The sequence below is a fragment of the Dromaius novaehollandiae genome, chromosome 17 (genome assembly GCF_036370855.1).
Source record: "Dromaius novaehollandiae isolate bDroNov1 chromosome 17, bDroNov1.hap1, whole genome shotgun sequence".
In the NCBI taxonomy this organism is placed as follows: Eukaryota; Metazoa; Chordata; class Aves; order Casuariiformes; family Dromaiidae; genus Dromaius; species Dromaius novaehollandiae.
The window spans coordinates 12,599,166-12,804,395 of NC_088114.1; the positions used below are offsets into that span (position 1 = coordinate 12,599,166).

Sequence of the window (205,230 nt, forward strand, 5' to 3'; positions counted from 1 at the left end):
GTTTACTGCAGCGCTGTGAACGCCGCCGTGCTCCGGCTCGTGTCGCCTGGGGCACTACGGGACGTGCGACGCTCCCGAAGTTGCGGCCAGTGGCACAAGTGAAATGCAGGGCTGAGACACAGCAGTATGTTACCTGCAGCTAGCTGAATTCACATTCTCAGGCATGAGATAAAGCCCTCCAACATTCAGTCGGTAGGCAATGCATGGGAGGTTTTACTCCTACTGAGTGCAGAGGCTTCACATATTTTCATCATGTAATGAAGGACTCAGATCTGACCAGTTGTGTGGGTAGAACTATGTAACTGCTATGGAATCAGTGACTGAATATCTTTTAACATCTATAATGCAGCTTCAGACTGGCCCAGTAAAAACCTACAATCTGCAAAGTACCTTTAGTTTCTTCTTTGCAAAATTCTTAATAAAACTGTAACTAAAACAAACTTTTTAACTATTAGTAAAGACCTTCATCCTTCCACCTTGTTCTGTCCATTCCTCACTTCCATGTCAAACCCCTCATTCATCAAAAAAAGGGGGGGGCGGAGGGGGGAGAAAAACAGGAGAGGATGAAGTGATTCCTGGAGAAGTGCAGACCACATTTAGTTTCTCTGCAGGCAGGTCACATTCGTCCCCCGGCTGAGAATTCAAAGAGCAGCCATGCTGCCCAGAATGTGTCGTTGGTTGATGGGTCACCAGCTGGATCCTCTGGTACCTGAAAGATACAGTAAGGAATCAAAGCTTCGTCACTTACAACCTTTAACGATGCAATTGCTCACTGTGAAAGAGCTGCTTTAGTCAGAGGTACTTTAGCCCGAGACTGAGGGATGGGAGGGAGTGTTAGGGGTGAGGGCCGTGTGCATGAAGTGACCGTGTCTTTGTTCCCCTCTAAGTTCAGGTAGGGTAATCCATCGGTGCAGAACGTGGGTGCACAAATGACAAGCACTCTCTGTGCACAGTTCAACTCTAGTAATTCAGAGAAGAGCAATTTCCTTCCCTCTGGGCAAGGCATTGGCTCTTGTAAAAGAAAATAAATTATAGAGGGCAAGACCAGGATGAAATAATTATATCAAGAAGGGAAGTATCACCTGGGCAAGGGTGTTCAAGGAGGGAAAGAAATGTCTCCAAAATGAGCTTTTTGTTTTGTTTTACTCTCATTCTAACTCTGGAGGGATGAATGACCCAAGAAGAGCAAACTGAAAGTCGTGTGGACTACAGGGAGTGTACATCTGCACACCTATGGCTCAGACACAGGAACCAAGCATTTGATATCCCTAGAACAAGCCCAGGCAAAGTTCATCCAGCAAGAATCAGAGTGCGCAGGACGCCTGTAGAATGCTGCAAAATCATTTTTGCATTCAAGCTCTCTCCCTTTTCATGTCACACACATTAAATTATCCAAGTAGAAGGAGAAAAAAAAAAAGCTTTTCTGATTTCCTGAACTCAGTGATCATTACAAAGATTTGAAGATGTCCCTTTTTGACATCTGCAGGCATCACACGGTGTCTTGTTCTGCAGCCTATATTGCACTGAGTGTCATATTTCTATACAATCACAAAATCAGTGCAAGAATCCAAAGTAGCAAGAGGAAACTCTAGCTACAGAGACTGCATGCTCTGGAAATCTTAGAAAAGGCTCATTCATTATTAATGCCCAAAGCTTTCCTACTCATCTGGCTCACATTATGGCTGGTAAAAAGGCCACTTTCCAAGATACAGATCTTTATATTGATGCTTTCAGAGGCTCAGAAGAGGTTCTGTTACTGTCCTCAGAGCTGCAGCCACTTCCCATAATGAGGCCAGCAAATATGGTCTCCTGCTTTTCAAAATCTCTTCTAAAAAGGCTTTCTCCAGCAGTTTACATTGCAACAGAAACAGAAACGGATGAGTGATTGGTAGACCAACACATTTCAAGCCAACAAATAAAGTTTACGAATAGCACAAGATAAAATGTATATAAGGCTGTCTTGGGTCCTGTTAAGTAACCTTTAATTCAGAGATGTGCTCCCATCACCTTGAAAGCACCAGATTTCTATTTTCTATTCTCTGCTGCTTTAAAATCAGTGTAAGAAAGCATGTGGGTTGAATCCAGACCATGGAAGGTAAGTCAGTTGTTTTATCATTTCCTATAGCGGTTCTGCTCTCCATACGCTGCTCTCAGCCATCCCAGGATGGTGGACAATCCCTTTTCCTCAGCAGCAACACAGACTGGGAAATTAAAGTTATAGCAAAGATTTTAACAGGTCTGAGAGAGCACAGACAAATTCCGCAGAACCTCTCGGAAGAGGAGTACCTTCAAGCAGCCATTTTCCAGTCATTTTCTTCCCACAGTGCTAGGTAAACCCTCCATTTCTTAAAAGGTAAATGATACTTTAGATCTGCACAGGCTGCTTTGGCCATCACTACAATGACGCTTTTAGTAAAATCAAGGTCTGACAAGCAATCCAAGTGGAAGAAACAATTAAAAAATAATTCTCCTTCTAGCATGTGCTGGACACTGCACAGGAAATGCCCAGCCTACTCTGAACTGTATTCCAACGATACGCTTAGATCAGACATATTTTATGTAAGATACGATGCGAGATTTCACATCTCCTGTGTGAGAGCCGGAGCTGGATGGCGCGCGCAGGGCTGGGCTCCTCTGTGCATGAGGTGCGTTCTCTTACCTGGCTTTGTCCCAAGGCTTGGCTGGCCTCCACGCACGGTGCAGAAACAGGTGGGCACTGAGGTTTGCTAAACACAGTCTGACAGGAACTGGAAGAAAATATGATGATAAAAGAATGTGGGCTTTTTTTGCATTTATGTCCTACTCACCACTTAATGTAGCGTCTTGCAGCAGGACAAGAGGGGCTCCTGGCAAGAGTGTTCATTCAAAAGAGAAGGAATTCTGGTAAATGGTCTGCAAACCCATGCTGTCTCCTCAGTTTGTTATTAAGGCCTGAACAAACACACTCTGCACTGGGAGGACTAGCCTGACTAAGAGCAGTATACAGGGGTGACATCTAGATTTGCAACTTTCCTTATGCCCCCAGAACAATCCCCATAAACAAGGAGACATCTACCAAAACGTCTCTTTCCTGGTACATTAAGAGTCAAAACACACAAACGTGGTTCTAGACGTAGCCACAACATTCGCTATGTTCTACTATAGGTTTTCAAGGCCTTCGGTCAGGAGTCTCCATCTGCACCACCCTCGTGGGCTTCGCTACCTCTCAGAAGAGGTCGCAGTCTGCAGGCACTGGGCCAAGTAGGAGACAGGGTACTTGACTCGTGGGATGATCTCAACAGCACCTTTCTCCTTCCTCTCCCCTCACCGCCAACTCCAAACTATCTCTACTCCAGCGACGCTGGCTGCACTGCTCCCAGGAGTACCCCAGGGTACAAATGGCCATGCAGGGCCAGACCAAACGGGCCAACTAACAGAACTGCGGAAAACAGTACAAGAAACCCGGCAAGCATCGAGCTGCCCTTCCTTGGAGTCCCCCCCCCCAGCTCCCAGCAAGCAGTCTACAGGCTCCTCTCTTGGAGGCTGCATTCAGGCACTGACATTCACTAACTTCAAATGGATTCAGCCTCCATGAATTTGTCTCATCCTTTTTTTTTTTTTAGCCCACTTACACTTTGACATCCACAATACCCTTAGCAACAGATTCTGCAATTTAATTATGCAGCATATCAAAAATAGTCTCCTTTTGTGTGTTGTAAACGTGCTGGTGCCAGTGGTGCTTGGCTGTCCATTAGGCACAGGGTGGAGACCTGAGGGCAGGGGTTTCCTAGCACCCTGAGCTGCAATGCCCAAAATGCAGGCAGAAGCAGTAAGCTGCAACAAGCATTTCTGCACCAGCATTTTCTAAATCAATATGCTGGCTCATAAATGCAGTCTGTCTTGCTCCGTAGACCTCGGTGTGCTTTTCTGTTTGGAATCTGAGGCACAGCAGAGAGATACTCTGCATGAACCATTAGCTAGGCTACGTCCCGCCTGTCCCGGCCAGGGGAGTGAGTGGGATACAGCACCGCTACGTGTCAAGGCAAGCATCTGCTCAGTACCCCCCCGCGACTTCCAGTCCACTCGCTGGATCAAACTCTCCTGTCGGGCAGCGGGAGCAGATGGAGAGACAGTCAGCTCCCAGCCTCACTCCCCCTCACCCTCCCACCTCACAGCCCTGTAGATCATAAAAGGTTTGGATGCAGCCCAAGCGCTTAGCACCAACTGTAAAAAGCCCCTGAAAGAAATCAGCTGGAATTGCTCTAATCAGCTTTCAGGCCAAGCCCTTACCGAGCACTGGAAGTCCACTCCAGGTGCTGAGAGTGACCCTCTGGGTGACCTTGGATAAACCATTTCCTTCTCTGTTTTATCTCTAAAGCAGGGATAACTTCACTGGCCTGTTTTTCCAGGATAACAGCATTCATCTGCCTTACACTTCAAGTTGTTAACTCCTTTCATGAGTCCCCAGATGAGTGATGCTCTGTGTCACAATATTGCTACAGATGACTCAGGTGACACGATACTTCTCTCTAATCCAGGAAACCTGTTAGAGGGCCCTGCCTGACAGCAAAGATGATTTCACCGAGCAGTGATCTCACCCTAGACTACCCGCCTGTGGTCTTCTGGCCAAAGGGCCTAGATGAAAGTGCAGCCTAAGCCTCACTCATTCTAAAGAAGGATTTCTAAAGAGATTGAAGTTCAGTAGTATTCATGGCATTTGGGGGAATTCTGCATTTTTGGAGGAGCTGTTCCAGGCCACTAGCCCAGCTGGGTTTACGAACAGAGTTCAGATAACTACATCCTTACCAGAAGGTGTCAACGCAGCAGCAAGTGCTGCCACTGCCAGGAATACGATAAAGAGTGTGTGGATTCCTGGCACAACTGACATACCCAACAAGGAGACGTTCACCATAGATTTCTTCTACTGGTGGAACATATTTTAAAAATAAACATGAGCTCACTCTAGAGTCAGAACATGCAATTTCAAATTCAGCCAAAATATTGCCGGCAGTTTCTCACTGATCTTTTGTGATCTTTAGCCATCATGTAGAACTGTGCAAATCCCAAAACGCAGACTGAGGTGGACTCACAGCAGCTAGACCTGGGTTCTCTCCAGCAATTCAGAGCGGGGAGTTTGGCATGACTGTGAGCAACTGTGGGCACCAAGCCAACTGCGAAACCGGTAAAAGGCAGGAACGTTTTAAGCAGGGAACTGGGAGGCAAGAAGCACTGATCTCTCTCTCCAGTGAATCGCTGCCTTCCCCTGTTGCCTTGCAAAGCCACGAAGCCTCTCCAGGCCTCTGTTCCCTATCTGAAAAGTGGTAATAAAACTGCTGCTTCTACCTACCTCTCTGACAGGACATTTGCAACTTATTATTGATAATGCCATGCTAGCACAAATGCTGAAGAGATTCAAGCAGAAAGGTTATAAAAAGGGGCTACCACTCCTGTTCTGTCTTGCAGATCAGTTAGTTAAAGCAGCTTCATAGTGTCTGTTTTGCAGTGTTTATTTTTACGAAACATTATGGAAGATGTATAACAACATATGGAAGATGGCATGGATTTTTGTTGTTTCACATTCTGTGAATTTATCTCTAGTCCCAGTGAAAACCTGCAATCTGAAACATTTCATACAGGTGAAAAACAGAAGGACAGAACAGTTTCCAAATTGGAAAGCTTGCACTGTGGAACAACCTTGTCATGAGGTTATGAAGCTACAAAAGATTAACTACAGGCCACACCACCCCAGCTTGCAGGATCAGCTCTCAATGAGATCAGTATGGATTACAATTTTCTGCCAAAACAAACCAGGCAAAAAACTCAGAAGCCAAACCTGTTTTAAAGAGAGGGGTTCATATCTTTTCTGATGAGGCTGGACCTGAATCTCCTTTGCACCACACTGCATAAAACACATATACACTTACACAGCATTTCCCATTTCCCACCCACAGATATAAATATCTGCAAAATCTGATTGACACAAAGAGGCAGTCAGGCCCCTGGAATGAAACCACCCTGTTTCTGCAACCCTCTTCGACAGAGCGATCAGGACAAGGCTAGACCCAGACCCTCACTGTTATTCCTGCCTTCGAGAAGCCTTGTGCTCGCTGCTCCCTTTACCTGTGGGGCAGAATAGCTTCCAGAGCCCCTAGCTGCTCTTCTCTAAGGATGAAGCTTTCCTCCTCTAAATCTGACTGCTGAATGATGCCTCCTGAACTGGCCTCAATACAGCCACCTTGAGGGGCCCTGCTCAAGGGGGCTCTGAGACCTGCTGAAATAAATGCTCATATTAAAGACAATTACAGGTAACAAGCCCCCATTTCTAACCCAGCGAGTCCTCCCCTCCTCGTTCCCCATTCACCAGCGGCCGTGTGAATGGCAGCCACAGCACTGCCCATTCCACAGACCTGCAGCAACGGCAGGTGGACGTCAGTTAACGTCAAGCTATTCTGAAGAACAGGGAGAAGAAAGGGGAGGAGATGGTGGGAACGGTGAACAAGACTGGATAAAGAGGAAACAGGAAGAAAAGGTGAGAGAGAGAAAGAAAAACAAATAAGGACAAAGGAAAGTGAGAACATGCTGCTGAAGACAAGCCCAACTCAGAAGCACCTAGCCTCCGCTCAGGCAGTCAGCACTTGCCTGTTAGGAATTACAGGGGCTGTCTTGGGGAAGGAGTTACAGCCTGCGCGTGGGTGGGAACGTATGGTTCGGTAGCTTAGACCAACAGGTTTTCTCTTTGAGCCGCTATAGGAGCAGGACTCCAGATCTGAAGATAAGCCATGCACCCCCGTCTATCACACAGGAACAGCTATGTAAGGGAGCAAGAGCATTCAAAGCAAAGGGAAGAGAAGCTTAAAACCTGGTAAGGGCAACAAGCCAGGTGCCATCATACTAACCTTCTCTACTCGGGGTCCACATGGAGCCAGAGACTCCTCTGGCACTGGAAGGGGCCTGCCACACGGCCAGCTGTTCGCCAGGGAAGGTAAGCGATCCGCAAGAGCACAGGACAAAGTTATCCAGCTGGGGACTGGCATCAGTACTGCTTGCTGCTTCTCTGGTCTGCAGGACAGCAGGGCTAAAGCAGGTCCCTGGTTCCAGCACAGCCTCAGGGCGAAACGCTGCAGGTCGTTCAGTATTGGGAGCGGTCAGCAAAGCCTTGCTGGTCCTTGCCTCGTACAGCTCAGTGCTGTGCATAAAGCTGTAGTGGGGGAAGAAATAAAGCAGCCACACTTACTCTTTGCGAAAAGGGGGGACCCACCAGCTCAACCTTTGCATCGTACCCTTGCTGGGTGGGAGGGTAACTGCTAGCTGCTCAGCCTGGCTGAAGCTGATAACAGGGCATAGACCCTTCCCATCTACGGAGTCAGGGCTCCCTGGATGATATCCCCTGGGAACTGAAAGTTCCCTAAACAAGTTTAAAGGTTGTCTTGTCATTGAACTGTCACTCTAACAGCTTTTTCATACTTCACCTGGATTCCAGCATCTTTAAATACGTTCCTTCAGGAGACTTATCCAGGTCTGCAGCTGACTGCTCCCACCCCGGGTCACTGGGCAAAAGGGTTATCTCCATCTGCTCAGAGCTGATGCCTGCATAAGATCCATCTGAAAGCCGCAGGGCAAGGCAGGTAAAGGGATACTAACAGTCACTCCAAAAGGCAAGGAAACAACAGTCTGATTTCTCAAATGCAGCAAGCTGCTAGCATTCCCCATGACTAAAGTTTGGTTGAGATGCCGGGAAGGGGCCTGGAAACCTTGGGTTTTACTGGAGTAGACTGGAGTTCAGAACTACATGTCTGCATTGCAATAATCCCCTTCATGTCCCGGAGAAGGGGTTTATGAGTTACTAATGTGTTCCTGTAAACCACCAGTATTTGCTGCCTAGGAAGGCACTCTGCATCCAGTCCAGCCCTGGAAAGGCTACAGGAAAGACAGGAGCAGCCTGAAGATGGCCGGGCAGGTGAAAGGCAAGCCATCGGGGCGGGGGGGCGGGGGATGCACTGGGTCCCCCGCTGCAGAAGAAAGCAGGTGCCAACTTCAGCACTACATGAACCCTGACAACTTTTTCAACCTTTTCAGTGACTGCTACTGAGCAGTGCTAATAGTGGTGAGTATTGAGATAAAAGTCAGATGATGTAGCAGGGGTGAATTCTTGCTAGCAGTCACTGCAGAAAAGATACCGTTTGGTCCCAGATCAAGATTTAAATTCATGCCCCGGCCCCAGCAGCTGAGACAGCCAAAGCTGAGAGCTAAAACCTACTGCTTCTCCTGTGTTTGTTTTCATTTAGTGCCCCTTCTGAAAAGGGCATCTCCTCTGACCTGTTATTGCTCAGGCTTTGTCAATGCTGCTCCTTCTATAGAGTCGCAGCCTCTAACCGAAGGAGAGGTCACTCCACTGGAGCACAGTCCTCCAGTGTCCATCGGCATACAGCTGCTGTTCCAGAGGAAGAACATCTTCCTTCCAGGAGAAATTTAAAATTGTTTTTCAGCTTTCTGGACCACATCCCAAGCCCATCACGAAGAGACCAACCTGCAGTTTGTGGAGCACAGCATCCTCTGTCCTGCTGCTCCTTTGCATGGTGAGTCAAAGCCTTCTCAGAGCACGAGCTGGTGACCTTTTCCACGCAAGCAAGCCGGGATTTTTGACGACGTCGATAATTTGCAAACCAGTTATAGACCTGAGTTGGCTGCAGATTCATGTCCTGAGCCAATCCCTCCTGCAAACCCAGGTGTGGGGATGGATCAGAGGAAAAAGAGTAAACCACACACAACGAATTAGGTTTTTCCCTCCAATTCCAACAGTAGCCAGGTCAAAGAGCTTTCAAACCCGCTTAAGATACTTGTTCACCAGGTCTCTGATAAAGTCTGTTACACCCCATTAAGGAGACTGACTTATCAACTCCAACGAGTTGTTGGAAAATGTGGATTCCACCCTCCTCCCCTTGCTAATTTGTTTGCTAAAGGAAATCATTCACTGTTACTTTATATCGCTCTATTTAAACATGCAACATACTACATAAAACCTTGCCAAAGCAGGCGTCTTCCACAGAACAACAGCTTCACACCACTAACATGACACTAATGGGGTAAACACTAATGCATTTACCACATTAAATAGTTTTCATAAATTGTGAGCAGTATAAACTTCCATATCATGCTCACAGAAAAATGTCTGCTGTGTTAAACTAATTGTTAAATAATAAGTTAAATAATAATCACATAAGTGAAGAACATATTTGGAAATTCATGCACAAGTTATCATCATATCCTGACCTTTTAGGACTTATTTGTACAACCTTATTGTGCTCCCAATTCAGTTTTCTTTTTTCTTTTTTTTTTTAAGTATTTAGAAGCTGTTGCTACTTTATGAAAAGGTACAAAATAAACCTTCTTCACATTACAGAACTATTCACCTGGTCGTCCCATCTCGTATAAAAAGGGGATTGAAAGAACCGGGTGCCACAAAGGCAGACTTTAAAAGTCGGAAGCTTTTACCTTGCAAGACAGTAACAAACAAGGATTGCTGAATTCATTCACAGGTCACTTTCATGACAAATTTGTCCCTGTCCACATAAGGTGGATACAGGCATATACCAACACAGCCTGTCTCATTTGCAAGTTTTAAGTTTAACATGATAAGTCAGTACAATATTCTGGTGATCAAAGTGCAATTTTATAAAGGCTGTAACTCAGTCAAAGCAGAACCTATCACCACAATATAGCCCTTCTAAGTGATGGCTATTTCCTTGCCTTTGTCAAACTACAAAATTAGACCTGTTAGGAGCCCAATGAGGAACTTATTTCCCCTGATCTTTTTGTCCAAATTAAGTGAAATTACTTAGCTTGAACTTATTTTAAAACAAACCTTTAGGGAAAGGTCAAATTTGGGGAATTCCGGCCCCATTGGGGCTCCTGAAAACAAGGAGCTAGAATGAAACCAGTTATAGATCCCTGATCACAGAATGTTGTTTCTCCATTACAAGGAGACTTGTCTGGAGGTAGCACCCCTACCCGCTGCTCCTTGTTTGGATTTGTCGTCACCTCTGCTGCAAACCTGCGCAGCTCCTGGCGGACTTTATCTGGATAGTTTCGATTCTTCAAACCTTCAGGACAAAGGGAAACAGGTGGAGGATTCCTGCGCCCAAAAGAAAGCAGAATCAAGAAGGACCCATAAAGATTCATTCACATTTATTAGAGCTTCGTCACACTGCAGCAGGCAAAGGTCAAAACCCCAAGTGAAACCTATCTCCAAGAACCTGTCATCTTGAGAAGCAAAAGCAGCCTCTGAATCTCCACCCACTGCATCTGCCAACCAGCGCAGAAGGAGGAGGTAGTCCCCCCGCACCGTGGTACCTCTTCCTGCAGCGGAACTTCTGCAGGGGGGTCAGGAAGTCCGTGCGGTGCTTCTCCATAACCTGCTGGTAGTGAATCTCATGCCACAGCTGTACCAGCTCCTCCTTTTCTTCTGCCCTGCAACACTAAAACAAAAGAGCAACTAAGCAAACCCTTTCCAGGGAGTCAGTCAGGCTTCTTTACAGAGGAGAAGACCCTAAACACTTGGAAACTTGCTCGGAGGTGCCTACTGGACTGACAAAGATTGGTAACTGTTACCCAAGTACTTGGCCTGCTGTTCCATCTCTAATGTACAACTGCCTAATCCCTTGTTTTCCCCCCAGGAAAGGGCTACGCTACCAGATCAAGAGGCCAAAATCCCCCACCTGGAGTGGTACCATCAAACCTTCCTCACATCTTTCCATCCCAGCAAGAGTGGAGCCCTCTAACCTTGGCCTCCTTCCCAAGGCTTTTATGTCCTGAGCCGTAATGAGAAACCCCAAGAAGAGCCACACTAGAGAAGAGAAGTCATTCCCCACTTCCACAAACTACAGCCAACCTCGTAATCACCAAATTACCTTCTGCCCCTTGGCTGATTAACCGTAATTGCCTGTAGCAAAGTCCTCATCCTTTCGGGTCAGCCAGTCCACACATCTCACTACCATTCACCAGCCGGAAATCTCCACGTACTGCTTTGGTCTAAGCCTAACAGTTCTAACCGCTATTTTTCTGATACTGCTCTTTTGTCTCCCTCAAGAAACAAAGACACATCCTTACCTCCAGGAGTCTGCAGGCTGTGTCGTGCTGTCCTTTACGGGCATGAACCAACACACAAGCTCGGACTATGTGGACGTTGGTGAGAAAATAAGTCTTGTGTTTGCATCCCATAATGGCCCCAACCAGCTTCTCCAGGGTGGGAGATGAGCTCTGGAAGTCCTGGCAAAGCTGTCCTGCTAGATCCAGCAGTTTGGCTGGTGGCGGATCCTTGTTTTTATGCCTATTCAGCATGGCCATGAACCGCTTCATCCTGATGGTCTTCTGGCGCCTTTTTTATGCAATGCACAAAGTTGAGGTTAGCTCGAAACTATTATATCCTAAGTGAATTCCTACGGCACACTTTTTTTTTTTTAAGCCAGAATTTCACTGCACTGCTAAAAGCATCCTGAGGACCTCAAAGCACTTTACTTAAAATAAAACTAGGCCTAAAGCAGCCCTGAAAGGTCAGAGCCACACCAGACTTGCAGGTGGGAAGTCTGGGCTCAGAAAGTCTCCCTCCAAACAAGGAGGCTGAAGCAGGAGGCCGCAGCGGGAGCCCTTAGCGGGGCTGCCCCATCCTCCCCGCTCGGCTTTCGGCGCCCGGCTGCGGGGAGCGGGGGCACTGGCAGCTCTGCGTTACCCCACCGCCAGGTCCTCCCGCCTGACCCGTCCCCTGCAGATCAGGTGTCCCCGTATCCAAGCCACCGTATGAGGAATTACGTGAGTCGCTTAGGGGTTCAGACTCCTAAGGCGCGGACCCGAGCCCCGAGCCGTTCTGCAGAAACGGAGGGAGCTTCTCCTCCAGACCAGGCTGGGACGGGCCGCGGGCCCACAGGGGTCACGGAGCCTGACTCGAACCATCTTCAGGGCTATGCTGGGGAGGGAAGGAGGCCGGCCGCGCTCCTGCCCTGCTGCCGGGCCCCCTCGGGGACCCCCCGGCCACCCCCAACCTGCCCCCCAGAAAGGGAGAAGCCTGAAGCTATCAAACCCCCACGGGGGGGGGGGCGAGCAGCAGGGAGCCCTCGAGCACCGCAGAGCCGCGCCCGGGGCTCGACCCCGGGGGGTCCCCGGGGGCCGGTGCCGCCCGCCCGGCCCCGGCCTCCCCGCCACCCCCCCGGGCCCCCCCCCAGCCCCCGGCGCTACCTGCCGCCCCGGGGCCGAGGCTCCGCCGCAGCCGCCCGGAGCCTCCGCGCCCGCGGCCCGCTCGGCCCCGCCGCAGCCCGGCCCGCGCGGTGGGACCGGCCTCGCGCCGCCGCCCCGGAGCCGGCCCGCAGGCAGCGAGGGGGGCCGCCGCCGCCCCCGGGTCCTTGCAGGTAGCGCGGGCTGCAGGGCCCCGCTTAGCTCGGGGGAGAAAATTGCCCTGACGAAGCGACGGTTGCGTGCACAGCTGCTTTCACAGTAAGGTGTCGTGCAGAAGAGGGGGCAGCGAGTTACTTCCATAGCAGACAGTATTTTTTTTTTTTTTTAAGATGTCTATGGGGATTAGACATTCACTGGTAATTGTAATACGCTCAGACGAACTGAATGAAGAGGCTTGCAGCAGCTCAAACTAATCTTTTCTGGGTGGGCGCTGCCTGATAACAGATGAGTCATTCAGCAGCAGGTTAGGTGATAAAATCGAAGCAGCTATGATTTTCCTTGGAGCAGGTCTGCACACCCCTGCGCACGTAGGAGGGGGGCTTGCAGCCCTCCGCTGACTTCAGTTTAGCAGATTACTTTAGCAAAAAAGATCTCCCGGCAGGAGTCAACCACCCCCCAAGTGCAGTGCTGCAGGTGCAGGTCCTGGCCCCAACCCCGAGTCTGCACTGAAACAGCCAGCTTGTGCTGGAGACCATGCTGCTCACTGCCCGCTTTCTCTGCGAGCACAAACGTTGCCTGCTTGAGGGCAGGTGTCTTTATTTTGCTGTGTGCAAACATATCCTAAAAACTGTTCATAATCTCCCTTCTTCCTCTAATCAGCAGCATCTTGCGTTTAGTTGCCCTCGATTTCTCCTTAGACTTGGATGCTGGCCTAGCTGGACGGTAACTGGGTTCTTGCTCCTGCTGCATGACATTGGTCTAGATCCAGAGCCGGGGACAGAAAGTCCCGTATGCTTAAAGGACAAAGTTCCACCCCTGAACTTAAAAGCCGAAGTAGCTATGACTTTCTCAGGAGCACTTCATTATCGCGTTGGACATAAGAAGCATATTTCCTTTTGGCAAAGCTCTGCATTTTCCACACATCTCCTTATTCCCCAATTCCATATTTACTCGCTGTCAAGAGTAACAACAGAACAGAACAGCACAGAACTTCACGTCACTTCGTTTTCTGCGTTTTTACTTATTTACATGTATGAACATTTAACAAGTCTCACATTTTATCTTACATATTCACACAAGCAGGTGCACCTCCAAAGAGCGAGAGGCAGGGTGCTGTCACGCATGTCAGATGCAAACTGCGCCGATCATCTCCAACGACGACAAGCTTCTACCACCGCTTTCTGTGCAGTATCTAACTGCCCTTGGGAACGATCTGCACCCTCCCTGTTTTACTTCTGCTCTAACTGAAGTCTTGGCAATCAAGGGCTGCAGCTACTTAAAATCAAGCTGAGATCAGGCGATAGGTATTGGCAAGCCAAGAGCCCAGGTTCTTTTTCCAAGGGCTTCATCAAATTCTGTTGAATATCAACAGCAATAATGATCAGGTCCCCTCTGAGCCTCAGGATGAACGCAACAGAGAGGCCCTTTTCCAGTCACTCTCCGCTACTTCCTTGTCACACTAAAGCTTTTAGCTGTCTCCCTCAGAGACACCACCCCCCTTCACGGAGCACTAGCGTGCATCTTATCCAGACAGTCTGTCCAGAACAAGACAAGCCGGCTATCTTTGTTCCAGCAAAAATCTGTAAAGTCTTTGAGCAACCGGTCAGCAAATTTCTCATCGCCAGTGGCACTGGATCGCCACGTTTTGGTCAGCATGGTGTTGTAGGCCCAGTTGTAGCCAATGCGCTCTTCACAGAACATGTTCTGGTTGGTGGAGCTCGTGGAGTTGCGCCGGCGTCGCTGCTGCCCACAGGAGAATTTCCGCTTGGAATACGGGAGCTGCAAGAACACCGTCCCTGGGGCAAACAGACAGGAGTTTAGTCTCAGGCAGACCTAAGCCTCCATGACCAACAGCTGACTCATGAGATTCTGAAAGGGATACTGGACTGGGTTTCATCTAATTGCTTTTTAAGCAAGATAAAATGAGACAGGCTTGTCCTTCTTCCCTTTTATATGCTATTTCCTTCCGCAAATTACAACACTCAGAGAGAGCACTTAGCCTGTCTGGTCTTTCTCTCTGCGGAAGGGAATGTAGCAAAGCTGCAGGCTCTGACCCATCTTTCCATCTTTGCACCAATTTCCATTCTCTTCCGCAGTCTTCCAAAAGCTCTTTTCCTGTCATTGCCTTCATGTCCCAGCAACCCATTTGAACGTACGATCATTTTACTGCAATATGCCATGCATGGAGCTTAGTTAAAAAGTGCTGATAGATCACCAGCATTAATGAAGAAGAATACTGAGAGCAAGTGGATCCTAAATGCTCTCATTTATCTCCCACGCAGTGCATGCAGGAGAGATGCATCTATAACTGAACTTAAACCAGAAATTAAAAGCAGAACTCCTGAGAGGAGAGTACTGACTTCTCCCAGGTCCCTTCCCTCTGAGCTTCTAGATACACATTTGTATAAGCTACACTCGGAATAAGCTCTGGCTTTATTATTGTATCTCCCTCTCCCAGAAATAAAAAGTTTCAGAAACACCATAAAGCCAGATTTTGAAGGAATGTCATTCATTAGCAGCAACACACACTGCTTATTTCATGCTCTCTCTCCAGTTTTTTTGGTTTGTGTTGGCTGATACATTTACTTGTGATCTCACTAGGGACACAGTGAGGATCAGTGCCACTGACAGAAAACACAGACTGACTGTAAAATGGTTCTTTTGTTTATAATAGCCTCCTCCTTGCCCCCATGCCTGCCGAGCACTGCTCACCTGTGACATGGATATACTGGGGCTTGTTCTCAGCTGGAAAGTTGAAAGCAGAGGCTGAGTATTTATCTTGCACAAATCCAAATCTGGAGAAACAAACAACAGGAATAAATAAATACATAAATACATAAATAAATAAAAGCTGTTCCAGCTAGGATTCCTTCAGCCCAGGGCAGGGGCACAAGGGAAAATCTTGCACAATCACATCCAAAGGCCCCTTTTTCTCATAGGCTGAAGGCAAGGGAAAAAAGGGAAAGGAGACCTGAGCTTCTCCAGCTGCTCCCTGCCCCTGCGAGGCGCAGTGCGAAAGCTTTGTAACACTGCACCGATCTCTTTCCTAGCCTGTGTCTGAAACAAGAGAGCCAGTAGCTCTGTTTGGGAGGGCACTGAGCAGTCTCCGACAAAACGGGGCAGCTGCACACAGACGAGGGAAGAGTCACAGTAAAGCAAAACACTCCTTGGGTGCCCTTCAAGCTGTAAGACCATCTTGTTCCCGCTGGGCAGTGCTGCACACAACTTCAGGCAGCTCACCCGACGGCTCTTTGCGGTCTGGAGAATACTCATTCCTCTTCTGCTTTCCGAGCTAAGGAAGTACATCTCCAAGCTCAACTGCATTACAAAAGCCAGCCTCGGTCACGACAGAGCGCCTGGCAGCAGCACTGTGAAACAAACGGGCAGCTCAAGCACGCAGAGGGGCAAGGCTGGGTCGTATTCAAAATGTTCAGCGATTTCTTCTTAAATTGTTCCCAACCTCCTGCGTGCGGCTCATACCCCAGTCTCCTGCTCCCTGTCAATCCCTGGTTGTCACCCAGCTCAGGACTACGTCAAGCACACCTGGAGGAAACACCAGCCCCTTCTCCCAGGGAAGTCTATCTGCAGTCTATTGCTTCTAACCTAGAGTAACAGGGCACCTTGCCCTGCCCAGGACAGGGGTAAGGTTTGCTATTGAGTGACGAGCTGAAACACTGTATCTACCTGCCCCCCTCACACCCACAGAAACACTTCCAGGCATTTTAGTTCTGTTTTAATCTAATCATCTGCAAGCGGACTCCAGAGAGGCAGCCTGCACCCAACCCAGGTGACGCAGGAGCGAGCGCTCAGCGCGGCTCTTCATCCCACCTCATCCAGGGAGATGCGAACCTTGCCGTCAGTCCGCTCTACGTACCTGTACGCTATTGCTTCCTGGAGGAGATGCATACGATCCCAGTATGTTTCTGGCTCAAACCCTGAAACAAACAAGCAAGGTAACGATCACCTAGCAAAACCCCTTAATTTCCTTCACTCTTGCAAAACTTCGGTCTTCCTCAGACTCTTTCTGTGCACCTTGTTTTTTTTCTAGCCATCTCTTTCAGCCCTACTGTTTTCTGTCAGCTGTCCCTTGCGTGCCAGCCTATTAGACATATGCCTTGTATACATCAGCAGCAAATTCATCCCTGAATTCAGCTTTTGTGTCTTTAGAGATGAAGAAAAGGGCAAGGGAGGAGAGTTGGTGGCCATGTATCACTATAGAGTGCACCGAAAATACTTAGTTCAAAGTCAGTGGGGCTACAGTGACCTCACAGCATAGGGGTTTGTCACTGATCCTTCTACATTTACACCTGGACACTGGATTAAGGGTCAACAAAAATAAACTGATCATCTTCACTATTTTAACACAGAATCTCTTGCAACTTGTCCTTCCTCACGATGCAACGTTATCTCTCTGCATGGGGACGGTGCTCTCTGATATTTGAGCTCTCACCTGAGACTTATGGCAACAGAGTCACTCGAATGAGAGAGGTCACATTGCAGAAAAGACGACTGCAGTTTCTAGCTCTTAATCTCAAGTGCAAACACTCTTACCATGAATGTAACCATGGCAACAAAAAAAGAGGATGGCAGTCACGAAAACCTAATCTCACTGAGGGGGAGAATAAGCAAATGCAGGATACAAAAGCAGATCCCCTATGGGCAGGGCCTACCAGCAAAATAGACTTTTACAGCATAACATCAGGCCAAACAGAAAAACTACTTGATACAGGTTCTGTAAGAGCATGCAACATTATGGCAACAAGGATCAGCGGGGAGACCACCTTTCCTGTGCCTTGGTACTTCTTGCTGCCAACTTCATGCAGCGTTACAAGCCGACCAGTCTGCCAGTACAGCTTCCTCTGAGCACCACCTTCCTGCCAGCGGCTGTACAGAAATATAAAGGCAGGCTCTTCACCCAGCTAATGCATTTCTGATAAAGGAGGTTCTTCATGCCAGCTATGTGCCAGAAGGGATCTACTAGCAGGAAAGTATCCCAAAGGGTAAAATAAAGAACATTTCTTACCATCAAACAAATGCTCGCTGCCCTCCTTCAACAAGCAGCTAACATTGAGTGGGATGAACAGCTGAGCTCGGAGTGGGTCTCCGTACAAGTAGCTGGGCAACGCGAACGGACCTTCCAAGACTGGAACTAGCAGGAAACCACAGGATGTGGCTTTCCGATGCCAACCCTGAACCTGAGAAAAAGATTCAAACAATGAATCATACCACATATGTCAAACTGAAGAAAGGCACTAATGTGCATAGGAGCAACTCATCTTGCCAAGAATAGATCAGACGCGCTCAATTCTCCGCCGGCTCAGCTTGCTTTGCACGGCAAGCACACAAATGTCCTCGTAAGCAAAGCTGTACAAGCACAAGACATCAGGCTTTCCTTTTTTAAGTGCCACATCAATCAGAAAGCACTTTAAAATAGGACATTTTTCAGGAACTGATTCAGCCTACTTATCAGCAGTGGCTGAGCACTGCTGCTTTACTGGAAAGTGCAACAGATTTTATATAAAAGCGAAAACAATCAACTAGTGCTATTTGGCTGGGTGGGGTAAAACCTGGTGTTAAACGGAGCCGGAGCTTTACAGAAGATATAAAAGGGAAAAAACAAAACAAAAGTCAAGAAAACTCTAATGACAAGAACTGCTTGCATTTTCGATGCAAAATGTTTTCACCAACTTCAAAAAAAGCTAAAAATCATTGCTGAATGCGAAGAACACATTGCCTACCAAAGTCCTGCCATGAAAGCAATTCCATGAGTTTTAAAGCTCTTCGGTTTGAAAAGAGAAGGAATGTGATGTGAAACAGATTCCTTTCCAAAGACCCAGTTTAAGGGCTAAGATTTGCCTAAGTGGGACTTAAATACCACCTTCACCTGTACTGGCCTCTACATAGTGTGAATGAAATCCATCAGATGCAGAACACTGTCCCACGGACAGACTGACTATAGATAGCATGATAAACCATGATCAGATGCAGCAATGCCAACACTTAACAGTATGACCATCGGTAAAATTACCTATCAAAAAGGCAGCAGCTCCAACCCACAGTCGCTCTCCTAACACTTCCCCCCGACACATGACAATGTTCCCAGCAGTACAACGGGGAAGCAGTTAGGCCAGACTGGCACTGCTGTGGCCACCCAGAACCCTTACCATCTCAAAAAGAACAGCCGCAGTCACTGCCATCCAGTGTAACTTGATCTCAAAGGCAGCGTTCAAGGAGAAATTGCCATGGTAATAACAACTGCACCACTCCAAGCGGTCAGTGCGGTTATTCACATCCACATCAAGCGTCACTGTCCGTTGCTCGGGCACTGTGGCAGCTAAGCAGCCAAGGAAGAGGGGGGGTATTTAAAAGGTATGTTCAAGAGAGGGTGGGAAAGAAGGAGAAAACAGAAGAAAGCAAGACAAACAAGCCATCTGGAATGAATCTGTCCTCCTCCCACTCCTCCCCAAGTATTTTTCAGCTAACAGAATAGTCTAGGAATGCTGCTCACCTAGATCACAAAAGACAGAAAAAATACTATTACTCATACCAGGAGTCTCCGCCATAGAATTACCTCCCCAAGCAGTCGAGACATCTCAGCTGCAATAAAGAAACTGTACCAAGAGTCAAACAGCTAATCAATAAGTGATTGGTGCCATAATTAAATATGGCTAGACAACACTACCTCCTTCAGTACCCAAGACATCCCAAATTGGTTTCTATATGTCCCCCCCAGAAATCACAATGGGGCACTGTTACCCAGGGCAGGAGCATTCCAGGACTTTCCACAGCTAAAGGAGATTAGAAACTAAACTTCTTGTTTCTTTAACCCCACATCAATACCCCACATTACCGCACTGCTGAAACTGCATATCCAACAGTTTTTGTAAAAGCAAGAGAAGTCAGCCAAGACTCATGCAGCGGTGTTAGGACCACTGCAATACTTTCTATTCCTTTGCAGTCAGTGCGAGAATAGCGCCCAAGATCCAGCTCCCTTTGTGCCCCACATCCCAGAACCCAGTCAAAGAAAATCTCAGCTACCAGGCAAAAGAGGAACAGAAGCACAGAAAGTTGAAGTCACTTGGCTGGTGTCACAGAGCGACTGCAGGCAAGGCCAGGGTTAGACCCCAGACCTCCCAACTTTGGGTCCAAAGTCCTGCTGTGAACCATGCTGTTACTTTCAACTTTCCTTTATACAAATGCATCACTTAACATTTCTATAATGTTAAAAACTGACATAAAATACAAAGAGCTGCAATAATACTACTGAAAAACCCTTGCTTGTCACTTCATGGTGCTTTTTAATTGCATGCATTAGGGACAGATATTGTTTTATCTTGCCTAAGCAAAGGAAGACGTGCACCCTTTCATACGGTCAGCTTTAAAGGACCCTATTGAATGGTCGAAGTCCATGCTCAAGGTAGAAGGAAGTTCCCACCTTCATTCACTTCTACTGCAAGGTGGCTGGAGACAGTTTTCAGGGTTAAAAGCAAATCCTTTACACTGCTGTTACTGCAGCTTAGCAACAGGGAAAAAAACACCCAAAAATGGAAGAATATCACCCAGTTCTGTTTTGTAAATAAAATCCGTATCTGTCTGTAGGAGATGTATTATCTGCAAGTTCTGAGTTGGTCTGATATTGTCAGACAGATCAACATCTCACGATTTTATTTTTCATCCTCCTTTTCACTTGCAGTATCACTGTAGATGCAATGCTTGTGGTTAGAAGGTTACAATGCCAGTTTTGTAACAAAATACGAACCCTGGTTTGAGGTGTTGGAAAGCAACCTTCCAAAAGATGTAAAGCAAAAGCAGCTCAGGCAGGTAGGTGCTGGTTGTTAGCTACGAGGTCAGTGATAACACCACAGTCCACTGCACCCGAACCAGCACACTGTGAAGAATGAGCTCCCTGCTCCCTTAGACTGTTCCTTCTTGTACATACTGCAGCCACTCCGTGAGGGCTGGAGTCTCTCTCTCCCCCTTGCCTGCAGCTGTAATTCACAGGCAAAGCAGCAGGAAGGCAGCCTGACCAGGTGAAATGATAATAAGGACCTTACAAACCGATGAAAAATATCCACGTTTCTCTGAATTTAGAAGCTTCAGATTAGAATCAACTTAATTTCAATAAAATAAACTCTCTGGCTTCCATGTACCTGATTTTAAGATGACTCACCTTCTTCCCAATTGTCTTGTACCATTGAGTATTTAGCTAATGATTTATTGAGTACATTGGAGAGGAGCAGGCAGGTTATTCTCCAGTCACAGACTATGCTACGTACATCGCTACAACTGCTAGTGCATGCATTGCTATAAATCAAAAGGGACAAGATTAGGTATATCACAGGTCAGATTTTCAGCGGGAAGGGAAAGGGGACAATCACTGAGCAAGTGACAGGGGAGTTGGGAGGGGTAAGGATTTTAGGGACACATGGAGCTTGTTCCAGAGCTCCCAATGCTTGCATGCAATTTTGTGTCACAGCCTGACACTTAGGGAAGGTGGGGAGGGGAAGAAATCAAAATCACAACCAATTCAAAGCCAAGAGAGGAACAAATGAAGTCACGTGGACCAGAGGTCATCTGGGTTTAGTAAAGCTCCTTGCCTCTGATGTGCTGATAATTTTTTTGCTGGAACACTATTTAGAAGAGGGACAGCACAGAAATATTAATTAAACCAGTTCACTTCTGAGAAAGAGAAGTTCTATACTGAGTTTTCCTCCAAGAAACGACCCTTGGAATAACCAGAGTGCATGTCAGCAGCCTGGAGGTATTTCTCATTCATCCACAGCCTGCAAATTAGTTAAACAGCAGAACAGACATAATTCCAATGGAAAAGAGAGAGAAGGGCTATAGAAGTGTGTGACTACATCACACACTGGGGAATACACTCTTTTCCGGCTGCTGTTAAAGAAAAGGTGAAAGAGGCACTACAACACCCTTCCCTCTTTGCCTGTTCCCCCAGGTGCAAGCTTACAGAGTCTTGATCGTCTCATCTCAAGATGCGGACAGACAGAGAAAAGCAAAGTTGTTTTCCCAGGCCAAGCAGTGAGTAAGAGATCAAAGCAAGAACAGGATCCAGCCCCAGCTCCTCAGCCCTCACACTGCTTTCAGCCCTCACACTGCTTTCATGCCAGCCTGTGTTCAGACTTTGGTTTTGGCCAATCATTGAGCTAATGAGGTTGGATACTGGCCAAGGTAACAGATTTATCGTGCGACAGGGAAAAATATCCTGCATATGCTGGCTTCAGGGAATTAACCCTAAGTTCAGGCTTCCTATCCTTAATGCTTTCCCATTTCTGATGCTGTTCCTCTTCAAACAAGACTTTCAGAAATACATATGGATTATTGTAACTTCAGGTTTAAGAGATACAGATAATCAGGAATAAGTCCCTACTCTTCAGAAGGTCAAATATATAAAACAGGAGAACAGTGGAATTTTATTTATCCCTAATTTAGATAATCCTTTAAAAGATGCATCTAAATAAATCTGAAGCTGCAGTTCCATAGCAATGATTTCTCTGGCAGTTTTAAACAGGGAAAGGGTAACAAAAGCAAGTGACTCAGGCTGGCCTGGAAATGCAACAAAAAGATGACAAAGTGACACAGGCAAACATGCAGCCAGTATGTTTCACAGGCTGTTAATGGTAGTCAGTGTTGTACTTCACACATTACAGAACCTTTCGATGTCATAATTGTATCTTGCCCAGCTGCATCCTGATCTTCCATATGCAAACTCTACTGTTCCCACACTGCAGGGATCACTTCCAGCTGGGCTTCCCAGACATTAACACGAGGAGTCTGGCTGTAAATGATTCAGACTAGCCCAGGAGCCTCCAGCACCACATCACAGGAAACTTCTCTAACACATCTGGATCTCACTGGGGCTCTTGTCCTTGGGAAGCACTTAGGCATGTCATTTAAAGCAGAGGTTGGATGCTCTGCTGTTCTCACAACTTATCTCTCCACACTCTTCACAGGTTGTAGAGAGTCTATTTGCCTCTTCAAGGAGACAAAAAGTCAGTGTTTTCTCTCTGAATTCTAGAGGATGGCATGGGGGAAGATATAGGAGCAATGAATTTTTCTGAAATACTTTTTGCTGTACTCCACTAATGAGCAGCAAAATTTGCCCTGCTCAGCCAGTGAAACATACCTCAGACATATGAGAATGAGATGACCTGCAAGACACATGTAAGGCCAGCATGAAATTCGCAGCTTTACTGCTGGTCCACGTGAGATCATACCCTTGGCTGGCTGCTCTTCCCCCTTCAAACTATCCCCTTGCACTTCCCCAGCTGTCACCTGTGCTGTGCATCTACCTAATAGTGCAGCTGCCTGGCTCCGTCCTCCGAAACTGCGGCTAAAGGAACTGTGCCTACTTGCATAGGAGGCTGGGCGGCTGGGCAGCCAGGGCAGGAGGAACGCTGGGATTTCTGAGTGCAGGAGCTCTTCTGCCACGAACGCCACCTCAAACCATTTCCTCTGAAAGGCGGAGAAGTCATCCATAGCAGCTGTGTGCCACATGGTAGGCTGCTGCATGCCCACTGAACAAAAAGCAAGGGGAAGGACAGGTCACAGCTAGAAACACATGCTCACAATCAAGAAAGGGAAGCAACTCTTTTGGAAAATGGGGAAGGAAAAATAAATTAGGTCATGTTGTCTGTAATTGCTTTTTTTTTTTAAAAAGAAAGTTCCCAAAGATTAACTGAATTTATTTGACTCTCTTTAGAACAGTTTCTGGATGCTCCCAAGGTGCATTTCTGCAGCAGCACCCGTAAGAATCAAGTAAAGCTAGCGATTATGCAAACAGATAATGAGGAAAGTCTTGTAATTAAACAGAATTCTGACCTCGCTCAGGTTCTTTGTCCACAACTATCTTGTAAAAATAAAAGCCATAGATGAAGGTTCGTAAAGCTTCTCCAGATGCATGGACAATCAGTTGCTCTTCTAGCATTTTCTGAAAAAGAGAACACAGTAAACACAGAAGAAAAAGGAGAAGTCACTCTCACAGTTATATAAAGAGGTTCCTAGAGAACATTAGGAAATTGTTTTCTTTCTTGAAGTCTTTTTGTCCAGATATGTACCTAAGGAGACTATCAGCAATGCATCTCTTCATATCCAGTAAGTGCAGCAAGTCCTTATCTCCTTGAGAAATTGCATTTGACCTTTCTGCAGATGTCTGCCTTCCTCCCTTGCCTTGCTCTGGTTTTATTGATTGGTCTACAGGAAGGCAAGAGGTCAGAAACGTTCTACGTTCTCTGTTAATTGATATGGGATCTCAGTAGAAGAATGAACTCCAAAGCACTTCTAACGTTCCGCTCCCGACGCAGTTCAGCTGGGAAGAAAAATCCATGAACACAAGCAGTATATCTTGCACAAAGTGTTTATACCTCAGCATCCATAAAATAGAATTCATTTGCTGTTTGCATCACAGCTTCATTACCCAAACCAATTATCAGATAAAAAAAAGAAAACGAAAATCACTGTTGTGCCTCATGCTTCTAACAACTGGGACATCTTGGTAACCTACGGGCTAATGGCAGCTTGTACACAAAACTGTCGCCATCTCATAACGGTGGAAAAAATAATGCATATTACTACTGAAGAACGTGTTGCAGCTTCATGATTGAACATCCAAAAATTTCAAGCTATTGAAGAAAAAACAACAATTTGCAAAGATATAAATCAGGTAGCAGTAGGGTGTGCATATCTATTATCATCTCCATCAAAAACTAACATCTTGCATCTAAAAGGCACAGAAAATTCTGGTAGTAGAAGTTATTTTCCGTGCTGCCTTCATTACCTCATATTCTGCTTAGCATATTCTTCAGTGTATATCAACAAGAGGATTTTAATAAGAAACAGGGATTATACTATGGTTTCCTCTAGAGTTCTACTTTCTTCACAGAGAGGGATATCCCTGGTCCTCCCCACACCGCTTGATAGTTTTCTTACCTGCATGATGTCAATCGCCATGGCTTGCGTTTGCACACCTTCCACATTATTCACCAGCCAATGTACAACTTCGGCACTGATGAAACAGTAGGGGGAGAGGCCCTTCTGTTCAGAGAGCAGCTGGATCCCTGTGCTGAATCACAGCAAGTCAAATATGTTGTTAACATGGACCAACTGAGAATTCTACAAGTTACAAGGACAAAATCACTGTTGGAAAAAAAAGCAGACAGAGGGATAAAGATACAGAACAAGAAATGCACAGTGTCCCCAAAGCGATATATTGTTAGCTTCTTTGGTAACAAAGATGAACACTTGACAACAGCACCTCAGTGTCACCTTTGCCGAGGAATCTTGCTTTGACAAGACTGAGATTCTGATAATAGAAGTCTGTACGGCCATACCGGTACCTCAATCTCTACAGAATTCCCTCCTGGAGAGATTGGAACTGAATAACAAAAGGGAGCAGGAAAAACTCCTCCAGAGCTGACATGGAGTTTCTTTGAGTGTCTCTGTGCCTCACACCATCTTATGAAACTTCCAGACAGATATTAAGCATATTTGGATTAAAAAACAAACAAAAAAACCCCAAAAAACTTACGTGGGATGTTTCATGGCTTCAAGAATCTCCATCAAGGTGGAGGAGGAAGTCAGAGAGCTTGCTGAACACTGCTGAGAGCTGGGAAGTAAACAGAATCATGTTAAAAATCAGGGCAGCTGCCAGATTTGTTCAAATATGTACATTTAAGAAAAACGCAATCTCTTCTCTGCTGTGCCACATTTATTTCCTTCTTCATCTCACAAAGGACAACTAAAGGCATCAGACCCATTTTCCCAAACTTAGGTTGTAAGGACATTACTATACTGACCCAATTCACACTACAAAATGTGCTGCCAGATTCAAGAGAGACTGGGAGCAAACATTTTAAAAGTTGGCTTTCTTAACTTTCATATACAAAACAGAGGAAGCAGACACTAATATAGTTTATTTTCAGTGCTGCTTCCTCTCCCGTGTCTCGCCTCCAGGTTGGAACCTCTTGGATTTCACCAGCCTACTTGATCCATCTAGGTGTGCAGGGGCCCCCTTTGCTAAAACAGAGAAGACAGATGTCAATGCAAAGCCTGGTTTTCTGCTAACAGGTTTCAGAAATAGAATTTCTTTATTTCTAGAAGAATGAAACTTTTGGAGGGTAGGTGGAAAGAAAAAAGTCAGGCCTCATGTTCATTTAATTGTGGGAAACCGGGTTGCAAGGCTTGTTTCACTACTGCATTTTCTGCGTGTGGAAATGCTGCAGCAAGGTGTCCTTGGGGCAAGTGCCTTCTAGCTCCGACAGACACAGCAGCTCCTGTTCTGAGCACCCATTCCTCAACACCAGCAAGGGGAACGCACTGACCACCACACCAGCACAGCACTGCCGTGCTCTTCTTACCCGCTCTCGGCAGAAGCAGCTGTAGCATATCCTTGGTCTGCTATGCTCTGGGAACTTCCCAGGGCCTGAGCGCTGCCCCTGTCAGCTGACTGGCCTGCGTTTATCAACGTGTTGCCATCTGAGGTTGCGGAGGCTGTCTGATCTATAGAGACCTGCAAGGAGCACAACACAGCAACATCTGTATGGTATCGATAACATCATCCTTTTCCCATTTCCGTTCTTTTCTCCCCCCTCTAAGTTGCACCTCATCTCAAGTTTCTGTGGACGACAAACAATACTGTAAGGCAAGTACAAACATATGCAGAAAGGATAAATACAGTCTTACTTCGGTCATCACCAGATAGCTACTGACAAATACAAAATTCAGTATGTCAATATTCCACCGTGGCCCCAACGAAGATGAGGATCACCAACGCAGCAATAACTCTGTTGAGAGAACTACTGTCAAGCTAGCAACATTGGCCCCAATCTGACGTTTGCAACTTAAATGAGTAAGTACGATTATAAATGTGCAACGGACAGAACAGGAATCCTAGTCACTAAGAGACAAGTAGTAAGCAATTAGTGAAATAGTTTCAACTCTAACTCTCAGACAAAAATACGTGAATTTACCACAAGGAATTCAAGTTTCATAATGCACAAAAGCAGCTCATCTTCCTTCCTTTCTTAGGGTAGTATCAGGAGGCTGGTTGGCACCCACCCACACCTATGTCAACGAGACAACAAGAACACTTTCCTCCTGCAGGAACACTTGCACTATTCCATGGTAGACTGAATAGTTCACAAAAATTAACATAAAATCATTTCAGAAAAAACACGGATGCTGAAAGATTCAGCAAAAGTACAGGCTGTAATTGCCATCTGCCATTAACACGTATGGCTTAGGAAAGGCATATTATATAAAAGCTAGAAAGGTGGGGGAGTGGCATATGTACAGCAGAGAGTAATTCAAATCGGTGTAAATACGAGGGCTCATCTGCCCTTGTGAACCCACAGCGCACACCCAGCTAAAATCACAAAGCTGTAATACGACTGAGGTCTGATGGCTGGACCAACAGAGCCCTTTATCTGTGCCACTTCTCACACCCAAAAGATCTCTGACTCTGCAACGGCAGATGTCCCTTTTTTGGGCAGCCAAAAATGGCAGATGCTCCACACTGAGTCTACAGTCCTCACAGCCAGCTAAATCCACTCTTCCTCCTTGGAGCTCATTTCAACCAGCAGTATTTTCTATGGTTACGCTGCTTTATTGCTAAATCTTAACTAGTGCTAAGTGTACAAACAACATCTGTCACGATGACTTTCAGACCAAGATGAAACCAATGTTTTCAGCTCTCAGTTGTTTAAGAATCCGAGGACACAATTTGACTTAGATATCCTCAGAACCACCTGTCAGTTAACCAACACTGGAGAAATTTTGCCAAGAATGAGGTAAGCAAGCTGTGGCCATCTTTGCTTCGCCAGGGAAAACAGAAAACCAGCACTTACTGACATACAAAAAGAGAAGCTTCAGTAGTTGGCAAGACAGTAGTACAGCAGTGAAAAGCACACTAAAGCAGGGCACATGAATATCCAAAGCACATCAGAATTATTGAACGGTGGAAGGAAACAGGTGCATCCCCCATCAAGCACTTCATCCTTTTCATGCTGTGCATCTCCTTCTCAGCAAGCAGATCTGGAAGCTAACCCAGGTTTCCCAAACTGCGAGCCCAGGACGACAAATGCTCTCTCTCACCTCAGTCCAAAAGCCAGAGATGACGAGACACCATTCAAAACTAACCTGTGAGTAGAAGCTTGAAGCTGTGCGTGGGCTGCGAACAAAATCCATAAAGAAGGCCCCATCCTGAAGGCATCAGAGGAAGTAGGCCCAGTAATGGCAACAGCAACAGGAACAAGGAGATGAAGAAAAGCAAATACAAGGTTGTGCAAGTATGAAATGACCACAGAGAGAAAGTATGAGAAGAATGCAAATCCCAAACAGACCCAGAATCAGGTGCAGCAGAGCAAGAGCATCAGGAGATACTCTCACACACACCCTTACTTTCTCTCTCTGTACCAAGACATTACTTTTCCTTACCACAGACACTTTTCCAAAGACTTGTAAACCACACTGATCAGAAGCCAATTCAAAACCACAGCCTTCCTTCACACCTCTTAGGAGAAAGACCTGAGCTCTAAACTAAGCAGGTCTTCATTTCAATTGCAAAAGCTGAATAGTGATAGAGAAACCTATGTAACTGCATGTGTAATGACATATTTCAAAAGAAGGCCAGCTCTTTTCTAGTCTGTCAGTCACCCAAAGGATAAAGAGGGAGAGGCAAAGAAACACTCTTCAGGAAGCATACTCTTCCTCTTAAATTCAGGTTCTGGTACGGTGCAAAGGAAAGGAAAGAAAAATTCATCACAAAGATCTCTCCAACACTGTGTTTAATACCTTGTGCAAACTTAAACAGGCACTGCCTATCCTATGTTCCCTGCCTACCTACAAACCCAGGATGAATTTATCCCCCACTACTATTCTAAAATACATCACGATTCTCTTATCACATAAGACAATGCACTGGAACTCAACTAGGTTTTTGTTCCCTGTTTGCAATTCTCTATTCTGTTCCCTAGGCAAAACATTTTGTTAAGAGGAGTTAAGCAGTTAAGAGGATGCTCACCCTGGTACATATGTATAAAACATTTTCTGCAAAGAATTCATGCCTGGCATGGCTGGCAATTTCCACAGTGCAGAAACAGAGCAGGCAACCGGTATCTGTAAGGGCAAAGACTCCTCAAATGGTTTATGCATCAAGCTAACTCACTGTGTTAAATCACTCCATATTGCCCAGTAACTGCCTGCTGAAGTGACCCGTCAATGCTATTCTGAAACAGAGAAGAGGTGGAGATGGTGGTTCAGTTTTGTTTTGGACCAGCTCCAGCACTGAGATAGCAACCTGGAAGAGCACTTGTTCCCTTGGCTGCTGACAGAGCACACAGCTGTGACAGTTTGTCAGTACTTGGGCTGCAGGTCTCTGGACAGCCAACAGATATACTGCTGAGGAGCCTTAAAGCCATAATAAGCCACCAGCCATGCTGATGAGCCCTAAAGCAGCTGTGTGTCTTGGAAGCACGCGGCACACACTCGCCGATGTCTCCGAGCAAGCACAAAGTTGCCTGACAAGGCTATCTGTTCCCTGGAACTTCTCTAACAAGTGTGAGCCACCAATTTGGAGATCCCATCTCCTTCCCTCCACGTCCCTGTGTGTAATTGTTTATAGGAGTGTTTGTTACACACATGTGAAAGGCTGTCAATGGATAACACACTCTTCCAGATCTTACAGTAGCCTTCTAGAGAGGCTTTTTAACCTAGTTACCTTTAAAATTACAGAGAATAGCATTTGCTCATAGCACAAGGTCTGTTATATTGTTTCTAACATACTACTGTGCCAGTACGCAGCAGCCATTGCCCAGAAAGCCAAGCTTTGCCTTTTTCCCTCTACTATGCAGAACAACTCGCCACAGCATTCTTCTGTCCTGTGTCTGATGTGGCATTTTCACCAGTTTTGCTGTAGAGACACTTATAATTTCTGTATTTAAAGAGGGAAGTTTGAGGAAGTTCATGTTCCTAAATGGTAAAAGAAGAAAATGCAAAGCATGAGTTATACTCTGGAAGTCTGCAAGCATGCCTCTAAAACTCAATTTCTGCACCTACTTTTTCCAAGGCTAGAATGACCTGCTCCTCGTCTCTTCCATTGGAGAATGAGAAAGTTTCCAAAACAAATAGGTGTCTATTACTAAAGTGACTGCAATTACTCTACCACTTCAGCTAGCAATATCCAGGTCTCCAGAATAACGTAACACACGTCCCTTGTGGAGGTGCTGATGCACCAGTCATGAAGGGACCTCCTGTACACAGAAGGTTGGATGTTGAAATGTCACATGCTAAGGGAACAATACTGAAAGAGATGGATAAATATCCAGACAGTTAATAGTGGGAATCAGAGAACTTTTCCTTTGCAATATTTTGACTGTTGAACCCAAAGACAGGTCATACTTTTAAGTGTTGTATCTCGGTTCAGTTCCTTGTTACTTCTGCTGCAAAATCTCCATGCCAGAACACAGGAAAAAAAAGAAAAAGAAAAGAAAAACACAAAACCCAAGTTTCTCTGGTTGGACTTGAAGGTGAAAATTTGGCTTTCACGTCACTCATACGGCAGTTGACAGGAAGGCTAAGGGATAGCACAGCCTTCAGTTTAAGTGTCTGAAGACAGTCTTCTCCAGCCTGCAGTCCGGTCAAAAAAGGAATGACATCTAAGTTATCACCCAGAAACATGTCCTCTCCTCCAAACAGAAGTACCTGGGGGTCCTGTTGTTAAAACATCACTGAAGCTTCATACAACCATGGTCTAGAGCTTAATTTTGGTCTGCAAAACAGCCTCCATATAGATGCAGACAGCACTGTATTTCTTAATCTAAAACCAAACCCTGACTGAAATGAAATATGCTGCCAGAAAAGAAAACGGAGGAATTAACAAATGCCGTTTAAATTAGCAAAGCATGCTGAGGTAGCACCCCAGGGTTTTGAACTCACTGCTGCAGTTTTAACAAAGAACTGAAGGATGGTTGTGCCCAAACCTCTCTTTATGCCATTGCACACAAAGGCTTAAGGACATTCCAGGTACAGGCCCAGACCTTGCATGATTAGATAATAAGATATGGTGTGCTGCAGCCATATGCTTTGAGGAGTAATCTATTTTTTTCTTTGTATAATCCAATTATTTGAGAAATTTTCACATAAAAATAGCAGCTAAACAAAGACCAGAAAGTTTTTACCTTACGAGGGCTGTCCATATAGGTGGGTGTGATGGCAATGCTCCCAGTCTCCGAAGGCTGCCCGGAGCTCTTCCCAGACAGCATTGCTGCTTGCTGCTCCCCCAGGGTCCTGAAGCAAAGGAAGGAATCGAGTTTGTTCCAGTGGGCTCCATGTCAGCCTCTGCCTAAAGGCCACTGTTGCGGAGGGGTACTACTGTATTTTCAGACATTTGCTTCCCCACACTATGAAGCACAGAGTCAGTCCAGTGTTTTATGAGTACCTTCTACCCCACATACACAACATGGATCCTTGAACTTACTCAGTTTTCTTATGCATATGTAATACTACCTCATTATTAAAAAATATTCAAATCTCTTACACATTTAACAGCAACAGACCAGTATTTTAAGCTGTGTTTTCAGCATATCAGATATTAGCAATTTTGAGCTTGTTTGAACCAACATAGATCAATACCGAAAAAGAATCTCAAATTCCACAGGCATTTCAACAGATGTTATCAGTCTAAACAACGTATTTTCTTTTCAGATTGCCTATACTCACTACCCAGTGTTTACCCTGAGACTACTCTACTGGTATGGAATACTTGTGCACACTTTTGTCCCAGCTAAGCTCTTCATACGCGATACAACTGTAAAGACAAAACAGAAACAGATAACTGACTGATGTGTGATGCACTGAGATGCTACATAAAAATGAGCTCCTTTTAAGTTGCTAGAAATGCACTTCTCTAGCCTCTTTCTTCCATCCCTGTCTCTGGTATTCATTCTGTTATGGAAACAAAATACAAGAAAATCCCTGGAGAAGCCCAGTATTTCCCCAGCCCAGCTTCAAGGATACTAAAGCAGCAGGATCCCAAATCCCTTTTTTCAAGGCAAAGTTGTCCTAATCTGCTTTAGCCAGTACAGAAGGAAGATATGTAGGAAGGATCTTCTGGAGTGCTTCACGCAGCCTGGTCGCAGGGACTCACTTCTGACTGGCTTCCATCTCCAGCAGGGCTGAGAGGGCTGAGGTTCCCTTCTTCCCAATGGGAGGCCCAGCCTGCTCCAGAGAGTGGGTAGGAATTGGGCCCGCAATCTGCAATCCTTTCATGGCAGAGCCTTTCTAAAGAAGGAGAAATGGAAGCACAGACCTAGTCAAGCCAGGCTTAAGTAGTAAGGAAGGACGCAACACTTCATGTCAGCAGGGCTTTAATAGGCACCTTTAAAAAGAGAGTTAAACCATAGGCACATGCTAAATGGACCAGCCTAGTGTCTTATATGGATGCTGTTCTCAGAATAAAAGGGATAGTGTTCTATAAATAAAAGTGGCTTTGCTGATATAAGTCACTCCACTCAGTAAGTGAATTTGAAGAGCATTTAATACACCTCAACTAGTTTTTGATGGCTGCCTTAAAACTGTTCCGGCTCTCTCTCACATTCCTTTTCCTAAGCGTGCAGCACACAGCCAGCCCAGCTAGGAGAAGTTACCAGCTCCACTTCCTCAGAAATTCCTTCTCAGCGATGATCTGCATCACAAGCTGCAGTAATGTGCACAGGCTAACCGTAACCGCGACACAAAGCGACGCACATTTGCAAAGAGGTGGCACCAGACCTGTGCCAAGAGCAGACCAGCTGAGGAGAAAACGGAGCCCCAACAGGCCACGGCACAGGACGCTGTGCAGAAGCTTTTGACTGCACACTGAGCGAGCTAACTGTTCCGCTCCTGGTTCCAGCCACGGCAGCGTGGGAGGATACCCATTCCAGGCAAATTTAATGAGTTTCAGTAGCTTGGGAGTAGCAAGGTGCTAACATAGCCATACTATTTCACCTCTGAAATAGTCTGTCTGTCAGGATGGGACTGTGCTGTATGTACAGACACAAACACGCACATACATACATCCTGTTTCGTTTGGAGTTGGCTCAAGTATGTCTGCTAATGCTTCATTAGACCATGCATGTAAACTCTGTGGATGGCAACAGACTGCAAGAGGACAAAGGTGTCGCCTATACTCAGCTTCTCACCCAGCTAAAAGTTGACTCACTCGAATCATTCTGTCAGAGCGATGGCGTCGACGAATTCGGTTCAAACCCTCCACAAAGCGAATGAAGCCATCCAGGAGCTGCCACTCCTCCTCGTCAGAGCGGGGCTTGTCTCCATAGACATCGCAGTGCACTTCTCCTTCCATAATGCGTTTTGTGGCACTGATGCAGGCAGGCAGCAGCAGAAAGCGGGTCCTCCAAAATTTCAGTGACTCAATAAGGCTGAAGGAAGACAGACAGGACAGAGTTCACCACTGCTTCCTAGGAAGGATTTTATAGTCAATAAAATGTATATCTATCGGCTGGGAATTTCAGCAAACACAGTAAAATCTCATTTCGCTATCCCTGTGTGAGAAAGAGCAGACCACGCAATGGAAGGGCCAGCAAGATGAATACCGCTGGGAAGTATTCCACACTGATACACACGCATTGATGTGCAGAAGAGGACACAAGCCCATCTTCAGAATAGTTGTATCATAGGGATATACCTCCTTTTCTGTAAGAGGTAGGCTACAAAGGTTTTTCCTCCAGAAACAAGCAAAGAAAAAGGAATTTCAGAGGTACATGTTAGGGCCACAGAAACAGGCTGAGACCTGAAAAGAAACAAAGATATGAAAAGACTGGCTTTGTTTTGAGAAGATATCAAAAAGGCTACTGACAGTATCAGAGATATTCCACATGGCCAATGAGAAAGCCGGCTCTAAATAGTTTAGGAGTATGATTACAGTCAAGCTAAGCCTAGGACTCAAACAAGCCTCCAACAGTTTCAAAACTAAATGGAAGTTTTGAGTCAGATACAGAAACAAATAAGAAGCATCTGAGGGGTGCAAAATGTCATATTTCTTTGCATTTGTAGCAGAGGGAAATATAGTTCATACTGAATTTTGTGATCAAGACTTTGTATCAAAGATCAGATAACGCAACAGCAATGCTGATAGACTCCTGTGAGGGTAACAAAGTCGCTAGCAGCATAAAAGTGAAATCAGGCCAGCCGCACTCTCTAGAGTACTGAGGTTTCGTAGGCTGAACTTGTTAAAGAAATTTTAGGTCAAAAAAGAAAAAAGGAAATTAGGACACAGAACAGTCTGGATGGAAAAGGAGATCTCACCTGAAATCCTCAGAGCCAGCAGAGCAGATATACTGATCCAAGTAATTCCACTTGTACTCTTCCAGTCGCTCATGGGAAAATTCTACCCAGCAAGAGACAAATTCAGAGTCAGAGTGCGAGGGACATAAGCTGTATGTGTAGTTTATCTGAGCAGATTCATATGGATACCTAAGAGAGACAAAACAAACCTTAACTTCAGCATCATCAATAGCAGTGCTTCTCTTTCTTTTCCTAAAGAGAGAGAAGGCTCTATAGTACATTCTTTCAAGCAAGTACAGATAGTCGGAAAAGCATGTTCCTCTGAGCATTTAATAGCAAATTGCTCAACTAAAGGGATACTCACTTTGGAAGGTATCGAGTCACAGTAATTATTTTGTCCTTTAACGTTACTTTGTGGAAAGTACGGCCCATACTCAGCCAGTACTGATCTTCTTCCTCTGGCCGATTTCTTGATACAAGACCTAATTGTAAAAAAGCAAAACATACACCTTTTTAAGCTTACTGCAATAGTCAGAACATTGTCAACAAACCGCATCCATAGAAAAAGACTCCGGGATCAGGTTTCTGAACCCAGACATAAACTAAGAGCCATCTTTCAGGCCATATTTTCTAAGAGCTGTTCGCATGATGAGCCTTGTTTTCTTACAATTAACATTTGCTAACGTCCCAACCAAAGATGAAGGGCCTTTGCAATTTGCACACCACCAGTATAGACCTTCCCTGGGAAAGTCGACTAGACAGCAGACAATATGAAGTGCTGAGAAACTGGTGGATATAATGGCAAAGCTGGGCTCCACTTTCCCTTCCTCTCTGTGCTTCATTCCTGGAATTAGCCACTTAAGCTCGACACTTTACCAAAGGAGCCTTTGCTGCTCATTCCCAAAGCAGAGAATAACAACTATATCCTGTTTGTGTGTACTCCCTTCTCTATTAACTCCGATTTGTCCAGGGAATATTCGAAAAAAAGTCTAAAGTCAGATAGTACAGTCAGATTCTCTCAAGGGAATATGAGACCCTTCCAACCCCCTCCCAGTCCTCTGGGGTCTAACCAGGTGTAGCTGAATCATGGTTTTAGGATAGTGAAGCTTTATCTGCTCATCTAGAACTGTCAGCTGTTTTAGAGTTAGGAAGCTATTTCCAGGCTAACATTCAGATAAATACATTTTGGAGGGCTTGGTCTATCTTCTTATAGAGATGTGCCTGCCCTGCAGTCGCCATGTGAATTGTGTTTAAGATGTGTTCACCCAAATGGCACTCACACACAGCTGAGTTGTCTGTGCTACCTCACACCTGGCTCTCTACCTCCGAACTGTCATTTAACAAAATAAGAAGAAACAAAGAGCTAAAACGACTACCTACACCTGATTCATGGAGGTTCCTGGCACTGATGGAAGGAGAGAAAGACAAAAGACTGCATTGTCAATGCAAAGTCACTCACCTCTGCTGTAAAGGGGACTGCTGCTGAGCGGGGGTGGCACAGTCGTGGCTGGTTTCTGTGGTTTGGATTGCACAATGATTTGATAGCCTTGCATGAGACGCTGACAAATAAACTCCTCAAACACCTGTTGGGCTGTCATCTGCACCCCTTCCTCATCTCTCCTGAACACAAAGGTTAAGAAGGAGACTAGAATAAGGAAGCTGACCATCCACCTATTCTTAAGCTCTGCCTTTCCTGACTGAGGATTTCTGCTTGCACTGGGATCTGTGCGAGTGGAGCCCTCTGCCTGAGAAAACCAACCTTTAGGAACTGCAAAGAAGAACAGGTACCTTTCTGTTGTTTGTAACAGGTGATGCTTAGATATCTGGCAAAATTTATTAATGCCTTTGAAAGCAGTTTTGAAACAAGTTACAGACACTGAGTCTTTACTAGCAGGATTCAATGTTTCAGTCACCTTGACTACTGCTTTTGTTTTTTCCCCGCAAAGCAGCAATATACAGAGGTTTGTCTGATGCTTCATAAATTGTGGAAAGTTTGAAAGATGTTTAAAAAGCTGACACAGCTTCAGAAAAACAAAGCAATTAAAGAATAGTTACCAGAGACTTGCAAAAGAAGCTCAGAAGCTCTCTCTATCCCATTAACACTGTTTTCCTCCAAAACGCTTTCAACTAAATATCTCTAGAAGTGGGGATAAGCATCTTACGTATTGTGTATGCACGCACATTTGTTCATTTAGCAGTTCTAAAATACTTGCTGGAAAACAGATTAACAAAGGTGATAGTTTGGGGGTGTTTTTGATTAAAACAACAGATCAAAAAGCGAAGAGAAGTAAAATTCTGCACTCGAACCACTTCTAACATAAAATCTGCTGAAAACAATACTGTCAGATGGTAACATCAGAAAAGGTGCAAAGTTACCAATGAAAAGGGAAAATTAAGTATTCCACTGCCAATTACGTTGGCAATCCATCCTTCTCTTGTACAGACTCCAAAGTACTCCTCTTCCATCAACTGCGCCTTAGGCATTTCGATTTGGTTCGAGATACATTACAGAGAAGGTGCAGGCAAACCTGTCAATGTCAGCTTCTGGGAGGAGATCATAGCAGCCCTCAGTGTAATCATTCTGCAGACTCTGACGGTCGGGAAAGTAGTCCGTGGTAAGAGGGAGACATGCCGGAGTAGTAAGAGATTTCCAGTCCACTCCAACTGTACAACAGAAGCCTGGCACTACGGGGGGAGCAGACAGCGTCAGAACTGCCTCGTTGTATAATTGGCGGGGGAGACAACGGGGGCATATATGGTCACCCATAAAAATTAGGGTGCAGAGAGAGATGAGAGAAACATGTGAAGAGGAAAGTTGGAAAGAATGAGGGACAAGTGCAGAGTTGGCACAAAGTCAACAAGGACAAAAAAAGGGTGGGATGGAAATAGAAAAGGAAAGTAAGAGGGGAAGAAGGGAGGGAGAGAAAGAGACAGAGTTTGTTAAACAATGCAGTGCACATGCTAATTTAATCCCACCATGCAAATGGGATTCAAAGTTAATATGTTTAATTTTCTGCTGATTGAAAGCTAGAGCTGACATAGCCACTGCTCTGCCAAAATTATAGCAAGTCAGGTACAATTACAGATTATAAATAACAAAACCAGATCAACATTCCAAGTCTGAACAAGAAAATCAGACCAGCTTTGCGTCCTAGATAACTGCAGAAGCAGCCGGGGATGGGGAGAGAAAGAACGACAGACTGCCCTGTTTCTGGCATAGCACAACAGCAGAAAGGGGAGTATTTCTAGAGTTATAAAAACAGAAGACAGATCCAGAGGGGTGGGAAGATGAGAAAAATAGTAATTTGGAAAGCATTCCTTTTCTACACCCTTTCCCAGACTTATGTTGCAATTTCAGGATTCTGGAGATCTAAAACCAGACATTAAAAAGTGAAAGCCAACTAAATTATATCAAATCATCAGTTCACTACTGTGCTACATTCTGACCTGCCTCAACCAAACTACATCAAGGCACTCAGCCAATTGCTAATTCTCAACTTATTGTTACAGAGATCTTAAAGATAAAAAAAATATTTTATAATGAAGATGTTAACATAAATGGGCAGAACACTGCAAGAAAATTATACAAGACAGACTGCTACAAATAAAACATTTTCTTAAGAAGTCACACACTTGCTTCTGTATTAGATGAAGGCACATATTTCTCAGTAAATGGTACCAAATGCAGAAACTGACTGTACTACTTCTGCTTCAATTAGCTGGTGCCAAGCAAACCTTTCACACTGAGAAGCAGATAAGAGTTCAGCAAGTTTTTGCATAATAGTGTCTGGTAAGAAAAGAACTGTGGAAGTAACATGACAACCAGTTTCAGATATTCTTAAGAGCTGTAGAACCACAATCTCAGTGAGATACACAATACAGGGAGATCCTGCCAGTTACTGCAGAGCAAAACTCCTGCCAAAAGCCAAGTAGGCTTCCCGGTTTCTTGCCTACCACCTCCTGATGCTTCTAGACATGCACATGTCCGTTTCCTATCTCCCCCCCTATGCAAACCTGCTTTACAAACCTTCCTTCTGCTTACTTGGATCTGGAGAGTTAGAAATAGCATCTTCCAATGAGTCCTTGTTCTGAGTTTTGAGGTTCATCCCTACAAGAAAAAAGTATATTTCATATTTTAAGCAGTCGTGTGCACTTCACTTTCGTCTTTCATTTCAAATAAAAACAAATCAAAAGCATGCAAATGTTTTAAGAATATGACAACGTTTCTCTCCATGAGAGGAACTTGGAGTTCTGCACAGCAGAAAAATACACAAAGCTAACTAATGGGAAAACAAGATATCTTCACTGAAACTCAAACATCTCATTAGCAGTGCTCAAGAGTTAAAAAAAAACAAAAACAATCACCTCAAAATGATGACACAGATCTTTAAAAACATATATAATTAAAAAAGCAAATAAAAATAAAAAGGAGTCACTTGTAACTATTTAGCTTGCTAATCTCAATGTCTCAGAAGCTAATTATACTTTTAAATCCACTCAGCACTCAAAACCAGAATGTTTTTGATCAGCTTTCTCATTCTAGGAAAAAGTGATGAGTTAAGAGGAAGAATGTCATAAAACACAGGAGCAGCAAGAAAAGAAATTACAACAGACATTCACCTGCTAAGAGGAAAAAAAAAAAAAGCATATATAAGATTTAATAAAGAGTCCAAGTAATTTATCAAAATCACAATATGGATTCACCACAACCCCAACATTTTTTGGCATAAGCTGCCAGTACACATTTCCCTTTCTGGCCTGAAGGGGAAAAAACCAAAACAAGCAGATGATCTTTTTGATTCAGCACACACAAACTATCTTGTTATCCCTTGCCAGGCTAAAACCAAAGAAAATATTAAGCCTTCAGTGCCCCTAAACAGGCCCAAAATATTAGAGATTTTTTAGAAGTAAACATGTTCTGAAAAGGTAACAATTTTCATTATGTTTCAATTTGTAATATATATCTAGGTTCATACTTTTCTAACAAAGAATAGGAAGAAAGTTGATTCGTCCGTTGTAAAAGAAGGTAAAATGATAGCTATTGAAGAAGTGTCCTGCTTCTCAGCAAAACTCAGTCAGTCATCTACGCTAAGCTAAAGACTAATAATGGACTTGGACTAATGAAAAATTACATTTAAGTCTTGATTAGGACTTAGCAACTATGATCTTTTTTCATTGCCAAATGGATTGGTTCTAGGTAGCCTGTTAAACAACCTGGAGAACAAAACCTAACCTAGGGCTCAGGGAACACTAAGCCTGCGTGATGCCACGCTGCCCCTTGCCCATTTCTTCCCAGGCCCCGTTCCACATCTTTCAGCTGTACTTGTGTGCAATTTGTGTAGTTACGGTGGAACAATCCACCCTGGAAAGAAAAACCCCCGTTACTTTTCGGTTGCATCAGCTCCCTGAGCTGGTTCTGCACGTAGGTACGTAGCTGCACTAACAGCTGTTCTGGCACAAGAGAGAAAATGAGCAGCTGAGGAGACAAGGCAATTTGCTGGCTTAAAAAGCATACATCACTTCACCAGGCCTTCAAACTTTTAAAGAAGCCAATTTTATAAAGCTGGCTTATGGAGATTTATCCAGGAAATAAGTATCTATATCATAGCTACTATTCTAAATAATGTTTACTAACAGAAAGGATGGGTATCTGCCTCCATGACGATGCCAGTACAACAGAACAGGAGATGGGTCAAACTGGCATTCATCTTTCACCAACTACTCTGATGCCATCTGCCATTTAGTCAGGGAACTGCAGCAAGACTTATTTGCTCTGAGCTGCCATCTACCATCTGCTGGACAACAGAGACAGCCTGCTGAATGTCAGTGCAAATAGAAGGGGTAATTTTTAACCACGAAGCACATGGTGCAGCAAAACATGCTGCAGGCAGCAGAGAAGAACCAATCAAGCTCCCTGAGAAATCGTATTTTTGGAAATTAAAAAAAAGAACTGTTTGATTTCACAGGTGACTCAAATCATAAGGGAGAAATACAAGTCAAACCACTGAGTCACACTGTGGCAGAAACAGATGGCTGAGAGGGTTTAGTCAGGGAAGGTGGCTCATAACGACTTCCACAAAGTCAGGCAGACACAGATTAACTTCCCCACATACATGATTTATATGCAATCTGCAGATGTGAAAGACTTCTCTAAAACGCAAGTATGTTTATTGCCAGGATATTCTCTGCATCTACATTGCGCAAATTATATCCAGCAGCTGAAATGAAGTTTAACAACTGCTAGAACAAAGAAACTCTATCTGGAAGGCAAAAAAAGTAGAGCAAGTAAATGAAAGGTATTCAAATGAAATGCACAAAAAGAAAAAACAGAACAGAAATCACTTTTAAAGTGACTATCTAAACACAAGACAAGATAGACCTAAGAAAACCAAGTCTGCTAACAAAACTCCTTTCTGGTTTTGCAAGGTGTGAGCATAGGGGAAAAACGCAGTTCTTTTCATCCAAATATAATTTAGAAATGGAAATTAAAAAAAAAAAAATCTTTAAATTCGTTTTGAGAAAAAGAACAGAAATCTCAAATGCTCTTGTCCAAAAGATCTTGTTTCCACGTGTCCTACCTAAAAAGAATGTGCATAAAATCAGGTATGCTGCAAAAAACCCACAGAAAACTAACATAATGTATAGGATACAAAAGAAATATTGAGAATTTCTACTTATCCACATATCTGGGTAAGGTAAAACACATGCGCTAATAATCTTTAACTGAATGCATAAAAATGTGTCCTAATTTCTCAGAAACGTGATCAAATATTTTGGGCTGAGAGAGTAACATTTGGTATAAGCAGTGCCACATGTAAGTGCTTAAAATGTGAAGAAAATGCTCTGCTGGAAAATTACCAGAAATGCTAGAAAACACTACATCTCAGAATCTACCATACAAAATAAAACCCCTTTTTTATAGCTCCTCTCAAAACATAGATATGACCAAACTTTGTTCTCTCCACCAACTTGTATATCTAAAAATACATATTCAAACAAGTTTCTCAATCCAAAGGGTGACACCTTAAGGCAGCCCCACCCAGAGAAAGAGTTCTGAACAATACCAGTTCACATTTAGTTATTTTTCATGTCTGGATGTCAGTGCCTTGCTGTTATTGGAACTAAGCAACTTCCCAAGAACTTATTATATGTAAACAATCAGCTTCTTCCCTATATTAAAGTTTTATAAGACATTGCTAGAGAAATAGAGAGACGTTAAAAAAAATTCAGAACACATCAAGAAGTCCAAGAGCATTAACTGATCACTAAAAGCTGAAAATTGCTCTTCCATTACTGATTATTTCTTTTTCATAACCCCTGGTACACCCACTTTCCACGATTTTTGGCTCTATTATTTTGTCACTGCTCATACGGGCCTTGTCTCCCGATTCCACGCTCTGCCATTGCTTTATTACCTGCACCGTTACTGCCAGCCAGACCATTAGAATATTCTTCTGTTCCACCGAAGCTCAGGAAAGAGGCACTGTCACCTGGATGACGAGAGCTGATATGTCTAGAAAAAACAACACAGCCTGTATTTTTACAGAAACACTTTGCTCACTCAAGTCAATTTTAACAAGACCCTATATACGAATAAGCAAGCAGCCTGCCATCTCAGCTGAGCCTTTGGTGAAACCCTGCTCCTCATGCTGTTTCCAGAGATCCTAACAGGCATGAAAGCAGCACAGAAAAGGCTGTATCAACATGGAGCATCTGTCCATATCATTTCAGTCTTTGCCGCTAGCAATGACCAATGCAAGATTTTCACAGGATGGTGGGGAACGAGCCACTCATACCTCCCAGGAGAGAAATACAGCTACGTTATTTATTCACAGATCTGAATTCATGAAAACAAGCATTCCAGACTGAGCCAATGGCTTTGGATGACTGTGTCATCCACAGAGATCCACAAGTGATCCAGAAAGACGATCATCAAGAACAGGACAGCAGAAGGGACTGGTGTTAATGACCAGAAATTTTAACACAGTAGGATGCACTTTTGAAGTAACAGAAAGGCAATAGACTGAAAAGTTGATGGGGATGATATAATACTAAAATTATGCAACTTGGAAAAAAAATTGGAGAATCCCCAAGGATATTACAACATGTAAGATAAGAATTTCCCTATGAAAGAAAAAAAAAATGCATGGAAGAATAATTAGGCCATGTGATTTCCTGAAGGATTGCTCAAAGATAGCAGAGGAAAAAATGGAAACTGAAGAGGGAGATGATGCTGGCGAGATCCTCACTCACCCTTGACATCCATAAACAGTAAGTAACAAGAGCTTTTACAAGCATGCAAGAGGAAAGAAATATGCAGTAGGAAAAAGACCTATTAAAACTAATGATGAAAGAATTAACTTATTGGCAATTCTAAAGTTGCCAAGCTACCAAAATGCTTTTGGTAAACAACCTTAAATAAGAAGAGAGTGAAAAACATGGACAAAGTGTTGTCAAAAAAGAATAATTAGATATACAGCAGGTAAGAGAATATGTGGAGGTTGGAAAATAACTGAGCAGCTTGACAGATGGCCTAGATGAAGTGAAGGATCAAATTGTTCACACTGTAAAAACTGCTTCCCCACTTCCATAAACACTGGGATCTTTCTCCCCTCTCAGAGCGAGCAAGTGAATATATCAATATCAAAGCTGATCAATAGCTGTGGAATTCAACAGGCAGCAATGCTGCTCCATATTGAGAGGGATTCATGTCAGTACTGGTCAATGCCTACCAAGAGCAAAATCAGGCAGACAGCAAAAGCCACAGATGCCTGTCGAGATCGAGACGGAGCAATGGCTATCGGCAGGGATCGATAGCAACAGTTACCGAGAACTACTGATACGTAGTGTTCTCGATGCCTCCAAGTGGGTATGGAAATCGACAGGCCTCGATGCCTGTCGAGATTGAGAGGGAGCCACACATACCGAGAGCAACGTAGAGCTAGGGATGTCACACCCTAGCGATATGTATGGAAATCAATACCCATCAAGGCTCGTCAAGGTCAAAAACGGTCAACATTGATAGTCATTGGTGCCTACCGAGAGCAGCATCTGCCCTACACCGAAAGGTATGCATGTGTGTCGGGAAGGGGAGGTATTGGTGCCTATCAATAAGGTTCAACATCGATACGTATTGCCCCCCGATAGTTATTATGCCCCTTTCTGACATACTACACCCCCCCACACACACACTTACTACACCCTCACACACACACACACTTACTATACCTCCCCAACACTTACTATGCCCCCTTCCTACATATCATGTGCCCCCATAGCTATCCTGGGGATCTTACCTGCCAGTTGCTTCATGGTAAGCCAGCTCCAGCAGCTCAGCAGAAGAATGTGTCAAATCCTGCTGCCCACTGCCCTGCATTTCTGCCATATTCTGACGTGTTTGATGATGAATCTGGATAGCTTCTCCTGATGGACCTACAGTGTCATAGTTTGATCATTAATCATCTCATCTGTCTTGGTTTCCTTAGTTCTCTTCATTTGCTCATAGCTCTCTTTCATCAACAGCACAAGCAACGCTAACTAGTGGAAATTGAGAAAATTTACTTAGGAAATCTTCGAAGACATGAACTTCTGGCATCTTTTCTGAAGCCAGAAAAATACAATACTCTTCTAAACATTTTGGAAGGGCTATTTACAAGGAACTAAACAAATCTGAGAATGATTCAGCATCTGGAAGCTGAAGCCAAACCCAGATCATAGCAATGATGCACTTTCACAGCCTCCATCTGCGATAAGCTTGTTCCACAGTATCTGATGTTTCAAGGCTACCAAAAGATCGTAATATTTCCAAGAGGAACTCTGCTTTATCTAGCCTATACATACTTAGTTCAGCTTATATTACAGTGCAGAATATTTCAAGACACTGGAGTTCACACTGATTCTCTTGTTGCGCTAATGTTTGGGCAAGGAAGTAGTCACGGCGCTAATGTTTGGGCAAGGAAGTAGTCACGGCAATCTAACATGCTATGAAACAGAGACTTACCCACAGGAAAAGTGTGCATCCAGCGCCTCCTATTCGATGTAAGCTTCATGGGCATGCGGGACGGGGCAAAGGGGTTTATCAGGGCTCTCTGGGGTGTATAACCGCCAGGTCGAATGTGCAGCATGGATTCTGCACTGCCAACATGGAACCTCCCAGGGGCACTGGAGTCACGTTGCTGAGACTCCAGCATGTTCTCAAGGACGTCTGGAAAACACAACTTTAAGTTAGTGTGAGATCATGCGGAGGCCAAGCAAAAGAGAATGAACTGCTTAGGAACTTCTGGAATCCCCAGGTAAGTGGCAATAAGGAGAGCTGAAGAGGAGGTATGCAGAGAAGCTGAAAGCAATTTCAATACATTACACAAGTTACAACATAAATTGGAATCCAGATCAAAAAAAAAAATTCACCTGCCATTACAGCACTACTGTCCACTGTGACCCTTTATACTAAATTAAGCCATAAAGAAACTACTTGCTAAGTGACCTATGCAGAATTACTCAGAGCTTTAAGAACTCCTGAGAAATCATCAAAACAGACTGACATGACAAACCAGAAACTTCAGGATGAGTACCACAGACATAGCAGGAAGCACAACTGAGCAATATATACCTTTTTTAACATTCAGATTTGACCACTGAAATAAGTGATTATTTCCAGCAGAAACAGGACACAAGATCTCAGAAGCTACCAGTTCGTCATTACTATCCAGTGTAGAGAAGTGCAGTTATTTAGAAATAGGAGAGGAAGAACTAAGCCAGATGACTAAGTAGCATTGCTTTGTTCAACAACTGGAAACTCTAAAGAGAAGGGAAGGTCTCATTTACCACTGCGTCCTGCCAATCAGGACAAGTGAAAAATTCCACTTACTCTGACCCTTCCCTCTCCACCAGTCCTATCTAACACACATCCTCATCCAGCTGCGCACCTCCAGCGGGGATACAGACCATCCTTCAGAGTAAAGGAGTAAAACCCACCAGACCGCCTACACATATATTAACTGACAGAGAGCAAACACAAAGGGCAAATGGAATGTGAAGTTCATTGTCTCGTAGCAGTTGCGAACCAAAAATCCAACTGCTGTAGCAGGACAAATACGGCGTTAGAGGTGCCATACAGCATGAAAAAGAAAGAAAAGAAAGTATAAACAGCCTTCAGAGACAGCAAACTAATTCTAAAGAATATCAAGCAATTGGAGGAGGAACATAATTTATCCAGAAACGATCAAGGCCTGTGGAAGATATCACACGCTGAGAAAAAAATTAAATTAGAAGGAAAAAAGGAGACTGTCACCACTGCTAACACACCAAGACGGCTCAGCAGTGTGCTGTCAAAAGGAAGGATCCAGAAAGTGACTGCTAATGACAATAAATCCTAACAGAAAGAAGTTATAAGTAGATTCCCCCAGGGCTCACCAAGGCGAATTTTCATTTCACTGATTATAAGTGACCTCGATAATAAAAAGTTACCTGTACATGTCCACATTTGCAGAGGGGCACAGGAGAATAGTCAAATTTTAAAAATGGCAACAGACAAGGGAAATGAGTAAATCAGTGTCAGGACACATTATTTAGGACAAGCCAGTAAAAAATATGCAAGGGAAAATGCACACCCAGTCATAGTTAGAGCTGTGGAAAAGCTATAGCGGGAATACTAATGCGAGCAGCATCTCCTCTGTGCTGGTCTGGCTGTAGTCAACACGAACTTCCATCTTCTCTCTCCCCTTTCACCACCTAAGATTCTTTCCCACCTGCCTCAGGCTGACCTCTGGTGCTGGTATAGCCCAAAGAGCTGCTGACTTCATACTGGTGCAGGTGAGGTCGTGGGATCATCAGGATGTTGGAGATCTTGCCCAGTGAGCTGTCATCAGAAGCCTGACTCCTCACCTCCTCTGGAGGCAGGGTGCGGCTCTGCAGAGAAGGGCTGCACGAGACATCGTAGGAACTAGAGCTCTTCCTGGTACGGCTTTCTCTCTCCCTCACAGACCTGCTGAAAATAAAAAGACATGCCCAGTGATATGAAAGAGAGATTAATTCCTGGATTATCAAGGGGCTCCCAAAGGCCCAACTCATGTAAGAGACTCAATACTGGATAGCTGATCTCAAGGAGGCCACGAAGAAGCTATCACTATTTTTTACTGTACAGGTACTATATACTTTTGCACATTATACTACACAGGGACATAGTAATAAAATGCTTCCAGCACAATGACTGTGAAAGGAGCATGCTCAACTCTTCATGCAATTGTACAGATACCACATCAAGCTGGTGATACAGATGTGCTGTAAAAGATACCCGACCTGAGCCTACACAGACAGAAAAACAGAGCTAGAGAGAAACTACATTAAATTGTACTGGCATCTTTCAGTGCGGACTTCTACAAGCTGCTCAAGTGAACAGGAGTCCACATAGAGTTTCCTCAGAGTGAGGTAATACATCTGAAAGAAGGAAAGCCAAAGAATATTTTAACACAAGTTTATCAATCCCATCATGCTCTTCTAGAATTAGTACACTCATAAGCATCTTACCTGAAAGTGGTGCAGCGCTGCGCTCTGGATGGGCCTGGCAGTCTGAACACCTGGGCATCATAGCCATCATAATCTACCTGGATAGGCAGGGCATTCTCAGCATCTTTTGGAGCCCCTAACGCTGAAATAAAACCATAAAACACTGGAACCCCTTTCAAGGATATTGTTCAAGATCTGCAAGTTAGAGGCTTTCAACCCTTACCATGGAGAGTAGTGTCTATTTCAAAAGAAACTGCATACAAAAATCTCATGAGCAGTACAGCTACAGCAGATGCATTAGCTCAGAGCCTCTTAATCAGAGCTGCTGAGCCACTAATTATCTTCCCCCATACAATCAGACATTAAATCAATAACCCTTGTATGAATAGATGCAAACATTCTAAACAGGAAATTGCATATTTTAAAGTATCTTTAAAAGAATGGACATAAAAGCACACACAGCTTCCTGAAATGAGTTGGTATTAGGAGAATGCAGGCCTCTCTCACTCTTGTTGTGTGTGCATAGTACTGCCAACATCCCAACGAGCCAGCCAACGTCCTCTTGTCTCATTCCCGCAAGTAGTACTTCTTGCACACCAGCGTAACACCATCTATTCCTCTAGCCAGGTGACAAGCAGTCAGGATAGAATCTCCCCCCTCCCTCCATTTGCCAAGAAGGCAATTCATACATATTTGTTAGCATCCTTGATAATGACTATCTGGTTTGATGTTTTTCTGCAACAATTATCCCTTTCAGCATCTCATCAATAGCGTTTCTGCTGTAGTGTCATTGTCTTACTAGAACTATTCATTATTTTGTGAGTCAGTGGGACAGGTCATTCCAGAACAGAATTACTCACAGGCATCTCTGCTATTTTTTGCTTTCTCAACCAGCGGCTGGAGGATCCAACACAGCAAGTCCGAAGCGACACACACACACCAACAACAGCAACAGAGGGGAGAGGGCAGAGGGGAGAAAGAAAGTCAGCATGTTCTACAGAACTATCCCCCTGTTGCGATCAAGCATCAGATTTGGTATCTAGTGTAGAAATAGAGTTTATCCTGCTGACTCAACGAGATAGCCAGACCACTTTAGTCTTCAGTTAAGAAATATGAAATACTGATACTTGGTCACAATCCACAGTGTAAAACAAACACCTTTGCTGACACCTTTCCTCCCCGCTAGAGTTCTCTGTTACGAAATTAAACTCTAATTTTTACGTTGGCTAACCCAGTTTTCCACCTAGTTTCATCCCAGAAAAGACAAACATAGAAATGAGTCCGTCATTCACAGTCCCTAAAATAAACTGGAACTCTGCAGTTCCAATGCTAACATTGCTAGAAGGATTCTGATGCCTGGCTGAGAAAAGATATTATCTGCTAAACTCATAAGAAGAAAAGATTATCAGAATATATCTACCTTTCTTCCTGCCAGCTTAATCCGAGGAGTGAAGCTGTTACACAGGAGCTGGCTTTTGGACGTGTAGAAACTGAAAAGGAAAAACAGGGTTGTTCAGCTGTCTTCTAGGAAGTGAACACTGTAAGTAAGAGGGTTGGTCAGCTACTTCGCAGACAGCCCATGAATTTGAGCTAGCTTTTAGATGGAGAAAAGGGAATAACTTCCTTGCAGAAGACAACATATGTAAAAGACCGATAGGCAGTTAATATGAGAGAAGCTACTCTTTTCTTAAACTCCAAGCCTTTGATTCCTGTACACTCTCAGTCTAGACCTCTTCTTAATATGCTAACTTTTACATTCCCCAATTCACTTCCTCTTTTCACAGAAAGATACTAGCTTTCACTATCTATACATTAGTGCATTACACATTTGACATGATTCTTTCCCTAATTTGTATGACTGTAATGACTTACATAAATGCTTGTAAACTATGGACCTCCTCTCATTTCAAATAGTGCATTAAGTAGTTATTTCAAACAATTTATGCATTAAGACCTCTTTCTTGTTATCTACATTTTTTTTTAAAGCCTGACTTGTTATAAGCCTTCAAATTCCATGTTCATCTAAGGAAAAGATCAGACAGCTTCCAACTACTTGAAAATACTGGGTATAAGCAACCCAGGACAGTCAGACAACAAATACATGCAGAAAAAAACAGCTATTAAAAGAGAAAAAATGCTACAGTAGAACAGGGACTGTGGGAGTAGTTTTCATTTTCAGCCCTGACCTCTTTGGATTCCTCTCCTATTTCTACATTTAACAGAAGGTAAGCCTACCGTGTCTTGGAGCAAAGGGACGCTACACGATGAGCCTCAGTGTTTCCTGCAACTATTCTAACATTTATCCCTGTTATACACGTTTTATTTGCCCATAATTGTTCATTTGTGATGTATTTGTTTTCATTGGTAAGCAATTTAGTTGAAGTGATTGTATTTTAGTTGTTTAGCTCCTTGGCTTTCCTTGAGCATATTTCAAGGCTAGAAGCGAGTTAGCTGGGAAGAAAGCTTAAGATCAAGACTCCTCCCTCTGCAAATTACGCTGTCATGTCTGGTACACTGCATTAATGCCATGATTTCTACAACAGCGCTCCTAGTTCTGCAAGGCTATTGTGATATCTGTTTGTGCTTCACAAGCAGAGGAAACAACAAGCAAAACAAGAAAGAGAGAATTCAACAGATCTATATAGAGAAAAGCACAATACGACAGTTTAGCAAAAGCTGGTATTTCCTCAAAAACCTTAGGTTCACCTACCTATGGTTTATCCAGTGTGGGATATTGTAGTCATCACCCAACCTGGAGTCCCCAGGTCCACAGCGATTGTGGAGCTGGAAGAGAAATTGAGAAGCATAGCAATTAGTTGCATCTAGCTAGTCAGAAAGCAAGCAACATTGGTACTGGTAGTAGAGAGAAGGGAAAAGAAGCTTCCATTACCTTGAAGAGTGGAACAGCATGTAGTGGTTGTTCTCCCATGCATACCAAGTCCACACCAATCCCTATAAACAAGGAACAGAAGAGTTCAGCTATACACTGACATGCTAAGACAAAACAGATCCTGAATTTGACCTAAGCCCCACATTGTATTCATATCAGATTTTTAAGATGCAGTTATAATGAAAATACTAGTTAGCAATCCCATGCTATGATTACAAACTGACAGCACCAGTAGGGATATAGGAAGCATTTCTTCTAAACTAACATAAATCACACAAAATTATCCTTCAAGGGGAAGGTCTGATTAAGTACTCAGCTATCTCCAAATTGTATGAAATTAACTACTTTCCAGTTCTCTAAAAATTTGGCCATTTCAATACAAAGTTTGGAGACAAGTCTCCCAGCTGTCTTATACCTCTTTCCAGACTACACAGGTTACAATAGTTACTTTTTCAGAACAAAGGAAGTAGAACTTTTCCAAAATTTACTTGTTCCCATTTATAAAAGTAGCACAGTATTGCAAGTTATTTACCATTGTCTATCATCCGCTGTTTGGTTAGAATCATAAGGAGCCGATCTACCTCAAACACACCCACGCCAGGTGTGATAACCACAGACATTTGGCCAGTCCGATCGAAGTTCCGGTTAATGTAATGCTTGTCAAACACTGCAAGAAAGAGTCAGGGAATACACATATCCTTTAAATGAAAAGGATGATGGATGTTTTCGGAGAGCAGTATCACATGAATATTGACACTAAGCAGGATTCTTCAAAGCATATGCAAGCCTGGGAGGACTTGTATGCAGCCTTGTCCAACCAATTAGTGCCAACAAAGCTATAGGAAAGAGAGATGAGTCAGGGCAGAGGAGAAGAATAGATGGGAAACAGATACATGCACAGGAATATTTTTCTCATATGCTTAGTGCTTCCTTTATTACACCTTAAAAAAAAAAATCCTTAATCTGCTTAGTAATCAGACTAAGTAACATGATGTGCTCTCTCCCATGGAAGTAATTAGTAATTAACAGCCACTGAGTGATAGAAAGATATCTGATGTAAAGAATTACAGAAAAGCAGAAAAAAATTTTTCACGCTAACAAGGCTCTGTAAATGTCTCCTGAAGACTGAACTACTCAATATTCAGTTATTTGAGGTTGACAGCCAGTTTTTCCAGAGACAGAAACAGAACACTTTTTCCTGAAGGCAGAAAAGAACAGTTTAACCACTTCATATTTCAACTTCTCTTCCCAGTGTTAAGCACCAGGCAGCAGAAGTCCACACCCATCTATTGACAGCTGCTTTAATGGTTCCCTCCTCTGTATATTTTTATCCGCTGTTCACAACTTACCATTGAATGAAAGATTTATGGCCTCCAGGTAGTTCCCTTGTGCTGAGGTAGAATTGTAACCCGGCGGAAAGCCCTCTGGACGAGTTTTCGGAGGGTGGGGGGGGGAGGAGGAAAAAAAAGAGAGAAATCATCTCTATATAGACTACCTGTTAAACAAAACAAAACTGCTTTGGTAGTACAACCGATAAGCAAAATCGGTTTTTGTTGGCTCTCAGAAGGATATAAGCAGAGTAACTTATCCAGGAAAGCACTTTTAAGTACTGCAAATACCAGACTCCAACTGAGACTAGGGAGTTGACAGGCAACTTTCAAATAAAAGGGTAAAAGCATGGGGGAGGGAACTTCTTGTACCTGCTTGCTCTAGTCGTACAAGGACAGGATACTGGATGAAAAGCTTTTTAATGGTCACGAGCAATGAGGTCCATTCTTCTCGTCTCTCATTCTGAACCACAACTCTGAACAGAACACAACTTAATTAGGATTGTGAAAGGAAGCTATGAGGAGGAAATGAGAAAGGATGAACAACCTACAGCTACAGCAAAAGGAATGCACAAAAGGAAATCTAGGCAGTGATTTAGAACAGCTGCATATTTGTACCAACCATTAAGATGCACACACAAAGCTGGGCACATCACCATCCCCGAGTAGTTTAATCTCTTGCTTCTGACAGCTTTTATACTAAAGCTTGTTCTAGAGAGAATTCTAGTAAAATGGACAATCAATTTTATATATCAAATAACATCATTGGTCTTCAAAGCAGTAAGATTCTGAACAAGCCCAAGTTCAGGATCAACCAACAGCTTCAATAGCTCTGTCTGCTGTGACCATCAGCCAAAAAGCTCTAGTACTTAACTGGAAACACTTGCAGTTTCAGCAGTGGCACCATCTGTTTTTCAACTTCAAGAAAGTAAAGATTTGAAAATAACCAAGCCTTAAGCAAAAACTACTGCTAACATTACAGAACTTATAAGTTCGCTGGCAATTCCAATAAAGTGCACACAACAAGATGCTCACCTACAAGTGGAATTATTGGTTTGCACTCACTTACGGGATGAGGAAAATTCATCAATTTGCTGCCATTTTCAGACAAAAATGTTTTTCACAATACTAACTCCTTGCAAGGTACTACAGTTAATAACTGGATATTCTAAATGAGGGTTGCAAATACACCGTGAGACGAGAGGTGAAAGAACTGTAAGGAAGGCATACTTGTAAAAATCTTCATAAAATCTTCCCTCATGATCCTGCCGAATTGAGGCACGATGCGTTTCAGGAAACTCATCTGAAATGGAAGCAAAAGCAAGTATTACTCTGTGTTCTTGTATAGAAAAAATTCCTGTCTTTTCTAGTAAGGAACAGTTATTTACATTAAAAAAAACCTTTTAGAAAAATCTTATCTCTCCCACAATATTAAATTTGCTTTTAAAATAATATTACAGGAATTTGAATATGATGAGGAAAAATTGCCATATACTCTTCCATGCAAGGTTTTCACTACAGTATTTTCATAAGAATGGTCATGTATCCATTGTGTTGGGCATGGAATAGTTTGGACAGGGACTTAATAAATTGAGGGGGAAAATAGCTTTTGAAAGCTGTTGAAAGAATACTTGATTGAGGAGATTACAAAAGAGTAGTTTTCTCTCCAAATTAAACATTAATGTTTTTCTCTCTTCCCTGCCATTTCTACAGGAGGACAAGAACTTACAGGAACCATAAAAATAGATTCAGGCTTTTGCATCACAGCAACATAAAATTTACAGAAACTGAACTAACACATTGGTCATGGAGTTGAAAACTCCCTCATGACCAATATTCCATTTGTGTTCTACATCTAATGAACTCCAACGCCTAGTATCCATTATAAAAATGACCCTTCTTCACTTGCAAAAATCACTGATAGCCTGTGACCAACTTGCAAGAGAAGAGGAGACAGGTTAAAAAGTGTCATGAAAATACAGGATTTACTTACCTATAGATTTTGCTTCATAAAATGTTCTAGAAAATAGAACCACTGTCACTTCATGGCTACAATTCTTCTCCTTTACAGGAAGGATAGAAGAAAAAGAAAAAAAGAATAAACAAAACCCTAAGGGTCACCCTCAGCAGAAAACTGCATGTGTACACACATGTATATATCTAGAAACACATATAGTAGCACCCTGTCTCCTTCACACCAAGGATCAAAGGTAACTAGAAACAAAACTGACTGCTACGTATCTGCATCAGTGCTGCATAGGCTTTTATGAGATAACATAATGCTCTGATCTGAATCCTGTTCTACTAGGCTATGTAACATTTAATAGGAGCACTCTCTACTAGTTTCTAAAGAGACTCTTCTCTGTAGTTGCCAGAATACAATATTTTTGGATTAAAAAAACCAACCAAACACAGCTGTCTCAATTTGTCTGATTACATACATATACTCTCTTATGACAATATTGATATTCGTATTTGTTAATGTTGAAAGAGATGGCCCAAACAATTTCAGAGAAATAAAAAGTTAAAACTTCGCTGAACATTTAAAGCGCCAATGCACACAATGGAACTAACAAGCTCTAAAGACCATACTGGCCATCCCTTCAAAAGGGAAAGCTTGAACAGCTTTGGTCTGAATGAGCCCCTGGATCTGCTCAGCTCATGTCCCACACAGTATACTAGTACTAAATGCAAACAGGTATTTTATAGACACGTCATGCAGTGTTTCTAGTAACTGCAGTGGTCAAAATCTCCACGAAAATGAGACAAATCTGATGGGCATACTTCTGCTCTCCTTGACATTTGGGACCATCATGATTCATATTTTGCATAGATGCTCTACATTTAGGATTTTAGGCTCTTGCCATGTCCATCATCCTTCCAATTTAGGTTGCAGATTTCATAACTGCCTTATTTTAGGTATTGCTACAGTTCTCTTATTTGAACCAATGGCAGCTTGGTGGATAGCTCTATGGCTGAAAGGGTCTCAGTCTCCAATGCTGCCCTCCCTCTCCTCTAATGCAGGACTGCTGACAGAGTTGTACCTGGCTCAGAGCCAGGCGACACGCTGACACGGGAGATGACGCTTGGTTTTTCAGTCAGGAGACACAGTGAGGCTTCCTGCTTGTTTTTTTAAAGCACCCCACCTTCAAGTAGCTTGCACTTCCAGTGGTCCATATACTACAGCCCAGAACCCCCCATGTTAAAAGATAGCAGCATTAACCAGATTACACACAGTACCAGGGAAATGAGAGGAACTGAGATGACCTGGAACAAATAAGATCATGTAAATCGTACTTGCACATTATTGCACAACTGTATCATACATTTGATGACATTAGTCCAGTCAGACCCCCCGCACATGAACAAATCAATTGCATGATGCACACACAGTAGATGCAGCAGATAAGTACTGGAACTATTTGGCACATATAATTTATCTGCAGAGCTGCAGTAACCACTCTTCTGATGCTGAGTCTTGTAAACCTTAGCACTGACTGACAGAACCTGGGTCTTCCTCAAACTGGCAGATCAGAGGGCTCAGTATTTAAGATGACACTGACTTGCTCTCTCAAAACAGGATGAGCTCAAGCGGCTATTTACCTTCCATTTTGTGAAGAGGTCAGCAAGGAATCCGTTCACAGCTTTCTCAAAGTACAGGTCCCCTGCAAAGCAAACACATCTCCAAAGCATCAAACAGCAGCAGTTACTTCAATCATATACTTAAGGATCCAGGCAAATTTAACCCAGAGATTCTAGGATAATAATTTTTATTAGAATCCGATCAGAGTAACTTACTGTGTGCATACTGAATATTAATATTTCTGAAGCAAAGATGATAAAAAAAAAGGTGAAAAAGCAAGGCCAAGTTTCAGAGGATGTAAACAAGAAGATTACTGTATTGTCAGAGGGATCTGACCTTTAAATTCATTATTCCAACATGTTGGCAACATGCTGGGAAAGCATCTGTACTATCTTTTAGAGATACATACAACTGATCCCCTGCTCAGTTTTGAATAGTTGCCCAGTTACATATGCCTGAACACATGGTCAAAGGAAGTGGTAAGGGGTTTATTAAAGAATTAAGCCAGAAAAAATAGGACAATGACACAGATAAGTCACTCAGATTCTTAACTGCTAAAATTTTAGCAATTCTAGCTGACTCTGTCAGGGCTAACATAGGGTTTTTGGTTCCTGGATAAACATAAGTCAAGAGAGATCTAAAACGTCAAAAACCTCTTTGCACAGAGCTCCCATACATTTCTAATTTCAGGACTCACCCAAGCTTGCACCTGCCCTCATCATCCAATATGAACATATCCACAGGAAAACCTTTTCCAAGGTTCATGCCCAGTTGGCCCCCCTGAATTAGTCACTGAGATAACGGTACCCAAGCCCTACAGTAAGAGCAGACAATTATGGAATACCTAGGAGAGGGAAAGGCCTGGCACTGCAAGCAAGATTCCAAGAGGGGACCATAGCGCAGTTCACAGAGCAATGCAATGCCTTGTCCGAAGGCAGGACATTTTAGTTTTCTAGTAGTGACAAAAAAGCTTGCTGCCATCCGCATTCACAATCAGGCAGCAAGTCAGTTACCTACATACCATAGATATCAAAATCCCACATTTCACAGCTCATCTGGATAAAGATATAAACCATGGCTGAAGTGGAGCGGAAGACCACCTAGAGAGCAACGAAAGATCTTTTTAAAAACAAAGTATATTCACTGAAGGCATCACAAGGACACTAACTAGAAGAAACTGTTTAGATCCCAAGCAATGGCTTCTCTAACAGTCTCCAGGGATACAGTTTAAGGAACGATGCTTTTGGCAGAACTACCAGATGAAGCAGTCACTGTCCCACCAACTCCTAAGTGCTTGTTCTCAACCCTTGAGGCCTCTTGCATTTTGCCAGGATGAAGATTTGGACAAGGAAATGAACCAGGGAACTGCTCAAGCTGAGAAGTAACACAGTAAAAAGGTTTTTTCCCCTCCCAGATAGATCAGTTCTTTGATCTACAGTTCACTACACAGTGGCATTAACACCGCTGCCAGCATAGTACAAGGAGCAGGAAAGAGATGGAACTGATTGATAGCTATTGCCACAGAGTGCATAACTGGTGCCAAATGCAGAAGTTAACTTGAAAGCGACTTATGTGATACTCTGCCCACTGCATCATGGGGCACTTCCTCTCTAAAGAGTTTGCATTTCAACTGCAAAAGTAATTCCAAAGTGCTGGCAGTGAGGAAGAGAGAAACTGTATTAATTACTCATTTTCTTGAATTTGTTACCATTCTTTACCTCAAAACACAGACAATTCAAATGATACACACAAATCTGCAAACAAGAGGGAATTACAAGAAGCCTGGAAGGAAAGGAAGGGAAAAACTTCCTTTCCCCCACTAACTTGAAATCTTACCCGGGTGTCCTCACTGATGTAGCCACAAGTGACTTTCTCACTCTTCACCCACAGTTCACCTGCTTGCGCCCTGGAAGAAAAACAGGGCAGAGTATTTACTAACCAGAGTGAATATGAAGATGAGAAAATCAGTCATTCTGCAAATTAGGGATGGGCCAAACTCTGCATTCAAGGATGACTTGAAGACAGTGTAAGTGTACTTGAATAAAAAATGACCTTTAATCCAAAAGATGTCAAACAGCTGTTTCCTGCCGCATCCTCACGTCTCCCTTGACCTTTTGTCATCTCAGCAGCAGCTGAAGTAACCCTTTTCTGTACTACTACTAAGCTTTAGGAGGGCAAAATACTCTAACAGGTGAAAGGCAAATTATTTGGCATTCACAGAGGCAACAAGTGTGGTGACTTGTCCTATCATTGGTTTCTTCCACTTCAGATCAGGTAAAACTCTTCCTCCACCTCACAGTACAGACAGAAGTCTGTAAAAGAGTAAGAGAAGGGCAAAATGTGGAGGATTTTTCAGAGAAGATTCTCACACTGGATACTCCAGACTCACAGATCTGAAGTCATAAGTAGCGGTAAGTGCTCAGACAAATAGCAGCAGTAGATTATGCTCCTCACAATATATTCTTTCCCCTGACAGCTGGAAATGCTAAGAATATACAATTTTAGAGCATTTATCTTTATAGTTGTCTGTTAAGTCAGAAATTCCTCTGTTCCTCTGAAATTTTCCTGTATCAGGGAATAAATCAAAATAATAATGCACTCACCTGATACCCGCAAATTCAACTTTTTGGGTGACATAAGCACATGTGCTGACCTAAGAAAGATGAGTTTCAGGTGTTAAAAGAACAGCACGCTCAGAGTAGACTGACTCACAAAAAACACTCAAACACCAGACTCCTGCCATAGAAACAGGAGGGCCACTGAGCATATTTGCAAGTAACTTCACAACCTATAGAACCTCCAAATGGGACAATGGAAAATAGTAACAGATTGGAGCCAGGCTGAACAACCATAATAAAACGATCATTTGCCTGGTGAACTGGCCATACAGCAACCAAAGACTGCATTTCAGAGATGTAGAAAAAAAGAATTCTGAATAGTTGCTTAGTAAGTGATACTATCACAGAGCAGATATTTTAGTATACTTCTGTTTGAAAAAAATTTGGATTCGATTCCTTCCAAAGGTAGTAAATTAGTAAAATTCAGAACATAAGGAAAAATTCTCAACAGTGATTTCAATCTCCAAGGGGCTAATGAACATTATTGCCACAGAGTGGGAAATGATAGGACCGCAATTCCCTCTGTAACATATTTACATGCATTCCTCGCACTCTGCTGTCCCACTTACATATTAAGCAACTGTGTGCTATTCAGGAGCTGCTGACACTGGTCTCTTCCTCAGTTTTCTGTATTTTGTAAAAAGCTTGTTTTCTTTTACAGTGAGCAAGCGAGAAGGTACATAATCTCCGGCACCCTACACAGTAGGGCAAGCAGAAGACTTACCAAACTTTTCTTCAGCCGCCACATATCCCCACGCCCAATGTACTGATCTTTAAAAGTCAGCTCCACCAAGTCCAAGGTCACCTCCTGGGAAACGGAAGAAAGCTTAGATTCTACACGTTGTTTCCTACACAGCAGCCTTCAATCTGTTCTAGTCAGGACCAAATGTTACTTGCTATTCTAAAGCAAGTCAATAATCCTAACAGATGCAAGACAAAAAGGAAATTCTATTAGAAGATCTGCCAACGTTGCACACATACCTGGAACTACTGTGAGCTGCAGAACGTTGCATAATGTGGCCAGAAAAAGCCTACGTGCTATGAGTCCCAGTGCTGATTAGAACCACAAGTAAAACAAATGACTTCCATTGTTCATGAAATTAAGGAAGTCTAGTTTCCTGGGGATTTTTGTCTTGTATTGAATGCACACTTTGATTGAAGCTCTTCTGATAGTTGGGACATTTATAAAAGATGCCTCTTATAAAGGTTGTCCGGCACTGAATGATGTGAATTCATACTATGGCTTTTCTTTTGACTGGGCCACTTACACAGTCTCTTGCCTCTGCTGGATTATCCTGAAACTTCGAGAATCTAATTATCTTTGAGATTTCTACATCTCTGTCAAGCCATGTTGAAGCTAGCCTATAGACTTCAAAAGGAACGGGGGGGGGGGGGCAATTGGGACAGAAGAAAAAGACACATGACAGACAAATACCCGCAATTGTCCAGTTTGCCTCATTTGCTTATGAAAGCTTCATTTGCTTATGAAAGAAGGCTAAAAACCTTTTAATTGAAAAAAAAAAAAAAAAGCCTTTATTCCAACACTGCTGTAGATGGAAATCCAAAGGGCTCCAAATCAGCTACCTGAAGGGGCAGACAGAAGCAAAGTTACAAAGCCACATACCTTTGGGTCAACGACATTCACGTGGACATCCTGGTATGGCCGCAGTCGGAATACCTGTGCAACAGTCTGATCCACACTTATAGTTTCTGCCACAGAAGAAAGGACAACAGAGAAGTGAACATCCCCAGAAAGTTTCCAAGTGGCTTAAAGCACCAAATCATCACAGTGGGATTCTCATGAAACATTTAGGACCTCAGCAAAACACAAAAGTATCTCTCAGCTATTGCTTAATTAAAGATTTTTTAAAAATCAAAGCGGAGGAGATAAAGTTTAGGCTGAACTAATTCCTGCAAGAAGAAAAAACATACAGCCAGTCAGAGAGAGTAGAAAAAAAATTAAGGCTAAAAAAACAATGATTTTATTTAAACTGGACCCCACATTACCCAGCCAAAAGCTGATTTAAAATTGGTTACTCATTTCCTGATAAAATAATAAGCCTTCTGTTCCTAAATAGACAAAGCATTGATTTTCTTATAAGGTTAAAATATATGGTATCATTCAATCACTGCTACAGTCCAATCACATAGTCTTTCTCTATGATCTTACTATGCATATGGTAAGTCTAGAGTCTCACCTTTCTGCAAATCTTCCTTAAGTGACTTCACTTGCAGGAGCAGGGGGCTAGGACACAAAAAAGAAAAAAAGCAGAAAAGCTGAAACAGCAATCTACTCTGACTAAATCACTCTCTCAAAGCAATTTAGTAACACTGAACATGGGATAAAAAAAGCATTTCCAATGTCATATTAACAAACATTTATGTTAGTATTTTCTGAAAACATCGTACATCATTCTCTCTGCCTGTCACCCCTTGTTCTTTGTACCTGTTATAACTACGTGGTACCATTTAGCTAAACGTGATGCTCTAATGGGGAAGATAAGCCACACAAGAACTTCTCGGACCATCAAACAGGTACACTCCTACTTTTCAGACATAAGCTGCAAGATAAACAGTTTCGTATAAGAAGGACACATTTTTGTCCGGCTAGTCTGGCATTTTTGCAGCCAGACTAGGAAATTTTCATCTTGCCTAAGAGATACTACAGTATGGAAGAACAATCATTAGGTAACAGCAGCTCTATCAAGAAGATAAAGATGTATATTTCTCCATATTCAGGTGCTACTTACCCTACAAAGAGCCAGCAAACTAGCATCAAACACAAAGAACTCCACAAACTTTAGAATAAGACCTCTTGCTATCGTTATTCCCTTTATTTTTCTTCAGGCAGAAAAAACACAGCAGCCTCCTGAAGCAAAGTTATGAAATCAAGCAAACAGTAGTCCCTCAGTCTAGAGGCTATTGCATGTGAACATGCCCCTCCAGTTCTCTCACCGCACTTGACTGATAACAGCACAAAGAGAATTCACCTGTATTCATCATTGGGATGTGCAATTTCCACAACATCTCCCAGCTTGATTTGAAGAAATACTTTAGGATTCACCACCAGTTCATCATCTATAAGACAAAACAAAAATGAGTAAGGAAACCTGTAACAAACAAATATGTATCAAACACAGAAACTTGCATTTTTGTATGCATAAGCCTGCTCAACATTAGCATACTAGTCCAGGATTAACACATTAGCAATACACTATATTCACTACATGATAGTGCCCCTATCCAGCCACTTCAGTCTGGCAAATCTTGTGGGCAAAAACTTTTCTTTCAAGTCACAGAACATTGATACCAGATTTGTTCAACAAAAGAGCCTGCTTTACTTAGGCAAGCAGAATCTTCTGTTTCCCATTTAATGAGCACTGGCAGGAAAGCAGATAGCTATAGAATCTTCTTGCCAAAACTTTAGTAACACGCTATGATTTGGAACCCAGAAGCAGGAAGCAAAGAAACAAATGTTGTTCCTAGCAGACAGAAACACAAAGTTTGACCGTATGTACATCCACATGCAATGATAACAAGTCCTTGACACCTCTGTCACCCATATTAAGAGTGACTGAAATATAAGGTTAGAAGAAGAAAACGAAGAGATGAAAAGTGACAAAACAAAAGCAGAAAAGGCAGAATAAAGCCATTTTATTTTACAGATGTAATTTCATTTGGTTCTGACAAATTAACACAATTTTGTTCTGCTGTATCTTGCTATCGAAAAGAGCTTTCCACACTCTGCCTGGTAATACTGCTCATTACATTAAAGTTCCACCCTACTTGTTTTGTTAAAAAGATCAGTAAAACAGTTAAAATAAGGAAGAGCGTGCTGATCTCGCTGTTATGAGCCAGCAGATACTGACCACTGCCTCCAAACCCCTTCTTATGTATGACGAGCTTGTACACCTTGTTGGTTCTCATCTTGAGCTCTAGTTCTTCTCTGGGAAGAGGAGGTCCCCCACGACCGTGGGGGGGCCCCGTCAGCACCAAGGTGCTTCTCAGTTCAGCTGCTTTGAGTAAACACAGTAGATGACATCTTGCATATCTAATATGGGAAAACAAAAACAGAACACAGACCTCTGGTTATTCTTTATACTCTATACTGGTCTTCACGTTCTGCGGACATGTCTGCTGTTATGAAAGAACAACATTTCCACAAAGAATCCTTTTATAGGGAGTCAGGGTAATACAGCCTTGATCAGGTGGACAACGGATCAGCACGACTGCCACGGGGACTCGCTTAGCCAAGAATACCGCATCTGACAGGCCAGCACGTCGCAGTTCAATAAACTTCAGAGTAAAAGTTTAGTAAAGGGTCCTCTTCTACCAACACTCCCCAGCAGAGAGCTAGTGTCGCTCTCTAGATGTGGATCTTTGACATTTCAAGGGCGAATTTCTGAATCTAATATTTTAACGACATAAGATCAATACTCAAACACCCACAGCTAAAAGTTCTTCCGTTTTTGTCACTGCCCTCCCCAGTGACTGCTACAGCTGAATTGCACCTCTCACACCAACAGACACTGCAGTCCACATCTGATGATGATTTTGCACCGAAGCAGCAACGGTTTAGCCAGCAGAGGGCAGCTGTGCAGACAGACAAGGCCAGGCATGCCAGTTTCACACACTGGATTGTACCGAATACTTTTGATACATTTGTTAATGTATCATCCACATTTTTCTTCCAGCTTTTATTTAAAATAGAGTATGTTTCCATGGAGGACCTTTACTTTTTCCATTTACGCTTTTTAGAAGTTCAACTAAAGTGAAAATTATCAGTATGGACAAAGGTTCTCTTCGCAGCACTTCCAGTCACATTATTAAGTTAAAACACGAGCTCTCCCGGTTACAACGCGCAGCTGTGATCACCGCAGCCATACAGCAACGGGCAGCGCGCCAGAGCAACCGGAAGGGCTTTAAGCAGGTTGAGGCACCGAGCTGGCAGATCTACCGCGAACCACTGCGCTAAAGACGCGGTGGGGAAACGCACATGCAAGGCTTGTTAAAACAAGCTTTACAGCACCGTCACGTTTAGCACCGCCGCGGGCTCTGAACGACCGCTCATCCGCAACGCGCAGCCACCGGCACCGAGCGCGCCGGGGGGCGCAGCCGCCGCCCCCGCGGGAGCCCAGCACGAGCGAGGTCTCCAGAGCCCGTTGCGGCGCTTGCGGCGACGGACGCTGCGGCCTGGGGCACAGGGGCACCTCGCGGAACGGGCCAGAGGCGGAGAACGCGCAGCGCGGGGCCCCGCACGCCGAGGAGCTGCCGGGGGGCTCGAGCAGCGGCCGGGCCCGGTGGCGCCGCAGCCCCGGGGCGGGCAGGGGGCGGCAGCCCGCCCCCGCGGCACGCCGCCCGGCCGGCGGAGCGGGGACAGGGGACGAGCGCGGGGCCCTGACCTCCCGGTGCCGCTCCCGCGTCCCCCGCCGGCGGCCGGGCGCAGCGGCGGCGCCGCGACCAGGCTCCTGAGGCAGCGCCCGCCACTTCCGCATCCGGGGCCCGCGAGCGCGGCACGCGCGCGCCACGCGACGCCCACCTCCGAGACGGGCGGGCGGGGCGGGGGCGGGGCGGCCCAGGGCGCCTGCGCGCGGCCGCTCTGCCCCGTCGCGGCTCCCCCGCGGGGCAGCGGCGGGGCGGGGCGCGGCCGGGGGCGGGGGCGGGGGCGGGGCCGGGGCCCCAGCAGCGCCCGCCCGGGCCGGGGCGAGCCGGCGGCGGGGCCCGGATGAGGAAGTGATGCGCGCGGGCAGGGGGCGGGCGGCGCGGCGCGGCGCGGGCAGGAGCGGGGCTGGCGGCCGCTGCCCGCTCAGGTAACGGAGCGAGGCGCGGGAGCCCCGCGGGGGAGAGAGGCCTCGGCGGCTCGGCCCCGCCGCCGCCTGGGCGTAGGCAGCGGGCGCCCCCGGGCCGCGCCGCCGGGGCCTCCCGTGCGGGGGCGGCGGGCCGGGCTCGGCGGGGGGAGCCCGTTCCCCCCCCCCCCCCCCGGGAGCGGGCGGTCGCGCCGTGCCCGGGCTCGGCGGGAGCGGGCGGCTCCTGCGCCCGGTGCGCGGGGCGGAGGGCGCGGGGGGGGCGGGACCTGCCCGGCCCGCGAGGGCGCGGGACAAAGCCCGTGTTTTTACGCACCGCCTTTTGGCCGAGTCCCGGGCGCCTCTGTGGAAACCGGGCTGAGCCCGTCGCGCGTTTCTACGCGCAGCCTCCAGAAGTGATCGGTAGACTTTGGAAGTCCCGGTATTGCGGTATTTTCACGTCGGGGGGTTGAAGCGGCGCTTTGGGACGCTGCCGGTCGCGCTCGCAGCGCGTGTGTCGTTGGAGCCCGAGCCCGTGGCCGCGGCGCTCTGCGCTGCCGCTGTCCCAGCGGATGCCGCCTACGGAGGAGCTTCCCGGGCTGAGGGGGGTGGCAGTGCTCATGCTGTGCGGGAAATCGGGACAATGTGATTCCACCCTGCACGGCAGGTATCTGTTGTTCATGTGAGGCAAATTACAAGGCACAGTGCATGATGATTTCTCTTATAAAGCATTTTCTTATAGCCAGGAAAGGCAGGAAAAAAAGCTTCTCAAAGACCAGAAGCTTAAGAAAATCACAGGAAAATAAGAGGTGCTGTAGCTAAGGAACAGGTTGTCTAATGTAAGCCCTAGGGATTCCCTCTGTAGCCTGTTTTCAGGTTCCCCAGAAGATAAGGGTGTATCTGTTGGGAGACATTGGAATGTGAAAGTAAGACTTAGGAGTATGTTTGTCCACACTCTTCTCTTGTTCTTGAAGTATTTGCTTAAATACTCAAGTGCTTTTCAGTTCCTCTTAAAATTTTATTTGGAAATATTCTTCTGAACACATGTTTGCATCTGGAAGAATGAAGCTTTTCTTTTAATGTAGAGATTACTCCCATGTATGTTGACTTAACATTGCGTTTATTTTTAGGGTAAACTGTGAAAAGCTTCGGATAACAGGTCTTCAACTGCCCTGATGCTATCATCTGGGGTGGAGTCCCTCCTTGGTTCTCCCATGTCTGCTGTAGTAGAAGAACTGTACACTGGACTGCCAGTCAGCATCTCCACTGAACTTATGGCTGTATCGGAGCCTAATGTTGGATTAGATGCAAAGTCTGAGGTACCGACAGCTGTGCTAGCACACAGGGACAGTTTGCCATCTGAGCATCGTAGGACTTCCGGAGTAGAAAACTTGTCTCAGAAAACAGAGAATTTGGGTGATATGCCCAAGGTGATTTCTCATGGGCTAGCAGAATCCCCCACTGAAGAATTACTAAAGTCGGGAGACCTTGAAGAGGATGAAGAAACCAAAAAAAGAAACTCTAGGAAACTAGACTCTTCTACTGGTGGATACCAGAAAGAAGATAAAAAGGGACAAGATACTGAAGAGTATCTTGCTGAATGCTGTGCTTTAACTCCTGAGGAAAGTTGGTGGTCAAAACAAGTAAGAGAATAGAAAAATTGATCCCTGCATGATATTTTGAACTTAGGGTTACAGTGATTAGGGAGAGGATTTTGTCCATGTGGTTTTCTGTTTCTTATTTGTGTCTTCTGGAATATGTGTCATTCTTTTGACTTTCGTGGGTTCAGTGAAAACTATCACTTCCACTTATCACTGAGTAGACCAGCAGTATTTTAAAATTCCTTTTCAATTTCATAAATACCATTGGAATAGTATCAGGCAGGTATGTAAGAATATGAAGAAAATCTGAGGCAGGTGAGGAAAAAGGAGGAGAAAAGAAACAACTAAAAAAGCTTGCCTTGCCCAGTATCCATATCCTATGGGTATAGCATATTCTACAGATATCATCCCCAGTGAAGGTACTAATCATTAAATAATAGTTATTTTAGTCTGGTAATAGTATTACAGTGCTACAAAGACTCCAGTTTAGGGTTTCAGGGTTTCTTTTTATCTAAAAATACAATTTCTTCTTCATTTTTAGAATTCTCATTTATAATTAGATCGGTGTCAGTTTCCTTTTTCACAATAAGGCTCACATAGTCATTTTCTTTTTCCCCTCTAGCAAACACTGATGATAAAAATGTTATTTCTAGGCAAAGACTCATTGAATATGAGGAAAGGTAAATTGGATGTATTAATAGTATACTAATACTATATTGGAAAAATGTGCCAAAGAATACTCGATTAAAAACTGAAAAAGTCCCCAAACTTTCTATTAAAAATTGCACTTTTTAGAGAAACAAAAAATTTTGAAACACTGAGAAATAAGTAAGTGCGGGGAAAACTTAGTTGAAGGTCAAATTTATAGGGTAAACAGTTGTTTTGCATTTTGTACAGCAGGTGGCATTTCTTTACACTTAGGTGAAACACAAATTTCCCTAGTTTCCCTTAATGTTGTTGTTTTACTGATATTAGAAAAAATTTTACCTCTCAGTACCTCAAGCTTTCAGAAATGTATGCGTGATTATTTTGCAGGGAAAGCAATATATGAAATTTTAGTGACTCTTTGATCAGTTCTGTTTAGTTTGTAAAGATTTGTCACAAAAAGAGATGGGAGAGAAAAAAGTATTGTGACTAAACGTACATCAGCTAGGTAATATCTGGATAAGATGCACATTTTACACTTATTACTGGATAAAAGAACTAAAATAGTTTGCAGTTGTAACTCTGGAATTTGATACCTGTTTGATTTACTTGTAAATCTGTGAAAACAGAATTCATTAAATTTTCCATAGTTGTTCAATATTCCAGGATGAGCATTCACATATTTCAAATGTGCAGGAAGTCTGGAGTTTTTTGCTGAGTAGGCCTAGGTCATCTGTTCCTGGGTCTTATACAAGCCAAAGAAAAGATGGTAAAAGGCAAGTTCTAATAATAAAAGGCAAGTTCTAATAAAAATCATGAGGAACATGCTTTTTATCAGAGGTTTTAAATTCTGATAAGATCCCTCATTCCAACTTCGTCACCACCCCTTCCTCAACTCTTTCTTTTGACTGCATGACCTAGACTTCCAACTGAAATGTCACAATCGGTCTGGGTTAACTGTTCTGTAAGCTCTAGGTGTTTAACAACTATTTAAAAACTTTTAAATACACCTGTGAAGAATAAGTACCTAGGCCATTCTGTAACCCTTCTTTCCAAATGAGTAACAAGTCTTTATGATGGAATGAGTTTGAAAATACTCTGTCTGGGAGGTGATTTTTTTCAGCTTTATCTCTGATCCCTTTGTCCATGTAAGAGGAGAAATCAGTTGTTAGGTGAAAATTCAAAGTTGTATTTAAGGAAAATACACTGATAACATACCTTTTCTTGAACTTGTCTTCTACTTCATCTTCAACACTTCTAGAAATCTAATAAGAATTCAGGTATCATTAATGTAGTCCAACTAATCAGAAAACTTAGAAGTTATATTAATAGCAGTGTAAACTCAAACTGCAGAATGGGAAATGCAGTAAGGGAGGTAGGTTTTTTTGCATTTTTATTTCCTCTGCCTGAGAGGTTTAACTAAGGAGATATGGGTAGAGGAAGTGAGCTAGACTTAGAGGCTGGATTACTTTTCTGTTTCAAATTTGGGACATTTTCTGTTTAATCCACTTAAATCTTAGCTGCTTGCGTGGCAGGACTTCACTGACACTAAATACAAATCTTTTCTAGATGCATCCCTCTCTCATGGTGAGGTGCTAGTGATAGATAAGATCAGAAAGAAAAGAGAATGCCCTGTTTGAACTGCTTGCAAGACAAGGCTGCCTGTATTATCAGTCTTAAAAGCAGGCTTATGTATACAAATTGGTTCTTTTTCTTCCTCCTTCCAAGGGCTGGTATGTTCTGAGGTTTCTTGCTGGGTGTTCTGTTCGGAACTAACCTACCTGAGCAGGTGCAGTTCCTGAAATGTGCAAAAAGTTTCAGAGAGTTGATCAGTCTTCAATAGTATTTCTGTCTTGTTTCAGGAGGAGCTTCGCTTAAATCAGCATGGGGTGAAGTTTTCAAGCCTCTGTTGCACTGAAATATCAGGATCTCTGAAGAACAAAGGTGCATATTTTAATTGTATATCTGTATCTACTCCCTGCTTCTCTCCCAGATCCCCTTTAATTGGTAAAAATTAATGAGTGATTGTAGGATAGCTCATTTACTTTGTTTTACAGTAGAAACAATTGTCCTGTGTAGTTAGAACTACATGAAAAGTTATTTTCTGCTTTTTCGTGACAGCATGTGTACTTTCCTGAAGACCTTTTATGTACAAGATGTGTTGTAGTTATTTCACTGGAAGACTTGTTTACCCCAAGGCAGAAGTTCTTGTTGTTAATAGCAGATGTTTTACGTTTTCTCATCTTTCAAAGTTGGATTATATGAGAGTGTTAATTATAAAGGTGTGGAAAAGTAGGACTCATCTATTTTCTAATGTTTTAGAAAATGAAAATGCAGCATCCAAAGAGAGAGGGCAGCAATGCTAGTTCTTAATTTCATTATGATCTTCCAGCTCCAAATGCTTTGGTCACTTTGCCTGCATCTAGTGATTATTTTCCTTCTCCTTCGTGCTCTATTGTATAGTGAGCAAATAATGTGCTTTTATTTTTTTTTAACTGGGATCAATTATCATCTTTATTTTACCCTCATATTGCTTAGTTTTTGCAAAACAAGATGAAGAGTTCTCATAACTCGGTATAATGTATTACTTTAGTTTACCTTTTTAGCTTATATCAGACCTTACTAAGCTTCATATTCAACAAAGGTAGTGTTTTAAAAAGGTCTGATCAGTGTACTCGTATGGATTCCAGTGGCACAAGATATGTGTATTTACTGCTGTTTACTGAAATGAGCCATAAAACAAAACAAAAAAAACCCCAGCTTTCAACAGTACATCAAGTTTGTACTTACCTAGTTGAAGGCATGCCATCTGGTCTTGGTCCTTAGCTGAAAATACAAAAAAGATCTTCAGTAGACTTGAGTGAATATGTTCCTTGTAAAGTTTTGATTATGAAGATATTCTTCAGTAACTCTTCCATTTAATATTCTGTCATTTTTGACTTAGTAGCTTCTGCATGATTTTACAGAAGTGTTTAGTAATGTCCATGATGGCTTGGACAGGATGAGATCTTCATTGTCTTCTTGTGGATCAATTGACTAAAGTGTGCTCAAGGAAGAAAAGATAGAAATGGCCACTCAATTCACAGATATTTCTAGGACAGAGCAGATAATTCAAAAAAGTATCCAGCTACATTAAGCTTCAATGTTCTAACTAGGTATAATGATCTCGGACAGGAGTCTAGCTGTAGTGAGTCATAGGACCTGTATTGCACCTTGCTCAATACTACAGGAATCTGAAAAATACAGGGTATGGGATGTAATCATGAGGAATGTCTGAATTGAAAAGTATTGCATTTATTACATTAAGGTTTTGGTAGTTTGTTTGTGGGTTTGGTTTTGTGTGTTGGGGGGGTGGTCGTTTGTTTGGGGGTTTTTTTTTAGAATTGTGGTAGAATTGCTAACAACAATTCTTGTTGCTAGCAAAACTTTTCTATATGCAATATTCTATATAGTCCCAAAAGGAACGTAATAAGATGAATGTGTTCTAAATTTAGTGTATGGTACTGACTTTCTTTACTCTTCATGTGCAGAAGAAAACCAAGCAAATGTTCAGGTGACAGCTGAAACTCTGCCAAAGCCTGCTGAAGAAGCACAAGGTATGAAGGCTGATGGGACTAGGATATTTAGTAAAGCAGGATACAGGAATGACAAAGTGAGTAAAGATCTTCCACCTGAGAGCAATGAACGCACAGATGTAGGCACAGTCATGGCCAGTGATGAGGTTTCAGAAACCAGCATGTTAGTTTTTTCAGAGCCTTTAGCAGTCAGGAATGTTAAATCAGCCACTGAACATCCACAAGAAATAAATGAATGTAATGGTTTAAAAGCCGGTACTGTCATGCCATTGACAACAAGGGGTAACATTGTATCTATTTTGGAAACTAGAGAAGAAAAGCTACCCAGGCAAAATCCTGTTAAGGAGTTCAATACATCACTTGCTGTTTGCCAGACCTATCAGCAGGATGAAGAAAACAGTGCTCATGACTTCAGTACTATTCCTATACCTAATAATGAACCTGACAGGTCATCAATACAGAGTTCTGGAACACTCTCCACAGAAACTTCTGAAGTTTCATGTTCTGTTCTGAAAGGCACCTGTTACCTGGACTTCAGAAACACGCCACTAGAAAGCAGCAGTACTGCAGTCTGTGGAGTTAATGGTGAAAACCAGGAAGAGCATCTTCCTGAAAACATGGAAAGTCAAAGTCGTCATGACCATGGAACTGGGTTTCTAGGGAACCAGACCTCCAAATCCATACCAGTAGAACAGCTCTCAGTGGTAGGGAATGAAGAATTATCTGTGGATAAAACTGATCATAGAGAAGTAAGTGATAATATAGATAATTCATACAGCTCTGAATTTGAAGAAGCTGCTGAAATCCAGAGAAAAATTGCTATGGGAGATAATGTTGAAAATCGTAGCTGGCCTGAAGCTCGAGAAGATGTTAATTCTGAGTGTTGTAATTCTTCAGTTTTTAGTTCTGTTGCTTCATCTCCTGAGGATTTCTCAAAAGAAAAATTAAAAATCGTCCCATCAGAAGCTGGTAAGCGGAAAAAGGACCAGCGGCAATTAGCTGTCAGTGATCTGCGCAGGGATGATACAGCAGAAGATAGTCTATTGATGGAAACAAACAACATTGTTCCCCCTGAAACTGAGCAGACATATGTACGCTTTTATAATACCTACAATGAAAACACTACTGCTCCCAGTAGCCATGGCTGTCTGAAACTCAGTACCAAGTTAGAGAAAGGTTCGCCTGTGCTACAACTGCTTGAAAAGGAATCTGAGAGTAATATAACAACAGAAGAGTTGTCTGGCAATTTAGTCAAAGCTACAGAAGCCAATAGTAATGACAGTTTATCCATTGGCAAAGAAACTAATTTGGTTTATACACTAAATATAACTTTACCTCCTGTTGCACAAAAATCAAGAGTACCTCATGATAATGAACTTACTCCTTGTACTGCTAATGAAGTTTCAAGCAGAGACAAGGCTCAAGATAACCTATCTGGAAAAGAATCAATTAGTGCTTCTGTAGCAATGGAGGAACAAGTCACTGAATTTGTGCTTCCGAAAGACAAATTCAAGCCTTCAGTAAATCTTGAGACTATTGATACCCCTAATACGACAAGCAAAGTTTCCCAAAAGAACATCTCTTTACTGGGGAATATAGACAGTGAGGTCACTGATTCAGAAAATGAACAAAGTGACAAATGGAACTGTAACCATCAGAGTACAGAAGACCAGTGTACAGCTGCCAGTACTTCCTGTATTTTATCAGAGAGTACACATGGAGATGATGACCTCCCAAACAGTCATCCATTTAAGGGTGAGATTGAAACGAAGACTGGGGAAAGTAAGAGTTTGAAAGGAGAAGATTCAGCTGGATGTAATAGTAAACAGGCAATCACTTCTGAAAAACACTTCCTTTCAGCAGGTAGACCTGTTCCTTGTGAAGATGAGTGGGGTAATGGAAGTGTAGCTCTGCATGTAATCAGTCATACTTCCATAGCAAAACACATGTTTTGCTCAGCTTCTACTGCAGGGAAGACCACTTCTACCTTGTTAAGAGATGAGATATCAAATAAAAATATGGAGGTTGAAAGTCTGAAACAGTTTGATCTTGATAAAGATGGCAATGAAATTACTTGTGATGGAGATGAGGCACAAGAACAAATTAGCATGTGTGCTCTCCAGATGGATAAATTTGATAAAATAGGAACTGTGGATTCTCCAGATGCTCCTGAAAGCAATCAGAGAAATGAGTCTAGTGAACAGCTGTTAGTTAGATATTTCATCAAAAAACAATGTGTTCATAATTTTGGATTTTGCAACTCTCCATTAGGCCTGAAGAAGAGAGAACTAGGCACATATGAGGGGAAAGACATGACATCACTCACAGGTAATCTCTCTGAGTACAGTGCTTCAATCTGTGATTCAAGTCAGTTATGTGACAACTCGAATATCCAAAGACCACATGCTAGTCAACCAGCAAAGACTATTTGTCCAATTGAAAATCAGTTTCTTGCATGTCAAAGTGAGTTAGTTGGACCAGTTCCAGACAGCATGCAAAATGAAGTTGAGCTGGCAGATGAAATTTTTGAGACTCAACATTTAGAAGGCTTACACAAACAATCAGACACTGGTTTACAAACTGTGGCTACTTCTGTAGAAGAAACTAAAATATCAATTGGCTCTAGTCAAGGTGAAGAGATACTATTAAAAAACGATGACAACCTGACTCCATTAGTTCGTAAATGTGTAAGAGAAGATAGTTTTCAAGGAACCGTAAAAGATAACACAGTGGATTTTGATTCTTTAAATCATGTGGGAAATGCAGACCTTTCAGGATATACACACTTTGTCAACAAGCTAACTGTGGAAGAAACAATAGAATTAAAAGAACCCAAGAAAGGATGTGGAAGAGAACATAAAAAAAGGTTTGAAGAAGGTTTTTCTGATAGCAGAACACATTGCTCACAAAACACTTGCTCTATCAGTTGTGCAAAGGAGAAGGGAGAGTTGCTAGTATTTGCAGGAAACACAGTGCAGAAAACTTTGTCAAAGATGGAGTGTTTGGTGGGGGATCAAGAAAATAGAGTTAATGCCCAATCTTTGCCCATCTCCGCATGGATCCATGGGAGTCTGTCAGATGAGCCAGAAAATATGAATCTGTTTTCAGAGATGGAAAACAAACCAAGTCTTAGAATAAAGCCTATGTTACATAACTCTCACCAGCAGTTAATATTTGAGTCTGGTAAAGAAACTGATGTTCAAAAGGATATAGATCCACCCCAGCCCAGGAAGTTTGAGATCCAAGAAGCTTTTACCAAGACTCATGTGGATTCGGAAACACGGACAGCTATGAACTTGGGAGTCTCTTTGCCTCAGAAGGAAAAGCTGTGTATGTCATCTGAGAATACACAAATATATGAATATGATTCTTCCTCAACATACATTTTTAGCAAAGATTCTTCAGTGACAAAACCTCTTTCTATAACAATGTCTGTTAAGAGAAAAGCCAGCATGTATATATATGAGAGTCCATCTTCAGAGAATGGAAAAACAACTAGCTTTCTGAAAGATGCAAAGAGCTCTAGAGTTTGTGCACACAGCAAAGGGCCTACAGATGAGGGGGATAGTGAACTAACTCTAAAAGACATGGATGTAACTTTACCAGAAAATACTGACTGTAGAGAAAAGTTTAAGATTGCATGTGTAGAAGACAAGATAGAGAGAGAAGTAGCCCCTGGCAAAAGTTTGCCAATATCTTCTACTCTTGATGGAGGAAATTCTCTGCAGTTCTTGTTAGAAGATTCAGAACAGTCTGGTAGCAAAATAGTCCCTCCCAATGCTGAGAATTATGAAAAGATTTTAGAAGAAATGCCAAGATCTAACTTAAAAAATCTTTCAAAAAAAAGAAAAAATGCTACAAAGCCCACAGACTCAGCAGGTATCAGTCTACTTTCAGAAACTGTACGTGACTGTCAAGCTGAAGATTTATCTGACACAAAAACTTCACCAGAAATTCAGTATAATGCAATACCCACATTTTATCCATATACGAGTGTAAAGTCAAACAGTTGCAAAGAATCATCCCCAAATTGTGTAGTTTGCAGGGAAGTATGTGTGCCTTACAACTTAAATGCACAGAGCAAAGATAATATAAAGGAGATTAGAGAAGGCCAAGACACTACACCAGCTCATTCAATTTGCAAAGAAAATAAAGCTTTAGGTTCAGAGAAGCTTGATCAAATAAAGAAATGTCAGGCACTTAAACGAAAGAAAATGTATGAGGAGATGGAAGCACGGCTGTCCGACAAGGCACAACAAGAACAGAAGTCAAATTACAAAGCAAAAATCACACTGCAACCAAGCATGTTGTACAATTTGAAACTTGTATGCAGCTCTTCAAATGAGTTGGTGACATCAAGAAATACGAAGTTAGAAGGTCCTTCAAAGCAAATTTTTGCTGTTATGAGCAGTGAAAATAAACTATGTAGCACTTTACAAGATGTCAAAAGGCCAAAGATTACCACAGATGTTATTAGTTCACAGTTTTTGAAGACTCAGGATTCAGAAACAGAAAACCTGAGCCTTAATTTAGAGTCCTGCATTAAATTGTCAGAGGATGGTACCCCTTTAATTTGTGCTTACCATCTTCAACCACAAACTGCATGTGATGAAATCCGTGGTGCCTTTGGAACTACAAATAAACTAAGAGGACTTCCTCCATTAAAAAAACAGCCTGGAAGGGCATGCAAAAAAGTTCCCGCATCAGATCAACCAAAAAGTGTAAGAAAAAGCAACAAAATTAGAAGTTCAACTTTGAAGACTCCCTCAGAAACATTCTGTAAGCAGGAAAACATGCTCCTCAATTCTTTGTACTTTGCATATAAACCACCAGTAATGGAAACGGAAATAGCCATGAGATTGGTGCATATGCCAAGGCAGAGGGCCAAGAGGTGCAGTTTGTTGAACAGCTTGAAATTTAGAAAATGTACCAAAGAACCAATACTGTTAAGCAAGCTGTCTGCAATGGCCAATAAACTACTGGCACCTGCCAAAAGCAGCCATAACTTAAAGTCTCTGCCATATTCTTCTGAAATTCTTCCAGTGGCTGAGAGGTACAGCCAACGTAGAGCTAAAAATCTATTGGAAGCTTTTTCCTGCATTAACAGGAACTTACACTCACACTGGGCTGACAGCTGGTGCACCAAGATGTTCAGCTTTCAGTCTCTGGCACTTTATCCTGTAGAATCTACCAAAATACCTTTTTTAGACTTGAGCCACAAGTCTCCATCCTCGCTCTTGGATACCCCAGTTTTCCCGATTTCTTTTCAAATAAAATTGGACTCCAGTTCTATGACAGACCTCACAGGGATTACATCCCAGTGCTCTGTACATCACAGTCAGGTTTTCGGAGAAATGCCAGAATCGCCTTCAGAGTGGACCTTCTCTTTTCTCCTGTCTCGGAGCTGTTCAGGTACAACAGCTTCCAAGGAAGATTCCAGATTAGATAATGAGCTGCATTCTTCTCGCTCTTTAATGACTCCGGGGGCTGCTGCCCTTCATCCTGACCATGGAAGAAATGCCATAGCTGAAAGAAGAGAAAGTTACTCCATGCTTGGCCTTCACACAGTGTTAGCACTTTCTTCCCCTGGATGTTACAGGATTTGGACAAGAAGAAGAAACTTAACCAGTCGGATTCCTACCATCCAGAGACTATTTATGTCACAATTCACACAGGGTTTGAAAGGGGTAAGGTGTGCAGCTTCCGTATCAGATGACCTCTTCTCTTCATTGCCGTACTCATTGGGCAGGGCACTATCCATATGGAGTCAGCATGGTCCTTCTGCCTGTCCCTCCGAAATCACTCCTCTCCATTCCAATCACTGCAAGTGGCAGCCAAGTGTGGGCATCGAGAACAGGTAAAACCCATCAACTTCTTTCTGAGAATAAGTATATATATATATACATATATATATATATATAGGATACATACTTGCTCCTTTTTGGGAGGGAGAGGGTAATTGGAGCTTGCACTGGAGGGTCAGTTTTCCCTGTTTCACATCTGCACACTCTGCTCCAAAAATGGCTCACCATGGAAGATTCTTCCCTATGGAACAGTTTGCTAGCTGAATTTAAATAGATTTGCATTGGCTTCTTTAATACTATCCTCTTTTGGCAGAATTGCTAACTCTATTTTCTTCTCCCTTGCAAAATATACACACCATGCATCAGAATATATAATGCAGAAAGGTGAGCTACTTCTTTAGGTCTATTCAGAGTGACTGCAGAACAACTGGATTTCTGAGGTAGGAAAGTTTTTTTCGGAGGTCTGAGCCACAAGTGCCACTTGAACTACTGTAAAATGCTCAAGATCAAATTAGAAAGAATCCTAATTGTGGGGGGCATCATTAAATTTTGAACTGTGTTCTATGACTGTTCTATGCTAATTGTAACCTCTTTACATGTGCTGTGCCATTTGATGGCATGTGCCAGATGTATTGTTGGCACAAGAAAGTGTAGCTGCAGTTCAGGTTGGTAATGAATTTTGGTGTGTCTGTCATTCTTAATACCAGTAGGAAGAGGAGTGAAGTCTACTTTGCATATTTAAGTTATCTTTGCTATCTGCATTTGAGAGGAAGATCTTTTTGCAAAGAAACAGAACGAGAGAAGAGGTTCTTAGCTCTGTTAGAGCTCTTCTCTGTTAGGGAATTTTTGCATGCCCTTGAGCAAAGATTTTGCCCCCTATGCCTCAGTTCTACTACCTGTGACATGGGGCAGTTCAATGCCCAACTTTGCAGTCTCGAGATTCCTGAACAGATTATAAGCTCATGAGCACCGTAGAAAAGTCCATCTGATTAATTCTTTTATTCAGTATTGTGGTCTCTAGAGGACTGCAGAACGGGCTTATCTATGTCCCAGTTTGACACATCTGGCAGGTTTTCTGCTTATACATAACTAATGTCATGTTTTGCTTTGTGGAAATGGAGAATTTAGCTAACAGCTTAAGTAATTAGCCTGCTAATTTAAATTCTATTGTCTGCTGAAGGTTTGAGTGAGCTTATGAAAGAACTACTCCATTCCGGAAGTTCTTTGCACTAAAAGAATGAAGTTTGAATAATGGTCCATAGAGACAGCTTTGCAGTATATTTTATTGGACCTGCATTCTTTTCTGCTCCATGTGAGACAATATTTCAAGCTAAACTTTGTGGTGTACAGATTAGTACTCTGGAAGTAATCATACTAGTAGACTACAGCTTGAGCAGTAAGTTTAAAATAAGATATTCTTGCCATTCTTTAAAAACAAAACAAAAACCTCTACCTTTTAAAACTTACTTCTATGTATGAGGTGAATACATTATTTTGAATTGTTGAAGCATGTTATCCTTGGACTGGAGCTGTCTTATGCTAGTACTTCCTCCGAAACGTAAGTCTAGAGACTGCTGTGCAGCTTGTCACAGCATATCCAGTTAGCTCAAGTATAAGAGGATTTAATCCCTTGACTTAAAGGGTAATTTGAAAACCAAATGTTTTGCTATGAATGATCTTTTTCCCAGAGGAAGAGAAGCCAAGTCAAGCCTCATCATTTCTAGTGAAAAATACCCAAAGTTAAAATAGCCTAAAACTCAGTTGCTTTTTTTCTCTTAAATACCTTTTAAAATATATACATGTGTGTGTATATATAGTTGATGTAGACTTATTCTGAGTGGGGCAGAAGAATTTTCTTTAAAGTGAAGCTATTGCAGCATGTAGTGACAGTTGAAGAGAATACTGTTGGCAGAAGTTTAAAGCAAAGCAGCAAGTAAATTCTATTTCTAAAATAATTAAGCAAAAAATAATATTGAAGGATTCAGTTATTAAAAATAATCTTTTAAATATATAACACCATTGTGGATTCCATTCTGTTGGAGTTCCATTGTCTGTTCTCATCAACTAATAATTCTGCTTTTTCTAAAGGTATAGTCCTTTACTAGGAACAGCAACAAAAGGATAATTTAGTAAATCTCTTTTAAATGTATGTGTACTCAAAAAAAAAACTTTTATGAAAGAAATGTTTGATATAGAAATATAAGAATATAACAAATGTTTGGTGTAGTACATAAGCATCTTCTACTCCCATTATGATAAAAATCTTTGCCTGTTTTAAGATGGTTGAAAATCAGAAATAGTTTTCTGTATGTCTTTCAGAAGAGTGCCACTGTTAAAAAGTTGCTTGTCTGCAGGACATTTTCTTGTGGAAGACAGCTTGTCCTCTTTAAATGACTTCATTCACCACTAGTGTTTGAAATAAATAGGAAAACGAGGAACTGGAACAATTCTTCTGCCTAAAAATCTTCTGCTGTTGCTTCTACTGCCAGTAATGAGGCTTCTTTAAGTGAAATCTGTTTTTCTAATTAATGGGGGGGTTTTATTATTCAAATTTCTAAAGTGGTTTTGTCTTCTCCCCCTGTAACAACTTCTTACTGCATAAAGCAGAAAGCTCTGCCTCTAGCAAGGACTGTGATGTGCTATTGATGCAGATTCCAGTACTTTTGGGCTAGTGACTGCAACACTGAGAGAAAAGAAACATTGTAATTCTGATGCTAAAAGACAAACACAGGAAATTGATCTTTTTGAGCTCCTTATGTACTGTCTTAACTGTCCTGTCAGCATGGTTAGTATTCATTTATTTTGTAGCATTTCAATCAGACTGTAACTTCTGTGCTTCAGAAGAGTGAAGTACATGTACCTGTTAGTTTAGCAGAGCAGCGAGTATAAGACTTGCTGTTCAGTGTACTAAAACCTGTCCCAACTGACTAATTTTTCTTGCTGTTAGTAGTACAAATAAAATAAAGCTTAAGCTTAAAGGACCCAGAGCTGCCATGCTGTATTTTATTTCACAGAATTATGGCAATTACCAGCCATTATGGAAAGGCCTTTTGTTATTCCTATCAATTAATAGTATTCCAATAAGATTATGGGATTTAGAGATGATACTGAGTTAATCCTGTGGAAATCTTACTCATACTTGTTGCTTTTGCCACCACACTCTTTTTTGTTTAGTAGCCAAATCCTTCAAGGTTTTTGGTTACTTTAAAATTTAATTTTTAAAAATGGGGGTTTTTGAATAAAGAATCTAGGCTTTCATAGAAATACCTCCAATTTTCAGACTAATAGTCTCTCCCTCTCTTTCTGTATTCTTACTTTCTTTTCTTATTACTACCATTTTAAAGTGAAAGTAGGAGTATTTCCTTAACAAACTGTCAGTGAAATTTAGTTATTAGTGGACTAAATGGCAGATGTGGCTTGATCTTGTATGGTTTTAGTCTTTCTTCTCCTTCCCATTCCTGAAATTAGCATCTTTTTGTCTTAGAATGTAGTTTATACTAAGAAATTTCTCCCTTTTTTTATGATGTAAATCTAACTTCTGTCTTTCTTTTTTGTTTTTTGGGTCTTTTTTTCATTCTCCTTTTAAACCAGCTATGCCATGTTACCGCACTTACCTATTCAGAGTATTGAAGCTCTACAGACAGCAGGTCATGAGATACGGTGAGTCTCTTGGTCTTTGATATTTATTCTGAGTAGCGGGATCATAAGCTTTCTCAAAAAGAGATATTGTCTTTGTCACTCTGGCTCTTAGTTTTTGGCAGTTCACTTCAAGAGTAGCTTTGTGATAAAGTTTTGGTGAATTAAACTCAGTGGATAACAGAAAGAAGCATGCATTCACAAAAAACACCACACAAATCACTGCACAGAACAATTCTGTTACTTTTCAACCATGTTGTGCCACTTATTATGAAATGAATGTCTGTGAAACTGCAGATATTGGAGAAAGTGTTCATTTAGGCAGTTTCTATGAACTGCATTGCTTTTGTGCCCATACTGCAATTTAGGAACATTACCTGAGAGCACAAAATGCTGCCGCAGCATAAATCAGGTATTAATCTATGGGTTTTTTCCCTTTTCCTTCTGTTACAGTTTGGAACCTTCATTCCCTCTTCCGTTACCAAAGTCTTGCTCGCTTCCAGAATCATCATCATCTCCACTCAGGCTTTCAGCACCGGAACTCCAGGTCCCTGCCTTTGATGAAGCTGATGCTTCTGTTCCAGCCTGTCTTAGATCCCAAGATGACACGGAACTGAAGAAAGTGAGTTCATAGGGTTTTTTGTCTACCATAGTGGAAACGGGCAGTCAGACTACCCATCCAGGAGGATTATTGTATTGTGAACAATAGCTGTTACTGCTTTTTGACATATCTCAGACTCTTGTTCCACAAGATGACAGGACCTGAAGTTGCTGTTAAGGCAATGTATCTAGTTAATGTTAAAGACCAGGAGAGAGAACAGGCTCCTACTCCTAGTCTGTGCTGCTCCTTCTTTTGTTGAAGCAGAAAGAGAAGGTGGCAAAACAGACGAATAAGGGAAGTTTCTCCTATAGGATAATGTATACTCTAGATAAAAGGGAATTCTACTGACTAGGCAGAGTAATTACTTCCTTCATTTAAGTGACTTTCACTTTTTTTTTTTTTTTTTTTTCCTTTAAAGACTGAGCCAGAAAAGAGGCCAAAGAAAGTCTCCCAGATCCGAATCAGGAAAACTGTTCCTAAGTCAAACCCTAACCTTACTCCTATGGGACTACCCCGACCAAAAAGGTGAGCAGTATCTTTTAAATGGACTGATAGTGGCTTCTCCTGTTTGTCCAGTGTACTAATGTCATCATTCCACTATTTTGTACGCTTCCAGTTGAGCAATGCCTCAAGCTTGCTTCCTTTATAAGGAAGGATTGAGACCTAGCTGTTACAACTGTATAAAAGACTGGAGAAAGACATAGGTCTTTGAACATAATTTTTTCAAATGAGAAAGGATAAGTAAAGGACTATCAGATTTGAACTACTAACTAGTTTTTACGCAAAACATGAAACACTAAGCTGCAATGGAATGATCTTCCAAAGAAGCAGAAAGACTGAGCAGTTCTTGTTTAGTTCAAATAGATAAATGTACACTGAAATTTTAGTCTTCCTATACTGCACAGAGAGATGAAGTGACCTGTCGGGAAGTTCTACTGATGCAAATGATGTTGGAGTTCTTCACAGTCCCTAATTGCTTATGGAATATGATCTTAGGAAAACATTCAGTATAAATGTGGGTAGTCACAGTGCTGGATTTTTATTTTCAATGCAGTCAGTCATCTGGTATTCTGTTCACTTCAGTTCTTGAACGGAAGTGCCAGCTTCGACAAAGCAATGTATTCCTTCAGAGATCAGCTTGATAATTTTTAAGTGTCAATAACTAACATTTAAAAGCAACCTCAAGAAATCAATGTTAATTTTGAGCATCATTATTTAAAACATCATAGAATGCTAGGAGCATTGATCTCTGCAGAAATAGCAAATCTTGACTCAGACCTCTTCAAACACTCTTTGAATGGTACTTATGACCTAATCTTTCCTTCCTCTCTAGCCGCAATTAGAGTCTAAATCTGTCTTTTAAATTAAAGCTTAATTACTTAGTGTTTAAGGACAGACAGCAAACTGTATTTGTACCTGGTAAATCTGCTTGTTGTGAAGGGAGATGAATTTGAAATTCTCCTTTCTTGACTGCTCTGTTCGTTACTTTTTCAGGCTTAAGAAGAAAGAATTTAGTTTAGAAGAAATTTACACAAACAAGAACTATAAGTCCCCTCCTCCAACCAGGTTGGTTCTGCTTACTAATGAGATTGAAGATATATGTAAATTAATTAGGCAGAGATAAGAGACTAAGGGTATCTAGAATCTAAGAGAGAGAGAAACTTGAAAAATTGCCCTGCTTCAAAGTAGTAGGAAAAGTTAATTCAAGGAAATTAGTATTTGAATAGAAAGCAGTGAAACAGAACACAAACTAAGAATTTGTAGCTGTTTAAGTTTAGGTTTGTGTATTTTTTTCATCTACTCATTCATTCCAGTGTCCATCCAAATATTTTTAATTATTCCCACTTTTTAATTATTCCCACTTTTTAATTATTCCCACTTTTTATAAATACAAAGGCAACTAAATATTATAAAAATCACAAAAGTAACTGCCTGCAATGGAGTATATATTGCATGAGTATCAAGATTGCTACTTAATTTTCCTTTTTTTAATATATATATATATATGTATATATATGTATATATCAAAAATATATATATTCTATATATGTGTGTGTGTTTAAAAGAAAGTCCAGGTACAAATGTGTTCCTTCTATAATATACAACTGAAATACACTGAAACATGGACACAAAGAGATTCAACCCAGATGTCTATGCGCTACTAAGAAATTATCTAGATAGGAGTATAAACGTGCAGTTGTTGGAAGTGTAAGCTGTAGATGAACAAGCCCAAGAAAGGCTGTAAAAGTTAGAAGGCTGTTTAACTGGCTTATGAAGTCCATCCATCTCCCTGTCCTTGCAAGGTTGTTAACTGCTGCTTGAGTATTCTTGAGTTCTGTCCTTTGCTTTCACCAGGAGTCTGGAAACAATCTTTGAAGAGCCCAAGGAGAAAAATGGAGCCTTGATCTCTATCAGTCAGCAGAAGAGGAAGCGGATTCTGGAGTTTCAGGACTTCACTGTTCCCCGAAAGAGGAAGGCACGAAGCAAAATCAAAGTAGTGGGTAGCTTCACCCGAGCAAAAAAAGCTGCACTGCAGAGTGCAGAGTTAGATGCCCTTCTGATTCAGAAGCTAATGGACCTTGAAGCCTTTTTTGCAAATGAGGCTGAGCATGAGCAGGCCTCTAGCAGCTGAGGGAGGCATTCAGCTGGAAATGGCTCAGTCAGCTCCTTTTATGTTTTAGTCCACTGAGAAGAAATCTACCCACTTCTTCATACCTTACTCTACCACTCAGTTCTAATGTGATGATCAGTTACTGGCTGTGGACCTCTTTAAGGTGCTATTTTTTTTTAATGCTATGAGAGGGATTCTCTGAAGTCCCTATGTGAGTGTAACACAGCCCCACATGATTCACTGTTCCTTGCCCAACCCTTGGAAATTCTGGCTAATGTTTAATTATGTTTAACACCTCTTGAGGGTAGAGTAGGAGTATAAAGGAGGAAGTAGTGCACCTTCAGTGATACTAGCACTCTATACTCCAGAACATTTGCACATTTGAGTCTGCTGTTGTTACTGTAGTGGCTATCTTGAACAACCTGACAGAGGAGAGAGGGCGTTTGACAAGGATGAATTCCAGTAAACTAACTCTTGATATACCACTAACTTTTTAATAATTAAAAGTAGCAGTCTGAGTTTGCTTTCAATTGTTTCCTCCTTCTGTTTACTTAGAAGGTTCCTTCTAAGTTTCTGTGCCCTTCCTGGCTTCAGGCAGCAGAAACCCCACCTGACTAGACTTTAAATAACTTGCACTTTGTATGTGTTTCTTCAGTTGCTGCATGAGGATGCCTTTTAATGTGATGCTCTCAAAAAAAAAAAAAAGAAAAAAGGTATTTTAAGAAAAAATGGCGCCAAGTGCTAATTTTTCCCAAATAGTAGAGTGAATTTTTACCTAGTTTGCTGGTGCTTTACACCTCTTCTCCAGTGGCAAAGGTAAGTAGCCCAGAAGGATGTTAAGCTGCAGGACGCTTAAGTAGAGGTTTTTATTTAGCTGAGCTGTGGCTTGCAGAGAACACCAGCAAAATATTTGAGAATCATTTTTAAGTGATTTTAATTCCAATAAAAATATCAGCTTGATTTTAATGCCAACAACAAAATAGATTTGTTCCATCGTGGGGGGAGGAGAGGGTGTTTTTGTTGTTTTTTACTATTTTAGGTTTACAATTCATATAGCTCATAATTAGATCCTCTCTGAACTATTGTATATAATAGCTAGTGCTGTACAAAGAGTCTCCTAGCATGTGGAAAGCATTTCTTTCATTGTGTAAGGCCATTTGTCATTATCTGCTGCAGCACTGGGCAATTTCTTGGCCATACCTTTCTGAGGGAAGAGTGCTCCCTTCTGGGATAACTTCTGTTAAACTTACTTGAAGCATAACGCAAAATGAATGCTAGCTGCAGTTCAGGTAATTTCTGTCCTTTAGTGCCTATAGAAGTTATTCAGGCAAAGCTTCATGGGATGGCTGTCATTGCTGGGATGCTCAAATATTCCATTATTTCTTTCACTTGTCACTTGAAACTTGCACTTTCTTATATACCTACCCCTATGATGGAATTTCTGTTTACCTTCAAAATGAGCATGTGAACATGCTCTAGTGGGTGGGTATTCTTAAGTCCTAATGAATGCAGGACTGAAAATACCATCATTATCTTCTGTTGCTCTGCCAGTTCTGTTATACCTAACAGAAAACACAAAATTAAGAAGCAATCTGTTGAATTTCAGCGCTTTTTAAGTAGAGAAATGGAAGCAGAATATAACACTGTGTGTGCCTGAGTCTTGAAAGAAATTTATTCTGGATTTTTTTTTTCTCCCAGCTTATGTGCTGGGATTCCTAGAAGTTTACATTCTTATTCTGGAGGTTAATTATCTTTAATCAGGAAGACTGAAGAAAAGAGGGAAGTACAGACATACAGTAGTGTTGTTTGCATTTGAGGGAATAAAAAAACAAGGCAGGCAAACTTTGAACATGCTGACATACTATTTCAGCTGCCAGGTCTGGTTAACCTATTTGGGCTGCTGTATATCATTGGATCCTCTTTATTTTTCAGGGATTTCTTTCTATAAAAATAATTTTCATGCTTGGGGGCCTTGAGGTCAACTGCTTTTTTAAAAAATATTTGAAACTTTCCCTATATCTGTTTGTTAGCCCAAATATTGACTGGCTGGAAGCTGCAGCAAGAGTGGTGTGTATACATCATGTTTTTATGCTGTAAAATGGGATTGTAACACAGCATTCATTCATTTTCTATTAATATGGGAAGCTTCTAGTGCTGTGACAGAACTGAGGTTACAACCTCACTGCAGCTTTTAACAAAATAAGGGTATGGGTGGGGAGGGAGGAAGCTTGGGTCGAAGCAGAGTTCAGTCCTCTAATGTGCTTTGAAAAATGGAACTTGTTGGGTTTTTCCTTTGGGGTTTCTTTTGTCTGCTTCCTTGCTCTGTCGTGATTCCGGTTGCTTAGAAGTAGCACTTCTTAGCTCTCTTAACAGCTATAGCAGAGAGAGCAGAGCAAAGAAAATACTCAGTAACTGGGGGAATTCAGAAAATGTTGTAATTGTCTAACATGTCCCAGACTTTAGAGTTGTGGAATCCCAAATATACAGCATTATTCTGTTTTGTTTTAGTATTTGTATGATAGAGGTGTAAGCTAACTGAGACAAAGCATCTTGTTCTTCCTCCCCGCCTCTCCAGCATATGGATGTTAATCATGCTTGTGCACTTCCTCTTTTTTCATCTCCCACCTCTGTTTCTATTTACAGCACTTGTGGAACAGCTTTGTTCCATTTGTGGCTGGAACCTGTACACTGGGAATGTTGACAGTGCAAAAGCTAGATATTTGCCACTCTGAGCTGCTTCTGTCACAGATCATCCCAGGCAAAATGTATAGAGGATGCATCTTTTGGGGTCTTGCGTACTTCCCTAGCAAAGGATATGTACAGTTGCCTTTTCACAGAATGAACCAACTTCTGTGAGGATTCTTTTGCACCATCACGGAAAAAAAGACCTTGTACATACTGTTCATAGAACTATGACGACAGCAGCTGGAGGAAGAACTGCAAAGCTTTTGCTATGTATTGTATTTTGGCAGTGAGCTTTGCAGAGCCAGGCAGCTTTTTGGTAAGGTTGCTGATTGGGGGAGAGAGAAAGATCATTTTTCTAAAGCTCTTACTTTCATCATGCTACAACTGGAGCAGCAAAGGCTACTGAACGTATGTTACAGGGTTTGCCTGACTGTCCTTGGGCCTGTGTACGTTTGAGTTCAGATGGTTGCTGGATACAACTTTCTGCAAGCTGTTCTCATTTATTGTATTTGATTTGAGTTGGACCTTTGGTATATTATGTCAGGTGCTCTCCTAGAACGTGGCTGATAACTGCGTGGATTAAAAGTCTATATGATGCTATCATGTTAACAAATAGCTCAGTGGGAATTTGTACACCTGTGCCGTTAGCCTCCATCATGCTCTTGGCATTTTGTTTCTGTTCAGTAGCGTGCGAGTCTAAAATTTCACTGTTTCTTTTGTGTGTGTTTTTAATTTATGGAAATAAATTTTTCTGAGAAAGTTTTAGTTTTTCTAAAGCCTTGTTTAGGTCTGTATCAGCAACTACAACTGGTATTTCTGTCTCACTAGTGGGGCAAGGGGTTAAATCTGTGAAGAGGTCCATTGACCACATTAACTAACTGTGTGGGCTGTTACTGAATCATGCAGCTATGGTTTGTCTCTAGCCTTATATTTGTAGAAAAAGAAGCAGATCTGGGGGATTTGAAGCACAATCCTAACTGCTACTCCTAGTGTTGAGACAGCATTTCTCTCTTAAGGTAGTAGGGTAGTAGCCTCCAGAGAGCATAGCTCCTGCTAAGCTCAGCACCAAGAGATGCACAGCTGAAGCAGGCTCCCGGTTCATGTACTACAGTCTGCGCAATGCATCAAACTGATGCTTTTAAACCAAAACTGAAGCACTGGGACATCAAAAAAGGCCTACTTAAGCTTCTGTAATGTCCATGCTAGAAAGCAATCCCCCTACCCTCTAAAATCTTACATATAACCTAGGCTTTCAACATACAGCCTATTCAGGAAAATGCAGCTGGCATATGGACTTGTTCACTCTGCTCTCGGAAGCCTCTGCTCTCCTCTAAGTGTGCTGTTACATGGGTCCCACAGATGGCATGTAAGCTCCGGTAAAGAGAGGGAGGGAGCACCCACAGGCCTAAACTAGCACCCTGCCGTTCCCCGGCTGCTTCGAGGCTACGGCTTGCTGGCTGCGACAGCGTACGTGAGGATTTTGTCCCCTTGCTGTACTGGGACTCGCCTACATGCACCTTTTACTTCTCATCCCTCTCTCTGTGAGGTGGGTGAGCTGGTGAGCTCCCTCTTGTTTGGTCAGCCAATCCCAAATGATGGGCCAAAGGAGGCAGCAGTCTCAGCTAAAATGCAGGTGAATCTAAAGTAAACACCTTTGAGGCTGCTCAGAGTGTAATTTTTTTTTCTTTCTCAGAAAATGAGAAGGGGGAGGAGAGGGGCCAATGTAAGTCTCAAGCATAACAAGAAAGAGGAGCTAGGTGAGGAAGAAATTGTTTAAAAACACATGCTCTCAGCAGATTATTTTACAACCCAATATTTTTAATTACTGCTGCCTAAAAAATTTGGATTTTTTTTCTTGCTTTATATGGCAGATAACATAGCTCCTACAATTTCTATTTACTTTTTGTGTAGTGCAGCTGGCCTGTCTTCACTACTTGCATCTTATTCATTGCTAGCTAAGGTTAATACAACTGCAGTAGAGGTAGCAAGGGTTGGAGGATTCTGGGTAAAGGACTTTTTGATTTTTTTATTTTTATAAATATTTATCTTGTGTAGCTCAGGCAAGCATAAGAGCAGAAGGTTGAAAATTGAACTGAGCCCTGCCCATGAGTTGCACCCACTCTAATTCTACATCCACTAGCTCTGCATAATGTTTCCAACCCAAAGTTCAGGCAAAACAAATACATGATACACTTTGTTCAAAAGATTTCATATTGTGTTGAAGCAGTTCCCATCTATAAAGAGAATGTTCAGTTTAACTGATAATTCATATTTTGACACTTCAGAAGTATCCTATAAAGTAATGGCTGATGTTTTCAACAAGAATGGAATATCCATTGCTTTCCTTCACCTTAAGGTTGTAAGAATCCAGTTCTGCTGGTTGATACTATTAGATGCCTTAATATATTAATTTGTGAAAGAAAAATGTGTTGACTTACTAATATAAATTGTTGGTTAAACAAAGCAAATGCATTCTTCACACTTAAAAGCAGAAAAAGCTCTTGATACAAATAGCAGTTACAAACACAACCTATAGTATGCATGTGTATTCAGCACAGACTATCTAGCTGCAATGAAAATCACATATATAAGAGGACAATGCCTCAGCGACCAAAGTGACAGCTGATTGTTTTTACAAGACATAATAGGAAAAGCAAGGAAAATTGCTACCCACTAACCTGTGCGCCTCCTGATAGTCCATATTTTAGTCCATGGCATTGGCCCTGCACGTCCCACAGAAATGCTGAGATCTCCTCAGTAGCTGTTCAGAATTGCTGACCCTACTTCTGTGCGTGGGTTGTGTGGATTGGCCTGTGCCACTCCCCACAATGCCAGACTCCAAGACAGTGATGACAAGAGCCTTGTTATATGACCATAAACATGAAATCTGCCTGTATATATACATATCTGTATATATATGAAGAGTATTCAGCATAAACTTCTAGAGGCGACTGTTTCCTTGGTGATTGCTCTGGATAGGTTGGACTTGCATCTTTCCTTGTTTTCAGCATCAGTAATGGTGTATGTGCCTTGCAAAGCCTCTATATAGCTGTCAGTTCAAAGAGGATGCGCAGATATCCTGTCTGCAAAAGTCTAAGATACCTACAAATCAGTAAGAAAGTATATACTACTGTCAGCTTTAAAAATGACAAAATCTTCAGATATTACTATTCAAAACTATTCAGATATTATTCACTAAAACAGAACAAAGGTAAAATTCCCTGTTTGAATTTCAGTTCTTTAACAACTTCTAGACCGACTCACAGAACTCCTTGGACATCTAACTCACTTTGTAACCTTCATTTACTTCAATATAGATGTTCAGATGTCAGAACATGACCCTGGCTCTTTTTACATAGGCAGTTTCAGTTTTAGTGATAGGTAAATGCATACTTTATACAGTTTTCAGTGGAGAATAACAAACAACCTCTTAAGCTTATAGAAATTTTGATCTTCAGTTCTTTAGTGTACTCTTTTTAAACAGGAAATTAACCTTGAAATAAGTTATTTCAAGAATTAAATATAAAATTGCTCATCTTTTTCCCAAGCTTGGCATACCCAAATAAACATTATATTCCCTTATCCCAGAACTGATCTTTGAAATTGAAGGAAAAAATTTCAGAGTGGTAATAAAACAGTCAGTTAACTACTGTTACTTCAATTAACTGGTATTTGTTTTAACATGTATCCATTATTCTGTCCCTGGAGTGCTCTAATATCAGTGCCTATGGATAGAAGTTGCAAGAGGCTGTGTAGGAACTCCAAAAATATGGAAATATATGGAAAATGGAAATATATGGAAATATAATGGAAAATAGTTACTAACAGGATTATGTAGAACATACTTCTCCATTCAGTCTAAACAAAAGGCCAATAAGCTGTGCATAGAAGGCTTCCTGCTTTGCATTTTTCTCTAACACAAAATGAAGAAATTGACTTTACCTGCAGGTGTACAATTAAACACTGATTCTGCCAGTTGAAGAAAAGACCCTCCAAGAATCTCCTTATAGCTCATATGACTTGCATGAACAAGGTACTGAGTAGCATCTTTGAAAAGCAGATCACTTTCACCATACTTCTGAGACTGAAATAGATGGAATTCAGAGTCCAGCTTGGTTCCCACAGATTCCTAAACAGACAAGAAAACTGAAGAAGTTTCACAGCTTGGAATGTAAATAGCAAGGTTAAATTGGTGAACCCTCACTATTGTAGCAGGATCTTGCATAAAAAAAGGTACTACTTTGACCTAGCACTGCCCTTATTTATACAAAAAGATTCTTTCAGTTTGGCATCTGCATCTTATTTCTCAGCAAAAGCATGATCACTTGAGAGCAGCAGCTGGTGCCAAAATTCCCCTTTAGAGAACCCAAATAATTATTTTCTCAATCTCTAACACATTTTTATTTCTTTAATATTGGACCTGAAGGCACTTTATGTATTTAGTATATAAAGCTTTTGATCTTAAAAGGGTTTTCAGAAGTTGTATGCAACAAGTGATAACATGCTAGCTTTTTCCTCATCTTACCCAGCCTTACCTGGGATTTCATTAGGAAGTCATAGATTTTGGTGGTAGTGACCGGTCGAGTCATGACTGTGCTGGGGGGAATAGGGCCGAGGTTACAGCCTGCCCACTCCGTGACTGCAGCACGTGTTCCATCCGGACACAAAAGCTCAAAGTCACTAGGAGTAAAACCTTTCGCCCAACCAGAGCTGCCCAGATCTGCAAAGAAGATGAAGTGAAAGCAAATCCTTTTGAAAAACAAAAGCTGGAGATAGTGTGAATCTCATGCAAAATTTTAACTATTGAGAGGAAAAAGTTTAGTGAATGTGTTCAAAAAGTGCAGCATACTACACAGTCTTTTGTTGGGAATGTAGAGGGAGCAGGCTGGTGTTTTTGCTGAGGAAATATGTCAGGAAACTTAAACTGCACCTATCTTAACTAAGAACTAGAGTCACAGCAAGACATACAAGTTATGCCTCGTCTTCATCTTCACCTGTAATAAGATCACTTCCTGAAAACAAGGTAATTCAGCCTGCGCCCCCTTTGTTTCCCCAAACAAATTGCTCATTGCTGCATGAATTTCTGCGGGCTTCCAGTTCTTGATAACTCTATTTTGGAGAGTCTCCTCTCTTAGAATGGTCTCTCACAGCTACCAAAACTGCTTAAATTGAAATTGCACCATGTGCTTTATCAGGCTGAATAAAATGGTGTTTCCTTTCCTCTTCACCTCTATCAAAAGGGTAACATATGTTGGCTGTTGTTAAGAGTAGTTGAAGTAATCAAGAGATTGAGGGGATTTAAACTACAGTAACCAAAGCCATTTTCATCCACAAAATCCAATTGCTAGACTGTTGCAAACTGTCAGTATTTCCCAGTAGAAGTTAAACCTTTCACAGTGTCATAACAATTTTTTTTTTTAATAGGAACTGTGAAAGGCAAAATAGTTAGCTTAATAGGCAAAATCACTGCAATCTGGACTGTTTATTCCACAGGTGCCTGTGAAAAAACATGAGATAGTTGCAGTGTCATGATGAAGCCATAGAACATCTCAGTACAAACAGCCCATGGTATCTCCCTATTTGCTGTTTTCATTCTTGAGACTTTTTTATTAAAAACAAAGGTTACGTGCACCATAGCTACCTATGAGAAAAGGACTGATGGGAAGAGTCTCTTGCTTTTTAAAGCATTGAGCTTTCCAAAAACCGGCTCAGTTTCCAAGGATGCTTTCCACTCCCTTGATTTTTGCACTCGGTGATTATTCATCTTTCCATCTTTCCTAAAACTGAACAGTATCTGAATCTTGAGTTACTAGAACACATACATGCAGGAAGGTTCTTGCAATTTTCTAGTCACAAACACAGCTTTTTGAACCCAGATTAAACCTGGGAAAGCTGATCCCTAGGAGTCATGATCGTTGTGTGGGAAGGAACTGGCACTAATGAACATTCTCAAAGGAAGACAGAACAGCTGCATCTCACTCTCTATGTTCCGGAGTAGGTTAGAGTGTTCCAGGAAAGCTACATCTCCAAAGCTTCTTCCACTGGGATTGCCAACTAGACACCTAGAGCAGAAAAAAACAAGAAGTTAGAGACAGCCATTACAAGATCACTGAGGCTTGGACAGTCATCTAAAGCTAAAATAGGAGTAGCTGGCAGTATCCCCTTCATCTGAAGTTACTTGGTTGTTATATGAAACAAATTAGTGACATCAGTACAGATCTTGATGGTCAGTGTTCATATTGTTGTTTACAAACAATTATATGCCTTCTTACTGGCAATATAAGCTAACTGACTGAGTACAGAGACAAGACAGTCCCTTTCATCCCTTAAAGCAGCTCCCAAAGCAAAGTTCCGGCACAGTGTCTGTGCAGTCCCACCTGTGCCTACGAATGAATATTTCATTCAACTAAATGCATTACAGATATTCTGAGAGTACTTTCACCTTTAAAATTCTTCTCTGCCTCTGTCTCCAATTATTTCATACTTTTTCTTCCGAGTATGTCCAATCAGTCTAATCACCTCCTCTATCCTATACTGCTTCTTACCACATCACCTCTTCTCTCTGACCTTCTGAGCATTTTTCATCCCTTCTTGTAAATGGGCCAGCACCAATACTCCAAGCCTAATATGTTTGGAAGCATTGTCTTTCTCTGGAAATGGTTTTATGACCGCTTTAAATTAACAGCCAGTGACACATCCCATAGCAACTGCAACTAAAACAAAATACATACTAGCAAAAATTAATACAGCCACCAGCTTAAAAATCCTCCAGAGAAAATGATCAGCAAAATAATCACCCAATTCTGGCTATTGCTCTTAAGCTGCGTTTGTGACTCAGACAAAAAGGCTTACCTGAGTGCTCCCACATTGCCATAATAACGCTCGTTGTGATTGGCAGCACACCTGCTAGATACTCTACCCCCTTCTGCCTCACTGTCTCCAACGCACACCTTGCACAGGTTCCCATCTGCTCCTGGCATGCAGCCCTTCCAAAAGTAGTTCTGATAAGCTGAGCAGAGAAAACTGAGGTGAGATTAGGGCAAGGTATTCCAAAGCCTCTTCATGCAAAAAGACAGGAAGGGGATTCCATTTTAAGAGTTAGTGAGAAGAGGCCTAAATAACGTGAAGAATCACACATACTCAGATAAGAGGAGGAGCTGCTTCAACAGCTGAGCATGTACCCTCTGAGACTGCAAACCACTTTCTGGCCAAATTAGTAATGACTTCTTTCTTGGATGAGGGAAAACAGCAAAATAATAGAACTAAGCATCTCAGGAAAGCCAGAGAGGCTGCGGGGAAGGGATTTTAACTAGAGCATACAGTAGGTGGCAACATCTCTATTCATAGCTTAACTCGTGGAAATGTTAATTAGCAACATGGAAGACGGCACTTTTTCCCTGTAACTTGAGGGACAGAGATGGGATACTATCTTCCTGCAGGTTTTGTGCACCCCCACTGATATTCAAAGTAGGGCACAAGACAGCAGGATCAAGGGGTAAGGCCATGGGTTAAAAGCACATGGGGACAAAGAGTTTCTATTATGACTGTATTTGATACTACTAAAAATATTACGAGATAAGCCCAATCCATCATTTATACTTCCATAACACACACCTGTTAGTGCTCGTTATTGAGATTATTTAATCAAAGCACAGAGAGGGTGAGGGAGTGGGCTACTTGTTTCTGTTACTCTCCTTCCATTATGCACATAGACACTGATACCTCTATTATTTATGGTGTATCTACATGCTAAGGAACATCATATTTGGTCTAAGATAAATCTACTACTGAAGAGAGAGTTTAACTCAAGAACACAGCAGAGCAAAGACAAACATCTTCAGTGACATGCATGACTGAAGTTACTCTCTGCCCTCATGGCTCCATCTCCATTTTACTCCCAAATCTTGGGCTTCAGATTTCAATGGTCTAGCTGGCAGATAACACAAAGCAGTCCTTACCGGAGTCAATGTTACAGTTCTCAGTAGCACTCTCCAGAGCTCCCACTGTGTATCTGGAAAGAAATAACCATCCTCCAGGACTATACAGATGGCTGTGGCAGGACCGCCTTCCCCCAAGGTTGTGGATGTTAATCTGTTTGGCATTCTTCTTAGCTAGGGCTACAGCATAGACAGGTGACAGTGCTGTGAAACAATGACAATAACCAGTTATACCAAGGCAATGAAGTATCCCAGGCAGGTACAGCCTCCCTCTTCCCTCCCTCATCCTCCATCATGGTATTTTCAATTACGGCAGAGGATCTGCGTTCTTTGCTCAGCCACGAAGCTCTTGTTCTAGCAGCCCTGCATTCTATGTAAACTTCCTATTGGACATACAGCAATTACTTTCCCAAACCAACATGCAAATACATGCAAACATATATCCTAGAGGCAGCCTCAGGAGAATCCAAACCTTTCTCCTCTCAAAGATCTCCTTTTACCTTTGCGTCTAAGGCGAATTAGTTTCCACGTTTCCTCTGTGCTTGTAGCAGCTGGGGCACATCCCTCTCCTGGAGACGTGAAACAACCTTAAGGATCTTGCAATGACTGCTGTCATTCCTATTACACAGCATCCCATCAGAAACCTTTATAATTTTGCTGTCCTTCTCTTGAACCACATCATCATCTTTAGCTCCCTTTATCGAAGGGGATAACAACCAACCAGGCCAAACGCCAGAGCCAGTTAGCGGAAGAGCTGTGAAGAGTACTTGGATGACAATTCCCACTTCCCTGCTTCAGTCACTAAACATCGCACACTATGGCATTAAAACCATATTTTTTATGGTGCTTTCTCCATTCCTTCCCGTCTTCCTAAGGTCACATGAGAACTTACCATAACATTCTGCAGCTACAGGCACCAATCCACACTTCCCTGCAATGTAGACATGTGTTGCATCCAGGGTGACTGCATCAGCCTCACTACTCTGCCAACAGCATTATAGAAAATAACACAAATAGGACTTACATGAGCTGTTGTAACCAAGGAGCTGTTATTTCCCCACTGACTGGGAATTCCCTGCACAAATTCCCTCTCATTCCCATTAGAGCATTTAGTGTACAAGTCATTTTTCCTCTTGCTCAGATTAGACAAGGACAGATGCAAGCCTAGCCTTACCATGTAGTCTGACCACAGGGAGCCTCCTACCTTGATCATTTCAATGCACTGTGTCATGGAGGCTGCCTGGACACAAACCAATGGGTCAGATTTGATGCTCAGTGCCCAATTCTCACATTTGCGAAGCTCAGCATTGCTGATGCAGCACCAGCGCACAACACTGTTGTCCAAAGAGCTCCCTGCACCAGAGGGAAGGAGCATAATGAGATCATGTCCATCCACGCACCAATCTGTTCTTCATTAAGGACATGTTTGGATTTATTCACTTGGGCCTAGCAGGGAGGGATAACACTGAGAAATAACTTTTTCTTTCCTTTCCTTAGCTATGGTCCTCAGGAAGGCTTCTCACCTTCATGGCCTAGTCCTTTAAGGAGAGCTACATAATCCAGACCAAGGACATAGGCAATCTCTAGCTGCTCCTCGAGAAGCTGCAGATGCTGGGTGGCATCCTGGAACAGCAGGTTCTTTCCCCCATAGGGTGCTGAAGTGAAGAGTTCAAACCTGGTCCTTTCCTTTCCTTTTCGCCCAAAGAGGTGCTAGGAGAAGAACAATGCTTTAAACTGCAACAAATCTGCACATCCTTTCTGTGACAGGCAGCCTCATCATCCCGCCCCTCTGTACAAGTGGTTTATAACAAAGCGCTCAGGGTTCTAATGTCCATCGCATTAGGACAAAGCCTGCAGGTACTAAAGTAAGTGGACGGTCCCAATCCTAAAAGCATTATATAACCTGAGACTGACTTTTTTGAGGAACGGGTGCTTTGTCTTCCCCATCTCGGTAACTGCAGCTTATTGGGCTGTGCTCAATGTCTCATGCCTTGGGAGGGTAACTGAGGGAGTGCAGCTGAGTGGGAAACTTTTATGATGGAGATCAGTGCAGGAAAGGGGTGCAAGATATCCTGTATATCCTGTGCTTTATGGTGGGAAAGTGCAAGGTAGCTCTGTCCAGCTGACTGTATCAGAAGAGAAGAATGCACCGAGAAATGTACTGGGAACATGGCTGCATGGGCACTGCTACGTATGGGGGGGAGCACAGTTAGGATGCGTGTTAGTAAGTGGGCTGACAAAGGCATCTGAAGACCCCTCAATAGAGAAGAGATTTTTTACTCCTGCTGTCTGCCAGAGTCCCCAAGACAGCACAAGATGCACTAATTGGCTTGTATTATTCACTGACTGTTAGACTATTTTAAAGACAGAATGGCTTCATAAATTCTTTAACTGTTATGTGTTTCATGTTCAGCTCCAAATACATTCCTGGATGTCAAAGTAACAGATGCTATTATTAAGCTGAGAGAGACAGAGGAACAAAGGTGAATCCTGAAGCTAGAAGTCTCCCTCAGCTATGTAAAAATTCACCTAAGTTCCAGGGTGGGATGAATGTCATTAGCCATTTTCCAGTTTGGGTGTTTTGGCATCTTCTCCTGCTTTACTTATATATTCCTCATCTTCTAGAGAAGAACACTTGAGAGAGAAGTAAAACTTTCCTTCAAAAGCCAGTGCAAGATCCTTCCCCAAAACAACCAATTTTTAGTGCTTTGTCCACAGTAACTATAGATTTCTTAAGAGAGAAGGCAAACTGTGTGGTGAATTCCATCCAAAGCCAGAAGAAAGGATCGTGTCTAGAGATACAGAGCTTAGAATATCCACTCACTTGGATCATAGTAAGAAATTTGTTGGTGATCTTCTGGAAGTTGTGGCGGGTGATGATGGCACGGCCAGGCCCCTGACCCAAGTTACAGGTGCTGTATTCACTCAGCTCAGCCGTGGTCCCATCAGGACATAAGAGTTCATATTCATCTTGTTCTGTCTCTAAAACAACAGAACACTCATGAAGTCTGTGAAGTAAGACATGACTTAGCAGCAGTCCGCAGAGATGGAAGGTAAAATGTATTTCAGAGGAGATTCCTCAAGGTATATGCAAGCAGCACAGTGTGCCAAGCACACTTGGAAAGGCTTCTCTTTGAAATGCTCTTCCCTTACCAAACAGAGGGATCTCAGCTACAGTTATTCCTAAATACTCTTTAGGCTATACTCAGGTAAATATGTTTGTTCAGAAATACTGATCTGCAACTACCACTGACAACCAACTTCACAAATATTGATACAGAGCTTGACTGGGTTAAAAAGAATAGGAATATAAGAACTGTCCATTCTAGCAGCACACACACTGAATTTTAAAAGGAATTCTAACAGCCAGGCAATATAAACATTGACAGCTGGTTCAGAGGCTTTAGGCTAAAGAAATCACCTGCATGAAAATGTCTGGCTACTGTCATTATAAGAATCTCCTATGAGCAATCATTTTTTAACTACCCTTTCCCTTTCTGTTTCCTTCTGATTTGCGTGGAGAGCTAAGAAATATCACTGAACTGCTTGCAGGGACTAAATTTTCCTTGGACATCCCCCAAACTCCAATGCAGGAAAGAACACTGCCAAAGGCTAAAATGAATCTGAGTTTTTAGGATTACCTGTGGCACTCATTATTGTTAGATGATCTAAAAAGGCAACATCTGCCACTCCATTCTTCAAGCACCTGCAGCAACATGAATGCCATCCTATTAGCACATTACCTGGCTTTTCCCCCTCACCAGTTCTTCTTCCCATTCAGTGCAAGTGGCACAGAGCTCACCTGAAGGCTCCTTCAGAGTCATAGAAGGGTTCATTGCTGCTAGTCTCACAGAAATGGTTCTTGTCTCTGACATAGGATTTTTGTCCTTGGCAAAGAGCACAGAGTCGAGGAGCAGCAACACCAACCCCAGGGATGCAACTTGCATTGAAATACTCACTGATTACTACAGACATAAGGGAAAAAATGGTCAAATGGAAAAAAATATAAGAAAGAAAAGAGGCTAAACCTATCATGTGTATAATTAATACTTATGCTGCTTAAAAAAAATAATTTATCTTCAGCAACGTGGCTTCGGTGTCTAAACATGAAACTTGAAACTTCTCTGGAAATAGAGAGGTCAAATTCTGCTTAGGTTAAAACCATCTTTTGGTTGGCTAGATGTTACAAAGCTTTGTTCCCTTTTGCACACAGAACAAAAAGATTTCCTTTTGCTTTTGGTAACAATGCTGCTCTGAGAGATCACTGGGTAAGTCCTGAGAGCTAACAGCCAATATCAAAGAAACTCCAAGAGGATATCTCATCCATGAAGCCCTTCAATTTCCATGTAGCTCAGTTCATGCTGCATCTGCCTACACTTCACCCAGTTTCCCTGGGGGCAGAGACACAGCCCTATGGCTCTTATCACCCACCTTGGCTCAGAGGTTGTGCCTCATCCCAGGAGAGGTCATTTCTAGCCAGGAGAAAGCCAAGAGGAATGTTCCAACCTGATGTCCACCTGGCTCCATTGTGGCAGCTGCGCACACCTCTTAGTCTCTGGATATTCAAAGTTCCTCGTCTGGCAACGGCCACAGCAAACACACAATTTCCTGTGATAGTACAAAATATATAACAGAAATAACTAAATGCAAATTCTGCAACTTTCACCTGTGCACAGGAGTTCAAGTACCTCTTTGAACATGGCTAAAGAAAAAGAATTCTTACGCTCTTGAAATATAGGAATTCATAGCAGGGAAAATCATCATATCCTGCCTACATAGCATCTTGCCAAATTGAGCAATGCAAGCAATGTGCAAAGCAAAAAATATAAAAATTTGGTGGAAAAGGCTTACAAAATCATCATGCTCCATCTATTCAATGCCAGTGCAAAATTGCTCCTCAAGAATTTTGAACACTTGTATTACAGAGTTTTAGATATCATAATGGAAAGAGTTCCTGTGTCTTATCCTCAGAGTATACTTACCAGCCCAAAATGTATCAATTCCACTGCAATTTCATGATTCTTCAGTTAAAACAAAATTCACTTCTGTTCTCTTACTGTCATCCTATTGGTCTCTTCCTATGTTCACCTGCTAATTCAGCTTCCATCTCAGAGTCATGCCTCTCAAGTAAGTTCCACTATATGCTTGATTTTGGCTCAGACTTAACTTACTTATTCTTGCCTTATGAGTCACTCATTGCACAGACTGCTCAGCTCTGCAAGAAATGAAGAGGAATCCTACCATAATAAGATGCTATTCTGTATATTCTTGTCTCTTTAGGGTGAGGAGGAGAGAATTAACTCATAACAGAAGCTAATCTCTTAAAGAACCACTAGAAAGCATTTAGTTACTCTCAGAAAGAGCACATTGTGAGAATTGACACAGCTGGAAAAAAAAACTTCACTGCACATCAATTCATTAGCCAAATCAGAAGTGTAACTTACTCTTCTGCTTTATGAACCTACCTTTCTCATAGATCTCCTTTGCCACCACTGTCAAGCCATATAGCTTTACAGCAGAGTAAACATCTCCAGCATCCAAGGAGGCAGCATCTGCTTTATTCACCTTAAAAACAACAGCAAAACCCCCAGAACCAGTGTGATTACAAGAAAACAATCAATCAGAGCAGCTTCAAGACCATAGTTTCTGCCTGAGAAGTAGTAACCAGTGACTTGTACAAGCATTTGCTTTGTTTCTAATTGAATCCCTGCTACTGAGCAAGGTGACATGTCAGCAATGAAGCATGAGTTACCTCCACAAAATACCTGTTTTTTCCCAGTAACATCTTCCCACCTTTTCTTTGATCCTTCCATTCCCAAGATACAATTCTGACATCACTGAAAAAAAAAACCCAACCTTTCCCCTCCCCCCCAAAAAACTAAACCCTTCTCAAATTTATCCTGGCTGTAATCTTTCCATACTCATATAGATAACAGAACTGAAGTCTAATAGCAAGGATCACAGGACTGAATGAAAACATGAACTAAATTATTCCCTGAACCAGCAAGACAGGTTTTCTTTGTTTTGTTTTCCAGGTCAGATTTGGATTCCATTGAAGGCAACTGGGACTGAATGAGCATGGAAACTGAAATTCTCTATCTCAATAAAATTTTAAGTATATTAATGGAACTATTCCACAGCAAATGCTTGTCTTCTTTTTCACCACTTGGATTTTTTCAAAGCAGGTAGCATTATGAAGATGCCTTTTCAGAACTGACATAGAGCTTACACCTACAGGCCCCCAGTGTCTAATTTTACCCAAATTAAAGATTTTTTTTTAATGGAAAAAAAGGGTTTTGTCTTTCACTTCAGGAAAGATTGACAAGGTGTTAAAAATAGCATGGAAGAAAAGGAAGAGAAAGCATTAATTACAATTGTAGTAGAACTGAAACCCACAAGCAAGCAGAATGCTCTGAGAAGGTTTTCATTTGTTAGTCTAGTTTTGTTCATTTACTTCCAAGCAGCATTCTACTTATTTCCTGGAGAATGCAAGGACATCAGCTGGGGTAAAATAGCACCTCTATAATAGGAAAGCTCATGGCCAATTTGAATTCTTGTCTCTCAAGCTACCATGTACTTTGTCACAGGTGAGATATCATCATTTCAGTAGCATTTCATTTTCCTGTGGATTCTGTTTACCAGGCTCTTCTCCTACAAAAGAGGGTTTGGTCTCAAAATAAGTTTTGAAAATCTCTGCAGACTCACCCTGATTTTATCAATGCAGTCATATGTGTTGTGAGCTCTGATACAAGAAATCCTGGTAAAAGAATTGATGGTAGCAAGGGGCAGCACAGCTGTAAGAGCTTTGGACAGTTCAGCACACTTCCTCTGTTCTAGGTCAGATAGGGTGCACCATCGGAATTTCTTCCCTGTAGGATCAAAAAAAGTCAAGATTTGTAGGACTTAGTGAAACAAAACTCAATTTAAGACTTTGTGGAAAGGGAAAGTTATTTCATTTTATTTTATTTAACTTCACAAGTAGTCTGTTTAGGATCACTTTTGTGCAACATGGAGGACAAGGAATGTTTGCTGTTGAGTCTTTACTGTGTCTCTTTGTTTCCTCTTGACTGGCAACAGTAAACCAGATTTTAGATAGCTTCAATACCTGTCAAGACCAACAATTATTATGGCATGATCTTTTACCTCAGAATCTTGCTTACTTCATTTTCCATGAATCTAAGGCAAGGTTGCTACCCAAAATGAGCAAATAAAGGCAAAGGCATCTTTATGGCTACAGTGTGTCTTCCTGTCGTGATAAGAGAAAGAGAAATGGCACCTACAGTGTGGCGTAACTTTGTTACCACCTTCCTGTTATCAGATTGCAGGCTTTCTGCTGACAAGCCATCTGTGATGTGGCTTTATCAGAGCACAGACCTCCTGCTCGTGATGTAAACAATACATTCCTCAGGGTTTACCAGTTTTATTGCTGTCAGGTTATCAATACAGGCCATTCCTTTAACCTTTGCTCTGCTGTTTCCTCTGGTGCTTTCACACACACATACTCTCATTCATATTTTATCCATACCAATCTTAATATTTCTGCTACAAAGTTCTAGAGATTAAGAACTAAGTCTGCAGCTGAAGGAGAAATGTTGAGGGAGGATGTTGACAGGGAATCAAATTGCTTTACCTATGCCGAATTTAGTTTTTGGACAAGGGATTGTTATTTTTTAAACAGACAATAACCAGCGTTCCAAGTGCCAAGTGCCCCATAGCAACGAGCTCCATGCTTTATTAGAACAGTATTCCCTGGCCACTTTCATTCCAGACCAAGACTGCCTGATTTTAAATGACAGGACACATATCAAAGCTTCAAGGCCAGAAATCTTTTGCTCATAGGAGAAGTGTGAAAATTTGAACTTGGAAGAAATTCACAGTTACATACTACTTATATAACAGAAGGAACCAAATTCCTCAATCCAGGAAGTTAGGATCTGAGACTATTTGAAATTATGATGGCAATTCAGTACTTTGGGCTTAGTACATGCTTTAAAACCATAAATAAGTGTTTCCTCAGCAACAGAAAGTAACTTCCCAGTCTTCTGTCAACACAGAGAGGTTCATCTTTCATGACGACACCCACCATGAAAGACAGAAACCAGGGACAATCTGGCTATTGACTATGGAAAATCCGGTATTATGTTGAACAGCGTAGTGCATAAACATTAACAACAAAACCCTCACAACGCATACAAAAAAGCTGCAACATCTTTAACACTGTATTTTCCAGATGTTTAAGTATTTGGATCTCTAATGATCTTTTAATGTTAAAAAGTTTTCCTAGAATAAATAAGTTCAATATTAAAATGTTAAAGTTCTTCTTATGTTAAGCATGTCGGACAGTACCACTTCACTTGTTTTGACCTGAATTCAGAGAGATTCTTAAAAGAACCTGCTGTGATTTTACAGGGGAGCAGCTTAAAATCAACTTATTCATTTTGTCAATGCTAAAGAGTACACAGTTCTCAGCTACTCAGAGGAAGTAAGCCTTCAATGAATTGCGAAGGAACTTTTGCTTCAAGACTAACAAGGTCACCATCTGCCAATGATCAAACAGAAAAAACTACAGGCAAATGGGAATCACAGGCACTGTCCTAGCAGCAACTACTTTGCACAGAAGAAAACAAAACCAAAGCACATTTTAGAGCTCATATCCTGCTAAACCCATTCAGGGGTCACCTTTCTCTTTCCCTCTCTGCATCAGCCTTACCTGAAGACAGCAAAGTGAAGATGATTAGGTCAATTATGATCGCTGTCTTCATGATTACAGCAGCACAGCAAAGATCCACTCTGTACCCTGACGTCCTGCCTTCTCATACCAGGAATTCCACAGCAATGACCAAAGCTTCTGGAAGACAACAAAAGGGGGGTAGGCATCAACAAGGATAAATCAACATTAAAAGAAAACAAAAACCAACAAAAATGTCAGAGGATGGTGTATCCCTGTATGCAAAGGAGAAAGGCACAGTGTTCTATTCCTATATTTTCTGCTCTATTATGAACACACATCTGTCTGAAGCTAGGTTTTATCCTGACAATCTTCAATGTAGAGCATAATCTGTTATTGCACTTAATTTCCCCAGCAGCATAAAGTTTATGCTTTACCTTCTGGTTCTACCACACAGTCCCTCAAACAGAGCTCAGCAACTACCCCTTCCATTTTTCAGGAAAAAGTCAAAGTTTGAATTTCAAGACAATATGTCATTGAACCTTGATCAGTGAGGTGAAAACTGTACCCATTCCATACTATTCAATGTAAAATAAAGTTCAGCCACTGATGAGAGAAATAAGGACAGAGATAGATCCTTTACTGGAAAAAATGGGATTATGAGAACTTTTCGTGAAAAAAAGGAAGAAATGTTAAGCCTCTGCGTTTGAAATAAACTGTGCTTCTCCTGTTTCAGCAGACCCTAATACCTCTTTGGGAGACAGAGAAGAGTTATACCTCTCTTACAAAAAGTGTACCTAAAGATAAGTGAATTGTCCAAATTACTGAATCTCTCTCTCTAGAGGATATTGAAGGGTACTTTTAATTTTAAGTTTTTAACTGATAATAGTTGATCTACCGAGTAACTTCAAACAAAAAGTAATTCTATGCCTCCCTGAGAATTCAGAACAGAACTGAGACTTTGTTAACTTTCTAGACGCTCTACATTCCACTGTAGCACAACAGTCGCATCCAAACTGGTTTATTTTCATCTTTCCTAACACTTAGCCTAGAGTATTACCTCTTAATTGCTCTAAAGCAGCCATGATTAACATCGTTAATTCTATAGCACACAAAAGAAAAAAATTATTTAAGCAGAAGTGTGCATAGAGAACTGATCTGATGATGTGTAAAGTTTGCTAATATGCTTTTATCTTCCCTCCTGTTCAGGAAAAAATTGACTGCTCCCCGTATCCTGGAGAAAGGAGGTCTATTTCGTAATTATGTTTTCCTTCTCCATCCTATGGATTTTCTTAGTACTTTCTGCTTCAGGTATTTTTGCCAATACTTTTCCCAAATTTCTGCTGTTGCCTTATGTGCTCTTCCCGAATGATTCACAGTCCTCGTTCCCCACTTGCTCCTTCTGCACTCACTTACATGGACTCCTTTGCTTATCTTTGCTGTTTTGGAAGTTCCCTCTGTAGATACCCTGCAGCATTTGTTGAGGGGTTATCTTTCCCCGTAGTCTGGGCACAGAATGAGCTGTATTTCTTTCTCCTTGCTGGATTCCCTGAATAAACTTTCCCAAGTCCTAGGATCTCTGTTTTCTCCTTTGCTAAGAGAGCATCTGCGGCATTATCTCACCTTTCAACTTGGCTCACGTGTACAGGTCTAGCTGGGTCCAACACCATCTGGGAATTACGTTTTATTCCTTAGTGATTGCAGTCTATACAGCCTTTTGATATAATATATTATTAGATGTTAACATGAAGAAAGAAAAATCACAAGAGAACAAAGCACATGCTAGAAGTGACTCAAAAATAGTTAAATGTCCACATATTTCCTTAGAATTCCAGTAAGAAAGATTAGCTCAGGCCAGATCACTACTCAGTGAAGTTAATGTTAACTAAAATATACTATAAACAAGTACACAGCATTAACTCTGGGTCGCTCCTGAGTCACCGCGGGGAAGCTGGTCCGTGGGGCGCAGCTGCAGGGTGTGAGTAGGCGCCAGAGCCCGCGCGGGCCTGCCAGGCTCCCGGCAAGGCGCCCGACCACAGCGGCTCCCACCGCCTCCGTGCCGGACCCCCTGCCCGCCCGCTGCCGGGGAGCTCAGGATGCACGCGCGTCCCAACGAGCTGGCTAGCTAATACTGTTATTACATGAGGGCTAAGTTTGGATCTCTGAAACTTAAATAATTAAAAATGAAAGGCTTTTAGGTGTATGTCTAAGCTTGGAGGTGCAAGGAGCAAGCTCTGGCTATTTAAACAGATATTATGCTGCAATTTGTCCCTGGTGATGTGGGGGAAAAAAAAAGGCAGAGTGACGTAATGATGCAGTAGACTTCAAAGTCTTTGCCAGGAAAAAAAACAAACGTTAATCACAGCTGTAAAGTAACGATACAGGTCAGGCGAGCAGACGAGGCCCTGAAGCACCGAGGATGTGGAAACGCTGCAGTTCTTTTCCTGCTGATTCACCCCCAAAGCGACCCCTGCACCGCCGCCAGAAAATGGCCATGGGCTGCTTCCCCGTGAGGATGCACCTGGGAGGGCGGGACCAAACCGCCCGCACCGTCCTCAGCGGCAGCCCAGCCCCCCCCCACCCCCCCCCGGAGCACTCCCCGCCTCGGCAACGGCCGCGCGCCCCGGCCCTCAGGGAACAGCCTGGGGCTCCGCAACCCCCCGCCCCGGGAGCAGCCCCGGCCCCGCCCGCATGACATGTCCCCTCAGGGAGAGCGAGAGCCCGAGCCCGAGCCCTTCCTCTGCCCTCTCTGCGCCCCGGCCCCCCCCTCACACACGGCGCGGCCCCGCTGCCCCGCCCCGCCCCGCCCCGGCCCCGCTCCGCCCCCCGCCGGCCCCGCCCCGCCCGTCTCTCGCCGGGGCCGCGGCAGAGGACGCAGCGGCGGCAGCAAGATGGCGGCGGCCGCGGTGCGGGCGAGTGGGGCGGCGCTGCGGCGGAGCAGGTACGGGGCCGGGCCGGCCGATGTCGCCGTGCTGCTCGGCGGCCGGGGCTACGGCAGGGCCGGCCGGGGCCGGCGGAGCTGGGGGCGAAGCGGCAGCCGCTCCCTGACAGCCGGGACCCCCGGGGAGGGGACGTGAGGAGGAGCCGGCGGCGGCGGCGGCCGATTCCCGAGCGCCGGTGGATGTGGCGCGGTGGATGTGGCGCGGTGGATGTGGCGCGGTGGATGTGCCGCGGTGGGCGCAGCTCCTCACGCGGAGCTTATGTAACCCCCCGTGAGCAGCTTGGGCCGGGGGAAGCACCCAGCGAGGCTCAGGGGGACACTGGCAGTGCTTTAGGGACAGTATTTTCCAAACAAGCTTCTATTTTTCATAGCGATGAAATAATTAAAAAAAAAATGCTGTTTTCATGACACATTTCCATGTGTTGTGACAAAGCACGCGGTCTCCTGGCTTGGCCTGATCTCCCCAAGCCCGGTGAAGGCACCCCGTGCGCAGAGCCCTGCGAGCGGGGTCTGAGCGGGGTCCAGCGTCGCTCGGGCGCCAGGGACGCGGGTCTCCGTGGGTCCCGCTCCGGCGGGCGCCCTCGGCTGTGGGGTGCCGCAGGCCAGCGCTCCCCTGCGCCCTGCCACCCGGCACGGTCAGCCCGTCCTGAGCAGGGACGGCGAGACTGGTGGGTAACCGCTTAGCCTTAGCGCCTTTCTCTCTTTTTAGGCAGATTTCAGAGCGAAGAGGAGATTGGCTTTCCTGTGCTGGATGCTAAAAACAGTTCTGATGAGAGTTTAGGGTCTGCAGTTAATCATTGCATCCTTCCTCTGTGATAATCGCCTGCTGCACTACGGAGTTCCAGGATGCGCTGCCGTGCCTTGGCGGCATGACGGGCATCTCCTGGTTGGGAGGCCGTGGGCTGGGTTTGTTCTGGCTGGGTGTCTCTTTAGGTTGCTGTGCATTAAGACTAACATATGTCTTGAAAATACTCATCTATGAAGTGATGCAGTACAAGGCAGGTTTCTGAGGTGTGAGATTTTAGGCTGTAGCTAAGCAGTTTAATTTTTTTTCTTCATTTTATAGAGCACTAAAACTTTTCTGGTGTATGGTCAATTTAGCCTAATCCAGTTGTGATTAGACTTATCATAGTTATTTTTGAATCTCTTAGCAGCAGTCCGCAGGCTCTTAGTCTACTGATAGGCAAGTGCTCCCTTTATCCCAGGTGTTTCAATATGTTTCAAAGCAGGTCTTGTAATATGGCAGATGACTATGGGTCTGGTGTATGACCCAAGTGGATGAGTTCACCTCATTGTTCATTATAAAATTGCATCACGTTGCTATGTAAAACATACAGGTTCTGCAGCAATGTAGGGATGCTTTTTCCGTCTTGGTAAGGAAATAACGTCCTGGGAGATGATGCAGTAGTGTGGCAGGTTTGGCACCTGGTTAGGGGAATCCACGTTCGGGGAGGGACTGTCTCGTCATATTTGGGTTAATACAGGACTGTCTTGTCATATTTGGGTTTAGTACAGTAGTTTTAATAGTGATCATGGAGCGGAAGGGTAGAGTGAAATATTACTGACACAGTGTTATGGGGATAAGTGAAAACTGTAGTTGTTTGTCCTTGACTAGCATGTTAAACCATTGTTAGCAAGTGTCTACTATCATTATGTGACTTCTGGAGAAGGAATCCACTATTTATAAACATTTTCTCCATTATTACAAAGACTATATGTAACTCAGGAGATACCTGAAATTCATGTTTAAAAATATGAGAGCATTATAAACATCTCCTGTAATTACATCAGCCTAAATGATGTAGTAGCTTGCAAGGAAATGCAGTATTTCTCTGTTCAATATGTGTCTGATCAAGAGCACACAGAAGGCCTGAGGGCCAAGCGAAGATGTGGGCTGTTGCATTTGCATCCCCAGGATGAGTGGGTTGCACAAAGACCTGCCAGACCGTATTCCCCCCAGGGCAGTAAGCTCGTCTGTGTGACGAGCCCCTCTCCTGTCGTGGTTTGGATCTGTGATCTGATCTCACAACAGTCCGTGGTGGTGCCATGCCATCTTCGTACTTGTCTAGACAGGTTTATCTACAAACTTTGAACAGGAATCATTCTTCTACCATCAGATGAAACCGTTTCAGATTTATTAGAAACATGAAATATTTTGTATTAGATATATCAAAAATCCTGGTTGATGGTTTTTCCAATGTTGGCCAGTTATGAGCTTTATTTTTTGTGTTTTCAGAGTGGCAGAACCACTGACATTACAATTCACCAGTATAAAAAAGTGGTAAGACAAGTTTCAGAGCTCTAAAGAAGAGCTTCTGTGCCTGGCAGCTTTTTTAGTTTTCCAGCTATACCAGTTGGTCTAATAAATTATAATACTTCTTCATACAACCTGTATCTTTTCTATGTACCCACCTCCCCACCAAGCTGGTAAGGAAAGAGATACATGAACACAATTCATGAGTGTGTCTTAAAATGGTAGCTGTTGAAGGAACTTCCTAAATGATATTTGTGTGGCAGCCTGGTGGAGAAGAAATAATCCCAAACGTTAAATGATGTCATTACAAAATTGACCACTACGTTTGCAAGCAGAGTTTGCTTTGATCAGGATGGCTGAACTTGCCTTTGTCCACTAGGAGCATTGTATTTGGATGGAGGTAAATACATATTAGCCAGGTTGTTGCAGAAGATCAGGTTGATGCTTGCGCTATGTGCCTTCTCTGTAAGTAGAGAATTCTTGCTTTAAACATTCTCATTTATCCCAGCAAAATGCAAGTAATGTACTTGCCTCAGAAGGTGTTATTTGCGTGCTGTTGGATAAAAGTTAGTTTGTGTTAAATTGGACGTAGCTCTAGAGAAGTGACTCTCATCAGTTCTAGAGCCACTTATTAAAAAAAAAAGTAACAGATTATCAAACATCTAGGCCTGACCAGTCTATGAAATACATGAAAATAGTAGCTTGTCCCCCCACTTTTTTTGTAAGACTCAGGTTGTATTCAGAATCATAACTATATTAGAACTTATAACAGCCCGAGATATGGTACATAATGACATCAATATACTGTACCAAAAGGGATGTTGTTGAGATCAGCGCACACACGATACCATCTAAGTATCACTGTTCTGATGTAATTAACTTCAAGAGGAACGTGTGTCAATATTTTGATGAGGAAAGGAAAAGATAAAATGGATGCAACATTAAATAAATCCAGTATTTGCAGGAGTAATTGAATTGACAGATTTTGGAATAGGCTAGATGGGAAAGATTCTGCAGGAATTTTATGACTCTAAGGAGACTTTTCCCTCTTATGTTAATCGGCTGCTGAGTATAAGATCATCTCACTATGTTGAAGTGTTTAGATTTGCATTATAAAACATCTGTACTTAGGCAACGTTTCTTGTGTGTTCTATTTGCAGTTTGCTGACTAGCTGTAACTTGCTTATACCTGGGAAGCTGTGTATTAGAACTCAAGTTCTGTGGAAACAGCCACCTTCTAGGACCTTTTTCAGTGGTAAGTGAAGAAAGACTCTTGCCTATCCAGCGTTTTTAAATTAAAGGTTGCAATAAATCTGTAAATGCAACAGCTCAAAATTAAGCAAACGGAAGGTCACATATGGGCGAATATGAAATTCTTGAGATTAAAAGAGATGGAGTTGGGAGTCTAGAGACCTATTCAGTTCCTGGCATTTCCATAGGCATATGCTTGCAAATGGTGCTTTACTCCTTTGGTCTTTTGTTTTCTAGCCAGTAAAAGAATCGAATTTATCTATCTCATAAGATTCCTTATGAGATGTTATTTATTGTCTCTCAACTATTCTGGAATACATGAATAGCAAATGTTGTAGCAGCAGCAGCAGCAGCAACAACAAAACCTTAAGAGAAATTATTTGTTCAAACAACAGGAGTATTTAAGAGAAATAGCTTCCCTAACCACGACTAAAAGCTTCCACTGCCTTCCTTTCGAAGTGCCACCTATTCCAGGATGATTTTATAGATATGGGGAGTCTTGCAGACAAACAAATGTGGACAGCAGTTTAGGAGTTACAGTATCCAGAGCAGTACTTGTTTTTGGCTAAAACTGGAAAGGCAGAGCCGATGTCATCTGGGGAATACCCCTGTTGGGGCTTAACAGGACATGCACTTCTTTATCTTCTGAGTTTTCTTCCTCATTATCTTTGTTCCCTCTCACTCCATATCGTAGCTGTGTTTTTCTCTACCACAAAAAATCCTGTGACTTGCTTTGTTGTGTTGAGATGTGCCACCTTAATGGCATGTTTTAGTTTATCCCCTTTGAGGATATTTGCCTTTTTTTTTTTTCTCAAGCCTCCTTGATCCTTTGAAGCTCATCCTTTTCACTGATATTAGCACTTCTGAGGAAACCTGTCTAGCAGGCCCAGCAGAAGAGGAGCTAGGATAATAGTCATGGCTGCTACATTCTCTCTCTTTGTTTTTCCTTGGTAAGGGAAATTTATATTGGGATCTATTTCCATCTTCCTTGGTAATACATGGTTTTTGACAAGTGTGCGATTTAAATAACTTAATATGTGCAAACATTACAAGAGCCAAGCAGCTCCACATGCTTCAGGCATGCCTCTTGGCATGTAAATACAATACAAATGCACCTTTCTTGTATCACATTCATGTCAGCACACTGGTGAAGCAAGTTCTCCCTTGCAGGCATTTTTGTTAAACTCTTAATAACATACTGTAAACTAGAAGTTAGTTATGTCACAATCGTGTCATTTTCGAGGTAAGCTGTATGCAAAATGAATAATTTCCCCATACTACCTAGTTTCAACAGCTGGAGAAAGTAGAATATTATGTAAACCAAATTTAATCAGATGGACTGTGAGCTCAGTGCTTAGAGCAATCCTAGTAATAGGTGTTAGAGGAAAAAGCACTTTGTGGGGAAGAACATATATATTGGAGCCCCTATACCTGTAGTTTTTAAACTTTTCTAAACACCTAAAACTTTTCTAGTAAATATGATCTCAGTATAGCAAATTAAAGCCCATTGACCATGGGTTTTATTTTCTTAATTACTTTCTACAGATCATGTAGTTGTCTGAGAACGCTATGCTTGAAAAGTCTCTCTGCTTTAGAGAGACAGTATATTTAGCAGATATATTCATGTCAGGACAGGTTTTATATAAAAAACACTTTAATGGACTGGCTGTAGTGAGCCAGTATTCCATATGCTTTACACACATGTTACATCAGTCATTTAGAAACTTTTCACTCAAGCTTTTTTTCTGTCCTTGAGGGTACGTGTGTTCATATTGAGCAAACTTAATTTTTGCTCCCATACCTGGACTTGCCTTTCAAAACAAGTCTGTGAGCTGTGCAGGAGGCTGAGTCGGATTATTAAGAGGTTTCTGCATTGCATCTTGAGCAGTGGTCAAAATGGAAATTTTTAAGTCCCGTTTCTATTTTAGATGTTCACAGAAGGGAAAAGTTAGTTAGTTAGAAAGTTAGTATTTGCATTTGATGTGCCAGTATGGCCTATAGAGTTATATGCCATAATGTACTGTTTTAGCACTGGGAGAATGTGTGTCAGGATCTGTCACAGGCAATGTTTTCCATCAGTAGTTTTACTTTCCTAACAGTCAGGAGACATCACAGTAATGAAGTCAATATAATGCTATATATAAACTATCACAGCAACTCTAAAACAGTATGTACTGTCAAACTGAGCTCCCTTCAGAAAATATTACCCTTCAATCTTACAGTTATGACACTGTTGTGTAATGCAGCTTCCTTGCTTATGACCACAAAGTCATAGGAGTTTTGCTTTTTAGACTCTTTACCTTCCTGTCCAGTTGGGTTGTTGAAGCACAAGGAAATTCTACAAATCAAACATCATGCTAGGGGCTAAATTGTTCATAATGCGTAGGAACCTCTTGCTGCCAATGTCTTTGCTCTAAACCACATCATCTTTTTAACTTATAAAAATTGGTCTTACAGATGTTCTAAGGAGTTTTCAAAGGACAACTACTAAGAATGTCTTATTTTCTACAAACAGTAAATCTCAGAGTATGTCTTTTGATAATCGCTATACAGTTGGACGAAATCATGAAGTCACCTTTTTGTCAGTAAATTGAAATGGGCTGGATAACAAGAGTCATTTACTTAAATTTAATGGTTTATCACATTCTGCAACTTTTTTTTTTTTTTTTAATGTTCTGTTCTGGTGCTTTTGAGTATTCCTAGCAGGTGGGCATGGCCGAGAATCAAGCCAGGCATGCTTGTCTCTGGCTTTCTGGAGAGATATTTTGAAGGTGGTGTGAAGGAGTTTGTGTGGATGTTGTCTGAGAGACTTTTGTAATAGCATAGCCCTGCGTAATAAGCCTGATAGCCAAAATGGTATCTGTTATTTACATGAAAACTGATGAAATAACGTTGTGTGTTAGGCTATGAAGTGACTGATTCAGTAGGCAGACATCAAGCTTAATACATAATGGATAATGAGGAAACAATAGAATGTAACAACAGATGGGAATTTGTTGAAAACTTGACTGTGTTACCTGATTCACTGGGAGACATCTGTGGAGTTTGGACTTCAGCAGTGTAATAGGCCTGTAAGAAAGGAAAGGTCTAAATATCCTCGTATGTTTCTATCTGTACCTGTAATTTTAATAAATCAGGAAATCAAAGTAGCATTACATGAAATGTTTAAGACTTGCTGGTGTGCCTAAAATGATGCTTGTACTTAGAGTTGTTCTAGTTGAGCAATGCTGTGGAGAGTAAATATTATTGTTTGTTTTTTAATAAATATGTGTTGGTAAAGTTCCAACAAATGTGTGTGTTGTCATATTGATATAAAAACTGCATACAGTTTTCAGAAAACAAACTCATTGTTATATCAACTTATATTTTGTTTAGGTATATATATTGCCCAATAACCTAATAATCAAATCTCTGTATGGATGAGGTTTTTTTACAGTTAAGTCTTTGTACATTAGCCCAAAGAGTCTGTTTCTGGTTATTTTATAAAACTAAATGAATTAGTAATACCAATTTATAAAACCTAGTAGAGTTATCAATATTGCTATGCAAAAAAGGATTTGGATAATTAAATTATTTGAAGGCAAATGTCCTTTCTCTGACTATTGAATGAACATAATCCAATATTCATGTGTCTGAGTTACTGTTTTACTGTGCAACCGACACATTAGGTTTTTTGCAGTCCTATCTCCTTTCTTTAAGCTTTTCACTGATGAAAAATGTGTATTAAAACTTTATCGATTTGAAGATAGGAGTCCCCAGAAGGATTGATAAGTAATTGACTGATAATTAACATTGTAATTATTTGTAATGTGATTCTGATTTAGATTTAAATCTAGAAGATTTGCAAAGGGTGTCATTAGGAAGAGAAAATAACTCTCCTTTAGTTGTATCTCAACCTCTCTGTTATCTCGACAGCTGCCATTAAGAATTTGTATCCTTTTCCAGAAGACATTCTTAATTTGGTCAGAGTAACAAAGCAATGTTTGCGCCATTACATCTCACTGAGTAGACTAGAGCGTGCCTCAGTTTATGCAGTTTGCTTTCTCATCCTGCGTTGCTTTAATGTTTCTGAGGGAATGAGTCTTTTGCAGTTGCTGCAAAGAAGGTAACTTGTACTTTTTGTTTGCTGAACATACTTGAAGGTTAAGGGAGATCTGAAACAGGTTTGCCTTAGCTGTAAAGAGTTCAAATTTATGGTTTAAAGTCTATTAAAATGTTACTAGTATGTTAAAAGTCCCAAGTGCTCCTGGACTTGTTTCTACTGGCTCATCTGCCAAGACATGAGCTTTCCTCACATTCTCATGCTGCTTGCCAGAGCGCTGCAGTAGTCTTCCTGTCATCAAAGAACACACCGTTCAGTTGAAATCTCAGTGAAATAACAGTGCCAGCTGCCTGAACACAGTATTGTTGCCAAAATCAGTAAATAATCTTTTTGTCTTGAATTTTGAAAACGTCTGTGAATTTCATTTCTGTCTGAAAGGTGTGGAGTTTTAGGCACAAAAAAAGCTTAGCGATAGCGTGTTGAATGTCTTTGATCATGTTTCGGATACCTGTTACAGAAGCGCTGTTGCGCTAGTACTGGAGATGGGGAAAAAACAATTCTCTACATCAGTTATCGACAAATTAAATTGTATGTGTTTGCTGTGCCTTGTGGAATTGTTCTCTTGTGCAGAGAGAATGTTCGCATAGGCGTAATCAACAGAGGCTCTTGAAGTGGAAACCTCCTCTCTCTGGTTACAAACCAAAAAGAGCTGTTTGCACTGAGGGGTTTTGATTTGGGAGTTTGCTAAGCTCTGGTGAAACTGCAAAATGGCTTTGCTGACTTTGGACAAAGATTTGGTGGGAAGGGAGCTAAAGGCTTTAGGGCTAAAGAGCACTGTTTGTGTCTGTACAGACATTTCTGTTGTAATAGTGATGCAGCTGTCTATGCATACCCAAGTTAAAGGTTATAGAGTCTTTGTAAATTTAAAATAAATAAAACAGACTTGCTTTATAAAAATTTAGCTGTTCTAAATTATCCATGTCTGTTACTGAGAATTGTTCTTTGGGTAGAGTATTTTCCAGAATCTAACTGTAATTTTAATTGCTGCCTTCTATTTTCCAAAAAATAAAATTCCTTTTCCCAGTGAGAACAAGGCTGTTTTCACAAAATGCACTGTACTTTATGATGAATTTTAAGGCATATAAATCAGAGTATGTTTTAAAGGGCATGTATAGGAAAGAAATGAGCAAAAATAATATTTTGATAAAATGTGAGCAAGAATTACTTTTATTGGGCATCTTTTTTTGCAGTATTGTGGAGGAAGAATAGCTGAATGCACCTAATCACTGTATTACTTTGCAAATAATTGCTTAGCAGTTTAATTCTAAGATTCCCAAACAGTTATTCATTGTGTTTACACATGCCTAGAAATAATTCGGTATTTTACAAATTAAGTAGATTCATTTTTTTTGTTGTTGTTAAGGTGTTCTTTTGTAGTCAAGTCCTAAGCTGGACATTGATGGAAGGAGATGTTGTCCATTGTTTTTCATTCCGGCTCATTTATGTTAATCATTGTTGTGGAAATGACACCAATTAGTGTCCGAGAATGAATTCCTTTGGGCAGCATTTTCTGTAGCCGGTAGTGACTTATGCTCATTGCTGAGAACCTTGAGATTGACTGTAATACAGATATAAGAAACATGTTCTATACTTACGCAACCCATTAAACCTGAATGTATTTGTCTTCCCTGAAGATTTTGGAAGGAAGATGCTTTCCACTGTGATTGCCCTTTGCAACTGTCCTATTGCTTAGAAACAGTACAGCGTACATGTATCTCCCATACCATATGCAAAGCTTGTGTTAAGCAAGAGGAGCTTGGTAATGCTCAATAAGGAATAGATGCAATAATAGTTTTGGTGTTTTTTTCATATAATGACCTGTACTACAGCAGAAATGTGCCTCCATCCTGTTTATCAAACCTGTACTAAAGCAGGTCATTTTTTCCTTTCCTCTTCTAGCTAGCTGTACAATTTGGGGATTCCCCAACTATAATGAAAGCTATAAAGATTGAGAAGGACGACACTATACAGTGCTACAGTTGTTTCCTATAAACTGAGTATTCCATACAGTAGCAATGTAGAAAATCTCATAGTTGGAAAGTATGATAGAAATCCAGAGGCAGAGACATAAGAACTATGAAACCAGCCCTGTGGTGCATTCAGACAGCTCATTTGTATATTGTTTGGAGGGATGTGGGGGGGAGAGGGAGAAGAGGTTAAGAACACATAAGTGTAGTTAGGGCTTATCAGCTGACTCTCAGTAACGTGGTAAGCTGCAGTAACTGGAGTACTTGGAAGCATATGCCCGTACCTTCTGCGTCACTGATTTCTGATAATGTTTTCATCATCTCAGCTGATGTCCCTTACCCCACATCATAGCTTTATCTTTACTGTGTATTTGTTCTGTTTCCTGAAGGTCTGATTTTTTTGTTACAGACAGGAAAAAGCTTCATACTGCTCCGGTAAGGCAAGCCTTCCGTCTGCGCCCCTTCCATGTTCTGGTGGCTACAGGTGGGGGATATGCAGGGTACAGAAAATACGAAGATTACAGGTTGGAACAGCTGGAGAAGAGGGGCATAGAGGTGCCTGTCAAGCTTGCAAGCGAGTGGGAGGTAAGAAACCTGCAGTAGATTTTGCTTCTGGCACATTTGATGCAAAACTACTCTGTTTTCATTCCAACAAGGGAAAATTTAGTTTGCGCTCTACTGCCAATGCCTTTTCTGACAAATCATGGAACTAAAGTTTCTGTCTTTTAAATAACTATCCTTTCTGCTAAAGTCAATTTAATGATACATTAGAAACTGCTGGCATCTCCCCCATCTTTTAGTAAGGCCTGCAGATTTTTTTCTAATATTTGTTAAATCAAAGGTAGAGGGGCTAGGTAGTCATGTGATTGTTCCTTGATTGTGTTCTCTATTTTGAATAAAAAGATGTTTGGTAGGCATAGAATGATTCAGGCTGGAAGTGATGCAGTCCAACTTCCTGCTCAAAGCAGGGCTAATGTTCAGTTCAGACTGGGCTGCTCAGGGCTTTGTCCAGTTGGGCCTTGACAGTCTCCAGAGACAGATTTCACAGCCTCTCTGGGCAGCCTGTTCCGATGCTTAATTATCCTTGTAGTGAAAAATATTTTCTTTATATCTTGTGAAACTCTCCTGTTTCAGTTTATGACTGTTGTCTCCCTATCTCCCTCAGTAAAGAGCCTGGTTCCATCTTCTCGGTAACGTCATCTTGGATATTTGAAGGCTGCTATTACGTCCCCCTAAGCCATCTCCAAGTTAAACAAGCCCAATTCCTGTAGTCCCATGGGCCGTGTGCTCCAACTGTCTGACCATCTTGGTGGCCCTTCACTGGACATGCTCAAGTTTATCAGTATCTTTCTTGACCTGGGGGCCCTAAAAACTGGACATGATATTCCAGACATGGTCTAATGAGCACAAAGTAAAGGGGAGCAATTACTCGCCTTGAGCTTCCCTTGGCTTCTGCTCCTGTTGACAGAGCCCTGTATGCTGCTGGCCTTCATTGCTGCCGTGGCACGCTGCTGACTCGTTTTCTGCCAGCTGTCCACCAGCATCCTCAGAGAGCATAAAGCGTGCGTCCGCAGTAACTCTGAAGAAGCTGTGGCTTTGCTCAGTGCAGCACACCTTCTCATTTTCCCCACCTTGAATTGCAAGATAGCGAATTGTTAAGCATGTTACAAAGTTTACGGAGCTAAATACAGAAATCAAAATAGACAAATAAATGTACAGAATTTGTTGATAATTCTGTATTGGTGTGAAATCAACATAAGACTACCAAAACCATCTTTAAGATCATTTAGCAGGAATTAGTAATTCAAGACTGAAATTGCATATGATAGCATTCAAAAAAACATTCAGTGCTGAGTTTATTGTCCTATTAGTTCTGGCCGTGGGTACAGTGTGTGCTGTAATTGTAGGGGTTTTTATCTTCCCACTAACTGATAAATCTATGCTACTTTTGGCAATTTGCTTGCTTCCTTTATGCCTTCATGCCTTATACATTTTGCGAGGAAGCCGAGACTGAATTAATATCTAATGATTAAAAACCTAGCTGTTTGTGGGTTGTTTTTTTTTTTTTGTGAACATGTAGTAAGACTTTTTCCCTTAAGGTAACCCTTCAATCTGCAGTGATTCTTGCTGATCCTGAGGGATTTTTGCCTTTTCTTTCTGGACTTCAACAAGTTTAGTAGTTACTGCAGAACTGGACTATGCATATCAGATTCATGGGTCAAATGTTCACTGCAACACTGAAGGGAGAAGTATTTTATGACTTCATAGAATTGCTGTATCTCCTTTGAAATTTAAGTATATTGTACAGGTCTGTGTTAGTTAAAAATAGATGTGATATTCTGCAGAACAGCCAGGTGAGTGACTGCTTCAGTGGCATGTCTGAAGGTGGGGAGTTTAAAAATACTAGGATTATGTAGGAGATGCTTCAGTATGACCTTTAGCAGCCTGTTTCTTTGCATTCCTAAGCACTCCGCAAGTTTGTGAGTAGTTTTGGCCACATGCCTATAAGAGACTAGACTGGAATCCTTAAATTCATTTTCATTAGTTACCCAAATCAGATATGATACAGATGGTCCGGATGCTCGCAGCTTAGGCTATGATAGCTCCTGAGGAATTTGTCTGAAAATCTCTCTTCTATATATTCTTCTCTTGCTGAAGCTTATTTCAAACGGGTTTTGTGTCCTGATTTAAAAAAAAAAAAAAAAGTCTGGTAAGTGTCTGTGGAGTATTTATTCAAAAAGACAATGTCCTATCAGTTTTGGTACTTAAAAACATTTTTTCATTATTGTTCATACTTTTAAGTATAAAATTGGTCGTATTTGCTTTCTCTCATTTTACTGGAATGCTGGTTTGTTATTATTTGGCAATTAATATATTTTGAGCTATGAGGATTGCTTTTGAAGAAATAGCACTAAAAGATTTATTTTTGCAGCAGGAAACCTCACAAAGAATTTCAAACTGATAAGCAGGGCTCCAAATGCAGCAGATACTAGTGGGAGACGCTAACAAGTTTTCCTAGTCCTTTCCTGATATGCTTGAGTTCTGTTGAATGCTTTTGTGGGAGGGAAAGGAAGCTTGACAGTTAAGAGGAAAAAGAGAAACTGTGTGCAGGCGTTGCAAGAGATATTTCAAACAGTGAAGGATTCAAGAAAAATAAGAGCTGCATTGTGCCTTTTTACTGGAAAGCAGGGTGTCTTTTTTGCTGACCTATCATTTTCCATTATTCTCTGTTAGTGTTTTTGGCATCCCTGGAAGCAAAGTTAGGAGTGGAGAGAAGGGTGTTGTCTTTAGAGCAGGAGAGCATGCCTCTGCATAGGCAAAGAGAGACCAAGTGTGACTGCACGGGCTTTGAGAGAGTGACACAGAGCAAGCAATGGCTGCGCTTGCCCTTGCTGCAGAGCCTGTTGCTGTGAAGGTCTGATTTCACAGTACCAAGCTCATATTCATTTGAGAGTACACACCATCTTCCACCTGACAGCTCCATGTGCAGGGGAGATTCCCATGCTTCTGAACAAAAAACAAAGATAAAAAAATATGTAACCATCATAATATTATGCAATTAGAGAAGCTCTCGCTATTGCAGAGGTACATATGGGGTATCATCATAGAAGTGTGCGTAGTTTGGACTGAATTAGAAAAATAAGTATATTCATATATCCTTTTGCTTTGCTCAAGCTTTATAAAAGAATGGGGAAAAAAACTGAATGTGGTTTAAGCCAAGTGTTCTTTAATTTTTTTTATAGGAAGAGAGAGAACTATGGTTTCTTTAGCATATACCCTTAATTTTCTTAGAGACATTATGTAGCTAATAGCTTGAGCTGATTAACGCCTTAGTGTGCCTCGCACTGTGAATACCAGTGAGGATTAGCTTTCATTTAATTAGATGAGGTAAAGCAGAGGGCTTGGAGGAAGACAGGTAGATATTTATCAGGTGGATGGAAGACTAATGCTTACTGCTTCAAATCCTTGCTGTCGCAGAACATTTCCTGGCCAGGAGCTACAGGCATAGCATGCTGTAGATATGCTAACAAGAGGCATTTTCCCCTCTTCTCATCTGCCTACTGGGGCAGTGGTGATAACGGACAGCATAATTTACTCAGGGAAACCTTGGACTAAGAGCGAGTTTTCATGAACAGGGTGACCAGATGAACAGGGTTGCTCTGCAGAAAGAGGAATTTCTTGCTGCTGTTCTCTTGCTTCCGTAGTTTGTTCTGGTCCGATGAAGTGATTTAAAACGCTGCTTTTGTGTAAGGGTCTCCCCTATTGGAGTGATAGCATCAGAAAAAGCACAGCGAATCTTTGAGAGGAACTGAGCTGTAGTGACATCTGATGCAGAGGACAGATAACGCGCAGCTCTGTCCCCTTCCGTCTGAGGGAGACAGCTTAATGTCACAGTGCCCCGTTTTTAAAACGGCTCAATACAATGGGGAAGTGCTTTGAAAGTACAGATTTAAGATATCGGTTCTCAAAGATAATGGGAACACATTCTTTCCTATTGATATTAAAAATGTTTAGATAACTGGAGTACCGAATGTTATTTTGGCAGTACAATACATGCAGTGTTTTTGTCTTGGCCCAGGGGAGGCAGACCTTTAGTACTGTGCCGTGGTAAGTGACCTGAATCCAGTTCAGAAGAGACCCCAAAATGGAAAAATCTGTTTTTTGTATCCAACCTGCTCCGCCTCGGAAGAATGAAATATCATCTCTGATTCGTTGGTCTCTTATGCTGCATACTTGCTGCTGTGTTCTGGTATTTTGACTTTTATTTGAACAAACAGGCAATTACAGAAGGCGCTTCTGGAGGAGCAGTCTAGTGTGCATGGCAGAGATGATTAGAACATGTTGAAGTGGGTGAAATTCTAACACCAACAAGAGCAGGGTGTGCCAGTGCGTTTGTCCTGGAAAATTGAACCACTGAGTAAAATTAATACTTTTTTAACCAGTGAGATGGCTTTTTGGCTATATAAATCTGTCCAGTCTCGCCAGACTTCCTTTTTAAGGAATTAAATTGCTGGGCTTGCGAAGGGGTTTATCTGAGCGCTCTGCTCATGCCGGAGCACGGCGCGAGGCTGCAGAGCGCGTCCCCGCTTTGCCTGCGAAGCCACCGCCGCGCCTCGTGCCCTCAGCAGCCCCCTGCCCCGGCGGCTGGGCCAGCGGCTCCTCGGAGCGGCCTCGCCGCCGCGCTGCGCTCCCCGGGCAGCCGCGGTCGCCGCGCTCCGGCCCCGCCGCGCTTCGCTTCCCCGTCGCTGCTGCCGGGCTCCTCCTCCGCCGGGGGCCCCGCGGGGGCGGCGGCGGCTGCCTGGGAGGCCGCCCCGAGCCTTCGGCGCTGCCCCCGCCGCGGCGCCAGTGGCTGCGAGGCGAGTCGGGGCGGGCCGCCGGCCGCGCCGCTTCCTTAAGGCCGGGAGCGGCCCGGCGGCGGGGAGCCCTTGCCGGCGGCGGTCGGGCGGCGGCGGCGGGGAGCCCTTGCCGGCCGGGCCCGCAGCACTCTGCCCTGCACCGGGAGGTAGGGGCGGCGCGGGGAGGGGGGTGGCCGCGCCGGGGGGGGGGCACGGGGGGTGTTCGCCCCCCGCGCGTCCGTCCACGTGCCCGGAGGCCGCTGGCCGAGGCGGCTCGGCGTCGCTTTTCCGCCGCCGGCGCCAAGAAGCGGGGGCGAAGCGGGGCGGCGGCAGGCCAGGCCGTCAGGCTTCCAGGTGCTGATGTGTAAGGTCCGATTACCAAAGGGCAATTAATCACCGGTCTGCGGCTTGCTGGAAGTTTCAGGAGAGATGTTCCAAAGTCCCGGCTCCTTCCTGAGTCATCTCGCAGCTTTACCCCAGGGGCGGGGCTGGAGCCGGCCCGGGCGGGGGGCGGGGGGCGCCGGGGCGGGACCCTGCAGCGCCCCAGCAGCGCCTCCGCAAAGCAGGGCATCCCTTTGCGAGTGTCTTAGAGGGTTTTCCCTCTCTGAAAGCGATGGAACGGAAGATGTGACTACAGAAGTAGATACTAAAACAGCATGGGGTATTCAAGGGTCAGAAACTTACATGTCACTTTGGAAAAGTAAATAAAACTTTTTTTTTCCCCGGCTTCACAGGAGACATCTTCGAGACTATCCACTACCTTTTATGGCTAGGTTAAGATACCACCTTTTTTTCCTCTATATAGGGAACTAAAACAGCAGTGTAAAATCACGGGGAAAAATAATCAAAGCTTTTTGCTTAATAAATCAAGGAAAATTGTAGAAAGGTTTCTTCATATTAAAAGTAAAGAATTTTAGAAATGAAAGATGGGTGAAGCAGAACATAGTACATTTTGTTAGCCGGTGCCAGTAAATCTGCAGCAAGCAGTACCGTTGGCCTGCTCTTCCCCATGCACGCTGGAAGTGACTCAAAACTCATGTGACCTTTGCAGATGCCAGTTGTGCTCTCAGGTTTCCCCAGCAGCATGAAAGCAGTTTTGTTTTGCTCTTAGAGTTCAGGAGCTCCTGGCTGGGTCCGGAGCACTTAGCGTTTCTCTTGCTGGGCTGACTCACAAGGAGGTCGGATGGGAGCAGGGATGACGTGTGTCTGAAATTAAACAGATGCTGCTGGGAAAGGAATGGCACCGTTAACGAATGGTGCAGAATGTCACTCGGTACCTCTCCTCTGTGCACTGGAAAGCTACTGCCAATGTCATATTTGGATGCGTTTAGTGCATCTTTTAAACAGTCGCAGTTACCAAATGTATAAAGCGTGTCTGGAAGGATTTACGCACTCAGACCAGAGGACTCCAAGCCTAGTTTCGATATTGAGTACAGTTGTGTATTAACCACTTATTCTTGCAAGTGCCTTGGCTTGCTGTTTTTGAAATCCTGAGGGAAGGGCTTGAGCCAGTAATGAGAAGACAAGTAATTAGATGGGGTCACTGGATTTGACACTTATTTGAGCTGACAGAGCAGAATGGCGTTGCATAGCTGGCAGATTAGCAGTTCATTATTAGATAATATTTCTTTAGGGATTTATACCTCATGGTCACCGCTTCCTTTATTTACTTAACATGGATTCTGGATGAGTTCAGGCAGATTGGGGAGTTTGGTACTGATGTCCAAGCTCATACTTAACCAGCACCCACAACATTCTTGTCTAAGCTAATAAAACAGGCTTTGTGGCATTGCCTGGATGCGGAGAAGTCCAGCCACTGGGAAACATTGTATGAGTTCCTGTTTTGAATTGGTAATCACCAGTTCCGGTCCCTTTCCTTGTTCTCCTTGGAAGCAGGTAAACTCAGGGTGGATATTTCATTTTGCCCTTCTTACACTGCGGAACTGTAAGCTGCTTCTGCTGCAGCAGCAACAAGAATGGCAACTTGCCATGTATGTTTATATGTCAGCGTTTAAGCAGGACTCAGGTATTTGCATCTCGGTGAATGTAATTAGGTCAGTAGAACAGAACAGAAGAGAAACACTGGTCGTCTTATTTGAACTGAGTTCTTGGAGAAGTGGAGAAAGAGAACTTGTAATGCCAGCGCTTCTCTCTTCCTGGAGAGGAATCTCTCCTGCTCCAAAACTTTTTGTTTTGAACTGAAGGGTGATAGTCCCCGTTGTGTTTTGCTTCTCCATTTACCTTATTTTAATTCACAGCAATATCACCACTGGACAGCAGAATGTTTCAATGTCCATTCATGTTTAGGCAGCAGATTAGCTGTTTAATATGACCCATACTTTCCTGGAATCAAGCATGCGTGATCTAGGATATAATAATTTCTTGAACATATTGGGGGGGGATCAGACTGATTTTTTTTAATGGAAAGAGCTTGTGGGTTTCCCTCTCTGCTGTATGCTTAAGAGGAGAGTACTGAAGAAAATGCAGCTAAGACTTTTGTTTGCTCTGTTGTCTTTCTGCAGAGCCATGCATAGGTGAAGGGGGGTGAAGGAGGAGATCACAATCAGTAGCAGGGAAGGAGCGGGAAGGGCAGGCTGCGGGCTGGGGCAGGCTGCTCCCGCCTGGTTCACCAGTGCTCAACCAAATCTTTCTTTTCACAGCTTTGTGAGCCGGCCGTGCATGTTTGGTATGGTGTATCTGGCTAACTTAATGATGTTCATCTTGGTCCGATGAAGTGCCTTTTAAAAGGATGTTGTCAATTTAGCTTCAGTTTCTATTTAAAATCTAGTATTTAATGGTGGTCATTTCTAATGTTCCTGGCAAATCAAGAGAAATGGCTCCTCTGGGTTCCTCATTGCTTTTTGAATTTTGCTGGGATTTGGGGTAACTGCTTTCATCTTACTGTACAGATGGCTTCCTTTTCTGTGTGTGTAGGCGTTTCTTGTGCCAGCCAAAGAAAGAGTGAGGAATATTTGAAATAGGAGAACAAAAAACTTGGCAGGGGGCTCGGGGAAGAAGGAGTACATTTTGTGTGCCTGTTAACTGATCTTAAGTTTACTATCTTTCAAATTACTGGGTTTTTTTTAATGTAATTGTTAAAATTCAGCTTAAACAACTTAAACACAGATCTTGGAACAGCCTGCAATATAGAATACAATATAAGAGTTTTTTTTCCCGGGGAAAAAATACTTTCATACAGGGACTCCAGAGGTGTTCCTAGGGAACATCTGGAATATTTAGAGTTGAAGGCGAATCATTATACATAACTCTTGCTAGAATATATTCTCTTCAAGGCCTACTTGAAATGGGATGCCATTTGCTATTTAATTCTAGATTTTCCTGCTGGCCCTCCCACTTCTCCTGTCTTATCCCTAATAAAATACAACCTTTTCTTCCACCAGTGCTCTTTTTGATCCACTCTGTAAGGCTTACAGCTTTCACAGTGTGTAAAGAGCTTTAGAAACGAGACTTTTTTAAATAAAAAACCCACAGATTTTAACAGAAAGCATAAGTGAATTGAACAGTCACTAAAGAGTTAGCCCCTAAACTGTTCTGGGTGTTTGGTTTAATCCTGAGGTGCACTGTGGTTAGCTTACTTCTGCTGTGTGAACCAGGGGTCCTGTTTCAATCTCTCTTAACAATCCAAGTCTAGTCAACAGGAGATGCAGAAAAGCTAGGTTTGAGGTGTAGCCTGCAGAGCTAAAGAGGGGAATTTCTCTCTATATATATTCAGAATGCTGAGATAGAAATACTACAGCCTTTTGTCTTAAAAGAAGAAAATCTTCCTTCATCCATGCTTCATACTTTAGTTCTACTGGATGTAAAAACTCTGACGGTACTGAGAGCCACATAAAACACATTAACATTTCTTTTATACTTGATTCTCAAGCTGACCCTACAATTGGCTTATTTTATTATGCATCTGGGGATTTGTAGAACAATGTCCTTTATCTGCTCCCTAGGTGAGTTTTTTGAGATGGAAAGAGAGATGGATGTTGGTGGCTGGCAAGGATTTGTGAAATGGAAAGATGTTCCTTTCCTTCACTTTTTCTTCTTTCCAAACTGGATATTAAGAGCAGGAAGGGAATTTTGGTGCTGTACACGTTTGACTGCCCGGCAGTCTGGAGCTCCTTTAGCTGCAGCTGCTGCACTGCAGAACTGAAGCTAGGAATTATCTCCTCCTCTTCTCCACCCCGCTCCTCCTCCCAGCCTCGTATTCAAACTGCCTCTTGGGTTAGCTGTGCAAGGCCAGCTGGCTGCTCTTCCGACCGTAGTGCATCGGTGCCCAGCCTGAGACTGCGGGGTGTTCTTCAGAGAGCTCGGTTTCAATGGCCACCCTGACTAGGGAGAAGCAAGGACTGCTTATACGGAGAGCTTGCTTTTATTTTGTGCAGAGTCATCTTTGTAGTGGGATGTTGAAATATGACACAATGCCTGTTTGTTTGCAATAGCTGCGACCCTCGTAGCAGAGATTCAAGTGGGAAACAGAGGGGGAATCCAGAGACAGACCAGCGGGGGAATTAGGAACTGTGACGCCGTGTCCTCCCTCCTGTGCCGGAGCAAGCAAAGGAAGGAGAGGTAGAGGAAAAAAGACTGAGCCTTGCAACCAACCGTCACCCTGACGATGTGTCAGTCAAACACCCTGCAGGGACCAGATCTACACACAGGGAAATGGTGAGATGCTATAAAGCTTTATCTAACCCTCCACCCTCTTGCTACAACCTCCGCAAAGTTAAAATTCATGTCCGGAGGCTGCGTTCAGGGAACGGCGGCAGCAGCAGCTGTGCCGGGGACCAGCACCCACAACTGGAGAGTCCAGGCCCGGCTGGCTCTGCCGGGGGTACACCAAATAGGAGAAGCCGTTTCAGGTACTGTTCAGTGTTTTCTGCTTTGCAGGAAGGGAGAAACAAGGGAGGGAGGACGGGAGGGTTTCTGGGCACAGCGACAGCCATCTGCAAAGCTTTTGTTTGGCCTAATTACTATAAAGCTCCTTATGCACTGAATTGGCGGAGAAGGGCATGCTGTTTTATGACAAGGGGAATGATAAGGGTTTCTTTCTTTTCTACTCTGTTGGATTAGGAGAATAGGAAAAATTAGTGAGGGACTGCTCTGAAAGCAGGCCAAGGCAGTGAGAAGCCTGAGGGCTCTGGAGCAGGCTGCCAGGCTGCAGCTCTGCGGGGATTGGTCCACGACCGACTGCAGTGAAGGGGGGGAGAGCGGTGGGGGGGGAGCGGTACCTCGGCCGCGCGCTCCTGGCAGCCCAGCTCCTGGCCCTGCCGGCCCTCGAGCAGGCCTGCAGGCGAAAGGATAGCGGGGAGAACGTGAGGTGCCCCTTGCTGTTCCTGTGTGCAGGCAGTCCCACCTCCTGCTGATAAAGCCTGTTTTGCCTCTGCTGAGATGGCGCTTCATCTCCTCAGGGGGGGGTTGTACTTTGCCCAGATCGTTCTTTCATTTTGGGGGAAGGAAGCAGGGGGGAAGAAGTTGTGTTTGCTGCAGAGAAAATCTGTGAGCCAAAAGCACCATCTTGCATTCCAAAGTGGCGACGGTTGTGCCTGCTATTTTGATCCAGGTTTTGAAGAGAACAGGTTGGCACAAAATTTCTGTTTTGGTTTTCTAGCTTCTTTCCATTTTGGAAAGAAGTGCACAGTATGTTATAGTTCTCCTTTAATATCATTTAATCCAGTGAAGAAGAGGGCTGTTCAGTGCGGCCAGAGCCTGCTGCTTCCAGCCGGCATGCACACAGAGCTGTATCCTGGTTGCAGGCATATTGTCTTCAGCAGTGTGGGGAGAACAATCTCTTAGCCAGGAGCTAAGTCAGTGCCCAGAAGACTTGAGTATTTTTCCCTCAGACAGGCAGACTTTAGCTTGATAACGTGACTTTGGAAATGTGAGAAATAGCTTAGTCAAGACCTTCTTCATGAGGAGAAGCCAAAAAATAAATGGGGAGTCAGTTCACCTGGAGGGTGTCTCATCCAGACCTCCCACAGGAGTCTGAACTGAGGCTCAAGATGTCTTTTGCTAGTAAGATGAGGTTTCCCCCGCTCAGAGTCACAAGTTCAACTTCTGCTCATGGCCATTTGTGCAAAAAAGCCATTTGTTTGCTTTCAGTCAAGACATCCATATCACAAAATTCTAGGTGCGGTTGGTTATGAGGCCAGAGAGTGACTGGGCTGTGGAGACCAGATTAGCTTGCAGCACTAGCAATATCTGCTTAGTCTACATATCCTCTGTTCAGAGCCAAGGTATCCAGTGAAGGTTTTAAGGCCTGCAAAGCTGTCTTTTGGAATTGGTTATTTCAACATTGTATTAATTAACTCAGGAATGACACTCCTGTTTGTCTCTGAAGTATTAAGTGCTTGTTTCCTGAAGTCAGTCAGTGACCAACAGGTCTGTGTAAATTTGACTCCTACATCTTTTGTGATACAGAATACAGCTTAAGACACAATATAGTCAGGATGCCTCCAGCAGAAGAAATCTGTGAGGGACTGTAATTCTTAGGCTTCAAGGATTTCTTTCACTAGGGTATCTGCTCTTTCCTTAATATTGCCCTTCCTTGCAGTTAGGGTTTAATGTCCCCCAGCCATAGATTCCTAGCTTTCAGAATACTCAGTTTGCTGTCCACTTTGGCTATGCAAGAGCTGGAGCAGTCGCAAGCAGCACTTTTTGGGGAGGTGATCTTCTGATACTTGGAAGAACTTTTGCTCTCCATTGTTTCCACTGTAAACTATCCTGTTACATTTTTAGTTGGATGAACCAGCTGTTACTTTGTTTTCATATGTCCCCTGCAAGTGATTTTTGCCTTTAATTTTTGAGGGTGTGATTAATGAAATTTGACCTGTGACAGTCAACACCATTATTTGGGCAGAGGACATTCGTTTTTTTGAGGTAAACTGATCTTTTGTTTTGGGAAAGGGAAGAATGGACCAAAATAGAGCAGTAAGGATTTGCAGAATTGAGGTATACATAAAGATAAGCAGGAATAAATCACTCCCAGCCATCAGAAGCTGGAGTTGATGAAGCTGAGATGCTGACCCTCTTATGTTGTGTATGTAATCTTTCAGGTTGCAATTCCCCCAGCTGGCCCTGAGGCGAAGGTTGGGCCAGCTGAGCTGTATGTCTAGGCCTGCTCTGAAACTCCGTTCTTGGCCTCTGACTATTCTCTATTATCTTCTGCCTTTCGGTGCTCTTAAACCCTTGACCAGAGTGGGATGGAGGCCTATGAGCAGGGTAAGTGTGAGCAGGTCTCTACCGTGCTTCATATGTTAGCTGTTTTATATTGAAGGGAGCTGGCAGCAGCTGGGTGGAGGGATACTTAATGTAGGACAGGGTGATGATCACTAGTATGAAAACAGAGAGATGCAATTCATGTTTCTCTTGAGGTTTTACTATTTGTAATTTTGGTGACTAATTGCCTCACAGACAGGTGATTGTTCTGTAGCAGAGAATTTCTTTATGTCCTCTAGCGGTCGTGGGTATGCCCAGGAAAATGAGTAGAAACTTTTGAACTGATTCAGTCACCTGCCCTCTAAGTATCAGGGCTAGGACAAGGCAGACCAAACTGTTTCTCCAGTTCCATTTCTTGGCCATATTCGAATGCTCTTGTTTGCTGTCATTTTTGCATAAGAAGGGTTTGTTTCTCAAGTTCTTTGAGCATCTGTAATACAGACTGTCCAAATGACATGCTAATGCAAATCTCTGCTCTGAAGCTGTTGAGAGCGGTGGGTAGGAAGCCTTCCATATAAATATTCTTTAAACATATCATGCAACTACAAATGCAACATCCATGCATATATTTTGACTGAAAACTGTAACAAAACTGCAGTTCATGAGATGATTTCCTTTTAACTGCTATTCTTTGATCCCATCAATTTGAAAAGCAGCCTTTTGTGAAGAGTAGGTACTACTGGGAAATACCACTTTGACAATTTTTGTGAATTTACAGTTGTATCTGAGTTTCACTGTAGAAAATTGAGCAGAATTGATTTTAGAAATTGACACTGTATAAGGCATGTCAAATAAAACGGCAATACATTTTTCTTTAGTACTTCAGTTTATATAACCTGAAGTACCACTGATTTAAAGCTTTTATTTGAAGTAAGATTAAATTGGTGGCTTCTTTCTTAAATATCACTGTATTTTGATGTGATGCAGGAGGGTATTTCGTGAGTGAAATAAGCATATTTGATAGGAGGGACAAGCTCTCAGCTGGTGTGTGCTTTTGTTTGCATTTATTGCTGTATTCTGCAAGGCTTAATAGTGAAGGATATGACTGACTACCACTGGGAATAAATGATGACTTTTGCTAAGTAATAAAAAGGTTTTTTTTTAACTTGGAAGTTAAATCCAGCCAGTTGTACTGTTCAAAAAGACTGTACCAGAATTAGCAGATTATTATTTCTTTTGCAAAACTGGTTTCAGAGGGTTCAGTGTTCCCCCATCCTGCCCAGTTACATCAGGCTTATACAAGCTTTTTTGGCTGACACTAAGTACCATAAACCTCAGAAGAGTTATCTCCTGGAATTACCCAGCAGGAAGACCTGTCATCTGCCCGGTTATATGAACAACATACCTCTTAACATTGTGTCATTTGTTTTTCTTGCTACCAAAACTTATGCTTTGGCATAAGTCCAAAGGTAAAAGTCTCTATTAGCAACTCCCATTCTTGCAAGAGAAGGGGCATTACTGGCATGAGTTTATACCAGTGTAGCAGCATCCACATGGGTATGTTTCTTTAATTGTTCCAATGTCATTAAGCAGCAGAATTGTGAGGTGTAGAAAAATACCTTCAGTAGTAGATGGCCATCTGAGAAGTACTTTATCAAACATAGAGAAGTTATTTTTTAGTCAATTTTCCTTTGGTTGTTTACAGAAATGAATACATTGGTAATATTAAACCCCTCTGATGAGGGTTCTACTAGAATGTGTGAAATGTGTCTTTTTTTCTGTAAGCCTCACATGGGCAGTTTCCAGTAACTTGTATGTGAAGCTCCAGCCTGCAAGGGAATGGAGTTTCCGGCTTCGATATAAAGTTATAATAAGCTCCTCCGCTCCATCCTATCCCTCATCTGTTCTCATCAGAATAGCAGAAATGAGGATGAAGTGCAGTGTAATTTTCTGCAGACATCATCAAGGCTACTTCCTGCATGGTGTAACTCACTGGATTCAAGGCAGTGTTAGCAGGAACAGTTTGAGCCCTTCTGTTTTATGGGGAGAGATGAGGGAAAGCCAGCAGTGGGAAGAACTGTGAATGACATGGTGTAATTCTTCTTTCTTTAGGTTGCTCTGTACAAATCGGTACCAACTCGCCTGCTCTCACGAGCCTGGGGTCGCCTGAACCAGGTGGAGCTGCCTACATGGCTCCGGAAGCCTGTTTACAGCCTATACATCTGGACATTTGGAGTGAACATGAAGGAGGCAGCTGTTGAAGATTTACATCACTATAGAAACCTCAGTGAATTCTTCCGCAGGAAGCTGAAACCACAAGCACGGCCAGTCTGCTGTTTGCACAGTGTGGTGAGTAAAAGGAAATGACAGCTTTACACTACAGGCTTTTTCCCCCAGAAAAGGAGCATATCTAAACTTTTGTCTTAGATAATTAAAAGACACAAAGCATAGACCAGAATCCCACACAGAACTTTCACAACTTCACTTTTTACAGGAGCTCGATGTGAAGGAAGAAAAGTGCATTCAGTGTTTGAAATGATCAGTTGATATGTTTTCTGCTTGCTGTGATGGCTGGACAGATGAGATATGCATGAATTTCTAATGTGTTTCCTTTCTTTTCTCTTCTCTGTAGATTAGTCCCTCTGATGGAAAGATACTTAACTTTGGACAGGTAAAAAACTGTGAAGTGGAGCAGGTGAAAGGTGTTACTTATTCACTGGAATCTTTCTTGGGACCTCGCATCGGCACAGAGGAGTTGCATTTTAGCCAAGGTAAGTTGTGCATCAACTGGACCTTGTACATGCTCTGCACTGCCACTTCAGTGCTCTCAGAGAGCAAGAGAATACATATCATGGGGTTTTTTTTTTCACATTGTCAGGAACAAAAGTAGTTCTGTTTTTTTGTAATGTGTATCTTACATTTGAGGATAAACATATCACTGTGTTTTAGTTTTCCTCCTCTTCAGTAGCTTTGTCCCATCTTGCCTGAATCATTCTGATTCTCTCCATTAATCACTTGGTTCCTTTATGTGTGGTTTTATTAATGATTAAAACAGATTTTAAGATCTGCCCCTATAACAAGGCTGTAGCACTCCTGCTTGTCACTCAAATGTGCCTAAGCACCTGGTTAGCAAAGACTGTACAAGATGCTCCATAAAAAAGTTTGATGCAGAAGCAGCATACTTCAATTGACTTGCGCTGCCACTGCTTCTGCTGTGCCTGAAGCACTGTCTTTTAAGGCCTTTGGTTTTGATGAGAGCAACATGTTTTGCTAAACCTGAGAGGGGACTGGAGAGAGAGAGCCCTCTGCAAACAGTAGTTATTTTCAATACATATGCAGATGCAATTAATGCATATTGTAAACCTAAGGCCTCTCTACAAATTCCATTCTTGAAAGGGTGGCTTTGAGGAAGAATTCTGTTTCACTGAATTTCAGTTTCTGTTGTGCTGTTTTGGGAAGGTGAAACGCTAAAACTAATAAATTTCCAAAATGTTTAAAACTTAGTACAGGATCCAGTTCTGTTGTAAAAGGAAACAAGCACCTTGAAATGTTGGATTCCTGGGGATGAATGTGCCTTTTTGTAGTCTCAGCAATGCATGTGGGCTGCATTTAGTGCTCTGCTATTACCACTGATTATAATACAGACTTCTAAGCTAGAGTACATGATTACATGAAGAATATCTTTAATCCCTTTCCTTCCATGGTTTCCTTGCAGCCCCACCTGGCAACTCATTTCAGCAACAACTTGTCACAAAGGAGGGGAATGAGCTCTACCACTGTGTGATCTACCTTGCGCCAGGGGATTATCACTGCTTCCATTCTCCCACTGACTGGAGAGTGTCACACCGACGACATTTCCCAGGTAGGTTCCTGTTCTTAGAAAATGAATGCAGAGCAACAGTGGAGAGAAGCACTGGCATGGGCCACTGCTGAATGAGACATGCCAGCAGAGCAGTCATACAGTCACACGATAGATAACTGGAGGAAAGTGATCTGTCACACACAATAATGAATGTTAAGGTAGTATAGTTTGCCAGTACAAATCACATATGAATGGTGGAAACAGGAATATTGTATTCAGGCTGTCCTAACTCTTTGAAATAATTGTTGATGCAGGCTGACCTGACTTGTTCCCAGAAAAAGAATTACTCAGTTTGCATCTGAAATAAAGATATCTCTGAAGATCAGAGCAAACGGTAGCCTAAAATATGATCTCTTTCCTGTACTTGGCCAAGAAGATATAACTAGACACTCAGTCTGCTGGAGCTGAGATGATCAAATATTTTTGTTCTCCTCTCCTTTGCAGATTGAAAAAAAAACCTTCTTGGTACAGAGCAAAAACCTAAGGATTTGGATTTGGTTTCAGATACACTAAGGGAGAGATAAAGACATGCCAAGAGGTTTGAGAAATCTCTCAAGTTTCAGATTGAAGCTAGAGCTTGATTAAAATAACAGGTTTTGAGTGAAATGCTACCATCAGATCCAACACAGCAAAGCAAATGTGGTTTTATAGCTAAAAATCTGTGTAGTGAATATATTTTACTGTAAGGACCATTAGGGGGTTGAAGTCCTTGAGGTTCTTACTGTAATCAACTTTCTTTTAAAACTTTATTTAGTATTCCTTGGTCAGGTCTAGCTAGCTAGCTACTTGCCTTTCATCTGCAGGCTTAGTAACCATCTCTTTGCATTACCAAAGAGAACTGCAGGGAGTGCTTTCCACTAAAACCCATTACTAAGCTGTAAAAAGTTATTTGACTTGCTTTTAGTAGCCTGTGGCCTTTTGTTAGATGGATCTTAAGCTGCTACGAGAAGGCTTTTTTCAGTTCTAACTATCAGGGCTGAGACTAGGCACTAGCTTGGAGTCTGTCTTTACCATGATCTCTCTTGAGGGCCTGTTTGATGACAGTTAACAGTAGTCATCACATGTGAACTTACTTACAGATGAAATAAGGGGGAAGTTAATTACATCTTTTGTAGAGGAGTAGTGTCAGACACTATGGATATGAGTCCCTGCACTTCAAACTGGTGATGGGGAGCATGACAGATGCTAGAAGAAGCTTCAACAGGGGCAGATACTTTGAAATGGATTCCCAACACAGATTTTGCCCCCTCCTTAATAGCAGGTTGTCACTACCTGGAAACACAGTCAAGGTGAAGCTGTAGGTGTGAATGAGTGAAAAGGGGGCAGGGCAGCATGAAAAGAATCATTCCCAGGTAGGAAATTTGAACCTTTCATTCTCTAACAGGGAAAGCTGTAGATCACAGTCGAGGTTGCTTTCAGCCTTCCAGTGAAGGATGAGAGTGGTCTTCACTGTTTCCCAGTAACTGCAAGGAAAAATGCAAAGTAATACAAGCCCCCTCCTGAGCAGTATTGATCTTTCTGGCCAGAAGACTAAAGATCACATCTTTCTATGACCTTTTTTTTTTTTTATTACAGCCTTGTGATTATTTGCTGTGCTTAGCATTTGTCTCTCTTCCTCCAAATAAGTGATAGAATTGCTTACTGGGCCAGTTATACTGAAAATACCATTTAGGGCATCACAGTACTGCTACAAGACTGATGGCCCTGGCTTGAATATATTCTCACTGTTGCAGGCTCTCTGATGTCTGTGAATCCTGGGGTTGCTCGCTGGATCAAGGAACTCTTCTGCCACAACGAACGTGTTGTCCTTACAGGTGACTGGAAACATGGCTTTTTCTCTTTAACAGCCGTAGGAGCAACAAATGTGGGCTCTATTCGTATCTACTTTGACCAGGTGAGTAAGATGGTAGTAGGTACCTTCCTCTTTGAAGGTTAGGGTTGGTAAAGTATAATGAAAGAATTAAAAAAAAATCTTAATACCCTGAAACTCAGGTAAGTTCCACTATATTGGTGTTCTGCACTGACTGCTAATATATGATTAATTAAAACATGACTAATTTAAACAGTCATCTGCAGTATAGACTCTTTTTAATATTCCTATTGTGCTCTTGACTTGTAAGCTTGCGCATTGAAAATGCCTGGACACCCACAGTTTAGAGCTGTGGTAATGAATATAGAGTGCTGTAATCTTTCAGTAATGGTTTCTTCGTTCTCTGTACAGGACTTGCATACCAACAGTCCAAGTTACTCGAAAGGTTCCTACAATGACTTCAGCTTCATATCCAACAACAACAAGGAGGGAATCCCCATGAGGAAAGGAGAACATTTAGGGGAATTTAACTTAGGCTCCACTATTGTACTAATCTTCGAGGCACCCAAGGACTTCAAATTCCACCTCAAGGCCGGACAGAAAATCCGCTTTGGAGAGGCACTGGGCTCTCTATAGAAACTATCACAGCAAGAAGGTTTTATGTACAAAGGAACTCGATCACACCGCTGAATGTTTCATTTAACAAGTATGTATCACTCAGCAGGACCTGGGTGAGGAAAACAGATGTCATTGCTGTGTTAGACTTGGGAGTATTTGCCCTATATTTACATACTGCTGCTGAATGCAGAGAAAGAATCAGATGATCCATATATGTATCAGGTACAGCTGCCTTTAAAAATGTTGACCAGGGAGGTTTCAGTCCCACCCTGTGCCTGCAGTCTTTCATGTTCTCCCCCTTAATGTGCCACAGGATAATTATGTTCTCAGAGCCTGTAAGTCCCTTTTAAGCCTTCCTAGGCTCTGCAGGTGCAATGGGGAAGGGTGGAGGTAGAGATTAGCTGTATTTAAAGGGACATTGACAGGTTGATTCAGACCTTGTGCCTCAGATTTGTAGTATCTGGTTGACAGACCGTGAGTTGAGAATGTGTTCTCATTTCTGTTTTAAAACAATCCTCAAAAGTTCTTAAATAAAAGGCAGCCTGTGAATGCACAGGGAGCCAAAGGTAAATTGGCTAGTATGGCTTTACAGTCCAAACTAAGCAACATGCATAACAGATAACATCAGTACAATAGATTAGACTCATCCAGTTTGTTTTCTATTATTAGACAACTTTAGTTCTTTTACCTGATGTTGTCTTTTTAAAAATGGACTTTGCACTGTATTTTAAACCTGAAAACACTGTGTCTACATTCCATATGATGAAACTGGTCATCTTGGGATTTTTTTTTTTTTTAATAGTAGCAGACAGATCGATGTGTCCTACCCTTAATCCATGGTTTTATTTTGCCATTCCAGGCCTTACAAACAAAATCCTTATGAGTGAAAAAACAAGGTTGTGACAAAATAACAACAGGATTAAGGGTGGGAAGGTAGAGAGGATGTTTATCTTCTGTGATGCAACAAGATGGCAGCCAAAATAGGTTTTTACTTTCCGCTATGTATCTTTCTTAATTGTTGCTTGGTCACTGAATTCTTGACAAATTAATTCCTCTATTTAAAGAACAGATTCAGATTCTTAAGGACCAATTTTTATTTGCACGGAATGAAATGCCATATGCACTGACTGTGTATTAAAACATTACAGTCCTTTGAAGCAATCTAAAGTTGCCTGCCACGTGCATTAGCCTGGCCATCCTATAATGGGCTGGCAACTATTTATCTTACTCTAAATGTAAAAAGCCACACCTGTTCTGACATCTGCCCTCATACTTAATATTAGGAATGTGCTGGGGGCTGAAAGCTACTCTGAAGCTTCATCCTACAGCAGAGCTTCAGCGCCTCTTTGCAACTTCACGTCAAGAAAAGTTGTAACAAACAACAACACCTTGGATCTGTTGAGCATGGCACTAAATGGCATTGACAGAAATTAGTGCCGAAGTGAAGAGGAGGATTTCATTTTTAAAGCAATGTATCAGTTGTTCTTAGAAAATAAACTCTATTTTGAGTCCAGGCTCTCCAACACTTAGAACTGACTTTGCTGCCCCAAGCTTGTGGGAATGGATGTGCTTATGAAACCTGCCTTTCTGATCTCTGAAAGATTTCTCATACTATTTCCTTGCTTGAGCCTTGGGTGTTTTTTCTGCTGCTTCAGGGAGATGGTAGGCTTTGACCAGCTCTGATCTCCTAAAGAAAAATTTCTCCTTTGTATGCACTGCAGAAAATAGAATATGATTTTGTTGTACAAATGTCCAGTTTGCTAAGTCCTGTATGCTTAGCTTGTCATCAGGAAAGAAGGGACGATAAACTGCATCTAGTGATGTAGTCCAGCTGTGGCTTTAAGATGATGGTGGCTGTTTGGGTGGCAAGCAGGAAATTATTCGTTTGGCTCCAAGAGTCAATGTTTCCTCACATTACATGGGGAGGAGTTTGAAAAGCTTGAAGTGGCTCTCAGCCACCTATTCTGTTAAACTTCTTGGTATTAGCAAGTTAACTCCTGCAGTAGTATATAAGTATATACAGGTTCCAGAAATGTACACTTTTTAAAAAACATTTGAGAGTGAGAAATACAAAGGGAAACATCAACCCCACAGGTTAAAGCTGTAACTAGTCTCTTGCTTCAACTTCAAAGACATGTTAATAGTAGAAAACAAATTTGTTCCAGTGGATCAGAGAAAAGAATGAATAACTTCCACCTTCTCCACTGGGGCCTATGGCACCTGACACAGCCAAAGCAACTTTAAGCTTTAATTACTTGCTACTCAGCATCATCATCTGCAGTATCTGAAGGCCACTGTTAGCCTAGTAATGGAGAATAGATTGCCTGATATTTGCTCTAATAGGAATCTAAGGGAAAGGAGAGGATTCAGCATGCAGATGGCTGTTTTTGTGATGGTCTTAATACTGTGCAGAACTAGTTGATTAACAAACAGTAGTTGTTAGGCAGTAATCACCAATGGGCCCTGGAAGTGGAAGCAAAGTTCCTGGAGGGTACTGATAATGCTGTGAATTTCTCCTGCATGGAGAATCCATTTAATTCTTCAACTGTATCAGTAGCACGGTATTTTTGTATGTCAAAGTGTATGACTTACTGACATTAACTCATTTAATTGCAAACATTTTGAAATAAAGAGTCTTATCAGTGTTGCTTACCTTTCTGAAATGTCAGGGGCACCTAAACCAGATATTGTGAGTGCAGCATGAGATAAGCTTAGCTCCGGTTTGGTTTGTTTTTTTAAACCAGGTATGGTTAAAAAAAATTACAAACAAGCAAAAATTTAAGTTAACTTATAAAATAAAAATGACATACATGGATGAAGAGAAGGTATAAATTTTTTCCATTTCCCCTCCCCCTCCACTACAAAAGAGGCCAAAACTGAGCAGACATTCCTACCCGCAAGCTGGAAGATTGATTCAGCAGAATTATATATCCAGAGCAATGTGAATATCGTGGAGACGGGCAACCAACTTCTGTACGTGATGTCTCTCTTTTAGTTGTGCTTTGGTGAGAGTGTTGATCCTCATCTCCAACTGAAAATGAAGAGGATTGCATAAGCTGTTTGTATAGCAAGAAAGCTTTCAGTCTTTTTGACTGAGGAAGACTAAATGAGCTCTAACAGCCTTTGTATTATCCCATTTAAATAAAGGACCAGGAAGTGACAGGATTGTGTCAGCTATAACCAGTCAAGTATCAGTTAGCTGATACAGGACTCACAGACATTGCTGTACAAAGTGCGGAACTGAGAGTGCAGTTGCAGATGCAGTCACTGCGGTGTATGTAAGCTGTCTTGAGAAGCCACAGAAAGGTTCTTGAGACTAACCTACTGAAGCCTGCTGTGCAGATTGGGGCTAGCCTTAGAAAAACATATAGGTGCTGCAGTCACATTTCTGAATGAATGAGGCGTCTACATTGCAGTCTTTGGGCAGTTGAACAGAACGCTCTACAGTTCTTCCCTTTCTGATTACAAGTTTCAACTACCTTCAGCCTAAGACCACTCAAGTAACTTTAGTTTGTTTGCTAGGTACACACCTGATCCAATTCTTCTTGTACTTCTTGTACACCATCTTGGTCCTTCGGTTGTGTGCTTGTTTCCAGCCACTTCTGCAGAATCTGTGCCTGCTGCTGACAGGACCTGATAAAATGGATTAGAAGGATTGCTTATCCCAGGAGGATCTCAACAGTCTCAGCAACTTAGACTTGCAACTGATACTTGGAATAGGACCTAATTTTTTGTCTCAAAGCGGTAAATGCTAGAACTCAAAAAGGAATGCTGGAAAGCAGAGAAATCTGTTTGAAAGCTGGTGTCTGTCTCCTAGTTCTATTCCCCTAGTTTCCAACTTCTTCCTTTCCTCACAGTTGGATCCCCTCCAAGACCAATTCTCAAGCATTTTTGTAAATTTGTGCTTATTTTCATGGAGAAATAATCTGTTGTCAAACCCTAGCCATAGTTTTTGGAATTGACAGTTGGAAAAGCTAAGTCTTCGCTCCTCATGATAAAAGAGCTGAAAGCTAAATTTTAGTTGCTCTGCCAAGTTCATTTGTATTGCATTTAGATTATGCCTAGTGACATCTTTGCCATGCTTTCTCCAGTAGCAGCCAAAAGTAGTTGCTGATTACAGAAGAAGTTGTACATGCATACTCTCTCCCACCCAGAGTGAACTCTAAAAGGAGAAAGCACAAAATCTCCAGAACTTGTTTCATTCACAGCTCTGCTGTGAAACAGACTGGTTTGAAAGTAACACACACAAAAAAGCACACTACTGAGTTGAGAGCATGAAGAAAGGTGGGCTGAAGGGGCTTTGCAACATACTTGAGTTCCTGCTTCCTGCTGAAGTAGTACTGCATTTGCTGCTGGATATGTTGGAGCTCTGCTTCCAGCTGTCTTTGTAACAACCTTTCTCCTCTGGAATTGTGCTCCCTTTCTTCTCCTTCAGCTGCAAGGAAGATACAAGGCACAAGCACTGGAAGTGCAGCTGTCCTATCTATTTTTAATTCTTCTCAGGGAAGTCAGATTAATAGACAGGAAACATGGAACCCTCCTCTGAGTCCTTCTCTTCCATTTTGTCACCATGTGACATGTACCTGTTCACCCAAAGGATCAGGTCCAGCAAGAGGGCAGGGATCTTGACAGAGAAGTACAAGCTCTCAAGACTCAGTTTAAGCATACCAGAAAACGTAAGAAACCCTCCAGCACATGGTTTAGTGTTACAGAGGCTGTTTTGGCCTATTCATGATAGTGTTTTACATCTACACTAGAAGCAAGTAAGTTATTCTGGTCCCATGGAACATGCGAATTTCAGGCCTCATATTTCATGAAAGAAACACCATATTGAGAGATGCTTGGACACTATCTTTAAATTTCCCCAGCAATTACAACACTGTTGTAGAGAACCTTACTCGGTAAATTCTTCTCTCACAAAGAGAATTCAGCTGTACATTCAGCTTTGTGTACACGAATGCCCCTGCACTAGAGTATGTTCTTGCTAAAAAAGCTGACCCCTAGCAGTTCCCATTGTTCAATCCCTAGAACAGGACTTTAGCCCCCCAGTTCAGCAGAGTCCACAAAACTACTACCATCCCCAAAAGGAATGACTGATTCCTGTCTCCAGATGCAGGCACATGGACTGCCTTACCTCCCTGACATTTTGGGAAGTTAACTGTTTTGGCCTTGCAGTCTTGCATATATTGGAGGAGGACCTGTAGCTGCTACAGTTTAGAGCTGGGGACCTACCTGCAGTTTGATGACTCTCTTTTCCCACAAAGTCTTCAGGTGACAGCAGATGTGGCTGCAAGTTTGGTCGCAATTTCTTCCCCACAGAGGCCTGTTGGGAATCTTGGGAATGTGCTTCTGTGTGACCATTCACAGGCTGACCTCCTCTCTACAAGGCCCAAATGACACTATTTCATTCCTCAAAAGGTTTTTTTTGAGTGAGCCCTACAAACAGGAATGCACCCAACCCAAGCTACTAAGCCCTGCTCCCACTAAGACATCCCCTGTAGTTGTCGAGCCTGTGTCAACAGCTTTGCTTGTTCTGTGATATTTCAAGAAACTGGAGCTCTTTCATTTAGAACAGTGAGAGAGATCTTTCATCAAGGTTAGCACTTCCCGTTCTGCATGAAACAGAAGAGATTAAACTAAGTGCCTACTTGCAGGTGAACTGAATTTAAATTTTGCTGTTGAGACTTTCAGCCATAGCCACAGCTACTAAGCTGAGTTGCTCTTAGATTCCTGTAGTTTGGCTGGCAGCTGTAACTGCTCTGAACTCTTTGAAGAAGCTGCGCTCTCAAATCAATTGCTAGGAAGAACATCCTGCTGGGAAGGGAACAAGACCAGGAAAAAGGCATGAATTAAAGTACAAAACACACATGGGCTGGCCTATTAATGAAGTGTTGCTTCGGACTGGTGGTAGAGAAAAGAGTTTTTATGAATTCAGAGCCAATTAATTTGGTCATCATCTAAGATGACAGCTAGAACAAAACAAGAACCGCTCACTGAAGGGGCAGCCCTGAGGAGTCATGGGAAGAAGCAGCAATGAGCAGTGTCTGTGCTGCCAGTAGCCTGGTAAGTACTCCAGTTTTTCTCAGCAATAAACTCACCTTTCCTGCTTCAGCTTTCATTCGGGGCATGAATGATGAAGGAGGCCACAGCTCTGGCCTTGGACAGATTTGAAGAGCATGCTGCACGTCATCTGTCCACACTGGTACAGGGGAGGGAGCAGCACGTACAAGAGATGGGTAGGCGTGAGTGGCACTGCCCACTTGAGACAGCTGATTGCAGGTGCTTTCTTCCATTTGAGTTGATAGCATTAAGTGTCCAGCCTGAGCAGAACATTTGTTCACAACTGTTTGCTGAAAAGGTGTCTCTGGTCTGTAAAGGAAGAAAAGGATAAGGTCTCGGTACATTTCAACCTATTCTTCTTGTCCTTTTCAGTGTTAAAAAGGGAGAATCTTGTCAGTCCCTCGCACACTGGAGGGAGCTTGTGCCTTGCTGAGAGTTAGCTAGCCCCCTAAATCACCCACAGTACCAGATTCTAGCACAGGACTGCTGGAAACCTACCTCATCCAGACCTGCACTGACCTTGCTGTAAAACAGTAGCAGTTCAAAGGAACAAAAGCAACCCTATTAGAACAGCTTTCCCATTGGCTGCTTTATTATGCAGGGGAAACATCAATTAAAAAAAAACCCTGAAGAACCAACACGACGAGTTAAAAAGGAAAAAAGCAGCAGACCGGTTAAGGTTTCCACTACTCCCACCTGCCCTGCTCCAAACCCTCCACATTAATCCAGACTGAAACAACTTCTTCAGAAGCTGTGAATTCAACCCAAGGATAAAATCCTGCCTTATTTTGGTTTGAGGACAAGAAGAGGAAAGTGGCAGCAAGCAGCAATCACAGACAGCTTTTGACAGGAAATACCTATTTCCCTTCTCTAAAGCTAACAAGGGACAGCTAATTACAGAATAATTTCACAAAAAAACATTCAGTCTAAACAACTGCTTGAAAAGCAATTTTAGCTTCTATAGCAAGGGCAGTTTCAGCTCCCTCACTTTCAGGGCTAAGAAGCACTACCATAACTAATGGTATTGCTACTATTCAGCAGCACAGACCTTTTGGGAAAGTAACCAGAAAAAAGTAGCTCCGTTCAGAGCTGCAGATTTGATTCAGCCAAGACAGAGACACATTCAATTTTGGCTTGCATGTCAGCAGAATTATTAATGCTACCCCACAGATTAGTTAAATCCAGATCCAAGCCTGTTGTGGAGCAAATATAATCTATGAGCCAAAAAGCATCCTGTACAACTCAGACTTCTGAGTCAGTTTTCTTAGAAAAAGAAACTTTGCTTATTAACTAAGCCTATTAAATTTTGGAAATCAGTGATGTGCCTCATCTTTCCCTGCAAATTCCTCACTAATAAAACAAAGCTCTTGGTTGCCATTTAATCAGCTTGACAGTTCCATTATTCTTGTCCACTTTATAAGAAATCTGAAGCTTTTAAGGTCACCATGCCCTTTAGATAGTATAAACCAATACAGTGCCCTGTAATTACTGAATGTTCTGTACTGTGAAGGGGATTGAGGGGATAAGCATAGCATGACACCCAGTTTAAGTCTCTACTTTAAAATAAATAAATAAATAAAGATTTTCTACCTAGTAAAAGGAGTTCCCAGCAGTTCCTTGCTTTCTAGAGATTCCAGAAGGAAGTCAGGTCTTCGTGGCGGTAACCTTGCTTGTCGAAGAGCATTTCTGAAAAGAACAAACAGGACCAATAATGCCATAGTTTGATGATTATTTTAAATTGGCATAAGCTGGCATTGCAGCTATAAGTCATATCCCCTCATTCATCCCTGCCCTGAAACGTTTCCCTTGCATGCAATAATAATTTTTAAATATTAATTTCAACCTTTATCTGTTTTGTGATCTGGTTCACTGCATGAATGACTGTACCAACACAAGAAGTGGTCAAAGGGGCAGAACTGAACAATAAGGCAGAACCACTTCTTCTGGCAGCATAAGCTAGCTTAAAGAAGCAGGAAGCTATCACTTAATTCCCCTTAAGACTCCTGTCCTGGGCTGAGAAGTTGCACTGAAGATTCTTCCTTGCAGTGCCCCATGATCAACAAGAATTTTTAAGGAATAGCTTCCCTAGGGGGAGGAGGGCAAGAAGAAAGTCCAGTTTCTACACAGCCAGGACCTTCGTGCTTATCATTTCATCAGACCTACACACGAGTTCAGTGAAAAAAAGAAGAGCTAGCTCTAGGTCACTGTGGCAAGATGAGCTTTCCTGACAGTAAAAACCCTGTCACCACACATCTTTCAAACATATCTCTACATAACAGCTCCCTTGACAAATGACTGAGACTCCATGAATTCATTGTTGTGTATTAAGAAAGTGCTACTGGAAAGTATTTAGGTGAGCTGATGCTACTCATGGCTGATATGGAAGTAAAAAGTCATGATTTCTTTCATTATTGGTGGGTAGATGTGTGTATTATGCAGCAGCTCTTGCATAACTCGGCAATACCAGACATAAGGTGCAGTATCAGAAGAGAGTTAGGGAAACTGCATGGAACTAAGAGCAGTCACTGTGAAAGCCTGTAAATATAAAAATGAGCCCAAGAACTACAATGCCAGAGAAACACAGGAGGGACTACAACTTTACACTCACAGCTCACTGAGAATTGAGTCCCCAGCAGCAAGGAGAAATGGTAAATCATTGCTTTTTGAGGGCCGCGGCGCTTCCTCTGCTGAACATCCTCTTGTCCTTGGGTTAACATCAGGCACCTTAAACGTTACTTGCTTCTTCAGAGGCGGCAGAAGAGAAGGCGGCTTATTTAATTTCTTGTAGAGTGCCTTCTGTTTCCAGAGCATGGCATAACGATACACTGATTGGTGAAGGTTGTAGGCTGCCTGCAAACACAAAAAATAGTGGATCATTTGATGACTGAGAGCAGGAAGTAACACCATACCACCTGGGGAGGAGGACACCACAGAAAGGAACTGAGATTTCTGATGACATCACAGCCATAGCAGCTCTCAATGCTAAATTAGCAGGTCCACCATGCATTTGGAAAAAGAGAATTAACCAGGCACTTCTGCAACGAGGCAGGCTGCACATTAGCAAACAGAACAACCGCTACCTTGAAAACTTGGAAAGAAGCTGGGAGAGCTACCCAGGAACAGGAGGAGAACAAACACTACCAGCAACCCTACCTTCCTCTCCACACACAGGGCTAGACTGATATGCAAATGTAGAAGTGACACCGTAGCCCACACTCAAAGGTGGAAGTGGTGCTAAAACTAGGACAGGATTAGATGCAGCCTTTAATACTTTGTGCTAGCACAGTCCCTAGAGTTTAGAGACCGTACCCAAATGCACAGGTCTCATCCAGTTCTATTCTCTATGGCGGGGATGGGTCAGTTTTCAAATAGCTTCTTTAAGAAAGGTCCCCAGTTAGCAACGCCAGTCTGAAGGGCTCTAGTCCCAGCTGAGTGACAGGACAAGGTGTTCTATTTTAAACCATAGGCAAAAGTGTACGTCAGATCCAAACAAGAGTTTGGACTTCGGGCTCCAAGATCCTCTCCCCTCCATAGACCAGAGCAATGCAGCGCCCTGGATGTTTCCAAGCGATCACTTGTCTCTTTCACCTTCAGCTGGTGCTGGGCTTGGAGCCGCCTCCGCAACTGTTTCATGCCAGCGGTGTATCTCAAGATCCGGGTTACACCTTCTTTCAGAAGGGTAGTGCGGTGAACTCCTACGGCTCTTTCAATGCGATCTTTCTTCCGCTGTTGCTCCCGGGCAAATCCCAGCCAAGCACCAAACACCTTCAATATGAAGAGCAGATAGCCACAAGAGTGTTACAGAGACGAGTCCCAGGTTAGGCACTCCCCCTGCAAACAGGGACGGACTCCGTTCCACTCATCAGTTAGAGGCAGGGCCCCAGCAGGACCACAGTACAAGGGCAAAGGGACAGGGATTTAAGTCAGCTGAGGCTGGATGGGGAAAGTGTGTGCAAATGTTTTAATCAGATAAGAGGATTTGGGGACAGCTTTTCAGCATCCCAAAATGACATACAGCACTCTGAAGATCAAAGGAAAGATATGTTCAACATGCATTTTGCCTATTGCAGTCAAACCTGCACATGATCTGCAGAGATCCCAAATGCACTTGTCTGCCCCTCAACTGCCCCCCACATCCTTACCTTCCCCTGCAATGAAAGGGACCAGTGCCACAACGCTCGCACTGTCTCTTGCTTTTCCCATTGCCGCTGCACCAGCTATCAGAGAAGGAAAGGAAAAAAAGAAAAAGAAAGAAAAATGCACAGCAACCATGTTAGGAGTTTACATATCCCGCACCAAAAACCCTAGCCAAACAGAGCATTAACCAAAGAGGAAGTGCTGGGGGAACAGTAACAGAACAGCCTACTCAGTTTGTCCAGTACACACAAGGTTTCCCTTGTGCTAGTGGAACCAAAAATCCAGAGAATGTTTAAACACATTTTTGTACTCTCCATGTATAAATGGAGTATGAAGGAGAAGAAGGGATAAGGATCAACAAGGAGCTAGATCCTTGCCCCAGGGGACAATTCCTTACCCGTTTCTTCCAGCAGGAGAAGCAGTTAGAGCAAAGTCTCCGAGTCGTTAGCTGATAACCCTGTCTCTGTAGGAGCTGTCAGGCAACCAGAACAGTGAGTCACTCTCAGACAAACCCCACTTATCTGAGCCAAATGCTACGAGAGCAGAACAGGTACCGAACAGCCTTTATCTCCTTCCCTTTCCTCTACTGAGGCCAGGCACTCTCAATACCTAAGTGTTCTGTGGTGTAACCCCTTTAGCACATTTCCAGGAGCCCAGCAAAGACTCCATACAGAGCAAACGATCTCACACATGGCAAGCCCTGCTTGCCGTCTCCTGTTAGGTCTATTAGTTATGTCAGTATTCTTCAAGCGAGACCACAGGTCAGCTCCTTCCTCCTCAGTGCACAAGGGTCTCAAGCTCCTCCTCAGCCAGCACTACCACCCCCTTCACCAGAAGACATGGCCTGCTCCCCCACACCAGCAATTTCCCAGCCTGTGGTCACTGGCAGATCACTGGGAGGGGTTGATCGTTCTCACCATCTTCGCAGTATACTGCTGATGGTATTTCTTCCAATTCACCAGGTACTTCCGGAGCAGGTGCCGTTGATGGTGCTGCACTGCCCTGTCCTGCTTAGCTCTCAGCATCAGAGACTCCACAGTGAATTCCTTCCAGTGAAGGAACAGGGTCTGTAAACGCACTGTTAGGAGAACACAAATTAACAGGAGACTAGTTATCTCAGGGAGTATCAGGAGATTAGCTCCTCTTTCAGATTGTTTTGGCAATACTTAGCACTAAGAAGAACAGTCTGATACTTCAGGTAATGAACAGGGAGCTGGGACTTGCAAGTCTTCCCCACTGCCACTGACATTCTTTCTAAGCTTTAGGAAATCATTTGCCCTCTTTGTGCTTCAGATTCCTCACTTTGAGAATGGGAATGATACCATGAAAATGCTTGCAGAATTGGAGAGCCATTTCATATTAATTATTAGAGAAAGATTGAGGCAATAATCAATAAAATTACTTGCACTGCCCTCAAAATAGAGATACCTGAGCTCTTCACCATGAGTAATGAAAAATTCCTTTGAGGAAGGAAGTATTATCATCTATTATGTAGGCAGGGAACCAAGAGAAGCAAAGGTCACATAGTAAGTCTGCGATAGGTCGCGAAGTCCCAGGTCATTCCCCATTCCATGGGGCCACCCTCTGTAGGATTAATACACAATCCATCCAGTCATTTCATCTGTACAGATGAAACAAAAGGCTGCCCTGCTAAGACACATCCTTCTCAGGATCATACACAAAAAAATGAGTCCTTTGACAATTTAATATCTACATCAGCTCACCTACATCCAAATGCTTTCTGACCTCCTTCACAGCTGCCAGCTTCTGCTGACGATAACATACTCGTAGTGAGGCCGCATCCCTCCACTGCAGCAATACCTGAAGATGTAATGCAAACAGGAGACAGGATGCAGACTGACATTGCAATGCCCTCGAAAGTGGAAGGAATGTACACCACATCCCTGGCACCACAACTATTTCCATCTCATTTCGCATGTAAGCCTCAGCAAGGGGGTACAAATTCCCTCCAAATGAAATGTAGCACTATTTCAGGGGGTCTCTGCTGCATTTTTCAAGGCGTTGTTCTTTTCTGTCTCCACACAGGTATTACTACCATGCTGCATCAGAGTACTTCTTTCCCTTCCTTCCAGGAAACTGGGGGGGGGGGGGGGGGGGGGGGGGGGGGCAGAAAAACAAAAAAGAACGTGAGCTCGCTGCAGAGATGCCTGCTGAGATAAACTAAAATGAGAGTTGGGACTTTCCAAGTTTTTAGACCTTTCTTAGTAGTGGCTTTTAGACAAATTATGAGCTTCGGTCCTTCTAATTGCATTACTTGACTCCTGTCTGAACTAGTATTTCTTCTCACACCTTGGTACCTGCTATATAGACCCTACCTTTAACACGATCACTCTCCTGTAATGCCGATCTGCCCGAGTAGCTGCCTTCGCTTCATGTACAAGAGCACGGGCATTTTCTCTCCATATATGCAGCACCTGTCTGAAGGCAAAATGGAAAGAAAAACATTAAGAAGGATTCTTGCTTGTTCTTACTTGAACACAACTTGTTCACTTGGTACCCTCCCCACTCACTGGGGAACCAAAAACAGCTGCTTTCATAAACTCATTCTTGCAAATCAGCTTCTGTCCCTTCAGCTCTCTGCTGAAGAGAAGGCAGCACAAAAGCAGAACACATCCTTAAATCTATCACCTTAAGCAGAGTCAGTCACACTCTGCAGGTATATAGCACTAAAGAAAAAAAAACCCATCAGGTAGCTAAAACTAAAGCAACTACAACCAATACGCAGTGTCTATTACTTTTAATCACTCTCCTCACTATAATGTAAGGCAGCCTCTACATGTTCCACGATGCTTTAAGACCAGCGCAGTCAGAATCCATCTGCTGCAGGGAACAATATACTTTACTGCCTGGTGTCTTTCATCGGACTGAACAGAGATAAGCTCTGGCAAACGCAACAGGCAGTCATCACCAGGGGGAAGATTGTGGAACTTGATTAAAGAAACAGTAAAAAAACTAAAGCATAACAGCTGGCAATCCAGGGAGAGGGTGACCTGTTTTAGTCAGATGAGCTGCAGAGAAACAGCAATGCTGGGAAGAGACAACTCCCAGCAACAAATGTTCAAAAATTCACAAAGGTGGCAGCGAAAGAGCCAGAGTAATTTGACTGCAGTGCAGTCACTTCCCTCCCACGCTGCACAAGGAAACACAGGCTTACCGCAGCAGTAGTCTAGCATGTTGTTTCTCCTTTTCAGCTACTTGGTATAGAATGCACTGTACGTTATGCTGGTAACTCTGCAAGAAAAGCAGTGAGAGGTGAGACTTTTCTAAACTACCTAAACCTGTGAGGAGGGAAGACCTCTGGAAACTCTTGGCAGCAGCTATAGAATCCAGGAAAAAATTAAGTTGCAGCCACTGGAATTGAATGCTGTTTTTCTGAGATGCAATAGCCGTTACATGCTAGTTAATGCTAGCTATCATATACCCTTCATCAAAACCACAAAGTTACATTGGTTCTTTTGCTTCAAAAATCAACGATAAAGCTCACATAACCTTATCTAGCAACAATAGCTCCATTCTACCTTGCACACTTGGTATGTCAGCCACAAGAGTGAAACAGTGTGGCAGCTCTTCAGTTCCCACAGTCAACAAATAAAACGGCATTCTCTCCTACCTTCCAGGCTGCCAAGGCCTTGCCCAGCAATGTGTGCTGATAGTGCATGTCTGCTTGCACCAACTTCTTCCATTTCTCAAACTTACGTCCCACATACTACAAGAAAAAAAACAAGAAAAAAAACTCTTATATAGACATGCTGGAGGGAAAACAGGCAGTGAAAGAGAGCAGAGGGAAAAGGAACATTCCCAATGTCTGAGGAAACATCAATCCTTTATATTGGCACAGGTTCTCATTCAAATTAGCGCCGCACTCTGCTGTTTCTCCGAAAGGGCTAATCAAGGCCTTTTTCTGTACTTCCCAGGAATCATCTTACAGACTGGCATAATTCACTTAAGTTAATAGTTCTGGACCAAGAGACCACTGTCAACTCTAAAATTTGTCATAGACGCTCACGACATGCTGCAAGACACATTTGGTACTAAGGTACTCAGGTACTAAAGGGAAGGCAAGAAGGGAAAGGCCCAGCATAAAAGCAAAATGCCATCTGATAGAACCTATTGTGACCCGTGCAGAGCTACAAACTATCCACCACTATCCATGCTAAGCTCAGAATGACTAGTATTTAAAATTTAAAAAATTCCTTTAATTTTGTTCCTAAAGTAGCCATGTGGGTAAAAAATAATCTCAGCATAACAAAAAGGAATCAAGCTTTTCCCTATCTGTTAAGTGTCTCACCTCTCTCCACTTGTTCCAAGACCACTGCAGACACTTTGAATAGTGAAATTGTACAGCTTGCATCTCCTTGAGCCTCCTAAAGGAAAAACAATTTAATTTTCTCTTACAATGTAATTCATGTTAGTAAACCCCTCCAGCACAGACACAAGTCCACACTCGCTATTTTTGTTAAGTCATTTACTGAAAGGCGAACTAGTAGATTCTAAAGCACAAGTAAGGAGTCAAAGTCACTGTGAATTAAATGCTGCTTTGTCAAAGTGGACTGCCACAGGGCCAATCCAAATAATTCTCCCTTTTGAGAAACTTCTTACTCTGTTTTTCTCTCCTGAGTATTTTGCTTCCACAGACAGAAAGCCTTTAACAGCAGCACGTAGCTGTAGTGATCTCTGGCACGAACCAAGTCCTCTTGCTCCTGCAAGCGTGCATTTGTTCTTCTGCGCCAGAAGCACCAGAAACAAACCAACAGTTGCCTCTCAAAATGAAGTACAGCCTATAACGGAGAGAAGAAAGCAATGAATGCGTGACATGGGCCACTTAAAAACAACGGAAGACAATTCTTCAAAGGCAACATGGCACAGCAAAACTGTCCTATGTTTTTTTCCCCTCTACTCGAGTTGAATAACAATGGGCACATGTCATAAAAGCCCCTTTCCTGCGAGTTTTTCTGAATGTGTTCTGCAGGTACCTGTTTGTGTGGATGGAGAAACTGTTACCGGAAAACAGCAGGCCGAAGAGAGGAAAAATATAGGCTGATAAGTAGCATGTGAAAGTCTCTGAAGAACTGATAAGCTCCAGAGACTAGCCCTGTTGAATTCACAAGAAGTGATAAACTTGGAACACACAGAGTCGGCTGAATCTGCACAAGGCCACCAGCAGACACTAATATCAACAATGGATTGTATAACTTGGACCACATCAAATACAACAGTGGCTGCTATATGCAAACAAAGACTTCAGGATTGTATATACACCTGATGAAACAAGGGACCCCTGGTGGGATTTTCTGAACATCTAGAAGCCACTTGTGTTTCAGTACAACCCTCTGCTTCTTAATGAACAGCTGGAGTTGGCCTCCCAAGTGTTGCTCCAACCACATAACAAAGAGAGAGACAGAGAGAGAGACAGGGAAAGAAAGAGAGAGAGACAGGGAAAGAAAGAGAGAGAGACAGGGAAAGAAAGAGAGAGAGACAGGGAAAGAAAGAGAGAGAGACAGGGAAAGAAAGAGAGTATATGTGTGGGTGTACATGCACACACATACTGTGTGAAGGAATAAGTGAAGGTATTGCCTGAATAGTTATCTCCTATCAATAACAACAGCTTGATCCTATTATTAAGAACAGCTTAATTTTAAAAAGGTGTTCTAGTAAACATTGCTTGTGATCGGTATCTCCGCCAACTTGATCCCTGACTATGGAAAAGGGAATTTACAACACCATCTCATGTAACTGATGTTCACAGATGGTGACTAAGAAATCATCCCTTCGATTTCCTGATCAAGGCCAGATAGAGAGTTACATTTACCTTCTTCTCTCCCACTCGGTATTCTTGCTGCTTGCATGCCCTCAGCCACCACATGTCAAATACCTTTCTCATCAACACCTCCCTGCAAGCAAAAAGAGGAATGTCAGCACAAGAGATAACCAATCTGTCTACACGTTAAATAGTTATGAATTTGAGTCATGCAAGCCTTTTTTTTTTTTTTTTTTTTTTTTTTTTTAAGAAATCAGTCAGCTATATATCTTCATTATTCTCTGGTTTAAAAAAAAAAAAAGTAGTAGTTAGTCCATCCCTTGAAACCCTACCCAGAACACATAAGATAAATGAATTCATTGAAGTTATTAGAAATCCTTGCTTTCATTCACATCATTAAAAAGATTATAACTTCTGATCACTTCATTAATTTTACTTACAAACACACACACACAGAAAATTATAAAACAACCTTTAACAACTTCTCCACTATAAACACAGTCTACTCCCTCCTCCCTTGGAAATATTTTAAAGATCCTACTCCATACTTTTTTTTAAAACAAACATTGTAATAGGACTTGCAAAAAGTTATGACAACAAATAATAAAGAGCAGCAGTGTGGCCTGACATCAAGAATAAACGGATTCTAGTAGAGTCTTCTTTTATGAAGATCAGGTTAGTTGCCCTCATTATCAAAGCTTCTTTCCCTCTAGATGAAGATAATGCTTACTTGCTAGTCTGCCTCCTTCCCAGGGAGGCACAAGAATCATTATAAATTAGTATTCTAAAGATGCAATATATATTTGGGATTGAGTGCTATATATCTCTCACACAGAACAAGCATATGGTAGAACTGTCCTAGTTGAGAAGCCTGAGCTAAAGCCTAATGGAAATAACACCCAGTTCAAGCTACCTCAGCTCTTTCTAAAACTCGGTAGTGTAGGTGTACTAATTAGAATGCAAGCAAGTCCCAGCCCTTCTCTAGTCTAAAGAGCCCTGAAAGATATTTTGGACTCTTACCAGGTAGTTTTTGGTAGGTAGTTATTACAGCTCATTACAAGTTTATAGGTTGGTAAACAACATGAGTAAAGTAAGTCTTCCTGGAGGGTACTGGTGGCTGCCAACAAGAGTGTCTTTGATCTGTGTACAGTCACAAATTTCAAAATTGATGGCTCTTCTGGAGCATCTCCTGGGTCTGACCACAGATGCAGCAGTTCGGCACTGACTGGTAGGACAGCACGTATGTGCATCAGAGACAGATGTGGAAGATGAGTTCTGGCAAACCACCACAGAAGTTTTATTTAGGCACAGAACTGGCTGGAAAGCACTCTCGGACTTCTGAACAAGGACCATGCTTCTTACAATTTCTTCTTTTGTGTTGAGAAAACAGAAGTTCATTTATACCCTTTTTAAAGAATAAAAATTGCACATGAAAACAGTCCTGACTCCTGGAATCAAGGTATGGCTGCAGAACCTACCAGAGGCTTTGAACCATCTGTTCATCCCTTCCCTGGTGACAGAGGCACAAGTTACATTGCAGCAGTTTCATGCTGCAACTCATCTTCACTGAGCTTAAATCTCCTAGGTCTTTGAGCCTCTTCTCCCTCCATCTCCAGAGGGAAAGCTGATGCACCACAGCTGCACTCTCACAGGAGTTGGAAAAACTCCTAATTGCCTGCAGAAAGGCACCTGCCCTCATTACTCAGCCTGCCTTCCAAAGCTGTTTGTGAATCTCTCAAAAAGCAAGCCAATTTCTAAGGCAGAACAGGCTTTCTCTAGCTTGTTTTTCAATCAGCTGTGAAACCAGGCAGATGCCTGATGACAGAAGCACATCAATCTAAGAAACACAGGGTGTGACTGTCCTCTCCCAGTGAAAGGTGTAAGGTCCCAAGTCTGCTAGGAAAGAAGATTCAATGTTAAAGAACAGGTTTTTCTCCCAACTTACACAGGAAGAAAAGTGTCCCAGGAGGGCATCCATTGCAAGAGTATATGTCCAAACACAGACTTTTTCAAGGGAAGCAAACATTTTGTTAGTCTTCTACTATAGGAAATGGGAGATAGGGTTTAAGAGCATCATAGCCCTACATGAGGAGGGTCAGGATTGCATCCACAAATAAGAATACAAGCCCAGTTAAGGTCTTGCACATAAAAATATATTTTTTCCCCTCTCCATCAAAATTTTTTCTATCTGATTTCCACAACAAACAAATACATACTCGTCTATCTTAAAACCCTGTGCATAGCCCCCATAATATACCAGTAAAAGTAATTAGTAATTTATACTGTTATCCTAAGACAAAGGCTAACAGTCAAATTTTCAGTAATGAGAACCCATAGCATCCATTTACTTCACTAGAAAACAAAAATGCTAAACATCTCTGAAGAAAGATTCCTAGTAATTTCACTCAATTCTACACTGTAAACCTAAACCAAAATAATTCCAGCAGTTGTAATTTATTTATTTATTTATTTTGGTGCAAGACTACAGTTGTGAAACATAACCAGTATAACCATTTGGAGTCTGTGTGCTTTTCCTATAAATTCCATATTCACAGTTCTTAAACCACTTCCATGCCTGAATGGCAGCAGGCAAAATTTTATTCCCCAAATGCCTATCAGCTTTGACATACTGCAGCTAAAGAGAAGCAACCAGCTTTATTCTATTTCAGAACAACATTTCCTCAATCTCTATCTCCCAGCAAATTTAGAACCCTAGTTGATTTAGAAAAAAAAAAATTACTGACATTTGGTTTTAAGTGTTTGATTCTGATCTCGAAAATATAGTGGACACTTCTCTTGAGGAAGGAAACTGAAAACGAATGGCACCTCATTAATAAGTGGTATTTAGGCTGGGTATTCAGTGGCTCATTTAATCCAGTGCTATGCACAGGGATTACGAACATTGCTAACAGACTACAACTGAGGTCCTAAAATCAGAAACAAAATGGGGACAAAGCCAATGCCTAGTTATCCGTTACTACAATAAGGAAAGAAAGTAAAATAAACCACCCAAGTGGCACCTAATTTACACACAAGCAAACAGAAAACCACCCTTAACCAAAATCAGTTTTCTTTTTGTTTCTTTGAACTGACTAAACCGCAGAACTGTCTCTAATTTCACATTCTTTTTAACCTTTCATTCCCCAAACCAGTCCAAATGATATGCAGCACTTCGTTATCAACTCCAAAGACACCCAACTTCACACTGAATCTTATACTGAGGCTTGAAGAGACAATCTTAAAGTAGTCGTTATAATGTAAATATCATCAGAATTGAAGTACAATTACCCTTCTCAACTAGTAAGTGCTTGAGCATCATCTGACCTGGAGAGCAAAACAAAAGCAAGCAGTCAGTAAAAAATTCAGAGAAAGGTGGTAGTGGACTGTGCCCAACAGTCAATGCTCAGCAAAACCCCTACCAGCCACAGAGTCCACAGACAGTAAAAACTACTTCAACACTGGAGAGATTCCATACCTGCCTGAATTTTCTCCACCTGACAATCTCTAACCACAACTTGAGAGATCTGTGCAGTAACGATGCTCCAAAAATAAATGAAACAAGAATCAGCTCAAACTTAGTACCGAGTACATCACTCCTCTCCAGTATTATTAGCCTCTTTCAACCAGGAAAATTTTACTACTTACAGCAAACTTTGCTGGGAGGCTTATAAGAAATGAGATAAGAATTCTAGTGCATAGAGGATACCTATTAGGCCACTAGGTAGTTCTCTGATCTGTAGAAAATCAAGTATCTTCTTGAAGGCAGGCTGGGCTAAACAGAAAAAGAATTTCACACATAAGCCACACAATGGCAGAATGAAGTATCACACCCTCCCATATTACCCTGAAGCTAACTGAAACCAAACAACTCCATGTGGCTCATTGCACTAATATACTAAATTGGGACCTCTTAACAGGTTTAATTTGAGAGCAGCCCCACAATATCATGGCTGTAGAGTTTTCAGTTTCAACTCTAGCCCCAGGATCTGTGCACCAGACAGCATAACATGCTATACTGCATAGCACAGACATATCTTGTAGAGGTCTCATTCTCCTCTGTTAAGCTTCATCCAAAATCAAGAAGGTTCTAAGTCAACGTTGAGAATATTTGCACATACTGCAATTTTGGAACTGGCTGAAGGCAGCATTAAGAATAAATGGACATAAAAAACACCAGAACCAAATATATATCCTTCCAACTTCATCGTAACAAACACAGGTACTTCCCACCAAGCTCCACAGGTCAAATTTAAAAACTTTTTGCCTGCTTTGTTAACATTAATTTATTCCTAGTACTAAACAAATTGAGCCTCTGCAAAAAAACCCTTACCTTTGCTCTTGCAATACCTCTAGCAGCAGAGCTAGCGTACATGAGCCACCAATGCAGCAGCAAGCCTTTTGAGCCTTGTATGTGCTCATGCTCCAACCTACTGCTATTACCAGTAGGATTTTCGGGTTTTGTAGCTAACATCCACAAGGCTCATAGCTATAAGCAAGAGGCGTAAATTGTCCATTCTTCAAAAAAAAGGTTAAGAGGAAATTGCATCAGGATGGTCAAGCTCTTGAAAACATTACCAGATTTTAAAGCAGAACCAAAGGCCTACAAGCCTCACATCTGTATTGAAATATGAATATTTCTCTGCATACCTGTAATGGGTATGAGCCACTGATGTTAAAGCCTGCTGCTGTTCTTCCTCCTTCTCTTCCAAACGTGACTTCCAACGGTTCCAGAAGTTCTGCAGCACCTGAAGAAAACAGCAAAGATAAAAACATAGATAGTAAGAGAGAAGAACGCAAAGAAGGAAATTACTAAATGTCCCACTGAAACTGCATTCAGGAGGCAACCCTTGCAGCATGTTGCCCTGCTTCATAAAACAAAGCAGTGTAAAAAAAAATCTAAGAGCTCAGTACTTTCCTATTTTCCCCATCCAGGATTAAAGCTAACTGCTCCTTGCAATGCAAAATGAACGGACACTTGCTATAAATTTTTCTGGCAAAAGAAAAAGTCACAATATACATAGGAAAACAGAAAATTGAACTAATGTGTCCAAGACTGACAGCTGATTTATGCAAGAGATTTTCTGTGGCTGCTAGCAATTAGGAACAAAGCCACTGATTTAACGAACTATTTTGTAGGTGAAGGTGTAAGCCAACAGGACAGCTCAAGAAAACCTCTGATGCAGAACAGTTGAAAAATCAAACTCACTGTGACTTGATGCTGACGGTACGCCAGATTTTTTCTCATTTGCTGAAGACGAGCATTCACGACATTCTGCCGAAGACTGTTAAACCCAAATTGCTGTAACAAGAGATGTACACAACTTTCATGCAATTCAAATCACTAAGTGCTGATCGGTTTAGATCTGGCTGCTCCTGAAAGACAGCTTAAATTTGGTGTACAAGACTCCATGCTAGTGCTCTTATGCAATAGCTAAGGTTTTTGATTCTGTCATTGACACAGCTATGCATCAGTTTCTCCTCACAAATTATTACTTTTCCAGCTAAACTAAAATTCCCTTCCACCTTCTCTGGGTGAGCCATCTGACTCTTCATTCAGCTATCAACACCACTACCTGACTCCTTGCCCAAACTATCTCTTCCTTTGATTGAAGATTCATATTTTGATCCTTATCAATTTAGAAAAGACCTACTTCCCCTCCAGGACAACTGTAGCTCTTTTGAACTACAATTCTGTAACGGTGGACTTGCACAACACCAAATATGCATCCTGCCTTGAAGTGCTCTTACAGTAACTAACATTTTCAAACTAAAATCCAGCAAAGTTTATTGCCATTCTTGTGATGATCAGTTACCGATTCACACCAAAAAAGCTGAAGGCCTTGTGACCACCTTTTAAACAGTCCTCAAGGATTTTTTTTTTTTTTTGGATAAAGACACTTAGTCTTAACTTGCTGCATATGCACAAGATATCTTTGAACTTTCATGTGCATACAGCATGTGTACATTACCAGAGAGGGAAGTACAAATAATTCCTGTAGCAAAACAGTGTAAAAGCAGACAGAAACATTTAGGGTAGCAAAACATAATATAGGTGAGGAAAACCAACAGGGTATATCAAGGGGAAAATGTTATTGCATGGTGAAAAGGTCAGGGAGCATGAGAGCCCGAAACTGTCAGGATTACTTTGCTACATAACCAGTTTCCTGATTGGAAGAATAACTATTTCAGAGTACCACAGTTTCCCCATCTGGATTCAAGCAGCCATCCATATGTTTCTCTGCATGAAGAATAGAAAGTCTGGCAGATTCCGCAGTAGTTGGAATCTGGAAACCTGATGTCTGATCTGAACTCATCCTGACAGGAATGGTGCATTCCTCGCTTAACAACCACACACCACTACTAGTATTAAAGGCACACTGCCAGTCATAACTATTCGAATTCTCTCCAGAGCCTCTTTCACCTGAAGTATAACAGTGCTCTTACCAACAGACGATGCCTGTGGTGTTTTTCGGCCAGCTCACACTGCCAAGCCTCTTCCACACACAGTACAACATCTGTCACTGAGTTAAAGTATCTTTTACAGGGAAATGCCCATCCTCATATATACACAACCTTCCCTCCCAGACAGGCACTAAATCAATGTCTCTGTTTGCTTCAATATTTGAATTTCCTGCACTGTTATCTGTAAGGAGATATTTTGATTATGTATCAATCAAAATATTACGTATAATTTTTATGTATTGCTGGTTTACCACAACACATTTCTAATTCACTATTAAGTGAGGAACTCCTCTCCAACTTTAAATTATCTCCGGCAGGTTCTTAGCTGTCAACAGGCTTACTGTAACTGCAACAGTTTTGTTAATTGTTAGGATAGCCTTACACACATGTTTGTCAACAATGCTACTGCATGACATTCCTGTTAATTAACCGTATCCTTCCCCTGAAGGAATACTTTTTACTTGTCTCCACTAGGTACTAAATACACAAAGGATACAATGCTTCCAGCGTGCAAAGACTCTCCATAAGACAATCTTTGCTGCTAGCTTTTCAATGCGCTTTTGGTGAGCATGCATTCTTCTCCTGCACTCCCATGACAGCTGCCAGTCTGAGAAACACTGCTGGACTACCCTGCCTTGGTGATGCTCCCGAGCCAGCTCTAGAAAACAAACATACAAATTACTCACGACTTATTCAATTTTGGGGTCATTTATATCAGATCATGGTCATGACATTCAAGCCACAGGTTCTCAAGTGACAGAAGCTCTAACACTGGGAAGAGATGATAAAAATTCACAGTAACACTCAGCTACGGACTATATTCTTCCTTTTGTTCAGGAAGGCAGTTTTAAAGCAGCAAAATACTGTATTGATTTAAATGGGGGAAATTAAGACACTATGTCACCTATCCAACATACACAAGCTTGCTTCCATTTTAACATAGTGCTATTACTAGCTTCCAGATACCCAAGGTGGATTCTTTGCCACTACCACAAATCAACAGGCTTCACACAAGTGTTTAAACTCAGCCCTGTGACTTCAAGGGACAAACAGAAAGAAAAGTTTTATTTTGTCCAATTACCAAGAAAAATCCACACATAGACTGACTGATAACAGTCATGAATACTTCCTTCTCACAGATACCTCAGAGACTGTCCTAACTCATCATTTTCACTCACCATTCTGACGTCTCTTCGCCCTTTGGAGGTTTAAGTATCCCAGCCATGCCTCCATACATGTCTTCAGTTGCCAGTGCTGACGGAGAGTTACTGCCCTAGTCTCCTTCTGCTTCTCATTCTGACTGTATAAATACAGCTCTCGCCACTGCAGCCAAGCCTGACAATTGGGAAGGAAGGAGAGTAAGGAAAAAGAAATGCACAAGACTGGGGAAGTAAAATAAAGCAGAGAAGACCACCACACAGGTAATGGGCAATTCCACATAAAATCTAAAGCTGGAAACCATGAGCACTGAAGCTCACCCCCCCCAAATACAATAATAATAATAATATCAATTCTTTAAGGCAATTCAGAGTTAACAATAAAATGCATTCCATTGGCCCTGACCCCCTTCCACCCCTCCCCTTTAGGATGCCAATTCTATATCCTGACATTCATTCTACATGTATTGCCTGCCCTCCCACTCTACTTTGCCCAAATGCCCAAAAGAACACCAGCACAGAAAAGGTAAGCAAACAAAGAATGTAAAAACCAAACTTTAAGATACTCTAGCACTTCCTTAAAACACCAGAATAGTACTTTTTGAACAATGGGCTGTCAGAGTATTTTCATATAAAAAAAATCATATCTTGAGATATGACAAGATTTTCCAGATCATGAGATTATCTTGTTGGTAGAATACTGACATCACAGAGGCAGTGCTGCCATCTTACAGTGAAGGCAGAACTAAATATCATCATCTTTTTTAATGAAGTGGATAAAAAGCAATAATACTCTCTAGCAAAGGGCTGATCAGATCCAGATAAAGAAATAAAACCACATAATTTTCACTTTCACTTAATCTAAAATGAACCATTTACTGCAGAAGCTGACAACCTCTCAAGAATATGAAATGCAAGGATTGCATTTTCTTTCCCCAAAAAGGCGTTGAACATGCTGACAGAAATTCATTAAGACACAGGAAGTACTGTCTTACAAAAAGGCAAGGTGCTGTCAATCAGCTGATCGGTACTATCTTGCCTCTTAACAAAACAGTAGATTGGATTTCTGTGGACTTCAGGACCCTGGGAGAGCTGGATGCGGCTACCTTTCACGCCCTGCCCAAAACGCCACAGCACCAAATTTGCAGACCTGTTGATTTCTTTCGCCTCTTCTTTACTTGTGCTTACTTCTTTAGTGAATAGAACTCTGACACTTTCATTATTATCAAGCACTGTATAAAACAATAATTCCTCTGGCAAGTCTGCTTCTTAGCAAATATAACACATGGATCCAGTCTGTTTTGTCTAGATTCCTTGTAAATATTTTTTTCTTGTAAAAACATTCTATTTAGATCTGCCTCCATCATAAACACTGTAATTTGCAAAGAAAATGAGCATAAGGCCCATTTTTCATTTAATCTGAGATGTACTGACAATACCTGGGTGCAACTTAAATGCTTGGAATGTTAACGGCTGGAGCTCTTAGGACTTACTCGGAACTGCAGGCTCTGGGCCCAGTGCTGCAGAGCCAAAACATTCATTTTACGTCCAGAATGGTTCTGGTAGCGTCGCCTTCTCCACACTGCCCATGATATGCTGCCAAGACAACGTTACAGACATGTTCAAAAGCAGTTTCCATAGTTTGATGCAGAAAATCATCTTCCTCTCACTGGAAAAGGTATGTACCACTTAATCTTTTAAATTCACAGTCTACAGGCAAACTAGGAGAATTCAGACAAAAAAAAAAAAGTGCAATAAAGAGTCAGTGCAGGAAAAGATCACAGAATACAGGTAAAAGCCATGGTGTTACAGTCAATGCCTCTCTGCCTGTTTCAAATCTGTTCTTACCGCAAACAGCTTCTTTCCCTGAATGCCAGTGCCACAGACTGCATTCCACGTTTTGTCCTTCGAACATCAACGTAAATCAGCCAGCGTTGCCATGTCCAGAGCACTCTCTGTTTATTTGCTGTGCATAACAAACGACAGCATTTTAAGGGCATGCAAGAATCTGTCCTTGGTAATGAGCCTGTAACACCACTTCTTACCCTCCTGCCGTCCCCTCAGCCCACAGTGACACCTCGTGGGAAACCCTGAAGTCACAGCCGCTACCGTCCACCCCGGCTGAGGGTGTCACGCTAACAGGAATCTCACACGCTGACAACAGCACGCAGCTTGCTCAGAGCAGCGTGAAGTATCAGATTCAGGTATTGGTACCATGCTTTCTTTTTTAATTAAAATTTGTCTTTAATGCTTAGAAGGTATATATATAGTACCACAACATTCAGCATAACAACCTTATTGAATAAGATTTACAAGATTTTCTTTGGTTCTTGTAAAAGAGTTCATCACTAGCTCTTCAAGAGTTACCCTCTCTCCACGACAAACACATAAACCACCCAGAAACATAAGTTTATTTAGCAAGCCAGTCACAGCTAAAAACAGAGCAGGACCCCCAAATTCCAGCCTATCACTTAATGCGGTACACAGCACTGTCTCCTCACAACAGTCTGGCTCGTCAGAACTGACATCACTGAAGCAAAGTTATTAGAAAGAAATCATTCAAAAACATGATTGATTTTATGTTATTTCAACATTTATACTTAAGAAAATATACATTTTTTGAAGGGTTCTTTGTGACCTCGTTTTAATCTACCCTAAAACAGGTCACTTTTTTTTTTTTTTTTTTTTTTTTAACTAAGTAACTCTGTAATTCTTCTGGTCTCACTCACTAAGAAAGGGAATCTAGCTAGTGTATCAGCTTGTTTCAAAAGGTGCCAGTCTATATTATATTCCAAGGCTACCTTGATGTGCAAAAGATACCAGTTAACTTACTTTGCAGATTAGCAGGGAACAAAATGGTAATTTCACCTCTAAAAAGAAAAGAGTCTCTTCCCCCTCAGGGAAATAGATATTCTCTGAAACTGAAGGAAGTTGCAACCAATACAGGCAACTTCATCAGTAGGGCAAATCCACTGCAGAACAAAGAACCTACATCACAACACTGGGGGCACTTCTAAACCTTAGGCTTACTTTCAATTGCAAGCACATGCTGGAAGGAGTAAGCAATACAGATAAAATACGTGCAATTAAGTTCACAACACAGGAAATCAATATTTAATTTCTATAGCCACAGTAGATACAGAACTCCAATAACATATTCTATTCCAAATATCTATTTGGACACACAAAAAAACCCACGCAATTCAAAGCAGATGGAGTGGCCCTTAAGCTTATTCATTGGCTTCCCTAATGACATAGCTATGTGGTACAGTGCAGGAACCCCCCCGACAGTTTTAGGCAAACAACCATCTGTACCTAAGAGCATTACAATTCCATAGGATGGGGGAGATAAATGCGCGAACACACGCAAGGGAGGGAAATTCTGTGCAAGTATCTCCCTTGGAAACTCCCATCTCAATGCGTCCCCAAATAAAGGTAGTTTCTGTCCCTTCTACACTTACCATGGGACTCTGCAACATAATCCTTATTCCTCTTTTCTTGTTGCTGGCATACATAGGCTCTCCAAGCCTTGAATATCAGGCTGTAGAGGAAATACCTGAAAAAATTAAAAAAGTCATTCAATGAAATCATTACCAATGCCTGTAAGTAGGAATTCCTTCAAGTTCCTTCAAGGTCAGTCACACTCTGGAGATACGTCAGATAAGAAATTTTGACTTTATCCTAGGACGAGAGAAGAGTAATCTATGTTGCATGAATAATGTAGAAAAAGAGGGGAAGAAAAAATAAGAAAATAAGCAATGAAGACATTGCTCTTAGCCCATAGTTACTACTGGTGTCACTTGTTTACTAGTATTCACAACTTCAGAACCTAGGGAAGACTTTTCACACTGCTATATACACACAACAATAGGAAGTCATTTCACAAACCTATAATGGCAATCAGCTCTGAGGATTAGTTTCTTCTCTCTGCAAACAGTCCACCACTCCTCCTCCCACTCTCCAGAAGTTTTTTGAAGAATCTGCTGGTCGTAGTTGCATCTAGGCAGTTTGGGCATGGAAAAGATTTGGACATGGGAAACTTTGTAAAGGTTTCCAAGTTGACAGTAAATCAGTTTTAATGAAGATTACATCATCTCTTTTCCAGTCTTGTCTGATTGGCCTAACTATCTAATTGCGCGAAATACACAACCCTTCTGTGACACTTTTCTGCAAGACTCTAACAAGTACGACGAGAGGCAATCAGTTTAATGCCTGTAAACACTTCACATAAAATCAAGGAAAGAAAGACAGATGTTGTAAGTGACTTGCCAAGTATCAGAGAGCCAACTAACTTCGGATCTATGAACAACATACCTTTTCTGCTCAGTTCTGTGTTTTAACCACCAAACATCTAGCCCTACCAACAAATAATATGTATATTTTCATTGCTAATATTATTCTTTGTTATCTTAACATAAAATATTTTTCTTTTAAATATAGGTATTAACTACTTTGGATTTTATAATGTTTTGATACTTCCACTGCATTCTTAGAAACAGCACGCTGATCTTAACTCATCTCAAATTTAAAATCTTCCCGAAGAACACCTAAATAGGCTTAAGAACTCCTTCAAGTTGCCCATTTTCTGTGCTAAAAATGAAGCTGTTCATCTGTTCCATTTACCCTCCTTCCACAAGCTAAACCAGGCACAAATGGATTTACAAGTCACATATGGCCTTCAAATCCTTTAACCCAACTAGAGCAGCCTCTGCTTTTATACCCAAATTTAACTATCACACCTGACCAGGTAAGAAGTGATGCTACATTTCAACCAAATTGCGAACAATTGAAGATTAAGATAGAGAAGGGTCTGAATGAGGGAATTAGGATTTTGATCACATATGTCAAAAGGATAAGACTTCCTCTAGCCAGAAACAACAGCCATCATCTATTATCCCAACCACTTTTTTAAAATTTTTTTTTTAATTTTAAGTTTTCCATGTGGTCAAGATGACCTGGCCAACACTTTAAGAACCTGGAAGTCTCATCTCTGGAGTATGAATACTTTCCAAAACTTTCTTATCCATTTGTATTTTTGATGGAGAAAAGGAAAATGGGAAGACTCATAAAAACACACAAGTTAGCAACAAAAAGCACACAACAAGCCCAAACTCACAACCTTTGCTCACACCATCACCACTAAGCCTAATGAAGTTGCTCATATCTGTAATAACAGGATTAGGTCCAGAATACCTAGATGTCCCTTATTACAAACACATAAAAATTCTCTCACAAATTGCAATTCATAGCTACCTACCCCAAGCCAAGTTGCTAAGTCATTCCAAGCACTCAAGCAAGAAAAAAAAGAAAAAAGACAAAAGAAACAAGAGCTATAGGTTAATCTTTTGGACTTAGTGCATTAATAGAACATTTCAAATAAAAGATATGGAGAACTGGAGACTCTCTTAAATCTAAAAATGCAATTATTTTTTGCTGATGTCCCTGGCTGAACTTCAGAAAAAAATGTAAAACTTATTTCCACCCATCCTCCTAAAAAAGGAAAAAGTCCTGAATTTACACAGTGCCAAAGTAATGCAAATTCAGTATATGGGATAGCAAGAATACTACAGTTCACAGGACAACTTCCGTTTACCAACTGAGGTAGTCATCGTCAGAATACATTTGATACTGTAGAATGAAATGGGATAACTAAGGGCCTGATCTTACTCTCACTGTAACAAACACAAGTCTTTCCACTGGGAACTGCTTCAGTTCCCAAGGGTGTGGCAAAATAAGAATGAGCATGCAAATTAAAGCAAAACAAGAAAAGAGTATCAAAATGTTGATTTTCAGTAGCTGACAGAACACTAACAACAGAAATGAAATGCCTGACACAGGTATCTCAAAGTCACATAGATGCAAAGCATACATAGATATAAATTAAGAACACTGCAAACAGTAAAGTGAACTGAATTTCAAGACTTACATGCTTTTCGGACTATTTATAACTTTTAAAAATTGTTAAATTTAATGGAAGTATTGCAACCATACCCTCAATTTATATGCAAGTACAGCTCAGCTTCACAAAGACAACCACTCTGAACTTAGTAAGTAAAACTTTACCATGTTTATTAAAAACAAACGAAAAGCAGAAGCAAGAGGGGTATTCAAAGGAAACCTTCAAATGATCTCAAAAGACATCCAAATATTTTCTTGGCAACCAGCATTCTCTTAGCCCAATGGTACAGCACTAAACCACATCAAAAAGAAACTGATCTCTGGAACTTCATCTACCTGACTTCAGAAGGGAGAACTTGTCCAAATGTCTTTTTTGCCCACAGATAGAAGAATTTTCTTGCTAGGTATCTGGAATATAAACAAAGGTTAATTGTCTTTGTACTCTTCCTCTGTTTATTTTCAGACCCCAGTCTTAAAAATAAAGACTTTCATGCTAGCTCCAAAATAATACTACCGGTCTGGTTTTATAAAGACCAATGCACGTACATAACGTTTACAGTTTGAAAATAGTCCCTCTAACAGGGCTATTCACCAAGTACAAATAGAGACCAGCACATCACTACAGGACTGATTTGGTAACTGCTTGTTTCGGAAACCAAGACAGCCGAGACGTCTTTCATGCAACCACTTACACTCCCTGATACTAAATAGCAGGCTGCTGATTAACTGGGGTGCCTTTATGTGATTTAGAAGAGAGGACATGAGTGTTTCTCTCAGATCAACTAGCCGAGTCAGACTTACAATTCTGGAAGAGCTGAGCCAATCTAGTGTTTAGCCCTGAAACAGGGAGGTCTTCCTTCTTCCTTCCTCCCCCACATCAGTTCTGTTTTTAGGAAGCTTCTCCAGGATCCAATTCAGCTCAGTAATTGTGGTTATGACACTATCACTGTTTCCCCCCTGCTTTTTTTAAATGGGTTAGAAAGCTAAAATGGCTCACAGAGGGCCCCAACAGGCACCAAGCCAGCACAAGGTAATTCATGAAAGCACACAGACACAAACGGGGCCTCCCTCTTTCAGCATACCTGAGCAGCTAGATCAGCTCGATTTGTCTAACAAAATTATAGGTCTTAAATCTCTTAACAGTTACAGTCCGATCTTTGTCATGATTCCTTCAACAAATGAAGTAAAGAAACACAACAGCAGGGAAAGACTAAAACATTATACTTGACAGTCCCCAGGAAAGTATATTTTTAAATAGGCATTTTTAAACTTTACATTAGAAAACCAAAAATCTAGGAAATCTGATTGTGCTAACACGTCCTCAAGTTATCACAAGACATTTTCAGAATTTTCTGACATACCTGTGAATAAAACATTTGCCTTAGCCCTCATTTATACCACTAAAACATCAGGATTCTTCAGGAGAACTATCCCCCTGCCCCATTCAGTGAAAATTATGTTTTGTAGTTATCACCTGATTCGTAGTTCTTTTAACCTTCTTCCTTTATTGCAGGTATACCCAACTAGACATAGATTGTGATAACCCCTGTTCTGAAATCGATGTCCAGCAGGTTGTGGAGCAACAGACTGACAAGCAACAGATAGACCAGTCACATGCATTTTAGGTCTATGAAGTTGTTGGGTTGCATGCATCTTCAGAGATTTTAAACTTAAAAGGAAAGGAAAAAAAAAAAAGAAACACTGCATGTAAGACCATGTTAACTGTAAAGAAGTGGCATCATTTCTATAAATTAATCTATAACAAAGCTATACAATCACATAGAGAAACTGACAGCTATGCGATGTTAAAACATATTTAACATCTCTTTTTTCAAACATTATTCACTAACTTTATCTCTGGAATTTTAAGGTCATTTCCCCATGAACAGCAGTAAGAGAGATTTCAGAGCAATCATGTCATAGACAGTTCCTTTCTCCTCTAAAGTTGAAATGAAAAATAACTAAAGTGCATTTGTGCTTCCCTTCCCATGTATTCATATACAGTAAAAATTAAGGCCTTTACAAAAAAGAATAAGACTTAAACATGTTTTTCTGTCTTTTTTTTATCCTTGAACGTATCAAGCTGTTTTGTCTATTGCTAAAAAAACTCTTGAGGGCTACAGAATTGAAGTGAGGATTCTCAATGATCACTTTAATAGGAAAGCCACTTATACATACAGTCCATTTACAAGGAGATCTTTGCTAGTCTTCCTCATATTTGAACAAAGTATGTTTCTTCTTTAAGAAAAAATCTGCTAAAAATCCCTCCCTGTTTTCACACAGCTACCATTAAAAAAGCAAAATTAAGTAGATTCTTTCATTATGCAGTTTATTTTAAAGCCTAGTTCTAATTTGAAAAATAACTTTAAAATGTGTTTACAAATTCTAAGTATTCTGCCTCAACAATTTTCTGAAAACAAACCTGATAAAAAAAAATCTAACCAGATAAAAATCTCTTGAACCAGTTGTATTGAAGCTTCTTTCTCAAAACAAATACTGCCACCACCCTGAAAATTTGCACATTAGAACTACAAACACATTCTTTAACTCCTTAGCACTCAACAGAACAGATGGCCTGAAATCTCATCCCAATAATCACCTGAGGTGAGCTAGGAAAAACATATGGCTGTAGCCAGGAAAAATCTTGGTCCCACAGTTACTGGAATAATCCACACTAATAGGTTTCAGGAGTTCAGCTGAGCACTCATTCAAGTATTGACAATAAATTAGGGAAAAAAATCCAATAGCTTATTAGTTAAAATCTCGTAGCAGAAAAAAAACCCAGTATTTTTGGCTTGTTCCAGCAAGCTGCAAGAAGCTAAAGCAAAGCTAATGAAAGAAAACAAGACCTATATTTTGCCAGAGAGATAAATTCTTGTTCCCCTATAAAACATGATTTGAATATTTTCTGAAAGAGAAGGGCCCCATCTGGCAGACAAAAGAATTCTGTGCATGTCAAGATGCGCAGCTGAGGCAACTGCATGCACTTTTGAAGAAAAGAGTTTCAGGCACTTTTTAAATTATGCTAAATAGTTTCCAGTATACTTCTTGTGCAGTTCTTGTACAGTTCTATTAGACCCACTTCCCTTCAAAACTTCCTACTCTATTCCAAAGGTAAACTTAGTCTGATCATACACAGTTACAACATCACGCAAAATAGTAAAAATCAAGCACAGGTGGAACATGTAGAAGTTTATATTAAAAGTCTAAGGCATGTGAATATACAACGATTTTTCAATATACATAATTTATAATAACTATTCCTAAATATTAAGAACTGTATGTGATAGATCTTATACATATGTAGTGATGACAGCCCATGCCCTTGAGAATTTATGTGAAGTAGCCAAGAACAATAAGGGTTGAAGAAGGATCATTTCACCATCTTAAATTTAGGAAACAAAAACATGTGAAGGATAAGAGAATTGCTTAATACCACAGAGGAAATTTGTGGCTGGGAAAGTGATTGTATCCAAATATCTTATAACCCAGTCTAACACCTTGAGCTCTTTTGTATTTTAGTGTTACGATAACATAAACCCAGAAAAAGCTGTGGGTTTTTTTCTTCCAAAAGGTACATTTTCTGACTAAGAACGTTCCATAGAAATCAATTAAAAAAAAAACCCTTAATTTGTTTCTGTCCCATGGAATGCATAAGTCGTCAAAATGAAAATAATACAGCTGAGTCCTTTAACAAGGCAGCATCTTATTACTGCTTACCTGCTCTTGGACTTCTCCATTTCACCTACAGTTCCAAGTCTGTAGTAAATAAATGCACTCTCTGCACAGGAATGTTGTATGTGATCTTTGGACAAAGCATAAGTTACTTCTTGTTATTTATGATGAATTCATCAAGTGAATCTATGCTAAAGTAACTGTGTATCTTAAAAATGACCCAATCTGCACACAAAGAGTGTAATGGCTGTCTGGATGTTCAGTGTGAATAACGTCCTTCCGCATGCTCGCAGCCTTGCTGACTTGAATGATACTATACTGACATAATCTATCAGTAACGAACAGTCATAACTATTCGAATGTTAAGACAACATCAGTGCCTAGTTAAATAAAGCTGGGACTGGAAAAGTGCTCTAAATGGGAAAGGAGAGCCTAAGCTACGTACCCTTATTCAAAAAAACGGGTTAATAAGGTGTGGGAAAACTGGTACCTAATCAAACTGATTCCTGCACTTCCTTTTGTTGTTGTTGTTTAAACCCACTGGCCTCTCCCTCCACAAGCACATCAGAATGAATAAAACGAAGCTGCGAACACCACCCAGGGCCAGCAGAGCCTCCCGCCTGCCAGGGGCCTCCCTGGAGGCCAGCACCACTGCGAAGACACCGGGGCTCATCCCCGGCCACCCCTGGGGCTGCGAGCCCCCAAGGGGCGACTCCCACAGGCGGGTGAGACCGAGCGGGGCACAGAGGCCGCAGCCCAGCCCTGCCGAAGGGGAACCTCGGCGCCGGCAAGAGCACACAACGAATCGCGGCTGCAGCCGGATGAAGCCCCCGGGGCAGCGGCGAGCACAGCCTACGTGTTCGCTCGCGCTTGTGGACCGGCCCAGGCCGCTGCTCCCAGCCCCGCAGGTGGCGGCTGACGGGCTGCGGGTGACGCAGCACCTCGGGACCCCCCGGGAAGGACCTGCACCCCCCTGCTCGCTCCCCGCCCGGGGCGCCCCAACGGCCGGGCCCGGCCGCGCGTCTCCCTCCGCACCCCCGTGTCCCCTCTCGGCTCCCCTCCGGCCACCGCCGCCGCCGCGGCCCGCGGGGCAGCGCGACGCCGCCGCCTCACCACAGAGCGCGCGCGGCGGGGCCGCCAGACGCCTCAGAGCGGCGCGCGCCGCCACGCCCCGCCCCCGCGCAGCGAGAGCGGGCGGAGCCCCGCCCCCTTCCCCGCCCTCCCCTCCCCTCGCGGCGCCGCAGCGGCCCCCAGCGGGCGGGAGGGGCGGCAGCACTCCGGGCCGCGCCGCGCCGCGCCGCGCCGCGCCGCGCCGGGCCCCCTGCCCCGCTTTGCCGCTTCTCCGCTTTCCGGCTTCTCCGCGCGCGTGAACGGCCGGTAGCTGCTGCCGCAGGACACAGCGGCGGCTGCCCCTTGGGAAGCGGCACGGCAGCGTCTCAGCTTACCAAAGGGGCTTTTATGAAAGCCGCACTAAAACGAAACTCCCCCCAAAGCCAGCGGCTGCAGCGCGCCCCGAGGGCTGCCGGGCGCCAAGCGCGGCTCACCCCGGCTGCTGCCTTCACTGTGCTTCGAAAACCGTACCCGTCACGATACACTTGTTAGCGGTTATAACCTCATTCATAATCCAGCATAGTTTGTCCGTTAAGGAAAGACTGAAAAATGTTTGGTTTTGTTTCATTCCACAAGTAGCCACCAATATAATTTTTGATATTGACATTTCACTTAATTAAAAAATAGGAAAACAACAGCACTGTTCAGCAATCCTGCGTGAACTTCCTTGCTGCTTCCCAGAGCTGTCAGAGGAGCTCGGAGAAGCAGGGCCTTAACCGCGGTTCTGTGCGGACACGGGGCGCCGGGGACAGCCCTGCGCAGCGGCGCCGTGGCGGGACGAAGCCGGCGCCCCGCACCGCCGAGGGGCCCCTCGCGCTGCCGCTGAAGGCGCAGCTTCTGCCCCCGCGAGCAGCCGGACGAGTCGGAAGCCTCCGAACAAGCCACGCCGTCCGCTCTGCTCCCGCGGCCCTGCCGGAAGGGCGAACGTCACTGAGGGGAGAAGGAAGACTGATACAGGGCACTAAAAAACCCTCGTGGGCTGCTGGGGCAGGGTGCGCAGGGCACAGGTTTGGGGGTTTGTACACTTGATCTTCTCAAATGGTGACCGGCCCGCGCCGGACCTGTGCAGGAAAGGGCCAAGCACGGCCGCGGGCAGCACGCTCGCCTCTGCCACACTCGCCCCTCAGCTTCGCGCCCGCTCGCTCAGAAAACGACGTTTAACCAACGCCGCCAGCGTCTCGCCGGGGGAAGTCCGCGCGCCGCCCCGCAGCAACGGGGAGGCCGAGCCGCCCGCCGCCGGGCGGGCCCTGCCGGCGACCAGCGGGCGGCTGCGGGCCCCGAGGCCCCCGCGCGGCCGCGGCCCCCCGCCGCCGGGGCCCGGCCGGTCCCCCCGGCCGCCCGCCCCGGGCACATGGCGCCCCCGCGTCCCGCCGCCCCGCTCCGCCGCCGCCTCCCCCGCGGGGCTGCCCGCGGCGCCCGCCTGCGGGCCCCCGCGCTGCCCGCGCCTTCCCTCACCGCCGCCGCCGCGCTGCCAGGCCGGGACGGCGGCTCGGCACCGGCCGCCCCCGGGGCGCCCCGCCAGGCCGGCGGCGAGGCTGCGCCCGCCGCCGCCAGCCGCCCTTTCCAGTCAGGCGCGGCGCGGGGAGCCCCGGCGCGCGCGCCCGCCGCCGCGCCTGCGCGCGGGCCATTAAAGGGGTGCGGGGCGGGCGGCGGAAGGCCCCGGTTACGGCGGCTGAGGAGAGCCAGAGTCGGGCGAATAGGGAGAGGGCGCGCGAGCGAGCGAGCGGGGAGCCGCGGAGGGGCCGGAGCCGCGCGAGCGGAGGCGGCGGCGGGCGGGTGGCGGCGCCGGCCCGGGGCGGGCAGGAGGGAGGGAGCGGGGCGAGCGCGGGGCGCCGCGGCGGGGAGCGCCGGGCGGCGGAGCGGAGCCGGTGGCCGGGAGCAGGAAGCGCCGCGGGCGGCGGTGAGGCCTGGAGCGGAGCGGAGCGCCGCCGGGGGACCGGCCGCCGGCGCGGTGAGTACCGGCCGCGGGGCGGCGGTGCAGGTGAGGATCCGCTGAGTCACCTGCCCCGGCGCCGCCGCCGCCCCCGCAGCGGGGCGCGGGGCCCCCGGTGCCCTGGCGCGGGCCTGGGCCGCGCTGCGCTGCCCGCCGCGGGCCCCCTCTGCCCCCGCGGGGGCTCTGGGCCGCGGCCCGGGGGAGCTGAATGTTCCGGCTGGCGCTGCGCAGCGGGGGGTGAAGCTACAAGTAGGAAAAACGTGGTGTTACGTTGTGGGGTTTCTTTATCTGTTGCATCTTAAAAAAGACACTTGTAGGTTGTAAGGAAAATGCACCCGTTAAAAATGTGTGTCTTAAAATTTGATGCCTCGTTTCTGTTTTGATTAGGTCCATGGTCAAAGGCGTTGAAGTAGCCATGGATAAAAGAGGAGGTGTAACAGAGACTGAGAATGGGGATGCTTTCCATGAACTGAACAGAATTACAACGAAATACCCGCATCGTTACACAAAAGTAAGCTCTCTCCCTCCTCCTACCCCTGCGCTGCCCCCCCCCCCCCAAAAAAAAAAAAAACCCCAAGTTGTTTATGAAGCTGTTGCTTACAGGAGTAGAGGGAGAGGTTCCCCTCGCTTGGAAATAGTGTGGTCAGTTTTGAGAGGCCATTGCTCGGGTTAAGATTCTCAGGATGGTATGAGACAAGCAACTTGTGAAATCTGAAGTGGCTGCGTAGTCTTGACTGTCCTTGATATACTCTTGATTCCCACTACCTTTCTTATAATCTCTGTGCAGCTCATCGTGTGTGCTGGGGACACTATGGTAGAGCCATGACTTTACGTTGTTCTACCAGCTTTCTTCAGCACTTGTACTTCATAGTTTTAGTTCTGCTTTCAGCAATGTTCCTTTAAGAATATGACCAAAGTGTTTAGTTGTAGTATGATGCCACTTCATTGGGATGTGTAGTATGTCAGGGCATATCAGTAGCTCTGACATGCCTTTATTTCTATTTGAATGTTTTCTTAGAATAGCTCTTGTTTAGGAGTTAGAAGCTTAAGCACTTATGCTTCCAGCCAGTGCTTAGTGTTAGAGCTTGAACACAGGTGCCCTTGCTCAGCTGTGATACCCAAATGTGTGAGTGGAAGAACATGATTAAATGATGTGCAAATAAACTTACCTAGTATTGAAAAAAATCTTTAAACTGTGGGTTTTTAAGGTTCAAATTCTGTTTTGGATCTTGGTACCATGCTGAAAGATGACTCTTTCCTTTTTTTTTTTTTCTTCTTTAGAATAAAAGGCTTTATGAAGGTGGTTGATATTTTCATTGCTGAAAGCTGTGGAAACAGGTGGTCATTGCTTTGCAGAAATCTATTAAGATATTTTGCAACAAAGGGCTTGAAGTGAGGGAGAGAGAATGAGACAGTGTACTGTTGCTGACTGCATTATCTTGCCTGAGGAATTCTGAACTGTTAGCTTCCTAGTAGGTTGTTTTAAAAAAAATTATCATTGTGTCTCTGTTCTGCTGAGATAGTGGGACTAGCTTGCTTTAACTAGACATCAACAGTAGCCCGAGTATTTCAAAATTGCAAAACTTATATGGGAATAGTATGGCTTCTCTAATTCTATTCTTAAAAAAGAAATTCTCTCCAACTTCTGAAGATGCAAATTATAATATTGTTTAGAATTTATTATTCAATTTTCCCTAAAGGGAGGGAGAGGTGGTGGCTTTCTCTGGACTTTCCCTGTTCCTAAAAGCTACATCTGTTCTCACTTGGTCTTGTTCAGCTCCTCTCAGGAAGAATAACTGAATGCAACTTCAGATCCTGGCTGTTCTTTTGAGCAGTATTCAGGCAGCACTGATGGTAGTTGTACAATGAAATTGGTGCAGTTGTAGCTTCAATTGTTGTTAATTCTGTACCTCTAGTTCCACTCAGAATAAACTGGCTGAATTAGTGCCAGAAGGCATCTAGTCTTGTTTATCTATCTGTTTCCACAGAGCTTGAAGTGAAGAAACATATGAAAAGTCAATCCATGTTAAAATGCCTTGCATTGTAACATTACTAGCTCTTTACAATTAATGTGCCTTAAATGCAGGTGATTTAAGATGCTCATGTGATTAACATTAAAAGCTGTTTTCACATGATCCATCTTCCTATGGGAGAGGGGAAAGGAGATGGTACTTCAGGAGATGTGCTGCTGATTTGGAGAGGGCCCTTTTTTCCTTTGACAGTTTATATTCACTTACTACTGGTGGGAGAACTGGACCACAGTATGAATCCTCATAAACTGCTTGAATAAAGCTTTTTAATAACAGCTAAACACACCTTCCCCCCCCCACCTGCTTAAAAGTACTACTGTGTGAATTAAAAAAAAAAAAAAAAAACAAACTGTGAAAGTGCCAATAGTAATCTGCCCTATTATGAGGAAGTGTGTTTATATGCTCGAAGATGTGTCTTTCCTAGTTCTTCAGAAGCTGTTGCTGCAGCTAATGAGTGAAAGCCAAGGAACAATTCAAATGCTCCCTCGCTTCAATGAAAGACTTGCAATAGAATTTGATTGGAAGTCTATGAACTCCCTCTCGTGGCCAGCAAAATAGTAAATATCAAGTCTGGTGGACAATGATGTTAATACTTCTGATATCTGCATCAGACTATGATAGTATTACAGTGCTAATGTTTCCCATAGGTCATAATTTATTTTGGGAGGCTGTCAGTGGAGGCCAGTCTCCCTCCCTTTAGACTTCTGCTCTCCAGACTGTCTGATCTTGCTAGGAAAACGTAATTATTTTTCTGGTGAAGACCAGTACAAGTTAATGCTGGGAGCTCCCTAGTGTCTGGGACTCCCTTCTCTGGTGCAAGCCCTTTCCAAGCAGTAGATTTTCTTTGCTAATAAGATGATGAAACACCAGAGCAGGATAGATACTAGCTATGTGGACCTACCCTAGTTCTAGGGAAGGGCTGAGGGATAAATTGTGTCCCAGACTTCTAGTAGGGTTAGGAGGGAGTGGGTCTAGATTCCTTGCACAGAGCAGGGAACAAGATTGATGTTGTCAGTACTATGACTTACCCTAAATAGGGTTAAGTAAAATGCACTCTGAAGAGTATATTGCTGTAGTAATTGCTCAGTACTATCTTGTCTACTAGGTAGTATCCATTCTACGTATTGCCAGCATAAATGGTACCCTGTCACATTCAAATATTCCTCTTCAAATGATTTCCCCCACTGCAGCTGAAGTGTGTGTACACAGGCACACACATGTTCTAAGTTTTTGTACAGCTATTGAGTTGACATCTGGAGTCTTTAAAGTATCAAGTTTATATGTAGCTAACTTGTTTATCATCAACAGGTGATTATAATCAAAACCTGTAGTTCAGGTGTTGTATCTTTGGGAGGATGTTAGGGATGTTCCCTTCTTCAGTTTGGCTGATGTGGCATCTGCTGTTAGGATCCCTTTATCCTTCTAGCTTCCACTGATTTCTGCCCAGTTCTGAAATGGCTCAGTACAGTTGGGAGTGAGGCAGACTGAAGTAAGATAAGCTAGGGAAGAGGAGTAAGTGTAATTAGAAATGAGCATCTTTATTGCTGCAGCCAAGTTGATGATGATTCAAAGCATCAACTATCACACCATTAATAATATTGCTTTCTAAATGGGGCAAACTGCAGTGAGACTGTAGATTAAATGACCAGCTGTTCAGGGGTGTGCAATAGTAAGCCAAGAACTACTTGAAAGCTGATAGAAAGTGGAAAACTGAAGTAATTATTCAACACCAATCTGGTATTGGGTAGAGCAGATAAAAACTGTAAAATATACATGTCCTTTCCCATTGGAATTGGGGATATTCAGAAATGGCAAGCTTGTCTGGAACTTTGAGCTCTAACTTAATTGCTAGTACTGCAATAATGCTTTTTCATCCTTTGAATCTTATACAGCATTGAATGCAGCAATTTTCATTGCATCTTGAAAACTTACTAGCACTAATGCCAATTGTGTTTGTTTTGCTTGTAAGTTTAGTTGTCCAGGGAGGTGGATAAGTAGAACATGTACAGTGTGAATAGCCTTTCAAGTGCTAATGAGGACTGAACTTGGCCTGGTAAGGCTTAGTGCTTCAAATAAATGTGGATTTAGAGTTTAATGTATATAATGTATGAAAGCAAGTTTTACTCCTGAAGTAATCTAATATGAAATAGACATTAAAGGAAAGCTGAAGTCAATTGCTAGGCATTATGCTATTAAGTTGCTCATACTGATTAGTCATTTAAGCCTGTATATTGGTTTTCAGGTTCTTTCTGCAGTTCTGATGTGACAAAACTTAGTTGTAAGTGGTTAAGATCCTTTTCTGAAACTGACTTGTGCAAACTTTCCCCCTAAAGGCTTAACAGCTAGCTGTTTGGAAATTTCATCAGTAAAAAGGCTTTTTCTGATATCGAAATTGCTCTCAAAGGGTTCTTCTGTGTAGATACTTGAATCAGTAACTTGTTTTATGAAGTATCAATGTTAGTTTGGCCCAGTCTCACTCTTGCTTCTCAAGCAGTGTTACACCCTCTTAGGTACTGTAGGTTAAGGTAATGGGAGTATGATCTGTAGTTCTGATTAATGAATTACTCGATTCCTCTGAGATAGTTTGCTCAGTGGTCACTGGTGGAAGTGACCTGAGAATAAACTTGCTTTCCAGTGTCAACTATTCACTGTAATATTAAACAGGAAATGAAACAACACAGTGGGAAATTTGGGTTGTTAGATTAAAACACTATTTGTGCAGGCAGTCTGGAATAGATTTTGGGGGGGTCATTTGAATGTTGTCTGGGTGAGAGCTGGAACTAACTTGTTGCTTCTTCCAGGAAGAATTGCTGGATATTAAAGAGCGTCCCTACTCTAAGCAAAGACCTTCTTGTCTTTCTGAAAAATATGACAGGTATTTTTTTCATTATATAAATAACTTATTTTGAAATGGATATATATAGTTTACATAGCAAAAACTTCTTAAGAAATCACACCTATCTTGATACAAGATATTTGCTCTAGAGGTTAATATACTACAATATTTCAGAAATATTAATCTACTAGGATAGGCTTATATTCTAGCTAGAAATTCTGTGCATTGAGCAAAGATTATAACATGAGATCCTGCAGAAAATAACTGCGTGCAATAAAAGTCTTACAGGCTTAAACATGCTTCAGCATGGTTTCAGTGCTGTAATAAGTTTGATAAAGCTCTACTAAGAGAATAATGGACTTGTAGCACAGACTGACTCGGTCATGTTGCAGCAAGCTGACTTGGTTGATGGATTACTCTGTCATGTTGACTGTGTACTTCATTTAAAAATGAAGGTGAGAGTGTTTTTTGGCTTGCATTCATTAGTAAGCTTGCTAAACAGCAGGTTCTCTACTATTCAGATTAATTTATTGTGCGAGTAAGCATGAGATTGGGTGGAAAAAAGTCTTCTGAATACACAAGAAATGTGACACTTGATCTGCTTGATTTGTTTTTATTAGCATACTGGGGGAACTTCACCAATACCTAATGGGACAATATGGCCATATGTTGTCCCTTTTATAACCTGATGATAGGTACTGTATGTCCCTACCCTTACAAAAGGGATCCAGAATATCAGGTATGAGGAAGTATAGGAAGGCAAATTTAGATGTTGGATGTGAAAGACGCATCTCGGCTGTACAGATCAATGCTGAGTGAATTCTGCTAGTTTTCAGGCAATGCAACAAATTATTTATTAGGCTGCAAGTCGTAAACGATCCTGGAACTTTATTTTCCATAGTGATGGTGTCTGGGATCCAGAGAAGTGGCATGCCTCTTTATATCCGAGTTCAGGAAGAACTTCACCAGTGGAAAGCTTCAAAAAAGATTTGGATTCAGATCGAACTTCTCTTATGCGTAGGATAGTAGGTGAGTGCACTCTTGCAGCACAGGACTCGGAATTGAACATAGGGTGCTGGCAAAACCTTTCCTCGGGGATTACATCAATGAGACTAAGCAAAGCCTCTCTGAAAATTGATTGAAATAAAATAAATATCAAGGAAATCTTGGTTACTCCAAGCATGGACTAGTTACTGGTATTCTGGCAGCCGTCACCTAAGAACAAACTTAGATTGCAGTCGGTTGTTACGTACTACTATTCTGAGGTTCAAAGTTAAGTACTCTTAATGAGAGAGGAGGTATTCCCTAGAAGATGGAACAATGATTCCTCAATTTTGAACTATAAACTTATTTTTGTTTTTCTTTGCACTCCTGGAATCTATGGCTATATTAGCTTCACCAAAAAGTTAACTCATGAGTACTTTCTTTCAAAAGCTCCGGAGTAGCAGCAAGGCTGTGGAGCAGAAGGCTATTATACAGATAATGCATTAGTAAATACAAACTGGTTAACTTGTTCTTTCTGTGTGATGTCTTATCTGTAGATCCAAGGGAGCGAGTGAAAGAAGATGACTTGGATGTAGTCTTAAGTCCACAAAGGCGAAGCTTTGGAGGAGGCTGCCATGTGACTGCAGCTGTTGGCTCACGTCGAGCAGGGAGCCCACTAGAAAAGGAGAATGATGGTGTCCGTGTTATTGGTGGCCGCAGGATTGGCAGCGGAAGAATTATCTCTTCTCGTAACTTTGATAAAGACCACCGAGGTGGTGAAAAAGACATACGCGATTCTAGAGATGCCAGAGACAGAGATCGTGAGAGGGACTACAAAGACAAACGTTTCAGGGTTTGTTCTTCCTTGTCCTGATAGAATGCTAAATCTAAATTCTTGGACACTTTGCACTAAAAGCAACAGGGGCAGGTTAAACTGCTCTATGCAGTTGAATGTTCCACACAAGTAGGCTAGTTCCACACAAGTAGGCTATTTCTTTAACCTTGGAAGCTGCCTTATAGTGTAAAGTGCACGCGCTCAGTGCTTCAAAAACTTAGTTTTTAGTCCTTCTGACAGCTCACTTGGGATGCATCTAGTTCTGTGTCCTGCAAGCCTCTGCAGTGTGTAATGGCAAGATAGGCAAAAGTCATTCTTCAGGAAGGCTTCTTGCAATTAATTGCTGCCTTTTGGGTTTACTAAGTGTTCATGTACAGTGAGACAGCAGGTTTCTCCCTAGCAGTTGTCAGCAAGCGCTATCTTCAGCCTCAGCAAATGGAAGCTTTGTGTGCTCTTGGGTGTGGGTTCCCCCACCAACTACCTCAAGATACAAAACTGAGTTCATACAGGCACATTTAGACCAATAGCACTTTTAAACCAGTAGCATTACAGAACAGAAATTTAGCTGTTTGAAATTTAAAATCAGAAAGCTTACTAAGCATCCTGAACATGTATTTAAAAACCCTAAAAAACAAAGCTGGTATGAATAGGTAGCCACATGTTTTGGAGGCAAGGAATTTTATGAAATTGTAGTTAACCATTAACTTGATGTGCTTGGGTTTTTTGTTTGTTGTTTAATATCGTGCTTCAGAGGGAGTTTGGTGACAGCAAACGTGTCTTTGGGGAACGAAGAAGAAATGATTCTTACACTGAAGAGGAACCAGAGTGGTTCTCTGCTGGTCCCACAAGTCAGTCTGAAACCATTGAGCTCACAGGCTTCGATGACAAAATTTTGGAAGAAGATCACAAAGGGAGAAAACGTACAAGACGACGCACAGCCTCATTAAAAGAAGGTAATAGAAAGGCTTTATTCACCTACTAGTATTCTATGTTGATGGCTATAGAGATGGTCCTGTTACAGATCCAGGCAAGTGTCGAGGATAATGCAGTTTGCTAACCTTTATCTTAAACTTGCATAACTGTTGGTTGTCTTGAAGCACAAGATGCAAAGCCGTGAATGGTACTTTTTAGAAAAAAATAGCTTTTTTCAGAGTATTTTATGATGCATAACCTTGAAGGCAGGGCTGGGAGGCTGGAAAATCTCTGTAAAGATACTGAATGATTTGGGAGGGACTTGTAGGCTACTATGTGGGTCTTGTCTTTTTCTATATCCTGGCTTGGTTTAAGCTAAGTTAATGCTTTGAGATACTTGAAATACACTTGGTATTATACTTGAGTGAACACATGAATACGTGGTATTACAAGACAAAGGTCTTGGTATAACGAAGACAAAGGTTATTAGGAACACTGGGCTGTGCGTGCAGCTGCCAACAATATAGCTTTAAGCTGAGTTCAGGGACTATCTGAATTTGTCTGCAGTCACTTGACTCCACAAAGCTACCATAATTACCACTGAAAAAGCTGTAGTATAAACTTGACTGAGTCAAGAAAAGATGCTGCCTTAATGCTGGAAATTCCACAGGTGGACAAAGTAAGCCTGAAGTTCAGGTTTAATTGTGTATTTGCTTAACTAAAATGTGGTACGGTTTCAACCCTATTAGGTGTGTAGTCAGGTAAAGTTTTCTTGCAGCACCTGTTCAAGCTTGGTAAGTCTAACTTGATAGTCTGCTTCTGCTGGAGAAACAGGATCAACAGTTTGTCATATCTTGACAATACTAAAGTTCATGTCAAGCACCAGCTTTCAGAGGACCTGCTCTCTGGAGCATCTAGGAAGAAAGCAGAAACTGCTAAAGGATTCTCAAAGGAGAAGCAGCACAAGCTGTTAACTTAGTGCAACAGTTATACCTGCTTGTCTGCTTTGCTTAGAACATCTGATCTGTTCTGTCTACTTTCTTGGGTTGATCAGGATGCAGTTATTGATTGAATGGCAATTCTTATTTTCATGTTTTGATGCAGATAGTCTTAATTTCAGGACAGAAGCTCTGTGCCAGAGATCAAGTGGGTCCTAGTTCTTGTTGTGACAGACTTGTAGCTATCACAGTCTAACTAATCAAGTATCACAGAGTTGGCTAGATTACTTTGGTCCTAGACTACTAGTCCCTAGTCAAATGTATTGCCTGGTAGGTGCTCTTCCCATAGGAAATAGTCAAGTTCAGTGACTCAGCAGTCATTTTTCTTCTCTCTTTCAGGGATAGAATGTAATGGCGGAGTGGCAGAAGAAGATGAAGTGCAGACTGTCCTTGCCAATGAAACTCCAGCAGATCAAGAAGTTCCTAGGGAAGCTGTCTTACAAGAACCAGCTCCAGGAGAGTTTGACTTCAATGAGTTCTTTAACTTGGATAAAAGTGTTCCTGGACTGGCTTCGGTGAGTTTAGGCTGGGTATACTTTTGAGAGAAGCATTCTTTGCTGCTGCCTTCAGTGAAAGTTAAAATGTTTTTTGCTTTGCAAAACCTACTTTATGGATTGTGTAAGTCTAAGATTTTTTGCAAAGATATTTAACTTTGGAATGTTAGGATATTACTTCCAAAGTAACATCTTTGGGACTAGCTTCATCTCCAAAGAAAGAGTATGAGGTGAACTAGCTGCTTTCCCCCCCCGCCCCCCTTTTGATTATTACTAAAGATCCAAAAATCAGCATCTTGTCTGGATTTTTCTTTGGGAGTATTGCAAATGTGTTCAGAGAAAATCCACTTTCATATAGCTGAAAATGTAACCCCTTGCAGCAAAGTCGGGAATTGTGGCAAAGGGATATTTTTTGCAAGCTTCCTGGAAGGCAATAAGCCTGGAAGACGTCTGGTGAATACTGTCTGAGCTATACATACAGTGTTACCAATACCAGTAGTATGGCTGAAAAGACAGATACCTGAGAGGGTTTGAATCTTCACTATTTAAGCCTCTGTTTAGGGGTTGATTTGTTATTTATTACTATTACTAGTGAGTTTGAATAACAAACACAGCCTACTAATTCAGACAAAAGTGCTTCTAATGTTATTGATGCAACCAGTGGATGCTCAGTATAACAAAAGCCATATTTGAGATGCTACTGATGTGTAGGAGCTAGTAACAAGACTATGAAGAGTAAAAAAAGTTGACAGTTGCATCATAAGAATCTTCCAATAATTGGTTTTATCTCCAGCCATTATTTGATGGATATTCTAGTATTTCTGTTGGTACTGGGCAGTTCTGGAACATCTGATCTCTATAGGTAATGGTGGATGGTGTTCACTATTTTTAGTGTGATAGCTATAACTGGTCCATGTCTCTAGTTTGGGGAATTTGTTATGCCCTTCTCCATGAGTAGGGGTAAGCAGGTCCAGCAAGTATTGACTAAGCATGATCCAACTTCACAAACTTTGCATGATGATGTTTCTGTTCAGACTTCAGCACTGGGAAGAAAAGCTATTCTTGACTATTCTAGATGGTGTAATAGATGAGTAGATAGAATTGGAGTAAAAAGGGTTAGTCTTGTAGAACAATAGATGTGTTAGAATAAGTAACTCCTTGCCCTGACAGCAAAGAATCAGGCCTGATCTACAGTATAGAAACGTCAGGGTTTTAAAATAGAATTCTGACCTAGTCTTTAACTTAGAAAAAGCTTCTTGCATTCAAGAAGTTGATCATACAGCCCCAAATATGTAGGGGAAAGTTTCTTTTCCCTACACAAGATGTACATGATGCATCTTTACATTTGACCATCTGATTTTTGTCACATGTAGAAGATGGTGACTGGCTGGAAAAGCAGACAGTTCACAAGCCACAAAATAACTTCTGGTGAAACATTAATGGGAGGATGTATTCTGTCACAAAAGTGAGTTTCAGGCTAGCTAGAGCATATTGCGATACTCTTTTTCTTTACAGTGGCAGTATGTCTGTGGCAAGTGTCTGTGTTCACTTGATGTAACTATAACAAGTCTACTGTCTTCTAGCATGTTAGATTACAACACAATCAAAAAACAAATGGATCAATACTGTCCTGTTTTTGCTGCTGTAAGTAGTGGTGACCACTGCTTGTTTCACAGAAAACAGCTGCTTCTCTGGCTGGATGAAGCTGTTCTGCCTTTTGCCTAAAAGTAAATGGGTAGCCTTGGCTGGTCTCAGGATAGGCTTTTAACTGGGTACTAGCTTTCAAGTTAGGAAAAGCTTTGGTTTGAATTATGGAGTGGGAAAATGCAACTTGCTGCTTTTGTAGTACTTGTAATGATTAGCAAAGAGGTAAACAGTCACTATGTAGTGACATCTGACAGTCAGACTCTATGAAGTACTGTTTACTGATCTCGGTTGTCCCTGAAGGGAGAAGGTGCTAGCTGCCATTGTAATGGACACAGACTCCACTGACTTGAAGACCGTGACCCTCATGTTAGTCCCAGAGTGGTTCAGTGTGTGAAGTGCAAGCAAATAGTCCTTGGCTACTGGCCTCTTCCCCTACCCCTTGTGGGATCCTTCCAAGTTACGCAGTCGTCTTTAGGCAAGGACAATACCTGCAATGAAGTGCAATGCTGGGACTGAATCATGGTTGCAGGCAATTCAAGTGGTCAGAGTACTACTTCTGTACAGTGCTAGGGACTACTCCTGGGCCATCTATCAGAATTATTAGGTTATTAATTCTAACTTGCTGTAATTCTTGTGGCAGGTGGTACTCCTGTTTTTATGTTACACTTTAAAATGGCAGAGTTAGGGTCCTTAGTTGCCCTGATTAGGCTGTTTCATCTCTATAGTCCTAATTTGAACAAACTGTTCATATAAATTAAATATGTATGTGGATTATGCCAACACTGACTACAAAAGGGGTGCTAAATCTTAGAAGGAAATAGTTCAAAAGCTTCTAAATTCTAGGAGTAAGACCTGGATGTCAGTAGCAGAAGACTCTTTGCACAGTACAACTTCTCAAATCTTCCTGGTCTTGCTTCTCTTAAGATTGTCTAATTTTTCTCCCATGATCTAGATGATAGAGGATGTGCTGGGGGAAGGTTCAGTGTCTGCCAGCAGGTTCAGCAGATGGTTTTCTAATCCTAGTCGTTCTGGAAGTCGGTCGAGCAGCTTGAGATCTACACCACATGAAGAACTGGAGAGGCTCGCAGGTAAGATCATAACATAAGGTCAGGTACCCTTCTTCCATATTCCTTCCTGCTCATTCAGTAAGGACGTGGCAGATAAAGCTTTAGGATAGTCAGGTCTCCCACAGTTTAAGCACTTGGCATTCTTTTGGAAACACTTGGAATAAGCAGCTTTAAGTTCTTTTTTACAGATGTTCTTGTCATGCTCCTGATTACTTTCCAGCTGATCTTGGGCAGGGGGTGTGAGGCATAGCTTTTCAGTGAAGTATTGAGCTTGGTTACCAGTGTATGTTCATCTTGAGACATTGGGTTGGTAAACTGATGTGGCGGTGCTCCCGGTTTTGCTGTTTCAGGTCTAGAGCAAGCCATTCTCTCCCCTGGCCAGAACTCTGGAAACTACTTTGCTCCCATTCCATTGGAAGACCACTCTGAAAACAAAGTGGACATCCTAGAAATGCTACAGAAAGCCAAAGTGGACTTAAAACCTCTCCTCTCAAGTCTTTCAGCCAACAAGGAAAAGCTTAGAGAGAGCAGTAAGTGCCTCTTCAGATATTGTGGAGTTCCTGTGATGCCATATCTCAAGGCAAGAGGCTTGGTATTCTGGAAGCCTCAATTGCTGACTCCAGAAGTAGGAAGTACTGTAGGTTTACTTACACTTCAGAAAACCCAAAGTTCCACAAATCTCAGTTATGTCATCACTGATTCTTTTCATCCTAGTCACAGGATGACATCAGGACTTTATCAGCCCATTCTACTGGCCAGTACTAATCATAAGTTAAGATGATGCAAGACTTCATCTGAGTTTCCAGCTTTCTCTGGCCTCTACATAAGCTTTTCATAATGGAGACTGATGGTGTGAAATCTGAACTTATTTGGCATCTAAACTCTGGCTTTACCAAAAACTTAAACCATGAGTACTCTTGCAAGCATCTGTTTAATGGATCAAAGTGATCCATTAAGTAGCAGTATCCCAAACAGGTGAAAAATGGTTTGAGGGTGTCAGGTTTTTCAGGTGTATACTGTAAAACTGAACTTTTCTGAAGACTGTTGCTAGCACTTGATGCACAGTGTTCTGTGCTTGCTATTCAGTGAACTATTTAATTAACAAATGTAGAGCTACAGCATAGGAACAGACTTTTTTTGTTTTAGTTAAGCTAACTCACTTGGTGAAGATCATGGAATTATAGGGAACTTATTCTGACAAAATTAACTTTACTGGCATCAGCTGCCCTAAAATCAGTTTGGGGCCAACTGTAAGCTTAGTGTTCAAGGGCATCTCAAAGTTAGGGATTTGCATGTTTGGGCCCATAGCATGCATGGACAGTACAAAAATGCATGTTGTCTTTCAAATCTAAGTTTAATTCCAACTTGGTTTCTTTTGGCAAGCAGCATGTATTGCCATGTGAACTTAAAACTGGACCGAACAAAATGTAATGCTACTTCATGATTTGCCTGAGGGAAGCAGGGAGGATATCATCCAAGAACTGCAAATATTCTTAAGCATCCAGTCTGGGAGTAGGAAGTGTCTGGCTAATGTGGAAAGATTTTCCTCAATTTGACTTAAATAGAGCTACAAGTCTCTTCTGTGTTCTGCTTAGTCTGGCTTTCCTACTAAAAGCTTTCTAAATTTTGATCCTCACAAAACAAGGATGAAGGAACAAAAAATTGTGGGAAAATTTCTATTCACTCCAAAGTACCTGATGTCGATTCCATATTCTCACAAAATGCTGCGTAGTTCTTGAAATGTTGTGGAGTTCTCAGGTCAGTTACTCTCTTCCAACATCATACTTTTCCTCATGTTCCATAGTGCATGTCTGAATCATTGTTTCTTTTCTCCACCTTCTTGTTCAAAATTCCAGTAAATCTTATTTTCTTTGGGCCAACATCTGTTAGAACAACCCATGGCATGTTCCTATCTTTTCCTTAAGGTATCATACCTTGTGACATGTGTAAACTGGTCCATAAAGCATGTCTAGCCTTGATGTCAGGCTTAGATATCTATATGTAGGAAAAAAAGCACTGCTTTTTAATGCTTGTACCTTTATTCTGGTTATGCCAGTGAAGTCTTTCTATAATGGCTTTTATTTCTGAGGAAAAATTAATCTACCTGAAACTTTATGTGCACCAAACTAAGTGTGCAACTGAGTCTCAAATATCTAGGCTTTTCAGGTATGTATTCTCTCTACCTATGGTGGCTTCAGACAATCTGACATCGCTTACACTGGCTGTAAGACAGTCTGGTTTCCTGAAGTATAAGATAAATGGAACTCTTTCCTAATTGGAACCAAACAAGCTCGGCGATTGTGAGAGGAACACTCTCTGTTAAAAGCAGATGAAGTTCTAATATATTATGAAATGTAGAATGAAATGTTTCACAGGATAAGTGAAAACTGATGAGAAAGTATCAGTTGAAACCTAAAGAGATTGTTGGAGTCTTACGTGTCTGTAGTTGTGCATGGCAATATTTCTAATTTGAGTACTATGATGTCAGTGTAACCACTGGTCAGATATGGCTTGGCAACTAGTATGAGTGTTGGAAGATAAGCTGTTTGAAAACAAGGTTATTGGCAAAAATCTATCTTCAGCATCCACACAAGAATCATTAGCTCGCTTGTAACCAGAGCACCTTAGTTTAACAGTGTTTCTTTTGTATCTCTTAGCACATTCAGGAGTTGTACTTTCAGTGGAAGAAGTAGAAGCTGGGCTAAAAGGACTGAAAATGGATCAAGAGGGAAAAACTGCTACTCCATTTATGGCAGAGCAAATGGAGGAAGCACTGAATGTAGCTGGCTCCAGACAGATCAAGAAAGATGGAGATATGACTGCATTTAACAAACTAGTCAGCAGCATGAAGGCAAGTGGGACTCTACCTTCGCAGCCCAAAGTCAATGTAAGTAACAGACACCTGGCTCTGCTGAACTATAAATGGATCTGTGCTAAAACATGGGATACAAACTGGAAATATCCTGCAGGACACTTGCATCAAAATGTGGGGCTTGATTGGGTACAACAGCATGCTAGTAAATATTGTCTCTTATTAAGAATATTATTACTTAGAGGGGGAAGAAAACGAGGTGCTTTGGTCATCTTTTCCCCAGGTGAGGCAATTAGATTTTTTAATTCAGAATTCACAGGGTTTGTAGTTGGGAAGTCATGAAAGCCTGTGCTGTATGATTGCAAAGTGACCCGTACAGTTTCGAGCATCTGTTGTAGGTTCTGCAGTAATGCAGCCAGTGGTGATGTGCCCTGCTGCTCCTTAGTATATGTTACAGGAAAACTCAGTTTAGCTCATCAGCAGGTTTTAAAACTAGATGTTTTAAATCTTGATGGTGTGCTTATCTTTATTGCGTTGGCTTGTGGTAAATACTTTGAGACGGATGTGGGTTGTCTCTTAATGAGTCTCATATCTACATCTAGTTTAGCATTTTTCATTTTCTTAACAGAGCCTTGAAAGCCACTTGATGTCACCTCCAGAGATGACAGGCCAGCCTCTGTCAAAGAATATTCTACAGGTATTTCTCATTGGGGATACACTTTCAAGTACTCTTTCTCAATAGGAAAATCAAAAGATTACTTGAAAACAAAACATTTAAAGCAGTTAATTTAAAGCAGATTAACTGTGAACTAAATTAATCTAGGGTGGATTAGTCAGATTTCCCTCCCTATAGGGGGAAGAAAACTGCTCACAAAACTTAACTGTAGGCAGTTTAGGTTACTTTAAAATTTGAGTCTTGCGATGGTATTTTCTCATGATTACAATTTGAAAATGAAAAACTTGGCTAGATGCCCATTTCTGAGGGCAACCTAGAATTAGTATATCTAGTTGCACGAGTCAGCCTTGTCTGTTCAACTTGCTATAAATAGCATAGCCTGTAGTCTAGTAAAATGAGCTCCTCTGTATAAATAGATCATATTTGAAAAATTTTTTTTTTTATTACTTAGGAACTTCTTGGTCCACCTATTACCAGACCTGCTTCATCAAATGTCTTAAGTGGCCTGATAGGTGGTTTGGAACCTGCAGCCTCTTTACTGGGACAAAGAGCACCTTCTCCCCCTATTCCACAGGTGTTTCCAACTCGAGCTGCTTCTGCAGATTACCTGCGCCATCGTATATCTTCACCCATTGGTGAGCCTGTAGAGCACAATATTTCTTGATGGAAGACAACTCAAGTGTTCTAAAGAATGCTTGGCAGTACAATAAAAACTTTCTGGCGCTTGGCTGGCAACTAAGTCAGTGCCTGCCTCTTGAGTGCATGTGCAAGATGATGTCACTTCTCTTACTCTTCTGTCATGTTAAGTATGGGGTTTAATTCCAGTAAGCAGGTCCAAGTCACTGGAGAACTTCTGCATTTCAGGTGGCCTGCTGAACAGTGTGTTAGACCAAGTTAAGTTCTCCGCAGCTACCTGAGTAGTGCGTGACCTCTTTTGCAATTTAACCCTTGTACTCTCCAGAACTGCAGATGCCTGTGTAACCTGTTAACTAGACCTCGCAGTAAATCTTGGTGCAGAGAGATGTGTTCCGTTACTGTGCAAGAAGCCAATTTTCAGGTACTAATTGGCCATCTGCATTAAGAAACATTGCTGGTTGCCTGCTTCCTGGTAGCTCTCCAGTCTAGTGACAGGGAAGAGACATGACTGTACAGATTGTGATGGGCTGAGAACTTTTGTGTATGTACTGGAAAAAAAGTTAGTGCTTTTAAATAACTTTTGAACATTTTTCATCAGGTTTTGGACAAGGTTCTCAGCAACTGCTTGGTGATCCATTTCCAGGTGTAAGGAAGCCTATGAGCCCAGTTGCTGCACAGGTTAGACTAAATGCTGTTTGCTTAATGTGTATTCATCTTTTCTTATATTGTGGGGCATAGAACTAACTTGTAGAAATGCATACCTATCTGTTAATTTCAGATGTTTATGCTCTGGTTAGGTCAAGTTTGTCTTGTGTGAGGATGCAAAGCATAAATATCATCCCAAATCTTATTGCTATTCCATAGTAATTATTCCATCTTAAAGTACCTTAACTATGAAAACTTCAGAGCTTTTATCATAAAACAGATGAGCTGCTGTTGGGCAGGCACTTTGATGTGAAGATATTAGCTCTAATAGTGAATGTTCAGTATCTTTTAAATACATAAGCTTTGATTTGATTCTAACAACTCTGCTTCAGATGAGTCCCTTGGAGATACAGCAAGCTGCATTAGAGGGACTAGCATTACCACATGACTTAGCCATACAGGCAGCAAACTTCTACCAGCATGGCTTTGGTAAAACACAAATGGACAAAAGCAGAGATGGCTACAGAAACAGGTGAGTGACTGCAAGATCTTTAAGGGGCACAGTATTAACTGATCATGGGGCTTTTTTTGTTTTGTTTTTCCGTTGGATATTAGTACTATTGGCTCAAGCTTGTATAGGTTCTTGGCAATCCTGCTTTTCATCCTGTGCCAAGAGTAGGAGCTGCCTCTTACCAACTTTCCTGTCCATTAACAGGCAGCAGCGAGTGACTAAATCACCTGCACCAGGACACAGAGGGAATGCATCTTCTCCAGCCCCTACAGCATCCATTACTAGCATGGTTAGTACCTAATGTGTAGTAACAGGAAGAGCTGTAAAGCTGTCTGCAGTAACTGGCTTGCGTGGGGGTGGGAAGAGGAGGGACATGAAGTTAATCACCTTAATGTTGTATCAGCAGCCATGTGATACAAGAATGAGTTAACTTGATGCCTAACTGACTGCCTTCACTTTGGAAAATGATAGCCTTTTCTGACTACTTTATCATCTAAAAACTGAAGCCCTGTTACTGGTACCTTGACCTGACCATCTGAAACCAAAGGAAGATAGTTATGAAAACTCGGGCCCCTTGTGTTTTGGTACTTGTATTTTCAAGACAAATACTGAAAGTCATTAGCTGCTTCAGAAAACTCTGGTCTTCAGCACAGGTATTTGTAGGCTACCTCAGAGCTTCAGGGTCACTTGTTCAGTAAAAAATATCAGCCAAGATGTCACTGCAGTGACAGTATGTAAAATGTTGCTTTGATCTAAACTTTCCCATTAATCTTTCAAGTACTTGCTGGCAACTCCTGGCTAACACTGGTCATCAGCTGCTAAATCAGATATAATACTTGAGTTTACATAACAAATTTGTGACTTCCACAGATGCTGTGTAACTTTCAATAGGAAAAATGAGGCAGTGGTTTTATGCAGATCTGTCAGCCTTGAGTTAATCTAAGATAGCTCCTGTGGAGCTGTTCTGGGCCAATAGCTTACTGCAAACCACTAACTTAAATACAACTTATCAATATTGCTTTAAGCCTGTGAAGATATATTTAACTTTGAGATCAATACCTTTATTAAAAAGCAGGTGAACTTCTGTAAAGCTGGATAAAGGGTGGTGTTTAAACTACAGAATAAAACTATGAAATGAGGTGAAGCAAAATCATGAGGGCACAAGAAGCAGATTCCGAAGAGCTTTAAATGGAAAAGATGTTAGGATCCGTGTGCACCCACAACTAAGATAGTGTGGCCATGGTAATCAGCACTTAGTTAAGGCATTGTTCTTATGTGTTCTGCAGCTGTCTCCTTCCTTTACGCCTACCTCAGTGATTCGCAAGATGTATGAGAGCAAGGAAAAAAGTAAAGAGGAGCCAATTTCTGGGAAACTGAAAGTCAGTGATGTTAAAGATGAAAATCAGAGGCCAAATGAAGGTATTGTAATGGCTTAAAATAACTCTAACACACACACACACACACACACACACACACACTGTAGAACTGGAATAGAACTGAAGAACTTCAACACCTATAGAACTGAAGAACTTCAACACCTAGTATGTCCGAACTAAAGACATTCACAACTCTTGGAGGATGTGGAAAGGGGGGCCTGTGACAAGGGGAAGGTTAGAGCTGTGGAAGAATCAAGAGGTTACACTTTCAAGTGCATTTTCCCAGTAATGTTGGGTTTAAATCCATGTTTTCCTCATCTGTGAGTTTGTCAGGCATAGTAACACTAAGGGCCTGCCCTTGGACCAAAACCATTTCTTTGCAACTGGTCTTGATGAACAAGTGTATTAGAATAGTGCTTCTGTATCTCTCTACTCCAGTAACTGAATGCAAGCAAATTATAGCCCTCTTGAGACATCTTAACCAAACAATCTAAAGCTGAAACCAATTAAGCTCTTAAATGTAGCAAATCAAGGAAGCCTTTTGTCACTCTAACTGATCTAAGTGGCTATTAGAAGGAAGTGCTCAATACCAGTTGCCTGACCCAATAAGACTAATGTGCTCAATTGTCATGACAGTGCACTTGAATTCTGCTAACTACAGATATAGCTTGCTGTTCCTATTGTACAATTGACTTTTTCCTTCTAACACTCCATAACCTCAACTGGTAGCAGACAGTTCTAAGATATCTTAGGCTTTGTCTAACTGATCTAGACAGTCTGTGGCAGTAGCTCCTTGAGGTGCTTTAGTGTTCCAAATGCTACTGAGTAGATGGCAGAAACGGGGAGTGCCTCTAACCCAGAAACACGTCTGCACCGAAAAGAACTGTGTATGGCTGGATTTCTGGCAGAACTCCAGTTCCAAATTACAGCCTCCTCTAGGGAGGCTCCCTTGTACTGCTTGTCTCCTTTGAGGCTGATCATCAATGCTGCCAGTTTAAATATGAGGAAAAATAAGAATCAGAATTATTGTTGATTCTGACTTCAACTTGAAATGAAGGGATTTCACTGAGGAACATATTCTTTCTCATTATTATGTTTTGAGTGTATTTGGCTGAAAGCATCCAGGAAGGATGAAAGCTCACCATTTTATATATATATCTGACTAAAAGTTCAGCTAGTCCTGGAATCTAGCTATCAAATCCAGTCATTAGCTTTGATTTTTTGTTAGATGTAATCTCTAGCTGTGGACTATAATAGTTGTATTCAATTCTAGCTACAGATAACCTACTGTCTAGTTCTGTGGAGAATGCAGATCAAGAAACTTTGCCCACCTTAGGTACCAAACTACCCGCACTGCAGCGCTCTGCATGTTCCACACCTCTTACTCAAGCAAATCGTTGCACCAAAGAGCAAGACTACAGGCCTAAATCAGCTGGTAGAAAGACTCCTACGATGGCCTCCCCGGTACCAGGAGGCCCTTTCCTCCGTCCTGTTCATCAAGTACCCCTTGTTCCCCATGTACCGATTGTACGACCTGCTCATCAACTGCATCCAGGATTGGTCCAGAGAATGCTGGCTCAGGGAGTTCATCCACAACATCTTCCTCTACTGCAAGCAGGTAATGCTTTAACTTATGGGAAAACGTATGAATGTTCTCTACGAGACTTATTTTGTGTTAGAAATAGCACAAATTGATACTCATTACTGGCAGCATCAAAACCTACCTTCAAAATGAGGCAATAAATTCCAACACATCTTACTATGTAAATACTTGTTTTCCCTAAAGCTTCTTATGCCTATGAGGTAAAAAGGTTCCTCACTCTTCTCTGGCAGGTATGCTTCCTCCTGGAGTGGACCTGTCTCACTTGCAGGGAATATCTGCTCCCATCCTTGGCCAACCTTTTTATCCGCTACCAACAGCCAGCCAACACATCTTAAATCCACGTTCTGGAACACCTTTGCAGCTAGCAATGATGCAGCAGCAACTACAGCGATCAGGTAGGCTAAAATGTAAAGCAGGAATGTGAAGTTTTAAAATGTTGACTAGCCTGCTCTGGGTAGCATACTTGTTGGCTTGTTTCAGTAGACTAAGCTAACAGGAAACTATTTCAGTGCCTATACAAAATTAGCAGCTATGAATGTGTAAATTACCAGAGTAGTTCTAGCCACTGCAGGTCTTCATGCCAGAAGCAAGCTGAAGTGAAGTATTCAGTTTCATGATGCATCTTCCCATTGATGGATCTGCTTTTTGGCAGAGTTGTGAATAGTAGTCTCTTCAGTGAAGAGCGCTTCCTTGCTGAGTGAGGAAGGCTCACCTGCACCCATATTGAGTAAAAGGCTCTGTGATGCTGGTCTTCCAATTAAAACTGACCTGATACTGTTTCTGGAGTCAGCAAAGTCGGGCAGAGTTTACAGGAGTTCCAAGAGAACAAACATGTGGCAATCACTGTGGAGTCTGGATTTCCCAGGACTAAGAGTTAATGCCACGTTCAGCTTACATATGATACATGTGTCATATGATTGCTTTAGGAAAAATTCAGTCTTGGGTGAACTTACTACTCCACCTCTAATAGCTTTACATTTCACAGGCACTGGAGCACAGGGATCACCTGTTGGTGTGCAAACAACCCCCCAAAATGTGCCGTCTCGGACTGGATTATCTCACGGGCACACACAGCTTGACCACCGCCCCAGCCAGAGAAGTGGCTCTCCCATTGGCCTTGCAAAATGGTTTGGTTCAGATGTCTTGCAGCAGCCTCTCCCTTCCATGCCATCCAAAGTCATCAGTGTAGATGAACTGGAATATCGGCAGTGAACAGTGACCGCTGGGTGGGACACTTGTGCTTCTTTAGACTGGATAAAAATGTCCATAGTCAGGACTTCACCTCTGTTTGTTTTTGGGGCTTTTATTTTTAGCACTCTGTGCAAAATTTCTTTTCAAGAGACTAAAGCACATGGCACCTGTCCTGGTCTCATGTCTGCATCAAGACTAAAGGATCCATTATGGCTTAAATAGTGAAGCCTGAAGAAATTTAGATGCAAGACAAAGCCAGTTTAATCCTGGAAGTGTCTATTTTTTGTTTTTGTAAGATATGTGAATGAAGTGCTGATATTCTCTAGTGTAGAGGTAGCAGCTATGGATTCCTCCTGCAGAGAACTAAATGTATAGACCCTTGTGTACAGACTATGTATAAACAATCTTTTGTATATATACACATAGAATAGCTTTTTTGAATCTATACAGCTGTACATAAGAGTAGCTGATAACAGTTGAGCTTTAGTTGTGCCTATGGTTTGGATCTTTCTCCATTGTACATGTGGGACTTTCTTTAAGATTAAAATTGCATATCCTAAGTGTGAGTGAACAGGATAAAGTTGCTTTGCCTTTTCTTGCTGCTCATCTCTAAGTCTCCCTCTCAAACACATCCTTCTGTCATGTACTGTGCATTCAGTGTAGCTAAAGTGTCAAAGTAAAAAGCCCCCATCTTGCTGTCTGTATAACAAAGGTCTGATTCCTTGTGTGTGACTCTTGCCATCAAATGAAAGAACTGTTTAGTCTTCAAACTGCCTTGAGGATGGGACCTTGTACAGTAATGACAAAGCCTGCTGTGAGCAAAGAGACTGCAGGTACCTATTTGGTCACAGTTCTTTCAAGGGGGCTGGTGCTGGTCCTTGTTCAGCTGCAGTATTTTCCTTGTTTTAATCTTTCAAACACGTTGCTAAAGATCATCAAAATGGAGCCTTTAAATCCTCACCCTTCAACTCCTCAGTCATAGCTGTGGTATGTTCTATACTGCCTTCAGTTCTATTTATAGAAAGGAGTCCCAAGAACTGTCCTAAATCTAGTGTGCATCTGGTTGATGCAATTACTGTGAAACTTGCCTCTGGAGTCTTGTTCTGTGGCTTGAAAGGGGGAGGAGGGGGTAGTTTTGTGATCTTACTGTGTATATTTGGTTTTTAAATACTATGTTCCTTTTTAAGCCTGTTTCACTTTCCTGAACAGTTAAATGTTCTTTTCCATCCTTCTACTGCATGGTTCTTCACTTCACCTCCTCACTTGTGTTGAGTCTAGTACTGCTGTCATGTTGTCTATCTAGCTTAGGCCATTGTGCTCTTTTAAAAAAGGTGAAAGCAAAACCAGAATTCTCACAAACTTGCTCTTTCTCAAGTCTCACTGAATGCAAAACCAGCAGCAGAAAAATCACTTGACTGTATTATAACAATTGCCAGCATGCTGTGGTGGGTTTGTTTCAGTCCAGCAGAGACAACATTGTACAGAAACAGCAAGTTAAAATCTCCCGTGTGGAATCTGTTGGGGGGTCACCCATACTTCTAGTGGTTGTTCATACAACAATCTATGTAAAACATGCAATCACCAGCTTGTCCTTGTAAGACTGTTTTCATACTTTTTTAACTTGACACTTTCCCAATAACATTCTGTAAATAAAGTCAATTCTACCAGCTGTCTGTATCAACTGCTCTTATAAAACTACACTTTTGATATATTGACTAACCTTTAGCATTAGCACTTCTGTGTAAGCTAGAACTGCTGTCTGAGCTAAATCTCCAGGAAAAAGCTTCAACTGTAGTAGCATATGCTCCCTGGGGGAGAGGTGAACAACGGTTTGTCTGCCTCACTAGAGGTAACTGACCTCAGGGAAGACAGGCCATGAAACTGCTGCAGTGGAATGACAGGCCCTTCTCAGCCACTATGTACCTTTGTCAACTAAAGGTGGTTCTTAGATGGCTGTGGCTAAGTACATAGAAGGATGTTCTAGCCTACCACCCAGAAGATTTTATTAAGAAAACAGTGCATAAATATTATGAAAAATACTTGAAGTGAAACAGATTCAGGGCTTGAAAGCTTTCTTTACCATGCTCACTGTCAAACACTGCTTCTGTTGCAGTGATTTAATGCTTAAATTAAGTGTCTGAAATAGATGCCTCCTCTGACTTCACTGATTCTAAAACAGTGGCACCTACAGCTAACACAAACAGACCTACTTGTTTTTTATAGGAGGATAAATGCTGGAAGCTAATGAATTTGATATAGCTTTAGCTTGAGCAGAAAGCTCAACCCTGCTTACTTTTAAGAATAACAACACTGCTGCTTTAAGAGCAACCTGCTTTTCCTGAGCAACTAAGTTCAGGGAAGTCAGATAGGTAGGAAATTCTTTTAAGAAAGCTTAGTGCCTCTAAGTTTTTAAACATGGCACAACCTGGGCATCTAGTTTTCTTTCCCTAGTATAAACAGAGTTACTACTCATAATGAGAGGAACCTAGCATCTTTTCCACAACTGCAGAACTATTTATAGCCTTTATATATTCACACAGGAACATCTCACATTAAGGCAGACAGGGCTAGTTCCACAAGAACTGTCTTATAAGATAGTGTTCTCTGGCCTCTGCTTTTCATTATTAGTTCTAAATTGGAACTAAGTAATTCCAGGTGTGTGAACTTTTTCTGATTTGGAAAAAGGCACATATACATGCAGCAGAAAATCACCAGGGGCATTAAAGCTTCCTTACAGTATTTTGCCCTTGTGAAAGTTATCTGACATGAGTTTCTCATCTGTAAGTTCTGCCAGAATAGGACACTACAGTACAAGTTGGCCAGAAACCTCACTTTTTCCATGTAGTAAGTTACTACTATAAAAAGCAATATCCCCTTGCTACAGGTTTGATAAAAGTGGCCTGTTCTTTGCCACTTACAACTTGATGATGAAGTCAGGCACAGTGGCAAACCGTGTGAGAACAACTTTATTTCTTCACAATCTGAATGACATCTTCATCCTCAAGAGTGTGGTCTTTGCCAACTTTTTGAGGGTTGTGTTTAACAGATGAACCCCAGACCAGTGCACTAAAAGGGGAGGAAAAAGAAAAAACAGTTAAAAAGAGGTATGGAATGTAATAAGCAGACAGCAGAGCAACAGCTATTTCTGTCACAAGCCTAATACAGAAAGCAATGCTTAACAGCTATTTTTGCTCTTCTACAAGTACCTGGATGAGTGGTCTGCGTGAGCTAGAGTACAAAGATCAAAATGAAGTATGAAGTCATTCCAAAATACTCATATATATAGGACATTGCCCATAATACTGCACCCAATGCTACTTTGAAGTTTAAAGAAAAACATTTTTCCCACAGAGGAAAGAGTATAGAAACATTAAACATAATAATTTAAATATCAAGTTTAAATTTTCATGGGGAGATCTTTTCTATTCAATGTCAAAAGTGAATCCTGTTTTCCCTTCTGGCTTACAGGAGAGTGAGAATGTACTACCACGTGGATTATTTCCTATACTCTAGAAAGGATTCTTTTACAATAGTACTTACTATTTAAAGTCTTTAATGAGATTTTTGTGGATCTTCATGCAAAAATCCTCTACTGTAGTCTTGCAGTAAGGTAGTACTACAGGAGAGGTGTAGTCCGGAAGCTGCCCTTTAGGTTTTGTGTAGCTGTAACACAGATTGAGCAGTTGTCAGTAATGGAACCTTCTGTTCTTTTTTAACCCACCATGAAATTTCATAGGTTATTTTCACTACCACGCCAGTGCTTGTGCCAAGTTCCCCTATTTCAGTGGTGACAATAGGTATCCCGTAAATTGTCTGCTGCTCTTAAGTTGAAAATACAGTTGGATAGCCAATGGCTGCAGCAGATTCCCCCTTGTAACTGCAAAGATTTATCTCTGGTAGATTTTCTGTTGCTGCTTGAAAGAAAGGAAGAGGAAATAGGAGCAGTTGATTGAAAAGAGCAGCTACAGTTTTACAGTTCTAACTTGTGAAATTTTGAACTCACCTACATAGGGAAAAAACTGACAAAACCTATGGCCCTAATACCTAGAAATGCTAAATCTCCTTTACAGTATGTTTTACATTATGTTGTCGCAAGAAGGTACATACAGATTTAAAAGATTATAATTACTGTCATGAATATTAATAATTTCATTTTTAATGCATTTGGATCCACTTATGGCTATGAGGTAAGCCTGTAATAGTTTATAGTAAAATATCTGAATGCTAGATGAAGAACTTAATGCAGTACTATTAAGAGAGCTGAATGCATAATGTCAATTGTGACAGAGTAAAAAGATGACTACCTCTGGAATTCATATCTTTGCACTAAATTTGACTAGGTATCCCTTTTTTTTTTAGTTTGTTTATTTATTTATTTATGGAGTTGGTTTCACAAGGTCCTTCATTAATCCCCTTATACGAAGTTCAAAATCTAATACTTGTGACTGCTAGGGAACTCTCTCTCTCCATCACACAACCGGTGAGCAGGATGATCTCTGATTCCAGATTAAACACACTGCAGTAACAAAAGACATCAGCACTTGAAAGGCAGAGTTCTAAGCTAGTAGAAAAACACTGTATGAGAATCATCATTCAAGCATTCTTGAGTCTCAGCTTTACACTTAACGCCACAGAATGCAGCAATTTGAACTCACATTCGTACTAGCTTCAAGTAGTCCCAAATCTTCTCCAGCAAATCATCAAAGTTCCAGCGGTGATGAGCAGATATTGGTACACAGTGGGGTACTTTGTAAATAATATCTAGTTCCTCAATGGAAATCTGGTCAATTTTATTCAGGACATAAATGCATGGGATGTAAACCCTGCAAAGAGAATGAAACTGATACAGCAGTCTGGCTTGCTGCTACGTTGCCACTTTCACTGAAAAAGAACAGCATCATTTTTGAAAAGGACAGTAGAGTGCTAAACAGCATTTTTTGATATCACATTACTACCTTAGCTTCTGTGGGAAGCAGACTTGAGAGACAATTCTTTTCCTTTTAATATAAATTGCAAGTATGCCAAACCCAGGATTCCAACAGTACCTGTTTCCTTCAACAACATCAATTAGGTCATCAGCAGTGGCATCGCTGCGCAGTGTGACATCGGCATTGTGAATTTTATATTCTGCTAAGATGCTCTTCACTGTTTCAGTATCCAGCTCGCTCTGAGGACACTGAACATACACATAGTATTAAGTAAGGAATGGTGGAGCCTACAGTCAAATCAGGTATTCCAATTAGTACTGTCACCTACCAATCACTGTATATATGTTACTAGAAATAATAGCTGCACTGTAAGTTACTGGATTTGATTATGATTTTGTTATGGTTAGTTTGTAGAAAGGGAAAAAGAGATTTAAATCACAACAGCTTTACTTCAAATCAGTGCCATCAATGGCTGCAAACAACTATCTCAAAAGTAAAGTTTCCAGTCATTTTGGGACTACTTTCAGTACAAACTTGCATATCTACTAGTTCAGTACCAAGACAACTAAATGTTAGATACCTTGATCCCACAGCAGAATTCTGAATTTTGGTGTCTATGCCTATTTCAATGAGTGTTTAATGGAAAATGAAGAGTAGTTCGGGGTGCGGGGCCTGGAGCTCTGAGCTTTCTAGGAGTGCCGCTGCCATCTGGCTAGCATCAGGTTTTATATGCTTCCTTCTGGCCTTGCAACCTGCCACTGCTGCAAAGCAACCAAGCCTCAGATTTGTGGGGGCAGCTGCTTAGGCTCTCAGGGCAGGTGCTGCCTCCGAGGAAAGCAGCTGATCACAGCACAGTGCAGCAGTTCAACTTCAAAAGTCGTAACACAGGAATGGTCTCAGGTATACCACTCACTGCAAAAGTGTCTTTCTACAAGCAATTTATTTTCTTTAACTCTGGTTAAAGAAAACTTCCCACTTACCGTGGCTGTTAGGTTAATGCCACCTTTATCCTTTTTTTTGAAGCCAATATTGGGGGGCTTACTATTCAGACGTATCCCAAATCCCTCCAGTTCATTCTCAATAATTTTCTTGTGCCCAAGGGGTTTCAACACATCCAGAACAATTAGAATGAGGTTACAGGTTCGAGCAACTAAGAATCAGGAAAAAAAAAAACACCCCTCAAAAAACTACACTCATGCACTGAGACAAAACAACACCAAAGATGGCTCAGTGGACTGACGAGAACATTAAACCCATGAAGGCCACTACTTTTCGTATTTTTTAAATTTCAAAATAAGACTGAAGTTGTAATGTTCAAACATCACTAATAGACAGACAGACTTTTACATGATATAAGGATCAGGCAGGCTGAAAAAAGCTTTTTTCCTGTCTATGTTCAGATCCCAAAATGGTAACAGTAAACTTGGTAAAGAAATTAAGACAGCAGCCTTGTTTAATATGGGATCATATCTGCCTTTAAAATTAGTAATATACTTTCAGTGCAGTGTCAACACACAGCACAAACTCAGCAGATGCATACAGCCACAGCTGAAAACAGAGCAAACTGAAAATGGCTACTGCTTCACGTCAGCCAACTCAATTCCAGCATACAATAAATCAGCATTTCCAAGACCTCAGAAACAGTGATTCAACCATTCATGCTCATAAGCTGTATTAACTTAACCAGTAATAGGATGTCATCTGGTGCTTCCTCCAAGGCCTAATACACTCACCTGCAATGACTTGCCGTCCTCTGCCTTTCCCATCCTTGGCACCTTCTATTATTCCTGGGAGATCAAGAAGCTATTTTTCAGAAGACAGACAGACAGACATGAGAAAAATATTTCTCTTCAAGAATAAAATAAACCCCATTTTTACCTTTCTCCTAAAGCAGTTCGCTCTACTGCAGATCTGAATAGAACATGGCAGAACTGCTTCCCCAAGGATTCTTACATATTGTATTAGCCCCAGTCCCCTAACGGTACAACGGAATAGAACAGACAATGTTATACAAAATAAGAGAGTTACTGCAGGAACTTCTCCCCAGAGCAAAGTGAAAAACAGGTTAAAATCAGTACCTCATAGAAACATTTCCAATGCATTCTCAAGCATTTCTGTGTATTACTTCTAACCTGCTAATGTCAAACCATACTATTCAGGCATAACATCCTTACATCCACACATACCATCGTATCCTAACAGATGCAGAAAGACCTCACCTGTATTTTTGCTCCTTTGTATCTAATGACCCCAGGTACAGTAGTCAGTGTAGTGAATTCATATGCTGCCACTTCAGAGTATACACCAGCAAGATTACTTAGAAGAGTAGATTTCCCCACTGATGGAAAACCCACAAACCCAATTCGGGCATCACCTGTCTTTGCAACATCAAAACCTGCAAACAAGAAGTAAAAAATATTCATTTAAAGTTGGACACTTTCTTTCTTCTCAGATTCCGGAGAGCAGTCCCACCATTATTTTTATTATAGCCCGAGTGAAAGACAGGTAAGCTTCCCGGACAGCAGGGCTAGAGCATGAACCACAGAGTGGAAAATCTGTATCGTCCTGGAGCACCTTGCCTCAGTAAGACTCTACTGTGTGCGCCTGCTAATGAAGTGAAGCCTGCAAGGTTTCACAGGGGGTTATACTCGACTATTAGATGGAGCATTCACCTTAAGCACTGCCGCTTGCACCATGTGCCACCATCATATTTAGAAACAGGAGGCTGCTGCTGGACGTTCCTGCAGTCACAGCCCTCAAGATTTCCACCAGTGCGTTACCTCAGCCAGAGCACACAAGCCCTCTCATTCACTTTCCAGCCAGAGATGCGCCCCAAAGCCCCGCGCAGGGCCACGAAGTCCTGCGGGGGGGAGAGCGGGGGGGGGGGGGGGGGGGCAGGGACACAACGCACCTTCGCCAGGGCCGCCGCCGCCGCCGCCCTTGGGGGTGATGAGCTCCCGGCGCAGCTTGGCCAGGCGGGCCTTCAGCAGCCCCAGGTGGTGAGCCGTGGCCTTGTTCTTCTGCGTGCGGGCCATCTGCAAGAGCACGGCCCCGCCGGTCACCGCGCCGCGCCGCCCCCGCCGCACGGCCCCGCCGCCGCCGCCGCCTCGGGCCGCGCCGCGCCGCCCGGCGCCGGCGCTCGGGACCGGCCCCCGAGCCGCCGGGCGCGGTTACCTCGGCCTCGATCTCCGCGATCTTCGCCAAGGTGCCGCTCATCTCGGCGCCGGGTCCCCGCGCGGCCGGGCGCCGCCACAGCCGCCACCGCCTCCTGCTGCTGCCGCTCGGGCCCGGCCGCCCCGCCGCGCGCAGGCGCGACGCCACCTCTCGCGAGAGAAGCGGCAACTCTCGCGAGGAGCCGCGGGCGCGCGCGTCCCCCCGCGGGCGGGAAAGAGCCCACCGCCAGCGCCGCGCGCGCCCTGCGCGGCCGTCCGCGCCGCAGCGCCCCCTGGGCGGGCGCGCCGTGACGTGGCGCCGAGCGCGCGCGGGTGTGTCCGTGGGTGTGTGAGAGGGGGCTGCGGCAGCTGCGGGGCGGCGCGGGCGAGGGCGAGGGCGGGCGCTGCGGCACGAGGCGCGCGTGGGGGAGGGGCGGCCGTTACGAGGCGAAGCGCGCGAAGGAGGCGTGAGGCGGCGGGCGCCTGTGAGGGGGCGGCTAGGGGCTGCGCTGGGCGGGCGCGGCCGGGCGCTCCCCTCTGCGGGCGAGGGCGGCGTGAGCCGCCTTCTCGCCAGTCTCCCTCGTCGGCGCCTTGCAGCCCCGCTCCCGACCAGGTGTGTAGAGGTGCCTCTGTGCCGCCGCCCTGCTCCCAGCGTTGCCTTCTCCAGCTGAAGGTTTCTGAGCCCGGGGCTTTGGTACTGAAATCCTGTCTCAGCCCCTCGCGGCCGAGTGCAGGCCGGGCGGCTTCGCACCCCTGAGGGGCTACTGGATGCTGCTGGATGCTTTTTTTTTTTTTAAAATGCCTTCTTTAAAGAGCCAAGTATCTCCAGCTTTTGGCAATATCCCAAGAAACCAGCCAATAATGCTTGGAATAAAAGATACTTTCACAACATGATGAGATAAGTTAATAGATTTTCAGGATTTTAGGTTCTCCAAGTTTGTTTCCCTGACTTTTTTTTTTCTTTTTTCCTGGATAAGACTAGTTTCTACAAAACTTTTTCCTCCATATCCAATAACCTTTTCAGGAAGGCTCTTCTGTCCCAATTTATTACAAACTCCGCTTTTATTTGTAATAGCAAAATGTAAAACTCAACATGTTTTTAAAGAATAACGTACTCTCCCAGGTCCACGTTGCTGAAGTGTTTATAATGACGTTATTGCAGAACCACCTGCCATGTCTTCAGACAAAATTCAGAACGTTGTAAGATTGTCAAACTTAGTACTATTTTGGTAGCAAAATTGTTACAGATCATGAAGTCTTCTTTAACTTCTATGGAGAAAAAAGAAAAGCAAGAGCTAGCACAGTGGAAACCAAAGTATTTGCTACCTCCTTCTGCCTCTTCATATCCCATATCTGTTTGTCTTATCTTAAGAATCAAAAAGCGGTCTTTAATGTCATAAACTCTTTATAGTAGGAACTGTCATAAAGACAAGCTTATACAGAGTCTCCTAAAATAGAATTCCAAATAAAAAGGGATTACTGTTCCTGGTAATGTTAGGTCAGCTAAGTTAGGTTAAATATAAATGCACCTATGATCATGTATTTGTTCATGGTTTTCTAATTATTCCTTGTGAAAAATATCTGTTTTCAACATATGACATACCACACTTGGTCCTGGTGTAAATGTTTTTCCTATTTACTTCAGATGGAGTTGGACTTCTTTATGCCTCAGCTGAATTCAGTTATATAAACACTCAGCATGTTTCTGGTTTCTTTTAGTGATAGCAAAAACACTGAGGAAAATGCAAACTCATCATGCTCAGTCAGAGTTTTAAGACCACCTCTGTTTTTGCAGTAGACGTTGGCCAACTTCAGAACTTGTTGCTAGCAAAAGTAGTAGGTGTTCTTACATACTCACTCTAAAGCCCATACAGTGTCGAACTAAAAAAATCCAGGTTTGGGCTGAAGGAATAAGGAAGCCAATAAAATAAACAGTTCACAGTTTTAAAGTTAATGGGTGGGTTTGTTTTTTGGGTTTATTTTTTCCCTTTTTTCTGGTTTAGGTACTCGTAGTCTTCTTACCTCGCAATTCTCAGTATAATTTAAATTCTTTTTTTCCCAGAAAGTTACTAAAGCGAAGATCTTCTAAGGTATTTAGGTGCCTAAAAACTTTTTTTCAATGTTGCATATTGTCATTAATGGCCTGAAGGAAGTCAGAGTTTAATAGAGATAATTTGCCCAAGCTTTTCCCAACCAGATGAATGCTTTCAAATTGGATAGAGTATTTTGAGCAGTCAGTATTAGCTTATAACAGTGCCCTCTTTTAAGCTTCAGAGAGGCTTATTCAAAATAGATTGATTCCAGGCTGTGAATAGAATATAATTATTTTTCTTTACTGTGACAACTGTCTAACAGGAGAACATATTTGATTTTTTTAATAAGGTGTTTTATATTATGTGGCATTTGGCAAATGGAGTGGTTTTGAATATGGGAAGTTGGATGTGACAATGGGGAAAGTGGCTGAATGGTTAGTAGTTGGGAATGGATAAACGAAATCCTTTGAGGACAGCAGTCAGAACTGGAAAATGGAGTGGAAATTACCAAAGTTTAAAAAATAAATGAAAGGAAGAAAAAATCAGGGGAAAATATTCATAGAAAATTTGATATAATATCAGGAAAGGAAAAAAAATGGAACTTGCAAGAAAATGAAAGGAACTGCAAGAGACAGACCTACTCAAAAGGTTAATAGTGGGTGTTGATGGAAGATAGAATATAAGAATATGAGAACTGCCATTTTTTTCTTAAAATGTGTATGTATTTTTTCAATTGAAATAAGTACATTTAGGAAATCTTGATGATGTGAAAGAGAGGATATATTTCCAAAAGCTGCAAATTGTACAATTGTGCAGTCAGTCTCTTAGGTGGCCTACTAGTTATATTTTACAACACAATGTAATGATTCAAATTGGGAATGAAAAAAACAAATTAACAAGTAGTCTCATGAATTACTAACTGATAAGCTTAAAGTATATAACATAAGCACTTCTATAATATTTTTAATAAAGTAAGAAAAGCAAAATACTACAGGGTATTTAGAAAAGGCAGGAAAACTGCACAAGAAGCAAAGGCTCTCATCAAACAATCAAGAAACATGACACAGTATGGAATCAAGTGATTGAGAAATGATAGGAATTTCTGTTTCATCAAGCTAGTGACAGGAATGAGACTGAAATGGCACATACCTCATTAGCGAAATCCGAAAGACAGAGTACTGTAGCAAGAACCGTGTATTCTACACGCCCCAGTCCTGCTGACTCATGGATTTTGAGCAAGTCATTTCCTTCGCTTGTGCCTCAGTTTCATTTTTTGCACAACAGGAATGTGCACTTGCCTCCGAATGACTGCAACTTTAATGTTGCCATACCACTACCCTCTCAAGTGCAAGTGTGGTAACTGTAGATCACTTCAATAGTAGAGCTAGGTAGTAAAAGCACGTGGTTTGTTTTCTGTCAAGCCACCAATTTTAAACTTCATTATGAATAAATTCTGAAATTCTTTCTGGAGCAGCACTTACCTTAGACTGAGTAAGAGTTTTACTTACATGAAGAGCAAAATTAGTATATTGCAATGTGGCTTGCAAGTCTTTTGGATAACTATTGTAAAATAGATGGTAATAAGTGTGAGTATGAAATTAATTGTGATAACATCTGTGTAATGTGTGCTTCATTAAAATCACCTAAATAGCCTTCTTAACAATAAGCAGTACTTGTTAGCTTAGTTAGTTAATTTTTATTCTCTTTTTCTCTCCTCCCTCCCCCCCTTCTGTTCTAACAAATAAATTCAATGGCAACATGCTTGTGGATATCAAGTCCATTCACCGTACACTGAGAAAGACCTTTTAGCTCAAGAGCCGCGCTGGTAGTACTGCGCTTGTTTTGGTAGTTCACCATGTCACAGACGCTATACAATGTATCGGGAAACTATTGCATTACTCTTGGGTGTATCTTTATGGACTCCCCAGGGACAACATTTCTAGCTTTGTGATGGAGATAGTATGCATTTTCTGCAGGATTTAAAAAGGGGGAGAGAGGTGGCAGGGGAGAAATGAATTCATGACTGCAGGTGGAGCAATGCTCTTGAAATTTCATATCCTCTCAGAAATAATCACCAGCCTAGTGAAAAATATCTGTATACAATGATAACATGGAAGTGAGTACTTATGATTTTAAGAATTATGGGTATGGAGCTATAACCAACCTGTCAGAGTTCCCCTATGGAAAAAGGCTAACTAATAAATCAGGCATATACAGAACCTGTTTATTTTAAGATGTTTCTTTTGATGTTTTTCCTGCATAAATTGTACTTTGGTGTGGGAACTGACCACTAATTAACCCTATTATTGTACTTCAGAGAAGAACTGCTGGTACTGAAGAGAAGACAGGTCTTTTAAGGTGGTGCCAGTGAACTGACTTAGAGCCAGTTTGGAGGATACCAGTTTGGAGGAAAGAGATTTTGAGACCCTACTATCAAAAGGTAAGATTTGGAGGTCTGAGACCTGAGTGGGGAGTCCCTGATGGAACCATAATATTGGTTGCCTGAGGTGAAGTCATTTTGGAAGCTGACACACTTCACATCTTAATTGAATCTTGAGGCAGTAGACATAAGGTTGTGTGCCTTTTGAGTCCTGTTAAGAATGACAGATGCATCAGTTAGTTGTGTCTTCCTAAAATAACTTTTTATTACAATTCGCTTGTTGTTTATGGAGAAGTTGTCCTCCTCAGGACAGCAAAATAGCTTGTCTATTAATCTGTAAATACCAAACATTTACCACTTGCACAGCATATTTAGAACTGCACTGTAATGTGTGCTTTTCATGAGAAAGTTGTCTACCAGGTTTGCTTATCTAGACATGGGTGCCTAATTCATGGAGAGTCAATTAGGTGGAACAGGAAACCTAGGTTATATTCCCATTTTGACAAGATCCTTAGTGTAGCAATCTTGTTTTGAATGGCTCAGGTTGCTTTGGTTCCAAACAGTCTAGTCTAGAGTAAGTTAAAATGGGCAAAATGAAGAAATGAGGGGAATAACAGAGATCAAGTATCCACTGTTGGCTTCCAAGACCTTGTTAAATTAGTTTAACAACAAAAAGTTCTGTAGTTTAGCATCAGTTTCCCAGACTTTTTTTTATCATGGCCTGCCATACAAGAGATGGACTCAATGGCACATAAGTGCAGTGGGGGAACTGATCAAAAGGAAGAGAAGCAAACAGTTCAGTTTTCTCTTTTTAGAATAACTTTCACTGCATACTTTTCATAGCACCATATACTTCCCTTTAAGCAGTTGCTGTAGTTTTTGTGAGAATACTAAGTATTTTTAAACAAGAGGGTAGTTTGCTTCTAAAGGAGAAAGCTGATGAATTACTAACCCATTTCTGGATTGCGAAGGAAACTGCGCTGCCTCCAAATCTGAGAATCACCGCTTGTTAGAGTTAGCATTCTCATGGGATGATTCCCAATAAAAATTTGAGTGAGTTTTAAAAACTAAATTTAAGTAATAATCAACCTAGCAAGTAATGAATGATGACTTAATTGCTTGTTAGAGCACTAGCAGTTAATTAAAATTCCAGTGAAAGATCAGGAAAAAATGACAGCTACTCACTGAAATTGCAAGTATGCCACGAAATGCCCAGTGTTACATATTTGTGTGAGACATACATAAAAAAGGATATGGTTCATATGACTGAATATTAGCTGGCACAAGTACTAGGTAGAAGAGTCTCTGCTAATATTATAATCTATGTGAAACAGTGACTAACTAACCTTCTTAAAGAATATTGGAGCCTATTTTGAAAACAGTTTAGTAGCCTGAAGATGTACACAGAATCACGAGCTGAGAATGTTCAGCAAATACATATGACTCAAATATGTTTGCATAGCCTCAGCAATAGCCCAGTCTTTAACACTGGGCATTTCGTGGCAGACTTGCAGCTTCAGTGAGTAGCTGTCATTTTTTCTGTGCTTTCACTGGAATTTTAGTATTTGTGGACCAATTTACTTTAAGGTCTGCAGTTCTGAGCAAGGCCAGTAGCAACTAGTCTGCAGTGAAGTGAGCAGTGTACAGTACGTACAATCCCAAATGGTACACACATGTTCAGAGCAAAAGAGGATTTTTAATACTATTGAAATAACAACAAAAGTGCTTCAGCAGGGACCAGACAGCTGCAAAACATTTGGGGACAGCTCAGGAATTCCCATGAGCAGAAGTGAGACAGGAAATAGTGAGAAGCTGAATAGAGTAGCTGATGAGAATGCCTTTACTGAAAAGAGAGATGAATTAAAAAGTTCAACAGATCCAAGCGCCAAAGATGGCAGAGAAAATACATCAGGAATCATCTGAAAGGGGGAATAAATTCCCTATACTGAATATCTCACCCTTTTATTCTAATTTAAAGCCATATTTTGCACCATCTGGGACTTGGTCTTCAGGATAGTAACTAGCTAGTTCTGATGATAAATTAGTGCAAAGGTAATAATACTTGCACACTTACATAGTGAAGTGTAGGGAAATGACATTTGGTCATCACATTAAATGTAGGGAACTCATCTTCCAAACCTGTTTATACAGATGACCCAAGTCATGTCTCAGTAATGCACATAATATATTCTTATTTGTAAATAGAATACATTTGAATACATTGTATCAAACCCTAATTGAATAATTAATTTGATAGACACATATTCTGGGTCAGGGTAAGTTTGGAACCAGAAAAAGTTATAGCAAGTGATTCTTTAAATGTGCTGTAACAGTTGGTGATGCCATAAATGTGGGGAAGACCAGTATAGTAAGAGTGGAAGAATTAAAAGGAGAGATTCGAGCTTTTCTGAACAGAATAGCCTTTGCAGTGTCAGAGTGCTGAAGAGCTAGGGTGAAGGGCTGTGTTGGTCTCCTTGTGATTTCCTTGGGAGTGCAACACGCTGGTGGTCATCTTTAACAAGTCTCCGCTAACTTAATTCAGCATATTAGCTGCCAGCGTGTTGATCTGGTGTTCTAATGGGAAGCCTGGAAGGGTCACTATCCACTTAGGGGTGGATGTTTGACTTTTACCTGAGAGAAGCAGGCGGAGTGTGTTGGATGGTGCTTTTTAAGGGGGGGAGCTGGAAGCTGAAACCAGAACATTCCATGGCAACTGGAGAAAGTTCTGAGGAAAGTGCAGCGAGAGCGGCAGGAACCCCCCCCTCTCCCCCTTCGTAGAGCAGAGACAAAGAACAGGCGAGGAGGGAACTGAAATAGGAAGCAGGAACCATGTCAGGAGACTGGGGACTAAAAGAAAGCAAATTAATAAGCCAGTAGAACCACTGGGGGAAAAGGCGCGCAACTGCCTAAAGCCGCTAGCAAAGATAAGCAAATTCCAGATTCTTTCACTGCTCTAAGCATGTGTGAATGCAGCCGGGCTAGTATGTTTAAATATAATCATTTTCTTCACTGTAGCAAGTATAACTCTTGTTTCTGCGACACAGAAACAGATTTGCAGGATGCGAGCACCAAATTATCTATGTAATACGGTGTATTTGAGCTGGGTTTGTCAGTGTTACTACCACTCAAACAACCTCCAATTTCTAAATATGTGTGTTTGTATCAGGGTGTTTGCATATATAATGCAGCAATAAAAAGCTACCGGTAACGTTCTGCCTGCAGCATAGTCAAACGGTTCCCATCAAAAGCAAGAGAAATCCGGCATACAGGCTGAGGGCACTGTGTGGCCTGAAGCGCTAATGTAATATTGCATTTTGGAAGTTGGAAGCTCGGTGTGCTCATTTGCACATCAGTACCCAGAATGCTTTTTCAGCTCCACCACTATTTAATTCATGTGCTGGGTCTGAGCTCTTGGAAGGCTCTGTAGTTTGAGATGCCCTTGCATGCGCTAAGTTCAGTGTTTTCTGCAGAACAGTTTAAGTGATGGTGTTGGATCAGGAATAGGTCATCCAGGGATTCTTATGTAGAGTCAGTTTTACAAATGCAAAAGTGGGCTTGAAATCTGCAACTTAAAAAAAATGCATTTTAACAAAACTATGAACTCGCTTTCTAAGAGCGTGCATGCGTGGAAATATTTCTTCAAAAGTAAACAAAAGTTGTTCCCCGAGACTGAAAGCGAATTTCGGCTGGAAGCGAGCAAGGATGTCGTTCAGGGCGCAGCTCTTCGCAGGGAGACCTTGAGCACGCGGGGACGCTTCAGCACTAGGACAGCCCGAGCAGCCCCCGCCCGTGGGCCGCGGCGGTGCCGTGGGAGCGTCCCCCCAGGGCCTGCAGCCCGC

General features: G+C 42.4%; 8 protein-coding genes across 31 annotated transcripts; 3 read left to right on the plus strand and 5 right to left on the minus strand.

Moving 5' to 3' along the window:
* Positions 1–517: 517 nt before the first annotated feature.
* Positions 518–13,287, minus strand: ANHX (anomalous homeobox). Its single transcript, XM_064522230.1, has 10 exons — positions 12,208–13,287; positions 11,086–11,353; positions 10,330–10,454; positions 9,988–10,111; positions 8,507–8,693; positions 7,449–7,581; positions 6,876–7,177; positions 6,100–6,250; positions 2,660–2,747; positions 518–709 (listed from the first exon to the last, which is right to left on the minus strand). Exons 2-10 carry the CDS (start codon positions 11,332–11,334, stop codon positions 617–619), a joined length of 1,452 nt encoding a protein of 483 aa, XP_064378300.1. The 5' UTR covers positions 11,335–11,353; positions 12,208–13,287; the 3' UTR covers positions 518–616.
* Positions 13,288–13,364: 77 nt separating this feature from the next.
* Positions 13,365–62,142, minus strand: DEPDC5 (DEP domain containing 5, GATOR1 subcomplex subunit). Of its 6 annotated transcripts, none has more exons than XM_026119097.2 (42): positions 61,986–62,142; positions 60,453–60,634; positions 59,574–59,661; positions 58,782–58,828; positions 58,208–58,293; positions 57,308–57,391; positions 56,569–56,618; positions 55,802–55,871; positions 54,987–55,065; positions 53,986–54,047; positions 52,376–52,445; positions 51,613–51,685; positions 50,755–50,858; positions 50,404–50,478; positions 49,587–49,721; positions 49,055–49,116; positions 48,875–48,948; positions 47,585–47,654; positions 47,025–47,061; positions 46,186–46,306; positions 45,423–45,643; positions 43,661–43,864; positions 42,957–43,092; positions 41,076–41,173; positions 37,703–37,768; positions 36,189–36,345; positions 35,120–35,280; positions 34,025–34,142; positions 33,682–33,849; positions 32,576–32,795; positions 31,523–31,656; positions 30,555–30,663; positions 25,737–25,888; positions 24,908–24,985; positions 24,310–24,442; positions 23,203–23,311; positions 22,674–22,898; positions 18,528–18,697; positions 17,387–17,558; positions 16,238–16,298; positions 15,076–15,158; positions 13,365–14,159 (listed from the first exon to the last, which is right to left on the minus strand). In XM_026119097.2, the coding sequence occupies exons 2-42, from the start codon at positions 60,508–60,510 to the stop codon at positions 13,864–13,866; spliced, it is 4,716 nt and encodes a 1,571-aa protein (XP_025974882.1). In that variant the 5' UTR covers positions 60,511–60,634; positions 61,986–62,142; the 3' UTR covers positions 13,365–13,863. The 6 variants fall into 6 exon arrangements, with proteins under 6 accessions (XP_025974882.1, XP_025974880.1, XP_025974881.1 ...); XM_026119095.2 differs by having other exon boundaries at positions 36,189–36,372; XM_026119096.2 differs by having other exon boundaries at positions 45,423–45,646.
* Positions 62,143–62,249: 107 nt separating this feature from the next.
* Positions 62,250–84,289, plus strand: PRR14L (proline rich 14 like). Of its 2 annotated transcripts, none has more exons than XM_064522231.1 (9): positions 62,250–62,393; positions 63,497–64,009; positions 66,475–66,556; positions 68,143–74,044; positions 77,583–77,651; positions 78,081–78,249; positions 78,647–78,753; positions 79,723–79,794; positions 80,584–84,289. In XM_064522231.1, exons 2-9 carry the CDS (start codon positions 63,542–63,544, stop codon positions 80,858–80,860), a joined length of 7,146 nt encoding a protein of 2,381 aa, XP_064378301.1. In that variant the 5' UTR covers positions 62,250–62,393; positions 63,497–63,541; the 3' UTR covers positions 80,861–84,289. The 2 variants fall into 2 exon arrangements, with proteins under 2 accessions (XP_064378301.1, XP_064378302.1); XM_064522232.1 differs by having other exon boundaries at positions 68,146–74,044.
* LOC112994653 (melanotransferrin-like) lies at positions 81,531–102,634 on the minus strand. Its single transcript, XM_026119167.2, has 19 exons — positions 102,493–102,634; positions 101,753–101,843; positions 100,172–100,309; positions 98,167–98,330; positions 96,927–97,026; positions 95,893–96,069; positions 95,264–95,426; positions 95,103–95,167; positions 94,286–94,443; positions 92,985–93,171; positions 92,666–92,814; positions 92,354–92,444; positions 91,962–92,030; positions 91,483–91,665; positions 90,377–90,533; positions 89,504–89,586; positions 88,060–88,244; positions 87,467–87,653; positions 81,531–86,626 (listed from the first exon to the last, which is right to left on the minus strand). The coding sequence occupies exons 3-19, from the start codon at positions 100,221–100,223 to the stop codon at positions 86,577–86,579; spliced, it is 2,220 nt and encodes a 739-aa protein (XP_025974952.2). The 5' UTR covers positions 100,224–100,309; positions 101,753–101,843; positions 102,493–102,634; the 3' UTR covers positions 81,531–86,576.
* Positions 102,635–102,962: 328 nt separating this feature from the next.
* Positions 102,963–134,082, plus strand: PISD (phosphatidylserine decarboxylase). Of its 5 annotated transcripts, none has more exons than XM_064522248.1 (8): positions 102,963–103,070; positions 106,485–106,579; positions 113,054–113,229; positions 127,257–127,493; positions 127,777–127,915; positions 128,860–129,006; positions 130,740–130,900; positions 131,228–134,082. In XM_064522248.1, the coding sequence occupies exons 1-8, from the start codon at positions 103,021–103,023 to the stop codon at positions 131,450–131,452; spliced, it is 1,230 nt and encodes a 409-aa protein (XP_064378318.1). In that variant the 5' UTR covers positions 102,963–103,020; the 3' UTR covers positions 131,453–134,082. The 5 variants fall into 5 exon arrangements, with proteins under 5 accessions (XP_064378318.1, XP_025974956.1, XP_064378317.1 ...); XM_064522247.1 differs by lacking the exons at positions 102,963–103,070; positions 106,485–106,579; positions 113,054–113,229 and adding exons at positions 122,568–122,654; positions 122,732–122,848; positions 125,042–125,207; XM_026119171.2 differs by lacking the exons at positions 102,963–103,070; positions 106,485–106,579; positions 113,054–113,229 and adding exons at positions 122,517–122,654; positions 125,042–125,207.
* On the minus strand, positions 105,189–167,355 carry SFI1 (SFI1 centrin binding protein). Of its 12 annotated transcripts, XR_010392080.1 has the most exons (35): positions 165,716–165,787; positions 164,648–164,732; positions 162,402–162,596; positions 161,264–161,335; positions 158,918–159,028; positions 158,491–158,585; positions 156,878–156,995; positions 156,523–156,625; positions 155,051–155,207; positions 154,369–154,530; positions 153,855–153,925; positions 152,617–152,709; positions 152,058–152,155; positions 147,462–147,543; positions 146,252–146,430; positions 145,941–146,016; positions 145,263–145,358; positions 144,807–144,883; positions 143,968–144,070; positions 143,356–143,452; positions 142,549–142,709; positions 142,029–142,103; positions 141,637–141,711; positions 141,083–141,259; positions 140,103–140,344; positions 139,085–139,180; positions 137,533–137,803; positions 136,667–136,814; positions 135,746–135,869; positions 134,965–135,067; positions 134,329–134,465; positions 116,599–130,469; positions 115,194–115,326; positions 114,078–114,275; positions 105,189–109,644 (listed from the first exon to the last, which is right to left on the minus strand). XR_010392080.1 is itself a non-coding variant. In XM_064522235.1 (31 exons), the coding sequence occupies exons 2-31, from the start codon at positions 164,665–164,667 to the stop codon at positions 134,358–134,360; spliced, it is 3,585 nt and encodes a 1,194-aa protein (XP_064378305.1). In that variant the 5' UTR covers positions 164,668–164,732; positions 167,168–167,301; the 3' UTR covers positions 131,078–134,357. The 12 variants fall into 12 exon arrangements, 10 of the variants coding, with proteins under 10 accessions (XP_064378305.1, XP_064378304.1, XP_064378306.1 ...); XR_010392079.1 differs by lacking the exon at positions 116,599–130,469; XM_064522235.1 differs by lacking the exons at positions 105,189–109,644; positions 114,078–114,275; positions 115,194–115,326; positions 116,599–130,469; positions 165,716–165,787 and adding an exon at positions 167,168–167,301 and having other exon boundaries at positions 131,078–134,465.
* A 79-nt stretch (positions 167,356–167,434) lies between these two features.
* Positions 167,435–190,567, plus strand: EIF4ENIF1 (eukaryotic translation initiation factor 4E nuclear import factor 1). 3 transcript variants are annotated; one of them, XM_064522244.1, is made up of 19 exons: positions 167,435–167,663; positions 168,033–168,156; positions 172,477–172,550; positions 173,413–173,540; positions 174,053–174,348; positions 175,082–175,283; positions 176,580–176,755; positions 179,334–179,469; positions 179,799–179,978; positions 182,106–182,335; positions 182,889–182,957; positions 183,388–183,571; positions 184,171–184,250; positions 184,610–184,749; positions 184,933–185,017; positions 186,015–186,147; positions 187,378–187,722; positions 187,938–188,102; positions 188,693–190,567. In XM_064522244.1, the coding sequence occupies exons 2-19, from the start codon at positions 168,037–168,039 to the stop codon at positions 188,917–188,919; spliced, it is 2,970 nt and encodes a 989-aa protein (XP_064378314.1). In that variant the 5' UTR covers positions 167,435–167,663; positions 168,033–168,036; the 3' UTR covers positions 188,920–190,567. The 3 variants fall into 3 exon arrangements, with proteins under 3 accessions (XP_064378314.1, XP_064378315.1, XP_064378316.1); XM_064522245.1 differs by having other exon boundaries at positions 187,441–187,722; XM_064522246.1 differs by lacking the exon at positions 179,799–179,978.
* Positions 190,568–191,846: 1,279 nt separating this feature from the next.
* On the minus strand, positions 191,847–197,165 carry DRG1 (developmentally regulated GTP binding protein 1). The gene is made up of 9 exons (XM_064522250.1): positions 197,001–197,165; positions 196,738–196,861; positions 196,046–196,221; positions 195,560–195,629; positions 194,807–194,976; positions 193,944–194,074; positions 193,554–193,721; positions 192,439–192,561; positions 191,847–191,964 (listed from the first exon to the last, which is right to left on the minus strand). The coding sequence occupies exons 1-9, from the start codon at positions 197,040–197,042 to the stop codon at positions 191,865–191,867; spliced, it is 1,104 nt and encodes a 367-aa protein (XP_064378320.1). The 5' UTR covers positions 197,043–197,165; the 3' UTR covers positions 191,847–191,864.
* Positions 197,166–205,230: the final 8,065 nt, after the last annotated feature.

What these genes read in the sequence shown, in the direction of transcription:
- ANHX (XM_064522230.1), bottom strand. Translation starts at nt 11,334, where the DNA reads ATGAAGCGGTTCATGGCCATGCTGAATAGGCATAAAAACAAGGATCCG. An exon ending in CAGCCTGCAGACTCCTGGAG is followed by an intron (nt 10,455 to 11,085) that starts GTAAGGATGTGT and finishes CTTTTGTTTTAG; the next exon opens with TGTTGCAGGGCAGAAGAAAA. An exon ending in TTAAAGATGCTGGAATCCAG is followed by an intron (nt 7,178 to 7,448) that starts GTGAAGTATGAA and finishes CCCCCACTACAG; the next exon opens with CTTTATGCACAGCACTGAGC.
- DEPDC5 (XM_026119094.2), bottom strand. Translation starts at nt 60,510, where the DNA reads ATGAGAACCAACAAGGTGTACAAGCTCGTCATACATAAGAAGGGGTTT. An exon ending in GTTGAATTTGCGGGTATCAG is followed by an intron (nt 55,872 to 56,568) that starts GTGAGTGCATTA and finishes TTTTTCTTCCAG; the next exon opens with GGCGCAAGCAGGTGAACTGT. An exon ending in CCAGAAGCTGACATTGACAG is followed by an intron (nt 35,281 to 36,188) that starts GTTTGCCTGCAC and finishes CTTTGTGTTCAG; the next exon opens with GAGAGATGAGGAAGGGGTGC.
- PRR14L (XM_064522231.1), top strand. Translation starts at nt 63,542, where the DNA reads ATGCTATCATCTGGGGTGGAGTCCCTCCTTGGTTCTCCCATGTCTGCT. An exon ending in AGTGTGGGCATCGAGAACAG is followed by an intron (nt 74,045 to 77,582) that starts GTAAAACCCATC and finishes CTTTTAAACCAG; the next exon opens with CTATGCCATGTTACCGCACT. An exon ending in GGACTACCCCGACCAAAAAG is followed by an intron (nt 78,754 to 79,722) that starts GTGAGCAGTATC and finishes TTACTTTTTCAG; the next exon opens with GCTTAAGAAGAAAGAATTTA.
- LOC112994653 (XM_026119167.2), bottom strand. Translation starts at nt 100,223, where the DNA reads ATGAAGACAGCGATCATAATTGACCTAATCATCTTCACTTTGCTGTCT. An exon ending in ACTGCATTGATAAAATCAGG is followed by an intron (nt 97,027 to 98,166) that starts GTGAGTCTGCAG and finishes GTTGTTTTTAAG; the next exon opens with GTGAATAAAGCAGATGCTGC. An exon ending in AAAGGAGATCTATGAGAAAG is followed by an intron (nt 96,070 to 96,926) that starts GTAGGTTCATAA and finishes GTACTATCACAG; the next exon opens with GAAATTGTGTGTTTGCTGTG.
- PISD (XM_026119170.2), top strand. Translation starts at nt 122,652, where the DNA reads ATGGTGAGATGCTATAAAGCTTTATCTAACCCTCCACCCTCTTGCTAC. An exon ending in GATGGAGGCCTATGAGCAGG is followed by an intron (nt 125,208 to 127,256) that starts GTAAGTGTGAGC and finishes TTCTTTCTTTAG; the next exon opens with GTTGCTCTGTACAAATCGGT. An exon ending in GGAGTTGCATTTTAGCCAAG is followed by an intron (nt 127,916 to 128,859) that starts GTAAGTTGTGCA and finishes GTTTCCTTGCAG; the next exon opens with CCCCACCTGGCAACTCATTT.
- SFI1 (XM_064522235.1), bottom strand. Translation starts at nt 164,667, where the DNA reads ATGGAGAAGTCCAAGAGCAG. An exon ending in GTTCTCCCTTCTGAAGTCAG is followed by an intron (nt 159,029 to 161,263) that starts GTAGATGAAGTT and finishes CAAACTGCCTAG; the next exon opens with ATGCAACTACGACCAGCAGA. An exon ending in ACCGAGTGGGAGAGAAGAAG is followed by an intron (nt 146,431 to 147,461) that starts GTAAATGTAACT and finishes TCTCCGTTATAG; the next exon opens with GCTGTACTTCATTTTGAGAG.
- EIF4ENIF1 (XM_064522244.1), top strand. Translation starts at nt 168,037, where the DNA reads ATGGTCAAAGGCGTTGAAGTAGCCATGGATAAAAGAGGAGGTGTAACA. An exon ending in ACAAAGACAAACGTTTCAGG is followed by an intron (nt 174,349 to 175,081) that starts GTTTGTTCTTCC and finishes ATCGTGCTTCAG; the next exon opens with AGGGAGTTTGGTGACAGCAA. An exon ending in AAATCAGAGGCCAAATGAAG is followed by an intron (nt 186,148 to 187,377) that starts GTATTGTAATGG and finishes ATTCAATTCTAG; the next exon opens with CTACAGATAACCTACTGTCT.
- DRG1 (XM_064522250.1), bottom strand. Translation starts at nt 197,042, where the DNA reads ATGAGCGGCACCTTGGCGAAGATCGCGGAGATCGAGGCCGAG. An exon ending in ACAAAGGAGCAAAAATACAG is followed by an intron (nt 195,630 to 196,045) that starts GTGAGGTCTTTC and finishes TCTGAAAAATAG; the next exon opens with CTTCTTGATCTCCCAGGAAT. An exon ending in GATGTTGTTGAAGGAAACAG is followed by an intron (nt 193,722 to 193,943) that starts GTACTGTTGGAA and finishes TTCTCTTTGCAG; the next exon opens with GGTTTACATCCCATGCATTT.